The sequence below is a fragment of the Pantherophis guttatus genome, chromosome 6 (assembly GCF_059756535.1).
Source record: "Pantherophis guttatus breed Tessera chromosome 6, ASM5975653v1, whole genome shotgun sequence".
Taxonomy (NCBI): Eukaryota; Metazoa; Chordata; class Lepidosauria; order Squamata; family Colubridae; genus Pantherophis; species Pantherophis guttatus.
In genome coordinates, this window is record NC_142068.1 from 24,838,120 (window position 1) to 25,126,477 (window position 288,358).

General features: G+C 37.7%; 4 protein-coding genes, 2 long non-coding RNA genes and 1 other non-coding gene across 15 annotated transcripts; 3 read left to right on the forward strand and 4 right to left on the reverse strand.

Moving 5' to 3' along the window:
* Positions 1-1,159: 1,159 nt before the first annotated feature.
* On the forward strand, positions 1,160-20,372 carry LOC132709373 (uncharacterized). Its single transcript, XR_009620339.2, has 3 exons — positions 1,160-1,234; positions 17,825-17,930; positions 19,166-20,372. It is a non-coding gene; the product is annotated as an uncharacterized LOC132709373 (long non-coding RNA).
* A 3,745-nt stretch (positions 20,373-24,117) lies between these two features.
* Positions 24,118-40,050, reverse strand: LOC117678246 (lysosomal amino acid transporter 1 homolog). Of its 5 annotated transcripts, none has more exons than XM_060683028.2 (9): positions 39,611-40,050; positions 37,766-37,865; positions 34,667-34,992; positions 33,244-33,373; positions 32,943-33,033; positions 29,410-29,534; positions 28,851-28,946; positions 27,425-27,610; positions 24,118-25,713 (listed from the first exon to the last, which is right to left on the reverse strand). In XM_060683028.2, the coding sequence occupies exons 3-9, from the start codon at positions 34,846-34,848 to the stop codon at positions 25,618-25,620; spliced, it is 906 nt and encodes a 301-aa protein (XP_060539011.2). In that variant the 5' UTR covers positions 34,849-34,992; positions 37,766-37,865; positions 39,611-40,050; the 3' UTR covers positions 24,118-25,617. The 5 variants fall into 5 exon arrangements, with proteins under 5 accessions (XP_060539011.2, XP_060539012.2, XP_087728670.1 ...); XM_060683029.2 differs by having other exon boundaries at positions 39,378-40,013; XM_087872544.1 differs by having other exon boundaries at positions 38,553-39,727.
* Positions 40,051-55,435: 15,385 nt separating this feature from the next.
* VEPH1 (ventricular zone expressed PH domain containing 1) lies at positions 55,436-180,683 on the forward strand. Of its 5 annotated transcripts, XM_034439138.3 has the most exons (13): positions 55,436-55,616; positions 58,098-58,374; positions 68,320-68,535; positions 71,579-71,753; positions 91,788-91,954; positions 96,998-97,207; positions 111,446-111,666; positions 124,075-124,469; positions 144,730-144,869; positions 150,446-150,580; positions 162,040-162,157; positions 174,176-174,312; positions 178,708-180,683. In XM_034439138.3, the coding sequence occupies exons 2-13, from the start codon at positions 58,237-58,239 to the stop codon at positions 178,942-178,944; spliced, it is 2,289 nt and encodes a 762-aa protein (XP_034295029.2). In that variant the 5' UTR covers positions 55,436-55,616; positions 58,098-58,236; the 3' UTR covers positions 178,945-180,683. The 5 variants fall into 5 exon arrangements, with proteins under 5 accessions (XP_034295029.2, XP_087728672.1, XP_087728673.1 ...); XM_087872546.1 differs by lacking the exon at positions 150,446-150,580; XM_087872547.1 differs by lacking the exon at positions 96,998-97,207.
* Positions 74,279-84,368, reverse strand: PTX3 (pentraxin 3). Its single transcript, XM_034439144.3, has 3 exons — positions 83,942-84,368; positions 83,086-83,625; positions 74,279-77,660 (listed from the first exon to the last, which is right to left on the reverse strand). Exons 1-3 carry the CDS (start codon positions 84,072-84,074, stop codon positions 77,041-77,043), a joined length of 1,293 nt encoding a protein of 430 aa, XP_034295035.2. The 5' UTR covers positions 84,075-84,368; the 3' UTR covers positions 74,279-77,040.
* On the reverse strand, positions 109,613-109,721 carry LOC117678858 (U6 spliceosomal RNA). The gene has a single exon (XR_004595167.2). It is a non-coding gene; the product is annotated as a U6 spliceosomal RNA (small nuclear RNA).
* LOC148113053 (uncharacterized) lies at positions 137,124-139,197 on the reverse strand. Its single transcript, XR_015728493.1, has 2 exons — positions 139,099-139,197; positions 137,124-138,111 (listed from the first exon to the last, which is right to left on the reverse strand). It is a non-coding gene; the product is annotated as an uncharacterized LOC148113053 (long non-coding RNA).
* Positions 180,684-222,936: 42,253 nt separating the features above from the next.
* On the forward strand, positions 222,937-240,016 carry CCNL1 (cyclin L1). The gene is made up of 11 exons (XM_034439145.2): positions 222,937-223,543; positions 223,963-224,037; positions 224,199-224,308; positions 229,902-230,022; positions 230,313-230,377; positions 231,837-231,936; positions 232,843-232,947; positions 234,824-234,965; positions 237,169-237,280; positions 237,965-238,063; positions 239,227-240,016. The coding sequence occupies exons 1-11, from the start codon at positions 223,250-223,252 to the stop codon at positions 239,573-239,575; spliced, it is 1,572 nt and encodes a 523-aa protein (XP_034295036.1). The 5' UTR covers positions 222,937-223,249; the 3' UTR covers positions 239,576-240,016.
* Positions 240,017-288,358: the final 48,342 nt, after the last annotated feature.

Genomic DNA, 288,358 nt, shown 5'->3' on the forward strand with positions numbered 1-288,358 from the left:
TCCACTGGTGTTGTACAGGTGCACCACAAGAGGGAGAAATAGCTTCACACCATTTGGTTTGCAGTACTCTCAGAGGAAGTCACTTCATCCAGGATTTTCCTCCTCTGCTCCTCCACCGATCATGTCTGGGCAGATTCAGCATCAGTTCCAGCTCCCCATACAGAATGCCGCCAGCAGTTTCCCATCACCAAAATGGCAGTACCTATCTAACTATTCACAAACAATGAACTGCTAGGTGGGCAAGAACTAGGAACAAGAGACGGGAGCTCACCCCGTCCCGCAGAGCTAGACTCAAACCAACAGAGTGCTGGCAATTGCTCAGCACATCCAGCGCCATTAAGCCTCCACACCACTGCATCTCCCCCACAGTCACAAATCTAGTATCGTTCACTAATTCTTTCCATTTCTTATAATAAAGTCAAATAGCTTTGCTTTTTTGTTTAAAAAAAATTTGGTCATGTGTATGCAAAGAGACTCACTGAGTCACTCAGTGTCACTCTTTCTTAGGCACACTATGGATGCTACTTTGAGCTCCCAAATGAAAGGCAGGATATAAATCTAAGAAAGAACAAAAGGGTGTCTTAGAAAGCATTCTTTTTTTTCTAAGCTGATATTCATCAAACATTTGCCATTCTCATTCATTTTTGTATCTCCAAACTACCCAATCATTCTTTTCTGTATCGTTTCATTTTAATCCAACTATTCTAATTTCTTTTACTATTTTCCCTTTATACCATGTCCTTTTTTCTAAAGGCCAAAATTTGTAACTACTAACACCTGGTTATCCCATATTCAGAACCTCTCATCTTACCAACTACAAGTAAAAAAACACATATAATATATTCACTTACTCAGGACATGCCTCAAATTAAGGCAATTATTTTCAGCATTCTTACTCTATCATTACTTCAGTACTGCAAGCTTCATAAATGATGCAAACCAGAGATTGGTATGTATAACAAGTAAACTTTAAGAATTTATGACATGCCTTTCAGTATCAAACTCTAGAAGAGCATGCAATTTAAAACAATAATTCAATAAATGCAATGAGCTTATACACGTGGGTTATACAGCTAAATAAACACATGCAAAGAAAAGTAAAATGAATGCAACCAATGTATTAAAATGCACAACAGCACAACTCAATTTTCTTTTTCAGAGGTATCTACTGCTGCATGGCTCAGGACCAGGTTATCTTCGAGACCGCCTTCTGCTGCATAGCTCCCAGCGACCGGTAAGATCCCACAGAGTTGGTCTTGTCCGGGTCGCGTCAGCTAAACAATGCTGGCTGGTGGGTCCACGGGGGAGGGCCTTCTCTGTGGCTGCCCCAGCTCTCTGGAACCAGTTACCTCCTGAGGTCCAGATCATCTCCACCCTATTGGCCTTCCGAAAAGCGGTGAAGACCTGGCTTTTCCGGCAGGCCTGGGGCCACTGATCTCACTCTTGTGATCGGGCGAGATCCGGCCATGAATGGTGTGAATGAGTTTTTAATGTTTTTAATGTTTTTAATTTTTAAATGTTTTTTTATAATGATTTTTTAAAATGTTTTGTGAGCCGCCCTGAGTCTTCAGAGAGGGGCGGCATATAAATTGAATTAATTAAATTAAATTAAATACTGAAAGATATTGTTAGTGTTGGTGAACTGCTTTGGCTTTCTCTCTATATGGCATCAACTACTAAAAATGTCTTCTTCCCAACAGACCAGTACAATATTTTGCTTACAGGTAGTCTACGACTTACAACAGTTCATTTAGTGATTGTTCAAACTTACAATGGCACTGAAAAAACTGCCTTATGACCATTTTTCACACTTACGTCCATTGCAGCATTCCTATGATCATGTGATTAAAATTCAGGCACTTGGCAACTGATTTATATTTATGATGGTTGTAGCATCCCAGGATCATATGATCACCTTTTGAGAACTTCTGTTAAACAAAGTCAATGGGAAGCCAGATTCACTTAACAACTATGTTACTAAGGTAACAACCGCAGTGATTCACTTAACAACTGTGGCAAGCAAGGTCATAATATGGCCAAACTTTGCGTCTCTTTGCATAATTAAGTGTCAGTAATGAACAAAATAAGGGGAAAAAGACAAGGAGTAGAAATTAGAAAGCGGATTAAGGAAAAACTGAGCATTAGATAATTTACAGATGAGAGGAAAACACTGGACTAATACAAACTTACCATGATTTCTTCATAATCTGATAAAAACACACATAAATTTAATGGCACAGATCCACACAGTTATAAAGGCTAAATGGGGATACTGTATATACATTGCTCAAAAAAATAAAGGGAACACAAGCAGAAGACATCCGAGATCTGAATGAATGAAATAGCCTTATTAAATACTTTGTTCATTACATACAGTAGTTTTGTGTTCCCTTTAGTTGTTTGAGCAGTGTATAAACTACTGTATGTAAAGAACAAAGTATTTAATAAGGCTATTTCATTCATTCAGATCTCGGATGTCTTCTGCTTGTGTTCCCTTTATTTTTTTGACCAGTATATTTTTATCACTGAAGCCTATTTGCTTCAGTAGAAGCATAGAAACATGGCTGTGATCATAGTCAAACTAAAAATATACCAATAAACCAGTAATGGGTTTCAATTTAGTTTGCTACTGGTTTGGTCATGCATGCGTGCGCAGAAGCATCCGGGCAGGTGGGCGGAGCCTCCTGCCGCTGCCGCTACCAGTTTGCCTGATCTGGGGTGAACCGGTAGCAACCCACTACTGCAATTAACCTTAGGCGTCATATAACATTCCCATTCTATGATTTATTATTCTTTTAATTCTTTATTTATTATTTATCTTCTCTTAATCTGATAGCCTATTGTGAAAAGTAAACTTAAATTAATTCTAGATTTAAAAAATGGAATATTATGTTTGTTTGTTTATTTATCTTTGAAAGTGCTTCTTATTGTTGATGTCAATCTCTATGTTATGTTCTAATAGCACATTGTACGTTCTGATATGGGTCAGGTTAGTTGCCCTAGACTATGTGTAATTAATAATAATATTTATATTTTAAAGGATCAATATCAGTACTTGACCTCAACGTACAATATAAGCTATTACTACATCACTAAATATGAAATGAACTATAATACATCTGAGAGACAAACCACTTATATCGAACCCAGTTAATACAGACGATGATATTTTATTATACCAAATAAAAGCAGTGTGGTTCCATTTAAATACTACAAATAAATGAATGGTATATTGAAAGATTTTTCCATCTTTAATTTACTGAAAGCACTGAGGAGGTTAATCAGTGCCCTCAGTATGCATTACCTTCCTGAAGAAGAAAAGCAAATGTTTATGAGTGAAGCTCCTATGCAAGCTAAACTTAGAATAAAAATAGTATATTAATGTAGTCCTTTAATACAGGCTTTGGAAACATTGATAGTGAACCCACAGAATATTCAAAACCACCATTTTCCTCAAGGCTAAAAGATAACCTTTTGACTTACAGAATTTTTCCCATATGTACTAACATAAAGCATGTGTGCTTTTATTGACTAGACAAGAAATACTTATCAGAAGTTTTTCATTAGTTAAAAAATTAAACTAAACAAGTAAAAATCAGAATTACGTTCAGCTGATATTTTAGTTCTTACTGTGTGGACAAAGACAACAGTACATGGTAGGCCAACTTGGGGGGGGGGGCATAGACCACTACAACTGTCCATTGTAAATCTTCTTTGACTGTTTATGTCAGTGTTCCAGAAAACCCAACTCCGAGTAAAGACGCAGAAGCAAGCATTTTCCAAAGTTCTAGAATAGGTAAACTGGCACATCTGGGAAAACCCGAATCTGAAAAGCCCGGGTTTTCCCTCAGTAAGTCAAAACCCCCAAAACCATCCCTTCACTCCTCAGTCGATCACATGATCCAATCAACGACCGTCCCATCTCGTCTCAGCCCCCTGACCACTCCTTCTCCAGATGTTGGACCGCCCTGACCTTGACCGACAGGAAGAATGCTATTATGTCTACTAACAACCTCCTCTCCTTAATCCCCCCTCCTACTTTCCCACACATGAGAAGGTGGCAACGTTGAAGCTTCTGGCCTAATACGGTTTCCAAAGCTGACAGTTTATACATTTTCATCAATATACAGAGTGACTCAGTGGTGGGTTTCATTTACCTTTGCTACCGGTTTGCTCACGCACGCGCAGAGCATATTTGATGACGTTCAGGCGAGTGGGCGGAGTCTCCTGCCGCCACTGCTACTGGTTCACCCAAACCGGGGCAAACCGGTAGCAATCCACCACTGACTTTTGAAAAGGAAAAATTATTCTATATCATTATAATGTATTCATTGGTTTCCATTATTTCATTGCAATTGTAATTCCATTACTTCTATTGGCTCCACTGTGTTTAAATTCAACATTTTTGGCATGAGGTGTTTTAAACCAGCACAGGCAGTTCCAAAACATAGTCTATAGAGAAACAGACGGAAACTAACTCAGAATCATATTAATGTTCCTGAATAGTTGAAAAATGATTGACATCCCATTCCTAATGTCAAGCAAATGTTTGAATCCTGAACACATTCCCCATGATATGAGAACAAGAGAAGAAATTAGGGATCATCACCTCACCTGTGAAGCCATTTCCTCTTGCTTCTGAGACGAGGCTTTCTTCTGCTACAGAGTTGTTATGCAAGAATAAAGAAGCAAATACTATTAAAAAGTGAAATGAGGATTTATGGATTGAAAAACATGAGAATTTAATAAGGGATTGAAAGGATTTCTGGAAGATATAATAGGGAGTGGGACAATGGCTTTGTCAATATCTGTTGATGAGAAGATCAAAAGCAATTTTTTTTAGCTTTAGTTTATTTCCTATAACTTTTTCTTTTCTTTTTTCTTTCTTTTCTACCTTTTTCTTTAGATTTGTCTTTTACTTAATGAAAAATGTTCAATAAATATAAATAAATAAAGAAGCAAATACCACTAAATCACCAGTATGATAAACCCCCCCCCCCCAAAAGCTTCATTTTTGGGGAATGGAAAGCTTACCAAAAAAATAAATAAATAAAATGGAATACCCGCTTTGCAAGCTGGCAATAATTGTTGTTGTTAGTAACGAAGTCGTGTCCGACCCATCACGACCCCATCGACAACGTTCCTCTGGGCCTTCCTGTCCTCTACCATCTCTGGAGTCCATTTAAACTCATGCCTACTGCTTCAGGGACTCCATCCAGCCACCTCGTTCTCTGTTGTCCTCTTCTTCTTTTGCCCTCAATCTTTTCCAGCATTAGGCTCTTCTCCAGTGAGTCCTTCCATCTCATTAAGTGGCCAAAGTATTTGAGTTTCATCTTCAGGATCTGGTCTTCTAAAGAGCAGCCAGGGTTGTTCTCCTCTAGGACTGACCGGTTTGATCGCCTTGCACTCCAAGGGACTCGCAGGAGTCTTCTCCAGCACAATAGTTCAAAGGCCTCAATTCTTGGGCGCTCAGTCTTTCTTATGGTCCAACTTTCACAGCCATACATTGCAACTGGGAAAACCATAGCCTTGACTATACACACTTTTGTTGGCGGAGTGTATATATATTGTATATATTTTTAAAAAATCTATGCAGAGCTTGCTATTAATATTAATAAAATTAAAAAAAGCAAAAAGGGGTTTTGGAGGACCTATAGTTTTTACCTAATATTATTCATCCACCAAGTAAAACAAGAAATAATCTGCTTGGTTTGCAGACTCTATTATGTATGTCTCATTGCAAAGTTTGCCCTTGAATCTCTTGTCTGCACAGCCCTACTAAGGAGAGAATGGTAAGGTTAGATGATAATAAATTTAAAGCACTTCTGGTGCAGAATTGTGGCAGGTTGGTGATGCTCTTCAAAGGACTGGAGAAGTGTTGCAGCTAAGAGCATCAGCTGGAAAAGAGATTTTGGATGGCAGAATCTCCCTGGATCAAAAGGAGATCACGAGATAAACTACATGCATTCTGGATGTTCCTTGCTAGGCTAAGCTGCAAAAATGGAAAGATGGCTTGGGAGTTGAGCAGCTCAGAATCCCAGGATTCCATCTATGCTTACAACTGTTGTGTAGCCTATAAGGACATTAAAATCTGCCTTCTTCATTTCTTAATCACTTTTGGAAGTAATTTATCTAGGAGCTCAGAGAGATTTCTTCAGTGGTAGAGAGAGCATTCCTTGCAGTCAGTCAATTCTTCTTTTGGAATTACAGAGCAAAAAGCTTAATAAAGAGAAGGTTTATGAAAGTTTTAAACATTTCTTTACCCGTTATTTCTATTATTTTTACTTTTAATGAAAGTGCTTTGGTATAAATTTGTACTGACCAGACCTTCCTTGGAATGCTTTTTGTTTATTGTTAAAGATTGCATCTAACTGGCAGACTCTACATAACAAAAGATATAGTAATGAACTAGACTGTGATGTTTTGTTGCCATAGAGACATGGCATGTGTTTTGGTTTGAAGTTAAGAAGAGCCATTACATTGAAAGTATTAAAGTACAGAAAGATAAAAAGGATAAAAAAAGGCTTGCCTATCCTTTTTGCCAGCTTGAGTTACTTTCACTTTTGGATTATAATATACAATGGCAACTATGAGGAAAAATGGGAAGAGAGGCTAGAAGATGTCACTAGAGCAACAGGAAGAAAAATAGTTACAACAGATTTGCTTAAGAAATTATTTGAACAAATGGGAAATAAATGGGAAAAAGGAATAAATGAAAGACTTGTAAAATTGAGAGAGTGAAAGAAGATATTAAAAAGATGGAAAGTTCTATAAAGCAAACATCTGGAGATGTAAAACACATCAATGAGAAAGTGGAAATTTTAAATAGAAGTTATGAATAGAGAATTAGAAAAAGAATTAGATGAAGTGGCCTTATAGGAACTGAGAGAAAAAGAATTTTGAAATTCAGAGCTGCCCAGATGTTTCAAACAACTATGTTGTGGAGATAGAAATTGATAAATTCTATAGGACAAACTCTAGATTTGCAAGAACAAAAAAATGGCCCATGGGGATATTTTGGTGCAGTTTTTTTTGCAAAAATACAAGGGGTCAAGCTTTGCAGCAGCATTTTAATGGAAGATTGAAAATGTGTAATAGAAATATAATCGCTTTGAAAGAGATTCTTATCAGAATTTTACATAAAAGAATATTATTTTGTACCTGAAAAATTAAAACAGAAAAATATTCTATTGCAATGGGATAATTGGAAAGTATGGTTTTTATTATTTTTAAGCAGCAGAACTTTAGACTGAATTTTGTTCAGAAGGCAAGAGAATTCTTAGAAACATTCAAAGGAGAAATGCAGAAGATACAAACAGAAAGCTCAGAGGAAATTGCACTGGCTGCAACAGGAACTAGAAAAACATAATACTAAATTAGGTGCTAAAGCAATTGATTTTATCTTACCTATGTATTTGTGATTTCTGTGGACCAGGACAGCACACAATTAAAATTAGAACTTGTAACTGATTGATGAACATGGCAGAAAGTTGATACCAATGGATTTGTGAGGCAGATATTAGGTAATAGATACTATCTAACTGGATATATAGCAGAAGATTGAAAGGGCAATGCCATTCAAATTTTGTTTTATTTGCTTGTTTGTGTTTTTTAAAAAAAGGAATTCCAGAAGATCCAGAAATTTGTAAACTAATGTACTAGCATGTGCTCTGGATAAACTGATAGAAAATGTTAAGAGTAAAATTATGCAACAGTACAAAACTAAAGGTTTATTGGAAAAGTGGACTCATCGTCTGCGAAGATAACATCTTTCATTTTTTTAAAAAGGAGTTTCAAAAGATCAACTGTAATGTTTGTTTATGCTTTCAAAAAAAATTTTTGGCAATACCATTCATGGAAGACTCCTGAGAAATCACAGCATAAAAGAAGCAATACTGTAGATATTGTCAAGAGCTGGATCACATCTATAGATTCTATCTAAAAAGTCATATCTCTAATGAGTGTGTACTCAGCAATAATATAAAAGAAGTTCTATAAGCATACAGCTAGGCATCAAAGGGCCTGTTGTTGTCTCTGGCTTCCAACTGGAATGGACAAGCTGCTTCATTTCAAATTGGTGACTGAGAAACAATTAATAGGCTCAGTGCAGCTGGAATAATAAGAGGATGTGAGACCTGGAGTGACAGACAGAGCCATCCATTTCTTAAATCTTCTTCCATCCTTCCTTTCTTAATGTCATGGGCAACCAGATGGCTTGCTTAACACAGGACAATCACTCAAGGCCAGTTTAAAGACAGGAATTCTTGAGAAAGAATGTTGCCCAGAAGTAATGTTCAGCACCTGGACAGCTCACTTGGCAGGAACATACTTCAGTTTGCCTACTTAATGGTATTGTAATTCTGTATACAGTAGTGGCCACAATTGTAGAAACCTTTTGGGAAAAGTGTGTTTTCTAAAACTAGCTAATGACACCACTTTTTTTTTTTTTGAGTAGTACCATAAAATTATATATCAATGGAAAGATAATTTAATCAAGAATGTAATGCAATACCTTTAATGAAGGATTTGCTATTAGAACAGCAGTTACAGTATAAAGAAGAAAAGTGAAACATGTAGAAAAAACAAGATATACAAAAATTATCATGTCAATTAATACTTAGTTGGGTAACCTTTAGCATGAATTACGGCCTTACAACGTCTTCCCATGGAGTGAACCAAGTCTTTTAGTTCTGCAGCTGTTATAATGTGAAACCAAGATTGAATGATTGCTTCTATTAACTGGGTTTTATTGCTGGGTCTCTTCTGACTAACAAGTTTCTTTAGTCGGCTCCATAGATTTTCTATTGGGTTAAGGTCTGGGCTATTCCCAGGCCATTCTAGCAGTGGAATATGATTATCTTGAAACTCCAAAAAAAGGGGGGGGGAGTGTTATTAGACATCAAGCCTCAAAAATACACTTTTCCCAAAAGGTTTCCACAATTTTGGTCACTACTGTACAGATTTCATGAGAATCAATGATATTTCTGGTAAAGTATTAACTGGACATCCTTTGTAACAAATGAGGCAGTAATGAACCTCTCTGAATTTCTGGAATCTTTCTTACCTTTATTTGTGTGTGTGCCAGCCAGGAATATGTGGGTAGTTTAGGATGTCTTGGGCATATATGTATATTTCTGACCAACTCTCCACTCCCTTCAAAATTTATGCATTTATGTTTACATGTCAATAATAATTAAACAGGAACATATTCATCTACAGCACAAGAAGAGAAATGCTCCAAGTTTCCAATAAACAGTTGAGTAGTTTTCTTCTCACAGAAACTATCCTGAGAACAGCCCTGAAGTGAGGCAAGGCTGTCCATTCTTCTCCAAGTTCTGAAGTAGCAGATAATCAATGTTAACAGCCCAAATTGGAAATAGTAGCATCTTAAGCCAGCATTTTTTTCATGTTATGCCTCAGACAAAATTACTCAGGGTGGGGGAAGAGGGGGGAAAGAATGTTAAGTTACAAGAGAATCAGTTTGGCTTTCAAAGAATAAGTGTAGCCCCAAGTGAAAAACCTGACATAAATTCAGCAAGATGGCAAAATAAACAATGCCTGCTATTCTGAAGTTTCAGAGGGTATTCATCATTGTCAAGACTTTCTGTACAGTATAACCATTACAGCACTTCAGAAAAGTGGCAGGTCATCTCAGTTTTTCTATATTTCTATATCTTCGGGTTATCCTTTTCAGACTTGGGGGAAGGGAGCCAACAGTACACAGAGAGAAAGCTAAAGCATTTATTCCTCTCTTTGAAAAGCAACTTTTCCCCCTTAAATCTGATGTCTTAAAATAGGAAAATATTGATACTTACAGGACAGCAGGAAGGAGGTAATGTCAATCTTAGCAACACCAAATAGGAAAGTGTATCTTTTTGCCTCCCCCTCCCCCAAAATACTGGTCCTTTGTCCTCATTAAAGGATTAGAATTACCTGATATATTTCAGCTCTTTTCCCAGGTAACATAACAAATCAACCATTATTTGAGTAAGGAAATTGCTGAGGAGTGGTCGAATTAATCTTTTGCTGCTGGAAATGCAAGTAATATAAAGATATGTTGTCAATAAATAAAATATAAATAGCTTCACCAATGAGTGAATAGTCAAATTCACCAGAATTATCAAGAACCGTAGACCTTGAGAGAGATGCCTAAAGTAAAATCACTTTAATTTTGATAGGATGGGGAACTCTAGAGAGGATTTAAATATTTTTGGAGAAATGTTAAGGGCCAACAGGGGAGGAGCAGACTAAAATTCCTTGGAGAGAGAGAAAGAGACAGAGATGATTGATTTCCAAAGTCAATAAATGTTCAATAAAACCCATCTTAGCTAGTCCCCACCTAATATTTTATATTGTGAGAGGATATGAAACAGAATTTCTAAGGGAGAACTTCAACCAAAGGTAAGTTGATTGGAAACAGACAATTCGTAAGTCACTTGGAACCACACAATTTAAAGGGACCTTTCTCAAACTAGCACTAACCAAATATATGGGACTTCGTCTCCAATAAACTCATGTTAGCACAGCCAACATCTAAGATTCATGGGATTTGAAATTCCTTATATATAAAGAGTACCAAGTCACTGAGTCATCTTTCAGTACCACCTTCCTCACATGGTTGATGTTGCGGTAATAAAATTGGACAAGACCATTCTATATGTATTATCTTGAGTTGCTAGAAGAAACACAAGATATACTTCAAATAAATGGAATTAAACAAAATTTGATTTAATATCTATGGTGCAGATAGGTACGTAGAGTTTACCTAAAACTTTTTGCTTTTTTCTGAATAAAAGCATCTGCTGAAAGGCAACCTCAGTCCTTCTCCTTTCTAATGTGGCACTAATGAAGTGGTGTTGCAATTCATTCTTGATTGTATCACCAGTGAGATTCAGGTTATTGGAAACTGTGCAATTGAGTGAGGTTGGAAAAATCATTATTCCCTTCTGTATATTAATATTGATAATAGAATTCTCTTATTATTTGGGTTATCACTCCCATGCTATTTTCCCTGCTGCATAAATACTTTGCACCAATTAACTTGAAATATGTATGCTCTCTCTATAGCTGCTGATACAGTTCTATTAAAAAAAAAACAAGTATCAACATTAGAGCAGTTGCACCACCAAACTCTTGCATTGAGAAAAGCACCTGTAACAAAATGAATGCACACATCTAAAGACGAATAAACAAAGATATCTATAGCTCCTACATCCAAATTGTTGGCATATTTTAGATCTGGACACAATTGTACAAGAGTCAATATATTGCATCATCAGTTCTTATACCCAAACATTTTTTATTTAATTAGGAAAAACACACCCATGTGCAACTTGTATTTGAATGTGTAATAACCATTAAAGGTTCTTGATCTGCAATGAATAACTTAAAAATTGTTTTAGGAAAATCTATTCTACTGCATTACGGCCAATTGATGCGGCCATCAATAATCCAGAAAATTTCTAAAAACCTTTTCTGGGGCAAGGAAATAGTACTGCTAGTCATTAAATCCCCCTATAATCTCCACCTAGTCTTCCACCAATACAAATTAGGACACAATGATCCCTGATGGTGTATAACATGTAGCTTTCCTTTTACCAAACTGAGTTAACATAATTATTTCTGATCCCTAGAAATAATCCACCCACTTTTTATCAGAAGTATCCCTTTTCTCTTTGCTTCACTAAAAATCTCCAATTCGTGTAATTGTGAATTGCCGTAGCTCAGTGTTTGTCAAACTTTACAACTTTCAAGACAAGTGGACCTCAGCTCCCAGAATTATCCAGCCAGCATGCTTCAAGTCTACACAATTTAAGGTTGCCAAGTTTGAAAAGCACTGCCCTAATTCATATATATCTTTCCTTTAACAGCTTTGCATTCATGGAAGGGCAATTTACATCTTGCACTAGAATATTATGTGAGATAAATTAAGCTCAGAAATCTCTTGTTCAATTTTTTGTACATGGCAAGACTGAGATTTGCTTCAAAAGCTATCCACTATGTAATCTTGTGTAAAAGTTTTTTTTTCAAGTTATTGCAGAATATAGCAGCTAGTTATTATTAGAGATAGATTATTATAGAGCCGAGAGCCTCGGTGGCGCAGTGGTTAGAGTGCAATACTGCAGGCTACTTCCGCTGTCGGCTCCCTGCAATTTGGCAATTCAAATCCCTCCAGGCTCAAGGTTGACTCAGCCTGCCATCCTTCCAAGGTGGGTAAAATGAGGAGCCAAATTGTTGGGGGCAATATGCTGACTCTGTAAGCTGCTTAGAGAGGGCTGTAAAGCGGTATATAAGTCTAAGTGCTATTGCTATTGCTATTATTATTTATTAAATGTTTATGCCACCCATCTCCCCTATAAGGTGCCTCTGGGTGGCTTACATATTATAAAAAGACAAATAGAAAAATAAATAAAATATTAAAGCTATGCAAATTTAAATGTTAAAACTATATATATAAAAAACCAGGACCAAGAGGCAGATGGCATGGGAATGAGATCTTCTTAGCTCATCAACCACCTCCAGTGGTGAACACTTCCTTGGGGCAATAAGCCAACCAGCAAAACCAAGTTTTAATACCCTTCTGGAAGGCCCAAAGGATGGAGCAGTTCTCACCTCTGGTGATAAAATGTTCCAAAGGGATGAGACCACAGCAGAAAAGTTTCTTCTCTTTGACCCCACCTGCCAGAATTCCTTAGCAAATGAATTCCATAGCAGGCCTCTTCCACTAGTGCAAATGGAATAGGCTTGTCCCATTGGGGAGAGATGGTTCCTTAGATAGCATGGATCCATGCAATATAGAGCTTTAAAGGTAACAACCAACACCTTGAATTGGATCTGAAGCAAACTGGCAACCAAGGCAGCTCACGCAACAGCAGAGTTATTTGTGCCATCCTAGAGGCTCACAGAATTATGTGTTCCACTGCATTCTGCATTAGCTATACCTTCTGAATACTGTGCAAGCTTAGTTATTCTCTTTATTTTCTGTGTGTTTCCAAGAGTGCGTCTATACAATGCATTCTTATGGAAACTTTGCTTAAGGTATTGGTAAAGATGAATGAATTGGCATACATAGACATATTGTGACTGCAGCTCCCAGAATTCCTAGCCAGGACTCCAAACACAGAATTTTGGAAATTTTCAAAACCTGTGAAGCATTCCTGGCTGAGGATGACCATGGTAAGCTGTTATAAATAATATTTACAGTGCGAATCTGTCTACCTTTTCAGGCATACAAGTACCAGTAAAATAAATCTAATCGTGGCACCACTAGTCCCATAAATTATATTATTCAAACATTAATCGCATGTCATAACACATATAACTCTTTCTGGTATTTGATCCCAGTTATTACAAACACAAACAGCATATTATAAGGCCATCTTTCCATTCAAATGACTTATTCATTGACACACTGAAACTCAATCTCATTTGAACTAATAGTTTGAAAGCTAAGCCATCAGTGTCAATTAGACCCTCAGTCACTGAATAATTACAGTGCAATTGGCAAGGGTTAATTACTACTATTGTAAATGAAATGCTATATGCAGGTCTGAGATGTGCTTGAATTGCCTGCTAAGGTAAGGGCTGAAACTGGCTCTTTTTCACGTATTCGAAATAATATATAAAGTCTGACAGTCCATCATTTCTGTGGAGACTAGAGATTTCTATTTTAGTTACCACTTCCTTCTAGTAACCAAGAAACAACAAGAACAGCAAAAACAACAACAGTAATAGTATCCATTTTAAAACCACGTAAATCCACTCTCCAATATGACTCAAATGAAGGCTTTTCTTGCTTGAATATGTTATCTCCATTTAAAAAACAACAACACAACAATATGTTCAAATGTTAGGAACAACATCCAGTCACTTAGGTGTGAGTAAAAATAAGATTAAGGTTTAAATCATTTGACAAATGTTTTCCAGGCAAATCCAAATGTCTCTGCTGCACAACACATCCTATGACAAATCATTTGTTGTTTTGGTAAGGTTGCTATAGAAATTAATTATTGCATTCTTTGGCAGCTGGCATTTCCCAATATACAGGAACAAGGAGGTAGTCTGAAAGCAGATATTTCCAGCGTCGAAAATGTGCTCCTAGAATTCTCCTTCTGTATGTGCCCATACTGCCACTTTGCTGGACTTTTTCCCATCAAAGTGAAGTGGGTGTGTAGAGACATGTGTGCAAACAGATAAGGTGTCAGGCACAAGGAAATAGGACAGGTCCAAAATGAGTACAAGTTTATTTCATGCTACGTCTAAACAAGAATCTGAACTACTAATGGTCAAAGCAAATTGGCGGTAGATAAGAGTCAATGGCATTCAAGGAGAGCTGATCTCTTGTGGACCTGAAGGGACTCCAAACTGATAACGTGCTTGGCCCCTCCCTTGGGTTCAGCACAGCCATCTTCAACACAAGGCTAGCTTCTGAAGCAACCAACGGAAGCCCTACAAAAACTACAGCTTCTCTAACAAGCTAAAAGGAAGTCCTTCATTGGTATTTGTCCAGCTCTACTGAATAGATATACCTCTACTTCTTCTCAATGTTTTGTTAAGGTTTAGGCCTTAATAAGTCTCCACAGACTTGGCCCAAAGGTTAGAAATTTCCAGTGCCTGTTCTTGGATATAATCCAATTGTTTCTTCCCTTTCTCCAGTCAATGAGAAAGCTGAATGTGAAGGTTTGGTACAATGACATCACAAACTATATAGGTACAGTTAGTTGTAACTTACGTAACTGATAACCTGCTGAATTCCATAGGATTAAGACACTTGATCTCAAGTTTTCTAAATGTTGATGACCCTGATCTTTTTTTGTGTGCGCAGAGGGGGTGGGGTGGCGGAGAGGAATAACAAATTAAAACAATATCATTTGGTGTGTAAAAGAGGCCAAATACTTTGAAAAAAAAATCATTGAAATCTTTAAAGTAAACTCCAACAATATCCATGTCATCAAAAGAAAGCCTTCTAAAATGAGTAAATTTGTCAATTTCAGCTTCTTTCTCTGTACAAGTTATACATTCATAAGTATACTTTGTCTGATTTCCACATAAGTTTTTTTTAAAGTTTACAGTTAAATTTCAACATGTTACTTCGAACATTTATTCCAATATACATATTTTGGTCACATTTATTTAAAAGATTTGTATGGCTGTTCATCTTAAACACTTATTCTTGCCTAATGTATTTATGTTTTTGACAATTCTAAAACACAAAAAAACCCCAAACACTTGTACATTATTTTCAAGGATCTAAGGATCTTGGGCAATTCTTTTGCATAAATAATTTTCTTCATTTTTTAAAAAATGTTTATTTGTTTTTGTTTTTGTTTTTTTGTAAAATTCAGAAAATCATGCTCTCAAGATAACTAGGTTTCTGTTTGGGTCAGAATTTGCTTGAATGCAAACTTGATTTATCTCCCTCCTCCCACGCTTTCTAAATACATTCTTAATGAGAATGAAATGCTCTCTAGTAGTTGTATAGGGAGGTTGTCTGTTTTGGGGGGGATACTGCCCAAGATGTAAATGGGTTTTCTTTCCGAAGGTCCTTTTTGCCCACAATTGCAACAAAGATTATATTTCAGAGAAAGGGTGGAGGACATACAACAGAAGCCATTGCAATAGCTTTTGGTGGAGGTCAGGTCAAGGATGATGTTAATCTTTTCCATAACCTGTTCACTGCATACTAGGCAATTCATTATGATGATGTGATCGGTCTCATTTAAGCACTAAGCACTAACCTGGGAGATTTAGTTAACAAAAATTTGCTGAACATTGTGGACAAAAATATGACCAGCTGACAGACAGTCAGCATCTTTCCATGTGTGTGGCATGGTGTAGCTGACTGACTCTTCTCAACAGAACAAGAGAAATATATCTCTTTTATTAATGTAGTGGAGGATTTATAGGCAGAATTGCTTTTCTCACCACTAAATAGCTTGAATCTCTTCATAAGCAAATCTACCATTTCAGAATCACAAGTGCTCCATCTAGTGGTCCACCATTTTCTTTACCAGCCTTTCAGTCTGCTTTAAATGTTTTAAAATGATTCTTCATTAAATCGCTTTGTTTGTTTGTTTAATAAAAAGCAATCTTTATTTTACATTTTTACAGAGCTTCAGGAAAAATACAGTTTACCCCTTCATCTTTCATATTATCATTAAAATGTCTTATGTTTCCTATTTCACGTGCTTTATTTGACCAATAGGAACTATATTTACCGCCTCACAAAACAGCCTAAAACATTACCTACACAATTATGGAAGTTTAATATTCAACTATAGGATAGATTACAACAATTAGCATTCAAACTATTCAAATGTGAACAAACCAACCATTTTGTCCCTCTGCTTTTGCCTAATTTCCAGTTAATCTAAAACACGGAGTAAATCTCCCTCCCTCCCTCCCTCCCTCCCTCCCTCCCTCCCTCTCTCTCTCTCTCACACACACGCACACACACACAAACACAGAGACAAGGTACAAAGGGAAGCACACGCTGCTGCAATTTTACATGGATCAGAATGGCAGGAAATAAAACTAGCTTTGTGTAGTATAAAATATAGAGAAATGCATGCAGTGGGTTTCTGCATGCATGTGTATTTATCAAATCAAATTCTTAAAACTGCCTGACTCCATAACAAGTACAGAAGAAGACAGTTTGCTGACCAGAGACACACATCCGATTCAGTCATAACGGAGTGTTGGTTGAATCAGCCAATGGTAGTTTGTAAAATAATTAAATCCAAGCAATAGTATTTGCACAAAATAATTTCTGAGTAAAAAAGAATCTGTTGTTTCTTTTTCCCAGCAACTTTTATGGAGAAAAATGGATATGCTAAAGGATCACATATACTAGGACCATCAGTTATTCTGTCCTTGGAGAAGCCATCAGTTGGGCATAAGAGTATTGTTCTAGCTAGTGAATATGTGCCCATTTCTGATTCCTTCTCCCTTGCTTGCCTTCTCTTTCTCTGGCTTGTCAGTAAAACAGTCATTTTGGCATGTAGTCCTATAAAGACTGTCTGCCATTTGGGTCTGGTGTCAGCTCATCTCTCTCTCCCCCCTCCCTCCCCCCTCTCTCCCTCCCTCCCTCTCTTTCTCTCTTAGAAAATGTTCTTTGGCCTTACCATACTTCAGTCTGTTTCTCTTTCCCCCTATAGATTTGTCTATTTTTATAAAACTGGATTCTAATTTTAGTTTGCCTCTTCTGTTCACTCTTAATCAAAATACTTTTTTCCCCCTGCACCCAACATATACAAATGCTGGATGGGAAACTATGCTCCAATCCGTTTAAATCGCTAATGTTTGTAGTAAAAACACTGCCCTGTTCACCAAGGATCCAGCACCAGGGTGCATCCACCAAGGATTTGGGATAGTTTTCATTTATAGTTTGCAAAGGAAAAACAAAGAACATACTATCAACATCTATCAATTCTAAGAACGTACAAGTCTAGGATTACATAATTTCATAATTGATGACAGACATTAAAAATAACTATCCAGAAGGAAGGAAGTGTCAGAAGCTAGAGATTTAACTCCAAAGTGCAGAACTGAGAACTTTGGTTTTATTTCTCCTTTGCAAAGTAATCTCAGCCAACCATCAGCGAATAAAAAGACTTTGTGGCATTTGACTGCTGGTCAGATTTGTCTGTGTAACGATGTCAAGGGAGGACAAATGAAGTCAACTGAGATCAAAGGACTGACCTCATGATCTCAGCTGCTTAGATGGTGTCACTCAATTCCTCAAGTTTATCAAAAGCTGGATTGCTTCTTCCTATGGTTAGAAATAGTTAGGAAGATGTTTTATCTTAGCCCTCTATTCCCACAGAAACCACTGGCAGATGAATAGACTACAAAATGTCCTGATGAATGCAGCTTAGAAAAACGTGGTCTACTACTGAATATTTCAGATTACATCAATCCCTTCTGGCTAGGTAAGGCTAAAATAGGAAAGAGAATATTATGGGACCTGAGAGAATTAACAAGAACGTTAACCTTTCTGGTTTCTTTTTCTTTGAGAAGTTATCCTGTCTTGCCATTATACAATGCTATTTCAAACAAGTTTTTCCTTCTTACAAATGTATACTAGTATTTTACTTTTTGGTTGCCAAAATGGAGCAGTATTACGAAAAGAACTGTGAATATTCTCCAGAAATATTCTCAGACACAAATTCTATTAATAACTTATATATCTTATATTCAGTACAATTCCCCTCCCCCACATAAAATGAAAGAAATGCCTATTCATATAGCAGAAGCTTCAGCAGTTGTGGTAGTTATATTACAAACAGAAAATTAATAGCTGTTGACAACATTATTATAACAAGACATTCATGTAATTTTTTTAAATATATAAAAATATTAATTTCTTATTATCTGCAATGCTTAGTGCTATATTTTAATGTACATGTCATAAGTAAAATTGTGTGATAATCCTGCTGATTTATCAGCACAGGTTCTCTTAATATAACTGCGACAAATATATAATAATACAATAGCCTTATGCTGTTGCAATTCCGAATATCTCATTCAATATTCACACAAGACTGGATAATTTGTTTTTAAAGGGTGGGGGGGTTTGATCACCTAAACTGTGGCCTGCCACAAAGTTGCATAATATATTTAGATGACATAAAACCCTAAGTAAACAAGTACAGCATAACCCTAATTGGTTTTGTTAGAGAAGATCTGCCAATGTGCAATTCATGTTAAGAAGTCTGGTAAATATATGAACGTGCAGTTATTGTAACTCCCTTATCAAACGAGGTCCCAGGAGTGGAACTAGAGAGGGAAAAAAGCTTCACCAGTTACACTGATAAGCTTCCTAAGTGAATGAACAATGAAATTTTGAGCAGGAGACAGCTTACCCTGATTTAGTCCAATTAAGTTCAGTAGGATTAGAGCCATCTAAGGTGTCTGAGAATTACTCTAGAGATCCTCCCTGGGCTCACTTGAAAGGGTCAAGTAATGCAAGCTGTTTTAAAGACATTATCAAAACAGACATTTCCATTTCTGAAAAGTTCATTTTCTCCAAATTTCAAAAAGTCTGCCTTAGCAATGCACGGAAATCTTTTCAATATGTCAGGTGCCAAGATCTGCTGATGAGACAAAAAAAAAAAAAAAAAAGTACATTTTTTTTCTACTTTAAATGATGATTTTTGCCTTTCAGAAATCAAATGGAACGTGGAGAACTTGAAAGATATTGATTTACTGACAGTTGTTGAAAAGAGCAGCCAAAGTTGGAAAGGCTTTGTTTATTTCCATTACTATTGGATGCCCTGTTTTTATTTGTCTTTCATGAATTCAGATGACAATCTTCAAGCATTTGAATACGCATTTGCTGTTTTATTTCCTGTTAGTCCAGTGCGGAGGGCCAAAGTCTGAGTTACCTCATCAAATGTTTATATCCAACTTGGAAGTGTTTGCAAGGAAAAATAAACTGATGTCTTTAGATAGGATGGAAAATAATCCCTGCCCTTCTACCATCCGATTCTGCCTTGCAAATGCTTTCTTCTCACTTCTGCATTCTGAATGTAACTCACCTGTGGAGCCACACAAACCCCATGAATTTACCCATGACCAGTCTGTAGCTTGCGGGACCATCCCCCCAGTCATGAAACATGTAGTACCAAACTTTCAGGCCATTTTTTTTCCTTTCCAAAGGATCCTAAAGAGCAATAATAGCTGCCCAGAGGCATCCATTCGTAAGGCACCCATTCTTTCCTTTAAAAATACACCCCCCCATAACTTCCAATAACTTGGTCTTCCGGATGCGCTTCAAGGTGTTGGTTACCACCTTTAAAGTGCTCCATGGCTTAGGACCTGGCTATCTACAAGACCGCATTCTGCCACCGATTCCCTCCCACCGACCGATACGCTCCCACAGAGAGGGCCTCCTCAGGGTGCCGTCAGCCAAACAATGTAGACTGGTGACCCCCAGGGGGAGAGCCTTCTCTGTGGGGGGCCCTGCCCTCTGGAATGAATTACCCCCGGACATACGAAGGATCCCCGACTTCCGCGCCTTCCGTCATGCAATGAAGACCCTGTTATTCCAGCAAGCCGCTCTGATGGGATAAATGATTTTAATTTGGTTTTAATGGGGTTTTAAAATTGGTTTTAAAATGAGAGTTTTAAATCCAGCCTATGATTTAATTATTTTAATCTGCTTTTAAATTCTATTTTGTACATTGTTTTTATTATGGCTGTTCCCTGCCCTGAGTCCTTCGGGAGAAGGGCGGTATATAAATTAAATAAAATAAATAAAATAAATAAATAATAACTGGTCCCCAAATTTGGAGTCAGTCACTCCAACGATGTCATAATGTTGCTGGCAGCACTTCCGAATCCTTTTTTTAAACAAAAAAGAAAAAGAAAAAGGGAAGGATTCCAGTTATAAGAACATTTTGTATCATTGTGTAGAAATGCTACCTAAGCACAATTTCACCGAGCACCTACAAAATCATTCTATTTTAAGTCCCAAAAGTGCTTTTTCAAGAGGCATCTGGACTTTCTGGTTTTTCTTTGAAGAGATGAAGAAGCTTCTTGGATAAAAAGCGAAACATCTTCAAAGAAAAAAGAGAAAGTCCAATTGCCTGTTGAAAAAGCACCCTTGGAGCAACCACGAATGGAATGACTGAGAATCTCCAGAAAGATTCAATTTTAAGGTTACTGTTCAGTTGCATCTGAGGATAAGTGCAACTGAACACAGTAGGGACTTATTCCTAAATAAACATACCTTGAATTGTTATTCTACAAAATGCTTCTTATATTCGGAAGTATTGATGAATGTATTCCTCTTGGTTACTTTTTCTCTGCTAATCTTCTCCCTGCCCTGAAGTTCTATTTTATTATATAGGCACCTTTCCCAATATTTATTCTATTTACTACCAATGATTTTTTCTTCAAGGAATTTATAGATGGGGATATTGTATGGTTTTTACCTCCCTATTCCAAGACTTGCAGGTGGGGAGGAGAAGGCCCAGGCAGAACATTTGGAAGCCTTGCTGAAATGTATGAAACTTTCTGTAGCCATATGGTATGTCCATATTGCAATATTTTATGAAATGGACACTTTTGCAACTGTGTTGCAATTTCATTAACAATTGTGCTTGCATTAAACTGGCTTTTTGTTCCACTGGATTGTCTGCATGCAAACACACAACAAAAAAATAACAGTATAATTTTTGAAAGTGGATCTATGCTACCTTTCTTTTGCTGCTTGGTCTGTTCTCCTCCCAAAATAATCCTAATCTTAATCCCATCTACTTCCTTGCCATCAAAACATTCAATTGCTTTGTCTTCTTGATTGAATGTCTATACCCTCTCCCCCCCAAGACCCCCCCCAAACAAAACAAATAGTTCCGTAACAAACAGATATATGGAACTATTTAGTTCCAGAAAGTTTCAGTGAATTCCTAAATGAACAAGAAGCTCCCAACTGTCCAAACAATATGACAATTGCAAATCTGCAAGTATATTTACTATCTATATGTTCATTAAAAAAAGAGACAAGAATGCATTATGTTACTATGTGGACCAGATTTAATGATAAACTTTATTGAGTAAATGCCATATGTGTGTGTGTGTGAAAATATTTCAAATATATATGAAGGTGAGTTGCAACTGATAGCAGCACAAGTTTACATGAGTTTAATGAAATGCTTAGTGAATGGTTCACCATATCCAGGGAGGACAGGTAGTGCCCCCTTGTGGTGTCAGAAAAGATAAATGGGTTGAAATGTGAACGTATCCCAATGAATCTTTACATTTGTTTCCTGTCAACCCAAATGATCTGCAGCAAACACTGGATGAATGACGCAGTAAAGAGACTGGATCTAAATATTAGTTTATCAGAGACTAAAACTCTGTGTTAAGTGATGGTAAAGGGTACAATCCTCGATTTACATTCAGATAACCAGTAAATGTTTCTCTGACACACACAACTTTCAGAATACTTTTTCTCTCCTCCCTTTTCTAAATCTCTCCCTTTACTTACAAATCCACATTAGTTCTGTATGACTACTAGCAGTTCTGGGCTACAAGAATCTGGATCAGGTTTTGCATTTCTTGGCTGCCATCTACTGGTCCTCCAGAATGGAGATGCACAGTATATGATAGTTCTAGCTTCTACATACGTTTTCTGAAAACTCCCACTGGACTGCAGTAGACACAGGAGAACACACCTCCTCCCCAAGACAGATTGAATAAAATTGTCTTTCTCTGAAATGCCCCTTCCCTTTCCACTGCCTGCCTTCCCTTGTGCATTTAGGGAAGAAGGCAAGAACAGTTGCTAACTAAGCCACTGAGAAAATGACATGTACAGAAATAGACTTTTCCGAAGTCCAGTGTTGCCACATGGGTCCAATTTGAGCAACAGTTTAGTCAGATGCTCATTCTTTGCTCACTATCAATATTAGGTTTGCTCTCAGAAACTGGGAAGATTGGAGATCAGGCAGTGGATTCTTAATACTTTTGGTTCTAGTAAGTCTCTGTTAAAGTGCACCATGATGTCCCTTAAGGCCACGGGCAATGTCTCTTTCTGCAGCAAGGCACTAGCAATTATCCAGATCCAGGAACCAACCATCTTCCCAGCTGCCCAAAGAGCCAGGAAGGGCAAAGATCCAGCCCGCTGATGAGAAAGCACCCTCTCCATCATCAGAGTAGGCCAAAATGCATCCCAGAGGACCTCACCAAACAAGGCATTACCCTAGGCTTTGCCCATGTAGTCACAACTCCAGTGAATCTGAGTGATCATATCAGTAAAGAACGAATCAGTGTCCAGGCCGGAATGAGAAGTTAGCCATCATAAACACATCTGCTGAGCAGCAACCGCTGATATATATAAGAAAATGCTTTTTATGGAGTAGCTCTGAATCTGCGCCTGAAACTATGCTGAAATCAGATTTATTTTTTTCTTTTTCCAGCGATGGTCCAGACATCACTTGTACTACTATATCTCCTAGATCCCTCAGTAAACCAAGAAACCATTCAGAATCTGAAGCCTTGGCATGGGATGGGATGGGACGGGACAGAACAGATTTTTCTGTCAACAGAGGGAAGAGTTTGGTGCAGTTTGAGAGCAGTTTTGAAGTATTTCCTTTTCCTGGAACTTCCTTGTCCTTACAATCATGTACTCAGCCATTTTGACAATGTCACATACATTTGGCAAATATTAAATCATCCCCCATTTCCAATTGACTATATTTATTAAAGAACCAAGGAATAAGTCAGATGCTTTAAGATTAAACTAAAACATGTAAGTATCTAAATCAAACTTACTAGGAATTTGAAACCTGACTAAAGCAGGTTTCATTTCATTTCTTAAATTTTTATACCGCCCTTCTCCCGAAGGACTCAGGGCGGTGTACAGCCATATTAAAACAAACATATACCATAAAACTTAAAAACAATTTAAAATATATAAAATTTGGCCCTTATATTAAAAACTACAATAGAGTCGCCCTGGGAATCCACAGCGGGAATGTTCTTGACTTTGCCAACAGCTCAAGGATAAAGGAAGACCTCATAGTTTCTTCAGGGATGGGTAATATTAACTTCCAGAAAAAGACTGAAAGGTACTATCTAATCAATATTTGGGATGTCATGGTGATGGTGATGTTCCTTCAGGTGATTTCTATTTATATTTAACATAAAGTTGAGGTTTGGGAAATAAGGAAGAAATCAGTTTTCAACATGTAGTAATGATCTCTTTTATTTTATTTTATTTTTTAGTCTGGTGTAACTGGGTTGGAAACCTCCAAGCATGTTCTTTGACTGAAGGCAGAGGCTAGTAAGAAACAAGGAAAGGTTGTGTTTGTCAAAAAAAAAAAAACCTTGCATAATATGATGATGAAATACTGAACAAATAAAAACAGGATTTATGAAGGTTAAATGTAAACGACATTTAACTTAAACGAACATGGACAGAACAATTTTAAAATATTTTTTGGATATTAATTTACTAAGAAAATACTTCTACTGTTTTGATTAGAAAGCCAGGATAAACCAAGATAAACTCTGCAAGGTAAAGACTTGCACTATTATTTTGTCCAAAAGGGTTTTATAACAAATCTAAATATAAAGTCCAACAAATTATTAACAATTCAATTGAAAAAACCAATCTGAAGTGAAAATAAAAAGTTTAATATGCACCTGAATATGTTTAACTTATTAAAAAGATCTTTTCCCATTACAGCAGAGATGCCCAAAGGCAAGATAGTCAAACTCAAGAGTCTCCTTTTTTTCTCTATCCTGCCATCTTACAGACTCTGAACTTCAAGTATGTAGATGTGCTTAGTTAATGTATTAAATTAAAATTCAATGTTAATCAAAAGAAACAATGTTTTTATACACAATGCACACAGAAACATAAAATTTGGCAGTATCACCACATTCCATGCTGCTCAATTAATTAATTCTTTTAAAAAGTTGACTCAAACATCCCTCTGTACTTAATTCTGCCCTCATCAGTGATACATAATAAAACCTAAGAATCTCATTAGGATTGGAAGCAAGGCAACCATCCAGAGGGACCAGCTACAGCAAACCACAGTTCAAAACTTGCTAAGCTTTTAAATGGCAACTGATAACAGCTAGCAAATTTTGAAATTAAACCTCAACAGAAAGAATATGCTTTTTCAACATGATGCTGGGATGACTCCAAAGCATATTGTAATTCTTTTAGCAGGGCTTTAAAATAAGCACATGTGGAACTAAAATTGATATTTGCACTCAAAAATATGGAGTCAAGCTGCAAGTCTCATTTCAAAATACCGAGCAGAGCATCTTTATCCCCATTGTTCAGATATTGGCAGGAGGATCCGTAAGAGTGAGGAATAAGTACTGACAGAGATGGAGCGCATGGAGTTCTTCAGCCTTGCTGCCTGCCAGCATGTTGCTTCCAAAACATTCTCCATGGATGGATGTTGCTGTAAGCCTCAACAGAAAGATTTTCTATTCCTGCGGTAAGCTGTTCTTAATTTCATGCGAGATTTGGACTTTCAGTGCACTATTACTGTGAAATGTGGTTATCCATCTAAAAATCATTATGAAATGCTAACTCCAAAAAGAGTTACCATGATGGTTTCTTTCCATTCTTCCTATGTTTGATTGTTCAGCAAAACAAGGGGGGGGGGATACAGTATTGGAAGAGTTTTAGCAAACAATATTACATTGGCCATGTTTCGTATGCATTACATTGTATAAATTATCAAGAAATATATATATATATGCAACTGTAAATTTCTTTAACAATTAACACCAAGAAAAAAGGAAGTAACAATAACTGGTATCCAATATTCCAAAAATTAGATAATATCTAAGAAATACAATTCTTAAAATCCAAGCAATGTATTCATCCTGAAACTTTTCATTTTGGCTTCATTACTTTTTGCAATAATTTAAGATTAATCATAAATCAGCTTTAAGATTAATGTTAATAATCTGGCAATAGTTTAAGAACCTAATTAACATCATTCTCTGCTTATAAAAAAAATCTTTAAGGCTTTAGAATGAATACACTGGCAGGGATCCAGAACTGATCTATTCTATGCAAGTCAACAAGATAGTTAATTACAGATCCAAGTTATTCTAAAAGAATGTGAGACCAAAGAAATGTGCACATTAAGAATCTTCATTTATGAGCAAGGGTTCCACCTCCAAGGCCACTGAAGCAAGTCTCTTGTTTTGCGGTCTGTATATAATAAATTGTGCAGTTATCTGGATGTACAGTTAAGAGAAATATTATTGAGGTCAAACAAAAACTACTTGAAAATGAACATGGCATAATTTAAGAGAAATCAAACAATTATTTATTTATTTATTTATTTATTTATTTATTTATTGGTTGGTTGGTTGGTTGGTTGGTTGGTTGGTTGGTTGGTTGGTTCGATTTATATGCCGCCCTTTTCCGGAGACTCAGGGCAGCTTACAATGCATTAAACAATAGCCTTCATACTTTTGTATATACCTGCTTAGTAGGGCTTTTGCTCCCTCCCCTCAAAGCGGTGTTCTTTTTTATACAAAGTCAGCTTATTGCCCCCACAAACCGGGTCCTCATTTTACCTACCTCGAAAGGATGGAAGGCTGAGTCAACCTTGAGCCTCGTGAGATTTGAACTTGCAATAATTGCAGGCAGCTGGTGTTACTTAACAGTGCTTTAGTCAGCTGCGCCACCAAGGCTCTTACCATTTTACTCTTAACAAATTACTCTTACCATTTATTTATTGGTGAAATCAGTTTGTTACAAAACACTGTAGAAATAATATGAACATGACCCTTAATATTTTAAAAAAGAAATTTAGAAATTTAGAAAAACAAATTCACATATAAATTGCTTATCCCTTCTGTAGAGCTGGACAAGAAAATGTTCCTTGCTTCCAGAGCTGTAGATAACTGTATGAAGATAAGAGAGAAACAAACAGACATACACATACACATGGGAGAGGGGCGAATGTTTCATTTCTGCTTTGAAATAAAAATATTGTGAAACATACATCATTGGGAAATATACAGGTAGTCCTTGACTTACAATCACAATTGAGCCCAAAATTTCTGTTGCTAAGTGAGACTGTGAGTTCTGCCCCATTTTATGACCTTTCTTGACACAGCTATTAAGGAGATGTGAATCACCAAAGTCAAATAAACATTTACTATAAGATTTTTTTTAGGTCGTTAAATTAGAGAGACAATGAAAATATATGAATATGGAAATGAATTGAATTCACCCAGGTTTTATAATTTAATAAGGATTTAGGCTTATTTCCCCAGAATTGTTATTTTTGATTTTATTGTTACAGTATAGGATACAAACAATTATTTTAACTCAAAGATTAGCAGATTCAACCTATATATAAAATCAAGTTATCATCTTAATTAAAATCTCTACATACCTTGTTTTCCCCTAAAATAAGACATCTCCTGATAATAAGCCCAATTGGGCTTTTGAATGCATGTGCTAAAATAAATCCCCTTGAAAATAAGCCCTCCCCAAAAATAAGCCCTCCCCAAAAATATTTAACTACGTGCACAGCCGGTCCCCGCCATTTCCTCTGATTAGGGTTAGGGAGACAGTGCTGGAAATCATGTAAGATGGCAAGAGGAGCTCCGTCTTGCTCCACGCACCCCAAAATAATAAGACATCCCCCAAAATAAGCCCAAACACTTATTTCGGGATTGAAAAAATATAAAACAAGGTCTTATTTTTGGGAAAACATGGTACATATTCTTACATATTCTGTTCTGTAACAACAATAAAACTTATGCCAACTGATCAGAAATCTGATGAAGAAAACCAGCAGTCCTCCTTATCAATTACTATTACATATAAAACCCTGAAAATATTTCAGATAAATAACTATTACTTTATCATTTGACAACAAAGTCCTATTAATTTAATTCAGAATTATCAATTTTCATTAGAAAAGGATACAAAAATATCTAGTAATAATACTCCAAAGCTCCCAATAAACCAAGGAAGATGATGCCAGAAATAAAGATTTATAAGATATTGTGTTGCAGGCATCTTTAAGAGAAGACTCAGGCCATATGTGCCATTGCCTATCATGGCTAATGCAAACAAAATATAAGATGTCCCATCTGTCGATCTTCTTTGGAACTAAAGGATAATATAGCAAAGCAGTGTTATAAGTAATTCATTATGTATCTGAAATAACTGTTTCGTGACCATTGTAAGCTTTTGAATTCATGTTGTCCTCAGTTCCACAAAGATTAGAACACATCAAATATGATGAAATTGGACAGAGATGAAGTTGGAGTCCAGTGTATCCTCCCTTAAATCATCCAAAATTAAAAAAGAAACCACCAATTGGAATTATCTTTTATTATTCAATATATAGCATCGATAAATTAGTGTTCATTAAAAGTATGGAAAACTGGGATAGTATTGAAAAGATGAGTGAGAAACTTAAATCTTGAATAAAAGCACTCAACATTACAATGTGTTTTTTTTTTTTTTGGAAAGACTCCATTTATAAAAAAATATTTAAGATTAATCTCAAATGCAGATCTAGAATCTTAAAATCTTTAATTTCAGGAATTTTTTAATGGCTCAACACAAATAATGAGTTGTATTAAAACTATCAGGGATTTTTGGATACTGAAGAAATTACTTTAATTATTCCAGTCCTGTTTCTTCTTAATCAGTGAAATCTAACCTTGTTCTCGATAAACTGAATCTAAATGCAATAGAAGTCCGCTGTTAAAGCTGTAAGCGTTTAGAAAATTCAGCTTATTTTACACATAATTCAACCAATATTTCCATGCTAATTGCTTTGTTTACTGATCATTTTCACAACTTTTAAGAGTATCATATTTCAATTGCAAATAGATGAAGTCATAATTTTGGATATGTATTTTCTAGCAGATAATATGTGTGACATAGTCTATAGTATTGGTGTCAAACCCAAGGCCCACGGGCCACATGCGGCCCGCAGGCTGCTTAAATCTGGCCCACAGGGCTGGCCTGGAAATAGCAAGGGACTGGCCCACGGTGCCTCTGCCAGCCAAAATGGGGCGTGGGGGGATGCATGCCCCTCCATCCCGTTTTCAGCCTGGACACCTCCTGCAGCACTCTGCTGGCCAAAAAGGGGTGCGGGGGCGCTTGTGCCCCCACACCCTGTTTTGGCTGGCAAAGTGCTGCAGGAGGCATCCGTCCCCTCTCCCCACCCCCTGGCTGGCCCCTTGGAGAACTATAATGCTGATCCAGCCCTCAAAGAAATCCAGTTTGACAATCCTAGTCTATAGGGGTGATTTTAGAAGTGAGATTGTAATTGATCATTCACTTTATCTATGAATGTTATAAGTAGGCACATTATCTTCAGAACCAATAAACTTACATTTTTATAGAGCTGAGGAATTCTAGATCCCAAGTAAAACACACACGATAAATAGCCACAAACAAAGCCTGATATTTCAACCATGCCATGAGACTTCTGAGGAGTTAAAAATAGAAAACTATTAACATTTGCAGAAGGAAATTCAAAAATAACTTGTTAATAGTATGCTATGTACTAAAACAGTGAACATGGAAATCCTTGTCTAAATTGAAAACAGAGTATTCCAAACATTGGGGATAGTAGATATTTTCTATATAATTTGAGTTTGTTACTCTTTAGAATCTTTAGAAATATCTTATAGTTTATAAATATTAAGATAAGGACGCCCTCAAGTAGAATTCATCTTCTGAGTAATATATTGATATATCTGCATGGTTTTCTTTGCAAAATATAAAAAAGATTTGCTGCTATCTTCTTCCACATCTATATCCCATCTGAGTATTAACTAACTCCATTTCTGTGTAGGGTTTTGTTTCTGCTTTCATTTTGGGAAATCAGTTGTCATCTTGCCTAATGTATCTACATGGAAATTTGACAGTAATTTAAAACAAGGATTTACCTCATTGGATCCCAAAATAGTATTCTGGACTTTATTTCTCATCAACAGCTGAGTAGGTAAGATTAAACATAGTAGTAAGCATAGCATGACCCACGCTATACAAGAATACTTCATATTCATTCCGCCTTTGAAAGACAAATGAAAAATAGGGCAAACAAAGTATTTGATTGCTTTAAAAAAACTCTTTGCAATATAAATGGTACTATTCTAATACACATGAGTAGCAGGGTGTTTTTATATTGAGTAAACTGTTTTATCATCAATGATCTTGCAGGATAAATTTTGCAATAGCCCTATGTAGTACCAATAATGTTTATTTGGTCAATGTCTAGTAAGATTTTAAAATATACAACACAAAAGTAAAATTGAATGGATGAAATAAAATACCAACATAACAAGAGGTTGAAAAGATATAAGATAAGCTACTATAATTATATGTTAATTAACTGTGCAGATGTAAATTTAAAATACTGCAATATATGAAATAAAAACACATAACCTAAAAGTGATAAATAAAATAAAAGTGGTTATCCCAGGGACCAGTTTTGCTTTATTTCCATTGCGGAACTCAAAATTTGGCTACTGACCAAGTAATCAAGGATTCTGAATCTTCCAGATGATTCAGATACAAATTATCTGGCCTTCCTTGGAATTTAAATATTAGGGGAAGAATATAAGAAGGCCTCAACTCCCTACAGAATTTATAGTGTGATAATACATGAAAAATAGGTTTGAATTCCTTGTAATCAAATGACAGGTATGCTTGGTTAATGGGGTTTTGAAGTATCTGCCTAGCACCAATGCGGATGGTAAAATATTTCTGGTTTGGAAAAATGCTATCCTCAACCCAGGAAAAGTTAAGATTTTGTAAGTATTTTGCTTCTTCCCAAGCCTCTTTGTTGTACCAATTTCTGTCATATTGGGGCAACCTATTAACTTTAGCTTCTTCATACCCTATATATCCTTTACTTGGTCATATCCTAAAGAAATCAGGAATATTCTGGAAAACCTGCACAATTCCAACCTCTGCTTGGCAACCTATTTCCAGGATGAAGGAAAATTAATCATTAAAAGTAAATGGATCAGCCCAGCTGGGAAGAATTGGATTTTCAGGAATTAATTCACCCACTTCCTTCATGCCCTTAACCTAGATTATGGGCATTCCTATCTTAAGCCTTAACTGGGTGTTTGCTGTTCCATTGAGGGCAGCAAGGATTGATTTCAAGAATTTTGTTTGCACTGATTTCAGTGCATCCTTCTTTACCTAAATTCCCACTTGTGCACTGTAAACGTTTTAGGCCCTTGAACTGGCCTCAAAAAGATTGAATGCTGCATAATGAATTGGTCTCTCCTTACCTACAAAAGGCACTTTCTAGTAATTGAAGATCTAAGGGGTTAGCTACGTTGCTTAATTCTGGTGCTCATTCCAGGTGCCTTTAGAATGGAAAACCACTGCAAAGTATTTACCCACTTTTCGGAGTATAAAACACACCTTTTTTCCGCCTAAAAGGGAGTGAAAATTTAGGTGCATCTTATACACCAAATGTAGCCCCGCCCACCCACTGGCCCCCACCCTTTGGCCGCTGCCTCGCAGCAGTTACCTCTTTGCAAGCAAACAGCAAGAAAAAACAGCTTTCAGCTGTTTTTTTGCTGTCGGCCAAACAATGTCGACTAGCGACGCCCAGGGGGAGAGCCTTCTGTGGGGGCACCAACCCTCTGGAACGAGCTGCCCCTAGATGTGTGTATGATCCCCAACCTGCGCACCTTTCGCCGCGTCCTGAAGACTCTCTTGTTTCAACAAGCCGGGCTGGCCTAACATGAATATGAATTTTAATGGGTGTATGTAAGTTTTTTTAATTTGTGGGACAAATTTTTGTATATTTGATTTTAATGGTTTTTAAATTTTTGTAAATTTTATGTGTTTTAATATGGCTGTACACCGCCCTGAGTCCTTCGGGAGAAGGGCGGTATAGAAGTCTAATAAAAGTAAAGTAAAGTAAAGTAAGCTTCAGCACAGCCTAATTACCACAAGTTGATTGGATCAGCCTCCCGACTCTCAGCTAATTTGCTCTCAGCTGTTTTGCGCAGGCCTCTGCTGCTTGCTGCAAAGAGGTAAATTGCTGGAGCAGATTTTTTTTTCTGTGTGCTAATCAAGCTATGCTGAAAACAAAACTGAAAGTAAAGCAGGCTGTTTGCTGTTTGCTGCAACAAGGCAAAATTGCTCAGAGGCAGAGGCAGAGGCAGAGGCAGAGGCAGATTTCTTTTTCTTCTTTTCCTCACCAAAAAAGGTAGGTGCGTCTTATACTCCGAAAAATATAGTAAATGAAATATGGGCTACAACGTCCATGATAGTTGAATAGCTCTAGCAAAGACCAGAATTTTAGATCTCTCAGAATTTACAACCAATTGATTTTATCTGCAGTACCATAATATTGCTATCATTGTTCTTTTCAATCCTACATGGGTTTTACGAAATTACAGTAGTTTCCTCAGCATGGAGGACTATAGGGATTTTGCACCTCGTAGTTTAGAAGTCCAGGTTATGAAAAAGGTCTACCACTGAATTGATGTATATGTTCAAAAAAGAGGGGATAAAAAATATATCCCTAATACACACCTTTCAGAACAATCAATGTGTCACAGAGGGACCTTTGGGGATTACACCTCACTCTTATATCCTTATGGAATATAAGAGTACCTGCCCTTATGCCATTGAAACGAAGTAAGATCACAAATAATGTTAAATGTATTGCACTAATACTGTGATGGGGAACCTATGGCACCTGTGGGCATGCGAGCATTGCCCTAGCTCAGCTCCAGTGTGCATGCACGTGCCGGCCAGCTGATTTTCGGGCCTTCCGGGCCCACTGGAAGTCAGGAAATGGGCCATTTCCAGCCTCTGGATGGCCTCCGGGGGGGGGGGGGAGGCAGTTTTTGCTCTCCCCAGGCTCCAAGAAAGCCTCTGGAGCCTGGGGAGGGCAAAAAATGGACCTACCAGGCCCACCAGTAATCTTTTTGCCATTGCATGACAAAAGCGAGGGGAGTGCGGGGAGCGGGTCGCACGTGCATGTGGGGGTGGGACAGGGGGGCATTGAACTATGGGTGTGGGCATGCGCGTGCGTGACCCCCCCATGCTCCCCATGCTTTTGGCACATGACAGTAAAAAGGTGAGCCATTACTGCCCTAATGGAATATGATGTATTTTATACTTCCTTTTTGTTGGCTAGTACATATAGCTGTTACTGTGAACAATGTGAACAAATTCATTCTGTAACTTGCCAACTACAGCAAAATATCCTTCAGCAACCAGGTTAGTGATGCGTTATTCAAGCTTTTAGCTTCATCTTTTTTTCCTGCTGATGTTTCACGTACACCATTCTAAAATTACAGAATTCTAAATGCAACAATCTTAATCTTACCCTGTAACTCCATCGTGCCATTTAAATTTGCATAGTTTGGGCAGTTTTAAATGCCGCATATAAATATTGAAGACATTACCCTCTACTACAAAGATCTCAATTGAAAATACTTACATTTTGTTATCTTCTGATTTTTTAACTTATAGTAGAAAAACTGAGATATCACAATTATGTCCATGTTAATATAAAAAATTGCCGTTACAGTCTGGAAAAGAGTAAAAAAAATCAAGCCTAATTTCATATATCAATTTATAGAACATATAATAATATACATGCCAAAAGTTTTGCTCACTCACTCACTCAGTCTTGTTATTTTCTTTTAGAGAAGATTCAATAAAAAGAACATTCCAAAGTGCATATTTATAAATATTAGCCACTGTCAAGTGTAAAAAACTAAAACTCTAGTGAAATTTACCTGTATTGGAAGTTGATTTGTCAAATAGCAGCCAATAAAATTGGTGAGGTCTCCTGCAAGCCAGCACAGCAGAAAACCCAAGGAAAGTGCTTGCTCCACTTTTCCATTCTGGTAGGCTACATAGAGTTGACTGGGGAGGGAAAAAAACAATGGAACTGTCCAGCAACTCAAGAGTTCATAAAATGCATCTCAGTCAACTTGGATAAAAGCAAAGATAAAGGAAGTATACAGAAGAAAAGGAACAAGTTCTCTGAAATAGAACTGAATAGAACCATATAATATTGACTGTAATTATTTTTAGAATACAAGAAAAACCTTCTCTCACAGTTTATTAATTAATCTGTGAAGACAATTAGTAGTACAGGAAAGTCCTTGACTTATGACTCATTTAAGAACCGTTCAAACTTACGGCACTGAAAAGAAGTGACTTATGATTGGCCTTCCCACTTATGACCATCCCAGTGTCACCTAATCAAAATCTGAGCACTTGACAGTTGGCTCAACAACTGCAGTGATTTGCTTCAACAACTGTGCCAAAACGATTGTAGAATCAGGTTCTATTCATTTAACAATTGTATTGTTTAGCGACAGAAGTTCCAATTTCAACTGTAGTCATATATCGAGGACTACCCGTATCCAATTGTACAAGCAAGGAATGAATTTGTTCCTCTTGGCATCTGTTCCATTTCATGGCAAAATCCACTTGTTTTGCACTGCACTCACTTCCTTCATATAGCAAAGATATCAGCGTATTATGCTGTTTAGATCTGAGAGATAGTGACTGGCTCCAAGGTCGCCAGTTGGCTTCCATGACGAAGGAAGGACTAGAACTTGGGTCTTCCAATTTCTAGTCCATTCCCTTAACCACTACATCATAATGGCTTTCTATGAACAAAGAATGGAGGTTAAGGGATTATTCACTAGGATTTCATGACTGAGAAAACATTGACCTATTGATTATTCTGGCTCAGCCCATTGTGGATGTTTTTCGCTCAAAACACACATAAGCCTAACATGGAACTGAGTCCAGAAAGAGCCCCAGGGAATACAGAGTAATGCATCCCACATATGCCAAGAATGGTTATTTCTTGATTTTTTTCAAAGAAACAGTTGTGTATCCATTTTTCCTCCAAGATAAAGCAGAAGGAAACATCGCACCCACTACTCTTGTAGGAAGGCGCTTCCGATGACATACATTGGTGTTTTCAAGACACCGCCACAATAGAATATAACCAACTAATTTATCAACCATCACAGAATACTTTAAACAGAAGAAACATGCTGCTCTGGCTTATCTATTTATAATATGTAGAAAGGAACAGAAATCCATCAAAGAATAAACCAAACTGGCAATTTCTGAGTAAAGCCTCAGGCAAGATTGCTCATGTATGAAGCTGAAAAATACTTAAAGGTTTAAACTCACGGCAGTGCAGCAAACAGAAAGCAGGCAATGGAGATCAGTCCCAGCAGAATGCTCCAGTATTCCCATGCATTCCTGACACATTCTTCAAGAAGATGCCAAATCCAGGGTGTTCCATTCAGACACAGTTTCTTAGCTTCTACTGGAGAAATATTGAAAGCAGGGGGATGAAGCTGAAGAGCCATCTATTCAGGTTCAGGGATATTACTTCAAATTTGGCTCCGCTTTGAACCCCATACAAATCCTTTTATCAATTTTGAATACGTTCTTTCCCTTGTCCAAGCTCTCACACAGAGATAGATAATTTGCTTCCAACCTCACAGATGGGTCTGCAATTCAAACAAAATAACACACCCAGCATGAATACATCAATTTAAATAGACAGATCCAAATTATTCTATTTGGACACATATGAAAGGCAAACTCAAAGCAAGGGAGAATTTGTAGACATTAACCGACAGTGCTTAAACATGTTTACAGATTGAAGTTGGACATTTTTGTAACAGTTATTGTTCATTTTTAAGTACAACACAAAGGTTTAAAAGGAGTTTAAAGCTCATAAAGCAGAGGTCCTCAACCCTCGGTCCATGGACCGGCACCGGGCCACAGCATGACCGAAACCAGGCTGCAGAAACAAGTGAAGCCCTATAAACAAAATGCAGGCAGCACATGAAACCACATCCCCTCTGGCCCACTGAAAAAGAGGATGTGGAAAGTAAAGGCCAAGGAGGTCCCAGTGATGGTAGGAACATTTGGGCTGTGATGCCAAAATTGAAAAAGTGGTTCTAACAGATCCCAGGAACCACATCAGAGCTCTCTGTCCAGAAGAGTGCAGTGCTAGGAATATCTAAAATAATTGTGTAGAACCCTCAACTCTTCGGCCTCAGGTAGAAATTCGAGATTGAGGAAGACATATACTACCCCTATGGGTGGGAAGAGAATTTTTTGGAAAACAGGAATATTACCAAAAAGAAATAAGAAATGGGAAAAAATTATCACATACATTTTTATTTTTTACAATAATTTGCCATTTTCACATTATAAGAATGGATGCCTATTACTAATACATTTAAATGTATGGAATCAAATGAACAGATTTGCCACATATACATCCTATGTAACTAATTTTTATTGAAAATTAAAGGATTGAATGAAACTTCCTAAAATTGAAATATTAAACCAATGAAATATGAAGGCAATATATCTTGTACTGAAACTTTCCAAAATTCATTTGTATATTCAGTGTTATGAAACCAGAGAAAAGTTTACAATAATGAGCTAATTCTGATCTGACCCTCCTGCCCAATCTAAGGGGATGTGTAATGATAGGAGTAAAATGGTCCCTCAAATACCATGATTCCATGTCATGTAGGCTTTTGTCAGGTAATAACCAACACCTTGAATTACATGTGGAAGCAAACTGGAAGCTACTGCAGCTTGTGGAGCAAAGATATAACATGGGCAAAGAAGGCACACCCCTCATTTTCCATATCCACCCCCAGGCTAGGGACCGATTCCCAATCATCCAGAAGCCTACTTACCTGCTCCATCAAGGGGTACCTACTCAGAATAGCTTCTGCCTACAGCACTCAGCAGATCTCCTGGCCTATCCATACACGCTCCTGCTCTCACCAGGCACTCATCCAAACAGATCTAAGGGTGATCAGAGGCAAGTGTTCTTCCCTCTCCAGGGTTCCACTGAGGCAGTGGATTTGTTTTCAGTAAGGTAGCTGAACATGTACAGATAGCTCCTGAAGCATCCACGCAAGCTTTGTACAGATTCCGCTATTTTAACAATTTTAGAAAATATGCTTTCACACATCAGCTGAATACTTGCCTAGTGCTAATTAGCAAAGTACATATCCCAAATATTTATATAAGATACTGTAGGAGTCACTAAATCTATTATCCAATATTCAACATTTAGTAAAACGTTATCTGAACCTGAGCATGAAATTGCATCAGCAAAAGTTTGATTCTTATGCTAAGATAGCACTAACTATGTTAGACTACTACTTTGTTCCAGTTAATAATTGTGAAATACAGAGAGAAATATGGGATATTTGAGAAACAGTGAGATGGACTGATTGCAGAAAAACTGGGATCTTTTGCATCTGCAATTTTAGATAGTACCTGTTATGGGTAAAAGATAGGACTTTCAGATATTAAATAGTAGCTCTAGGATGTCGCTTCATTTTATCCTCACGATACCACCTCTGTGAGATGATTTGGCTTGAAAAAGATTGTCTGGTCTAGAATCACTGAGAGACTTTATACAGCTGAGGCCAGAATTAACACAGGTCTCCCCAGTTTTTCTTCAATATCTCAATATAATTTGATTTACTGAAGATGAGATTTTGGTTTTGGAATATATCTGTCTTTACTAGAATGCAGAGATTACCAGATGTGAATCAATTAATCACCTGCAAATTGGTTCAGCTTGTATTCCGTATTGGAATAGATATTGGAAATTGCTGCTTATACAGATATGAAATTAAATTTTATTTTAGTTTTGGAAATTTAAACAATAGAAAACTTTTCTTATTTATTTATTTTTCTTTAAAAATGTATAGAAACTCAGGGAATTTCACATCTGTATATATATCATAGTATATGGCTCAATGATGTCACAGATTATTGACAATTTATGATCCTAATAGAAAGAGATTACTTTTTCCCCTATCTTGAAAAAAAAGGAATTTGAAAGTCATAATAACAATGTACATTTTATTGCTGGCTATTTAACTAAATTTATCAGCTCCGTTATTCAAATTTGCATTGTTAATTAATTTGTCCTACAATCTTCACATACAAATTCAGAATCAAAGCCTTTTGAGTTTTGTGGGGACCTTATTCTTAGAGAAGTGACTAGTGTTAGAAAATTAGTACTTTTTCTTAAGTTCATTGTCTTAGTTCTAATGTCTTAACTCTGACAAGCACCTTTTTTTAAAAATAGACTATATTTTATTACTTTTTTTTTACAGTTTGAAATGGAGACAAAGAATGTAAAATCGGGTAAACAGCTGTAAAACTAAACCAATACTACAGTGAGAGGAAAAAAATCAATGCAATGCATTATTAAAGTAGAATACACTTCATTACCTCAGGGCCTGCATGTTCCTGAGAAGCCTCTGAGACAACTCTAACAACACAGTGAACATCAAACTGGCACTGAATATTGGTAGAAATTAACATCTTGTATCTTTTAAGAAAAACAAAACAATTTGCTTCAGTCAAACAAATATTTTGATTATGATATCATATCTTTCCTCATTTTCTTCTAGGAGGATGTCCAAATTTATTCAGCGATACTTATACCTTATTTTTGAAATTTCACTGGACATCTATAAAGCTTAGCTATAAGCAGTATTAGAGAAAGCAAACAATAGTATTTATACAGGTAAGCCTACAATTCTTATGAAGGTCTGGCCTTTGGCTTTCTGCCTTTACAATATTTCCTTAGATTCCGGTTATTCTGCTGTATGTTGCTAATTAATGTTTAGGCCATACCAGCAATTGTCAAAAAAATGAACTTACTATCACAAAATTTTCATAGAAAACCTGTTATGTTTGCTCATAACCAAGGTTGACTGATACTTTTAACCCAAGTCTACACCCTGACCTTTGGAGATTAACCGTTAAAAACAATGGTTCATATTTCAGGCAAGAAGATTCAAAAATAATCTCCAAAGTAAACAATTTCCAACAATGTAATTAACAGAAAAGAACTCGCCATCTCCCACCAGACATACACATGCAAAGAGAATGATCTAGTTCAGGCGTTGCTTTACACCATAATTTGGGTTTTACAAACCCAAATAATGTATATGCAACATTATGCCAAACCCACATCAGCCACATTATGATGTAATGCCATGTGTGAACATACCTCACAATCACACTTTGCAAACAGGGAGCCTGCACAGGAGCTAATATCACACAATAATCACAGATTAATAGAAAAACTGGCTCACTAGCATCCTTCCACCACTTCTTCATTTTCTTGTCATTGTAAAAGAGGTCATTAATCTTAGGTAATGATGCTACAGTTGCCAAACAAAGGTAAATCCCACCAATTCCAGTTTAGCCTTTTTCAAGCACCCATGGAAAGCAAGAAAGAATGGTGGAAGGAGAAAAAACACCTGATATCTCGAGCTTCACATACAAGAGTTGATTTTTGAAATGGTGCCTATGAGTTTAGGAACAGGATTAATGCACGGATAGATGAAATTCTGCATAGCCACCAGCCATCCGGCACTGAAAAATTATTCTGAATATGTCAAAGGAAGGGCTACAGCTAAATCCTCCTCTCCCCTTTTCAGCTTGGTTGCCCTCCAGAAGTGTTGGGTTCCCATGTAGAGCAATAATAAAAAGAGGCCAAATTTCATGCTTCTATCATCTATCTATCTAATCTATCTATCTATCATCTATCTATCTATCATCTATCTAACTATCTATCATCTATCTCATCTATCTATCTATCATCTATCTATCTATCATCTATCTATCATCTATCTATCTCTATCATCTATCTATCTATCTATCTATCTATCTATCATCTATCTATCTATCTATCCTCTATCATCTATCTATCATCTATCTATCTATCTATCTATCTATCTATCTATCTATCTATCTATCTATCTATCTCTCCTCCGACCCCTCCACCAGCTGCTTTGCGGGTATGTTAGCCTTCAGTTCTCATAACTCTCACCCTTAGCCTAGCCTTCATCCTTAATGGGTGGGAACTGCGGGAACAAGCCACCAAGATTGATGGCTTAAAAACCACCCTTAAACCAAGCTAGGCGGATGAAACGCTCGGAGGAACCAGGCAGCCGGTTGGCTCAAGGCTTTTGGGTCAGTGTTTGGAGAAGTCAGTTCTTATCTGAGCCGGGAGAAGCCTCCCAAGGGCTGCCTCCGCTGTCTCGAGTGGGAAGAAGAGGGTACCCTGGTTTTTCCCAATCGGTCTTTCTTCACTTCGGTCCCGCTGGCTGCTTCCTTCTACCGCCCGCTTCCACCCGCGGTCGAAACCTCCGCTCTTCCTTCGAGTCGCCCAACAAAAGCAGCAGGACGGCGAAGCGCATCCCCGCGGCACCAAAGCGCCGAGCGGCCGTTTCCTTCCTTCGGCCCACAGCGGAGGAAGGGAGAAAAAAGGAGGCTGAGGGTTTGCAGCTCCCTCTGCTGCCCGCCAGCCGCCTTTTCGCAGGCGATCCTCCAGGAGAGTTTCGTGTGTGTGTTTGTGTTTGTCTATATGTTTGGTGTGTGTCTGTGTGTGTGTCTTGGGGGCCGAAAGTTCTAGAATCAGAGGTCTTCAAACTTGGCAACTTTAAGACTTGTGGACTTCAACTCCCAGAATTCTCCAGCCAGCTTTGCTGGCTGGAGAATTCTGGGAGTTGAAGTCCACAAGTCTTAAAGCTGCCAAGTTTGAAGACTTCTGTTCTAGATAATCCCAGTCAACGTTTGCATTGTCCTGGCGCTGCTCTGTTGGGTATCCTGGAAAAAAAAATATCTCCAGGTTATTATTTTATTCCCCCCATCTCATTTTAAGCCTAAATTTGCTTTAAAATGTGGCTCTCACACACACCCCGGAGTATTCTATGAAATAAAAAGATGGGGTATAAATCAAAGAAACTTCCTAACAATTCATTATGGTTTCAATCAGTGGTGGGTTTCAAAAATTTTTACTACCGGTTCTGTGGGTGTGGCTTGGTGGGCGTGACATGGTGGGTCTGGCTTGGTGGGTGTGGCAGGGGAAGGATTCTGTAAAATCTCCATTCCCACCCCACTCCAGGGGAAGGTTACTGCAAAATCCCCATTCCCTCCCAATCAGCTGGATTCCAGAGGCAGAGAATAGATGGGGGTGGGCCAGTCAGAGGTGGTATTTACCGGTTCTCCGAATTACTCAAAGTTTCTGCTACCGGTTCTCCAGAAGTGGTTAGAACCTGCTGAAACCCATCTCTGGTTTCAGTGCCTATTTCCATCCTGCCCATATACTTTTCCTCATAATAAAACACATTGCAAAAAAAAGCTGCTCATGACCAAGGAAATGAGACACTGCATTGTCTTTGTTTTGTTTTGTTTTAGAACATAATGCATCCCTATCAGTTACCCTCTGTGGTAGACTAGGCATTCAGCGTGTATTGTATTACTGTATTAATTAGATTCAGCACACAAAAAAGTAATGACATTTTAAAAAAACGCATTGCTTCTAAATGTTAGGACTCTTATCAGAAATTATCTTTCACCAATAAGACCAAGCAAACATATGTCTGCATTTTTAAGAGTACCAAATAAAAATTGTGGAATTGTAGAAAAAATAAGGAGGCCTGCATGGAGTGATCAAGATGGCAGCTACAAGCATGGGATCAAAACCCTGCCTCATGCCCGCAAAAAGGGGCAGGACTTCAATCACATGGAGCTAGCCTCCATCATTACTTTATTACTTTATTTATTACTTTATTTATTTCTCAATTTTATCTAGTCTAAAGGTGACTATGGATAGCATACAATATTTCATTTTCATTTTATTTCATTTTATTAAATTTGTATACCGCCCTACTCCCGAAAGACTCAGGGCGGTGAACAGGCACAAAATAAAACACATAAATACAAAAGTTAAAAAACATAATTAAAACCAAATTAAATAATTTTGCCTGAGACAATTAAAATTCCCAATAATTTAAAACAAATTAAAATTTCAATTTAAAAATTTAAAAGAAGGGGAGAAAATTAGGCCAGGCCGGCCTGCTGGAATAGGAGTGTCTTCAAAGCACGGCGGAAGGTGCGCAGATCCGGGATCCTCCGTATCTCTGGGGGGAGCTCGTTCCAGATAGGTGCCCCCACAGAGAAGGCCCTCCCCCTAGGGGCCGCCAGTCATCATTGTTTGGCTGACGGCACCTGGAGGAGCCCCTCTCTATGAGAGCGTACCGGCCGGTGGGAGGCTGTTTGTGGTAGTAGGCGGTCCCGTAAGTAGCCAGGTCCTAAGCCATGGAGCGCTCTAAAGGTGGTAACCAAAACCTTGAAGCGCACCCGGAAGACCACCGGGAGCCAGTGCAGCTCGCGCAGGAGAGGTGTCACACGGGAGCGCCATGTTGCTCCCATAACCAGCCGCGCGGCCGCACTCTGCACCAGTTGGAGCCTCCGGGTGCTCCTCAAGGGGAGCCCCATGTAGAGAGTGTTACAATAGTCCAGGCGGGAGGTGACGAGGCCATGAGTGACTGTGTGTAGGGAGTCCCGATCCAGAAAGGGACGCAACTGGCGAATCAGGCGAACCTGATGAAAGATCCTCCCGGTCAGTAATATTGTTACTGTTATGTTGATAAACTATTACTTTTTAATTATTAGTTTTCTTTCCTTGATTAATTGAACTTTAAACCACTTTCTGATGTTATTTTTACTTGTAATTTTGTAAGGCTAATGGCAGCAATTGTTATGTGTGCCCCTGTAGCATGTTCTCCATTAGTCTACTGGTGACATTGACCACTTGCTTAGATTGATAATTAAAATGACCTTAAAATTCATGGAACAATAGCTCTAGCAGCGATGAACAGTTAAGATATTAAGTGACACATTCATGTTGAGATACACTTCCATATACCAGATGCTGGTACAGAAAATAAGGGGTGATAAAATTTTCATAGTGTTTGGTTGCTTATAGATTATTGTAAACAATATTTTCTGTGGTGTAACAAAGCAATTATTACTATACATGCTCCAAAATAATTTGGAAAAGGCTTCATATCCTAAATGAGCTATCCAATCTTGCTGATAATCATTAAAACTTTATTTTTCCAAGCTTCCACGTGAACTTGAAAAAAAGAGTCAAAATCATTACGTATAATTGTGCTTTTATATGGCCTATAGGCTAATCAATAAAGCTAACTGAAACATATAATTGACTCAGGTTTCACTTATCATATTTGCATGAATAAATGCTCACAACCTTGAAACATCCAATCTTTGGATGTCTCAATCCAAAAGCAGAAAGATGCTTCAGAGTAGGCATGAGCACACATGCTGTATCTTTCTTCTTTAAAGAATTTTTCTTTCTGAAATACTAAAGAATTTTTCTCTCACACATTTTTTTTCTTTAAAGAAGCCACATCTTTCCTTGAAATGGCATATTGTACCTCATTTTTTAAAATAAACATTACTGTTATGTATATCAGTAAGTTTGCTCCTACTGTAGTTCTTAGTAAGGAAGTTTGATTGACTGAAAATAATACAATATATTGCTTATAAATTATAAATGAATATATGGGTTTATCTGCTCCTAATCTTTTAACAGTCTAAATCTGATTAATGCATGGTTTTCAATCAATACATCATTTCCAAATTTTCTGCTGAAAAGAACCTAACAATCTAGTGAAATAGAATACATGACTGTGATAATAACAGCTTGTTATACTTATAAAAACATCTAGGTTTTTTTTAAAAAATATATTTTCAATATGAATATGATTTTTATACAAACTTTGAACAACTCTAAAGTAGCTGCCCATCCATCCAAAATAGAACCCTTTAACCCAAATTTCAGTCTTAGGCCTACAATTCCTGGAACTCATAGCCAGAGCTTCCTGGGAATTCTTATGGCAAAAACATTCACATTTTTTTCCCACAAGGAGCTTTAAGATGCAATACCAATCTTTAGAATTAGAGTGATAGCTGCACCAAGCTAAAGTGACGAGTGAAGAATGGGAAAGGTACAGAATGGGAAAGGAGCCGTGGTGATGCAGTGATTACAATGCAGTATTGCAGACTAACTCTGCCCATAGCCACGAGTTCGATCCTGACCAGCTCAAGGTTGTTTCAGCTTTCCATCCTTCTGAGGTTGGTAAATTGAGGACCCAGATGGTTGAGAGCAAGATGCTGACATTTGTAAACTGCTCAGAGAATGCTATGGAGTGGTACATAAGTCTAAATGCTATTGCTATAGCCAACAGAAACCATAAAAATATCTGGCATTTTCAAAAACAAAAATCAGGATCTGAATCTTGCTTAGTATGGCACTTCTTATTAGAATAAAATGATTCTTTCACAATGATCAGGGCCCCTATTTTAATGTGTATGGTCAAAATTCATATTCTGAAGCTTCATATGTATTGTTAACCAGTACAAAACATGCAGAGAGGAAGATTGTGAGTGCCACCTTGTGAGTGAAAAGGTGTGGAAGAGAGAAAGAGGACATGCAAAAAGGTTTGTATCTGCTCTGAATTATGTGGTATGTTTCTCTAAACATCTGGAGGCACAATGTGTGTACACCCAAGCTACTTTTTACATTAATGTTAATCAAAATGACACACTCAGTATTGACAAGATTATTGCTAACATTAATCCTAGGAAATATTTTTAATGCCCCAAGAAAAATTACTGCCATAAAAAGAAAAATTTCTTCACTTTTTCTTTTTTTTCTTTTGTTCTCTGAAATAGAAAAAATGGTCTTTCAGTAGAATAAGGAGTCGTTTTTTACTTTCTCATGGAGAGATACAAAGACACATCAAGAGGAAGGTTGATATGTTAGGCCACTAGCTTTACTACTAGCTTTACTACTAAGTGTTAAATGCAAATAAAATTCAGTGACCACATATATAATTAATACATATATAACTAATACAGGCAATTATTTTCTCTCTTTAAAATATTGTAAATATTTTAACTGTAAAACTATCTGCAGTTGTGATTGGAATATTAAATGAGTAAGGACACACAATATTATCTCCATAATCATTTTTATGTTGAAGAAAAGGCAGGCAAATTCAATTCACTGTATTAGATCTCTAAATAATTCCTTCTTAGCACATAAATATGAAATGTTCTCTTGGTTTTGTACCATTATTTTTAAAATACATCTGATTTTTTTAAAAAAATCCTAATGCACAGAAGAGCAGTTCAGCCATTGCTCAATCTAAGGCATTCAGCATTCAGCATCCCACAATTGCTAACCAGATTTCTTTGCAAAGCACATGAATGAGGCAGAAAGGAAATAGCCCTACCAAGAAATACTCCAAAGCACATTCTCTTTGAATCTGGTAGTGTGGTTTACAATAGAATTATAATAGCAAGTGCAATGGTTAAACATTTCCATCATGTAATCATCTAGCCTGCCTCACCTTAAGTGATTATCGGTAGAAGTGATCTCAAAAGTGAAGAGAAGGAAAAAAAATAGCTAACAGAAAACAAAAGGGGCAAGAAGGCAATATACTTTGGCTTCCAATTGGACCAAAGGTGATTTTTTTCAAAAGGCAACTGGACTTTCTGGTTTTTCTTTGAAATCTTTTCACTTCTCATCCAAGAAGCTTCTTCAGCTCTGACTGGATGGTGGGGAATGGAAAAAATTATACTCCTTGCAGACAGCTGGTCATTTGCATTCTTTTTAGCAAGTCGTTGAGGCCATCTGAAGGTTTATCTTTGTCATCAGGGTCACCTGAGTAGTGAAAAGGGTGTGGAGCCTTCTCGGAAATGTTGAAAGGACTGTGTTATAGAGTGGAGATAGATGATGTTGTATCCCTCCCTCTGTGTTGAGAGAGTTTGTGGCAGTTCAGTTTTGACATAGATAGCCTTTTTGAGCGAAACATCTTCGACGAAAAAACGGAAAGTCCAGTTGCCTCTTGAAAAAAGCACCTTTGGGACAACCATGACCTGGATGACTGAGAATCTCCATAGACTTCCAGTTGGACTGGATTTTCACATCCATTTCTTAGATCAAGAGAACTAATGTCTACACATTGTTGCTATGGAATTGGGTGGAGACATTATTAACCTGATTGAAGAAAGTTTATGAAGGTCCCCTAATGAATTTCAGAGTGCGGTATGATATATTTGATGTACAGTAAAGGCTTTTGATGAGTTTGCACATTTCAAAAGTAAAATTAAATTTGGCTGAAATACCATTTATCTTTTAATGTGTTAATCTGATTTATCTCTCTTTTGTGATCTTTCTCCCTAATGTACTTGACAGCAAAATTCAATCGCTTTTACTACTGAGCTGGGCCTCAAAGGCCAATGCTCAATTTTCTGTTTCTCAGTTTTTATGCAATGTGTAAACTTGGGCACTTGATAAATCCAGACCTCAGGGACAATGCTAGAAAGCTATATTGTGAATATGAGGAACCATTTCTTTGGTTTATGTAATAGAGTTTATTGGGTTTTGTTTTTTTTTTACTTTATGAGAAAAATTGATTCTCTACAATATAGTGGAAATTTAGCCTGCTTTATTTCTGTTCAAGAAGTTTTGTATCATTTTAAAATAATGGCAACTTCAGAGAATAATAGTGAACAATGTTTTTATCAAATAGGAGAGTAATGAGATAGGGTTAAGATGGCAAGGGACAATTTTAAGACAGCAAGGGACAAATATGACTAAGATCTAAATATTAGTTTATTGGGCACCTTCTTTCTTAGGTAGATTTTGTTCTACAAGAGTAAATGTTTTTGAGCAGATGTTTGTTCCTCTTCCCATTACTCTGAGATACTTTCGATAATATCAGATTGTCTGTCAATCTAGTTTAACACGTATGTGCTCCAAATGACATATTCCATTTTCTATCTGAACCTTTTAACCATGATGTTAATGTTTGAACTAGGATTACAGGTAGTCTCGATAAACAACAGTTGGACTACAATTGAGTCCAAAATTTCCATTGCTAACTGAGACAGTTATTAAGTGAGTTTTGCCCCATTTTATGACCTGCCTTGCCACAGTTATTAAGTGAATTACTGCAATTGTTAAGTTAGTCACAGGGTTGTAAAGTGAATCTGGCTTCCCCATTGACTTTGCAAGAAGTGAAGTGACCCTGAGACATCATAAGTATGAGACAATTGCCAAGTGTCTGAATTTTGATCACATGACCATAGAGACACTTGCAATGGTTGTAAGTGTGAAAAACAATCATAACTCACTTTTTTCAGCATTGTTATAACTTTGAACGGTTACTAAATGAACTGTTGCAAGTCAAGGACTGTATAGAGCATGCAAAACTCCAGAGTTACAGATTGTCATCTTAAATTGCTTGGTAATGGTTACCCATTTGAGATATTGTGCAAATAATATCTTATTTTAGATCCCCTGTATAAATTCTACAGAATATTCTGAAGTGGTAATATTAAGTGTCATCAATATACCTGTAGTAGCAGCTACCTCTCTTTCTTGTATTTTCTTCTATTTCTCTGCTTCTGAGCTGCATGCAGGGAGGGGAACATTCCAATTCTATATGAAGACATGGTATACTCATAGAAAATATTTACATCTTCATCTTTGTCCTTTTTATTTTATTACTTAATACATATACATTGTATGTGCTTTTATTTCAAAATATTCATATGTATTCCAGCAATTTTTTTCTTTCCAACATTCAATAAAATTCATCAGTTTTTCTTTAAAAATGTTTTCTATTATCAATCTTCTTGAATTTTTAAAAAATATCAAACTCTTGACCATCGGCTTCTAGAATTTAAATTCATATCATCCAACATTTATTAATGTTATTCAATTTAGGCATTTTAACAATGTATATGCTTTGTTTGTTTTTCAGTGTCACTCTTGACATATTTGTCATAAGCATTAATTTTTAAGATCTGCTTTTTTTTACACTGTATTCCTCAACTTCATTTTTTTTAACCACAAAAATGTAAGAAATAAGTCTGTCAGATCAAGCTGTTTAATTGTCTAGCCTAGAGTTAATTTTTCCAAAAGTTTTTGCTTGCTCCTTTGGGACACTGAGGACTGAACCCATTATAAAGAGCTTGAAGACTTTATTAGCTATCTAGATCAGTGGTTCTCAACCTATGGTCCATGGACCAGGGGTGGGTTCTACTTACCTTTACTACCGGTTCGCAACGGGGCCGCATGCTCTCTCTTCTGCGCATGCGCAGAAGCATTCTGATGACGTCGGGGACGGTGGGCGGAGCCTCCCACCAATTTTACTACTGGTTCTATAGAATCGGTGCGAACCGGGGGCAACCCACCACTGCCGTGGACCCCTGGGGGCGTCAATATCATCATAGAGAGTCCACGAAGAAATGTTAAGATTTAAGTCTTGAGTTAAGACTTTGTGGTCCATGGCCACAAAAGGTATTTAAAAGAGGTCAGTGGTGAAGAAAAAGTTGAGAACCACTGATCTAGATCACCTACCCCACAAATAAATAAACCAGTTATACAGCAGAAATAGCATTCTCTTAATACTCAGATAAATTTTACTACTAACCTTAAGAGTGCTTGTAAATTTTTGTTCAAAGCAGGTAGTCATAATGTAATTCCTGAAGGTTTTTTTTACATCTATTAAGAAAAGGAAGCAACATTTTCATTTGTGAAGAATGCAGCAGAACTAGTCAAACATTCTGGTACTAAAACATATATTTCAAGTGTCACAAAAGTTCAGCCTCTCCTCACACCCAGTTTCCTTCTAAACAGCTTAAGAATTCAGCAATCAAAAATGCAGTTTGGCTCACTTAGTCCAAGAGTGTTCAAAAGATCAAGTATGCAGTTCAATTAACAAAATTCTCTGGATTGGTAACCCAAGCAAGATAAAGGGTGTTTCTTTTGGCCAATAGAATATGCAGCCCAATTAGCTCTCTGTGCAGGTAGATAATTTCAGTATGTAACTTGATCTTGCAACTAGAAGACAGCTGACTAGCCATGCTTTCAGTCTGTTAGCAACATTGGTAATGCTATGCTTATAGTTTTAATTGTTTGATATAATTTGATGTTACATGCACACTGAAAATTAATGCTGTTTTGCCCCATATTCCTGGCTAATTCAGAATTGGATCTACAATTTATATGGAGTCATCTGATAAACATCTGATTTCAGATTGCAGGTAGGAACAATATTTTTAAATTATAGGGGCATGTTATGTTTTTAATGTGTTTTATTTATGATTTATTATAAATGCATATGTTATTTCCTGCTTTAGGTCCTGTTAGGTAAAGAGAAAAACTAAGAAATAATCAATCAATAAATACTTCTTAAAAATCTGAAAAACAATGTTGTTAATCTTAGATTACTGGGTCCAGGGAGCATTTTTATTTATTCATTTATTTATTTTTAAATTGTAACCATCTTCTGAAATAGTATGGGCCAAAACTGCTCAGTGAAAATATTGATCCTATTATTGGATTTGTCACTTTTACCTGGGAACTTTCTACTCAAAACTTGAGGTTTAAATTTTAAAATGCCAAAAAGATTATAGATTAACAATACATAAATAAAATTAATTTTCCAGCAAGGTCTTATTTATAATCTTTACTTTAGTTTGCATTTTTAATGTACTTAAAGTAATTGCTTTGAATTGTCTAAAATATTCTTCTGAGTAAATCTGGATTGTACTGAAAAACCTTTTTCCCTATTTGAACTAATTCTAGTATGAACGTACATGTTTTTCTCATTGATAAATTGTAAAGATTCTTTATGATAAACTCATTGGTCTATGTAGTTCAGAAAATTGGCAAATATTCCTCAGCATTTCTACAAGCTTCTTTCAAAGATGTGAGTCATAGAATCTGGGATCTTCCATCCATAGAAAGTGGGTACCAATCACCCTAGGGCAGTGATGGCTAACTTTTCTGGACTGAGTACCCAGAAATGTGCACAAATGTGTGCATGGGTGCCCGAATTCCCAAAATGCAATGCGCACACGGGCCCCACGCATGCGCCCTGCACCCCATGCATGTCCCCCACGCATGCGCCCCGCACCCTGTGCATGTGTAGCAGAGACCTGACAACCATCTGGCTGGCGGGAGGCATGCATTAATGCACGGTGGAGCTGAACTGGGGTGACGGCTCGCGTGCCCACAGAGAGGGAGCTGCGTGCCATAGGTTCACCATCACGGCCCTAGGGAAATTAACAATTTTAATATGTCCACCTTACAAAAATTATATCTTCTCTCAAGTATTTTTAAAGTATTTTATGTTAACCAATTAATTTCAATTTTGGGAAGAAACCTTTTCCCACTGCCTTTGGAGTCACTAGCTTCCCTTTCCAACCAAAACAATACATAAGAATGCATTGTTTTTACCCAATACTAAGCATTAAAAAAAAACAGTGGGTAAGTTCACCCATCATACGAAGTTTAAATGTTATGTTCTAGTACAGTGTGTTGACATATCCAATAGGGTGGAATGAGAATTAAGTCATGCTTCCCCCGCCCCCAAAATTCAATTCAATCATGTTCAATTTGCAGAGACTACCTGAACAAGTTTTCTTGGCAAGTTTTTTCAGAAGTGCTTTGCCTTTACATTATCTTCCTAGGGCTGAGAGAAAGTGATTGGCACAAGGTCACCTAGCTGACTTTGTGTCTAAGGCAGGACTAGAACTCACAGTCTCCCAATTTCTAGCCTGATGCTTTAACCACTACTCAAACTGGGTAGTCATGCTTTAGACCCACTGAAATCACTTAGGTATAAATTGATAATGATAGCTTGGTCCAGTGATTTTATAAGGTGTAGGTTAATTTAGCTATACTTTATGATGAAATGCATTCTTTGATCACACAGTAAGTATATGAACTAGTAAGTATATAAACTTACTGTGTGGGCCAAGATAATATGAAGCAGTAAAACAGGATTTTAGAAAGCCCATACAAAGATTTGAGAATGTGTCAGGCACATATGATGTGGACCTCTTCAAAGAAATAGTCCCTACTTATTGTGCTTCTAATGTTCTATGTAAATTTTCTCATGATGTCTTTGACCTACTGAGTCTCGCAAGATTATTACCTTTTGGAGTCAGGGCGATTGTGTCAATAGACTTTATTATATTAAAGAATGTAAGGTTTCTAGACCTGTTTTTATTTTGAAATGCAGATTTGGCAAAATTTCAAACAGTAGTTTTGAGGGCTCTTTACCTTCCTTTTCTTTTAGCCTCACATATTTGTATTAGCTATTTTTAACTTGTTTTGCTATTCCTAATAACAAGCTCTGTGACTTATACTAACCTCTAAATGATCTTTGTTATGTTAAAGGTTTATTCATTAACTGAATTGAGAACCTCTCATCTTCTTTTAGAAGGGGGGAAATAAAACTCCTAACAGTATCCCTGCACTATTGCAACCACATTAATTGATACTTGCAAATCAACTTTGATGCTTGATTCACGTTCTGGTACAAGTTCTGCAATCTGGTTTCTAAATAGCGGAGTTAGGGAGAAATGTGGAGAGGGTATTTATTTGCTTGATTCCACATGACAACGCCAGAATAATTGAATAGACCGTATGGTTAGTTTGAGAAGACAGAACATGAAATCAGCAGCCTCACATACCAGAGGAAGGAAGTAGGCTCAGAGTCTCTGACAGTTGTAATGAATTTTATCAGAATTTCTCCAAAGGCTAACTATTTTGTCTTGAATTATTAAACCTTCCCTCCCCCCCTTTCTGTGAGGTAATGAACAACTGTAAACCAACATGCATTTGTATTAGCTTTTTCAAGAATGAATAATTAATTGTGGGCCTGACATAGGAGATGTTTGGCTTCAAATGGCTGCATGTCAAAACCTATAAGCTGATCTCTGAGGCACCAGAAAATCTAACGGTAGTAATGGAGACTTGAGAGTTTTCATAAGATGGGATGTGCTATGGATACTTAAATGTGAACTTGCTGTATTAAGGATGCTATTATGTTTTTATAGGTGATGTCTGTAAGCAGTAAATTTCTGAAACACTATTAGAAGGTGAAGGAGGTTCTGATATTTCATTGTAAGTAGAGATAAATTGTGCCGAATTTTCCTTCAAGGCTTCAGGGTGCTATATTTATCTCTCACCACTTTCCTGTCCAAAGTACTGAAACATGAGGTTTTTAATACAGGGACAACTTTGGTTTAGGAGAACAAAAATTGTATTGTCGTATAATAAAGATTCTGTAGTAGCAACCCAGCTGGCTATGGATAACATAACAGAGAGACTGCTATGAAACTGAACTCCAACTAAACTGTGATGGGCAGAGTCAACTGTTGTACTCTTTTGAGTCAAACTCTCAAAATCTTTGGTATTAAAACTTTTCTGGAATGTAAGGCTGTCTACAGATCTGGAACCTCCTCACAGTTCCTGATGAGCAAACATAAATTGTAAGAGATGGTATCATTATGCATTCTTGTTATTCTGGTCACAAGATTCAAGAATTTCATCACTAACCTATATGAGGTTTGCTAGATGTAATCCCAAAGATCTGTGATCTGCATGGTAGTATATTGTTAAGGACTGCAACATGTGGTGCAACTTCCCATTTTTTAAATAGAAGAATAATTATTGGATGAACAACATGAAAAAGTAGTGCAAAATTTAACATTTGTGATTCTTCTACCATTTCTCTAGATCTACCCTCATATGTACACTTGTTATTTAGTTGTCTGACTACTCTTAAGGAGCTACAGTAATATAACTTTGAGTCTAAGGTATCACAAATTGCTCTTAAACTGGTTCACATTTTAATTTTAGTATTTTAAGTAGAGTAACTGCATGAAAAAACCCCAATGAGTATGGCACTTTTAATAGGTGAGCTACAACTGCTGCAATGATCTGATTTATCTAGCTAACAAAGATGCAAGAACCAAGTTCAATGATCCCAAGTCAGTTGGGGTGAGGATTTAGTCAGTTCAAACTAGAAGTAGTAACATTTTTGTTTTTTAGGGCATACTTTTGTTTTAGCAACAACAATAGCATTAAGTCTTATTGCATTCTTTGCGTTCTTAGTAGACCAGAAAAATCCTGTAGATATAATTTATTTTGACTTTTCAGTAAGGCATTTGATAAAGTAGACCACTACTTTATAAGTAGACCACTACTTTATCACTACTTGATAAGATAGAAAAGTGTGGGTTACACAGCATCACCACTCCTTCTCCCATTGATCCATCTATGTATTTTAATGAAAATTCTTGGACCATTTTATCATATGCTCTTTAACTTGTTCTTCTTTCATTTCTAATTTCCATAAAAGCTTATATATTTTAAGAATCACTAAAAAGCAATCTGTATTCCACAAAGATATGCATTATTTATTTATTTTTAAAGCACTTTAACAAAAATGTTTCTCTCCTTAATCCATTCAAAAACTTTCTTAAATTAAATTCTAATCCAGGTTTTTTGCCATTATTCTTAAATGCTTTAAATTGTTGTTTTACTCTTCTATTTAATCTACAATGAAGTGTCTTTCATTGATAGTTTGTTATTCTTTTACAGAATTTTTAAGAGTTTAGGCTCTCTTAAAAAACTAAGGGTTTTTGTTTTTGCATGACTGGGATTCAATAATGAATCACAGATTTGTAAGAGTTTACAGGTTAACTTTGCTTTTCAACTACATCTGCAGAAGACTCACAGACATATCTGTCCTAGATGAGAATCTTTATTGTAGCAAGAATGAAGCCTTACATGATAGTTGATTACCTGCTATCAGTGAGAAGATTGCATGAGCTTTATTGCCTTTACTTGGGGCTTCTTGATTACTGTTACAAATATCCAGATATTGTGGTTTGTGTCCTTGGAGCCAAGAAGTTATATGTTTATATAATGGTAATCTCCAGCATGGGAATTGTTGGTTACTACTTTAGTCTTCACATGATGGCAAGTGTATTATCTTCTAAATGGCACTAATAAGAGGCATAAGGAAATCAATCGAGGAATGCCTTCTTTCAGCAGACTGGCAGTCTTTGTTTTGATGAGTTAGGCAGAACATAAATTCTGATGACATTCTGCTCTCAGAAAATATATAAAACTGTATGTTTGACATCTGTGTCCTGAGTAACATAACATACACAAAGTAGGATTCCCCAATCCACGATTTATAATTTTATCAGAGAGAACTCAAGTAAAAATTAATTTGGAAAGCTTAAGTAAAATTGGGTACTTAGGACTGCAGAGCTATATGTTGAACACCAGGCAATATACTGAATGCTGGAAGAAGGAATAAGACAGCAAGAATGAGGGAGAATTCATCATTCCTTACTGTGATTTGGAACCTTAATTCTGATTGCCACACTGGTGAAGAAACCATTCCATTCTCTGATATAGCTTTACATGAAGTTGACCCATGCAGATGTAGAACAAAAGGTTCCTTCAAGATCTAAGACAGATAAAGTGAATATGTTCTCCTTAAGGCAAAGAAAATTCAACAGCAAGTTAAAGAATGCATTTTTTAAAAAAGACCTATCATGATGTCATAAAGGCAGATAAAATTCTTGTTCAGTTAATAAGAGGAGTTATTTTTGTTGCAAAAATGGGTATAAGTTAAGTATTAGGGGGAAGTTTGAATAAACCACATTTGGCAGTGCATTATAATTCTGGAATGTTCACCTTTGACTTCTTATGAAACAGTCTAGTGCAGACACATTTTTGTTGCTATAACTGCAAAAAAAAAATTTTTTTTTCTCTGCCCTATTACCTTGGGCAAAACCTTTCTGGAAGAATGAAGCTAGTATATGAAATAATGTTCTCTCTGCTATGAAGTTATAACAGATGGATAAACAAAATAAAAATAAAATAAAATAAAAACAAATAATTAAAATTTGGAATGTAGATTTGCATGCAAAGGGTTTTATCCTTTTCACAGCCTGAAACCTATCATAATGGCCGTAACAGATCATTTTTACTTTATCAGTTTCCTTTTTCTAGTTCTTGTAAGTGAGTGCCATATAGCTACAGGGGAATTGAGCTGAACAAAAATAAAACACAATAGATCACATCCAGCACCACTAGTCATAAAAAGAAACAAAATCTTGGTTTTGCTTTTGAATGTCCTCCCTTTTGTGTTTTAGGTTCCTGTTTCTTCTTATCCAACTAGTAACTTGATAGACAAAAAAGCATATGCATACACACATATATATTTATCTTTAAAAGAAGAATGATTTCATAGTGTATACAACATTTATTATTAATGTCATTAATTTCAAGATCTTATTTATAAATGTTTATAAGGGAAGGGTCTGAGTAACTTCAGGCACATTTTGTATTCCTAGCAAATTTATTATTTGGAGAAAATGGTCTTCTCCACAGTAGTTTCATTCATTTGGTTTCTTTAAAAAAACCGTAAAAACTCATTGGGGTGTCTCCCTAGGAGAGGATAGTTTTTCACCAACAGAGAGCACTCTTTCATCCACATAAAAACAAAATGCTCAAGTCGAAGACCTTTTGTAAAGTTTTGTTTCAGGAACAAAGGCATTCATTCAGATATAAGGCTTCTCTGCTTTTAGTTCTTTCTGGTCACCTGATCAAGCTCTTGGTAATTTTTAGGCTACTTTAGTCTGCATTCCTCAAATTCTTTATACTTGACCCTGTAATTAAGAGCTTCAGGTTCACTGCCTAAAACGTAGATTCTATAACTTTCCACTTCTTGTGCCCTCAAATGCAAGACTAATTCAACAATCAAAGCTGCACTCAACTCTGCGTCTCAAAACCAACCTTTTGCAGCTATACAAAAAAGTCTTCATGTGAACGCTGTGGAGTCATAATCAGGTAAAACGGAGGCTTGCCATTTGTGTGTATTCGCACAAGATTATTTTCTAATGGATGCTTGGCAATATAAACAAAGCACTTCTATTTGAATGTGATTTTTTTCTTTTCATACCACATAAATTATATGGTTTCTGATTTTGGTGACTGTTAAACTAGTCTATTGATATGTATTGTATTTATTATAATTGTGCTTGTTCCAAGCAAGTTGTATAATCATTTGTATGGATGATTGTTTGGTGTAAAAGTGGGGTTAAGGCTGGCAGATGCCCAATTATGACATAGTAAATGATAATTTGTTGGTAAAGGCATTTCTAGTCACTATAAGCATCACCACTGAGCATTTAAAATATTTTTGTACAAACAGCAAGTGAAACTAATGAAGAAACCATGTAAACTTATTTTCACACTTTTGCAGTCAAACCTCAAACTCAGGTGAAATACTATTTGGAGATTTGTAATGTGATCAATAGAAAAAAAGCTCTTGATGTGCCATCTGGAACCCAAGGATTACTTACTGTAAGTTTATGGCATTGATGAGGAATATGTGGCAGAATCTTTTTATACAGCATGTCTACCAAAAAGCCTTTTTTTTTTCTTTTTTAAATAATGGTAAATTATGAACACTATCTATCTTGTGCACAAAAAGTCAGGCAAAGAAGGGATAGAATTTTTAAAAAATAGTTTTATTCTTAGAGAAACTTTCTTGAGGAGCTTGAAAAAGAAGTATAGAAGCTAAGTTATTACAGTTATTCTTCTCCTGGGTTACCACTATTGTGCGGTAACAGCACGTTTCAGAAATCTTTACGAAGCATTTACCCACTTGAGAGTAGGCAAACATGTTAATTAACAATGAAATACACAACACAATACAGTTTACTGCATCTATCTCTTCCTAAGTGGGTACAAGCCAAATGTAAAATATGAGATAATACAATTCTAATGCACATTATACATACATCAGGACACAGATACAATTGGAGAGCAGATCACTTTATAATACTGAGCCCTATGGCACATATGCCACATGGCAAAAAATAGTTTTGCAGGAATTCAATCCAGTCCACAGAATATCTCTATTGTTTTATGTTCCATTAAACTCATTGCATCCTCCTATTTATTTTCCTACACTCCTATCTCACCCATGACTGAATACACGTCAGCCCTTTGAGGGTTGTTGTTATTTTAGGCTAAAGTATAGGCTACTTTGTGGATATAGGGTAGAATAACAAACTTGCAACCTGACAGTGTTTCCCTTTCTTTCTGTCTTATTCCAGAGAGAATCAAGGGAGGGCAAACTTAAATTTATTTTTTATGCTTTCTTGTTTTCCTGGACTAAGCCCATGTTTTGTTAAAGGCCTCAATGTAACTTCTCTAAAGCCATCTCTATGTTCACCCACTGTGTGTGTGTGTGTGTGTGTGTGTGTGTCTCTCTCTGTGTATCTCAGGGTAATACTGCATACATCTGATGAAGTGGACTTTTAGTCTCAGTAAAATAGGCCATAATAAGGTGATATAAACCTCCAACTGTTTTTGCTAAATTGATAAAAATACTTTCCTTTTCCAAGAAAGACTTTGAAGTTGTTCTGATTTCATGTTATCCTATGAAACCTGAATTTATTAGACCAGGGGTGTCAAACTCGCGACAACACATTGTCATCACGTGATGTATCACAACTTTTTTCTCCTTCACTAAACCGGGGTTGGGCGTGGCCAGCACATGACACATACGGCCTGCGGCCCGCGAGTTTGACACCCCTGCATTAGACTATTGTCATTAGTAGGGGTTACTTTGCTACACATCACAGATATAATCCAATGGAATTTACATTCCTTCATTTGCTCTCAAAGCATGTGGAACGCCTCTAGGACTACTACTGTGCTATGTTCACTTTTGTGAAAATCAGTGTCGCCACTAAATTAACCACTGTTATTCAGGTGTGAATATTTCAGGTAAAGTGAAGATGCTTTATTTACAGTTTTGCTCCAAAGCTTTACTATAAGTGCCCTTTCAAAAGTTATAGATTGTATAGCTAAGCATGCCTTCAAATGAGTTTGCCAATGGAATATTAAAATATTATACAGTATAACTCTTTTTTTAAAAAAAAAATGTAGCACAGGTAGTCCTCAACTTACAACCACAATTGGGACCAGAATTTCTAACTAAGCAAGATGCTAAGTAAGATTAATGAACCACACCCAATTTTATGATCTTTTGTGCTATGGTTGTTAAGTGAATCACTGCAGTTAAGTGAATCACATGGCCGTTAAGTGAATCTAGCATCCCCCCCATTCCCTTTGTTTATTGGAAACCAGCCAGAAAGGTCACGAATAGTGATCATATGAGCTCAGGACATTCCCGCTGCCATAAATACAAGTAGGTTGCCAAACGCCATATTCTGATCAAATGACCAGGGGATGCTGTAACAGTCATAAGTGTGAGGAGCAGTCAAAAGTCACTTTTTTCAGTGCTACTATAACTTAGAAGAATTGCTAAATGAATGATTGTACGTTGAGGACTTCCTATAGTTTACAAGCCAGTATTTATTTATTTATTTGTTTGTTTGTTTAGACTTATATGCCGCCCTTTCTCCGAGAGGACTCAGGCAGGCTCACAACAATAAAACAGAAAAATAAAACAGAAACTCCGGGTTAAAAGTTACACATAAAATCCCTAAAATCAATTAAAATCCATTTTAAATCCATTTAAAAAGCCCCATCAGTATCAGGGTGAAATTCAGCACTTTCTGACAGGTTCTGGAGAACTGGTAGCGGAAATTTTGAGTAGTTTGGAGAACCAGCAAATACCACCTCTGGCTGGCCCCAGAGTGGGGAGGGAATGGGGATTTTGCAGTATCCTTCCTCTGCCATGCCCACCAAGCCACGCCCACCAAGTCGCATCATGCCCACCAAGCTATGCCCACAGAACCGATAGTAAAAAAAAATTAATTTCACCACTGATTAGTATGTGTTGTTAATGAGGTCCTTTGTTTTCCTCAGCTCATGGCCAAAAAGGTCTCAAGATTTGAAGAAACATTTATAGAAAAGGAATACCTGACGTGTTATGGATTTATATGTCACTAACCTTAACTGAAAGAAGTGTCACATACCAGATTCGGTCTCATGGGCAGAATCAACTATGCACCATCTTCTAAGACTTGTTTTGGAACAAAAAGATCTTTCACGTGCTGGGGAACTCTTTTCTTTGGACGATTCTGAAATAGAAGGATGCCTATCCGAAGCCCTTGAACAAATCAAACTAATTAGTTCATCTCCTGTAAGTAGAACTTTTCGTATTCTTTGCAATGCAGAATATGGGTTAGAAAATCTGTGTAAGCCGCCTTGTATGAGTAGGTGGCAATATAAATTTAAATAAATGAATGAATGAATGAATGGATGGATGGATGGATGAATGAATGAATGAATGAATGAATGAATGAATGAATGAATAAAGAGTTAGCTGCAGAAGCTCAAGAAAATAAATTACAAATAAATTACAAATTGTAGCCTCAGTAAAGTTGGGAGCAGTTCAGAGGTGGGTTTCATCACGTTCTGACCAGTTCTGGAGAACCAGTAGTGGAAATTTTGAGTAGTTCAGAGTAGTAAAAATTCTGACTGGCCCCGCCCCCATCTATTCTCTGCCTCCCAAGTCCCAGCTGATCGGGAGGAAATGGGGATTTTGCAGTATCCTTCCCCTTGATTGGGGAGGGAATGGAGATTTTTTTTTTAAATTTGATTTATATGCCGCCCTTCTCCGGAGACTCAGGGTGGCTTACAATGCGTTAAGCAATAGCCTTCATACTTTTGTATATTTATACAAAGTCAGCTTATTGCCCCCACAAATGGGATCCTCAATTTACCTACCTTAGAAAGGATGGAAGGCTGAATCAACCTTGAGCCTGGTGAGATTCGAACTTACAGTAATTGCAGACAGCTGGTGTTAATCACAATGCTATCAATCTGCTGAGCCACCAGGCCCTTACTCCTTCCCTGGAGTGGGGTGAGAATGGAGATTTTACAGTATCTTTCCCCTGCCACACCCACCAAGCTACGCCCACCAAGCCACACCCACAGAACTGGTAGTAAAAAAATTTGAAACCCACCACTGGAGCAGCTATGATTACTTTTCAGAAAGTTTGGGAAGGTAGCATATCAGTTGTGTCAGTGCCTGAAACTAAAATCAGCAGGAAGCAAAATTATTTGAAAATATTTTCTGTTTGTTCAAATCGGAGTCGCCTCGAACCATAAGAAAAGCAACAAATCCCAAAGGTGCTTTTTCAAGAGGAAACTGGATTTTCTGGGTTTTCATTGAAGACGTTTTGCTTCTCATCCAAGAAGCTTCTTCAGCTCTGACTTGATGGTGGGGAATGGAAGGATTTATATTCCTTGCAGACAGCTGGTCATTTGCATTCTTTTAGAGAATCATTAAGGTCACTTGGAGATTTAGCAGGGTCATCAGGGTCACCTGAGTGGTACAAATGGGTGTGGAGCCTTTTTGTAACTGTTGAAAGGACTGTGTTGTAGACTGGAGATAGAGGATATCATATCCCTCCCCCTCTGTTTAGAGAAGGCAGTTCAGTTTTGACATAGATGGCTTCTTTGACCCCTCTTTCAAACCAGAGTCCTCTCTGTGAAAAATGTGTCCAGACTTTGCTGTCTTCAAAAGAGTAGGCTTTGTTTTTTAAATGCAGATGGACTGCTGAATCTAGTCCTGATGGGTTTGTTCCAGGGGTGGATTCTACTTACCTTTACTACCAGTTTGCAACGGGAGCACCAACACTTCTGCGCATGCACAGATTATGACATCCAGATGGGTGGGCGGAGCCTCCCGACCCTTTTACTACCAGTTCTCAAGAACCGGACCCCAGTGGTTTGTTCTCCTATGTTGTGCCATGTGTTTATGAAGTGGTTAATCCAGTCAGAGATGGAAACCAGAAAATCCAATTGCCTCTTGAAGAAACACTTTTGGGACAACCATGACCTGGATGGCTAAGAATCTCCATAGATAAAAGCACCAAGTAAATTTGATAAATAATGAATAAATCAATCATTCTATAATTATTCTTTAGAACCTTTTTGTTGAAGTCGTGAATGTAATAATAATTCCTTGTTTTTAGGCAATAAGTGAAAAGCAAAACAATATTGAGTGATTGCAAGGATAGCAGAATGTGTCAATAACATTTAGAAATCAGGTATCATACAAAACATTTCATTGTTTAGGAAAAATATTTTTCATACAAAATACCCTTGGTATCCGGCCTTTAAACTCAAATATTAAATACATCTTAATGTTTCTTGTGCTAAAGGCATATGGCCCAAGTATATGCAACTGCTAGATGACACATGAATTATACTAGTCTTCAGATTTATGCATCTTAGAATTTATTATTATTGAGAAATTTGGCAGACTGGCCAAAAATTATCTAATATGAATCACATGCACCTAGGATTTGTATCTTTGACTGGATGGCTTATAACCTGACTTGAAAACAATACATTTTGAAGCACAGTAGAAGAAAACAAGACATTCTGCATTTCTTGGCCAGTGTTAAAGAATATTAAAATGATGCCCGTGATGAGCATTTATTGATTTTCTCGAGAGGTTTACAGGATAATATATGTTCTAAGAATAGTTACTTACCAAGCATCCCTTGTTTTGAATTCTTTCTTTCAAAAGTATGCCCCACTCAGGTACACACGTTTGCGTGGGTGCACACACACAGACACACACACACACACAAAATCCCTTTCAAATTTCAGCAGGAAACCTTTGGTAACTTTGAAATATATGTGTGGAATAATGAATCAATCTAAGTGTCTTAGCTCATTGGTACCACTACCACTGTTGAATTCAGTATTATTATAGAACATCAGACAATGTGGAGAAAACATTTGCCATTAGTTTCCACTTGAGGGCAGCAATAATGCATAACTGAGCTAAAACAACTTTTAAAATGATTTAAATGTTCAGAATGGTGAACATTTCACAGAATAGAATGCAAACTTAATAGCAAATCTATGCATTCTTCAATATCTCACAACTGAGAAACATTTTTAAAAGGAATAGCATTCAGATTGCCGACATAGACTAGAACAAATACAGCAATGAGTATTAAGGCTCACTGTTTCTAATGAGAATGTGTGGTTTGGGAAAAAGGAAGGAGTGTAAGTGGGCCGTTCTTTTAAGGCATGTGGAGAAAAGCTAGGAAAATTTGGAGAGTGAGCTTTGGGAATAGGAGCAATGTCAGTAAGACAGAAAGGAAAGGGAAAGAGAAGAGGGATTTGTGAAAAAGTAAAACTATTATTCTTGTAAATAAGCAAGTGTTGTTGATATTCCTCCGACAAAAAACAACTTGTACTAATTAATCTTATTATATTGGGTTAGATAGAGGTATTCCTTCACTTATTATAATAATTGAGCCTGGAATTATGGTTGAAAATTGTTGCAGTTGTAAGTCACCCACTCACTGGGAATAATTTTCTGGCCTTTTTCATGGCAGTTGTTAAGCAAATGCTGCTGTCCCATTAAGAAAATGTGGAGGTCATTAAGGAAATGACATGATCATCAAGTGAACCCATTCATGTGATTGGATTTTTTGTTTTTTGCTGGAAACTGAAAAAATGCTGGAAACTGGCAAAAAAAATTATCACAAATTGCAAGGACATGACTGTGGAATGCCGTGACAGTTTGTAAAGCTGACCCACCCAATATGTGGTCACGTGACCATAGAGGGTGTGACATGATCACTTATGACAGCTAGGGATGCTTTATGGGCCATAAAGCATTCCATTACATGGCTGTCATAACTTTGAACAATCATAAAATGGCCAGTCGCTAAGCGAGGACTACCTGATAAGTTCTAATTGTTTATAATCAAATGAATTTTAAAAAGAAACCATATGTGCCCCCTTAAATTCCAAAATATTATGCTAAGATCTTATTAAGAGAGAAGGTAAAATCAGCAGCGAGTTTTTAAATTATATTTACATAGACCCATAGCAAAGTGGAATAGAATTATGCCATTTCCACCTTAAGAAATCTAGTTTCTTCATGGGCACGATCAGTTATGATCAATGATGAATGGTGTAGATATATATGGTGCAGATAAATATCAAATATGACGTTCAGCCAAGGACTAGGGGATTCCTCCCTCCTTCCCATAGAGCAACTGAAGGAAATACTTTTTTCTATAGCTAAATTATATAATTCATTACTTCAGGATATTGTGGTGGGTGCTGACTTAGGTGGTTCTAAAGATTAGGTAATGCTTCCAGATGTGACACACTTTTCAGGAATTGATGCACTGTGGTTGAGATTTGGGAATAGGGTCAGACTCAGGCAGAGGCAAAGCAAATCCAATAAGCAGCTTTCTTTTTCTTTCTTTTTTTAGTACTAGACATTTTACAAAATACAGCATTTGATTTGTCCAACAACTGAAGATCCAGTTTTGTTTGTAGTTAGATAATTTTTCTAAGCTTTAAAGTCTTTAAAATCACACCAGTAATCTAATTACTCTTGTATCAGAGGTGGGTTTCAGCAGGTTCTGACCAGTTCTGGAGAATCGGTAGTGGAAATTTTGAGTAGTTCAGAGAACCGGTAAATACCACCTCTGACTGTCTCTACCCCCATCTATTCTCTGCCTCCCGAGTTCCAGCTGATCAGGAGGAAATGGGAATTTTGCAGTAACCTTCCCCTGGAGAGGGGTGGGAATGGATATTTTACAGTATCCTTCCCCTGCCACACCCACCAAGCCATGCCCACAGAACCGGTAGTAAAAAAATTTGAATCCCACCACAGTCTTGTACAATTATATTTTTTTTCCATTTGAAAATCTTATTGTATTTCTTCAGCAATCCCCCACACCTTAGACTAAGGTTCCTATCTCACAGTATGAAATTTATGCTGCTGTTCCCAGCCAACTTTCCCCAAAGTCACTTGCAACTATGCAGAAGATGGAATGTGTGGTCTGGTGCTTGGGCCTACTGTTGGATGGAATGTTGGAGAATCTAGTAGATACCTTCCCACTGTTAATACAATACTTTGGAAAGGATGTTATTTCTAAAGACCTACTTCTTGAGGCTGCTGTCACTGGCCAATTTTCTGGATTACCAACATTCCAGATTTAATTTCTGGAGAAACTGTCATTGTTCTGAGCATCTACTTGTACTTAGCGTTCCCTCATGTTCTTGAGGTGTGCCTTCTGTTGTGACCCATTCTCCATTCTTCATTGCTTGTATACTCCTCAGACAGCTTTGGGGGTTCAGTTATCCCTCACTTCTTCCTTCAGCTATCTTGTTTCATTTGTCTTCTTTCACAAAAGGACTGGTTTGTCTGACAGTCCAGGGTAGAATCCTTTAAACTGAAACAGACAGAGGGGTACAGCTAATTCTCCTGTAGTTCTTTTTTCTTTTTGGATATCCAGATATTTTAATTTTAAAAAAAATATTTAAATTAGGTTAATAAATACATTTTCCAAAATAATCATAATATCCCTTTGGTAAGAATCTGGCTATTTTGGAAACATTGGATTAGACTGTCCCTTTCATTCTGATTTAACAATCTGATTTACATAGACTTATCATAAATGACAAGTGATAAATTATTTTTTAGTGCAGCAATAGAAAACTTAAATTACTGTATAGTCTTTGAACTGAATTCATTTTTTGTATAAAAACAAATAAGTATAGAAGTTCAAGCACAGAAAGGAAGGACAAGGGAATCAAATTATTATATTTACTTGGTTCATTATTTTCAATTTCAGTTGTCCAACACACAGTTTAGAGTTGGAAGGGTCCTCAGAGATAATCCAATCCATACCTCTCATCCATGCAGGATACACTTGAGTATCTCTGATATCCAACCCCTGTCTAAAGATCTCTAGTGAAGGAGAACACATGTCATGATGGAGAATGCAACATATCATGACACATACTTTTTCTTCCTGTCATAGACAGTCTTTCTAATTAATTTTAGATCCAAATTGCTAGTGAGATCAGGCTACAATAAAATTGGAAACTCCTTTGCTATTGGCAGCCAAACAGTTGCCAAGTTTCTATATTGCTGCTAGTATTTTCTGTCCAGTTGGAAAATGTTCTCCACACTTAATACTTCAGGGTGTGGAGACTAGGGTGGTTTATATAATATTTACAAGTGGGGCTTCAGTTCTATCAGGACCAGCTGGACTGCTTTCACTCTCAGAATGGCCCTAGGTCTCTCACTGTTTAACCGCATTCACTTTTCTCTCTCACAGCACCATGACAAATTCTGTGTCAAACCTCCTGATAAAACCTTTAAACTAGATACGTTTCAGAGCCTGCTTCCTGTAACATAATGGATGGAAATATTTCTGGAGCTGAGATGGTACATCATTACTGTTAGCAATGACCAAGGATCTGGATTAAGTCTCTTCAATAAAGCACTTTCATCCTGCAGCAACATAATGTTTGTAATGGTCCACAGAACATCATAAATTAGACCACTTGGTGGTAATTGATAACTATGAGTACAATTTCTATGATTTGTTCCTTTTGTTCTTTAGAAAACTAATATACATAATCTCATAAATATTTGTATAAGAAACAATTAGTGCTCAAATGAACCAAATTCGAGTACAAGAGCCAGCAGGTTATATTATGGAGTCCATGTCCATCAATCTTTAACCTCTAAAATTAGCTAATCCCAAGCTTGGTTCCATCAAGAACCTGTATACTCATTATTAAATGCCTCATGTTCCAGCAAGCCCTTGTAACTCCTTGCAGAGTTAGAATGAGTTTCTGAAAAGATGTGTTGTTAAACATTGGACTAAATGCCAGCCATTGTAATTCTCAGCAGAGGAAGTACAGTCAGAATAGGTCTATCTTTGGAAAGTTGCCTAACTCCTGGGTTTTTACTGAAATGCTGATCATCCTGTCTTATTCTTGATTGTAAACCAGTGTACATTTCTTGTCTTGTCTAACCATGTTATCACAGGACCAAGGATTAGCTTCATTCTGCATATTGTAAGAATCTCAACAATCAAGATAAGTCAGGGTGGTGCAGCAATTACTGATTTCCATAATTTGAAATTATGGTACAATTTTTGCCTCTTTTCAACCAGAAATCTAGAATCAAAGTCAAAGAATAAAAATGCCTTCTCTTTTCTCTTAATGAACAAAGACTGTTTAACCACAGTAAATGGTGGTCAATCTGCAGGCACTTCAGCCTTCTCAGCTCTATTACTAGATTACAGCCTTCTCTATTGAAGTAGAAACTGACCTTTACTTTAATAAGCCACAGAGCAGCAGAAATGGTTGTGTGTTAGGATTACCAGTAGAGAAAAACGACCAGCATCAACAGGGTAAATGTAAGCAAAGGAATCGTGCATAGTACCATCCAAAATGGAATTTAGCCTTAGGGGAAATGGCTTCATCAGAAATCAAGCAAGACTGAACATATCCAAAATAAAATCAGATCTCAAAAGCACTAATTACTTATTGCCCTTAGATGTTTATATGGATTCCAGAAAGAATTACAATTTGTAATCTGTGAGCTTCAGGTTTTTCCTTCCACTCAGTCTGTTCTGCTCCCAGGAAGATTCAAAAAACAAAAAAACTTCCAGAAAACTCCTTCCTATATATTTCACCAATGGTGGAGAGGGCAACAATCCAGAATTTAAGCAAATATCCCCCCTTGTTTTCTTAGTGGGAGAAGGAATTACGTTACAGTTACTTATAAGGGTGTTCTGTTCTAAAAGCGATCCCTGAAATATGAACTGCTAGAGGTGCTTCATACATAAAGATACTCACATAAAGATACTCACTCAATATTGAAATTCCTTGCTTCTTATCTTTTTCTAAAGATGGAATTACATGAACTTTATACATTATTAATTTGCTTATTTAACTCTTAAAACCTTTAGGAAAATTCTCACGGTAGTTTAATTAGAATAGAAATTCAAAAAGGTTAAATTAGAAGAAAAAACAGCAGTAATAAAGATGAATACAAATGAAAGAAGGAAGATCTTTTAAAATGCATACTTTTAAAAAGGTAAAGATTCTGACACAGAAAAAATAGTATTTAATGTTAAGACAGTAAAAGGATAAATAAACCAGTGGTGGGTTGCTCCCGGTTTGGACCGGTTCTATAGAACCGGTAGTAAAACCGATTGGAGGCTCCGCCCACTGATCCTGACGTCATCGGGAAGCTTCTGCGCATGCGCGCGTGGCCCCATTACGAACTGGTAGTAAAGGTAAGTAGAACCCACCCCTAAAATAAACCCTCCTGACCTTCCATAAGAGCCTAAAGACTTGACTCTGGCTTGAGGCTCCAATGGGGGAGCATCACAATGGAGATGGTTGGTTGATTAACCACAGATCCCACCTTCCCTCCTAACCTGCTCCCGCTTTCCCATCTTTTAATTGGGTCACTATACTTGGCTGTGTGTTGTATCCTATTTATGTTTTTATCTCTGCAAACTTTTCATTTTTTATGATTGTAAGCTACCCAGAGTTTCCCTTTGGTAAGATGAGCAGGCAATAAATTTTATAATAAACAAACAAACAAATAAATATTCTCCCTCAACAACAGCAGCTGAGATGATATTAAAACATGCTAACGTTAGTGCTCTTCAGAGTTTAGGAAGAGTTATTTAAGTGTTTTGCCACTGTAATTATAATTACCATATTTTTCAGAGTATAAAACGCACCGGAGTATAAGAGGCAGCTTAGTTTATAGGGAGGAAAATAGGGAAAAAAAATCTGCCTACCAGATATTCATCTGGCTAGCATCCTTAGTCTGGTAAGCTTCAGCACATTAGTTTGCTGGTTTTTATCCTCTGCTTGGGGATAAAAAACAGCTTCGAAAGCACAACTGATATTTGGAGAGAGAAGCAATGAGAAAAGCAGACAAACCACGGAGGTCACTTCACTCACTAGTGCCTCATTAGGGCTGAAAAAAACTTCACAGCTGAGAGTCGGAGGGAGCGGGGGAAGATCGCTTCACTGAAAAAAAGCTTCTAAAGCACATCTGAGAGAGGTAGATCTAGCACCTTCTTAGGGCTGAAAAAAGGCTTCGAAAAAGCTACATTCGGAGTATAAGACGCACCCAAATTTTCAGCCTCTTTTAGGGAAGAAAAAAGTGTGTCTTATACTCTGAAAAATACGGTACATTTTATATATGTATATGTGTATGAATGTATGTATGTGTATGTATGTATGTATGTGTATATATATGTATATATATATGTATATATATATAATTACAATGTAATTATAAAAATAATGGATGGAAACTGATCAAGGAGAGATTCAACCTAGAAATGAGGAGAAACTTTCTGACAGTGAGAATAATCAACCAATGGAACAGCTTGGCTTTGGAAGTTGTGGGAGCTTCATCACTTGAGACTTTCAAGAAAAGATTGGACTGCCATTTGTCAGAAATGGTGTAGGGTCTCTTGCTTGAGCGGGGGGTTGGACTAGATGACCTATAAGGTCCCTTTCAACTCTGTTAATCTGTTAAATCTGTTAAACAAAGGGGCATGGCTATTTAGAAACATAGCCCTGTTAGAACAAATTGATCCAATTGAGCAGGTTATTTCAATGCAGTAGTTGCTCAAACATGAAGGGATGCGGTGGCTCAGTGGCTAAGATGCTGAGCTTGTCGATTGAAAGGTCGGCAGTTCAGTGGTTCGAATCCCTAATGCCACATAACGGGGTGAGCTCCCGTTACTTGTCTCAGCTTCTGCCAACCTAGCAGTTCAGAAGCACGTAAAAAAGGCAAGTAGAAAAATAGGGACCACTTTTGGTGGGAAGGTAACAGCATTCTGTGTGCCTTTGGCATTTAGTCATGCCGGCCACATGACCATGGAGACGTGATTGGACAGCACTGGCTCTTCGGCTTTGAAATGGAAATGAGCACCGCCCCCTAGAGTCGGGAAATCACTAGCATATATGTGCGAGGGGAACCTTTACCTTTACCTTAATTTCATCGTGTGCTGGGTTTGGCATAACTATGAAACACCCTGGCCAAATGTTTGAAATTTTTAACACGTTTTAAAGTGTGCAAATTAAGATCTTGGTTTTAGTGTAGTCTAGTCAAGTGCTTTCAGTCACAATGAACCAGCTTCGCTGCCAGTCTAAATGCTAGGCAATGTCTTTGTGTGAATAAACACCTTCCTCCAGGTATGGTCTTTGGGACAGATATCTAGGAGAGTCTCCAACTGCTATCATATTTTATCTCAATCAGGACTACCAGACGAATGACAACAACCAAGCAGTTGTGGAGATTTGTATCACTCGAATTACTTCAGCCATCAGGGAGACAGAATCCATCGAGAAGCATGGAAAAGCTCTTATTGATCTCTGGGAGTCATGTTTAGAGCACAATCTGAAACCTTTTTGTAAAGATGAAGACACACCGCATGCAAAGATTGCCTCTGATATTATGAGCTGCATTTTGCAGGTGAGGCTGTTTTGCCTGATAATGTACCTTTTTGAGGGTATCTTGATTGGTTCTTTTTTGTAATAGAATTGTACACAAACAGTCTCCCCCAAATTTATAGTAGAAAAGTTGGATGGATGATTTTTTTCAATTTTTTTCCCCAAGGGACAGAGAAATTATGTTATCCAATTTATCATGGATAAGATTCGTTTTGTGGTTACAGTAGTAAATATGCTGAAAAAGGAGGATGGGAGAAGTTCCCTCGATACATTTCCTTGATATAGAAAGGAAGCACGAGAAAATCATAAAAAAGGCAAGAACTTCACATCGACCACCTGGCCACCATATAGCAAAATAAGTACAAGGATACTTCATCCATGAGAAATCCTCTGAAATGTTCTTCTCCTTTGGAAGAATGTCTTCCTTTAATTAGATTTCATGAAAAGTACTTTCTTGGATTGTGCTCTGCATTATAGTCTGAAGTAGAAAAAAGAGTTTTAGATATGAAAATATATCTCTTGATTTCCCCTTAAAGATCCTGCAACTTTTTCATAGACTAGTCATGTGATTTCTCAAAAAATGTGGGTTAAGTTAAGGAGCAAATATTGGTGCTATCTCAACTGAAATGCATATTTTTCTGAGGTTGTGTGGCTACTGTGAAATCCTGGGGCAAAAATGCAGCCGATCCAATTCCTATCCATGCCTCCTGTTAAGCACCTTTTCAACTTCAGAGCCAAAGCACTGGACATTCCTGCTATTTGGAAAACATTCTGAATACAGGTAGTCCTTGACTTACAATAGTTCATTTAGTGATCATTCAAAGTTACAATAGCACTGAAAAAAGTGACTTATGACCGTTTTTACACTTACAACTTTTTCAGCATTCCCATGATCATGTGATCAAAATTCAGATGCTAGGCAACTGGTTCATACTTATGACCATTTCAGCATCCTGGGGTGATGCGATCGATCCCCTTTTGCAACCTTCTGACAAGCAAAGTCAATGGGGAAGCCAGATTCACTTAACAACCAGGTTACTAACTTATCAACTGCAGTGATTCACTTAACAACTGTGGCAAGAAATGTTATAAAATGAGACAAAATTTACTTAACAAATGTCTCACTTAACAACAGAAATGTGGAGCTCAATTGTGGTCATAAGTCAAGGACTACCTGGACTACTTTGTAAATATGTGTTCAAAATAATATTTATTTTAAGTGGTCAAATATATTTCAGATTAATAATTTTCTGCTATGTGTTTGAAAATTCAGAAATTGGCAAGCAGAACTATATATGTGTCAATGAAAATGTCATCCCTATGCTCAATTCTTCCAAACTATGATGTATAAGAATTTTTACCTATGACTTCATACCATTAAGTTGTGCATGGTCCCCTTTATGTTTCATAAACATAACAACATAGCTTGATAACTAGCCTTGGAGTAAATTTTACTGCACATTTTGCAGGTTTAAGTGGAATATTCAGCACAGAGGCACTGTTTTGATGATATTTCAATTAAGATAAGTTTCTGGAGTCAAATTATTTAACCACAGCTTCTAATTAAACTCTATTATATGATAAGAAAGGAAGCAAAATCTATACACCAGGTCATGTACGTTTTTACACCAATTGATACATTTAACATTGCAAAACTGGGATAATTTGAAAAAAGGGCAAATTCCACTACATATCACTAAAGATTAGCAGTAAGGTAATATAATTAGAACCCAAAATAATTTCTTTGTTCATTTGGACAACAAGACATGAAACTGAATCAAAAATGCATGTTTATTTATTAAACGTGAACTTGTATTAACTAGAAAGTCTTTTTTTAGGCATTATATTCATAGTAATATTTAGTTGTCCATCTAAATTGAGAACTATAGCTAATTTTAAACCTGTCATTACTAAAGTTATTCATAATGGGATTTTTGGGGGGTGGGCGTGGGCTCTGCTGGTTAGTTCAGAAGTCATACTAAAGGTTTATTTATCTTAAACTAATATTAATCATATGAAAATCATATTAATCTATTTTCATTCAGAAGGAAACACCATATAATTAGAACCTGGTTCATATCAATGGAATGCCATCTAAAACTCCTCAAGGCTCAATTATTTTTATTTCAGCTTCAGAACTCTAGGATCAGGTCCAAGTATGCATTTTAAACAAATGTTAAAATCTAGGCCCTAAACAGATGTTGATTTTCAAAACAGTAGTTCTTTAATAAGTAGAACAAGGCTCCATTGTCTTCATTTTACTGTAAAGACTCTTTTGATGAAGATATATTAACTACCATCAAATCAATTATACTTGATGAAAATATATGTGATCAAAATTTTACCTCAGTTTTGTTAGGTTGTCTATATTTATAATGTTATTGCTGGTATATTAAAGTAGAACATAGAAAACTCATGACCAGTTGGAAGTGTACTAAAAAAATAAGCCAGAGGAAACTTAAAAATCCAGGAAAGAACAAAATAAACCCGTAGCTTTAAGATGGTTTCACATATCAGGCTAGGCTACAGTTCAGTTTGTTTGTAGTCTAATCTTAGTATGGTTGAGTACAAACTCAACCAATGTGCCTTGTTAATCATGATTTATGATTTGGGTATAGTGTGAATCCAGGCAAATACATCTTTCTCTTTTAGTGCTTCCTTTTCTTAACCACATTCCTTAAAGTATCTTGTGGTCAACTCCTTTGTTAGGCTCCTTGTCAAATGAAAAATCTTGATCCAACTGACTTGTTCACTATTACACTTAGAGACAGATTCTTTATTTTGTTTATTTATTAAATTTATATGCCACCCATCTCACTATCCAAAGTGACTCTTCGTAAATATGAAATTTATATTTCATCATTTAAGCGATAGAAAAACATGACATTCCACAGTACGCCTTTACGTTTATATTTCATTGTAGTAAAGGTAATTCAAAATAGTTTGTTTCTACACACCTGATGAAAATTCATGATATTTTCAGATGCAATAATAAGAACACCAAAGTGAATGTGCGTGCAATAATTTGTAACTCTATTTTTGTTCTCTTTCCCTCCCCCCCAAAGAATTATAATCGCCCTCCCATCATAGCATTGGCTGTCCCAGTGGCAGTGAAGTTTCTCCAGAGAGGTAACAAAGAATTGTGCAGGAATTTATCCAGTTACCTCTCACTTGCTGCAATCAGTAAAGCAGAGCTTCTTGTGGAACACACAGAAAGTATTGTAAAAAGTATCCTGCAAGGTAAGAAATATCTATACAGTACATTTTGTGTTTGATTTATATGCTTCTACTTCATAAGAATTTCCACATCTTTGTTAAAAAATTGTTTAATTAAATTGAGGGTGACTTCAAACGTTGTATGCTATACGTTTCTTTTTGGGATAGGGGCCAATCAGTGCTCTTGACATCTGTATGGGGTCAGGTGGTCCAGTTATAGTGACTTCCTATATAACTAGAATGTTCCTTAGAAGTATTTAAAGGACAATACAAATGAGCAATAATTGTTCATTAAACTGTGATTTAAACAATCAATCAAAGTTTATTTACACCCCAATTTGATGATTGAAGTAAAACTAAATTTTCACTAGTAACAATGCCCATCTCACTTATTATTTCAATCTACTATCTGATAGATCACTACCACCACCACCATCATAATAATCTTATTCCATATGAAAACTTATAAATGTGCAAAACAGCTAAAGTTAACCTTAGCCCTTCCCAATCATTTTTCTTAATTTTTTTGACTTTAATCCATTTAAACTTAATCGTTAATATGTGCACTAAATTATTATATCTTTAATTGTGCCAGTATAAATTATGGTGTTCATACAGGTAGTAAGAACCCTACCTCTACTTAGCAGCATGAAAAAAATAAAATAGTATCTGTAGTGAATCAGTGAAATGACCTTGAAGGGAATCAGCAAGAAAAGTTATAAAAGCCAAGGTGACTAAAACATTCCTTAGGTCCTTAAGGAAATAAGATAATTGTCAAGCTTCCAAATAATACATTCCCTGAATGAAAAATCCTAGGCAGTCTTATTCAATCAAAGTCCATTTACTAGGAACATTTCAAATTGGCAAGGTCTTGATGTAAATTGACACTGACCAAACCCTGGAATTACACCCAGTAAAAAGCAAAAGTTTGAATCTTCGCCCCAGAGTCACATTCTCCAATCAGCTCACAGTCCACTGTCCGGTGACTCCAAATTCCACCTTCAGCCATCTGCAGCACTGGTGGGTTTCAATTTTTTTTACTACCGGTTCTGTGGGTTTGGCTTGGTGGGCGTGGTATGACTTGGTGGGCATGGCTTGGTGGGCGTGGCAAGGGAAGGATACTGTAAAATCTCAATTTCCATCCCATCAGCTGGGACTTGGGAGGCAGAGATTAGATGGGGGCGGGGCCAGTCAGAATTTTTACTACCAATTCTCTGAACTACTCAAAATTTCCGCTACCGGTTCTCCAGAACTGGTCAGAACCTGCTGAAACCCACCTCTGATCTGCAGGCACATTCTCTGTTCCCATGGGAAAGAATACAACCTAGCCATAACATCCCCCCTTATTTCTGCAACCCTCCTTCCTACTGCTAGAATGTGGCGAGCCTGAAGCCGTGTTAGATCCCCTTACAGAATACCTAGAAAAAGCTTAAGAAAAGAATAGGAAATAACTACAATAAAACATGGCTACACATATATCAGCTTCAGGGTCAACAATAATATTCAGAAGAGACTTGGGCAGGATTCTACCTGATTCATTGGGTGGACAAGTAAAGTACAAGTATGATCAAACTTGAGAGATTCTGTTCTTATGGCCCATCTCAATAAAGTATAGTTCTAGTCTTTCTGGGTAATCTTTTTCCTGATGTAGTCAACCCAAAGGACTCTCACAGCATTTGAAATTTTCATGTGGAGAGTCTGTTATCCATAGTCACGCTGGTTGAGAGATTATGAGAACTGAAATTGAATACATCTGGAGGCACCAGTGTGTTGAAGATACCTGTATCATATAACTACTAACCTATTTCAGTAAAATAGGGGCCTGGTGGCTCAGCAGACTGATAGCATTGTGATTAACACCAGCTGTCTGCAATTACTGTAAGTTCGAATCTTACCAGGCTCAGGGTTGACTCAGCCTTCCATCCTTCCTAAGGTAGGTAAATTGAGGACCCAGTTTGTGGGGGCAATAAGCTGACTTTGTATAAATATACAAAAGTATGAAGGCTACTGCTTAACGCATTGTAAGCCGCCCTTAGTCTCTGGAGAAGGGCGGCATATAAATCAATTTTTTTTAAAAAATGCTTTATCCGTTCAATTTGGAGATCTTGGTAATTTTGCAATAATGTATGGTATTTATCTTTTTATATCTCTGATTGATTTTTTTAAAACTGGTATTTATTTTTGGTTCAACTCAAGGCAATGCAAATACCTAGTGCTCCCAATTCTATTTTCTCCACAATATGAACCCTATTTGGTGGATTGGGCATAGAGAGAGTGACTGGTCTAAAGACACATAGCCAACTTTCATGCTTAAGGGATGACTATTGCATTGTTTTTCAAGAATAACTTTTGGTACAACAAATGCTAACATGCTAATATAACTTCTTCATAATCTGTAGTGTTCCTGGTTCTGGCATCTATTTGTTTTGAGATTGTTCTGCTTTTAGAGACATGATTTTTATAGAAATTAAACAGAAAAGGGCCCTCTTACATTCTGACTTAGTGCTTGCATTGTATTCTAAACACCCTAAAGAAAATGATATGTAATATCAATCTGATAAAGTATATTTTTATTTACAGCTCAATTTTATAAAAAATAGTTTCAATAAAGTCAATACAAAATCAGTTTATTTTACAATATAATACAGCTATATTAATTTCAAACCAGAAAACTGCAGTCATCCTGAATGCAAGGTAGGCTTCTGGTATTAAAAGTTCCTTGGACAAGTTGCTAACTTTATGAAGATGTACATACTAGTAATAAAAACAGAAAAAAGTTATTGCTTCATACTATTTAAATAGTTCAGTTGCAAAATTCACATTAAAAAAAATAAAACCTACAAACAAGAAAGTCTCATAAGACAGCACAGCTTCCTTCATCTTCACTTCTTCATTGTTGATTGACAATATCTTTGTCTTAATATTTAACATAAGCTTAAATTGTACTCAGTTCTTACAGTAGTTTCTTGCTCATTGTTGACATAGAACTCTTAGCACTTTAATTGTTTCTTCTTCTGCAGTTTTAATACAACTGCTTTTTCATTTGATACCTCTTGTCTAATTTCTAGAACAGTCAATTTTGAAATATACTCTACTCATATTTATACCATTCTGTACTACCAGTCTCTTTAAACTATTATTAGTTTCTATTTTTCCATTTCCCTGTAATTTCATTTGTTTCTGTTAGATCTCTTGAAAAGTTCTACTTTAACTGTGATTTATTGCAGTTATTTTTTTTATAATCTTTTAAAAGGCTCTCCTTTTTCCTTGTTAATTTCCTCTGTTACAGATTGTGATATCTTTCCTTATCTTTTCTTCTTGAAAGTTTGAGTTTAACTACAGTACCTCCTTCTTTTTGACCAATGCTTTCATCATTCATCTGTCCCTAGCTATCATGGTAGCTTGTTCTGAAAGCCACTCAAACTTTTCTGCCTTGAAATTTGGGGAAGAGTTTGTTCCACTTCAGTTTTCACAATGTCTCTTATCTAGTTCCATAATTCCTCAGATACTCTCTTGCGTAAGTTAAGCATATTGATTTGTTCTATTTTGATTTTATATTCTGACTATATGTCTTCAAATCCAATCTTGCTGGCACACCTATTTTTAAAAAACTTTTATGTTTATCCTATGTATTTGACACCATATGAATTTGACATAGCGTGTTCTATAATATGCACTTGGAAAGGATCTGGCTAATTGGATTTTACAATTCTTTTTCCTATATTATAACAAATTGTATTCTGATGTTGTCAATCTAGTGATATCCATGTATTATTTGAAGCAGGCATTGGCAATGAACAAAGAATTATCTTTGCAAAAACTATATTAAACTATTTAGTGTATCATTGTGTTTAACAAACTATGCACCAGACATACTGCAATCTTTTCTGCTGTTACATTTAGCACCTCTTGCAAATTACTATAGATTTCCTTAATATCTTCTGTTATGTTTCAAATAGCAGCACACATTTGTAAAACAATGATGTTCTCTCAATGAATATATGCTAATTCTAATTAATATGAACCTATTGTTTATTGGTTCATAGCCAGTACAAACTTAGTGATATTCTTTTAGGGTGTCACTTTCATTCCATCTCTTTGTATGAATTTATGCTCTGAGTAATATATCACATTATCATCTGAACTGAGGTGATCTATTGCAGTCTACCAATGTTGATTGATTCAGAAAATATCTAATTTAGCATGCTTCAATTCCATTTTAATAGTTTCAAGTTTTGTTTGTTCCATACTTATTACATTGTTTTATTTGTCTTTGTCAAAGATAAACTTGTTTTTCAGTTCTGACTTCAACAATAACCAGACTTCTTTGTCACTTTGGTTTCGCCGTATCAACTATAGATCTACTAGTGAAAATTCACCTTTCTTTCCAGTAACTAGGTTTCCCCCCCCTAATCTAATTGTCTAGCAACCAAAATTGCCTAAAGGATTTGACCCATCTTCATATAATTTCCTTGGCAACAATCCAGAAATGATTTATTACTGCTTTCTTCTAGATTTCATTTTGACATTTTCTAACTTTCCTCAGATCTGCAGAACCCTTCGACTCCATTATGGATTACTTATAGCTCCACACCTCTCCTTAGATTTTATCAACAAGGATAATCCTATCAGGAGCTCCTGCTAGCAACATTTTCAAAATCATTACAGCTATTGAAACTTCTCACCATGATAGGTGCTAATCATGTATAATTCAGAGTATATTCAAAAATAGTTTTGGGGTATGAATAAGATAGGTGCTTAGAGAATGTTGGATCCATATAGAAGTCTAGACCAGCATGCTTACAAGATATATTGTAAGCTGACTCTTAACAAGATATATTTAAGAGCCTATATTTTTCTTTATTTGATTTGTATTTATATTTTAGCTTTCATATGGTAACAATTTTAAATTATGTCCTACAATATGATTTCTCTATGAATGAGATTTCATGTGGATAAAATTCATTTTACTGGCTTAGCAAGTACTTGTTCTGAAAGCAGCTATATCCAGTTGTGGAGAGCTATCTCCCACTTATGATAGCACTGTTCTTTTTTTACGGAATCTGGAGAGCAGAGATATTGGCTTATAGTAGTAGCCATGGCAGTCATCCAAAGGCTTCTTGCCATGTGAAGCCTCATTCAGAGTTTCTTATGTGAAGCAGAGATAACTGGCTTCTGACTGTTCTTTATACCTCTGTTTTTCCTGTGGAAACTGTATCATGGACCAATTCTAAATATATGTATATATATTCAGATTTTATAAATTCTGTTTATTGGTTTGATTTTATATAGAGTTTTGAAGAACATAAATTCAGGGGCTAAAAACATACTGAGCCCCTCCATGAGGCAGAATCTCTGTAACTCCCCAGCCCACTATGTTGCCACGGTTATTACAGGCATCTTCTTCAGATTGTCTTATTATCTCTTTGTCACTGAGGATTCGGTCCCAAATATTAAAGCCAGTTATTTTTCCAGAAAAAGCTAAAGATTCATTGAAACCGCCTCCAACACAGCAGCCATTCTTTTCCTGGCCAATCTGCAAAATTCCGCCATCCGGGATGATGTGGTCTTCAGATATTTCAGAAGAGGTGACCACAATTTTTCCATTTATCGATAAAGATATGGTTCCATTGACTGAACCCCAAGTACTGCAGATGTGAGTCCACTCTCCGGAAGAAATTACCTTTGGGGCAGATATCTTGTTGAGATTACTTTTTACGGCGAGAACCACAGAGTCATAGTTCAGATAAAGCTGAATTTCATAGGGATTGTTCTTTGTTCCATATGAAAATATAATAGTTTTGTCCATTGCTTCAGTTACCTTAACCCATGTGCAGGCAGTGAAGGAGAAGAGTGCCATCTCATCAGTTGGATGAACAGTCACGAAGATCTTTTTGGAACGCATTGGGAATAAAATAACTGTTTCACAACCTGTAAGAACAACAGAATGTAATTGTTATGAATTATACTGAAGGCTCATGCATATCTGGGATAATCGTAATGTAATACAATTCTAAATATCAGTTAAATTATGTTAATTAGTTATGTAACTGCATTATAAGTAGCAATGGCTCTTTTGGATTTTAAGCAAATATATTCTTTCACTTTTTGTAATATCTTTTCAGAGAGACTGTTTGGTATAGTGGTTAAGACAAATGTGAGTTCTAGTTCTGCCTTGGGCATAAAGCCAGTTGGATGATCTTAGGCAAGTCACTTTTTCTCAGTCCTAGGAAGAAGGCAATAGAATAAATAACAAGAGTTGGAAGGGACCTTGGAGGTCTTCTAGTCCAACCCACTGCTTAGGCAGGAAACCCTACACCACTTCTGACAAATGGTTATCCAACATCTTCTTAAAAAGTTCCAGTGTTGGAGCATTCACAACTTCTGGAGGCAAGTTGTTCCACTGATTAATTGTTCTAACTGTCAGGAAATTTCTCCTTAATTTTAAGTTGCTTCTCTCCTTGATTAGTTTCCACCCATTGCTCTTTGTTCTACCCTCAGATGCTTTGGAGAATAGCTTAACTCCCTCTTTGTGGCAGACCCTGAGATATTGGAACTCTGCTATCATGTCTCCCCTAGTCCTTCTTTTCATTAAACTAGATACACCCAGTTCCTGCAACTGTTTTTCATATGGCAAACCACTTCTGGAATTTTGCCAAATAAACTGCAGGGACTAATCTATGCAGTTGCCAAGAGTCAACACTGATTCAAAGGGACAAAAAAAAAAAAATGCCCACATACATCACAACCTTTGAAAAGGGAAGGGATCAGTGACACTAAGAATCTAAAACCATCTCATACCGAATTAGATAATCCTCTATTCATCAATTTATATTGTGATGCAATAATTGGAAAATAATAATAATAATAATAATAATAATAATAATAACAACAACAACAATAACAACAATAATAATAATAATACATAAAATTATTAATTTCAAATAATGTACTTTTTTGTTACATGTAACTAATCTCTTGCTGATATCTCTTTCAGCAAACCCCCAGATGATTTCCATAGGTTTTCCTCATTTACTTTTCATAATTTCTTTGAAGATCCATCTCCATGCCATGTGGGATGGGGTGGTGAAGAAACCCTTTGTCTCTCATTTTCACTCAGAAACACTTCTACTCATGATGTGCAAATATATGTAAACATTTGGCCAATTCAAAAATTACATAAACATTGTTGGACTTTCTATTTGGGAAAAAGCATGTTAAAGAACCTGCGTTTCCCAAAACTTGTATATTTGTTTTCTGATTATATACTATCATAAGGATTAGATTTTTTTTTTCCTGATTAGCCTTTTCACTCATTGGATTTCTGACATTTTTTATTGCATCGAAAACAGTTTCTACATTTATAGTTTTAAATTTATAAAATCCAGTTTATGATTATTATTACAAATTAAATGCAAAATAAACAGAAATTTGTTAGCAAAGTATTAGAGTTAAATGCATCTATAATTACAAATGAAAGTAATCTAATTGTTTTATCTGTAGGCTACATGCACCCCTATATCTGTTTAAATTCAGCATGTAGAAATGAAGAAGGAGAACTTTATCAGTGGAATAATTTATAGAGTATGTTTATAAAGTATCTCAACATGTATTGAAGTTTATCAGAGTGTTACACTAAATCCTTGGCTATTTTAACATCAGGGGAAAAAAATACTTCATATCATTTTCCCATTTAAAAAAAACCTATTATGCTACTCTAAAGTGAGAGGATACACATTTTCATGGATTGAAAACTGATGGTCTAGAATGAATTTTTCATGTTGTAATCTACTGTTTTGTTCAAAAAGACCACAGCTGTACAAAAATAAGTAAAGACCTATAGGATAAACCATTTGAAGCTATGAGAAACAGAAACTTTATTGAATTATAGTTATACTTCCTATGCTTACTTATTTCCCACCTTTATTATTTTTACAAATAACTCAAGGCAGCAAATATAACCATCACACCTTCCTCCTCCTATTTTCCTCACAACAATCCTATGAGGTGGGTTGGGCTGCAATAGGGTGACTGGCCCAAAGTCACCCAGCTGGCTTTCATGGTTATGGCGGGACTTGAACTCAGTTGACAATTTCAAATATTTTAATAAATGTATGAGAGAGCAATTACAGGAAATTGAGATACAGTATGATGAATAATCAACAAACATCACATTTTAGATTCTATGAACTTGAAGTAAAACGAATATTGAAATCACAGCTGTAATAATTAGTATACTTTTTCTATTTTCTCATGCTGTGCTGGTGTCATATGCTTTGAGTTCTAAGAATGTTAAAATGCTTTGACCAGTGAGAATAGGGGCAACGGGTCATGAAAATCTGCAGGAATACTTCTTCAAAGGGCAAAGAGCTCTGTGTAGTGACATGGCTTTTTAATTATCAAAATTTCTAACTTTATTATCAAGGGTAGACAAAATGAAAACCAGCTTTATAAGTCACCAACAATAGTGTGATCACAAAAACCCTTAAGAATCAACCTGGCAGAAATCCAAAATATGTGAGAAATCAAAACCAGTTGCTGAAAACTCTTTTGAAAAAAAAAATTCCAGAAGGATCTGTGGAATATTTTTATAAAGTCAGTCTTTTTGTTCTTAATCAAATTATGAATGTCCTCCCCCTTGTCAAAACAAATAGAACTGAGTGATATCATTGGCCAGAACGTGGTAAATTAAGAACAGGTCCTGCAAATTTGGCGGAGTTATGTTGGACTTAGCACTTCATAGATTAGTTCAATTGCGCCATGGATTTTCCTCCAGATTTTAGAAAAGAGCAATCTTTTTGTCCTGCTCCTCCCTGTCTTCTGTAGCAGCCAGTAATGCGAAACATGTGTGACATCATTCCATTGTGAGATTTCCTCTCTCAGGCAGTAGCCAAAGTGAAGTGGGATTGGGAAGCTTACAACAATATGGCAAAGCACACCACACATTTTTTTATTTTGAAATCTTGTAAAGGGAAGGGAAGAGCAGATGGCTACTTATGGCATGACTTTCTCACAGAAAATCAAGATAACTTTTAGCCTGATGGCTGCTAGCATTATCAAACAAAAGAAATTCTTCAACTATTCCATTCTTACCTCTTTGGTGGACTTTTCTGGTAAAAGCAAATATTAAAAAATTAGGATGGGGAAGAAAGAGACATTCAAGGACAACATTCTCTGGACTTCCTATTAACACCATTTTCAAATTTTGAGAGCATAATGCTGAACTTTGTGGGAAGCACTCAGGAGTAAATAGTGCTAAAAGTGCTTCTGGGTACTTTGGTAAAATTTTTGCAAAATGAATATTCAATGAATTGCTTTACCTTTATGACATGAATATAACAGAATAACACAATAACAGAGTTGGAAGGGAACTTGGAGGTCTTCTAGTCCAACCCCCCAAGGGTGGGTTCTACTTACCTTTACTACTGGTTTGCAGCAGGGCCGCATGTGCGTGTGCTCTTCTGCGAAAGTGCAGAAGCTTCTGCGCATCCGCAGAAGCGTTTTGATGATGTCGGGGTCAGTGGGCGGAGCCTCCCGCCAGTTTTACTATTGGTTTTATAGAACCGGTGCAAACCGGGGCAACCCACCACTGCAACCCCCCCTACTCAGGCAGAGACCCTATACCATTTCAGACAAATGGTTGTCCAATCTCTTCTTAAAAACCTCCAGTGTGGGAGCATTCACAACTTCTGTAGGCAAGTTGTTCCACTGATTAATTGTTCTAACTGTCAGGAAATTTATCCTTAGTTCTGGGTTTGTTTTCTTTTTGATTAGTTTTAATATATAGTTATAATATATAGCTATTACATATTATTTATCATAAATAATAATATATAAGATTATTTTATGTATTAATTCTAGATATCTTAGCAAACAAATGGCTGATCAAGAAGTATATTGTTAGTAATTTCCTATCCTCCCCACCATCACCACTCTGGATCCATCAGGAGTTTCTATAACTCCTTTGAGACAGATGTGAACCTTTTAGAAAATAGTAAAATAGTAACAGTATTTTTAAGCACAGCTTTTTGATGTGACTTTACATTTGCAAAATTAATCAGTGTGAGCACTAGAGCATTATCTATGTTATGCTTTCTCCCATGTGCTTATTCAAAGGTATATATTCTTATCCTGTTCAAATTAAAGTAACATTTTTCTGGAACAGTTGTAAATTACCAAAAATTAGGATGCTTGTCAAAATAGAGCTTTCCTCTTTTCACATACATTTGAAAGGACTTCTAGATAGTGACTGTGATCCTTCATTAGTCCTTTTGGACTAATGAACACATAGCATGACCATCTGCTTATTTCTCAACATCACTATATTTTTATAAAATAAAAGCAGTGATTCAAAATCATAGGCAGCTGTTGCTTTAGATATCACTAATCAGTGTATGGAATGTCACAGAATAGTGGCAAACTCTTCTTTTGTGTGGTTAATTACATGAGACCTATGCCATTCTTTCTATAAGATACCAATAGTTATTTAAAATCAGCCCCAGAGAACATCTAGGTATGAAGAATAGAGCTGCCTTAAAAAATAACAAGTTAGACTTTAAATGGGGCAGGAGAATATGTTTCAAAGTTATCTAACATAAATAGTTTCATTATTTATCTTAGCATAAATCACGGCATGTCCAGATTGGGTATTAAAAGGCAACTGGAAGGGTTCAGGGAATCTTTGTGATATATGGCTGTGCAGTTGTGCTTCACAGAGTCTAAGCTATTCCACTTTCCTGAACCCCTGTGGAGGATCTGTTTATGCCCTGAAGCGTGAGAATTAAATTGATGAATAGTCTGTTGACATAATGAGTGAGCTCACAAGGTCAAATTGTGTTCAGAAGTAGCCCCTGAGGAATGCAGTGAAGGAATCAGCAGGTATGTTAGAAGAAGGCAGAGCAGAGGAACAGCTAGAAAACTGAATTGACTGGGACTGTCAATGAATTATTGTTGCTACTGGCTCTGCAAAATAAAAATAAGAATGGAAGAGAATAACCGCAAGTGACTTAGCAAAACTTCATCATTGCTTTACTAATAAGATATGTAGATGTTTTTGGAGCTTCTATTGGCCAACTGTATTTATTCAATGAACATATTTTAAGCTACAGCAACATAGCTGAAGCAATGAATACTCACAGTGACTTACACAATACACCGTAAGTTTATATTGTTTGGCTGCTATACAATACAAGTCGAACATGCTCCCGCCTAGTTGTCTCCAAATTTATAATAATAATGCCCCCTTCTCTATAAGCAAAGCATCAGGTAAGGTTGTTAAACAAACTTATGGTTAACGTGGTTGGTTGGGAATGAATGTGTAAGGCAATGGTAACACTGGAAAAAGAATCTGACTCACCCGCTGGCAATGCAGCCTTTGTGGTCTTCTTCTGAGATTCTTTTAGTTCAGCTTTTGTTTCCTGCAGCTCTTGCCACAGTGACTTCAACATGAAATTGTTTCCATGCGTTATGTAGCCGACTCTACCTTCCTCTGATGAATGGCTCCGCTGATCACCCTCTTCGGTTCTCCACTGCCAGGCACGCTCGAGCTGGCTGAGTCGGTTGGAAAGATTTTGGTTTAATTGCAGAATGTCTTGGAGAATATTTTCTTGCTTGATCTCATGAAGTATCCCAGACCTACCTCCAGAAGCTCTGCTCTTTGTTATCATCTGGTCCAGTTGGCTCCAGATCTGAGTGGTTGTTTTCTCGAGATATGTGGTGCACGTGCCAGCAAAGTTTTCCACAAACTGCAGCATTTCTGCTCTCAGCATCTGCAGCTCCACCTTAAGGATTTCATCCAGAGACTCAAGCAGCATGTTTTCCTTCATCTGGGAATTCTCAAGCATAATGAAGAGCTTGTCCCATTCTGTGTGTTCTCGCTGACAATCACATGAAATGGCTGAAACAGAGCACATAGTAAACATTACTCTACGTTTGAACTTTATTCTTGCAAAAGAAGCTGTTTAAAGAAAGATGTATTCCAAGGCTATTTACACACTTTCTCTCTTTAGAATAGAAGGCAGGGACATAAACTACAAAATAAGAGCAGAGAAATTTCCATGCCTCCTTTCTTGGCTAAATGAACATTCTGAAACATTGCTATTTTTAAGTTTGCTAACTGCAAATTTTGCAACGATAAGAGTACTAATTGTGCTGTTAATGTAAAAACAATTTGTCCGTGGTTAAAGATTAAGGAAGAAAGGCAAAATACTTACTTTCTTCTGTTGCAGGAATTACACTTTCTATTTCATTATCAAAATTCAGGAAGAAGATATCATCATACTCATCTGTGTTCTCAGTAAATGAAGAATAACAGAGAGCAAAAAACAGAATCATAAAAGGAAACATTTTTGGATAGAATTTCCCAACTGCTTCTGTAAAATTCTCGGTGTCTTAATCTCTTGCAAGACTGGAGCAGAGATGACTCCTAGAGAGAAAGCCCTTAAATAATACTGGGGGAATGCCTGAGCTTGAATGAATGAGTAATTCTAGTCCTGGAGCTGTAAGAGGAGTGCTTCTGGTTATTATTAATTTTTTTGGATGGGAACTGTAAGGAAGGGGGAGGTATGGAGATTGCACAATCCTGAATCTTGTTAAGTCTGAAATGGGGGTGGATTAGTAAGGAGTGAAAGGGGAGAAATGATGGAAAGTCTATTCTTGCAAATTGCAGAGCTCTTTGGAGACTAGTGTTTTTTTTTTAATGTCATGAATTTTAATGAAAAGACAAATAAAATGTAAATTAGCTGATTTAAAGAAAGGTGAAAAATTAAAGAGATTCTATGGTTGTAACTGGAAGGTACATAAACTCCAATTATTGTTTGCATTCATTTATAAAATTTATTCATTGTTATTGGATATACTGCTGCAGAACTTGGTTTGGGAACACCCTTTGTATTATTAAAGCATGCACAATATTGGGATAACTAGAGAAGATGTAAAAAGTTGCAAAGTATATATGAGACCCATTTTCCTCTAGTAGCAATTATCTGATAGCAATTATTCCCTTGAACAGGAAAAATATGTTACATTTTTAATTTTGGTAAGCAGCACACAAACACACATACACACACACACAAACATACACATACACAACTTACAAATTTTGTTTGGATCAATCTCCCATTCTCCCACAACAATCTTTTTAAGACATTGATCTTGAATACCTCTAGAAAGTACTCTATGCAAATAAAGATGCCCAGCTGTTTGAGTAATAATTTTTAATTCATATCCTGGATATAATTAGCTTCAAAACTTGTATTTATTGGCACTATGCCTGGTCAAACTGCAGTTTAAGAAACAGAATTTCTAAATACATGACAAGCTAATGTTTGCTCCACTAAAAATGTTTAAGGATACACGTGACTCCACTAAAGAATTGCATGCCATGGTTTGTTCTGCTTATGCTTACTTACACTTATTTAATGTTATTTAATGCAGGTCAAATCCTTTGACCTGGTCTGATGACGGGGTTTTAAGGGTTTTAATGGGTTAATTTTAAATTTTTTAGATTTTAGTCTTTGTTTTTATTGTGGCTTGTGTTTTATTGTTGTGAGCCGCCCTGAGTCCATTGTGAGATAGGGCGGCATATAAGCCGAATAAAATAAATAAATAAATAAATAATGTATATTTTAAAACAGTGGTCCCCAACAGGGGTAGGTTCTAAATTTTTTTACTACCGGTTCTGTGGGCGTGGCTTATTTTGTGGTCGTGGCTTGATGGTCATGTGACAATTCTTTAGGATTTAGCAGAGGTACTGGTCTACCAGGCTTTTAACTGCTTGCAGAGCTGTACCAGTCTACCCATTTGTTTTTGGAGGCACCGTTCTACTCATTTGTTTTTGGAGGCACCGTTCTACTCATTTGTTTTTGGAGGCACCGTTCTACTCAATTGTTTTTGGAGGCACTGGTCTACCCATTTATTTTTGCAGGCACTGGTCTACTCATTTGTTTTTGGAGGCACCGGTCTACCCATTTATTTTTGCAGGCACTGGTCTACTCATTTGTTTTTGGAGGCACCGGTCTACCACCAAACTACCTTTTACCACTGATCAGCTGTAGGGCAGCCCTTTGAAGCCCCACGGCAAGAGTTTAAACAGTTTTTTTCCTTCTAGCCGATCAGCTGGGACTCAGGAGGCAGCAATAGATTAGGGGTGGGGCCAAATAAAAGGTAAGAATAACAAGGGGGGGCAGAATCGGTTCGGTGACATCATATCGTCACCGCTACCAGCTCGGCGGAACCGGGCGGAACTGGGAGGAACCCACCACTGATCCCCAACCTTTATGGCTCTGCAGACAAGCAGCAGTGGCAGTGGCAGGGCAGGAGGGGATGGTTTCACATGCGAAAATGGAGCATCACATGCTCACCTGCCGCTTGCATGGCCTGGTTTCCAATGGGCTGCAGACTGGTATCAGTCCACAGCCTGGGGTTTGGGGACCCCTGTTTTAAAATAATTTTCTTCTGTAAATTATGTAAGAATCAGAATATTATATGAAATATGGGGTCACTTAATGAACTGGAATTAACGACCTCTTCTTTTACTATTTACAGTAGTGGCCAAAATTGTGGAAACCTTTTGGGAAAAGTGTATTTTTGAGGTTTGATGGCTAATAACACTTATTCTGGGGGGGGGGAGTTTCAAGATAATCATATTCCACTGCTGGAATGGCCTGGGAATAGCCCAGACCTTAACCCAATAGAAAATCTATGGAGCTAGTGATTAGACAGTGATTGAGTTAACATGTCAAAGTTAATGGTGGGTGCACTAATACCCCTTTCGATTGGGGGACTATTAATCTCTCCAGGTGGTGAGATGAAAAGAACAGAACAGAATTAGTTGGAAGGGACATTGGAGGTCTGCTATCCCAACCTCCTCCTCAAGTAGGAGACCCTATACCTGTGATGGCGAACCTATGGCATGCATGCCAGTGGTGGGTTGCCCCCAGTTCGCACCGGTTCTATAGAACTGGTAGTAAAACCAGTGGGAGGCTCTGCCCACCGGCCCCGATGTCATCAAAATGCTTCTGCGCATGTGCAGAAGCTTCTGCACATGCGCAGAAGAGTGTTGTGCACATGTGAGCGAAGCGAGCGGCCCCATTGTGAATCAGTAGTAAAGGTAGCTAGAACCCACCTCTGACACATGCCACAGTCATATCAGTGGGCACACAAGCTCAGCTCCAGTGCGCATGTGTGCACTGGCCAGCTGATTTTCGGGCCTTCTGGTCCCACCATAAGTAGAGAAACAGTCTGTTTCCTGCCTCCGGGGGGCCTTGGGGGGAGGTGGGGAAAGCCATTTTCGCCTTACCCAGACTCCTAGAAAGGCTCTGGAGCCTGGGAAGAGAGAGAAACAGGCCTACTAGGCCCACTGTGCCATCGCGTGCCAGGAGTGGGGGGAGCGGGGGGCGGTCATGTGTGCTTGCACGGGGGCAGGACATGTAGAATTATGGGTATGGGCATGCGCACGCACGACCTCACCTCGCCGCCTCTGGCACGCAATGGCAAAAAGGTTAGCCATCACTGCCCTATACTATTCCAGACAAGTGGCTGTCCAGTCTCTTAAAAGTCTCCAGTGATGGAGCACTCACAACTTCTGAAGGCAACCCATTCCATTGGTTTATTGTTCTCACTCTCAGAAAATTTCTCCTTAGTTCTAGCTTGGTTCTCTCCTTGGTTAGTTTCCAAACATTGCCTCTTGTCTTGCCTTCTGGTGCTTTGGAAAATAGGTTCACCCCCTCTTCTTTGTGGCAGCCCCTCAAATATTGGAACACTGCTATCATGTCATCCTCCCCCCCCACTAGACTACACATACCCAATTCCTGCAACCATTCTCCATATGTTTTAGCCTACAGCCCTGTGGAGAATGGGCAGCTATATGAATTTGATAAATAAATATGACAGGGTTTTAATAAAATCAAGACTCAAATGGTCTTCTTTTGGTAACAGAATGGTCCACTGGGAATTCATAGATTTATTCATCCATCCATCCATCCATCCATCCATCCATCCATTCATTTGATTTCTTTAGCCACCCATCTCAGCAAACAACTCTGGGTGTGGCTCACAATTGAGAATGCTGAGACATCATTATAGAACATCTTTCTTGCTGGTACAAATAGCCAGTGCTCTGTGAAATGATGCCATTTGATTACTTTGCATCATTTCCAGAAACACTTTTCCAGACTTATTTTTGATGTCTGGATGAAAAATGTATGAATGAAAAAACTACATCTTTCTACCTGACTGCATTCAACTCAGCATTCTAAAGATGGGTTCAGTTCACAACTCCTTTGAACTCCTAGTATGTTCTGTCACACTTTTATCTATGAAAATCCTGGATTAAAAAGTAGAAATGAAAATAGTAGCTTCAGAGGAGCAAATTTTGTTAGGGTGAGATGAGAGGAAAATTACTTAGCATTAATTTCTTTTCCTTAACCTAGTAATTCCCAGGTAACTCAGGACTGCCCATGTCTGCTAGTTACCTAAGAGAATTTGCACATGTTAAAGGCATTGGCATGATTAATGCCATGTCTGTTTTGGTTTTGATTCATCATTCAAAATGCTGCTCATTTGTATTCTTAAACTAGCATCACACAGCGCATGACCAGTAGTTGATCATATTCCAAAAGATAAAATATGATTTCAAAAGTTTAAACACTTCCCTGAAAAGGTTTAGCCCATATTTTATTTTACAAAATAACGTTCCTTCCTGTTTTAGTTTTATGTTTTCACAAATCAATAATACTGTACGGGTGACAACTTTACAAAAATATGTCTAAGTTGACCTGCCAGCCAGTAATTGATCATCATTGTGCCAAAATATACAAAGTATGAATTTGAAACCAATGCTGATGGTGTGCTGGGTAAACAACATGGCAGATTTTGATGGTATGAAAGTACCTTTTATGTGCTAACATCAATAGAAACTACCCAGCTTCAACCAGCAGATTCATAACTCATTTCACCAAAAAAAATCCCTCTGGAATAATCCATTAGCCAACTTTTACTTCATACCTTTTAATTCATAAGGAACCAACTGTTTCCCAAGTTTCATACAAAAAGACATCTCTTATTTTAAGAGTGAACATCTGCTTACATGCTGTAGAAATAGTAAGACTGGGTACTCCAGGATTTGCTTTTCTATTAGCAGTAGGAATGAAAAGCATCATTAATTTAAAAGCATTCTGAAGGCTTGGGTAAAAGTGGTGGGTTACTCCTGGTTTGGTCTGGTTCTATAGAACCGGTAGTAAAACCAGCGGGAGGCTCCACGAACCCGCCACGACGCCATCATGGGTGATCTGCGCATGCACAGAAGCATGGACGCGGAAGTGAGCGAAGCAAGCGTGCACGCGTGCTCCTGCTGTGAACTGGTAAGTGGAACCCACCCCTGTTTGGTTACATGGCTGAATAATGCTAATGTCAAAGCTTAATCTCCGGTATGTTCCTTTCTACTCTGACTTAAAAGATTCCTTATCTGGAGATTTAAAGCAGGAATGTATCTATTAGAGGCCTGGCAGCCAAATTCTTCTGTTCAGAGCTTAACATACAGACGTGTTTAGTTCTGCCATGTGTCTGGAAGCTTCATCTTAACTTCATCAGAAGAATCCTGTATCTGGCCTAAGGTCAGTGTAGCTGACTTGTTCTGATGCAGAAAATACTTGATTAGGCATATGAGGCAATCCAGCCTCGTCTTCTGCTGACTCAAGACATTCTTAGACTAAATACTTTGATGATATCATGCCAGGCCATTGCAGAAAAGCATGTGGAAGAAAAGGATGTGGGTTTACAATGTATATTTTTATAGAATGGTTTAAAGAAAATTGTTTTAGTTTGCGTGGTTTACTTTAATGCTTGGCTTTGGTTTTAGTTTTGCTATTTCTGGCTTTTATTAGTTATGTGTTCGTCGCACTGAATATATTATTATTGATATTTTATATATAGCCTTGAGACGGCTCTTTTGCATCTGAAGGCCATCTGAAGCATCTACAAATATGTAAATATTTTTAAAGTGATGCAAAACAGAAAATATTATCCTTAACGCCAGAGTGTGTTAAAATAATGGCAGTATAATGTAAGTTACAGGCAACTCAGTCCCAATCATAAGGAATGATAATCATAAAAGAAATCCTGCTGAATCAGACCAAAGACCCATTTAGTCCAACATTTGTTTTCTACTGGGATCTGTCCCTATGTTTCCAAGAAAATCATGAAGAGGCCATGAGAATAATGCCCTTATCCATTATTCATTCTACAACTCTGCCAGCAATCAGTATTCAGAGACATATTAAGCAGAATAACAGAGTTGGAAGTGGCCTTGGAGGTCTTCTAGTCCAACCCCCTGCTTAGGCAGGAAACCCTACACCACTTCAGACAAATGGTTATTCAATATCTTCTTAAAAACTTCCAGTGTTGGAGCATTCACAACTTCTGGAGGCAACTTGTTCCACTGATTAATTGTTCTAACTGTCAGGAAATTTCTCCTTAGTTCTAGGTTGCTTCAATATTAATTCTTGTATATGTGCATATCATTCTGCTGCCCTCCCAGTTATGTCATATTTAACTGACATAGTTTGATGAATGTGCACTGTCAGTATTTGTGAATCAACATAAACTTAAAAAGAAACATTACTGACTGCTCTTCCTCATGGAAGAGCACAGAATCCATACTCCTTTTCCAGTAGGACTCTTTTCATACAATAATAATAATAATAATAATAATAATAATAATAATAATAATAATAATAATAATAATAATTATTATTATTATTATTATTTTATTTCTATACCGCCCTTCTCCCGAAGGACTCAGGGCGGTGTACAGCCTATTTAAAAACAGAATAGACATCAATTTAAAATAATTTAAGTAAGTAGTATTTTATGTCAAAGACATGGTGAATAAGTATTGTTGGTTCATTTCTGTTTGATGGAAAACTGCTGTATCTACATGATTCTCAGACAGGAGTGCTAATTAGAAAGTGATGTCATCTAGAAGTAACGATTTTAAATTTATTATAAGATGCTGGTATGTACAGTATGTGTAAATATATATTTGTGGGTGTGTGTATATGTGTGTGTGTGTGTGGTTGTAAATATGTGTGTGTGTGTGTGTGTGTGTGTGTGTGCATATGTATATGAGGGAGGGAGGAGGCATTCCAGAAATTTAGGAAGGAAAGTGCAGTAACAACTGATGTTTCTATTAAAAAGATTGAAGTTTTGCTATCTATAGTGGATGAGTAACCTTGTTTAAAATAATAGAAAGTACAGAAGTCCAACATGAATATTTTTTTGCTAGAAAATAAATCCACAGAGAATTTCAGTATGTTTTGAAGATTTAGAGAATGAAACCATGTAATATCATGATAGGCAGATGTTTTCCATATGTTGTCAGCATGGAACTTCAGTCATTCCAAAGCTGATTTGTATGATGTTTCATGTTACAGATTTCTCTGTGAATTTGGCTTCAGTTCAGCTTGTGCATGTACTTCGTCAAACATTCTTCCAAAATTGTAAAACTATTTTGTCTTGTTTATTCTCTCCACCTCTCCTCCATACTTTATCAGCATCTGAGCAATTGTATCCTATGTTGCTATCAGTGTATCTTTGTGTTAAATGCAGTTATAAAATATAGTTTCCAGGTTTCTCTTTAGCATAGCTTGCTTAAGTGTAAAATAGGCTACTTAAATTGAAGCTGAGGTGGGATAGAGAATAGGTAAATTATAATGGATTTTTTAAAATAGTTCTTTAACAGTTAGTATAACCATATTGTTTAATACTCAATTCAAATAATATTTAAAAAATAATTTTGGTTTATATGCAAAGCCATATTGCCTTACTTAGTCACATTCCATATTAAATAATATTTGATTTCTGTTTTTCTCTTGTTCTGCCATATGTTTTGATGCAAACATTCAGTTCCCACAGACATCGTTCCCAGAAACCATGGGTAATAAAATCCTGGTTCTGTTTTGCTTTATCTCTTCAGCTTGAGACCATTCAGAATTAAAGCCTTGTTGACAGAGAAAATAGAATAGGCTCTTTGTTATGATTCTGTTCCCATATTCTTCACAGGGAATTCCACGTTGCTCCGTGTATTGCCTTCTTTGTATGAAAAGCAACAAGAACCTTTAAGCAATCACCTGAGAGAATTGGTAGGACTGATGCCTCATCTGGAACCATCTGAACAGCAACATCTTCTACAGCTTTTGCTAACCGTTGCAAAGAAAAAGCAGCCCAAGGTAATTTTTGTTCATTTCATATTTGGTCAACTCAAAACATGTGGCTCTTGAGTCAAAGGAGCCTGTCATTTTGATACACCCCAGAACAATTAAACTTCTCACTAGGCCAGGATCCAAAATACCTACCTATAACTTTTCAAGAATTTCCTCTCCAATCATGAACTTTGCATTAAGATTTGCTGAGTTTGAAAACCAGTTAGACATCAGCTCCCCAAAGAGGAAAGTTCAGCATAGGCTGAATGAGTTGGCTGAATGTAGAGCAGGGGTGGGAAACTATTCCCCCTTTATGGTCTGTGAACTTCAACTCCCAGAATTCCTAAGCCAGCCATGCTCAGGATTGTAGAGTGTCCTCTCTTTGGGCTTCACTTTAGCCTAGTGAATAATTTATTCACTATGCATTTATTATTTAGTGAATTTATTCATTGCTGCGCTTATTAATCTCTAATCAGGTGTCTTAATTTAATATTGATACTTTTTTGAAATGAAGCCAAAATGGGGACACACAAAGCTTCAATTTCCAGAGTTGCAAACTCTAAAAGCCATTTGTAGAAGCCACTTAATTTCTTGTTTTAGTGATTTCAACAAAATACTTGAAATCAGTATCATAAAAATATTAAGATCCATTGTACAGCTGGAATTAAAAAGAACTTGGATTGTTGAGAGTTCAAAGTACCACAAAATATCCTTTGAGTCAAGCTAGATTCCTGCTGAATACATTGATGCGTCCAGATTATTTTCTTGGCAACAATATAAAAATATTCACTGTTGCCTTCTTTGTGGACTTTCTTTCATTTCTCAATCTAATATTTAGACCTTAGATTTTTTATTTTTTTTTGGGTGGTCCCACATCCAGGTACTAATCAGATATAATTCTGCCTGGTTTTTATATAGTTTGTTTTAGATTAGGCACCTTAAATGCAAAATTTTAATTTTGCAGATAATAATAATAATAATAATAATAATAATAATAATAATAATAATAATAATAATATAATACATCAGATCACACACTATCACAAACTATTTGCATCAGATCACACACTATGACTCATTGTTCATCAGGAAAATACTTATTATGCCATGTCCAGTAAAAGTTGAATCATTCCTAACCACAATGACATGCTATAAATTTATGGGAGACCAAGATCTATCCTTTGTTTCAACCTCCATTTTTCCATCCTTGTCTGCTACATTGAACTCTCTCTATATAATAAGATAATTAGCTTTTTTGAGACTGATGTGGAATATACAAAAGCATTTATATATTCACAAATTCCTATTTTTTTATTGGATTAGGAACTGGACATAAGAAGTATGGTTTTAACTGCCCTCTCCATGTTCATTTATGTATTTATTTATTTATTAAATTTTTATACCGCCCTTCTCCCGAGGGACTCAGGGCGGTGCACAGCCAACACTAAAACACATATATACAAAAAATTTAAAAACAATTTAAAAATATATTAAATAATTTGGTCCCAGTCTTATTAAAAAATTAAAGCAATCATTTAAAATTCACATTTAGGCCAGCCCAGCTTGTTGAAACAATAAGGTCTTGAGGGCACGGCGAAAGGCGCGTAGGTCAGGGATCATCCGTATCTCCAGGGGCAGTTCATTCCAGAGGGCAGGTGCCCCCACAGAGAAGGCTCTCCCCCTGGGGGTCACCAGTTGACATAGTTTGACCGATGTTCCCTCTCTGTGGGAACGTATTGGTCAGTGGGAGGCTATTGGTAGCAGAAGGCGATCTCATAAGTACCCAGGTCCTAAGCCATGGAGTGCTTTAAAGATGGTAATCAACACCTTGAATCGCACCTGGAAGACCACCGGAAGCCAGTGCAGCTCACGCAGGAGAGGTGTTACATGGGTGCTCCGTGTCGCTCCCATAATCACCCGCATGGCCGCATTCTGGACCAGTTGGAGCCTCTGAGTGCTCTTCAAGGGGAGCCCCATGTAGAGAGCATTACAGTAGTCCAGGCGGGAGGTGACGAGGGCATGAGTGACTGTGCGCACCGTGCACAATATAGTAAGAGCGTGCTGAATGAGAAAGACAAAAGTCATCTCAAGCACAAAATGTTTCATTCATCTGAGAATAATCAAGTGATGAAAACACCACCGACTGAGAGCCCTGGAAGGTTAGCAAACCAGAAGTCTTCCAATCAGAAAGCAAAATGATTCTTCTTTTAATATCAAAAATTAAGTCTATTTCAAAGGAATATGGTCTATGAGCTTAACATTATTGAGTCTAAACTAATACAAATTTTCTGGCAAATATATGAAAAAAACCCAGTTTCTCCATTCATAATATTGTATAGAATAAAGTGTTAAAAGGAAATGTCCCTGCCCTCAAGTTATATTCACTGCACAAAGATAAGACGTTTCCCAATACATTTGGCTTTAATAAACCTATTATAACTCTTGCATAAATAAGTACAATATGTGCAAATTGCTGCGATGATAATTGACACTTTGCCATTGAATTTCCATGGCCAGCCAGTAAGCAGGGAAGAGCTCCAAAGCTTGCAAAATGAGGCTAAGGGTTATTCTAACCCCTGAATTTCCCAGTCTAATAATGCAAGTGATCTCACAAGCATCACTAGAGCACATTGTTCTTCCAACGTTAGCACATCCCTCACATTGAATCATGTCCTCTAAAAGGATATTTCCGTGGATCTCAAAGTTAGACTGGTTCAGATAAGTCTTGGGCTAATTAAATGACATTATTGTCTACAACCCCCCAATATGTATCTCTACAAAGATAAAGATGTTTTATGATTAAAGAAAAGCAAGTAAGAAAGCAGAAAAGAATAATAGAGTACAAACATTTCATGCTTCATGTACAGCCAGTTCTGTTGTGTAGGCAGAATGTTTGTGCTACCTCACATTAGACCTTATAAAATACAATAGTATCAGATTATAGAATATATACATTTCAGTAGTCTTTGGAAAACAATAAAAAAGAGCTCCAGGAATTTATAAGTTACAGTTGAAGGAACGTGTACAAGATATATAGCAACGGAGGGACTATAATTTCTTTCATAATTCCACTCTGACAGGACCCATTTTAGCCTTTGTTTAAACTATAGGTCATATACTTTAACTTTCAGCATAACTCCCATTCTTCTGTTAAAGATACTGTGGGGGGGGGAGTGTCTTTGAGACTTCCTTTGTAAATTGTGACCTGGCATTTCAAGACCTTAAAAGAGAGAGTCAGATCTGGTCATCCATAAACCTAATTGAGAAGACTTAATATAACTTATTGCCTTATATTACAGAGAAGCTAACAGCATAAAATCAAATAATATAATCTGTAAATAGCCCAGAGTTGCCTTACAGGGGAGATGAGCAGCATAAAAGTTTAATTAATGAATAATATCACTATATACTGCTTTCAATAACTTAGGGCGGAAAATCTTCAGCTGAAGAGGTTGTAAAAAAATTCTTTTAAAAACCTCTGACGATCCCAGCTGAGTTGCCTGATGGTAGAGGCTTTTAAAAGCATTTTATTTTACAACCTCTTCGGCCAAAGAGGTTGTAGAAAAAATGCTTTTAAAAGCCTCTGACGATCCCATCTGAGCCGTGCGATCATCAGAGGATTTTTTTTTTACTTTTAAAAGCATTTTTTCAGCCAAAGAGGTTGTAGAAAAAATGCTTTTAAAAATAAAAAAAAGCCTCTGATGATTGCGCGGCTCAGCTGGGCATGGACGGCAGGGTCTCCAAACCACCCGCCTCCATCGCTACCGGATCGGGTGATCCGGTCCGAACCGGGAGCATTTCACCCCTGCACTATACACGGACTAGTGAATGTCACTATCTAGTGATGTATATGTAATTGGTCCTAATTACAAGCAGGACTATTATTGTGATATTCAAGGTTTTCTTTTTAAATTATTTGTGTCTTGTTGAAAATTTAAGCCTGTACATTTAGATTTTTTTAAAAGCATGTTCATTAACTTGGTTTCCTACCATGTTCAGATGAAATCTTGCAGAGTCATGCAGATTATAATTTTAGTTTTTAATCATGATATTGCAAAAATGGTACACGGGGAATTCATACAACAGAATTTCAGCATAGTTCCATAAATCACACCCATGCATGTATGACTTCATTACCACCTTTTTCCTTTGATTGCAAAAATGTGCCTAGATTTTATTGATTTCAATTAATTTACAGGGATGTGATTATAATTTGTCAGACTGTCAATGACCTGAAGCCTAACTGCTTTAAATATGTAATTTTCCAGTACAATACAGGTAGTCCTTGACTTATGACCATAATTGAGCCCAAAATTTCTGTTGCTAAGTTTGTTAAGTGAGTTTTGCCCCATTTTATGACTTTTCTTGCCATGGTTGTTAAGTAATCTCTAAAATTCTTAATTTAATAACATGACTGTTAAGTGAATCTGGCTTCCCAACTGACTTTGCTTGCCAGCAGGTCATAAAAAGTGATCACATGACCCCAGGACATTGCAACGGTCATAAATATGAGTCAGTTGCCAAGCATCTGAATTTTGATCATGTGACCATGGGAATGCGGCAACAGTTGTTAAGTGTGAAAAACTGTCATAAGTGACATTTTCCAGTGCTGTTGTAACTTCAAATGGTCACTAAATGAACTGTTGTAAATCGAGGACTACTAGCTGTATATAGAGGCTATGCTAACTTAAATGCTACTTTAAATTATCTAAAAATCTGCCTCTTAAATTCATTCTTCACTTTAGGCATCAACTGTGATATTTTAAGCATTTCTAACAAAATGGGAATTTCTGTTGCCTTTTCACAATAATCTATCATTAGAGACTTTAACTGAAATTTTTAAAAAGATCAATAAAACATATTAGTTTAAGAGGAGAATCTTGTAAACACTAGGATTTTTTAAAAAAGAATTTCCTTAATAATGAAATACTAAATCAAATAATGTATAACTTCTAGCAGTATCCTGTGTTGAGAATAATTGAACGTGAATTGACTTATTTAAGAATTACAAGCAGATGGATTTTTCTTTACAAAAATCAGTCTGGAATTTATGTTTCACCCTTCTTTTAGGTTCTCAAAGAATGTATTTCTTCTCTAATTGATCATCTAAGAGATCCTCTTTATAACGACATTGTCCTAGACATATTCATAGAAATATCAGATTATGAACCAGAACTCTTGGCCAATTTACTGCCTGTACTGAAAGAAACTGGGGAGACTTTTCCTAATTTGATAGGGCAAATGGCAAAGATTTTTGGAGCTGTTGGACAAGTTGATGAGGTATGCGCTATTCTATTTTTAAAAGAAATTTATATTCTACCGTGTTCTTAGCCATTAGTCGTAATTCCATAAAAGAGATCTCCAATCAAAGGTAACTCACATTAAGGTCTAAAAATGATAGCATCATCATATTTTCCACAAAATATGCTATGATAAACCAATAATAAAAATGCACAATAGAAATATTATTGCACTTGAAAAAGGTTTCATATATTATATGTCTGATTATTTCATGTTTAAATTCTCAAGGAATTAATATCATCTTCAACTAACAAAATATTTTGTTTGTGCCACCTGATTACTTTCATTCAAAACAGAATGCAATCAATTCATTTCTTGAATTTTCCTTAAGAGTTTTATATCCTGTTTTATATACAATAGCAATGCCAAGCACTTTGTACTGTTAATAGATCATCCTTAGTTTAAGTGCATTTTGTTTGCCATGAAGATATTAAATGTTAGGTTTATCAAGGCTTATATTAATTTTAGTTGCTATAAACTGCATTTGTGTAGAGATTTCACTCTTAAGAATTATATGCAGCTGAATTACAGTGTCCTTCCTTAAATAACTGGAAGGAACCACACTTGATTATAGCCAGAAAACAAGTGGAACATATTAAATGCAAGCATTTCCCAAAACGTGTCTCAATTTACTACAGCTTTTCCCTGCACTGCAAATTCAAACAAGAAAGTCACTTCATCTATCACATCATGAAACATTTTTCCTTTAATTTTATTGATGACGGTTGCCACACCTTAAATTTTAATGTTCATGAAAAATGTTCTATTTGTTCAATGGGTATAACTAAGGACTATATTTCACTTTCAAAATAATTTATTCTAGGATGTGTTTATATGATAAAGTTTAAGTGTTTGTGTGTGTGGGTGTGTGTGGGTGTCTCGGTGTGGGTGTATAAACTGTGTCTTGTATATAATTTGATATGCAATTTGTTTTTTTAGCCTCACCAGTTTGCTTACTGGAAAAGCATGTCTTGACAGAGGCTGTTAGAGCTGTGCACACTCTGAAAATGCTTAGGAAGAAATGCTTCAGATCAGTGGTGAAATACAAATTTTTTTACTACCGGTTCTGTGGGCATGGCTTGGTGGACGTGGTGTGGCTTGGTGGGCGTGGCTTGGTGGGTGTGGCAGTGGAAGGATACTGCAAAATCTCCATTCCCACCTCACTCCAGGGGAAGGATACTGCAAAATCGCCATCCCATCCCACTCTGGGCCAGCCAGAGGTGGCATTTGCCAGTTCTCCAAACTACTCAAAATTTCCGCTACTGGTTCTCCAGAACCTGTCAGAACCTGCTGGATTTCACCTCTGCTTCAGATCTCATACAATTCAAGCACCTCCCAGGCATAAGCCTGGGAAAAAATGTGGCTGCTTTAAGGAATTAACTCATTAAAGTCACCCTTGAATCAGCAATATCTTTTTTAGAACACTAAAGGTTAAAGGGGTTTTTTTTCTCCCAGATATCCCAGTGCACCATTGTTGCTACTTTGTCATGCTGTTCTTTGTAGTTAGTCTCTGTGATCTATCTGCAGCTGCTAATTAGATGTTTCTTCAGCTTCTTTGTAGAAGCAGCATTTGCTGTTTGTTGTTGTCTTCTTAATTCTAGCTTAATGTATGCATTTGTTATTAAGACTATGTCTCTAGAAATATTTGGGACTATTGCTTTTTGTTTGCATGAATATAGCTTTGAGTGATAATATTTTTTTTTATTATTCTGTAGAATGAACTGCAATGGTTTAATCTGCAGATTGATGTGATAATAAATCTTACTAGATGAGTAAGTAAATAATGAAGTAATAAATCTTTACTGTATGAGAATATAGTCATTGGTAGAAGACAGGCTATCAGCTTTCTGATAAATGGCCTGCTTCCAAATTTGAAGGCCCACTTCATAGGACTAAACAAAAGTAATTTAGTAAAACGTTACTATGTTTTGTATTAGATATGGTCCATAATATGGCAAGAAGTAACCAGTATCTAAGAGCCCAGAAAAATGAAGGATCTTTTAATAAAAGTGCCTTTCCATGTGTATGAAGCTTAAAGTGAGTGTGTATAGTTAAATATTCATTCATTCATTCATTCATTCATTCATTTTACTTGTATCCTCCATAATTAAAGGAGACTCTTAGCAGAATACATCCATTAATTAAAATTATTAAAAATGTCATTATGAAGAGACATCCATTAGTTAAGCTTAATTATGCAAAACTAATCAACATATAATAACTGATGATGTCATTTCAATTCCCTGAAATAGTTACAAAATAGTTTCATTTTTTAAATTACTTACTAAATTATAATTTGGGGTGAGGGGTATGTGTGTGATCAAATAATTCTGGATGGATTCATTCCAAATTGTACAGCAGCAGAACCCTACAATCTTCGTCACCTAATGGAAACCAAAAGTAGGTTTTTCTAGGACATCTTGAGTTGGGCAGATTGAAATTGGTCAGAGAAAATGGTCCTGCAAGTACTCCCAATGCCAAAGCATCTGTTGTGCTTCTTCACTGGAGGTAATTACCCCTACGGAGATATTTTGGGCATATCCTGGGGATAATAGAGCAATTTGTAATTGCTTGTTTTTGAGTTGAGAATCCAGAAAGTTGTTGTTGTTGTAGTAGTTGTTGTTGTTGTTTGTGGGACTATTGACATTATTTGAAACTGGGAAATGGATTATTGGGCCAAGCAGTTTAAGAACCATTGGGCCCACAGCACAGGGATAATTCATTCATGTCAGTAAATACCCTCTACCAACTGGGCTGCTGTACTTTGGACAAAATGAAGCTTCTGAGTAGTCTTCAAAATGCATTGTGGTACTCCAGATAGGTGATGATGAGACCATGGTTTATCAATCCAGGCTCCTAACACTCCAAATAAGGTTGCATCTGGCCATAGGTGGACAAAGTTTCTCTGATTACAGCTTCTGTAAGCCCTGCATGAACAGCCATGGATCTGCTTCTTTAGGGGCAACACCACTCTGTGAAAAGGCCACATTTTAATGGACACACAGTAACTGCATCTTGCATGAGACCATGCTAATCACTGGTCTTAGGTGTACTTAATTTGGATTGGATTTGTTTTCAGAGATTTCTAAACTTTTCTAAAGGGCTGGAAGAAAGATTGTTTCTCCTATTTGTTTTAACTGCTGTTTAGCGATGATGTTAGTGGAATGGTATTTCTGTAGTTTATAGACTGGACTGTGTGCATATACTATGTAAGAAGCTGTAGAAAAACTTTGCCTTTAATGCCATTAATTTTGTTTGAACTGATTGCAAGTTTAAATAAACGAAAACTCTATTGCATTTCAGTGTTCACATTTTATCTGCTGTACTGTTTCTTGGAATATCCTGTGTGGTCTTCTGTTTAAGCTTTTACATAATAGTTATCCTGTTTAAACTGCTGTCATTTACAAATGCTTTAGAATTTATCCTGCCTAATTAATATTCTCTGGAAATGTTTCTGACATCAAAGCAATTTCTCCATTACAAAAATGTCGATTACCATTGTGCTTAATCTGTCACAAGAGTCTTATCAGCACTAAGAAGAGGAGACAGCTTCACCCTTCCCTTTCTTTCCCTTCCTTCATAAAATCTGCCAAGAAAGGGATAGATCAGAACCCAAAGAAATCTTCCTCCCTCCTTCCATTTTATCCACCCATGTTCATTTCATCCTCTCCTCTTCCAAACTTTCTCCTTATCAGATGTCAGATGGTGCTGGTTTTTATCTTTAAGGGTCTACATGATGTGGGGACTGTTACTTGAGAGACCATCTATCTCTACTGGGTTTTGGTCATCCTACTAGGTGCAGCAGGGTGAATATGCTACGGATTCCTTCTGTGAAGCAATGTCAACTGATGGGACCAAGAAGATATGCCTTCTCTGTGAGGGTGTCCACTCTCTGGAACAACATTCTTCCCAAAATGAATCTGATCCTGCTGACTTCTTCGAAGGGCTTTCTTCCTTAGGTATTGGGGTCAAAGTGTTGTAGAGTTTGGTATAAATGTTTTATCATTATGCTGTTAGAAACACTTTAATAATGTCTCAATCTACATCTTTTATAAAAGAAACTGTGAGGTTTCTTTTGTAATTTTTTCAGTTATATAATATAGCATTTATGTTTCTGCTAGCTGTCCTGAGTTGTTTGGTTAAAATGGGTGGCCATGTAAATTTGACAAATAAACCAACAGACAAAAGGTGTCCTTCCCAAGCTCTTTATAGCTCTACCATTTCTGTGTTTCTATCTATTCTTTCTTCTGCTTCTGATCTTCTTCTGGTAGAATTGGCTGAGATTGTTCAACTTGTTTCTTTGATGGTGCTGATCAAAATGCCCAGTACCCTCATGTATAGAGGGAAAAGAAGATAAACATTTTGAAATTTTGAATATAGAAGAAATTAAAATTAACAGATTCATCCCTTACTATTTTCTGGGCTTCCTTATCCTTTCTAAAGTATTTTGCTTTGGGGTTTTTTGTTTGTTTGTTTGGGTGCCTTGAAGAGGGTGGATTCTTGGTGACTACCTGGATTAGTCCCTGCAATTTTATTGGCATGATTTCAGAAGTGGTTTGCCATTGCTTGCTTCCTAGTCCTAAGAGAGTTTATGGGTAATCAGCTGGCTTTGAGTCTAATCCAAGACCAGAGCTTATTTTCTGATTTTTAGTATGGTGCCTTAAGCACCACCACTGGCTAGCTTTAAAATGATTATCAGGTCGGTCTGAACTAGGTTAGATTAGATTAGAATTCTTTATTGGCCAAGTGTAATTGGACACACAAGGAATTTGTCTTTGGTGCATATGCTCTCAATGTACATAAAAAGACAAGATACATTCGTCAAGAATCATAAGGTACAACACTTAATTATAGTCATAGAGTACAAATAAGCAATCAAATCATATTAGGAAACAATCAATATAAATCGTAAGATTACAGCAACAAGTTACATTCATATAGTCATAAGTGGGAGGGGTAAAGTGATAGGAACGATGAGAAGATTAATAGTAATAGTAATGCAGACTTTCCATAATAATAATGCAATAGTAATGCAATAGTTTGACAGTGTTAAGGGAATTATTTGTTTAGCAGAGAGATGGCATTTGGGAAAAAACTGTCCTTGTGTCTAGTTGTTCTGGTGTGCAGTGCTCTATAGCGTTATTTTGACGGTAGGAGTTGAAACAGTTTATGTCCAAGATGCATTCCTTGCATCCAGGAACTAACATTCAAATGACAGTTGAAAGAAAAAAGAATAAAACATACTAGCCAGAAAGATAGTCATTCATAAATATTAGTCTGTATTTCCAGTGCATAAGTACCTGGTTCTCAGAGGCTCCATTACCAAGTAATGGTAATGCATCCATCCATATATTTTAGACATGGTGTGAAATATCCCTTATTGATTCTAATTGTACTGATTCTGGCAACTATGACTTGGAAAAGTGCATCAAACTTCTATTGACCCAGTGAAGATTCTTCCATCTCCCTCCTGCTGCATCCTTTTAATTCCTTCCAGGAATGGTACTAGATATAATACTTGTAGAAATTTGACACACCATCTGCATAGAAAGAAAGAATGTCCATTCGTGCAAAGAACATTCTGGATCAAGGCCCATAAATTGGGAGAGTAAGTTCCCTGTTCAGTTGATTAATTTATCCCTAAAAAAAAATCAAAATTATTATTTTCCAACATTCCAGATTGGCTTCTGTTCATTGTAAGAAATGGAAATAATCAACCAATGGATTAATTATTTATTTGTGTCCATCTGTGCAGTATGTGCCTCCAATTTCTCTATAGCGAATTCTGTCTCTAAAGCCTAGAATCTATAGCTCTGGATATAATGAACTGTTTGCGTCATGCAGGATACTATTTCTAATCCAGTACATTCAGTATTTCGTTTGGTTACATTCCCATCATGATAACTTGCCAGTATGATTTCAAGCCAAGGATTCTGTCTGGCTTCCCCCAAATCTTAGGCAGCAGTTTTATTTGGAATAGATGTCAGTCAGTTGGCTGATTTCCAGCATCCCTGTTCGCCTTGCTTGTTTTCCTCCTCAAAAAGAAGAGGAAAATGGGAGGAAAGGAGATCTGATCCAGGTGTTCTTCAGAGTTCCATTTGCTTGTGATCATTGGAGAGAGAAGACGGCAGAGAGAGAGTTTCTCCTCTCTGAAAGCAGAAGATTTACCTGAAGTAAATCAGGTAAATGATGCTTCAGTCTCTCGTTACTTCCAATGTGTAAGTACTTACTACTTTGCTTCAGTCCCTCGTTACTTCCAAAGGCAAAAGCATCTACTAGCATTTAGCAATGAAGGCCTTGGAAAAATTATTCAGATGCCATGACCTGTCTATACCTACAAAGGTAAAAATCATGCAGGAAATGGTTTTCTCTGTGACACTATATGAATGTGAAAGCTGGACTTTGAAGAAGCAAGATAGAAATAATATTGATGTTTTTGAATTTTGATGCTGGAAAGAACCCCATAAATAGCCAAGAAAATTAACAAATGCATGTTAAAACAAATATTCCGGACACATTTGGTAAAGACCAATTTCCTTGAGAAGTCCATAATGCTGGGGAATGTGGAAGGAACACCGCTCCTGCGCGAGCTGCACTGGCTCCCAGTGGTCTTCCGGGTGCACTTCAAGGTGCTGGTTATCACCTTTAAAGTGCTCCATGGCATCGGGCCTAGCTATCTTCGAGACCGCCTGCTGCTACCAACGACCTCCCATCGTCCTGTGCGCTCCCACAGAGAGGGCCTCCTCAGGGTGCCATCAGCCAATCAATGCAGGCTGGTGACCCCCAGGGGGAGGGCCTTCTCTGTGGGGGCACCTACCCTCTGGAATCAGTTGCCCCCAGAGATAAGGAGAATCCAAGACCTTAGCGCCTTCCGCTGTGCCCTTAAAACCCACTTTTTCCAGCAAGCCGGGCTGGCTTAAGAAGAAATTTTAAATGTTTTAATTGGTTTGTATTTTTAATTTTGGGCCAAATTTATATATATTTTAATTGTTTTTAATATTTGTATTTCATGTTTTTTAATTCTGGCTGTACACCGCCCTGAGTCCTCAGGGAGAAGGGCGGTATATAAATTTAATAAATAAATAAATAAATAAATAAATAAATAAATAAATAAATAAATAAATAAATAAATAAATAAATAAATAAATAAGGAAAGGGAAAAGAAAGACAATTAACAGCAAGGTAGATGGACTTAATTACAGGGAACAATAGGTGCAAGCGTCTAAAGGATAGATCATTCTGGAGAAGGTCGATGTGTCACAAAGAATCAATACCAGCTTGATACAATCAATAAATCAGATCTCAAGCTTTCTTCAGACCAACCGATAAACCATTCTGACTAGTCTGTTTTTTAAAAATATCGTAGTATTTTTAATATGATGATATTTTTAGTTTAATCACATTGATATATAATATAAAATTTTAATGCAAGCTGAAATGTTCTGCAAGAATGGTTGGACCATATTCACTTGGGAAAACAGGCTTGGTATCAGAATTAGAAGGAAGAAATGGGATTTGAGTTAAATGTTCTTCCATCATTTTCAAAGAGTTATCCAAAAATTCAAGTAGAAAGCGCCAATTCCACAATGCTTTCAAGTTTTGTTTATACGAATTAGTGAGGTCTACATTCTCTTTAAATTATAACCATTTTCATGAAAATCCATTTTCATTCCACTAATTCATGAAAACCAAACCACGTCTACAGTTGGTGAAATAACTCTGCCATGCATGACCGTCTTCATTTTTGTGGCAAATATTGTTCCGTGGATATTTTTTAATTAAACTATGTCTTCATTTAGAAACCCTCCTGCAAATAATTTCTTTTAAAACAGCTTGCCGTATACAGTACTCACACGCAATACCAATAACAATTAATTCAGAAAATAAAACAAATATTTATAAGCCTTTCACTTCTAATCAATTTAACAAGTGAACTATATATTGAAGAAATGTTAATTAAGGTGACAGAGCATCTTCTTTTATAGATAACTGTTTCCTACTTGGCTGTTGAACAACATTCCTCATTTGAGAGTGCTCCCTACTGGGGCACTATGTAATAATTTCAGAACTCAAAAAAGAATAGTATTTTTGAAATTGCAAAATGAACAATAGCACGCAAACTCCACTAATCACAACCTTCCTGACTGCAGAGAGATACAAATATTTCTTTTAGCTATAATAATGTTTCTAATTTTTTTTAAGGCATAAATTAGTTCATGAGCATTTTATGCAAATTCATATCTTATTAAATGATGCATTTTGATTTGGAAGTCATAAGTAGCCACTCTAAAAGTATTTATCTTCATAATTTGACTGGATAAGACCAAGAAGCAACGGCAAATTAAAATTTCTTCAATAGTTTCTCCAATAAGTCTGAAAATGACTTAATGGAAATTCCTCATCCATTTTTTTGGTCACACTATACACATACCGTGTTTCCCCGAAAATAAGACCCTGTCTTATATTTTTTGAACCCCGAAATAAGCGCTTGGCCTTATTTTCGGGGAGGTCTTATTATTTTGGGGTGCGTGAAGCAAGATGGGGCTCCTCTTGTTGTCTTACCTGATTTCCAGCTCTGTGTTTAAATATTTTCGGGGAGGGCTTATTTTCGGGGGAGGGTTATTTTAGTGAATGCGCTCAAAAGCCCGATTGGGTTTATTATCAGGGGATGTCTTATTTTCGGGAAAACAGGGTACACACACACACACACACCATTTTTTGCACTTATGACTGTTGCAGCATCCCCATGGTTGTGATTTACATCTGGATGCTTGACAATTTGGATGCTGGTTCATATTTATGACGGTTGCAATATCCAATGCTCATGTGATCACTTTTTGCAACCTTCTGACAAAAATCAATGGGGAAGCCGGATTCACTTAACAAGTGTATTACTAGTTTAACAAATGCAATGATTCACTTAACAAATGTGGTAAGAAAAGTCATAAAATGGGGCAAACATCACTTAACAAATTTCTCACTTAGCAACTAAATTTTGGGCTCAATTGTGCTTGTAAATTGAGGAGTACCTCTACTGCCTCCCCATATATATGTCTTTGTGGCCTTTCAGTCCAGTGATATGACTTATCTGGTGTCATGGATCCTACCCAAAGAGGCCATAGTAGTGGCTGACACTAAGATTTTTTTCACACCATCTTGCATGATAAAATGAATGCTAATCTCTAGATTAATCTCTGGAATGCAAAGGGGAAAAAAGATGGTTCTCTACATTTTAAAGAAATTATGAGCATTCTCCCCTTCCAAAGATGTCATTAAAAATCTTTACTAGAATTTCTGAAATAGCGTTACCTTTAAAATGTTTGCATATACACAAATTCTGCAGTTCTAATTTGATATCTGGCCTTTTCAGAAACTTTTTCCATGATACAAGATTTTAGCTAAGACACACAATCACATGGAACATACACCTGACCCACCCTTCCTTCCTTCCTTCCTTCCTTCCTTCCTTCCTTCCTTCCTTCCTTCCTTCCTTCCTTCCTTCCTTTCTTTCTTTCTTTCTCTCTCTCTTCTTTCTTTTTTCTTTTCTTTCTTTTTACTTTTTTTTTAAATTAAAAAAAATTGCAGTATATACCTTAGTACAGTGTTGGTGAAGCTTTTCGGCACCAAGTGCCAAAACGGAAGCATGCATGTGTGTGCCGGAAACCAGAAGAGCATGTGCACACCAGGAAGATGATGCCCAGCTGCTGTGGCCTAGAGGTGGAGCTCTTGCCTCACAATCAGGAGGTTGTGAGTTCGATCCTAGGTAGAGGCAGATGTAGGGTCTCCTGCATGGGCAGAGGGTTGGACTAGATGACCTGCAAAAGTCCCTTCCAACTCTGTTATTTTGTTCGTTAAATGTTCCGGTTTCTGGCCCGCACGCATGCGCACCACCCACCTGGTCTTCCAGTTTCTGGCATGCATGCATGTGTGAAGACCAGCTGGCCAGTGTGCATGAGCGTGCCGGAAACCATAAAATCATCTTCCCAGGGCACACATGTATACTGGGTGACTGCTCTTTCAATTTCGAGTGCTCCCGCATGTGTGAAGACCAGCTGGCCGGCGCACCAGAACCTGGAAGAGCAATGGGCAATGGCTTGGTGCCCAGAGAGATAGCTCTACGTGCCACTTCCGGCACGCGTGCTATAGGTTCGCCATCACAGCCTTAGTATATGGCCAAGTTTGGCTGATCCAGAAAGGTAATTGGGATTAAGACAGGTCAGCATTCGGATATAATATTCAGAATTTAAGTTCCACTCAAAAATGATTTTACTTTTTAAAGATGATGAAGCTCTTAAAATAACTTTGCATTGTAATTAAATGAACTGTTGCATCATCACCTGTTCACATCTTCTTGAATATATGAGCTGTTATCTTTTATATTTTTCAGGCAGAAGAAATAATATTCCTTAAAAAATATTTTTCTCTACTCGTAGCACAATTATAATTTTTCACAGCGAGTATTAATATAAAAAATGCTCATTATTTTTTTTTTAGCAAGAAGCCAAAATTTACATATTAAGTCCTGGAAATAGGCTGAGAAGGTCTCTAAAAACCAACCACAGATATTTTCAGTCATATTTTTTAGAAAGTTATGAAACTTTGTCCTTGGTAATGGACACTGGCAGTGAGAACCCTAACTCCTCATCGTGCTAATTTTTAAATGCCGTTCTTCATATTAACTTTTTCTCTTATTTTAAAAGAAAATCCTCTTGAGAAAAATAAATCAAGGACCATTGTCTAGCACATTGTACCCAGACAATAACCATAGCTGATACTACAAAATAATTATTCTATGTCACAGAACAATAATACATTGCTAGTTTGAAGTAATCAACTACTGGGCATACAAATATGCTAGTACTATTGATATTGTATTGATAGTAAAATGGGATCCAAATTTATTCAGCCGTACTTCATCATATTTAAATCACTGCACACAAAAAATCAATTCCCTAACTTGGTGCCCTGCAGATGTATTTCTGCAACTACAGTTCCAGTCCCATTAACTTCAACAGAACAACGCAACACTAATTTAATCTAAATTTACTCCAGGGAGTTAAATATATCTGCTGAAATATAATTTAAATCTTTTTTGTAAGCTGACCTAGAACTTGCCCAAGACATTTTGTTGTTCCAAGCAGCTGTTGTATGTTGGAAAGACGCACATCAGAATCCTTTGAAATTCTCATCAGATGTATGTGGCCTTGGCAATTGACATTGTTTGTTGCCTCTTCAATCATTCTAACTCTGGGCTCACCTTTAAAAAGACAAATAAAAAGAGGCAATAAAGAAGGGATCCTTTGTGCAGTGTTGGCTTCATTTTTGTTATTTTGGTGAAAGCACTGTTTTATTTAATGTTGGAAGGATCATTGTGCTGGAATTTTAACACAATGTCACGATTGTTTAATAACTTCTCTAAAGTAAAAATCAGCAGCCTTTATAACGCCCTGATTATTTTACTCATATTTACAATAAACTGTTTTACCCCTCAAATGAAATGACAATACAATCAATTTCCCAAGACTGAATTTAGGGTTACCCTTCTTCTTTTTCTTCTGTTGTTTCCTAATATTTTTATACAGTACAGCAAAATGAGACATTTTAATTAGCTTTTATGCTAACCTCATTTGCCAATAAACAAATGTGACTGTATACCGTGAAAATGGAAAATCTGCTTCCTATAAAGAATATAAACATATTCTTCCATCCCCCCAAAAATCAGCCTACAATAACAATACTGAATAAAATCCAAACATTGTTTTTACCAGGAATTTTTCAATCTTAGTTTTGCTAAAGAGGAAGACTCTCAAGTTGTTGAGAAGAATTTGGAGGTTTGAGTTTGCTTATTAATTGCATATCCTATAAAACTGCAATTATTATTCTTTAACACTGGAAATGAGCAGCAGAATGTTTATGGATTCCTGTTGGCTGGATCAAAGTAGAAAATCACTGATGGAAACTTTTCTTCCCACTTGGGTCAATTACAAATACTGTTGGGAAATAGCTTTTTTTTTAATGCTCATTACACTTTTATTTTCTTACTGATCTCTCATCTGCCACTTAGGTTTTTATTTTATTTTATTTTTATTTTTTTAAGACAAACAAACATTTAATACATCAGTCATCCCTTCCCTGTGACATCTTGGTGTTATCTTCCAAAATTCTTCTTCTTCTTCCATAAGTTTCTTCTATCTTGATCGTCATCCAAACCATTATAACAATTCATTGCTAAAACAATATTCTAGTCATCGAGTTTTTATACATAATTATAAAATTAATTATAAAAATAAAATTATAAATATAAAATTTATATTTATATTATAAATTATAAAATTAATCATTTATATCTCCTTTCCAACCAACGAAAAAAGTAATTCTATATCTAAAAATATGGAATTAAATCTAAGAATTTGCATGTCATCCTTGCGCAGGGGCCATGCTAATCTTGTCTGTATCGCTCCAATTTTAGTATATGTACTGCCGAAGCGAGCAAATCTGCCACTTACAGTTGAGAAAACATAAAATCATTACTTTTGATTCATATTTGTTAACTATTATTTAAATGCAGAGGTTTTTAATTGGTGCCCCATTCCAATCATTCTATATAGCTCACTTAAAAAATAGAATAGGAATAGTTTGCCATGCTGGAGATATATTCCCCACTTAATTAGTATTAAGGGTGGGATAGAACATTGGCTCATAGGAAAGGAAGAGACCTTTATTTATTTATTCATAATTAAGTTTATATATCGCCCTACTCCTGAAGGACTCAGGGCGGTGAACAGCCAAAAAAGTAAAATATACATAATACAAACGTTAAAAACAGCTTAAAATACATTAAATACTTTGGCCAAATTTAAAACATCCCAATTATAAAACCAATTTAAAAGCAATTAAAAAGGGAGGTTAGGCCAGATCAGCCTGCTGGAATAGGAGTGTTTTGAGGGCGCAGTGGAAAGTGCGCAAATCCGGGATCCTCTGTATCTCCAGGGGGAGCTCGTTCCAGATGGCGGGTGCCCCCACAGAGAAGGAGCAGAATACCTTGGAGGTATTCTGGTCCAACCTCTGCTAAAGGTAGGAGACCTTATATCATCTCGGTTGTTCTGTCTCAGTTGTTCTATTTTTTTTAAACCTCCAGTGATGGAGGACCCACAATTTCAGGAGACAAGCTATTTCCTTGATTAATTGTCCTCACTGTTCAAAAAGCTCTCCTTACTTTTAGGTTGGATTGACAAGCTTCCAGCTGTGGGTGTGTATGTGGGACACTTTTTCATATTTGCAGAAATCTGTATTTGTAAACTGTATTTGACATCCAGATTCTATAGGACTCGATCTTCATTGTAACATGTTCATTCGCTGCTGAATGTTTGAAGTAGCATTTAGTTTTTGCTTCTACACCCATAATATCTAGCCTAAGTCAAACTGTCAAACTACCAGCTATTGTGATATGTACATTAAAATGTACAAACTGTGTAACTGTTACACTCATATTTTGTCCCTGAAACAAAGCTGTACTTCTTATAAACCTATCTATTGGCAGATGATGAAACATCAAGGTGATCTATTTGGGACTATCCTTGAGAACCACTCAAAAGCTGCAGTTAGTCTAGAATGCAATTTAACTGCATTCCAAACTTGTGTTGTTTTCCAGGATGAGATGTTTAGCTACAGCAGTGAAACTGTTACTCATATGATAAATATTTCTGCTTTGGATACCCAAAGAATGCCATGGCACCTGTATTTGTGGGTGGACCTTGCTACATCCATGCAACTTCTTGAGCTGTACTGATTCCTATTAGGAGTACCATTCAAGGTGCTAGATGGCACAGACCAAGTTATCTGCTTTTCTCCAATTATTTGTATTTGTCCCTGAAACCTGACATCCACCTTTTATAGTTCATCTTTTTCTCATTCTATTTAGTTCCTGTACAATAAAGAAAAGATTAGGGGAAGCTAGTGAAAACTATGTATATTTTTAAAATTTTAAACAAGTAATAAATATATTATGTTTCTGTTATTTAGATAAAAGTTTTCCTCTCTGTACGACATGTTTATTTTGCAGAAGTCCATATTGATGTACCTTTTTTAAAGTGAACTGAAAACAATTAGCAAAATAGCTCTGGATTCTCTCCACCCCCAATTCCTTTCCTCAAACAATGCTAACTCAACTTTTTAACAGTATTACCTATTTTAAACTCCTTTTTTTTTTCTAAGTAGGAACGAGCTCGGATCTGCCTGGTGTATTTGCTTAATCAGCTGGGAAACATGGAACATTCTTTCCACCATATCATTTTGTTGGAGATCAAATACATCACTGACCTCTTCTCCAACATCTTGGGTATCCAAAGCAGAGATATTTATCGTATGAGTAACAGTTTCACTGCTGTAGCTAAACATCTCATTCAACAGCTGAAAAACAACACGAGTTCGGAATGCAGGTAAATTCAAACCTCTGATTGTTTTATCCTAAGGATGTAGCATTTTAATATTTGTAATACGCTAAAAGATGCCATGTTTATATTTAATATATTGGTCCAACTATCAGAGAAACCAGCCTAAAATATTTGGTTGTCAACCATAAGCTGGTGAGAATTTGTGTTCATTGTATAAATGTGAGAGTGATCCAGCTGCCACATCTGTCATCACTTTGCTTGCCAGAGTTAATTCAGCTGATCTGACTGGATAAGCAGGTGTCCCCTTCCTCCTTTATGGCTTCATGTGCACCAGTCTCAAAGGTTGGTAGAAGACAGGCATCCTAGGTTGTTGAGAATACCATTCTTCAGTGAAAGATATTGGATAGCTGAACAATCCTGCAAGAATCTTCCAACAAGTTCTCCCAAGTAGCCAATTGCAAGAAAGGGACACGCTATCTCATGGTGGAGACCTAAAGTTATTTCTTACAGAGAGTTTTGAAAATTAGGCCAACGTATGCCTGAATTTCTGTTTATCACTATAGTCATGTTACAAAACCACCTATTTCCATCACTACCCACAAATACAAAAAGCAGCATTTTTCCCATATGATTCTTCATGTGTAATTCTAATAAAAGGAGGTAGTACAAGAATATAGGCATGCGTACAGGGTTTTTTTTCCTACGTAGCTCAAGATGTTTGTATAGCCATAGTGGGGTGATATCTCAAATCACCACTTTCAGGCTTTGTCAGACATTTTGTGTTGTCTGTTGTGAGACTTAAGGGAGACTGGGATAGTACTATTTCTGTCTTATGAGACTTCTTCAGCCAGCCACACCCTTATTTTTTGACTCCTCCCTGTAAAGGTCAAATATTTATTTTTATTTTGTTCTTTTAATTCGTAGGTTCATATGTATATGCCTTACTAAGTGGACATTCACTCACTTCCTTATGTAGATGAAAATACAGTTCTTTATCAATGATATTTTTGTACTGGAGAGTTAAGAATTGCATTAGGACTATGCAAAGCATTTGAAAGGATGCTTCATTTTCTTTGAAGTAATCCTCAGTTGCATTTGTTCGCTTCAGAAACTGTGTGTGACTGTCTCTGCATGTTTGTTTGCCCTCAACCACTTTTTCTGTCGGTCACAATAGAATTTTTGTTTATGCACGACTATGCAGCAAACAGGAATGGCTTTTCAAACAGTTCCATGAACCTAAAAAGCTACTTTAATGGTTCTCAAAGAGGTGCTTGGATCATACTTCTATGCAGTATTGAACAGTCAGAATTGAAATACCATTTGTCTAACTAGAATATTTTTGCATATGAGACAATACTAACTCAAGTTTGAGCATGTATAGATTTCAGGTTCCAGAGACTAAATTTTAAAATAGTTTTTCCCAGATTTTTTATTGTAGGTGAAATTCTGTAATGCAAATAGTTTTCATTTGGAATCTTGAAATAAAATAAGGAACTTCTCCGTCTTTAGCAGAACAAGTGCATAATTTGCTGCAGAATTTCATAGCTGCATCTTCATTAATAATCAAAATAAAAGTTCTGTTTTGATTATGTTATATTGACTTGCTTTAATTGTGAAATATAGAGTATTTACAGAAATTATGTCAATAGAAAGGTCGGCAGTTCAGCGGTTCAAATCCATAGTGCCGTGTAACGGGGTGAGCTCCCGTTACTTGTCCCAGTTTCTGCCAACCTAACAGTTCGAAAGTACATAAAAAAATGCAAGTAGAAAAATAGGGACCACCTTTGGTGGGAAGGTAACAGTGTTCCGTGCGCCTTTGGTGTTTAGTCATGCCGACCACATGACCACGGAGACATCTCCGGACAGTGCTGGCTCTTTGGCTTTGAAACGGAGATGAGCACCACCCCCTAGAGTCGGGAATGACTAGCACATATGTGCAAGGGGAACCTTTATCTTTACCTTTAACGATAAACAGAAGTGGACATAAACGATCTTGTTGCAAAAATAAGGATTATATATGTACATGTACACCTATTATAAAACAAGTCACTTAAATTTCAAGTGGAGCTTATTTCTAAAGTTTACTTACTTCATGGAAAATTTCAGTAGTATTTTTATGCTAATAAAGCAAATAATGAAATATCTTGAGGTCAGAACTTCAACAGTAGTGATTGCAAAAATTGCTGGAAGGGCAGTTTTTACCTTCCCAGTTTATTTAAGTATTTCCTAATATAATACTAGAGGTATTATATTATATTATATTATACTAGAGGTATAATACTTTGGTACTCATCATTAATTGGTTCCAGGAGGCAGGATGAGTACCAAAAACAATGAGTACCAAACAATTTTTCCCCATAAGGAGTCATAACGCAGTTGACACTGACAAGTTCTACTTTGTGTGTTGAGTACCAAACCAATGATGAGTAAGGGACAAAATTTTCAAAATGCATTGAGTACCAAATTCGATGAGTTTCAAAGCAGTTGAGTACCAAGGTATTGCTGTAGGAATGAATGATTAAAAGCAAGGTTTCACCCATAAATATACTTGACCATCAATAATTTTTTATCTTGACATAAACATTCAATGTCCCTGATATGAGTCATTGCCACTAAAAGGAAGCAAGATAAGGAAAGAAAGCCATGTGATGCTACAGCATAAGGAAATTAATTTTATTATCATAATTAAAATTAGGTTTTAAAATTAAATTAAGCACCTGTTTACTTAATAGGAATTCAATCATGATACATAGAAAAATAATGTTTTTGTGTTATGTAGACTTGTTTAATAATTATTGATTCATTGGAATGAATTATTAGTCACTGTTGGCCATGTATATGATCAAAGCATATTGAAATCATTTACCACTATTTTTATAGCATTTCTGTTTTTAAGCATTGTTTGAAGTTCCAAGATGTGTTTAAGAGTATCAATGGAACAGCACTGGCTTATTATCAATACTATTAAGATCATTATCTATCAGAATAGCAGATGTTTTTCAGATTTATTTTACTAAATCCGTTAAACTTAGGTAAGGGAGAGTATTTGGATTGTAAGTCTCAGAAGAAGTCTATTCAAATTGATATCAGTATAGCAACAAGCCCTAGGCTCCCTGTTTAATATTTAATATCTTAAAATCCCAGAAAATATCTCATTTCACTTTACACTGAGGGTTATTATCATTAATTCAGGATACTAAGCTGTTACTAAGCATAGAGCTGTTCTGATAGCTCTATGCAGCTTAACCTCATAAATACTTTGGTGAACTTACTCCCCAAAGCAACGTTAAATCATATTCAGAAATTAGACCCTTTAAATTATTACAGCTTATTGAACTTTTAAAAACTGTACTGTATATTTCAAACTCAGTGCATATAATTTCAAGAGCACTTTTATACCTGTTTTAACCACTTTCCTTACATCTGGTGGGATGTTCGTACAAGAAGATAGTAGTAAAAAGTGATCTTGTCAAAATTAGAATTTTGATTCCGTTGAATTTATTAGGAAAAAACGATTGACTTGAACTCTGGGCAACATGTTTTTTTTAATAATATAGGGAAGACATATACCGGTGCTTTTCAAGTTTGACAACTTTAAGATGTGTAGATGTCAACATCCAGAATTCCCCAGTTGAAATCCATACATCTTAAAGTTGCCACGTTTGAAAAACACTGATATAGATTTTATGTCCAGTCTTAGTCGTACATGCTCAACATGCAGCACTTTCTACTAATGATAAGGCTAGCATTTAGCAGATTTTAGTTTGTAGTCCACAACTGCAAGCAAAGCCAATAAAGCCATGCATTAATCTGTGCAAAATAGGGTCTACAATCTACAAGAGGCTGTCTTGTAAATCATCATTCACCAATTTGGAGGCATGTATAGACTGCTAATAATCAGTCAGGATGTCAAGAATGGATGTTGGGGTTAAATGGATTTGGAAAAAGAGGAAATAACTGAAAACAGAAGAATGAAGGTATAACAACTGCAGGAATAGAAAACGCAACTATGAGAAATATTAGAAAGCAGATTGATCTCCAAATAGATTGGATGAAAAATGAAAGTGGGGAAAGAGGATAGGGAAGCTGCTTGAAACAGAAGGAAAAGAATTATGTTGCAGAGTGCTACAGAAATATGAGAAACTGTCTTAATGAAAAGTCTGAGAAAATGATATTTGTGGTACAATGAAGTGAAAGAGGCTACATATTAGGAAAACTTGCATATAACTGTTGTTGAAAAAATGAAAATAAAAGATTTTGTGTGGAGTATAAAGACAGAACACAACAGTTTGCAAAAAAAAAAAAGTCAAAAAGAGAATAGGTCAAATTAAAACAGATGGAGAAAATGCCCACACTTTTAATAGAAATAAGTAGTTTAAGAAGTGGATGACGAGAGCTGAACAAGGATCCTTCAACAGAATAGTTTTCCAGATGTTTATGAACTTTGAGTCTCAGAAGCCCAAGTAATCTGACCAATGGAAAGGAATTGTAGTACAGTAACCATAGTTTGCTGCATGTGGTTCAGGATTTCTCAAGCAACGTTATGGAAAAGAGTCCCTTTACCACAGGATCTCCTCCAGCTATTGCAGTGAGGTTTCTGAAGAAATGGAAAATGGAAACTACCATCTGGCTGTATTGGTTATTGCATCATTAGGTGTAGGAACTGGTAATATGGTGACATATTATTGCACTATTATGAATCAGAATTAATCCACAACATCTCAACCATCCTCTGTGACAATTATTCTAAGTTTGGAAATGACAGCATTCACCATACTAGATGTAGACATGGAGAGCTTGTTAGACCCAAAGAAGTACCTTCCATGTGGGCTTCCTGTTACACTTGAAGTAGACTGATTTTGATCAGATTCCAAGTTTTGAGTTAACAAATATGCTTTGAATCTATGCATTTCAAGAATAATTTCATTCCTTTAGGAATATTTTTGAATATTTTTGTACCACAGGAAGTGAAATTTTGTACAGTAATGTAGATCTGAATTCCTTGACATCAGGAATTTTATATATCTGATGTAATTAAAACCATGTTATAATTAAAACCATTCAGTACTAAAATACCCTGGCCTCTATTTATCTCAATGAGGCAGGTTATTCAGCTTGCAGAGCTTACTTTTTAAAGAAAATGAACACGGATATATAATGATTTCATCTTAGAAATCAAGCATGGTCAACTTAACAACAAACAGAAAATGCTGATCTACTGAAACGTCCATATCTTGATGCTTGAAAATAACAAGGCATGCAGTGTTGATTGCTATCATTCCATGTTTGTGTTACTTAATAGTTAAATGATTTTTTTAAAAAGGAAGGCTTTTTATCTGGCATATCTAATTTGGCTCTTACAGTCCTTACACCTTTTATTTTTACTTCCTTTGTCCCTAATAAGCATAGCAATTAAGAAATATTTGAACTGTTGGAAATGCACAATGATGTTGTGTTTTTTGGAAATAATCCCATGCAAGATATTTTGCAGGACTAAAGCATTGGGCCTCTTTGTTTTTAGCAAGGTTCCTATTTGAATTCACTATGCGTGTTGGCTCAATAGCCATAGCTTGTCCAGAAGTATTAAAATCACTGCACATGGATTTTTTTTTTTAAAAAAAACATGTTTTGCTTTAATATAAATGGCTAGAGAGGTAGAACATTAAAGAACAGATACCCACAGAATGCAATATAATAAACCTCAATTATATTAAGCCTTAGAATGGATGAATTCATGCAGATCCTGTGTGACTGTCTCTCTTGCATATGCAGGATAGAAGTATTAAATACAGGTCTACCTTTCGGAATTTATGTTTGTGAAGTCCTCTGAGCATACCCAGGGATGATTATAAAATCTATTCCAGATTCCACAATGCCCGAGTTTTGGCAGAGCAGACTGCATTCATTATACTCTTTGCCAGAAATCTTTGGAATGGAGTCTATTCAGTCTTAATTTTTTTTAAACCAGTAATTAATTTTATTAGTTTTTCATTTATGAGAGCAGTCAGTAGATGAGACACATCTCCCAGCTGTGCAAGTATGAAAAGTTAAGTAAAGCAGTTCAGACTTTGTTGGAGCAGTCATGCTTTCAGGAAACAGCTTGCCAAGAAAACCATGTTGCTGAGAAGGTCATCATGGATATAGACCAGTCATAGATATTATTGTACCCCCTGAAGAATATCTCCAGGGATAAGATTTTTTTTTATTGGCAAGAAAATAAAGAATCATAGATACCGTGAATCCCACATGTATAACGTTAGCCAAATAGCAGAGTGCAAGCCAAGCTCCATATTTTATTGACTGTTAAGCCATAGAGAACAGTGTAATGTATAGTCAAATGTAAAACAAAATGTTCTCTTTAAACCAGCCAGGTGTGACAAACATTTCCTCCTCTGATCTGAGATGATTTACTGTAGGAACTTCATTCAGCACACTTGTATTAGGTTTCATTCAGGCTTTTGTTTATTACAATAACTAAATCTAGAACTAGGATCTGGTAATGGACAACATTTGTGCCAAGGTTTCTTTCAAAAAGACTTTAAAGGCAGAAATGCAAATTAAGTAAAAACAAATGCATATCAGTGTACGCAAAGTGTGAAATGTTTGTTCAATGTATGTGCAGATAATTTCAACCCAACCATCTGCTGTTTTTTTTTCTTCAGGGTCTGACGCTTTTATATTTATTTTTAAAAATTTATAAAAATTATATGGCTGTTCAACTCACCCTTACAAAGATAAAAGCCCAATATAAAATATAAAACAAAATGTAAAAACAATTTAAAAACCCATCCCCATAAAAGATCAACAATCTTTTAACTTTCATATAGTTGTGGGTTTTATTTTTGGCTGTACACCGCCCTGAGTCCTTCGGGAGAAGGGCGGTATAAAAATTTAATTAATTAATTAATTAATTAATTAATTAATTAATTAATTAATTAATTAAATAAATAAATAAATAAATAAATAAATAAATAAGCCTCTTGATAGACTCCATCCCACTCTGAGATCCCCAGACCCACTGGCCAGGTCTTCACGGCCCCATAAAAGAGAGGGAGGGCAATCCTATCTATGAGGGGATGATGTTCGGTTGGGAGGGAGCCACCACAGAGAAGGCTCTTCTTGATCCGGGTTAAGATCCTTAGGCATAAGGACCCATAGCATTCCCTGCCTCCCCAGTGTAGTAAGTCAGGGAGATGTGATTGAGAAAAGAAAGTCCTTCAAATAACCTGGTTCCAAGCCATGTTAGATCTTTGAAGATGACAATCCACATCTTGAATTGGATCCAGATGCAAATCAGCAGCCAGTGCAGTTCCCATAGGAAACATGAGACATGTGCACATCTAGATAAAGGTAAAGGTTCCCCTCGCACATATGTGCTAATCATTCCTGACTCTAGGGGGTGGTGCTCATCTCCATTTCAAAGCCGAAGAGCCAGCGCTGTCTGAAGATGTCTCCGTGGTCATGTGACCGGCATGACTAAATGCCAAAGGCGCACGGAACACTGTTACCTTCCCACCAAAGGTGGTCCCTATTTTTCTACTTGCATTTTTAATGTGCTTTTGAACTGCTAGGTTGGCAGAAGCTGGGACAAGTAATGGGAGCTCACCCCATTACGCGGCACTAGGGATTTGAACCGCTGGGCTGCCGACCTTTCGATCGACAAGCTCAGCGTCTTAGCAATTGAGCCACCACATCCCTATGTGCACATCTAGGCCTGCACAAAACCATGTCGACCACTGTATTTTGAATCAGTTGAAGTTTCTGGATATGTTTCAAGGGCAGCCACATGTAGAACACATTGCAATAGTCGATATAGGAGAAGACTAGGACTTGAGTGAACACTACATGTTATCCACAATTGCACAAAGGTCTTCCTGGCTACAAGTGCCATCATATGTCTATACATTTCCATACATATCTCCATACATTCCCACATTTCTGTGTCTCTTTTCAAAAACACCCACCAAGGTTCAAAATCGTTTTTGTCAGTCAGCAATTTAATTTTGTTTTTCTACATATGACCACAGGGATGATTTAATGTCTATATCTCAACTTCCTTTTCTTTCTAGTGTGATGAGTTGAGGAATGCTGGGCTTTTCAAAATAGGTTGCCACTGAAGAGTTTTGAGATTTCAAACAAGGTGCACAATTAATTTCTGGAATTTGCTGCAACAAGATGGAGTATTAACATAGGCCATTTTCAGAGATTCCAGGCACATTTTACACATTCCAGAGGCAGGAACAAATTAATATTTATGGAGCGTGTAGAAGCCATACCCCATTGGAACCATTGTACTCATTAATTTAGTATTAACTGTTCAGAGCAGCATTTCTGATTGTTTTAGACTAAAGAGATGCACCCATGAAATACCTAGATAAGATCTGGAGCTAAACAAGCTGTCGTTCCAAGCTACTATTACATTATATTATTTATCTTTTTATATTAATTAATGTGTACTCTTTTTGCTGAAAATCATATAGTATGCAAAAGATATTCACTTGCAAAGTAAATAATAAAGTTTGGGAAATAACTGTTAGTTATAATGGACATTATTATAGTCAACAATTGCAGAATGCAAAAAGTATCAATTTTTTTCACTTTTCAAATAATTAATCATTCTTTGAAAGAACTTAGCCAAAGATGCATTTGGAATGAAGTGCATTTAGACATGTTGGCATGTCTGTGAGATTTAGAGATTTTTTTTTTTTTTTTAAATCTATTTCCTACAAAAACATGACTCTTAATCCACTTGATTTTTTCCCCTCTTTAATAGAAGATATTGCTTGAAACAGAATCTCCTTCACAGGGGAAATCTATTAAAATCTATTATGATTGGGGATGAAAAGGGTAAAAAACTTCAAGTTAAAATTACAACTTTGGAGAGAAAATAAACATCGCCAAGTATGTAGATATAGTTGCTTGGTTTCTAAAGAAGACTTGAGGTTTAACAAGTATAATAAATATCTGGTTTAATGAAAACTATTAGCACTGTAACATGCCGATCAGGTTTTGTGTGTTTGTGTGTCTACATGTGTGTGTATAAAGTAACATTTCAATGAACAGCCAAGTTACATTGTACCAGTGGGCATCAGGCATTTAATTGTATCCAGATTTCTTGTCAGTAACTCAGATCTGGATAAGATCGGTTTGAGTTATTTGTTTAACCTATTTTACGTTCCAAAGTATTGAGAGAGAGTGAGAGTGGGAGAAAGAGAGAGCGAGAGCGAGAGAGAAATAGAGAGGAAACAAAACCCTATGTGGATTTGAAGAAACCAAAAAAATCAGAAAATGTTGATTTGAGAATGTTCAGAAACAAAAATTACTTCTTTTAAACATTATAACAAGAATTGTTTTTCCAATGTGGATGTGTTTAAAGAGGTTTTAAAGGAACAAGAACCCCAGGAGAAAATTATCCTTTATTCTTCTCCTTTAAAAAAAAAATAGCACATGTATACTGGTTAAGACTAAAAATTGGGTATGTAATCACACATGTCAAAGAAAATCCAATAAGTGCAAATTTATGGCATGACTATATCCAGTGATGATAAGAACTGACCAGCCACAATACTGTCTTTATGAGTCCAGGAAATTTTATTAAGATAAGTATATGAATGCATAACATAGAAAAACAGAAGGAAAGGAAGAAAAATATTCTTGATTAAGAATCAGCTAATTGTAAGGCTCTTCTCCTGGAGCCTGTCAGTCAACTCTCCTTATGACACCTTCAGCACACCCCTCCTGCTAGACAGTTACAAACAATTTGACAGAAACAGTCCCATAAATAAATTGGCCCTACGCCTTGAAGGCTTTTAAAGGTATTTCTTGGCTTTGAGTTGGCCTTGAATTGTGCAATAATTGCACCTGGAAGCACACCAGAAGACAATGCAGCTCATGGTTCAATAACATCACATAAGCACAATAACCAGTGCAATTAACTGCCCATGCCACCTCATTCTGCACCAGCTGAAGCTTCTGAGTGATCTTCAAGGAGAGCCCTATGTAGAATGCATTGCAGTAGCCCAATCTAAAAGTCATAAGGCATGAATGATCATAATAGGAGCCCCTGATCCTAGAATGGTCTATGTTATCAATCAATATATAAGGAATATCCATGGTGTGTTTTCTGGGACATGAATGTTATGCGGATAATATTGTGTTATGATCTGAGAACATGAATGATTTGAGGCAAATGTCCTATAGATTGTGTAATGTAACAGCAGCCTGAATCTGAAAATTAATGTTTCAAAGATCAGGTACCATAAGCCCTCAATGTATGACTACACCTGGGACTGGATTTTTGGTCATACGTCACTGCATTTCTAAGTTGAGTTACCCATGTGAGCAGACCAGTGGTGGGTTCCTCCCAGTTTGGCCCAGTTCGGCCGAGCCGGTAGCGGTGACGATATGACGTCACTGAACCGGTTCTCTTTGTTCGGGAGCTGGGCCCTCCCGCCCACCCCCATGTTATTCCTACCTTTTATTTCTTCTTTTTTAGCCCAGCAGATAGGTGCAGCAGAGTGGATTGCTGCACCTCAGCTGGGCAGATTTGTAACACGCTTGTGCGGAGAGATTGGCGATCGCACGCGAAGCACGTTTACAAAGAGAACCAGTAGTAAAGCCGGTTAGAACCCACCACTGGAGCAGACCCAATTTCCCCCACCATTTTTACGGCAGTTGTTAAGCAAATGACACAGTCATAAGTCCAAATCATATGATTGCTAAGTTAATCACATGGTCATTAAGCAAATTCATTCTCCCAAATGGGTATATTGTGGCAGAAACTGCAATACACACACACACACACACACACACACAGAGACATATTGGCAAAAACCTTTGCAAATCACAATCATGTGAACATGCAACGTTGCAATCAGACATAAATGCGTACTGAACGCCAAGCATCTGAAATCTGGTCATGTAACCATTGAAGGCATGCACAATATTTTATGGTGTCCAAAAGTGGTTTACAGACTGTAAAGCGCCATTCCCAAGACCGTTGTAATTTTGAAAGTTTGTTAAATGACCAAAGTTTGTTAAATGATAGATCAAGGATTACTGCAGCTACTATATCCTTGATAAACAAAATGGAGTGAGTAATTGCAATTCCCACTTGGCTGTTTAATATAAATTTATGATGAAATGTGTAGGGAATTCATGTAGTAGTAGTAGAGATACAGTATTGGTTGGAAACATAAATATATATATATATATGTACTTACTTGACAATCATATCAAGTATTTAGATGAGAAATAGAGTGAAGGCAAATGTTATATTGATTGTGAGCTGCAACAAGGAGTATAAAACTAGAGCAAATGAATGAATGTATGTATTTTGTATAGATGATTACTTAAGATGGAAAAACTGAAAAATTTTAAGGTTTGCAAATTCTGATAGTGGCTGGCTAGCGAGTAGTGTACAATGTTTTGACAGGAATGGATATTTGATAAAAGATATAAAATATTTTACAATACAAAGTTATTGTATATAAGAACATGTTTCTGCCTACTTTGTTATACATTTGGAGAAACAAAATAAGTGAAGCACATCCCAGTTCAGTTCCCATGTAATCTGTAGTTTGAACTAAACTACCACTGATTACTCTGACATCTCTAGCTTTTACTTGAGACCCCTCCCTCCTCTTTTTCATATCCCTCCAGCTGTTTTCACCTCTGCTTTCACTTTTCCTATTATATTGCAAACCCTCAGACAGGTAAAAAAAAAAAAAAGGTCCTTTCTTTTTATAAAAGGCAGAGCAGCTTCACAAATGCAATGGCAATAACCAACAGGGCAACTGCAGGCATTTGCCCCTTCTGCATATAAAGCGTAAGTGGAAATATAATCCTTTATATATCAAGCAGATTCTGCACTTAAAGCTGTAGAGAGAGAGAAGAGGGGAGGGTGTCAGATCTTAATCATTCTACTTTGTGTTAAAAATACATATAAAAATACATACCCCATATCTCGGCATAGGACAAGCAAGTCTTTCGAATAGCGACTGCTCTTTCTCCTGAAATAACCATTTTGGCTGAAATGGGTCCATAGCAGGGGTGGGCTTCAAAAATTTTAGCAAGGGGTTCTCTGCCCAGTTGCTGGGTGGGCGTGGCATAGTCAACCTCCTGCACCACGGCGGGGGAGGGGGTGTTTTTGCCCTCCCCGGGCTCTAGAGGCTTTCTTTGAACCTCCGGGACGGTGAAAACAGCTTCCCCAGGCTCCGTTTCCGGCCTTCGTGCACACCCTGCACTTATCTGCATCCAAAACAGGCCACATGGGGACTCCTGGGAGGGGTGGGTGGGGTGTGGCCAGCCAGGAGTGGGATTTGAGGGTTCTCTGAACTGCACAGAATCTTAGCTAGAAGTTCTCCCGAACCCCTGCGAACCCCCACCCCTGATCCCTAGGCTATTTTGCCTCCATTCCCAAACCTTTAGTACGTTCCTTTGTTTACACTGCAGGTCCCAAAGTTTAGTAGTGCATGCTGGTCATACAAAGGACATCCATGCAGACAGAAAAGGAGAAGGGGAGAATGAAAATGTTACAGCCAGCATCTCTTTCACTGATCTGTATTTGAGCCAAGAAACCGACAAATTGCCTTCCAGTGCAATCTCTGAAGAGTCCCAGCTGGAGCAATCCTCACATTCACGCCCAAGTATCAAATGTTCAGAACCAGAGAATCTGCCAGAACCTGTTAAAGAAAGCTGCCACGAAGAGAACCCAAAGATCATAAAGAACCCCATGGAGTATCAAGATAAGCTTTACTTTCACTTAAAAGAAAATCTCTCTAAAGTGAAAGCATATGTCATGGAGATGGGGAAGAAAATTCCATTCCCAGACGAGTGTCTTATAGAAGGTAAGTGATCTCAAATTTTGAAAAGAAAAAGAAAAACAAACCTGGTGTATTTTTTTAAAAAAGTATCTTAAGAGATTCATCCAAGCCACTAACCAGCCCCCTCTAAGCATCAACATTTTAAACTTGTTGAAACATGTTTTTACATATTGATCCCAGGATAATAAGTAGTTTCCACACTTCAGTGTCCTTAGCCTTATGGGCCGATTGACATATTACATTTACCTGAGGTCTACCATCAATTTCTTAGAATGTTCTGAATGGAGTATTCTGAATATCCTGGGGGCATCTGTGCATTAAACTAGGGCTGGGAATTTTTTTTAAAAAAAGGCATCACCCGACTTTTGTCTCTTTGCCCAGCAAAGTTCTATGCCAGCTTTCTACTTTATTCAAAAATTTGCAAGACTGGTTTGATGAGACTCTGCATGAAACACAAAAGAAACATGAGTGGGCTTTAAATTAAACTTCTAAGACTGGTGCTCTCCAAATGCACTGTTCTACAACTTCCATGGTTTCTAGCCATTGTGGTGACAGAGTATACCAACTGGAGAGTATTTTACTTACTTATTTATTTTTATTTATTTTCCCGCTTTTCCATCATGTACTACAAAGCACTCTCTCCTTTCATTTTCCCCAATATTAAAATCCTGGGAGATCATTTGAGCTGGGAGAGAGTGACTGCCCCAAATCAGCCAGGGCTTATATGGCAGAGGATAGAATAGAAATGGGGAGACCCAAGAGCTAGGCCACATCTGAACAACTACAACTGGTATGGTCTAATATACCTGGTATGTAACAGGTTAAAGAAGATTTATGGGATGCGGTGGCTCAATAGCTAAGACGCTGAGCTTGTCAATCAAAAGGTCAGCAGCTCAGCGGTTCGAATCCCTAGTGCCGTGTATCGGGGTGAGCTCCCGTTACTTGTCCCAGCTTCTGCCAACCTAGCAGTTCAAAAGCACGTAAAAAATGCAAGTAGAAAAATAGGGACCACCTTTGATGGAAAGGTAACAGCGTTCCATGTGCCTTTGGTGTTTAGTTGCAGCCACATGACCATGGAGATGTTTGGACAACGCTGGTTCTTCGGCTTTGAAACGGAGATGAGCACCGCCCCCTAGAGTCGGGAACAGCTAGCACATATGTGCGAGGGGAACCTTTATCTTTACCTAAAGAAGGTTTATTTTATGTATGTTTATTTATCTAATTTAGACACTGCTCATCTCATTACCTAAGTGATTCTGGGAGGTTTACTGAAGAAAACATAAAATATAAAAAAGACATAATTAAAATCTGAGTTTAAAAAATTAAGAAACTAGAACAGAGATAAAAATGTTGATTAAAGATGGAAGGAGCACTCTCAGCACACCAACTACCCCCAGGGTTACATGCTATTCTTCAATCCCAACTCTCTGAGTTGGCAGTCGCATCTTCACACCCATCCAGGCCAGGAGGGTAGGAATCAACCTCACCTCTGGGGGTAAGATATTCCATGTGGCAGAGAAAGCTCTCATTCTGGACCCTGAAAGTCAAAGGCCTTTAACTTACAGGGGCCATAACATATCTTCTCTGCCTGCCCGGGTGGGGTAGATTGATAAAATTGGGACAAGATGGTTCCTCAGGCAACCTGGTCCCATGCCATGAAGGGCTCTAAAGGTTATAACCAACATGTTGAATTGGACCTGGAATCAAACAGCTCACAAAGTAGAGATGTGACATAGAGTACACAGTCCTTGGGACACCAAAATTGCTTCCCCAGCTGCATTCTGCACCAGCTGCAGCTTCCAGATACTCTTCAAGAATAGCCTCACATAGAGCGCATTGCAGTAATTCATTGCTGCACTTGCACACTTTCTCGGGTTCAACAAGATCAAATTTAACTTGGGTCACTTATGCTCACCGCTCATCAAGGCTCTGGCCACTTACCTGCTCCAGCTGTTTTTTCTGGCTACTTGTCACTTGTCTGGCTGTTTGCCCAGGTTCATTCCAACTACTTAAGCAGGCAGCTTGCATGGAAGAATCTGCCTGGGCGGCGTGACTAGTTGCTTCTCTGGGCAGTTCCAATCACCAATTTGGAACTACTTGACTGCCCACCCTTTGCCACCTGAATACTGCGCACCTCCTCCCCTCTGTCTCCTGCTGGTTGCCTGGGAGGTTTCAGCTCCAGTGTGGGCCTGTCCATTCACAACTGTTTGCTTCTCACTAACCACTAGGCTGTTTTTTAGGTCTTCAAGGAAGCCACCAAATGCCTCTTGGTTGCTCTGGCCACTCATCTGGCCTCTGGCTGTTCAGCTGCTGGTCACTTATCTGAAAGGCTCTAAGTACCAATGATGGTCTGTTGGGACAGCCTTGTGGGTTTGCCTATTGTCCACTCACCACTCACTTGCCACACAACTGTTGTTTGTCCCTTTAAAGAAGCTGCAGCTTGACACAGTCACACAATCACTCTGACTACTTCCTATCATTGCCATTCCATGAATTGGTCAGCAAACCCACAAGGCTCCACAAGCCCAAAAGAGCTAGGCACGGCTGAGAGACCACAAAGCCCCAGGTAAGAGAACTGCAAATCTGGAGAAGCGCCCCTCATCAACTCTACAGCCATTCCTAGAAACACTGCAACAGTGGTCTGTAGAGATTCTCAGTCATCCAGGTCATGGTTGTCCCAAAGGTTTTTTTTCCAGGAGGCAACTGGACTTGGTGTTTTTTTGTTTTTTTTTGAAGACGTTTCGCTTCTTGGATGAGAAGCAAAATGTCTTCAAAAGAAAAAACAAGAAAGTCCAGTTGCCTCCTGAAAAAGCACCTTGGGACACTGCAACAGTGTAAAACGCATCCAGTCCCATCTGCCAACTTGATATCCAGAGTTGGTTTTGTCTAGGAGAAGGAAAGTCTCTCTGCAACTACTTTCCAACCTGTCTCCAGCTTCTGAACAACTTTATATAAATATTTAAAATACATAAAACTGTATGCATTTTGGCTTTACAAAGGATCCTTTGTTGGCAGGATATCAGCAGAAAAAAAGTGATTATTAATTAGTGGTTTCATACATATTTTCCTTGCAGTAGCCTAATGTGAAAATATAATGGAAGAAAAAGAATGTCTGGACCCCAAAATGATGTTTTCATTATTACTGGCAGCTAAGTGTGAAACCTGCTGAGATGTAAAGAATCAGAAGATGAACCCCATTTCTCAGAGTTATTTTGTAGGTCAGGCTCTGAGTGGGATAACTGTATATTTTAATGGAGGGATATATATATCCCTCCATTAAATCTCAATCTCAAATACCTTTCTTTTTCCCAGTATTAGCATGGCCATTCAGTAGTGAGCCACTATAAGAAAATACTGCTTGGCTATGCTGTGGTCCGCCAGCAGCCTGAGGAGCTGGCAGCGGAGTTGGACAGTGAAGAGGCTGGGGAGGAACATGGGCCAGTCCTGCAGTCTGGGGAAGGCCTGGACGAGGGCTCTGCATCAGAGGCAGATATGGGGCCAGGGCCATCTGGGAGTGATGCATGGACTCCGGAGCCTCCAGAGTCAGACAGCAGAAAGGCAGAGGAACAGGAGGAGCCTGTTCCTAGTGCGCGCATGCGCAGAGCTGCCAGAAGGCACAAACAGTTAAAACAAAAGGGACGACTCGGGAGTAAGGCCTGGAAATGATTGGCCCCTCCCATAAGGCTTAAAAGAGGAGCAAAGGCATGTGCACACTTTGTAGGAAAGCAACATTGTTAATTCTGTTCCCAGTCGGCATCTCTGTTTGATTCTGGAATCCTTGTGGCTTTGCCAAGTAGGTCTTTGGCAGAGTGTCAAGGGTTGGTGATTATCCTGAAGGACTTCTCCCAAAGGATTTTTTGCAACTAATTGGGACTCAGCTGTGAATGAATGTAATTCACAGCTGTTGCAATAAAATAGGTTTTCGGGACTACTCATTGTTTTAATGACTCAGGAAGCCTAGGTCACAACAGGCTAGATGAGGCCAAGAAGACAGAGGAGTTGACTACAGCAGGGCACTGGCTGCGTTCTTATGATTCAACTCATCATCAGCAAATGTCCCTGCTAATCCAGGAAAGCAACATAGTACAAGATAAACCTGTGCATTACATAGTAAACTGGTTTAGCCCAGGGCTAAAATTGCCACCATATAAGTATTCTCCAACATATTCTCCAACATCATACCTGATATATTGGAATCACAAATCATAATTGGTTGACAATTTTAGCACTAACTTTTTTGAAGAGTGTCAGTTTGTGCCTTTGCAGCCATATTTTTAACAGCTTTGTTAATTAACAACAAAGTGTATACATAATACTGATAGCAGCAATGGAATAATGCTAGCAGTAATGCAATATAAGATAAACGACAAAATAAACTGCAAAAAAATAAACTACATCATGAACAAATGCAGACAATTTAATTGGATTAATTAAAAAAACCCTTCCTTGTCCCTCAATTAAAAGACTACCTCAAATGTTGTAAAAATACACATTTTCTGCAATTCACTACTGCGAATGAGTTATATATTATCTTACCAATAGAAGAGAATATTCTGCAAGAAAACCACCACATTCAGAGAACACCAAGGATCTCAGATATTTTCTTTTCAGAATTATACAGGTTTTTTGACATGCCCAAATACAAAAGTATCCCGTTTTTGATGCATTGGTAAATTCCAAAAATTGGAAATATGGGCTAAGAAGATGTACATGCTTGACATGTAACAATGACAATCCTGTTGAAAATCCTGCATCTTTCATCTCCAAATGTCACAACTAACTAAGCCGAAGCCATGTGAATTAATGTTCCAGCTCCTTAATTGCGTTTCCAGCCACAAGTAGTCATAAACAACCCTTGCTAAATAGTGTCTGGGTTACCAGATATATATACAACAGTATTTTCTGTTGTATTTGTTACATTGTTAGATTAAAAGAAAGCTGTGATCACAATTTTCGTCACTGCATTGAAAGAACAGGACATCTGAGCTTGTTATTCTAAAAGTCATAAATAATTAATACTGGCTTAATCTACTTCAGTTTTATAAAAACTACTTTCAGGACCTCAGTACATTCTTCCACATGGATCAGAATGTCCAAATAAACTTTCAAGAAAAGCTTTAAGGTGACTCAATCTCAGTTTTAAATTCAACAAAAGTTTAAATACTCTTAAATCAGCAGAGTTAAGCTGGTCCAAGTTAATAACAATGATGTTTTCTATATTCCTATGCATCTGTAAAATGACAGTGATCATCCAGAAACAGTATTTCACATAAATGTTCCATGTAACTTTATGTCCCACTGTGGCAATGTTATGCCTTTGTAAAAATTAGTTTTTCCAGGAGCACAATTAGAAAGTTGGATACAGCCACATTTTCTCACAACAATGTTTCTTATAAGATTATATACTTGTAATGCTTGCTTGCTTGCTTATTTATTCATCTTATTTATTTATATTCCTCCTTTTATTATATTTTATAAATAACTAAAGATGGCAAACATACCGTATTTTTCAGAGTATAAGATGCTCCGGAGTATAAGACACACCTTAGTTTTGGGGGAGGAAAATAAGAGGGGAAAAAATCTGCCTCTGCCTACCAGCATCCATTGGTATACATTTGGCTAGTGTCCTGTCAGTGTGTGAGACTGCTTGAAAACTGGAACAATATTTGCTGTGTGAACAACAAGGAAGGAGACAGCAAGGAGCCTGGGCATGGCTTAGGTCAATTGTTCTAAAGCTGCATGCTGTGCTGATCTCTGAAACTAAAACTGAAACTCCTTTCCTCTGCTTGCTGCTGCAAACTCTGACAGTCCTTGCAGCAAATAGTGAACAGCCAGATCAGCTTCAGCACATTATTGCAGCCTGATTCAGCATGAGCAGCTGATTGGCGGGTGAATCAACCTCCTGGAATATCCCCAATCAGCTGTTTCAGGCTACAGGGATTGCCATAGAACAGGGGTCTGCAACCTTAAATACTCAAAGAGCCATTTGGACCTGTTTCCCACAGAAAATAAAACACCGGTAGCTACAAAACCTGGGTGGGCATGGCCAACTCGATGTCACTCACTTCCACCAGTCACATGACCCCCCCCCCGCCATGCCTACCCAGCCGGTCATTAGGGCAGAGAATCAGTTGTTAAAAAACACCAGGAATCCTTTGACATATCTTTCTCTCCTCTCCCTCCCCCCTCTCTCTGTATCTTTCTATGTCTCTCTCTGGTGGGATCACCTGACAGGGAGCCACAGCAGAGGGCCTAAAGAGCTGCATGCAGCTCTGGAGCCGCAGGTTGCTGACCCCTGCCATAGACCATCACCTCCTCCATGCCTAGCGTTTTTGGCTACATTTGGTGTATAAGACACACCGAAATTTTCACCTCTTTTAGGGGGAGGGGAAGTGTGTCTTGTACTCTGAAAAATATGGTACCTAATATTCCTCCCTCCTCCTATTTTCCTCATAACAACAACCCTGTGAGTTGGTCTGGCCCAAAGTCACCCAGTCAGTTTTTATGCCTAAGAAAGGACTAGAACTCAGGTCTTCCAGTTTCTAGCCTGGTGCTTTAACTACTAGATCAAACTGGCTCTTGGAATCTCTTTATTATCCTTCCATATTGGAAAATGAAGATAGCACCACAGTGTGTTAGAAACACTACTTATCTGACAACAAAAGAAAAAACAAAATGAAAGAGCAATAGATATGAAACATAAATTATTTCATTTCCAAATTTAATTCACTTTTTATAAATTCCCCCAAAGGGGAACAAAAGTCTAATTGTGCTTCTTTCCATTTTCCTACCTATTTCTCAAGATCACTGAAAATATAATGGTCCAGTACTAAATAAATCTTCTAAAACAGACTAGACACTTGAGATTGAATTGTGCTTTTCCGACACAGTTATTTCAGTTTATCAATTTGGAAAAACCAATATTTTGAAAATAATTAATTCAAAGTTGGACCACACTGTTATTGCTATTCTGAAAAAATCCCATTTGCTGCAACACACCTCTTTATTACCATTATAATCACTGAGCCACGGTGGTGAAGTGCTTAGAATGTAGTATTGCAGGCTGACTCTGCCCATAGTCAGGAGTTTGATCTTGACCGGCTCAAGGTTGACTCAGCCTTCTGTCCTTCCAAATGAGGAGGACAGTAAAGGAGGTAAAATGAGGACCCAGATTGTTGGGGGCAATAGGATGACTCTGTAAACTGCTCAGAGAGTGGTGTAAAGCACTATGAAGTGGTATATGTCTAATTACTATTACTATTACAGTATTTGAGATAATGTGCATTTTAATCTTTACATATACCAGCAAAAGCTGGTTAACCTTAATCCTATACACCAATTTGTATCTCTGATATACCTCTGATATGCAGCTTCCTTCAACCTCCCCAACCAATAAACAACCCAGTTGCTATGCCTAAGGGAAAGCAGCCACTTAATTATAAATGCAGTTTTAAAAAGTATTATTTATCATGGAGTAAATGATTTCAAAGACAATGCTTTTTGCTGACATCAGTCCGTTAGCTATAGATGCAAGCAGGTATGTATGATGCTGGTACATCATGCAAAGTAAGTCAGCTGGAAAGCATGAGCAAACCCACAGAATCACTTTCCATTCAATGAACAGTTTATGAAGGCACCTTCATTCCTTTTCATTGCCAAAATCAACTGTAGTTCCCAGTATAATAGCTTTTTAATGGCATCATTGTTGCAGAATTTATTTGACCATCATCATTTCCTGAAAATGCCTTAAGTAAGACTCTTGAGACAAAATGTTTCCAGAGTGTAAAAATTTGATGTGACTCATTTACTATATATTCACAAATAAACACTCACGCCGATTGCATAAGGATATTCAGAGATACTCTATTAATCCATTTGGTCTCAAGTTTGGCACTTAGGAGATCTGCTATAATTTCTCCATTTCTGTTCTGAGAATTAAACTTCAGTTTCTAGTGTGTTTTTAAAAGAAACTGTTCAAAAATTATTACCATAAATAAAGGAAAAATTCAAACAATCACTAAATAGCAGCAAAGGGTTAGTTTTTTAAAAAAATCTCTTTGCTCCCTTCTATTGAGTGTTCAGATTTTTGCAATCTAGAAATCGTATGCTTTCTACAGTTGCGTACTAGGGTATTTTCTGATTGTGGTTTTAAAAAAGTCAAGATAATGGCTGTGGTGCACATAAAAAGTAGACAGAGCATTGCATTGTTGCATCTTGACTTTTTTAAGTGAATAAAAAAGGATTTCATAGCATTTGCTGAGATTTCATTAATAATATTGTAAGGACCACTGTGAAGAAGCAGTGTAGGTCAAAACATTCAATTGAATGAGTCCTTGCTTAACAACTGGTGGCATAGTGACCATTCGAAGTTACAGGACCTCCCCAGAGCTACTGATGACCTGCTTTTGACGTTCCAACAGCTGGATACATACACACACACAAACCCACACTCTTCGAATGTGGTCAACTGAACATTCTGGGCCCTTGGCAACCAGATTGCATTTACAGCAGGGTACACACACACACACACACACACACACACACACACACAAACACATACCCTTTTCATGTGGTCAAGTGAATACATTCTGAGCACTTGGCAACTGGCATGCATTTATGGCCATTTGCAGCTTCCCATAGTCTACAATTGTGGGAATTGTAGTTTCTACAATTTTTAGCACTTTTTGCCAAATGCTGCAGAAGGGCAATCACCAGGAGCCAAAAGTGATGTGAAGACACACATTTTCCCATCTTTGCTGCTGTTCCCACAATCATCACCAAATAGCTGATCATCCCACAAGCATCAGTGACCTGATTCCAGACCCACCATTAGTTTCCTCACATCTTCTGCATCACCCTTCTTTTTTTGATTGTACTCAATGCATACTGTCGCCCCCACTTCCTCCCTTGGTACATCATTGATCATAACATTGCTATATTGTAAAACCCAAGTTCTGAGATTGCTGTTGCAACTGGGCAATAACTGTGAAATATTGTGGGAATATGATATATTTGCTCCTAAAAAATGAATTTTCATAATGAGTGTGTGCCAGTATACTTGCATGTACCTTCAAGCTGGTGAGAAGTGGGCAATGCTATGTTGGCTTGTAAGGTTAGAATCTCTAGAAACTGTGGCTTGCATAGAGTGATATGAGCATAGATGGGTTAAAATGGGCTTGCGGGTACATTTGTGTCACAATGGTCAAATTGTGCCCAACCTAACCATTCCTGCCTTTATCTTTAGTAGGAATGCTGCATTGTTGTGAAGGTAGCCCCCTTCCAACTTCTTATCCCAAATGCCCAATACACAAACTTATATAAGCAGGAGAGTTGATACAGGTAGTCCTTCACTTACAACTGGAATTGAGCCTGGAATTATGGTCATAATTTGTTGTGGTTGTATGTTTAGGCATCCATGTGACCAGAAGTAAAATCTTCTATTGCAAGAAAAAGACTAAAAAAAATGGAATAGCCATCATTCTAACAAAAGAGTGCTCAGATATAACCCAAATAATGGACACACAATTCATTGTCAAGAGTAACTGAAGAAAGCTTGATATTTGGAAAAACTAAAGCCAATTGGACGAGAGGCTGACATCAGAGAAGGTAGTTAAAGGTTTCTCACTAATGTCTCAAGCATGAGCTTACAATGACTCAAGCAGTTATTGTCAGACAGTTCTAATGAAATTATTTCTATAAAGTTATAAAGAAGAGATTGACTGTAACTATGACAACACAGAGAAGGTTGAGAGATTCTGAATATGATAAAAGGAGTCCCTGCAGATTTTATTCCATTAGTCATTGCTGACTCTAGGTGGCGATGCTCATCTCCATTTCAAGGCCAGCACTGTCCAAAGACATTTCCGCAGTCATGTGGCCTGCATGTCATCACAGTGCACTGTTACTACTAGCATTTGCATATGCCTTCAAACTGCTAGGTTGGCAGGAGCTGGGACAAGGAATGGGAGCTCACCCATTTACATGGTACTCGGGTCATAAACCTTTACAGCCAACAAGCCCAGTGTCTTAACCACTGAGCCATTGCACTGCCCTCCTGAATATATTTATTATCTAGTAGTGCCATCTTGGAAAAAAATGGATTTGGAAGAAAAGCAAGGAAGGGAAAAGAAATTATGGTGAAAATAGAATGACGTCAGGAAAAGGAACCACAAACTTGTTTTAAAAATCTGTAATAGATTTTTTTTTTCCAGCTTTACTACACTTGCCCATAGGCCCATAGGCCAAGAAGCAATTTTTTCAATTATTTTGCAGCAAAATGAAATTGTTTTTATTTATATTGGCAAAGGCTAAAGTTTGTTTCTTCTGAAATGTTGTTTATTTTGAAAAATAAATTCTACAACAGTTCAGTACTCTTATATTTATTTACGTATATTTGCAAATCCATGCATGTTAAATTGGAAATAAAGTTCTGTAGAATGTGTACATTCTAAAACTGGGCACTATAACTTGAAGTTCAATTCTGTCCTTGGAAACTATAACTACATTGCTGTAAAAATATTGCCTTTCAAAAATAATACTTTTATTTTTACTACGTGATTTCTACTTTTTCAAGTGTTTATATTGCACCATATAGTATTGTATATTTTGTGATTCCCCAGTTTTTTAAAATATGTTTAATTGAACTGTTAGCTAGATTTCTAGCCTGTTCTTTTTCTGAATATATCTGATAGAACATTATTGGTTTTCCATTATTACTATATAATACTGCAAATATTGGTTACATTGATTCTTGAAAAAACTCCAATTCTTTAAACATACAGGAAATCTAGGGAGTCCTCAACTTACGACCACAGTTGAGCCCAAAATTTATGTTGCTCAGCAAGATATTTGTTAAGTGAGTTTTGCCTCAATTCACGACTTTTCTTGTTAAGTGAATCATTGTAGTTGTTAAGTTAGTCACACAGTTGTTATGTGAAACTGGTTTACCCATTGACCTTACTTGTCAGAAAGTTGCGAAAGGTGTTTACATAATCCTAGGACATTATAATCATGATAAATGTGAGTCAGTTGCCAAGTGTCTGAATTTTGATCACGTGACAATGGGGACGCGGCAACGGTTGTAAGTGTGAAAAATGGTCATGTCACTTTTTTCAGTAATATTGTAAGTTTGAATGGCCACTAATGAACTGTTGTAAATCGAGGACTACCTGTAGTAAGTAATCTTTAAAAATGAACAAGAGCAGATGAAAAGTTATTGCTACAGGTGTGGTTTACACATCATTGTTTCTTTCCTAAGAGACTTCTCACTTATACAGTAGCAATTTTGTGATGTTTCTTTGAGCTGGTTCACATATGGATGAGGGGCAGTTGAATATATAAATGAAAATTGGAAAACAGTTGAACAGGAACATAAACCAAATTCAATTAGTTGCCTCAGAGTAATGACAGCCCATTCAGACATGGGAACATCCCAGGGTTAGGTTCTACTCACATTTACTACCAGTTCACAATGGGATCACGTATGCGCAGAATGCCGATAATGACATCTGGGGCGGTGGGTGGGGCCTCCCGCCGGTTTTACTACCGGTTCTTGCGAACTGGTCGGAACCAGGGACAACCCACCCCTGGAACATCCATATTTCATATCAGCCATGGACTTTTCATGAGTGATATTAACAGATAATTATACACACTGTCACGATTACATTGACAAAAGGACCTTGATTGTTCAAACTTGTCTTAAGCTTCTTCATTCTACAAAATCAGGGCAGTGCTGTCCTGGATTTGCTGCGATTGGCTGGTGTTATGTTTTGTGCTGTACTGTGAGATAATTGGTACCATATGATGAAATAGATGGAAAAGATCACCGCTCCCCTGCAATGCTTGCTTCTGGAACCTTTGATAAATTTAAGCATGGCATGAGCCAAAGCATGATTGAAGACAGATGGTATTTGACTAGCTCCATATAACCACAAACTCGCAGAGACACAGAGCAACATTTCTGAAGAGCTGTTGTATTTTCACTGTGCCAATTTCAAAACACCAACCAACCAAAAAAAACCCCACAAAAAACTGGCTTTCTATTATATTTGATATTAAGTTCCGTATCCCAAATTCTGTTCCCATATTGTAGAAAGTCACAGGCTGACAAAGATGCACACATGCAAGTTGACTTTTGCGATAGGATTTTAGAACCAAAACCAGCACAATTAAGGAAAAGATAATCTTCTGAAGATTGATCTGCTATCCAAATAGCTAAATTCAGAGACCAGGAGCAAAGAGAGGGTTTTGAATAAAGAGAGAATAAATTATTTAACCCTGAATCACAACTCCTTAGTGGGGGGCAATGGGTACGCACAAGAATTTGTTCTCCTCCAAACAACCTCCCAGTGGAGTTTATCACTCTAAATACCACTTATTTTAATATGGTAAAGATGAATTTAAAAAAAAAAAGCATAAAGAGGGAAATGATTAGGAAGCCATTTGAAAAATTTTAAAAAGTATTATAGTATAACTATTTCTTGGCTTTTTAAAATCTTTTGCAGGCCATTAGAGTCACTTTGATGAGATGGGTGGCTGTATAAATTGTCTAAATAAATTATATTATTTTTTGTATTTATATCCCACTGCAAACTAAAAGGACTCAGCAGCTCAAAAATCAAAAACATCAGTAATTAATGCAAAAACCTAAAACTATATAAAATTTCCAACAAGAGCTGGTAGTTCAGTAACCATTTATATATAACACAACCTTTTGTCCAAATGCCTTTCAGAGGAGCATTGTTTTCAGCTGTTTTTCAGAAAGCACTCAAAGTAGGACCTTATCTAATTAATTATGGAAGGCCATTCCGGAGGATTGGTGCTCCTAGTGAAAAGCAGCACTTGTGAAAAGATCAAATTGGTCAGGCCAAGGTTAGCAGGAAAATGGGTCCTTAAGTGCTAAGTCATAAAAGCCTTTAAAAGTTGAAAACACCACTTTAATTTGTTCCCCTAACCAGGGGTGTCAAACTCATGACCCCTGGGCCAGATGCCTCACACGTTGGCCACGCCATCCCCATTTTAGCGAAGGGGGAAAAAGTTGTGATATGTCACATGACAACAACATGTCATTGCGAGTTTGCCCTAAGCCAATAGGTAACTGGTGCAGGTTTTGTAGCACAGGTGTAACAACTAACATACAGGCTGCCTCACTTGGAACCAATTGCAGCTTTTGTATAGTCTTTAAAAACAATCCCATGTAGCTGTGATGGCGAACCTATGGCACGCATGCCAGAGGTGGCACGCATCACCCTCTCTGATGGAGCTGTCGCCCCAGTTCAGCTCTGCTGCGCATGTACATGCACCTCCTGCTGGCCAGCTGGTCTTTGGGTCTCTGCTGCGCATGCGTGGGGTGCATTTGCTGGGTGCACATGCAAGGGGTGGGGCACATGCGGGGGGCATGCGTGCATGCACCGGGGTGTGTGCAGGGGGCATGCATGCATGTGCAGGGAGGTGCATGCACAGGGGCTGTGCATGCATTGCATTTTGGAGGTTCAGGCACGCTTTGGGCACTCGGTCCGGAAAAAGTTAGCCATCACTGCCATATAGAGTACTTTGCAGTAGTCCAGATCAGATGGTGATGAGAACATGAGTCACTGTAGCAACTTCTCTCACCCAAAGTAGGGTTGCAACAGGAGAATCGGCCAAAGCTAGTCATATTTCCATCCTGTAAAAAAAGAAGAAGCATTTTTCTATATTTACTTAAAATAGCCTTTTGTTTATTTTATAGGCTGTTTGACTCCCAAACAATTCTTGGAGGCTGCAAGTAAAAAACCAACATATAAAGAATATAATCAACCAGAAGAGCAAAATAACCACCACTGCCCCCCCCCACAAAAAAAACCCAAAGTCAATCAGATCACAACAAAACAATACAGGGGCTCTGCAATCATTCTTACCCTACTGCCTAAGAGAACAAGCAGGTTTTCAGTAGTTTCCTGAATGGCATTAGGGTGGAAGCCATACTAAACTGTTACTTAATATATGTATATATGCATAGTTATCTCCATATCTGAATATCTCCAATAATATTTCAACAAAATTGTGTTTAGGGACCCCCATCCTTATCGAGTTACTAATTTGGGAGAAATTGTTTTTGAACAATTACCTAAGTAAGTATGTTTTGGTCCTGTCAACTGTTGATAGGACTTCATAGGAATAATATCACAGGAGAGTCAGGTCTGACCTTCCTCTGAAATAAAAAAAAAACCCTGTAATGTACATGATGGTGATCCAGGTGCCAGTTCCAAGCAATCAAAAGTCTCCTTTTAGAGCAGGGGTATCAAACTTGCTGCCCGCAGGCCAGATGCGTCACATGCTGGCCACGCCCACCCCCATTTTAGCGAAGGGGGAAAAAATTGTGATACATCATGTGATGACAACGTGACAACGCAAGTTTGACAGAGTATTACATATAAAAAAATTCAGTTAGCCCGACATGCTACTGTATTATTATTATTATTATTTATCATATTTGTATACCACCCTACTCCCGGAGGACTGTAGAATTGCAGCAAGTTAGAATTACATTTCATTTATATTGGCTACTCAGACTGTGCTCTGTAAAAACTGTCTTGTAAATGAGCAACCACAAAAGACTCTTCGCTACATTCTAGGAAAAACATTAGGACATTTTCTCTGTTGAAAAATTTACCTTTCTAATTTGTTACTAACATTCTTCGAGAAAGCAAGCAGTCTATATTTTGACCTTATTTTTAATATAGTAGTTAGCTGACTTAACTCAGATGTTTTTATAAACACTGTGGCAGTGGTGGGTTGCTCCTGGTTCTGTCTGGTTCTTTAGAACTGGTAGTAAAAGCAGTGGGAAGCTCCGCCCACCTGCCCGGATGTCATAATTGATGATCTGTGCATGCGGTCCCATTGCGAACCAGTAGTAAAGGTAAATAGAACCCACCCCTGCACTGTGACTTATCAAAATGCTCTGTGTGGGACGCTTTTCATTGACAATTTACTAATTGATTCATGCTTTAGAAGTTGAATGAGTTATTTTTACTCTAATTGCCCTGAACAATATTATTTTAATTACATTTTAATCCCATCTCTTATTGACGAACATAAGATCACATACGGTCCATAGTGCTCTCTTCTCCAACTATTCCCCATATCAATCCTGTTAGATCATTTAAGAGGAGAGCGTGAGTCACCCAGTCAGGTTTCACGGCTTAGAGTGGAGTTAAACACAACTACTGTTACCAAATTTTTTCTTGGACATCACTATTTTCAGTGTTCTCAGTATGCTGTTGCTATGCAGTGCCATAAGCTCTTACTGCATCCATGACACCACCGTTAGTATCAATACGCTAAATCCAAAGAACAGATTTAGATGGGATTAAATCCTGTTTAGTCTTAAATTTTACCAGTCAGTTTCTTCTTTCCCATCACACACTAGCATATCTTTAAACTCTGACTTTTATCTGCATTCTATGCCAAAATGAAAGCTTGTTAAGCTTCAGAATATGTACAAAGTATGTACAGTGTACAGTAAGGCTTGCAGACCAAATGGTTGTAGGTTTTGGGACCACTCGGTTCCAAGACTAGTTTACCTTTGTCTTTGAATGGGGTTGTATTTCCCGTTTCAAGGGTGGTGGGCAATCTGGGGTTTTCTTGAACTCACAACTCCTGCTCAGTGAGTTGGCAGGTAAGACCAGGAAGGCTTTGCGACAGTTTCATCTAATGCTTCAGTTGCACCCTTTCCTAGATTGAGAAGCCTCTCAGTCCCTCATGTACTTGTCACTTCATGGCTTCACTACCGCAAAGCACTCTACATGTCCCACTTGTAAGATGCAACTAATCCAGAATACAGTGCTGTGGAAAGTTATGGACACGCTTTGCTATGACCATCTGATATCTTTGCCCCAGTAGCTGCACTGGTTGCCAGTTTGCTTCCAGGTATGATTCAAGATGCTGGTTATAACCTATAAAGTCCTTCATGGTATTGGGATCCAGCTGAAGGACTGCCTATCTCCTGTGGTATCTATCCAGGCAATGCAAATTAACGAAGTTGGCACATTTGAGATCCTTCGAACAAAAATGCTGTCTATCAAGACACAGCAAGTTTGCCTTCTCTTATCACAGTGCCTGCTCTCTGGAATGAGATTCCCCCTTGAAATCCTGATTTTTCCCTTCTTGTTGGCATTCTGAAGAACCATAGAAAACTGGATGTTCTCCCAAGTCTTGGGTTGGAGTAGCTGGCTGTCAATTGTTTGTGGAATGTTTCGGGGTTTTCTGGCTTCAACAGTTTTGCTTTTCTTTGTCTGAGTTTGGTTTTATTGTTTGTTTCTCTCTGTTTTACTGGAGGTTTCTTTTTTTATTGTTTTTATGTATTGTGAGCTGCCCAGAGTGGTTTGGAGCCAAGGAACATCAAATCAATCAGTCCATATGTGTAAACATAATGATGTATTTCTCATGTGAATGGTGTATCCTTCAATCTTTTTTTAAAAAAATCCTGAGTCCTGTTAAAATATTGTGCTTTTGAATATTACATATAAAGTAAATATTAAATGCAGTCTGGACACAGAACAGAGATTCTGGTCAAGTCTCAAAGAATTAAAATAGAGGAAGACTGCAGGCCCAATTAAACACATGAGAAATAAAAAAGTGAATATGTCAGCAATGGTAACAGCAGCATAAAAGTACTGACGGTATATTAAAAAGAGATATGTCCTCATTTTATATTATATTCCCCTCATAATCCCTGTCCTTCTCACTTTTTCCCCATAGAATGTTCTTTCTAACATTGAATATTCTTTCAATAGTCAAGCGTCTACATGACCAAATAACATCCCTGCAACCTGCAACACTTCAAAGTGATATTAAATAAGCCTACCATATGTTGTTGATTTAAAAAAAATATTTCAGAGCATGATGGGGTCTTTTATTATGTGTGTGTTTCCTACTGCTTAATGTATGGTTTATCATAAGGACTCATCACTAGCCATATGGCTTTCATTATTGATTATGTTCCACTTATTACTAAACAAATAGATGTGGTTTCCATTGATCCCAAAATATTCTGTGATAACATTCATGGTACTTCCAGCTGGTACTGGACACATCACTACAAACTCAAATGATTATTTTTTGCTGTGTTTGTTAATGAAATAATAATATTGAGATTCCTCTCTAAAGTTTAATTTAAATGTGAACAACTCTGGTTCATAGGTTCTGAGTCTTCTTATATGATCAATTAGGGGTTTTTATTAATAATTTAATTAATACTTTGATTAATATGAGGCTCAGTGCCATAAAAACATGATTATTCCTATCTTTTGTGTCTCTATACACTTTCATGTAATGAGCATCTCATTACACTTTTGTTTATATAGTATATTCTAACTAGATTTTTCCTATCAGCGAGTAATGGTTTATTCCACTATTACAAATAAAACTTCAGTTCCTAATAATGGCAGTATATTATGTTTGAATTGAATAATATATTTTACACCATAAAAGTCCATTCAATGAATATAATTTAGAAAGCTTTTTACTCAAAGAATCCACCAATTAATTACAACCAGTAATAAGCGGTAATATAGCCTTAATAAAAATAAACTGCACATCTTAAAATATTTTAACAAGCAACAGGTGGAAAGCTTTAAAAGCAGTGGTGGGATTCAAATAATTTAACAACCGGTTCTCTGCCCTAATGATTTCTTCCAACAACCAGTTCACCAAACTGCTCAGAAAGTTAACAACCGGTTCTCCCGAAGTGGTACGAACTGGCTGAATCCCACCACTGTTTAAAAGGAGACTCCTTCTAGCCTTCCAGATTTCATTGCCCAGAATTCCCCCAGCTACTATGGTTACTGCTTAGAATTCTGGAAATTAAAATAACATATCTGGAAATAACCCAGTTTAGATAAGACTATAATAAAAGCTAAGCTTTCCATGATGTAATTTATTTGGTCAAAAAAGTCCCTCAAAATTTCCTAAGGATAAAGATGGCTTTTACTGGCAACACCAGTCATTAGAATAGAATAACAGAGTTGGAAGGGACCTTGGAGGTCTTCTAGTCCAACCCCCTGCTTAGGCAGGAAACCCTATACCATTTCAGACAATTGGTTATCCAATTTCTTCTTTAAAACTTCTAGTATTGCAGCATTTACAACTTCTGGAGGCAAGTTGTTCCACTGATTAATTGTTCTAACTGCCAAGAAATTTCTCCTTAGTTCTAAGTTGCTTCTCTCCTTGATTAGTTCCCACCCATTGCATCATGTCAGGTGCTTTGGAGAATAGCTTGACTCCCTCTTCTTTGTGGCAGCCTCTGAGATATTGAAACACTGCTATCTAGTGGTGGGCTGCTGCCGGTTTGGACCGGTTCAAGTGAACCAGTAGTTGCAACCTGAGGATGGGCCCACCCCCACCCCCGCCCACCCCGCCAACCCTCACCCATCCACCTGGGTGCAATCCCATGCTCACATTTCCGGTGCTGGGCGAACTGGTTTTTACAGTATGTGATGCCCACCTCTGCTGCTATCATGTCACCCCTAGTTCTTCTTTTCATCAAACTAGACATACCCAGTTCCAGCAACCATTCTTTATATGTTTTAGCTTCCAGTCCCCTAATCATCTTTGTTGCTCTTCTCTGCATTCTTTCTACAGCCTCAACATCATTGAAATGTAAGATCTATAATTTAGTGCAATATGGTGATCAGACTTTCTCTCCACATACAACGCTAGTCTTAAAATGTAGTTGATGTTCGATTTTGTGTTCTTTGGCACAATGGCAATTAAAAAGGCATGCTGTGTTCCATCAACCACAGACATAATATCTGGCATTCAGCATAGAACAGCTACTGCAATGGGAGAATAGCTGAATAAATAAATTCTTCTTCCCACCCCAAAAAGAAAAAGAAAGGAAATGTAGAACATCTCATTTTCTCACTGTGGTAGCAAAGTCCTAGCGTTATTGTTCTGTATTTTGGCCCATTTACCTAATTCTGCTGACTGGCCATTATGTTTAGAAACTACAGGTAGTCTTCAACTTACGACCCCAATTGAGCCCAAAATTTCTGTTGCTAAGCGAGACGTTTGTTAAGTGAATTTTGTCCCATTTTACGAGCTTCCTTGCCATAGTTGTAAAGTGAATGACTGCCGTTGTTAAATCAGTAATACAGCTGTTAAGTGAATCTGGCTTTCCTATTGACTTTGTTTGCCAGAAGGTCACAAACGATGATCACATAACCCTGGATGCTGCAAACTGAAACAGTCATAAATACGAGTCAGTTGACAAGCGTCTGAATTTTGAGCATGTGACCATAGGGATGCTGCAACAGTCATAAGTATGAAAAACAGTACCATTGTAACTTTGAACAGTTACTTAATGAACTGTTTTAAGTCCAGGACTACCTGTATACCTTGAAAAGCTGGATAAGTCAGATGCCCCATATAACCCAATGGGGGAAAAAAATTACCGTTCATTTTTACTGCAAGTGAAATTTTCCATTTGCAACATACCTAGCAGAAAGAAGAGGGCAGTGCAGAGGGCATGGCAATATCACTGTCAGATTGCTGGAGACTCCAGGCATTCTATAAGCAATAAGATGGATTCCACATCTGATAATGCCATATTCTTCTGCTGTGTACCACTTACACTGCATCTCCATCTTGAGAGCCGTACTGCGCAGTACTGCAGGCTACTTCAGCTGACTGCTAGCTGCAGTTCAGCAGTTCAAATCTCACCAGGTTCAAGGTTGACTCAGCCTTCCATCCTTCCGAGGTCGGTAAAATGAGGATCCAGATTGTTGGGGGCAATATGCTGACTCTGCAAACCACTTAGAGAGGGCTGTAAAGCACTATGAAGCGATATATAAGTCTAAGTACTATTGCTAAGTGCTATCTCCATATATGAGGATGAAGTTTAAAAAGTGGAAGTAAATCAAAAGCTTTATTTACTTTTGTTGGCTTATACTAGCTTGTAAGGAATTATCCTTTTGATTAGAACCTTGAGTTATGCTATTTCTATAGAATTAAAACCATTCTGAGGTCAGGAATTTGTTTTGAATATTAAAACTGAATGACTCTCATTGTTATTTCATGAAGTGTTCTTCATAATTTAGACCATAACTATTGTTTAAAACAAGAGATCCAGAAATGCTGCATCAATTTTACTTTGGTTCCTTTCTATTGTAAATTATGTTGCAGTAAAATACAAAAGTTATATATAAAGATAGCCAGCTGTAAATCTAAAATAGTAATGTTTAGACAGACTTATAGTACAGCTTTATTTATTGTTGGTATTAATAATATGTGTATTTGTTCCTAGATACAGTTAAAAGTTGTGTAGCAAAGTTGTCCTTCAGCTGTCCCCTGAAAGGTCACTACTGCCTGTACAGTAAATCCGGTTTTGCTCTTATCAGTCACCAGCCTCAACTTTGGATCCATATCATGTTTCTCTTTCAGCAGGTATGTGCAATATGAATATAAATCTCATAATCATTAAAGTAGCTGTCAATTAAATTCAGTGTTAACTGTAATCCCTTGAGATATGTTGATGTAAATCAATGTTGTTCTGAAGATACTCACCTCCAACTCCCAGGTTGAAAGTTCAATCCTAGCCAGTGAAAGATGTTTCTCTATCAGAGTGCAAGGAGAAAATATCTGCTGTGAGCTCCACGTAGGCATCAGGAAGGGCATCCATCCAGTAAATGCTCAGCTCCATTCAGTCAGTTCAAATCCCCCCGATAAAAAGGATTACAGGATTGTAAAAGTTTTTACATAGGTAATTAGAAATACATTCAAAGAAAAAGAAAAAATATAGAGAGAGGTAAATGTGGAAAAGAAAAAAAAAGAGAAAACAGAGAAAACAAGATAGAAAAAAGAAGCAAATAAAAGAACAGAAAATATGAGATAGGATGGATGCATGGATGGATGCATGGATGCATGGACAGAGATAGATCTTCCAATTTTTCTCTTGGCAGTTATACATATAATATTGATCAGATCTCTCTCTCTCCAAGATTTCATCATAATTCCCTTCTTTCTATTATCAAAACCATAAGTCACAAAGCATCAGGATTGTGATATTGATATTGTGAAGTGTTATATATTTATTTATTTCATAGACGAAAGGGAAATGCTCAACTACCAAGCAACACTATAACAAATTATTCAGATCATTTAATTAAGGTGATAGCACTGCTTGATACTTCCTACTATTAATATACAGTTGTTAAAAGTCTGGATAGTTATACCAATTTTTTTCTTAATGAAAAATTTTCCTTTGCCTTAGAAAATAATGGGGCCAGATTAATTTAGGATCCTACTTCCTTGAATCAAAGGTAAATTAGAACTAATGGGTTCACAGACTTTGATCCATATCTAATATGCTCGTCTATATCAACATGTACTGTAGTTTGAGGAATGAGGTCTAGAAGAGCTAATCAATTGGAGTTCAATCAATTGGTGAAGCTAATTATGATTTCATGTTGATAATAATTTTATGAACTACTTATTATTATCGAACATTCTCTTTGCTACAATATAGGTGTGAATAAAATATAACTGACTTTAAAAGTAGATTAAAAGCAAAATCATATTGTGGAACCACTGCCAAAAAAAAAAAAAAGCATTAGAAAAAGCAATCCATGATCTGGCTTCCCAAGACCTACCTCCAAGTCTTGCTGAAACAGGTTTGGGGTATCCAGTGTAGCAGCTTTTTAACATGAAGTTCTAGTGGAGAATATCAGCTTCAGGTTTTGACAGTAGCTTCAGGTCCCATTCACAGTATGGGAGAATCACTTTCCTGTGATGAGTTCCAATACTAATGAATATGGTTTGATATTATAATCACACTGTTGAGTCAATCTTATTGCCCCACTCCCCCTCTAAATTTTCAGTAAACTCACACTGTGTTCCAAATTTACTAGTGTGTAAGCCTGATTATTTTTTGGTCTCTGCTGGTAATAATGTGTATGGTAGTAAATTAAACTTAATTAGATGTAAAGAGAATATTTATTTGCATTCAGCCACAAACAGTTACTTTAGTCCATAATTGTTCTCATTTAATGAGGTTCCCCTTCTGCTGATGGAGCTGAGTGGAAATTCTGGGGTTTCCACTCCCCAGAACTGGGGAATGCTATAATAATTTTCATTTTTAAAAATGTAATTCTCTTTCTCTCCTTAGTTCACGAGGAAGCCTCTGTACATGCATCAAATGATTCTTTGCTCTGATTTCTGTTATGCTTTCGCTTGCTGATCATTCTATAGAATCCTAGAGTCTGGGCAAACCAACATTTATGTTAGAAATTTTCATTATTTCATATTAGAAATGTCATTATTTTCATTATACTATAAATACAACATTTTATTATGGACTGGAAGTTAAATTAAGATGCCGGTAATTTCCATATAGTTGAGTGGTATGTGCCCATCTAGGAGTGGACATTTCTGAATACAATGAATTTTACCTATTAAAAAACATGTATCAGTTTATATTGTTTTGTTTATTTATTTATTTATTTATTTATTAAATATACATCAATATCAATACATGAACCGTGAGGCATCTGGGTATCATTCATTTGAATACAAGTAGTAATGATAGTATTAATATTATTTGTTGTTTAAATCATACTTATGTAATTGTAATAATATTCTTATACATATTTGTATTACAATATAAACCTTCATTATTTGTCCCACATTTTAGTCCCCCATTCTAATAACAATAAGAATATCATTAGAATGTACATAGTATCACCATCTTTCAACATCTAAACTTTATATCTAGCTATTACTTTTAATATATTATATAAAAATATGCATAATAATATTCCCCCTATTTCTTGTATCTGCCTCTATTCTAGCTCCTAGTAAAGCCAATCTTGTGTTACAAAATATTTCCTCTATCTGTCAACTCTTGTCTGTTTTAATATTTCAATTCTTATTCATTTTTTGACTTGCCTCCCAAATTCCTCCCTTGGGTCTTCTCTATCTATATCTTACCTATTAAAGTATTTCTTCCATCTCTACTATCTTTTATTGCCAAACCTCCAGAGGATCTGCCCAACTTTCCATTTTCTTTTCAAAGATATCTTTCTGTTTATCTAGTATCATTTTCTGGTCTTTTAGCATATATTTTCCCTGAATTGCTTCATAAGTTTTTATTACCTTCTCCCTCTTATCTTCTTGTTTTGTTTGTTTATTTAATTCTGTCTTTTCCCCTGGTCTCTCTATTGTCTCCTCTATTTCCTGGGCTTTTTGATCATTATTCATTATCCCTTGTGGAGCACTTTCTAACTTCCCATTTATGTTATTCATTAAGTCCATTTTCTCCCTGTGATTCCTTGTCATAGTATCATGAATGCTTTGAAACATCACCACCAATTCTTTTTGCAACACACTTATTTCCCCCTGCTGAAATATCTTGCCTTCTTTTTTGATAAATCCAAATATCATTCAGTAGTCTGTCAATGTTCTATCACTGCCCCAGAGTCTCAATTACTTTTGCCCTCAGAAAGTCGATCTGGAAACCATTTACTCAGTCCTGATGTTGCTCCTCCGGAAATACAGTAATATGGTACTTTATGTCCCACAATTAGTCAATTTAGCTCTTTTTAGATAATCCAGGAAAATTTCCAAATGTCTCCTCAAATCCCCACTATAAGTTCAACCATAACTCCTGATATTTAAAAGACACTTTACTTAGATGTTTTCCATATTTTCAACATTAGAGCTCCAGTAGTCATGGAATAGATAAGTATAAAGCAATAGATAGCACAGCAGTTCTCCAGGTGTTATTTCCACTTTCTCCTCTGTTTTATCAGTATTTTTCTCAGGGTTGTAGGAATATAATGTGTTCCATTCACCAGTAGATGGAGCCTTCCATTTAACTTCAGCATTGCATAGATTCTAACAAGTTCCATTTGTATTTATTCAAACAAATAATCAAAATTCTGACAAGTAATTCCAGCATTTTAAAATGCCTTATTGCCAATAAAAATTAGAAATCCAATCTTTTTATGTTTTTAAAGGTTTTGCGCTCTTTTCTTAATATCCTTTTCTTTTCATTTGGGTCTATAATTTTTCTCTCTGTAATTGTTTGCTGCTTAAACAAACTCTTCAAAGGGTCCCTTTTCCAAAGTTTATTTTCTTTAGGTTAGGTTTCAGGTTAAAAAAAAAGTCACCTCACCCAGTTCCAGTCACTATTCATCCACACCGCTCCAGCACAGTCTTTGTTTCTTTGGCTGCCCCAGCTTCACAGCAGCCTTAATGACTGTCTCTTCTCTTCATCATCGGATGAGAGGGAATTAGCCCTGGATCAAGCAGGAGAGCTGTTGCTCTCTGCAACCTGCAGGGCACCCCTCCACTCTTTGTCACCCCTACAGAGTGACCTTAGCCCCTTATGGTGCCTTCCAATGAAGGGATTCGGCGCAAGTTTGTGGAGCCCCATTTTTTGCATCCAATAATGATGCAATGTCAACCGGACATCCTCTGTGTCAACTTATATTGTTGATCAGTTTAATTTGAAAATACATAATTGGAAGTAAATCAGGAAAACTAAAATAATATTGTTTTCTAACATGAAGCATAATATTTCAGCTAGATATAAATGATTTTTTTTCTTTGAGACTGCTGTAATTTGAAAGAAGGGAGTCAGTCCCAAACTTTTCTCTTTGCTCATTTTAATAGTTTCAAATCTTTGTAAATACTGCCTATGGAGATTCTATGGAGATATTTGTAAGTACTATTTAACCATAAGTTTGTGTTTAACAAAAATAGCAAAGAGAAAATTTTGTTGAATCCATTTGATTGTGGCTCTAAGAATTAGATTTTAATTTATAGATGAATCAATGTGCTATGCTATGATAGATGTTTAGGTTGTGTTTTGCTGAAAAGCTGCTTATAGCATTGATAAGATCTTTTATAAACACAGTCTATAAAATTGCAGGACCACAATTACACCACCATTTGCATTATCTTGCACTAATGCTCAAAAATGGATTTGTCAAAATCATGAAAATCTTTACATTCATTTAAACATCAAAAGTATGTTGATTGTTTTGTTCTAATGTAATCCATTAATCCAAATATCTAATTACAATAGTTACATAAACTCCCAAAGAAGCTATGCCACCATTGAAGCAAAACAGTACCAGCTTCATTTGAGAAAGACTTTCTGGATATTCTTTCACACTCACTCCAAATATTGTCCTCAGTACTCTGAACATAGCTACTGTGAGCAATATCTCATATAATTAAAAAATTATATAGTTTAAAAATATCAGGCCAGTGGTTATTGATTATGTGCCATCAACATGTTGACTCTTAGTGACCATATGCTGTAGATAGATTTGCTCCATGATGATCTTTCCCTAATCTGGCCTTTCAGGCCTTATAAAGGAGCACTCATCAGTACAGTAACTGAATCCATCCACCTTTCTGCTAGTCAACCTCTTTTTCTCTCCTTCCACTTTCCCAACATTAGACACCCTTCCAAACCTATCCAGACAGCTAGGTCCAAAGTTTTAGCCTGGTCATCTGTGTCTTGAGTGACAACTCTGAGTTGATTTGTTTGATGATACTTTTGTTAGTTTTCTTGGATGGCCATTCTTGGATGGCCATGGCCTTGGATGGCCATGGACAAAATAACAGAGTTCAAAGGGACTTTGGAGTTCTTAGGTGTCCACTCCAACATTAAAATTTTAAAAAACCATGAATACATTTCCTATCCTTTTTCAAAGTCCAGCTTTCACTTCCATAGAGTGTCTCAGGAAATTCCATATCTTGCACAATTCTGACGTTATGCATCATCACAGCATTTTAATATTATTTCCAAGGACTTCACAGCTACTCTACCTAATGCTAATCTGTAGCATATTTCTTAAGTTTTCCCAATATTTTTAGAACACTCATTTAATTATCAGTTGCAAAAAATGTTCCCTTGTAATGTCCAATTTCATCTAGAGATGCACCCACAATTGAATCCTGAGGTACAAATATTCTTTTCAATCAGTACTGCTTTTCTTTTTGTCCATTAGGGCTTGTTCCCAGAACCATTGTCCATGCAGAATAATTATTTGCAAGTCCTGAACACCTTGTGGGAAAAAACCCAGCTTAAGGGAACACATAGTTTTGAAACTGCAATGGTGCAATCTACATTTCCACATAAGAAGGTATTTTTTTCTTATGAGCCTTCAAAGGGGTGGGGTTTGTATGTATTGTCTTTATTTACTGCAAGAAAAATCAAGACCATGTCTCTGAATCTGCATATAAATGAAAGCAGTAAAATCCTCAAAGTTGGGATTTTGAAGGTGATGTTTATTGTTTGATATATGAAGCCTTCAAATGAAAAATGATGGAAAACGGTTACAGAGGATTACCTTCATCTCATTCCTCTTTGTTATATGTATGATAATCATACATGGCTGGCCAATTATATGAATAATTTATAATATTGTACTTTTTGGTTAGTAAGGTTTTGATTGCTCTGGCCTCCAGAGTTTTAAGCTTGTTGTGATCTCCAATATCTTTTTAATCCCTTTCTTTTATATACATTGTTTTAATTTATTGTATCTCACTCTGTGTTCAATCAATAAGCATAAAGAAATCTTCTTCTGGTAAATTCTTGTTATCCTGACAATAATCCTACTGTTTCTTGGCTATAGTTCTGTTTCTGTAAACAGAACAACAGTTTCTGTTGCCTTTTTCTCTATTGCCCAGTCTGGCCTACAGCCCTGAAATTCCCTTGTGGTCTCCCACCCAATTCCTAGTCCTAAATAACACAGCTTAGTAGCCCAGCCCACACAAGCACAGTCAATTTCTATTTGCTGAGATGGGTTAGAAATTTCACTGTATTAATAAAATAAGCATATTTTGTCTCTGAAGGTCAGGAACAAAAGAACGAATATCCTTTAATTTTTCCCCATGATGCAGCATTTCTACATGTGATTGCTATATGACAGCACTAAAATATATGATCATAGAAACGGAATAACAGAAGGAACTGTGGAGGTCTTTTCAAGCAGGAGACCCTCTATACCAGGAGTCTCCAACCTTGGCAACTTTAAGAGTTGAAGTCCACAAGTCTTAAAGTTGCCAAGGTTGGAGACCCCTGCTCTATACCATTTCAGATAAACAGCTGTCAAATCTCTTCTCCACCAATGGAGCACCCACCGCTTCTGGAGGAAAGCCGTTCTACTGATTAATTCTCACTGTCAGGAAATGTCTCCTTAATTCTAGGTTGGATCCAAAGTTGAAGCAGACTAACCTATTCCTATAATTGTTCAAATTCTTTTAAGAATAGTCTGTTGGATGAAATTGGGAACCATCTTCCTTATGAAATCAGAAACCATCTGCCAGATACCTTCAGGAAGTACTAATTTCCTTCTCCCATTGTAGATCTTCAGCAACTGTTATTCAAAAATATACTGTCTATGAAAATCCTACTAATCTGCCATAGGTAACATTCATTGTCTTGCATGACTAGAGGACAGTGGCAAAGCAATACACAGAAATTCAGGTTCTGATCTTTGCAATGTTTCCATTTATGCCATCTGTTTGCAGAAATGTCTGAGTTTTCTCACTAATCTCTTCCACATGCTGTTGATATATGAACGGAAAATGCAAATAAGCTTTTTTCTTATTTACAAAGAGAAAGGAGGAAACTCATTTCAAATAGCAGAAAAACTATCATAATGAATTGTTTAGTTCCCTTTTGCAAAGTCACATAGTTGTGGGTTATGGCAGGGACTCCAGAAGAGTAATTATTTGCGCAGGCTCTGTCATATCAACCTTTGCCCTTTGAAAAGATTACTGTTTCAAAGCAATTGCATTTTCAAAGATTGTAAATAATATTGTTTCAAAGTCAGTGAAGAATTTCTGGTCAAATCTATTAATCTTTAATTGGGTTCAATTGAATCTCCAGCATGGAATCTGTTTAAAACAAAAACATATTTGAGGTAAGCCTTGTCTGCCTACAATTTTTCTTTTTTATAACAAGAAAAAATATATTTGCAACCCTAACTTCAAATTGCATAATTAAAACCAAGCAATGAGAAATTCTTTCTCAATCCTTCAGTGATGTGTTGCTTTAAAAAAAAAATCTAGAAAACTTTTAGACTAGAAAAATGCTACTTCAGTCACGTAGAAAACCCCAAATGATGACTCTTCATCAAGGAATGTTATCATTTCCTGCTTTGATTACCAAAGGCTTTTGTTGTTGTTTTTAGTTGCGAAGTCATGTCCGACCCATCGCGACCCCTCATCAAATACTTATTAAAGGCTCCTTGGTTTTATTTGTTTGCTACCCATCTTGCAAAAACACTAGAAAATTCCTGGAAGCCTGGCACTCTGATAAATTAACCATCAATAAACACATAGACATAAATAACATCTACCTATTGTGCAAAAGAGACCATCAACAAGCCAAAAAGGGAATCTAAGAACCAAAATACGTTCTCACCAGCAACCAACACCCAGATGAGTATAGATTAACTTCAAGATTAACATCAGACCAACAATTAAGTAAACAATACCCCAATCAAGGAACTGCCAAACAAGCCAACAGTAAACAGCCTATCAAAGAACCTCTAAGATCGCCCTACCAACACTGACAGGGCAAGCCACTAAAATAATAAACTAAGAGCAAACCCCATTCCTTACTAGCAATGATTATGCTACCTAGTTAGGATAATGAAATGTCTGCAAGAAAACGACCAAGCTCAGAGAGCACCAAGGCCCCTCACGTCAACCCTGAGCTACAAATATTCTCCTTTATTCCCACACATAATCTTTGCCTATAATATAAAATCTTAATTTTCTGCCACTTCTCTTATTTTCTTACCAAGAAAGAAAAAGGAATAGATGAGAGTATGGTGGAGTAGCCACAAGATTTTTTTTCTGCTTGGTAGCATTAGGTGAGTTTCTAGAAGGAAGGCTACAAACTCAATCTGGAAACATTGCACTCACTTCCAAGGAAGTAAGTTTCTGATTGTGCCTTTAAACTTATTTAATTCTAAAATTAAGGGACTCTGTTTGGCATTGGTTGTTTGTGCATAGAACTATGGTAACTATCCTGCTGAGTTCCGGCATGATGAAGAGAAGAATTGCAATTTTACTTTCAGCTCTGTGGCAACACATCTGGATTATATCCAACAAGATCTGTATCCATTCCCTTCAGATATGAATTCCATCAGCATGCTTGACTGCATGAATTGCAAGCATGAGGGCAAGCATAGAACTAATTTGACATTTTCAATCTACATATAACTATTATTGCTGTGAATATGAAGTTATTCCATACCACATTATTTTTGCTTCCTTTGTAAAGCTGGAAACATATTAGACTCAATTGCTGATGTAAACACATTTTAACAGGCCATATAGCCTCCTTTGGCAGCAGGCCAGTTAAACTGCCCTGCGACATAAATCTGTCGGACTCCACTGGTTTCAAGACAAGAATATCCCTTTGCAGTCTAGCTTAAACAATTTTCCCTGAGAAAATACTTCTAACAGAAAAGTGAACGTGAAGAGGTAAATTGATGAACAGCAAGGAAAAACTAAATAAATCTGATTGGGGTGAGGTGGGGTGTTGTTTTAATTTACAGCTGGCCAATTTTAACATAATAAAACACGTCAACTATGTCACTCTGCTACACTTAATCAGAAAGAGCCAGATGTTTTATATCAGTCAAATAATTTTAAAATGCCTGGCATTCTGAACATGACTAAAAACTCTTCACTGGGAATTCTTTTTAAAAGTGTTTTAAATATTTCCTTTTCTCCCTAGTTGATTGAAATAGCTCTTTTAAACATTTGTCATAATTACTCAGGGGGTAGAGAATAGGAAAACCTTATCCTTCACTATCTGGCATGGTTTCCTCAACCTGGATAAATGTCAATCTTTGCTGGAGACCATGAATATATTTGATTATATTTTATTGTGCTTTGTAGGAATTGCTGTCAGGCATTTACATATAGTCACTCTTATATCCTAGAGCAGTGTCTATCAGCCTTGGCAAGTTGAAGATATGTGGATTTCAACTCCCAGAATTCCACAGCAAGCCTTCTGGCTGGGGAATTCTGGGAGTTGAAGGCCACATAGCTTCAAGCTGCCAAGATAGTGAATTACTGTGCTAGAGTGTCCACTTGCATATCTTCTGTGCAGGGACAGAAAAAAAAAATTGATTCCTTCACAATTTTTAGATAAATCTACCAGTTTTGATTCTGACAGATATACAAAAAATACCCAGCATGTAGATGCTTAACCAAACATACACTTTCCAGGATTTTGCAACGTAGTTCAATATCTAGCAATAGATGTGGAATGGGACAATTTACCACAGTTGACTCACCCTAACTAACTCGCTGTGATCAACTCAACATGGGTCAACTCTCTGCAGGACAATTCAATGTGGGATAATTTAAGAGAGAGACAAGTGAATTGCAGCGGGTCTTGCCTTGCTTTGGGTTTGAACCTTCTCAAGTTAGAAGTCCTCCAGGCTGCAGTGAACCAGAGCATGGAGTCCCAGTGGCCTGTCAGCCAAGGCGTGTGCTCCATCGACCAAACCATGGAACAAATGTGGTACAGCCAGGTAGTCCCTGTGCAGATCCAGGCCAAGGGCACAGTGCATCTGTGAGAGGATGCCCGCCACCGCCATTTCTTCCTGGCATGCCAGCTGCAAGGGCCAGCTGCTTTCCTGACATTCAGGTACTGGTCCTCTACCTCCAGCCTTGCTAAATGCAAAGGGATGGAAGGAGAAGTGGTGGGCTTGGAGTTAGGTTCAATTAAGGTTCACTTGCACGGAAAGGAAATGGGCAGATTTGGAGATGAGACTGAGAGAGGGGAGAAGGGAGGCATTGGACAGAGACAAAGCAGACACACTGGAGATGAAAAAAGAAACAAGCTCAACCATGCCCCATGCTCCTAACATTTCTACTGGGGAGCCTACTTTTAAGCAAACTTATCGATCACCCCAGAAGTAGGCATACAAAATTAGCCTCAAAATCTCGACAGCTTATTCACCGCCATTTTACCATTTCTTATTTTTGTTTATGTGGTAGAACTACCCTGTTTCCCCCAAAATAAGACATCCCCTGATAATAAGCCCAATCGGGCTTTTGAGCACATGGCAGTAAGGCCAAGCGCTTATTTCAGGGTTCAAAAAAATATAAGACAGGGTCTTATTTTTGGGGAAAGACAGTAAGTAGATTGAAGTTTGAAGTGTTGCTTGATTGGAAAAGCCTCAGTTTAGTCAATGTATCGCAGTTGAATGGTCAATTTACACAAAAAACGAGTTTAGGGGCTTACAGAGGTTTATTCTAGCTCTGGTGCTCTCTCTGTCTGTTTTTAAGGCAAAAAGAATGGTTTTCAGGAGTGGCAGATCTGGCAGACACTTAACCTGAAGGTTGCTGCTGTCAGCCCATTTTTTCCCCATTTAGCTCCTTGTGGCAGAGCGGGAGCAAATGGGCTGATCCTGTGAATCTCCAAGGAATCCTTCATTGACCAGCTGGGGAAATGTCCCTGACCGATTAAGATTTTTTTTTCTGGCTAAGGAAATAGCCCCAGAGAAATCTGAGACCCCTTTTATAATGAACTCAACAAAGATCCCTGAGCGATCCACTTCCTCTTCCAGTTCTGTGCATTTGTTGGGTCCAGAAGCACAGGACCAGTCCCTAGATGTCAACAGAGCAGCTGGCCTCTGGCAGCTGGCAGTGGGCATGCCAGGAAGAAGCAGCAGTGGCAGCAGGCTTACTCTCACACACGCACCACACCCTCGGTCTGAATTAGCACAAGGACTATCTGAGTGTGCAGCACTTGCTCCACGGCCAATAGAGCGCGTACCTTGGCTGATAGACCACTGGGGCTCCTTACTCTGGTCTGTCTCCAGCTTCAAGGACTTCTAACTTGAGAAGATTCAAACCTAAAGCAAGACAAGACCCATGCAATTCATTTGTCTCTCTCTTGCGTTATCCCACAATGAATTGTGCTCTGGCAAGTTGTCCCATGGCAAGTTGACTGTGGCAAGTTGGCCATGGCAAGTCAGCCATGATGAGTTGTCTTGAACCTAATAGATGATGGTAGAAAAAAATGGCTTGCAAAAGTTATGGATACCAGGAAAATTGCCTAGAAAAATTGGTATACTTATAGGAAGGTCATATAAATATGTGAATAAATATTGATGCACTTATCTACCAAATATCAGAATTCAACATTCTGTTGTAAGATGAGCTACTAAATGCAAATTAAATTGGCAGAACCATCCAGGTTCAACCCCTTGAGCAAGATGCTGAACTAGAAGACCTCCAAGGTCCCTTCCAACTCAGTTATTCTGTTATCTGTTATCTCTGAGTCACTCAGAGGCAAAATCTGTAATCATCATAAAAAAATGTGTTCCTTCTGTGCAATCCTGTGAAGGCTTCCTTAAGTTCCACTGAATTTAATGGGATTTCCTTCTAAATGCATATGCACAGAGTTGAGCATTGTGCATATAATTGTGAGTTATTAATATTTTAATATTAAACTATTAATACTAATTGTTAAAACTGTTGCTAAAACCCAGTGTGTTTACCTTCCACTAGTATAATTATAAATTTAACCCATCAAATATGTATAAATTATTTCAATATTTAATTATGTACTTATTATTGACTGCTGCATGTGACCAAATCCATGTATATCAATCAAATCAGTCTGTATGACTGTTTTTAAATAAATTTGCACCAAGGGTTGTATTCTAATTTTCAGTTATGTACATGTCACAGAAAATATTTTTATAGTGTAATTCAAATTTGTTAGTGCATAAATGTTTCCAGCTGTATTTATATCCTTACAGATTTCTGGTCAATTGCTTCATGGATATTTTCAAAGGACAGCAGTTATGTTGCTTTTAAAAAAAAAACATTGCAATGTTTTCTCAATTCATTGCAAAATCATTTGTATTGGCATATAATGTTGCTTATCAGGGAGAAATTACTCATTCCTATACTTTTAGAGATCCATGAAAACTAACAAACAATCATCTTTTATTTACCATAAGAAGTAGGGCAGCTACATTTATCATTCATGTTTAGCAGGAAAAAAACATTTTTTTTCAGTAGAACAGATCCACAGTTCATTATAAAAGGTAAAGGTTCCCCTCGCACATATGTGCTAGTCGTTCCCGACTCTAGGGGGGGCGATGCTCATCTCCGTTTCAAAGCCGAAAAGCAAATGCTGTCCAAAGATGTCTCCGTGGTCATGTGACCAGCATGACTAAATGCCAAAGGTGCACAGAATGCTGTTACCTTCCCACCAAAGGTGGTCCCTATTTTTCTACTTGCATTTTTTACATGCTTTGGAACTCCTAGGTTGGCAGAAGCTGGGACAAGTAACGGGAGCTCACCCTATTACACGGCACTAGGGATTTGAACCGCTGAACTGCCGACCTTTCGATCGACAAGCTTAGTGTCTTAGCCACTGAGCTACCACGTCCCTTATACAGTTCATTATGGGACATCTTAAAAGGACATGCAAAACAAAAAGAAAAGGAAAACTTCTGTGAACAAGAGAATAGGAGATTTCCACAAAAATATAGTTATGTCTTTATTAGAGAACAAAGCTGGAGATTGAATTTGCCTTCAGGATCTGTAGATATTGTCAAATGAGGGACAATATCTACATGCACAACCAAGCATGTGATGACGAAGGGTGAAATTTTCTTCATAGAATCATGGAGAGGACTAATTACAGTTGGAATTATGCAGCGTTTCAAGACTTTTTCTGCTTGGAAGAGGACAGAATCTTCTTCATGCAAATAGAGAGAGAAAAACTATGGTGCTTCCACCTCACCACAGATCCATGCAGTGGATACAAAGAGATGCATAAATGATCTGGGAACAGGATTTCTGGATAGGATGGTTGAAAGTCATCATATTGCTGTTATTAAGACTGGAACAAGCAGCCTTTTCTTCAACAAGATAATGGCTAGGCCATAAAGGAAAAAAGTGGATGACCTTATTTTAGTGTTGATTGTCACAATGTACTCCCTGAGCTGGGATTGCTCTAGTGCTCTATTGCACTATTACCATTAAAAACCATTTAAGTCCAGATTCCAACATGTTGAAGAGAACATGATTTTTCTTCTCTGTTTTTTACAGCTTCTACAATTGCACTCAATAATTTGCAGGTGGTTTATGTTTTATGTTTTTAATTAGAAATGAATTAGATAGCAGTTAACATGTACAGATATTCACACCGTTATGATGTCATAGTATTCTTCAGTATTCTTATTCTATTAATGCAACAAATTTCTCCAAGGCTTTTATGAGAGTTTGTCCGCAATTAACATTTTAGACTGATGCACAAAAAAAATCTCTCTAAGAAAGATTTGCTGGGGGAAGGCTGCTTGTTTTTTTTTTATTATTATTATTATTATTTTCTTTGGCTAAACTGAGTACCTTGTGCCATAATCACTTAAAAACAAGTACTGTGATTTCATGTTACTTTGGATATGTGAAGAATCTAAACAGGGGGACAAAGCCTTAACTTACTAACACATCTTGCCATCACTGTGCCTATCTCTGTGTTTTCATGACGGTTTTAGTATCACATTGGTTATTAAAGAGGGATCACTCTTTGGTATGCTTTTTTTTTTTTTTTAGTATGGGAGGCTTTGGGCAGTGTTGGGCTTCAGAATTTAGTGACTGTGGTCTAGACAACAGATTTCCTGATATTTTGCCAGCAACTGTGTCTGTATCCAGTGATGGAATTCAATTTTTTTTACTACCGGTTCTGTGGGCATGACCTGGTGGGCATGGCTTGGTAGTCATGTGAGTGGCTGGGCATGGCCAACTCAATGTCACTCCCACCCAGTCACATGACACACACCCCAACCACACCTACTCAGGTTTTGTAGCTCCCGGTGTTTTCTGTGGGAAATGGGTCATGTGACTGGATGGGCATGGCCAACTTGATTGGTCTCACCCTTAGGAAATTTCTCCTTAGTCCAACTCACAATAAAATAGCACAATAAAATGGCACTGTTCCAATATTTAGAATAGAATAACAGAGTTGGAAAGGACCTTGGAGGTCTTCTAGTCCAACCCCCTGCTTGGGTAGGAAACCTTACACCACTTCAGACAAATGATTATCCAATCTCTTCTTAAAAACTTCCAGTGTTGGAGCATTTAAAACTTCTGGAGGCAAGTTGTTCCACTGATTAATTGTTCTGTTAGGAAATTTGAGGGGGTCCTACAAAAATGAGGGAGTCAATCTATTTTCCAAAGCACCAAAAGGCACAACAAGAATCAATGGATGGAAACTAACCAAAGAGAGAAGCAACCTAGGGCTAAGGAGAAATTTCCTAAGGGTGAGACCAATCAACCAATGGAATAGTTTGCCATCACTAGAGGCTTTCAAAAAAAGTGAGGGAAGTACACCCAAAAAGACAGTGCCAGAAACCACTAAAACAATGCAGAAACTTAAAACAGCCATCCCCTTTTTAAAAAAAAGTCAACCCTAAAGCAAATGCAGCTGAGAGGGAAACTAAGAGCAGCTGCTCAGGCTAATTGAAAGCCTGGGCGTGCTGCCAAAAGCTATTAACCCTTCCAACTCTATTATTCTATGTTCTCTATGTTCTAAATTGGGTGCTTCACAGCAGAAGCAATACAGCTGGATGGACCACACATGCATTAAATTCACAGCCTGTATGATCAAGTGCATCATTGTCCCCTCCTGTATCCTTTCCCCTAGGAAGAAACAAGAAGTAGCCAACACTGCAGCAGCTATAAAAGGTCTTGGGAAACTCCAGGGAGTATCAGCTGATCACAGAAGTGTTACTTAATACTCTATAATGAACATGTTTGTAATCTTTTCCTTCTTCCTGAAGGGAAGAGGTTAATCCCATCTGTAGATGGGTGATTGATGGGTTTCCCTGCCCTAATCCTGTAAATTTCTGTTGTTTCTCTTGTTCAATCATTGACTTGATTGACTTGTATCGGCTGCATTCCAGCTACAACTGTTAAGTGGAGCTATTAACTGAAAGGAGAGAGAGAGAGAGAGAGAGAGAGAGAGAGAGAGAGAGAGAGAGAGAGAGAGAGAAACACCTCTCTTGCGCTTTATTTTTAACCGGTTCTACGAACTGCCTAAGCAATTTACAAATGGTTTGGGCGAACCAGTGAGAACCGGCTGAATTTCACCTGTGTCTGTATCCTCAGGGTAACATAGGATGTCAGCCACAGCTGCCAGTCAATCATCAGAAAATCTGTTATCTGGATCGCAGTCACTAAATCTTGAAGCCCAGCAGTATCCAGCAGATACCAGCTATCAAAGATTACACCATGGAGATATTGTTTGCTCCTTAGAAGCAGAGGAAAGCCATGATATTTTTCATTTTCCTACCATAATTAAGATTACATGGTTACTTGTTCATGCCACATCCTACTAAATATGCCACATTATGCTGTCACAATGAATTTCCATCCTTTTGCACCCAGCTTGTACACAAATACCAAAAGGGCAGAATTTGCATGATGCTTGATTCTGTTTCTATTCTTTTAATGAAAGCCTCCAATTCTGCAGAAGTCTCTGATCACAGAAGTTCTTACCTTACCTACAAATTCATAGAATAGAATAGAATAGAGCAGAGCAGAGCAGAGCAGAGCAGAGCAGAGCAGAGCAGAGCTGGAAGAGACCTTGGAGGTCTTGTAGCCCAACCAGTGGTGGGTTGCTCCCAGTTCGGTCCGGTTCTTGTGAACCGGTAGTAAAAGCAGCGGTAGGCTTGGCCCACCCGCCCACATGTCATCATGGATGATCTGCACATGAGCAGAAGCTTCTGCGCATGTGCGCTCCCATTGCAATCCGGTAGTAAAGGTAAATAGAGCCCAACCCCCTGCTCAAGCAGGAGACCCTGTACCATTTCAGACAAGTGACTGTCCAGTCTTTTCTTAAAAACCTCCAGTGATGAAGCACCCACAACTTCTGAAGGCAAGCCATTCCACTGGTTAATTGTTCTCACTGTTAGGAAGTTTCTCCTTAATTCCAGGTTGCTTCTCTCCTTGATTAGTTTCTGCTCATTATTTCTTGTCCTGTCCTCTGGCACTTTGGAATACTGAATGATAGTTCCTTTACTCCTCCTCATGCTTGTATGCTCCTCTCAAATAGTAATATCACTTGTCCATTAAGAAAATGCAACAGAAAGGGTGAATTAGGGAAAATCACAAAGCCCAGAGAATGTCTTTTGGGACACAAACCTCATTAGAGGTGGGGTAGATTTTGCTTCCATACAAATGGTACATAAGTACAACTGGGTGAAAAATTGCATATAGAGTCTGGGACAAAAAGACTCTTGCCTGAAACAGTAGAAAATACCTGCCAAAATTCTCAGTTAGTGCAAAGTTTATATTATATCTCAGTGTAAAGGTATTTTATTGTACAGTATATTTAATTTTTCAGCTAAAACTAAAGATGTTTGCAAAACATCACCCAGTAGAGTTTCACAAACATATAGAGATGAAAGGATGAATCCGGTACTTATAAATGTTTAGTTCACATTCCAATCACTATAAGGGATTTTGCTTTATTTATGCAGGCAATCAGTTACACAAAAGTCAAATCCATTGTTATTTTCCCCAATTTTTTTTTAAACTTGCTTAGGATCTGGACCATGTACAATTACACCTGGAAGAAGTGAGGTTCTTTGATTTATTCAGTTATAATGAAGAAGTGGGAGCTTGGCAATGTTTCATGTGTAACAATCCTGACAAGGCAACAGGTAAGAGACTTTTCTGCAGAAGAACTGAGTTATATATGTAATACAGATTCAGAATCTAATAAAGGATGTGCTGCATAAAATATCTGAATTATGCAATCATGTTATTAACAGTGAGAGGTATAGTAGTTAAGGTCTGGTATAGTAGTTAAGGTTTACCATTTTGTCTGAAATGGTATAGGGTTTCCTGCCTGAGTAGGGGGTTGGACTAGAAAATCTCCAAGGTCCCTGTCAACTATTCTATTCTATTCTGTTCTGTTCTGTTCTGTTCTGTTCCTCTATCTTGCTTGGAAAACTTGGCTATAACTTGACCTAAGCAAGGTTAGGTCATTATCATCATCATCAGAAAAAAAGGAAGAACAAATTAAGTTAAATGTGAAATTTAAAATGAAATCTTTTTGGACAGACTCTTAATATTCACAGTCAGTCAGATCACTTCTAAAGTTGCATGTTTACCTGTGATCTCAATAGTGAAGTTTGGCCATTTCCATAAGGCAGATTTCAATTATTGACAAGTTTTGTTATTTTACAGATCAAATAAAGGGTTAGGGTTAGGTGGCCTTTAAAACCACTTTAAAAAAGTTTCTTAAGAATAAATTAGGGTGGAGAATATTACTGTAATAAATGGAGAGAAGTTTTGTCATAGTATTAAATACACAATAGAATTCTATATTAAATACTAATGTAATTATGAGATTTCAGGATTTACAGAGTGTGAAAATATAATGGCCACATTCAAACATCAAATCTAAAATGTGAGATTTTATAATTGACAAATCTGATGGCTGAGACAATTCCACCACACTGGAGGAAATGCAATAAATGCCCTTGGTACTGTCCTTTAAATAAACATGTAAGATGTGTTTATTTTAACATTCTTGATGCTGCTATTTTACTTTTTGAACATTGATAGTTAGCATATTGTTTACATAAACTTAATAAAATTTTGCTGAGCAAATCAAGCATTTTTTTTTTTGCTCTGTAGTTTTTTTAAGCTATTAGTTTCCTTGTCAATTTCTGTGTCTTCTGGGTAGACCTCAGTAAAATGCAATTGTACAACTAATTATTCTTTGGGACCAGTATATTTGTGCTGGAAACAAATCACTGTTTTGGACAGATGGAATTATGAGAAGTAAAACAGTTGCCAGTTAAAATGACTTGCCATCTGAAGATGTGAAGCCATTGAAATTATTCAGCAGGATGGAAACAGCTGGCAATTAAGGAGTTTGGACAACTTTTTAATGCTGACTGTTGGCTATTACGCAGAGATGAAAACTTTTTAAAAATCCCACTAACATCATACAGCCTTGTATCCATGAAGTGCTTTTTATTGTATTTCAACTGGCTCAGTTTTGCTTCAGAATTGATTCTATGACATTTCCAAAGACAAATTTATTCATTTTCCTCAGTAGCACATCTGTTTAAGAGTATGATCTAGACTGAGTTATTATTTGGTTAAAGTGTTGTTTTTTGCAACGCCTAAACAAAGTAAATTAAAACTGAAATCATAACCACATCAACCGGAAGAATGTATTATTGATATGAATAAGATTAATAAGAAGTTAATAAGAGTTACAGTAAAAGCAGGGATGTTATTCTTTTGTTCTGAAACATGTCATACAAGTTCAAACATTATAATATTATGGCATATTTTAATCCTAATGCCCTTTCTTCAAGATGTATACTAAAAGCTCTTAAGAGTCTGCACAATCAAATTCACTTTCAATCTGTTTCCTTCTATTTCTCTTCCCTCTGCTCCCCCCCATTTTACATAGTACAACCCAATTCTAAATTTATGTATGCTTACAGATTTTTTTTATTCCTTTATGTTTTATTCTTCTGCTGTTATTTTACTCAGAGTAGAAGTAATAGCTAAAAATACATGTAGAAAGCAGTAGAAAGCTGGTGTGCATTGGTCCTACGTGCTTAATTAAGTTCTGCTTCATTGATCAGTGAATGTTTGTTGACATAACTGCCTACAATATTCACATTTACACCAATATTATTTATGTTCCCTGTTGTTTCTATGCATTATAAATTTAGGTTTCCATTCAACTGCACCGGGTTTTTTGAAATGTTCTGTAGCTAATTGCTTTTGGCAGCCCCTGGAAGCAACATAGTATGCTTTGTACATGCTCATAGGAAATATTAACTGTGAAGTCTTTGGTGCTCTCTGACCTTGATGGTTTCCTTGTGGATGTTTCATTACCAAACTAAGTAACGTCAACAATGCTAGAGGGCGGGGTGGAATAAAGGAATTATTTGGAATAAAGGAATACTTCCACAAACACTGACACGGCCAGCCACTAGTTTATACAAATAAGAGCAAACCCCACTCACTTTTAGCCCTGATGATGTTGGTAATGAAATATCTGCAAGAAAACCATCAAAATCAGAGAGAGGCAAGGACCCCACAGTTCAATCCTGACTTACAAATATTCTCTTCTATTGGTAATTGATCAACTGCTTGATCATCAAAAAAATCATCCCTGTGCAGCAGTGGTGGGTTTCAAAATTTTTTACTACCGGTTCTCTGGGTGTGGCTTAGTGGGTGTGGCATGGCTTGGTGGGTGTGGCTTGGTAGGCATGGCAGGGGAAGGATACTGTAAAATCTCCATTCCCACCCCACTCCAGGGGAAGGTTACTGCAAAATCTCCATTCCCTCCTAATCAGCTGGGAATTGGGAGGCAGAGAATAGATGGGGGTGGGGCCGGTCAGAAATTTTACTACTGGTTCTCCAAACTACTCAAAATTTCCGCTACTGGTTCTCCAGAACTGTTCAGAACCTGCTGAAACCCACCTCTACTGTGCAGGTAATTATTCTTGGGATATCTTGGTTTTATGGGTGCATGCCCATAAAAAGGTGGTCTCCCCTATCTTTCCCAAAACTATTCAGCCATAGATAGTCTGATGGTAACTATGAAGATACAGGAATGACCACAGGGGTGGGCTTCAAAAATGTTAGCAAGGGGTTCTCTGCCTAGTTGCTGGGTGGGCATGGCCATGGTGGGTGTGGTCTAGTTGGCCTCCTGCACCATGGTGGGAGGGGTGTTTTTGCCCTCCCGAGCTCCAGAGGCTTTCCTCGAGCCTCCAGGAAGGTAAAAATGGCCTCCCCAGGCTCTGGAGGCCTTCCTGAACTTCTGGTAGGCTCATTTTTTTCCCCTCCCTGGGCTTCTGCATGTGCCCTGCATTTACCTGCATCCAAAATGGGCCACATGGGGCAGTGGTTCGTTGTCCCCAGTTCGGACTGGTTCACAAGAACCGGTAGTAAAACTGGCAGGAGGCTCCACCCACCGACCCAGACATCATCATAGATGATCTGCATGCACGCTCCCAATGCAAACCAGTAGTAAAGGTAAGTAGAACCCACCCCTGGCGTGGGGACTCCTGGGAGGGGCAGGGCGGGCTGGTCCAGCCAGGAGTGGGATTTGGGGGTTCTCCGAACTGCACAGAATTTTAGCTAGAGGTTCTCCCAAACCCCTGCCAACCCCCAGTAGCCCACCCCTGAATGGCCACATGGAGGCAAGCGCAAATAAATGGAGAAGGATGGTCATTGATAAGCAACATATTCTTTTTTCTGCAGCTTAAATATCTTAATACATTGATTGTATAAAAAAGTCTGAATATTGCTTTTGCAGATCTTGATTCTTAACTACTTAGTAGGTTCTCAACATCATGAATTTCCTAAAGAACATGTGGTAGCTGCTTTTGATAGTTCTTGGGAACAAAGTTCAGCTAAAAAGCCATTTAAGAGATCTAAATGTATATAGTTTTATCAATTCCTGTCTCTCTCTGTTATTTAAAAGTAACCAATGAGAGATAAAGAGAGCACAAAACACTCTAAAGTAGAACATACTGAATCAAGTGTTTGACATAAGAAAACAGACTATATCAGGGGCTTTCTTTGCTCATTTCCTGCTGTAATAGCCAAAAATGAAATAGATTTATTTTCTGAATAGTCATCTGCCATATGGAGAGCATTTTTTTTTTTTTTTGCAGACCAGTACAATCCTCACTCTTAAAATATATTTTAGAGATCATGTATATTTGTCAACATGAGTCTTTCTGGATATATTGTACTACAGTTCCCATTATTCCTAGCCAGGACATCTGGAAGGGCCTGATAGGACTTTGATCTTCAGCTAATAGTTTATTATTCAACTTACACCACCAGCATATCTTTTATTTGTTTATACTACATATCTCATTCTCATAAGTACAAAAATGCTATGTAATATCTGTTTAAAAATAGCTTATCTATTTAGTTATGTATCTTTGGCTATGGACATTAGAGCAGGGATAAGAAGGAGAGAATGAGTTTCCATTTTTGGTGATAGTTTCTTTTGATACCTATTTAAAGAAAGTTTTTTTTTAAACACAAACACACACACACACACACACATACCACTAGAAACGTACATCCTGTTTCATCAGTTTAATCGTGAGATACCCTGAAGACAAAATTTGGACATACATGAATGCCATTTACACATACAATTCCATTCATACCATATAGACTCATTCATACCATATGAATGAATGTTCCAAGTAACACCCCCAATAAGATTCCAAGATTTGAAGTTCCCCAAAGTTCCATTTTATTAGAGATGTCATATTTGCTCATCTGGGAAAACCCAAATCTGAAAGCTTCCAGATTTTCCCCACCCAACAGAAAGTTCAAGTCCCTGCCCAGAACCCACATGTCCATCACATGGTCCAATCAAAGCACCATCCCAACTGGAGATGCCTCCCAGTCACACCCTTCCAGGTGCAGGGCAAGATGTCCTTGACTCTCTGCGAAAGGAATGTTATTATGACTATATATCACCCCAGCTGCATACAATTCCCCCTCTCAGTTTCCCACAGCAGTAAATGTGGCAGGCCTGAAGGCCCAGTGCAAAAGATGGCTTCCAGGCCTGACACCATACTTACTCATTTATGCATTATATACACATTCCATTCATAATCCTTCTTCTCAATCAGAAACACAGATTTCCCATGATTTACAAGGATTAACAAGATCACTGTGTCTTCTCTGCTTTTCCTCCCATCCCTACATTTTCCCTCATCCCTATTACTACTTAAATAATTAATTAGGGTTTTCTAGTGAATGCTGTGAAAAAAAACTCTATAGTTGACCATGAAATACTTTTAGAAAGTCTGATAATGTAATTTCTGTCTAATGTGAGTTTGGGTTGAAACTTGCAACAATTTACATTTCAGCATTTTCTTTGCCTAAACCTATAATATATAGTGGTATGGATGAAGGAGAATATTTGTACTCAGGGTTGAAATGAGGGGTTCTTGGTTCTCTGAGCTTTGTTGTTTTCTTGCAGATGTTTCATTACCAAAACTGTTGCCTAGTTGGGTAATGAAACATCTGCAAGAAACAACCCAGAGCACACCAAGGACCCATCAATATATAGTGGCTTAATAAACATACTGTAAATAAGTGAAAACTATGTGATCTAAATTAATTATACAGTTCAATCCAAAATTGGGCTTGGGGGCAACAGAAGAGACCTAAAAAAAAATCTAAGCAGATTCAGACCAAGAGGGGAGTCCACCAGAAACATCAAGGCTATGCTCTAGATCCGTGATGGTGAACCTATGGCACGTGTGTCACAGGTGGCACGCGGAGCCCTCTCTGTGGGCATGCGAGCCGTCACCCAGCTCAGCTCCACCACGTATGCATGCGTGCCTCCCACCAGCCAGCTGATTTTTGGGTCTCTGGCACAGGGGTGGGGTGCATGTGGGAGACGCGCGCATGTGTGGGGGGATCATGCATACATGCATGGGGCAGGGGATTGCATGCGCATGTGTGGGGGGAGTGCAGGGAGGGAGCAGCATGCCCCCGTGCCAAAATGGGCTGCAGGGGAGAGCACCCCCCCCCCACAGCCTGTGTTTGGTCCCAGGAGGCTTCAGGAAGGCTTGCCAGGCCCAAAACCGGCCAGGGGGGGTCATGCGCATGCGTGGGGGATAGGGGAAAAGTGGGGGGCATATGCACATGTGCAGGTAGGTGGGGCACATGGGGGCATTGCATTATGGGTGTGAGTGTGTGCGTGCGTGACCCCCGCGCTCCCTGCGCTTTTGGCACGTGACGGCAAAAAGGTTAGCCATCACTGCTCTAGACTGAGAAGTGAAACAGGTCATCCTGGATGAAGGCCATGGCAAAATGCTTCCATATTTTTGCCAAGAACTCTGCATGGATATGTCTGGGTAGTGAGCAAGAGCCAAATCTCATTCAAAGAAATCTTTACTGTTTTTTTAAAACTACAAAACATGTTTTCCAGGACTGAAGTAGCTTTGAACAGTGGGCTGCCCAGCCATGATTTATAATATTTTAAACAGCAACTTTTTATTCCAGCGCTTTTCCTTAAATCTCTTCCCATGTAATCTTATCATTAGAAGAGAGTAGATGTATTCAGTGTTGAACTTTGGAGTCTTTGGTGCTCTCTAAGTTAGTCAGGTAATGAAACATCTGCAAATAAATCATCAAGCTCAGATAGCATTAAGGACTCCATAATCTCATCGTACAGAATACTTATTTGCAGCAAGTTCAAAACAAGCATGTGCCATGATGTGACAACATTGATTGATTTCAAGAAGCAAAGGAAAGTTGGATGGAGTTAGTGTTTGGATGGAAGACCATGCAGAAATGTTATGGCTATAACCTGTTCTGGGAAATAAAATATTAAAAAAACACCAAAAGGCAGCAAAAGGAAGCTCTTTCTATATTGTTGCCAAGAAAACTACATGGACATAACTACAGTACAAGAGCCAGGATGAACTTGAAGGAGATTTTATCTTTATCTTACAATCAGGCCTAAAGAAAGGAATGATGGCTCCAAGAGAGCAGAGTCTATAATCACGATAATAACTGCAGAATGTATTTGCAGGGATAATGGATTTCTTTTCCATCTTTCATCCATTTGTTGTGTAGACAGCAATGCATGAGTCATGGTAGAGTTTCCTGCAAGTCTATTTTCTGAAATAGCCTTATGGTTATATCTGTCATGGGATCAAAGCACAGGCAGCCAAGAACTGATATTGCTTTCATTAATGCTAGTTCTACCTTCCAATAAATCCACTGATGCTATTCTACCTAATTTACAAAAGCTTAAAGAGAAAGAATTGGTTCAGTGAAATTGTGAAGCTGGAGGCTTTATGGGAATGGCGTCAAGAATTACAGAGCTGATTAAAAAATGTTTCAGGACATTCTGTTTTCTTGATCGTTTCTTCAGGCACCTTTTGAAATACTGGGCTCCTTGCTCAATGTCTCCTGCATTTTGGAGAAGATGCAAAAGGTATTTTAAGATGGTCAGAAAGATATTCCCTGTTCTCTATAATTTTCTTCCCATACAAATTAGGGCTATCAGATCTCAACTACAAAAGTCCAGATAACCACTAAATAAAGAAAAGAATTAAAATTGTCAACAACTCTGATCATCTGGACTGTTTTAGTAGGTCTAATAGCCCTGTTACAAATTCAATGGTTCATGCAGCTCTTGATAATATCTGCTATCAGTCCTATAAGAGAAGAGTAGAACTCATTTCTACTCCATCCATTTAAAAGTATAAATATTTTCTAAAAGTTTTGAATGTTTCAATATCTCCCACAATTTGTGTCATAATTTTTTAAAACACTAGCTTGGAAACCAATAGACCTGTTATACAAATGTAAGTTTATTGTTATTAAATAATTTCAAGCTGGCCTAGAGTGACCTCTAAAACTAAAAGACAATGCATTATGTTCTGTCTATTGTTTCAGATTTGTGTTTGTTGAGAGCAATTCAACTTTAGGCTAAATTTATACCCATTTATATGTTAAATCCAATTTTGTTGTCCTGATTCAACATTTAAGACAGATTTCTCCATGATTGCTGAGAGTTTAAAAGATGCCATTATATTATTGTGAAGACTTTAGGTTGGTGTGAGTGATCAAGACACCTTTTAAGATTACAGATGTCATTTATGAAAGCTTTTCATAATTTTAAAAATCCTTGCAAATAGAAATGTTGAAAAGATAAAAATTTCTTTCCTCATATGCTTGCTTCAGTTTTCAGATTTCAGTTGGAGAACATTTAAAATTTCTCAAATGTGCATTCATCTGTAGTCTGAAATGGTATAGTACATTCTGCCATGTCAGCTTTTCATCACAAGAGTCTTAATTTTCTGTGCATTATATACCCAAATCTTGATGAATGAAGGACCTTTGGCAAGGGTGTGGTACATGAAAAGTCACTATATTTATTTCCATTTTTGTTGACATTTCTGATATTGCAGAAAGATTCCCCCAGAAGTAATATATGAGGGGAAATGTTTACTGTCGAGTTAGACAAATATTTAAACATTTACTCTCCTTAATCCTTTCCACATAAACATGAGTTTAGGGAACATTTATATACATATATATATATGTAAAGTCAGTTTATGTTCATACAGAAGAGGCTCCAAGCACTTTGAAAACCAATTGAAATGATGATAGAGCTAAAGTAAATCTGGACCTCTTGGGGAGTTATTGTACATTATCAAAAGTTTCTGGTTTCAAACTGTTTAATAGTAATGAGGTATGATCTTAATTTGTAATTGCATTTAATATTTCTCAATACAACTTACAACTACAATTGAGCCCCAAATTTCTGTGGCTAAGTGAGACAGAAGTTAAGTGAGTTTTGCCCCATTTTACAACGTTTCTTGCCACAGTTATGAAGTGAATCATTGCAGTTGTTAAGTTAGGAACACGGTTGTTAAGTGAATCTGGCTTCTCCAGTGATTTTGCTTGTCAGAAAGTTGCAAAAGGTGATCCTGATCATACATAGGAGCATTATGACCATCATAAATATGAGTCAGTTGCCAAGTGTCTGAATTTTAATCACGTGACCATGTCAATGGCGCAATGGTCGTAAGTGTGAAAATTGACATGTCCCTTTTTTTAGTGCCATTTAAATTTTGAATGGTCACTAAATGAACTGTTGTAAATCAAGGACTACCTGTACATTTTCCTAAATAATGGCTGCTAAAAGGGCCAGTTCAATGGGAACTCCAACTCATGAGTGTGGTTAATTCTTCCTTTCTGCTCATCGGTATCCAAGAAGGCAATCATGGGTATCCAAGAACCCAACATGGCAGCTGTGACTAAAGAGTAGATGTCCCACTCCTTTTTTGGCACATCTTGGAAATAGGGCATCAATTGCACAATTACAATCACATATTGGCTTTTTTGATGCACATAGAGCTTGTGGACACTCCTGTTTTTGTTACAGTCTCAATTAAAATATCCTCCAAATTGTAATTGGCCCAGGAGTAAAGATGGGAAGGTCTGGGGAAAAAAACCCAGAAATATTGGGAGGAGGGGGGGAACTAGGATTTTTTTTTTCCAGGCCTTCCCATCTCTACCCAGGTGGAAATCTTCCACTGGTATGAAAATAAACATAACCAGAAATTATTCCAGGGTTGGCAACGCAGTAATAATAATAGTAGTAGTAGTAGTAGTAGTAGTAGTAGTAGTAGTAGTAGTAGTAGTAATAATAATAATAATAATAATAATAATAATAATAATAATAATAATAATAATTACTTTATTGTCATTGTACGTGTATACACAGTATATCCATACAACGAAATTCACTTAACACCCAAAGACCAGGTCCAACACACATTACAATCCCCAAAAACACACCCACCCACTACAAATTCCCCTAAACCACCCAAACATCCCCACAACAGACCAAGTAATGCTGTCCAGCAGCTCACTGATGGTGGCCCTTTAGTTCATTGTTGAGTACAATTATAGCTCTGGGATAAAAACTATTCAGAAAATGTGCGGTCTGAGTTTTAATTGTTCTGTATCTTCTGCCAGAAGGCAACAGTCCAAAGAGATTGTAAGCAGGATGGGAAGAGTCTCTGAGAATGTTATGCAACTTCCTCAAACAGCAAGATTCGAAGATGTCATCCAGGGCTGGTAGCTGGAGCCCGATGATATTCCAGGCAGTTTTAATGATTCTGTGTAGAGCTTTTTTGTCCACTACAGAGCTGCTCCCATACCATGCAAGAATGCCGTATGTCAGGACACTCTCAATGGTGCTGCGATAGTAGGACAGAAGTAGATTAAATTAAATTTTAGAAAAAGAATTCGCTAAATCTTATAAGATTCCCATGCCCCAGTCATCTCCAAGGTCAGATGTTAGCACTTGTAAAGACTGCTGCTCCAGAATCTACACTATCTGAAGACTCCTCTTGCTTGAGCAAATAAGGGTTGGGAAGCCTGGCTGTTCTTGATCCAGCTAAGCAGGACAGGACCTGGATGGAGACTTTCAGGACATCCCTGTATTCTAAACTAAATTAGGAAGTTGAAAAACATCCCAAAGCAATGACAGCACTTCCGTACTGTTGCTGAGAGACAACATGGATGTAACCTGGCCAGCCTTCACTGTACTTAGAAGCTAAACAGAATTAAGTCTGTTTATTATTTGGATAAGACATTGCTAGGAAATCTCAGAACTGTCTGTTAAGCTGGGAAATTTAAAAAAAAAAAAATCCTGGCAAACTATTGGAAGTAGTAAACTACTACTACACTTGTGCCAAGTACAATTTTCTTTTGCCAAGAAAATTGCAGGATGATGTTCCGGAGTAAAGTGTGATTCAAGTTTTCTTTTTTCTTTCTTTTTTGTTGATCTGATATTGCAGTTTCCATTCCAGTTTCATAAGGATATGCATATATAGATATAATAACTGTGCACTTATTTGACATTACTGCATGGAATTTTCCAAGTGACAAAAATTGCCCTGGCCACCAAATAAGTAATAAATTCTGACATAGCTAAAATATCTTGATGCCTTGTTAAGACTCACTATCATGACGGAGCTAACAATTCAGAGTGAGTGACGTTAAGTTGGTTTGTTTTTTACATAATGTGTTTGAAGTACGTAACTTTTTGTATAGTCAGAAGCTTTTGCATTCCTATCGACAATACAATACTTTGCTGAATGAACATATCTGGACATTATTTTTGCTTTTATCTGCGTAATGAAATGTAGTGCCAGTAACTTTAATCTTCGGATAGGAAGCACTGCTTATAGCTCTGAACCAAAGGCTTCACCTGGTGTCTGAAATCCTGTTTTTTAAAAAAAGGGCTGTTTCCATTTAAGAAATGAAGTTCTACAACAGAGAGGTTACAAGGTTACTGTATGAAACTCTACATGTTTAGACAGCTTAATTGCAAAGAAAATAAGAGTTCCTTCAGAAAGAAATATTTGGAATACTCCTGGTATTGTGACCTTTAAACTTTTCTATTTTAATTAGTGCCACATATTTTCTGGCATCTTATCTAGCTTTTGAAGTCAGCATCACTACACAACCTTGTATTTATCTAACTATGCACCCTGAAAGTTAAAAAAAAAAAATTAGAACTCTGGGGCTTCCTCAGTTCTTTGTGATATACTAACCTTTGCAGAAGAATAGTAAGTATTACTCAAGAAAATGCCTTTGGACCTCATTACAATGAACCTCTTTTCAAAGCTCTGGCTAAATTCAACAGTATGTCCTGCTGCGAATCTCCTCCTCTATCTTTTCTTGCACAAGATTGGCTGGAAACAATCAGCTTTTGCCAAAGTAAAGAAAATAAAAGTGGGAATTTTATTTCTTAGAATTATTTCCTTTACATGTAAAAAGAAATACTAGAGTACATTAAGCAAATGTACATATCTCCATGTCCAAACCAATTCTCAGTATTTCTTCTCTATTCCCCTATTGAGAGATGAATGACAATCAGTAAATGTAAACAAGAGAGGAATTTATTACAGCTTGTCTCCAGAGTTGCCATAAACTTTATAAAAAATGATGAAAATGTACTCCTGACGTGACTTTTTTTTTTTTTTAGAAGGAGGAACCATTTCTTTGTGATTCCAGCTTATTAAGGGGAAATTGAGTCTGTGTATTACAAAGATGCCATGGAGGAGGGGGAGGGCACAACTTATTTCTGAAATAGGGCATTCGGTAATATTTTTAAATATCCACAGTTGTGAATCAAGATGGCCAGCCGCTGATTGAAGGCAGGTTGAAAGAAAAGCAAATCCGATGGAAATTCATTAAAAGATGGAAGACTCGCTATTTCACACTTGCTGGCAATCAACTTCTCTTTCACAAAGGAAAATCTGTAAGTTGAAGAGGGAAAAAAAACAACACTTTTTAAAAACTTTCTGTATTCCCCAACTCTGAAAAATGATGATGATTCTTTAGCATTCACTACAGATTTAAGACATAAGAATATTCCTACAGTAAGTGAAATCCATCCATCCATCAGTATTGTTTCATAGCTGTGGATCCAATTGGTCCTTAAAACTTTACACTGCTTTGTTTTCCAAAGCCATTTTTTTTTAAAAGAGTAAGGATAATCTGGGCTACCAGTTTTAGCAGTAGCTCTACCATGAATGGTAAGGGAAGAACTGTTCAGTTTTGGCACTTTTAGGGCAAAATGTTACAAGCAAAACCCAGTCTTAAGCCAAATGTACAGTACTCGTATTTTTTCTAGCTAAGGTAGATTTCTAACCTGGAGTCTAACCTGCAAGTCAATATGCAGTACGGTTGCTTGCGTCCCACCAGTTACGTTTATGTAGCATGCTTCATCTATTCAGTTGGTATCACTTAATCAAAAAGATATGATTTTATGAGTTTAGAATATTAAGGCCATAAAAGTTACCTTGTTCTCAAATGTGTGCATCAACATCTTCTGCAGCTGTACTATTTATTATAGTTAATTTATTTGTAAATTATAAAATATATTATTTTAACAGTTTTTCCTAAGGTTTCTGAATCAGGTAATATGATGAGGCTTCATTAATTTGCTTTTTCATGTATTGTGATCCTATCGGGGTCCAAAAGTGTGGGTTCACAAAAGCAGCTTTGTCTTTTGAGATTTAAGACCCTCCTTGGTCTTATATTTTAGTTTTGGATCAATTTTTTTGCCTTTCAGCCTCTCCTATTTTGTTTTCTGTTTTTTTTATAAATAGAAACTGGGACACATCCACTATGGCAATCACTTTGTGACTGTGTGTACTCCTCAGCAGCCATTTTGGTAATGGCATCCATGACATTTTTCAAAAGAGAGTCACTAGTCCTCAATGGAGAGAGCTTTGTTCTATGGTGCTACATGCAGAAGTTACTCCCTCTAATACGGGGCTGTCAAACTCCCGGCCCACAGGCCGGATACGTCGCACACAGGACACAACCACGCTCAGTTTAGGAAAGGGGGGGAAAGTCCTGATACGTCATGTGATGCTGCTGTGACAACGTGAGTTTGACACCCCTGTTCTAATATATTGGCTTCTGCAGAATGAACAGTAGTTACATTTCCAAGTGAGCTTGTCTCATAAAATTTGCATTATCATTTGTTCTCACCTTTTGTAAGGCAACTGGTTCAGCATGTGACAGCCCATGTACTTATGAGCATGCCTAGCTTTGCCTACATGATATTTTGGGAGCTCTGTTGGCTGACAGTTACCATCTGGTTGCAATTTAAGGTGCCTTTGTTACATTTTAGGCCCTACATGGCATAAGGTCTAGACATCTCCAATATCATTGACAATAGGTAGAATCTGCCCATCCAGTTAGATCAGAAAGGAAAAATAGAATCCTGCCACTGAAAGAATATCATCTTCATGAACTCTGATGTTGAGTCTTCTCAATGATGGGTTCCCTATTCTGGAATACCAATCCCAAAATAGAAGTTTTTAAAGAGCCCCGAAGATCTGAATTTTCTCAGGCTTTTGGGGTGGAAAGAAAGGTTGAACTAACTCCTGGGCACATTGGTGTGATGAAATAGGAACAGTTGATGTATCCGTGGCTTATATTACTTAACCTGGTTGGTGGGTAAACTATTTTAAGTTCCTGGGAGTCTTCTGAATGAATTGGCATAAAAGACTAAGGAAAATAAGCTACAGCTAGAGAAGTGGCAAGTGAGGAGATATCTCACTAGTAATTTGTCTTCAATCTTCTATGGCTATATTGGGAAAAGAGAAAGAGTAGGCAAGGATCAGAAAAGCAGATGACCTGTGGTGGTAGCTGGAGAAGGACAACAGTAGATATAGAAATCAGAGTGGGTGGGCTCTGTACATTTTGTCTAAATTGGAACTTGGAACAATGCCAATTTCATTCCCTCCCTCCCTCTCTCCTCTCAATCTTTTCTTTTATACCACCACTGGTTAAAGGAAAATATTTTGCCAGTGTAATGAAATCTTGTCAGTGAGGCTGTAATGAAAAAGCTAAGGAGACACCAGGCAGAGCTAAAAGACAATGACTGTTTTTTGCTGTAACTGCAGCTTTTGACTCAGATAGTGTGTTTGTGCACTAGCAAGCATGACTGACAAGGAGAGTTTGCTGGATTACTGTATGAACAAGAACTATGGGTAAAATAGCAGGAACATCCACAGAGGAGGAAAAAGTAGCATGCCCATTTTACATAAAATTCATTGTGTGGAGCATTAAGACATTGGTAAACGAACACTGGATCTCAGTTCTTTCCTCTGCTTGTCTCTCTACCAACATTTATTTGGTAAAACATGGAGCTGTGGTGGTGCAATGGTTAGAATGCAATGGTGCAGGCTGACTCTGCCCAGAGTCTGGAGCTCGATCCTGACTGGCTCAAGGTTGATTCAGCTTTCCATCCTTCTGAGGTCATAAAATGAGGACCCAGATTGTTGGGGATAATATGCTGACTCTATAAACCACTTGAAGAGTGCTGTAAAGCACCATGAAATGGTATATAAGCCTAAGTGCTATTGTTAGCATTATTGCTATTTATTTTGACAGCGTTGAATGACAATAAGCCCATTACAGGTGGCTGGAATTAGAGCCAGCTGAATATGTTTCTATGCCAGACTGACTATGAGAACAAACAGAACACTTCTTAGTTCAGGATTATCAGATGGGCATCTTTCACATGCATTAAAAGTATTTAAAACCTAGTGGGAAAATTGGCCAAATCCTACATCTTTGGCTTCATTTAGAAGAGTATTGTAACATGTGCACTAATACTGAAAGGGTGGGGGGGATCATACATATTGATATCTTAGTAAACACCAATTCCTAAAAAAACAGTTCCAGTGAAACAGATTAAGTGTTTCAGAGATTTTTCCATACATGGTAAATTGAGCCTATATAGGTTCAATGTACTGTAGTACCGCTATTTTATGTATTCATTAGACCTAAACTGCACTTTTTATTCTAGCAAGTCAAAGCTGCACAGATAGCATTTTTACTTTCAGAGACAGGCAATGACCACACCTAAGTCAGCCCAGTTAAATTCCAGGGATGAAGGTCAATAGTGGGTTCCACTTATCTTCACTACCAGTTCGGAACTCAGAAAGCGTGTGGCATTTCTACGCATGCGCAGAGTGTCCATGATGACATCCGGGTGGGTGGGCGGAGCCTCCCGCCACCGCCACTACCGGTTCGCCTGAACCGGGGTGAACCAGTAGAAACCCAAAACTGATGAAGGTCAACCTCAACCTGATACTCTCAATAGTCTCAGTACCATAATACATTGGTTTCTCTTTGTTTCTTGCTCATGTAGAAGTTTAAAGAGTATTGCCAGAAACTAATGTTAATTAATTTTTAATATGAATATTGACATTGCTCTTTCTTTTTCACATAAGCATCTTGGAGCATAGATAGTGAGGACAAGTGAGGACAAGATGGGGAGGAGGCTAAATGATTAATTGTGCATCATGATGTCATGTGTTCTGACCTGGCTGACCCAGCTCCCAAACACGACAAACCCTCTGCAGTTAAATAAATGATTCCTTTATTAGGAATGCCAGCAGCCCCGGCAAAACGTCTCTCTCCCTCTCACAGCAAGCTAACAAGTCTATCCAGCAGGGAGATGAATAGTTGCCTTACCTATTCATCTCTGCCCCCTGCCTTTTATCCCCAGAGCCAGAGTGGGGCTTTGCTAGAAGCAGTAGCTCTTCCGTCCCAAGGTTTGGCCCATAGATTTCCACTGCTCTCCTCTCCTCTGCCTTCTGCACATCCACACATCAGGCACTGGACCCAGCTATTCCTTCTCTTCCTCATCAGCCATCTCCAGACCTGGGGGCTGTTGACTCTCCATCTGAGGCTGATGGACAGCCAAGGCTATGCCTCTGTCTCTATCTGTGACAGCTCCATTCCTTCTTCCCCCTTGGAGCTCTCAGGTTGCCTTGATACTGGCCCTGACTCCCATGCTGTATCCTCATCTGATTTGGCTGTTGGAGGGGCCGGCGGCCAACAGGCCACAACATAATGGTGAAAATACTGGAATGTATATATTTGCATTAGACATCAGGAAGTAAGTACACCTGGGTGGAATTTCAATCATGGCAACACTGCACATGAGTCATTATTTTAGCATAATCTTTTGCTGGGGATATCTTGGAGCCTGAATGGCTGTTGAACTACCTTGTTGTCTACATGAAACTGGGATGAAAGTGCTTAGACTGAACAAAAGAATTAACAATAACAATGCTTTTTTCTGAAGAGAGATAAAGCTCTGTTTCCTTCTCCATCCCTCTTTCAGAAAGATGATCCAGATGATTGTCCCATTGAACTGAGTAAAGTCCAGAGTGTCAAAGTGGTAGCCAAGAAGCGCCGAGATCGCAGTCTTCCTCGGGCCTTTGAAATCTTCACAGACAATAAGACGTATGTCTTCAAGGCCAAAGATGAAAAAAATGCTGAGGAGTGGCTACAGTGCATTAATGTGGCAGTAGCACAAGCTAAAGAACGTGAAAGCAGAGAAGCAACCACATATTTGTAAGAACTATAGATTTTCTTATGTGTTCTCGAAGATCTTTTTCAGTCATAGATAACTACATGAAGTATCTCGATATTTGAATTGCAAAATATATTATACAGGCTGTATAATGTGTTTTGCAGTGAGAAATGGCACCACTGAGATCTATTCCATAATATTCCTTCATGATCTTTGGATATCACATAGAGTAATTCTGTGTGTTCATAGAACTGAGACCATCACAACCAGAAATGCCTGTTCAGGGGCTGGGCCCTGTTGAAGAGATGGAGGATGCATACATAAGTATTTAAATAATTGCGGTAATTGAGAAGAAACTTAGGACTGATTAGCAATCTGTTTCAACTCGTCTATGCTGTACTTTTAATGCATGCTTATACCACATTTCTTTGGAGTCATATACATGAATTCCAGATATAATAGCTGCTCTATTTTATCCTGACTGATTCCCATTTTTTGAGTATCCAAACCTGCCATTGTACAGTACTTTCACTGAACCCAAACCAAGGCAGTTGGCTGGCCACCATTGGATGGGACAAAGTTTAAAAATATCTTTCCCACTCTGAGATAATAGGCCATAATTTGTAGCTTGTAGGTTCAGTGATTTAATGCTAGTCATAGAGTACATGTGCAAAGGAGAAAAAGATATTTGTTTGAGATTATGAAAGAAATCAAACTTGACTATTTTATACTTTTTGCTATTCCACCTGCCACTTAGCGGATATATGAATCCATTTAAATTGGTGTAATTCATACAGGACAACTGAAGCATATGGTTTCTTGCTCCCATGTGCTATATTCTAGTTGTCTAGCTGCAAGTCAACCATTTCTGGAGGGAGGCAGGAGTTGAAGAAATTGCTGCCATCAGTAATGAATGTACAGCCTCGTGTTCATTAAACATACTTACAAATCTTATCAGCCTTGACTTTATGAATTATGAATTCAGGACTTTGTTAGTCTGCATGATCTCAGAAATGTTATGTCTGGAGTTAGTTCCTGTGGCATTTAGATAAGGAAATCAGTTGATAACAGTAAAAGAAAAAGCATTGATAATATAGGCTCATACACAGATGGCCTTATCCGAAGAAACTCTTCACAGTCCAGAGAAACATTTATTTCAATCGAGCAAATGTTCTGATCATATGATGTTATATAAATGTTCATTATCAATCCCCTGAAGATATATGTATTAAAATGTATAATCTAACAAATTTGGTTTCTTGTACTTCTGAGATGTCCTTCTTTCTCCCATCTCTATAGCTTCCCTACCATTGTTTATCTGGATGGGAACATAAAACAAATTTAATCATGCCTTTGTGACTCAATATGTTTAAAAAAAAAACACCCTGTTTTACTCCACTTTAAAAAAAAAAATTCAAAATCAGATGAGTGATCGGGTGTGTAAATGAAAATGAACAAATTATTCAGAAGTTATTGTTGAATGTCTATGGAGATTCCCAGTCATCCAGGTCATGGTTGTCCCAAAGGTGCTTTTTCAAGAGGCAACTGGACTTTCTTGTTTTTCTTTGAAGATGTTTCACTTCTTAGCCAAGAAGCTTCTTTGACTTCTTGGATGAGAAGTGAAACATCTTCAAAGAAAAATAAGGAAGTTCAGTTGACTCTTAAAAAAGCACTTTTGAGACAATTTATTGATGATTTTTTTAATACTGCAGTATTAATACTTCAAGAGCAATAGTTTTTGGAAAACAAAAATTGAAATAAAATATTTACATTTTTGTCGATGAGCTGAATTTCATTACATTTGAATGGCCTCCACTCTACTGGTGTTTTGAAGGAGTCCGAAGACTTCACTCTTGGCCCAGGCCATTGGCAGGTGGGATTGAAATCCCTTTTATTCAACATTTATTTTGCTGAAGATTTTCATACCCTCTGTGCTATGGCATGTCCCCTTGGGAATTAGGAAGAGCATAGCCTATCTATGCAGAACCTATGAATGTTTCTTTTGGCACAATTCTTGCGACCCTAAGGCCCAAACATAAAATATAAATACATGCCTTAATGTATCTCAAGTTATAGACTTGGCATTTAGTCATGCCGGCCACATTTATTTATTTATTTATTTATTTATTTATTTATTTATTTATTTATTTATTTGTTCAATTTATATGCCGCCCTTCTCCGAAGACTTAGGGCGGCTTACAATGCACTTACAGCAATAGCCTTCATTCTTTTGTATATACCTGCTTATTAGGGCTTTTGGCCCCCGCATAAGCGGTGTTTCTACAAAGTCAGCTTATTGCCCCCACAATCCGGGTCCTCAATTTACCTACCTCGGAAGGATGGAAGGCTGAGTCAACCTTGAGCCTGATGAGATTTGAACTCGCACTAATTGCAGGCAGCTGGCAGCTAAGTGCTACATAACAGCACTTAGTCTGCTGCACCATCAAGGCACATGACCATGGAGACGTCTTCGTGCCGGCCACATGACCACGGAGACAGCGCTGGCTCTTCAGCTTTGAAATGGACATGAGCTGCGCCTCCTAGAGTCGGGAACGACTAGCATAAATGTGCGAGGGGAACCTTTACCTTTTATCTAGCAAGAGATACCAACCAGGCCAACAAAGGCTTACTAAAACCTACTAGGAAAAATATCCCAAACAGACTGATGATGATTAATAGATAGATAAGAGAGACAGATAATCTTATGATGACCATGTAGACACATCTCTGATGACAAATGCTTATTATATTTTTTAGAATTGCTAATATACATCTGGGGATATGATTGGGAGAAAATTAGATCAGGATCTGAATAGAAATAAACTATTACAGAAGAACATAAAGAGCCTATAGTTATAGGGTAACATACTTTATTGGTGGTATTCTTTAATTCGGGAAAGTATTTTAAAATGCCCTATCTTAAACACAGTTTTGAGCACCCTAGGACCTATGTGATAGTTTGGGAGAGCAAAAACGAAAAAGGAAAAGACAGAAGCCTGCTTTTGATCAGGGGTGAAATCTACTTACCTTCCCTACTGGTTCGGAAGTGCATGCACCGTCATCACGTTTGATTTTTGACCCTCTATGCATGCTCTAAGTCGGTTTTGTTTGCATTGACAGTAAGCAGAATACTTTCTGTTAAGTATATAGATGTCTTCTGATCTGAAGCTAAACACCACTGACCTTGTCTGATATTGTGAGTTTCCGATTCAAATTAATTCTTTTCTCTAAATGAGAAAGACAATTATCACATAAAGTGAGCCACTTTAAATCCAAGTTAATCTGCCTATAGAGTTTAGGCAGGCATGAGCTCTTCTACACGAAGAAAAGGTTCCTTTGTAGTAGTCTAAGAACTGAGGGTTACCTCAACAGGACTGCAAGCGAGGGATATTAGTGCTTACATTTTATTTCCTATGTGGCAATATTTTGACCTGTGTAATACAATCACTGTTTTCTTTTGCTTCACTAGAATGTGTCTGAAATCATATAGCTTAAGACATTATTTTACTTAAGTTATCATCAGCCATCTTAGATCCTCCTTTTCACTTTAAGGACTATCGAAACAATGTGGAGTATAACGCTGTGAAACTGAAGACACCTCTGGGGTTGGAGCCAAACCTAATTGCATAAAATCAGCCTACGTTTGGTCCCCCTGTAGATGATTATACTTTGGAATACTATGAAAGGAACCTCACTGCCATCAGGCTTTCCAGTTGCCCTTCTAGAAAAAAAACTTAAGCAAAGCAAAAGCCATCAATCAAAATATAGGGGAAGGAGTCAAAAATATCTATATCCCACCGCTGCAGGTTTTCTTTTTCTTCAGCGGCCAAATGAACTTTATAGGTTTTGTTTTTCACTGTGACACTCAGAGTAATGTCTGCATTTAGCTGTGGAGCTCATATGGTCGTTGTAATGCAGGCTATATTCGCTTACTTTGGTTGCTTCCATAAGTGTTTAGTCTGGAATAAAATCTTCATTTTTTATTTTTTTTTAACCAAAGATCTGGATGATATCGCCAATCCACTGCATTCCTCTTTTTTTGGCTCTAATGAACACAATTGTGGGTTAAATTTTATGTCCGTTGCGCTATTCAGTCAAAAAAGGTTTATATGTTGCCAATAATTTATTCAGCAGAGGGCCCAGTTCACTTCTGAACATTTGCCCAAAAGGATGATAGGTGGGATTAACCTGAATTTACTTAGCATTTTAATTCATTGGCAGCATGTATGGTTTGCATACATGCATTAAGGTTCAATCCTAAACTACTTCAACAACTGGAATGTAAAGCAGATAATGGGGAGACTCTGACTAAGAATTATTGCCACTAAGCAGAACTTAAATGGATCAGACAGAGATCTGATCTGGTATAAGGCAGATTCGTAACATAATATTAAAACCTGAGAATACATTGCCCTATAATTACATAGAGAGACCTGAAGATAGTACTGGTAAATGATACAAGTCCATAATGGAGCTAATGGCATTTCCTGAAAACCGGTGGCTTATATCAACTAAGGGTTTGCTATGTTTTTTCCCCCCCTCTCTCCTGCTATTGCTTCCAAAGAAGAGGAATTAAGCCTACTACTTCTTGAATCAGAATCACCAGGGTGGAAGGGACCCATGTATTGGCTAATATTGTTTAACTAACTATGAATCTCTTTGGGATGGGACCATTCATCACATATTGTCCTAGTTTATCGAGAAGGATGTTGTGGTTAATTTTCATCAAAGGCCTTTCTGAAATCAGTTTGCTACATCTACATTTCCTTTGTCCTACATTGTCAAAGAAAGCAGTAAGATTTGTCTGGCATGATCTTTATTCAACAAACCATGTTAGCTTCTGGTAATCACCCTATTTGTTTATAAATGCTTGCAAACCCATTTCTTGATTATTTTTCTAGGGTTTTCCCAGGTATTAATGCCTATCTGATAGATTTGTAATTGGGCATAGTTTTCCGCTTTTAAAAATATTAAAACAATGTTGACTCTCTTTTGGCATTTCTACTATACTCCAGGGCTTCTTAAACTTTTCAGTCACTGGCTCTAAGAAGACATTCACCATTTCCTTTAATACCCGGGAATGCATCTGGCCCAGAAGATTAAATCTTTTCAGACAACTGAGGTTCCTCTTACCAATTCCTTACTATTTTGATCTGCATTTTTTGTTTCTCAGTTTTGCTTGTGATCTGTCCAAATACTTTTTCCTTTTGAGAAATAGCAGGTGCAAGATAGAAATTAAGCAGTTCAGCTTTCTCCTTGTTAATCTTTATCATCTTTCCATATTTTCCAACTAGTGGACCAACCATTTCCTTGACTTTCCTCTAGTTCCAGACATATCCAAATAACCTTTTTGTCCTTATTTTTTGCATTCCTAGAAAGCCTTAATTCATCTGAGCCTTAACCTTCCTAATTTCCCTGCTGCATATTTTGGTATATTATTGAGTACTCCTTCTTTCTTCCTGCTTTGGTGGTGGATATAGTGATGAAGTGTGTGTGGATGATGTAGTGGATGTTGCTTTGGTGTAGCAACAACCAACGTCTCACAAGATAGCTGCCTAAGAACTTTATTCAGGTGAGCACAAACACATTGTAGCAACCCTGAAAAGCAGCAAAAGGAAATGGAACATCTATACCAGAGGTTCCCAACCTTTCAGACCTCAGGGACAACTAAATTCATAATTTTAAATCCCACAAACCACTAATATGATCTGCCTAATGACCGGCTGGGTGAGCATGGCTAGGTGGTCATGTGACTAGGTGGGCATGGCCAACTCAATGGCCAACTCAATGTAACTCACATTGAGGGGCACCTCGCCGGCCTCTACTCACCCCTCCGCTGCCCAGCCACTCCTCGCCTCCCTGCCCGGGCTCCTTGGGGCCCCTATAGGAAGCAGTTGTTGGAGCTAAGCAGTCACCATGAGAAAGAGTTGGCAAAACAGCTGGTTCAGTTCAAATTGGATCTGACCGAGAAGGAGGCTCAGCAGAAGAACCTCACTCAGGACTACGAACATAGGCTTTCCAAGCAGAGGGAAGATCTGCAGGTGTGCAAGGTCAGGTACTGGCGCCTGGAGGCTCAGCGGGCTAAGATGGTCAGCCAGTTCCAGGCCATGATGCAGTCCCAAAGCCCTGCACCAGGAGACTGAAGCAGACCCCGAGTTGGAATTTCTGCCCCCCTCCAACCCACACAAAAAGACCCTGAAGGGGGAGACTTTCTGCAACAACACAAATGTTCATTGCACATATCTGGCCCAGGAGCCATAGTTTGAGGATCCTTGATTTAGTGCAATATAAAAAAATGGAAATAATTTTTCTGTGGACCACCAAAATTTTCTCACAGACCATCAGAGGTCCACGGATCACCAGTTGGTGACCACTGATCTATACAACATCTTCCAACAAAATGGCTATCCACATAACTTTAACAAAAAGTGCCTGACCACTCATCCCAATACAGCACAACAAGCACAAGTCCTAAAAAGAATAATGCTGCCATACATTACAAACATCTCAGAAACCACCAACAGACTGCTACAACCACATGGAATCGTCATAGTACACAAGCCAGCTACAAAATATCCTAACCAAACCAAAAGACCCGGCAGTCCCAGAAAAAAACCAAAATCAGGAGTCATTTACAAAATGTGTAATGATTGCAACAGCCACTACATGGAACAAACAGGCAGGAGACTGGCAGAACGCATCTACGAACACCAACTAGTAATCAGAAGACATGATGAAAACTTCTTAATTTCACAACATGTGGACTTATGTAACCATAGTTTCAACTGGGAAACTGTAACCAACCTAGACCAAGCCAAGGCTAAAAATGCTAGGAAATTTCTAGAAGCCTGGGACTCTTGGCCATCAATAGACATATAGACATAAACAGCATCTACATCAGGGGTGAAATGCTCCTGGTTCGGACCAGATCACCCGATCCAGTAGCGATGGAGGCGGGTGGTTCGGAGAACCGGTAGCAAAAATCCCTGCCCCCCCCCCATGCCCAGCTGAGCTGCACCATCATCAGAGGCTTTTTTTTTTTTTACTTTTAAAAGCATTTTTTCTACAACTTCGGCCGAAAAAATGCTTTTAAAAGTAAAAAAAAAAAAAGCCTCTGATGATCATGCGGCTCATCAAAGGCATTTAAAAGAAAAAAAGGGTGTTTTTCTTTTAAATGCTCTGACGATCCCAGCTGAGTTCCCTGATCGGCAAAGGCTTTTTTAAAAAGCCCCTGCCGATCAGGGAACTCAGCTTGGATCATCAGAGCCTTTTGAAAGCATTTTTTTACAACCTCTTAGCCAAAGAGGTTGTAGAAAAAATGGTTTTAAAAGTAAAAAAAAAAAAGTGGCCATGCCCACATTACACTCCCCCCCCCCACGCCCACAGAACCGGTAGTAACAAATTTTAGATTTCATCCCTGATCTACATATTGTGCAAAAGAGACAATCAGCAAGTCAAAAAGGGAACAAAAAGACATCTCCCTGCCAGCATCCAGATGAGCATAGATTAATGTCAAGATTAACATCAGACCAACAATTGAGTAAACAATACCCCAATCAAGGAACTGCCAAAAAAAGCGAATAGTAAACAGCCTAACCAAAGAACCTCTAAGGTTTCCCCCCACCAACACTGACAGGGCAAGCCATTAGAATATAAACTGAGAGCAAACCTCCCTCCTTACTAGCACTGATGTTATCTAGTTTGGGGAATGACATGTTTGCAAGAAAACAACCAAGCTCAGAGAGTACCAAGGACCCCTCCTTTCACCCCTGAGCTACAAATATTCTCCTTTATTGACAGCTTCGTAATTTTAGAGCCTTGGATTTAATTACTCTTTTGGAGAATGGGGGGCTAAGCTAATCTATTTAAACTCTGTAATATACTACATACAGTAGGAATAAAGATAATTTATCATACAAAAGAGTGATGCCTTTCAAAATAAAAGTAATAAAATAAGTGTAATTATGTGTATATTTTTTAAGTCAGAAAAGATAATTGAACAGGATTCTGGCATGGCCAGTTCCGTCTAGGAATTCACGCTCTTCGTTTATGGGGTCCTAACATCTGCCACTCTGTAATCATTTTCAGATTCATGGCGTCAATCTAGGCTACGGCACTGCCATAAACATTCCAGGTTTAACCTCACACTATCAGGGTCACAGAACTAGACCTTTTGTAAGTAAGGAAGTAAGAAGAATGGCTTTTCTTCTATGCCAGACAAGGGATAGCTTCTCTGGCATTAATCCCTTGATTAGCCTTGCTGGAAGTGCAAGAATTATTTGGAGAAAAAGAATTATTAAAATAAAGGTCACACTGGCAAATTGTGAGGAGGAGGAGGAGGAGGAGGAGGAGGAATGCACATTAAATGTTCCACATTTTAAATTTATAGTGTTCACCCCCCAAGCAGAAGACCAGTTCCGGGATATGTAATGGACAAGGCTGTGAGAAAGTATAGCTTCCAAGTTCACTGGACTGGAACAGTTTTTATGAAGACTTATGTTATATGTTGACATTTCTTTTTTCCTTCTCCATTATTGGTCCCCTCCTAGCTCACACTGATTCTAGCAACCACTTCATAGTCTGGGATCGGACCCCCCCCCTGGTTTTTTGGCTATACAAAAGTAATGTTCCTCTATTCCAGGAAAACATTCCTCAGCTAGCTTGCACAATTTATAATTGAAAAGGAATAATGCAATTTAACATTCACCAAAATTCATTCATTGGCAACTTTCAGTTTCAAAAGACTATGGTATCATGCTCTGGAAAGAGGTCCTAAAACAGCATCTAGTGTGACTAAAAAGGCCAATTCGAGAGTGGCAATCCCTTCCACACTGAGGGCAGATACATTCTGTCCCCTGCCCAGCCCAGATTTTGCTGGTTCCGGGACTGCCTCTTTGCCTCAGGCTGCCGAACAAGTGTCTCTTCGAATTGGAGAAGGCCATGCTGCGTCTAGCCTCCAAGCTGAACGATCAGAAGTCAAGGTTTCCCAGTTGTTAATGTCCATTCCCAGGGCCTTTAGGTCCCTCTCACCAAAATTATACATGTAATTATTTTAATGCAAAATGAAATTGAGGATTATTGTCCATTTAAAGTGTAAAATATTTCTCTCTTTTTTAAAAAAAAAATAGGGATCAGTTTGTGGCATCAGCCCCTCCACCAATTCTCTCCCTCAACAACAAAAAATGAATTTGCAGACATCTATAAAATGCCTACAGTTTTCCCAGAACAAAATCTGTGGGAACTCAAGAAATGAAGGCTATTAACTTTTCTGTCAGACTTCTGAAGCATTTGATCTTCAAACGAATATATGTAGCTCAAGCATGACATTTGGTTTTCTTATGCTGAACAAAATCTTACTTCTTATGGCATTTCCTCTAAGAAAGAGAAATGACTGACCCAATCTATATGCATCAGGAACTCACTGGGCCTTAACGCTGTCAATTCAAGATGCCATACTGTATAGAAAGATTGTCAAAAGGACACCACCCTCCCCTTGATTTCTCAGTGGCTTTCAATATCATCAACAATGGTAGCCTTTTGTGCCAGATCCAGGGGTTGGAACTTGGAGACCACATTTTTAGTGGCTCACTTCCTTTCTTCAAGTCAGCATTAGTAGGGTTGGATATGATCGTTGGGGTGCTTCAAGGTACACCCCTTTCCTCATTCCTATTTAACAGGCAAAGTCACCAGTTGTCATGCTGATAATACTCAGTTATATATATCTTAACTTGGGCTGTCAATCAGTGGTGAAATTCAGCCAGTTCTAATCTGGCTTGCATAAACCGGTAGTGCCAGCGGGGGGAGGCTCCGCCCACATGCTGGGACATCACTACGTCCCATTTTTGACCCTCTGCACATGTGCAGAAGGCTCTGCACATGCGCAGAAGAGCCGCACACACTCACATTCCCAAACCGGTAGCAAAGGTAAATGCATTTCACTGCTGCTGTCAATGCTCACAAAAGTCTAGAGACTGGGAAGATTTGGATGTCAAGGAATACACTCTGATTCAATCTTAGCAAGACAGAGTAACTGTGAGTTTCAGAGCTTCTTGGATCTGGAGAATTGGTGTGCAATCTGGAAGTCCTTCTGGACTCCTGTCTCTGCTTAAGGAGCAGGTTGGAGCCATGATCAAGGGTATCTTTGCACAAATCCATTTTGTGCAACAGTTGTGGATGCAATTCAAGGTGCTGGTTATCAACTATAAAGCCTCACAGAGCATACAGCCTAGGATATATGAGACTACCTGCCTCTGATGATTTCCACCCATCCTATCAGATCCTGCAGGATCAGCATGCTCCAGGTCCCTTGGATAAAACTGTCATCTTTGTCATGGCATGTCTGCCTCTCCCCTTAATTTTGGATATCCTAAACCCTGATGGCCTTTCAGAAGGCCAGAATGTTAATGGAACCTGTTTTGTGGTTGTTGCTTTTTTTACTTTGGTTGATAAAGATATTTTTTTACCCAGCATCTTTTGCTGAGTTTTTCTGTTGTTTTCATAAATATGTTCCTGATTTTATGCTTGATAGTTACCCAGAGTTATTTGATTAAGATGGAAGGCCATATAAATTTGCATAATAAGCAAACAAATAAGGAGCTCAAGGCAGGCCAGTTTATCTCTTCCTAATTTCATTCCCACAGTAATGTTTCTGTAATGTATACTAGGATGTCAAATTTTGACTGATCCACAATCATCCAAAGTGCATCTAGGTTTCTCAGTTCTAACTCAATACCCTCACCATTAGTTACTTGCTTTTCTCATCTGTTTGGTCAACCTTCCAAAAACACTGCTTACAGGAAAGTTAGAACAGAAAATAGCATCGTCTGAAGAATTGGCTTCTTAGATTTGCATTCAAAATGGAATATTTCAACTGTGCTAAGAGGAGGAGTTGTGGGTCATAGACTAGGCAAATAAAAGCCCATCCAATTACAATAGGCTTATCCCATTTCATCCCTCTTTTCCCCCCAGAAAATAGATCATCCAGAAATTCCTGAGTGTTGTTTGCACTCAAATGCTTTAACCAACTCATGTTCATGTCTGTGGAGAATGTGCAAATCAAATCCCACTAAGGTGCCATCAGCATTTTTCTTCCTTCTACCAAAGCACATGTTTTTCTGATCCTTCTTCCTCTGTCAAGTGATAAATGGGAGTGACAATCCCATCTGGCCAAGCTAACTTGTTGCAATGAGAACAAAATGGAAACATATGAGAGGTCTGGCAGGACTTGCACTGGCTCACTCAGCTCTTTAGGTTCCTCCCTGACCCTGGCAAATGGACTACAGCATGGATGGAACATTATCCCATGAGATGCTTCTAGGTCACAAATCCTCCATAACTATGGCAGAAATAAGATAGTTTGAAAAGAGAGAGAAGAAATCCCATAGCAGGAGTCAAAATATTGCAACAGACCCATTAGCAGGCAGAAGTTCCAGGAAACATTGAAACATAAGGCTCATCCAGGACCTTGTGAATCAGGTATTTTTTGCTGTCTACTGTATCACTCCTTTGGGGAACGTTCAGTAACCCCTTTCACATGAGACACTTAATTCAGACAAGGGGAGGGAAGAATTAAACGTGTGTGTCAATTAGCCAGCAGATTTGAGCCAGCAAATTAACAAAGTTATTAGGCTTATTTCCAAACCCACCTGTGTTTGGAGGAGAAAATAAAGTAGCCAGGAAGTGGGAAAGAAGTCATATCATCCTAGTGAGTTTTGATGCATCTAAAAAGCATTTTAAAAGTGCTTGAAGGGTTATGTAATCCAACACTGTGTGCTCGGAGAAGGAATGGGTGGAAATGTCTTCCTTTTCACTTGGGATTTTAGATTTACAAGGTCAAATTAGCCATCTTTGCTTTTGCATCAAACACATCAAAATAAGAACTTGTGGATTAAGTCATGGTCTCTCCAGCAAGGCATTTTATTCCACATAGTTCAAAATAGCACCACTCTGGAAATTCACATTTGATGGACCCAATTATCTGATATATCTCTGATCGAGGCTTTGCAGATATTGTTATAGTAAAATTTTCTTCATTTCTGACCATTAGTAATGCTGGCTAAAAGTGATGAGACTTATAACTCCAAATATCTGGAGTACTGGTATCTATATTCATCCATATCGCTTCGAAACTTCGATTGCAGTCAAATTTAGTTTGTTCCTAGAGTTGACTTAATTGATTTATCCAATCTTTTTAGAAGCCCTGTAACCAATGCTCCAGAACCAAGCTTACGGAATTCCATATGAAAAAAATAAGTTATTTGGAAAAGATACTGCAGACTCCAAGCTAATCAGTCCTAATCACCCTAAGCTTCTTCGTCTTCTTCTTCTTCTTCTTCTTTTTTTTTGTATTCCAAGTATTCCTCCATTTGGAGAGAGAAATTCTTCATACAATAAACATTTCTATACAGGTTGAAAATTAGGAGCAAGTGGCTGTTGTGATCAAGAATGCCTTTGAGCAGGTGCAGCTTGTATGACCCATTCCCAGAATAATGGTAATTTATGCCTTGATCACCTTCAAGGTTGATTATTACAATGAACTCTACATGGGGCTGCCTTTCAAAATTACTCAGAAGCTATAGCTGCCCCATAATGGGTCAGCACATGTGGCATAGCAAGGCTTGGCGAGCCTTGCTATGCTCATCTAACCTCCATGCTATATGACCTGCACTGATTACCTGTTGGGTTCCAGGCACAATTCAAGGCATGGGTGAAATCCAACAGGTTCTGACAGGTTCTGTAGAACTGAGATTTTGCAATATCATTCCCCCAGGAGTAGGGAGTGAATGGGGATTTTGCAATATCCTTCCCCCAGGAGTGGGGAGGGAATGGAGATTTTGCAGTATCCTTCCCCTGCCATGCCCACCAAGCCACACCATGCCCACCAAGCCACAGAACCAGTAGTAAAAAAAAATGGATTTCCCCACTGATTCAAGGTGTAATGTAGTGGTTAAGGCACCATGCCAGAATATTGGAGACTAAACTCAAGTCTCGCCTTAGCCATGACAGCCAACTGGATGACTTTGGGCCAGTCATTCTCTCTCAGCCCAACCCTCACACTCACAGGGTGGTTATTGTGGGGAAAATAGGAGGAAGATGTTGTGTTGGATATATTTGCCACCTTGAATTATTTGTAAAACTAATAAAAGTTAGGATTAAAAAAATACATATAAAAATAGCCATGTATGGTGTAGGGCCTAGCAATCTGAGGGACCATTTCTCTCCTATATTGTCTCTCCATCTTGTGGGCTCCATCTTGTGTACAGAGTTGGTTTACTTTAAGTCCCATCAATTAACCAATGTTCTCTGGTGAACCTTCTCTGTTACTATTTCTGCTCTTTGGAGCGACTCCCCACTTCCCCAGAAGGTTACATACAGGCTACATTTTGCCCATCTGCCTTAAAAATCTGGCTTTTCCCTCAGGTTTGTAGTTAAATGGATGGACAGGTCTGTCTGAACTGCAGGGGGATGTGAAAGGATAGCTTGTTCCCTTGAAAAGTCATTGTATGGATGTTTGTTGATTTTGTGGGATTGTACTTCTTTTGACTTTGTGAAGCCATCCAGAATCATCTGGAGTTGGGCAGCCTAGAAATTTAAACAAACAAACTCTACAGATGTAGATGAGCATATGAAGACATGGAAGATATGCAGACAGCATGACATCGGCATCATGTAATCTAGTAATGAGTTGCCTTCTTACTAAATTGAAATGTACTCCTAAAAACCATATGTATAGATATTGTATTATGCATTGTTCTCAAGGATCAAATAAAGATGGGGGAGAATGTATACAAAATGTCCTGACAAATCCAAAGCCTCCTACACAGCCAGAATTGGAACAAGACTTCATGTTTCCTTTTCCGTTCTGTGTTATTTCTAGATTTTCTCTCCCACTGGTTTCAATGGAAAGGGAATTAAGTGTGTCAGTTGCTGAAAAGGCATGTTATTTTCCCCATTCCATATGTATGTTAAGGGAATGAAGCAAAAGGTGTGGAATCCAAACAGTTGCTAAACAAATAGTTGTAAGTCAAGGACTAGCTATATATGAAAACAGTATTATAATAACTTTCTTTAAATCGAACAAGGAAAATCTCCCATTCCTTAAAAAAATATAGGAACACTTATCCTGAAATCTTTGTTCCCTCCATATGTAACACATAATCACTTCTGTTCTTTTTGTACCAGAATTAAGCCACAATCACCCATTGTGGCTCTTGGCATCTCCCCCCAATTTTTTGATATTGAAACCAACCACCAAAGCACTGTCTAATCTTAGCTTAAATAAGTTTGGTTAAGCGATTGTCCCTGTATTTTAAACAACTACTACTTCTGTGAAGTGGGGTGGGTGCTATCCAGAGAAAACAAATACATAAAAAATAATCCAAATCACTCTTACTCTATTGAAACATTATCAGAATTTATCTCAAACATATTTTACTGTATAACTTAGAAAGGGTAGGTTGTGATGGATAGATAGTAAATGTACTGCTAATAAGAAAATGCTGTACATCAGTTTTAAAAATGCATTTAAATTACACCTATGGAGGCACCAGGCTTTGATGAATTTGGATGTCAAATTAGAGAAAATGTTTAATGGACTATATTACATCATAAATCTCCCAGTTGCCTAGTTAGGGAAGGATGTCCTGCTCAGATCACAGAGCTCAGAGAATGTTTTGAAATGTTCCATGACAATTATTAATGTCAGATTTCTCCAGTTTTAGCATCAAAAAGTAGTATAATTACCTGAATTCTCTAATCTGTGTAGATGGTAATACTTTCAGGTTTTACATGGAATTCTGATATGTAGCCTGCCTCTCCAAAAGACCATTTAAAACTTGCAGAGCCAAAGATCTGGTATACTAATGCACTTAATTCTTCAGCATCGCCTTAACTTAGAGTAACACAAGTGCCTTGGTTTCAACTATAGCAGATGAAAGCACAAGAACCACCCTGCTGAGTTAGACCAAAAGTCTTTTCTTAATCCAACAACTTGTTTCCCACAAGCGCCAACCAGACGCTTCTGGGAAGCCCACAAACAAGACATAGAATCATAGAATTATAGAGCTGTACGAAACCACTTTAATCCATTGTGTCTGTATCACTACTTAGGGCAGGAATCTAAATTAACACATTCCTAACCAATGGTTGTCCAGCCATATTTAAGTAGCTCACTACTCGGAATTCCATGAGATATATAAATATAAAATGTGGGATATAAAAAACAATACAGGTACAGGTACAGATACATAGATATGGGTATAGATACAGATACAGCTATAGCTATAGTTATAGATGAAAGATATAGATATATATCAGAGGTGGTATTCAACCGGTTCGGATCAGTTTGGGCAAACCTGTAGTGGAAATCGCGGGTGGGCTCAGCCACCTACCCCAGCTCTATGCACGTTTATGCACATTTTTGAGTCCGTGCGCATGCACATAACGCGTCTGCGTGCATGCGTGTAAAGCATGCATGAGAGCAAAGTGCATGTCGGAAGGCTGGGCGCATGCACAGAGATTGTGCATGTGAGCGAAGCAAGAGGTTGCATGCGCGCTCACATTTTCGGTGCTGGGAGAACCGGTAGATACCATGTTTCCCTGAAAATAAGACCCTGTTTTATATTGTTTTGAACCCCGAAATAAGCGCTTGGCCTTATTTTCAGGGAGGTCTTATTATTTTGGGGCATGTGGAGAAGATGGGGCTCCTCTTGCCATCTTACCTGATTTCCAACTCTGTGTTTAAATATTTTTGGGGAGGGCTTATTTTCGGGGGGAGGCTTATTTTAGCGCATGCGCTCAAAAGCCCTATTGGGCTTATTATCAGGGGATGTCTTATTTGGGGGGAAACAGAGTAAATTATGTGAATCCTACCTTTGATATAGCTAGATATAGATATAAATGATATAGAGATAGATAGAGATATAGAGATATAGAGATACATACAAACTGCTCCAGTTGTCTGATGCTTCCTGGTCTCTAGAATTTCTCAAAAATAGTAAATGTTTGGCAGCTCCCAACAACAGTGTCATTTAGCAAGATACTAGTCCTCTTGTCTAGGAAATTAAACTCACTCAACATCAATTTAAATTCATCCTCTGCCCATGTTTCCATTCATCTTAAATTTCCTCATTTTGTTCTTTCTGATTGTTGGGTGGAACTACTCCTACCTTCTTATTCAAGGAGACTGAGCCAAATTGTTCTGCTGGAAGCCATCCGGAGTGTTCCATAAACAATAAGAATACAAATAAATAAATGCCTGTTAGATTTTTTTTCCCCATCTGCATTTAGCAAGTGGTAATCCAATTATTTTCCCTCCTTTTTATTTAGAACAGTACTGAAGGGTTCCTTTTTGGCTATTAGCTTTGTTTTGCCAACCTTAACTCATTTTACCTTTACCCTCTTAGTTACTATCTCTGTAATTTTGTAGTCTCTGTAGTATCTTTCACATATGCTCTATTATAAATTTGTAAATGCTTTTTTTCACTGTAGTTTAAATTTTATATTTGTGTTTTATTGTTGCGTCTGTATTTTCAATTTTGTATTATAGTGTTTTATTGATCTAAGACTATAAATAAATCTTCTACTATATCTTTCTTGTTCTTCTGTATCATTCCAGCTTCCGTTTCTATTCTATTTTTTTTATGTTCATGTCTTCATGAAGCGCTCCGTGCAAACACATTTCCTTGTTATGAAATCTTGAATTGTTTACAATTGTGTTTTTAGTATCTCTCTTATTGGAAACTCCAATAAGTTCTATTTCCATTGAACTTCCCAATGTGGAAATCTACTTATCATTGTTCTGAGTATAATTAAACATCCGCTTCTTGAAGTCTATTACATATATTCAACAACATTTGGTTTTAGTAAAATCAACAATATTACATTATGCCTCTTACTTCTGCTGTTCAGCAAATAGTTTCTTATTAGCTGGCATTTTCAAAGATCTTCCTGTACTACCCTCCACTCTCTCAATGAGAAGGATTTTAGCGAGGCTAGTCAGAAACGTCTTGGTGGAACCACTCTAGATAAAATCCATATTCCAACAGACGCTGGGGGTAATTAAACTCACACATTATTGGTACTTTGTGCCTCTTTCAATGATCTCTCGTTTTTTTAAAAAGCATTGTCTCCATCTGGTCCTTGGTTGGGCAGGCAACTCAAAACACTCTGCTGATGGTCTCTGCTACAAAATTTGGCCATATATGAAACCTCTCCATGTTTTGCCACCACTCTGCTGAAGTTATTTCATATCCTTTGCATGCTCTTCCTATCATTTTTTTTTTCCAGCAGCAGTTGCTTGACTTATAAGAGTTATTCATCTTTGGAATTCCTCTGGATTCTCACCCTCCTCTATCACCTTAATGAACTGGTTTTTTAAAAAAATCTTTAGAGGTCAGAGTTCACAGACTGTCTGGCTGGTCACTACTGATACGATTAATCTCTGCAGGCTCTTGGGATGCCAGCAGAGAGTTCTGCACAGCTCCCTCAAATACTCTGAATTATTCATCAAATAATAAATATTTTTGCAGCTTTGCTGTCAAAGTATTGCATGGAGTATAAAAAAATAAGTACACAAGTTTCATTTGGATATTGTGCCTTTATGTTGTTATCCTCCAAGCTGTCTCTCATTTTCTCATCTTAGATGACATATCATTTTACAGCCTTGCATTATGTTTGCGTTCATATACCCCATATGTATGGCTGACAATGGACTTTGATAAATCTTCCATATTTCTGATCTCTTCCTTTACCTATTAATTGTCTTGCAAAAAGCAAAACAGTGTACATTATTCATAATTAGAAGGAAGCTGCCCTGTGATGTGTGTTAAATATTTCAGATTAGATGGGCCTCAGAATAACACGATGAATACTAATACTGCTGTTGCTTGTTGAAAAAGCTAGAGTTAATTTACAGTATATTATATATGAGATTGAACCACAAACCACAATCCAAATTTTACAAATTAGAATAACTACATTAAAGTTGAACAAATCTGTCAATTTCAGTTTCTCTCAGTTTCTCATTTTTACAAATTATCACCTTGGCTATTCAAACTTCAGTTTAGTGCATAAAATACACACTCCACACACACATTCACACCAGGGGTGGGTTCCAAAATTTTTTACTACCAGTTCTGTGGACGTGGCTTATTTTGTGGGCGTGGCTTGATGGTCATGTGACAATTATTTAGGATTTAGCAGAGGTACTGGTCTACCAGGCTTTTAACTGCTTGCAGAGCTGTACCGATCTACCCGTTTATTTTTGCAGGCACTGGTCTACCCATTTATTTTTGCAGGCACTGATCTACTCATGTATTTTTTCAGGCACTGATCATGTATTTTTGCAGGCACTGGTCTACCCATTTATTTTTGCAGGCACTGATCTACTCATGTATTTTTTCAGGCACTGATCATGTATTTTTGCAGGCACTGATCTACTCATGTATTTTTTCAGGCACTGATCTATTCATGTATTTTTGCAGGCACTGGTCTACCCATTTATTTTTGCAGGCACTGAACTACTCATGTATTTTTGCAGGCACTGGTCTACCCATTTATTTTTGCAGGCACTGGTCTACCCATTTATTTTTGCAGGCACTGGTCTACTCATGTATTTTTGCAGGCACTGTTCTACTCATGTATTTTTGCAGGCACGGGTCTACTCATTTGTTTTCTTTTAACACTGATCAGCTGTAGGACGGCCCTTTGAAACCCCGCGGCAAGAGTTTAAACAGTTTTTTTTCCCTCTAGCCATCAGCTGGGACTCAGGAGGCAGCAATAGATTGGGGGTGGGCCAAATAAAAGGTAAGAATAATGCGGGGGGAGGGCAGAACCGGTTCGGTGTCATCATATTCTACCGCTACCGGCTCGGAGGAACTGGGCCAAACCGGGAAGAACCCATCACTGATTCACACTTATATCAATGTACATTTTTGCAAACATATTCTATGTTGTTTGCAATTTTGTTCAATGTGCAAATAATTTCTCTAATATAATGATGTATATTATTTTCATAAATATGTGCCTATTTAGAGGTTTTTTTTCCTAATGTGCTTTTTTATTGCCTGCAAACTGTAGTGTTGGATTTAGTATATTATTAATGATACATTTTTAGTTGTGCATTGGATTAAACATATAGAATGTTCATATTCAAATACAAAGTAAATGGATTTTTCCTCTTCCTCTTAATTTCTAGATCTCACAAGACAGTAAACTAAATCAAAATCTATGGTTTAGCATCTATAGTTTAGGGGTTTCTTTTTTTAATTATCAATTAACCTTATATGGATGCCCAACTCACACACAGGTGACTCTGGGCAGTTTATAACATTAAAATCCATGACATAAAATTTATAATCTCTACCCCTGTTGCAGAAGCAACACAATCAAACCAAACATTGAATAACTCCACTTTCCTTAGGGTCCCCAAGATGGATGACAAAACCATGTCTTCAGGGTCTTTCAGAAAAGCGACAAGATGGTAACCAATCGCACCTCCAGCGGAATGATGTACCATAAGGAAGGGGCCACCACCAAGAAGGCTCTTTTTTACAATTGAAGCTAATACATTAGTAGACTGGCTAAATCCAGCGGTGAAATTCAAATTTTTTTACTACCAGTTGTGTGGGTGTGGCTTGGTGGGCGTAGCTTGGTGGGCGTGGCAAGGGAAGGATACTGCAAAATCTCCATTCCCACCCCACTCCAGGGGAAGGATATTGCAAAATCTCCATTCCCACCCCACTCTTGAGGCCAGCCAGAGGTGGTATTTGCTGGTTCTCCGAACTACTCAAAATTTCTGCTACCGGTTCTCCAGAACCTGTCAGAACCTGCTAGATTTCACCCCTGGCTACATCATCTTGTTTAGCCATTGTTCACAGTTAGAACAGTGATGAAAAAGTAAATTTATGACCGGTCCTTGCAATTACAACTTTGCAGGTCTATAAAGCAAAGGAAAACTGAAGTAAGATCATAAGCGCAATCATGGTTTCATTTAGCGACCACTTCGCTTTAGAGCTGAGTTGCAATTGTGGGTGCTAAATGAGGACTACTACTCTATACATATTTCACTTTACCAATTCATTACATAAAGCAAAAGCCAAAAATACTTTTCTTAACAGAACCTAAAAAAAATTAGTTTTTGGAAAAGGTCAGTTGATTTGAAGGCCAGGATGGTTATTTAGGAAAACCTAAGTGAAGGTATGGCTGAAATAACCTCCCCCCACAAAACATTGATAGATAAATTCAACAGAATACTGAAGGGGGAAAAAAAGGCAGCAAAAAATAGGTGAACAATTGCATCAGTGACGGCAAGCTATTGCTCCAATGTGTGAACACCCAGCATAGCAAATAGTAGACTGGAAAGATCCATTTACATGTTCCATCAGATCTGGCAGGAGGGACCTGTTGCAATTTCCATTGGCTTTGTTTAATGGGTCTCAGGAGGAGACCCTTTTCTGTCATGACTCCCAACCTATGAAACATCATTCCTCCCAAGATAAGATTTGCCCCAACATTATTGGCCTTCTTTTAAAACTTGGTTTTGCTTATGGACCTGGAGATCCCATGGAAGAATGGAGCCAATAGGTTGTGGATGGGAAGATAGTTCAAAATTGGCATCACATTGTCATGTGCTGGGATTTGGGGAAAGTTGCTTTTCCTTTTAAGGAGTGTCAGGTTTCTTTGCTTTTTAAACTCTGGTAAACTTATTTTTATGGATTATAACAAAGTCAAAGTTTTCTTATTTTAGGAAATGGAATGATATGTTTTCTGCAGTGGCCCTATGGGCCACAAAAACATTGTTTAGGTTCATGTACCATCTCAGGGCCATTGGTTATTTCTAACCCTATTACATTAGAGCAAGCATAGGATGGTTCAAATTAAGAACGCCATATGAAAGGTAGGAAATTTAGTTCTCCCTTCCAGCTCTATTGTGCAGAAGAAAATTAATTCTCTGAACATGCTTGGATTTATTCTTTAAGACCTCAGGGGCACTAAAGGATTACAATGTAGAGGGGAGAAGACGATGGAGATAAATTTTATGAAAAAAGAAAAAGAGACTTAAGAAGGATTAAACATTTCTCCAAGTGCACTAGTCCTGACAAGAACCAGAATTTGTGCATTTGTTCTACTAAAGGATATGCAAATATACATTTCTACCTGTTTATAGGGAAAAGACAAACAAGCAAGCAAGCAGGAGAAACTGAGTACTTTGCCCATGAGCATATTGGAGCAGTAGTGGGTTCCTTTTATCTTCACTACCCGTCTGGAACCGGGAGAGCGCACGCGCGCTCACTTTGCTTGTGCGTGGACCTTCTGCGTATGCGCAGAGCATCTGTGATGACGTCCAGATGGGTGGGCAGAGCCTCCCACCATCACCATTACTGATTTGCCCAAACCGGGGCGAACCAGGAAAAACCCACCACTGTATTGAAGCATAATGAAAGTTAAATTATACATTCCCTTACTTAGTCATGGCTCAGGAAAGTTCAAACCAGGCTGAATAAATCCAGTCACTTATCCTGCAGAATGTACAACTGTTTGATTGTTGAATTACCCTATGACAGCCTATTATTTTCAGTTTTGATACTAAAATATCCCCCACCTTAATACTCTGTCAATGGGCTCTGAGGACTTAGTTTAACAGTGGGCCTAGGCCCCTAGGGTAATACAGAGACCATCAAGTGGGTTTGTTAAATTGTTGTTGCCTGAGGAGTGGGGGTTTACTGGGTTTCGTTTTATTTCTTTGAGCCTCCTGATAAACAAAAGAAGTCTCTGTGGATTTTACTCTGCTAGTCGTTGCCGTCTCTAGAGGGCAGTGCTCCTCTCCATTTCAAGGCCATTGAGTCAACACTGTCGGAAGATATTTCCGCAGTCATGTGGCCAGCCTGAGATCACAGAGCACTGTTACTTCCTCACCAAAGTGATACCTATTTATCTACTCACATATGCATGCTTTTGAATTGTTGGTTGGCAGGAGTTGGGGGGTGGACAGGAGCTCACCCCATCATGTGGTGTTTGGGTCTCAAACCTGGGCTGCCGGTTTTCCAGCCAACAAGCCCAGCATTTTAACTGCTGAGCCACCACACAGCCCCAAGTCTCCTGGGCGGCCATATAAATTTGCTTAATAAATAAACCAAGCTATATGAATTGGCAATAACTGGTGAAAGACAGGCAAATGTTAGTTTCCATTTTCTAGCTAAGAGGCCATATTAGGCTTTGCTAATTCATCTCCATTAGATTTTCAATGAGAGATAAGGGAGGGGTGGGGAGAGAGATGAAAAAAATGTGTTCTTGTGAGTTCATCTTGAGTTGTTCAGAGTTCTCTCCTGGAGAATATGTTCAAGCAGTCTCATTGTAGCCAGTTTGGTGAAATATGCTGAGCCTTCTATATTGGATGTTGTAAATCAGCGAAGACATTAATTCATCTGCACACAAGAGTTATTTACAGTGCATATGGGTCTTTTGTACAGGTGAAAGTAAACATTCTTGATAGACGGGAATTCTCCCTGGATCAAAAGTGCAGGGCTCACCCAGTTTAGAAGACATAATTTCTACCCTAACCTCCCAAATGCCTTCACATGTAGGCTTCCTGACATGTTCTAATGAAACTTTGCCAAGATTAGCTGCGCTTCCAAACTGTGCTTGCAAATCTCGAAGCAAGCTTTCAGTTCATAGCTATCAACATGACAATATATCCACATTTTTTCATCTGAATGCCTTTGCCAATTATGATGACAGAAGACTGAGAAATAGACGCAAGGAAGGGAAAAGATAGAGTTAGTCAGCTTGGGGAATATCCCTGTACTTCCAAACATAATTTGTGGAGTTGGATTTCCGCCATGAAGTTGAACTAAACATAGTAGGAAAGAAGTGTCTCTTAAACAGTATTGTACCTGACTCCTTGTACATCACTTATGCTGAATTGGAGTAACGTCGTAACAAAAAGGTAAACAAAACAAAATCCAAACCCTAAATTTGTCTGTACTTCTTTACAGCTATTCCTCCTCTTCTGTCAATACTAATAGTCCTCGACCAGGGGTGAGTTCTAAATTTTTTTACTACTGGTTCTGTGGGCGTGGCTTATTTTGTGGGCATGGTTTGATGGTCATGTGATAGTTCTTTAGGATTTAGCAGGGGTACTGGTCTACCAGACTTTTAACTGCTTGCAGAGCTGTACTGGTCTACCCATTTGTTCTTGGAGCGTTCCAGTCTACCCATTTGTTTTTGGAGGCACCGGTCTACCAATTTTTTTCTGGACGCACCGGTACCCATTTGTTTTCCGAGCGCACTGGTCTACCACCACACTGCCTTTTAACACTGATCAGCTGTAGGGTGGCCCTTTGAAGCCCTTCGGCAAGAGTTTAAACAGTTTTTTTCCTTCTAGCCGATCAGCTGGGATTCGGGAGGCAGCGAATAGATTGGGGGTGGGGCCAAATAAAAGGTAAGAATAATGCGGGGGCGGGCAGCTCCTGAAGAAAGAGAACCGGTTTGATGACGTCATATCGTCACCACTACCGGCTCAGCCGAATCGGGCCGAACCGGGAGGAACCCACCACTGCCCTTGACCAACAACAATTCATTTAGTGACTGTTGAAAGTTACAACGGTCACTGAAAACAGTGACTTATGACCGTTCTTCACACTTATGACCGTTGCGGCATCCCCATGGTTACACGATCAAAATTCAGATGCTTGGCAATTGGTTCATATTTGTGGTGTCCTGAGGGCATGTGATCACTTTTTGCGACCTTCTGACACACAAAGTCAATGGGGAAGCCAGATTCACTTAACAACCATGTTACTAACTTAACAACTGTGTGATTCATATAACAATTGTGATAAGAAAGGTCGTAAAATGAGGGGAAATTCACTTAACAACTGTCTCACTTAGCAATAGAAACGTAGAGCTCAACTGTGGTCGTAAGTCAAGGACTACCTGTATATGGCTTGAAAAGGAAGTACAATGACAAGTCCCTTGTGCAAGTTATTTTTAGAACCTAAACATAATGGATTTACCGATAAATTCATTTTGGGCCACAGGCTTTTAATAAGCACTATTTTATGAAAGAAGGCAGGAGGACAAGACAGAATATTTTTTTGTTTCTAAAGTTAATTAATTATTAGCTATAAGAAGAAAGAATTAAAAAATAGGGAAAGTTGCACTGACAAGCAGCCTCAATTCCACTCTCTCCTCAAATGCCCATTTCAGCTCAGGAATTGACCTGGCGTGTCCCATCATCTGCAACCCTTGGTTGTCATTTGGACAACCCTAAGCAGTCATTTGCCCTCACTTCCAGACCAGCTGTAATTGCATCACTTTGCCCAAATAAAGAAATCAGGAATGTAAATTCAGTTCATCAAGGCAAAGAATTCTTTTCTTGGATTTAACGTAGAATAAAAAAATTGGAAGGGCCCTTGGAGATAATCTATTCCAATCCCCTGTTTGAGAAGGAGCCCCTATACAAACAAGTGGCTGTCCAGTCTCTTCTTAAAAGCCTCCAGCGATGTGGCACCCACAACTTCTGAGGGCAAGGCATTCCACTGGTTAATTGTTCTCACTGTCAGGAAATTTCTCCTTAGTTCTAGGTTGCTTCTCTCCTTGATTAGTTTCCATTCATTGCTTCTTGTCCTACCCTCAGGTGCTTTGCAGAATAGGTTGATCCCCTCCCTTCTTTGTGACGGCCCCTTAAATATTGGATCACTGCTCTCATGACTCCCCTAGTCCTTCTTTCACTAGATTAGACATACCCAATTCTTGCAATTGTTCTTCATAAGTTTATTTATAAACATATAAATTTAATTTATAATATATAAATTAATTTATAAATATATAAATTTATAAATATAAATTTATTCCTGATTGAAATCAGTTTCTTTCCCAGAAAATCCTTTAGCTATGGTATATTTCCTGTCCACTTGTTTCCTGGGATTATTCTAACTCTTAATTTTATCATCACTCTCTGCGTTGTGCACTGTAGCTTGTATCCCTAGCAGTGGTGGGTTTCAAAAATTTTTACTACCAGTTCTGTGGGTGTGGCTTGGTGGGTGTGGCATGGCTTGGTGGGCGTGGCAGGGGAAGGATACTGTAAAATCTCCATTCCCACCCCACTCCAGGGAAAGGATACTGTAAAATCTCCATTTGCACCCCACTGCAGTAGAAGATTACTGCAAAATCCCCATTTTCTCCTGATCAGCTGGGAATTGGGAGGCAGAGAATAGATGGGGGCGGGGCCAGTCAGAATTTTTACTACCAGTTCTCCAGTCAGTACTGGTCAGAACTTGCTGAAACCCATCTCTGATCCCTAGTATCATCTGCTGATTCGTTTCTGGCAGAAAGTTCTCAGAACTGTTCAGCTCTTGTTCCATGAGATAAATTTAAAACCACACTGTTTAAAGACTGGTTAAAGATCTTGGAATTCTGGAACAAGTATTTCCCCACTAATGTCACAAAAAGACTAATTAATCTGGTAATTTAAAAAGGAACATAGACCCTGTTGCAATATTTTCAGGATCAGACTCAATAAGATCAACAAGAGTTAAAGATTTAACTATATATTCTTTTATTTACATTAGGCATTCTATATTCACTGAATATTCACAGATAGAAGCAAGGGAAATGGTGTAGGTAGCTCCTTATATATACAATGGGTGGAGCTATATGTGGGAGTGGTGAATTATGAATACATTAAGAAGTGAAGAATAAGTTAACCCCTGATACCCTGTCTGTACACTATTTACACATTGGAGAATAAGGCATTTACATCTGACAAATCCCCCTCTAAATGCCGATTCGTTATACAACACCAGTTACATTCAGATTCAGGACAATACAAAACATACAACTTAGAGGTTAAGTATTTATGCTGTTTAGAAGGTAAAGGCTTTGTTAATATATCAGCTAATTGTTCTGAAGTGTCGCAATGCACTGCTTTAATAAATCCATCCTGAGATAATTGTCTCACATGTTTAAATTTTATATCTATATGTCTGGACCTTTGTCCAATGGCATCAGATCTAGATATTTCAATGGCTGCTTTATTGTCTTCATGCATAACAAAAGGCAGAGCAGGTTTTTTCCAGACATCTGAAATTAAATCATTAAACCATACAAGGTTATTTGCGGCCTTGGATAAACAAACATATTCCGCTTCTGTTGTTGAAGTAGCCACTAGTTCTTGTTTACCAGTGTACCAGTAAACTGGACAGTCATTTAAGAGAAATACATAACCAGATGTGCTTTTTCTGCATGAGGTGTCTCCAGCCCAATCTGCATCTGCATAACATGTAAGCTTTGGTTCTTTAGGTTAGAACCTATCATTAGGTTCTAACATTAAACAAAAGTCTAGTGTACTTTTTAAATATCTTAAAATTCTTTTAACAGCTTCCCAGTGGTACATTGTTGGTTTGCTGACATGCCTAGATAATAAATTGAGTGGTAAAGCGATGTCTGGTCTAGTCCAATTAGATATGTAAAGGAGTGAACCTATGATTGATCTATAGAATGTATTGTCCTTGAACTCGGGAGAAGATTCATCAGAATTCCTTAGAAAGTCAGTTTGCATAGGGGTATCACAAGGTTTGGCATTGTTTAAGTTGCATTTATTTAAAAGATCTATGATCTTATCTCTCTGGGTAAGTTTGAATCCCCTTTTTGTCTTATTAATTTGGACACCAAGGTATTTGTTTACCTTGCCTAAAGATTTCAATGAGAAGTGTTCATTTAGTTTAGTTACAAAAGTTTCTCTTCTTTCTTTATGTTTTCCTATGTATAAAATGTCATCCACATAAATCAATACAAATTCAATGTAATCATCACCCCTCTTGACAAAGAAACAATTATCAGCAGTGGTAGCGTTGAAGTCCATGGTCTTAAGTACTTTTACTAAACAATCATACCACCGTTTACCAGATTGTTTTAGCCCGTATAAACTCTTGTTTAACAACCAAGTCTCATTTCTGTTTGTGTATGGACTATGAGGTGCTCTCACGTATATTTCTTTATCTAATTTTGCGTGTAGGTACGCAGTCTGTATGTCATATTGGAATACATCTAGATTGAGTGCTGAAGCTACCACTAGAGCTGTTTTGACACTCTCTGTTCTTACAGTGGGGGAATACGTGTCAGTATAGTCCTCTGGATATTTCTGTGCATAACCCTGTGCAACCAATCTAGCTTTGTATAGAGTATTTCCTCCCTCTAAATTCTTAATTTTATATATCCATCTGGTACCAATAATTGTCTTATATTTAGGTGCAGATGCAGGTGTAAATACATTTAGTCCTTGTAAACTTTCCATCTCTTTCTTCATTGCTAATTCCCATTTTTCTTTTTCTTCGTGAGGAAGTTTTAACACTTCCTCGTATGTATTGGGTGTTGTTGGTTCACCATTCATGTGCATTACATAATCCTTGTATTTATTTGGCATTTGATTTCTGGTGTTTCTAATGATTTTCTCGGGTTTACTATCGTTATCATGCAAATATCTTGCTTCCTTTTTTGTTAGTGTGTCTGTCTTTATTTTGAGTTGGCTATTTGTCCAAGTTTTGGTTTTGTTTTTATATTTGTTGATATTTTGTTTTTCTATAGTCCCTTTCTCATGAGATTTTGTATCTTCATGTTTATTTGGGAATATCTCATTAAGATGTAATTTAGACCAGTTAGCTTGTTCATGAAACACAGCTGTTCTGGAGACTATAAATTTGTTGTTACTATCAATGAATCTGTATCCTTTAGTGCCAGTCTCATATCCCATAAATCTGAGTCTCCTGGACACATTTTCTCCCTTTCTTCTTAATTGTTTAGGTATGTGTACGTCTGCTGTGACTCCAAATATATGCATGTGTGCTAATTTTGGTTTTCTATTATACATCACTTCATATGGTGTCTTATTTATAATGCTGGACCATGTTCTATTTTGTGTGTAATTTGAATAATGTAAGGCTTCTGACCAGAATTGTTTGCTTAAGCCAGCATCTTCCAATGTGCATCTAATCATGGTTTGTAATGTGGAATTTTTTCTCTCTGCAATCCCGTTTTGGAACGGAGAAAATGGACTAGATGTGTAATGTAACATTCCTTTGTCTTTTAACCATTGTGAGAATTCTTTAGACATGAATTCGCATCCTCTGTCTGTCATAATTTGTTTTATTTTGATGTTGTGTTGTGTTTCTATGCGTTTGTAAAATTCTTTAAATTTTTGAAATGTTTCATCTTTGTGTTTTAATGTGTAAACAAATCCATAGCGGCTATAATCGTCCACTATTGTCAGGAAGTAACGTTTCCTATAAGTGATTGATGGAGTTAATGGACCAACTAAGTCCATGTGTACTAAATCAAAAATTTTGTTAGTTGATCTGGTAGATTTTCTTGGCCTGGGACTAGTTTTTAGTTTTGTAGATTTACATACTGAGCATTCCAGATAATTTTCACAATTTTTTATTTTAACACCTTCTGCGTGTTCAGTCATTTTTTGCACTACAGGAAAACTGGCATGTCCTAACTTCCTATGCAATATGTGAGCACACTCATCATGAATTGGTTTACCTATCTTTGGCTTCTTATCGTTGTGTGCATCTGTGTGATCATGAGATATTTTACATTCATCATTGTCACTGTTGCTAACATTCTCATCATCTATTTCAATACAATCTTCCATATTTGAATCAATGTTATGTAACCATTTTTCTTTTGTTATTAGGTAAGGTAATCCTCCTTTAGTCACCACAGTGCCTACATTTATTTTATTCTTTTCCAAAGTTGCCTTTCCTTTTGAAAAGACAATGTTAATGTCAGAATCTCTGCTTAGTTTTATGGCACTTAATATGTTATGAGGTATTTCAGGTATTAGTAATACCCCCTCTATTTTTCCTAAACCAGGCAAGGTTACATTTCCTCTACCTAATACTTGAACCTTTTCTTGGTTAGCTACCTTAATTACAAATTTATCTTCTGCAAATGAAGACAATATACTTTTGTTATTAGTGGTGTGATTAGTTGCTCCAGAATCAATAAGCCAATTATTGTTCTCACTTTGTTGTGTGTTAGTGTTGTCTTGTTTATTTAATCCATTCAGTGAACCAGACTTTCTATCCTTTGAATTGTCTCTGCCCCCTCTATTCTCTCTGTGATTTGGTGGGCTCCTATATCTATGCCTTTCTATGGAAGGCTGTCTATAATCGTATTTGTTTCTGTATTCTGATCTATATCTTTCTTTTAAGAATTTTGGGCAATCTCTTCTATTGTGTTCCCTGGATCCACAATTATGACATTTAAATGTTCCACTATATTTTTCTTGGAAAGCTACTTTCCTATATGGTTTATGTTCTGTGTGATTGTTAGAACGATTCCTTCTAGAATTATCTTCTGTTATCAATTTGTTAGATAGACTTTCTATGGATAAATACCCTAGATTGATTGTGTCTAAATGTGACATAAAATTGTCCCATGATGGATCAAGTGAGTTGATAATGACACTTTTCATTGTTTGGTCTGAAATCACCTCCCCCCTCAAATGCAGTTCAGCTCTTATTTTGTTCAAAGATATTAAATGTTCACTTATGGAAACCCCTGGTTTTATCCTAGATGAAAAGAAGTCTTTAGATATCCTTGTGGTGGTAGCTACACTGTCACTGTGAAACAAATTAAACATGCATTGAATAATTTCTGAAACAGTCAAATTTGGCTTAATGCTGTGATACATTGCAGGAGACACACTAGATATTATTAAGAAAAAAGCTCTATGGTGTAAACAATCTATTTTTAGTGTCCAAGGTCTTTTTGGGGGACTAGTGATAAAAAACAGTAAGTTTTCCTTCATAAAGACAACCTGGAGCTGTTGATACCATTCTTGTAAATTAATGCCATCAACCCTTAGTTTTGGGAAGTCACTGGGTAAATTTCCGACATTATTGGGTCCATTACTTACAACCTGAGGTAGTCCGTGGTCTCGTAAATGCAGAAAATTGCAGAACGGCGTGGGGATGCTCGCTACGAGTCTGCATGATCTTCTCTCCTGTTCATGTCTTCCCGGATCGTCAGCGTAGTTTCGCGCATGCGCGTTGCTCATTTCTTCTTCGGCGTCGTCGTGGAAGGTTCTCCTCATTGCGGCTTGCTCGCTCTGCTCTTCTTCAGATGAGTCGGTCTCTGGTTCGACTTTGGGGGTTCTGGCGACGGTGGCTGTTCTTCCTCTTCTATTGAGAGCGTTGGTGCTTGCTTCGGTCTGCGGCGTAGGGCGGTATCGGCAGGGCTCTCTGGGTTCCGGCGTCAGCGTTCTAGTAGTCAGGATGGGAGCGGGCAGGTCTTGAGGCATTGGCTTGCTCGTTCGCTTTTTTGGTGTCTTTTTAGTAATTTTCAGTTTTGGCCCAAATGCATCAAAGAGCGTTTTCATCGCTGATTTTATTTGGTGTTTTGTTGGATCTTCCTCGCTTTCTGGTTCTGATTCTTCTGAGGTGTTTGAATCTTCCTTTTCGTTTTCGTTGTCTGATAATATTTTTCGCGCCAGAAATTTTGAATTGAGCTTGCTGATTGGTTCTGCTTCGTTCATCTTGGAGGCCGGTTGAAACCAAGATGGCCGCCATTCAAATTTTTGCGCGGGATCATCGTTTTTCTTCTTTGTAATGATTTTCTCCGCAGTCATATTACTCACTATTTTTGGATCTTTGGGTTTTTCATTGGTGATGTTTTTCTCTCTCGCTGCTCCGCTGTTCTTCAGCATATCTTGGAGGTTCGCGATGAGGCTTTCATCATTCTTCTGGCTTTTTAATAGTTTTAATATCTCTGACCTGAGTTCGTTATTTTCTATTTCGATTTCCTCCTGGTCATCAATTATTTCTTCGTCTTCAGTGGTGTATTCTTCGGATTCTCTCGAAATTGCATTCGTGGATTCGTTGATTATTTCTTGTTCCGTTTCCATTTCTTTGCTGTAGGCCCTGGTGTTGGGCCTATCTTTCTTAGACATTTTAAAGCTTTTTATTGAGTCAATTAACCATCCTCTGCTACCAGTTTGTTGCAATATTTTCAGGATCAGACTCAATAAGATCAACAAGAGTTAAAGATTTAACTATATATTCTTTTATTTACATTAGGCATTCTATATTCACTGAATATTCACAGATAGAAGCAAGGGAAATGGTGTAGGTAGCTCCTTATATATACAATGGGTGGAGCTATATGTGGGAGTGGTGAATTATGAATACATTAAGAAGTGAAGAATAAGTTAACCCCTGATACCCTGTCTGTACACTATTTACACATTGGAGAATAAGGCATTTACATCTGACAGACCCCCTTTGATGTCACAGAACAATAGGCCAATGTCACTAACAAAGGATGGGAAAACAGGGGGGAAATAAAACAATACTGAAGCAAAATGAAGGAGATTGAAAAATTAGCAAGGCAGATTGACAACCTTCACCAAATAACTAATTTAAGATATTTTTTCTTAATTTTCACTGGTATTTCAGTGAACAAGTATCAGTTACTTGTTTACTGAAGGAGTCAAGTGGGTGAAGGCATAGCTTTGAATCTTATTGGACTTATTCTACACCACCTACTTGGATTCCTTAGGATTCATGTGTTCTGATCACTAAAAATAACGTTATGAAATCAAAATATTTTTCCACAATATTCTTTTGTTCAAGAAAAGCAAAACATTGGGCAATTCAAGGAAAAGGTTCATAGGTCCATAAATTTTATTCTAACTGAATTTGTTTTGTTTGGCTGTTTTTAAAGCTGGAATGAGCTGGATTTCCTTTTAGCTTTCATTGGTACAAGCCCCATAATTCTAGTGATGGTGTTTTTATCTCTTGTCCCTTGCAGCATAGTAATGTGCTGAGATAATGTTTCCACCACTTCAGTAACATCTTGAGATGGCTCCCAACAGAGCAATTTTTGCAGGTCTTCATATTCGGAAAGACAAGAGTATTATTAAAGACTATATAGTCAACATTCTAAAAGACGATAAGATGCTTTATCTATTTTCTACAAAATCCTGTCTTTTAATTATTTGTTCATAAATGTAATTACTGCCAATAATGAAAAAGAGCATTAAGTAGATTAACAATTCTTTAACTACTGTATAAGGGCGTCTATTGTATTCAAATACCCATTTAAGCCAGTGACGTCTCTTTTAGCTATCATATTGCACAATATTGTAGGTGTTTGTAAAGAAGGTGAATCTGTCACTGGTTTATATCATTTTTGTATCATTCTTTTTTCTGAATTACAGTAATCTAAAAATTACAGTAATCTAAGGTTGTTCTCAAAGACACATTTAAATGTGTATTTTTCCCACAAGTGTATTTAAAATTTGTGTATTTCTCTTAAGATAGATATTTACATATAGGCTTTGATTTGTTTAAATTGCCAAGAATTGTTTTGCAAGTGTGAAACTGAGGATTCTCTTTTTATCTGCCCATTAATCAGGAAGATCCCACTCCTGATTTATATCTAGGATCTCCTTTTTTATAATTTCATCTAAAATGTCTGTGCTCGGCAATTGAATTGATAGGAAATGAAACAATAAAATACAGGCAATCCACACCTTACCATTTGTTTTAACAGATCGTCAAAAGTTACAATAGTTTGCACAAAAAAAGTGACGAGATCAAAATGCAGGTGCTTGGCAACTATAAATATTTATGACGGTTGCTCCATCCCAGTATCACATGATTGCCATTTAAGGCCTTATTAGCCAGCTTCCAACAAGCAAAGTTAATGGGGGAAGCTGCATCCGTTTTACAGCCATATGAGTCACTTAACAACTTTCGTGATATACTTAACAACTATGGCCAAAAAAAAGAGAGAGAGAGAGAGATTGTAAAACTCAAGAGTGACTCACTTAACAACTGCCTTGCTTAGCAGCAGCAATTGTGGTCCCAATTATGGTTGTAAGTCAAGGACTACCTGTAGTCATATTAACTGACTATCTGGGGGGCTCACATGTAGCCATACAGGCAATCCAGGGAGAGAGAAGGTAGAAGACCACACACTCACTGTTGTTATCCTTTCTTCCTGGCTCATCCAACAGTGTAAGGCAATGCTTGATGATTCCCCCTGGCTGAAATTGGAATGTTAGCCAACTATAGACAAGCTGCCATCAATCACTACACAAAATCTTTGCCAAGGTTCTGCTCGGAGTTTTCTTTTTTCTTAACCCGGGGGGCCCCAGCTTGAGTTATTGATCTAATGACCACTAGAGGGCAGAAGAGATTGTCTCTTTTGACTATAATAGTATCAAGGATTGATTTTGTTCTTAGGGTTTGGTGTATGAGAAAGATATGTTAAGTTATGGGGTACTCCAATAAATCCATAATAAGTCCTGTCCAGAGTAAAACCTGTCTGTTAATCAACCTATCTGCCATTTTTTGTATCTACAGGTTGCCATGTAGTAATTGTCAGATTTATGTAGCCCAAATTCATAGTTAGATATATATTGTTAAAGAGTTGGAGTTTGAGAAAGGGGTTCTATTGTGCATATGTAGATCAGGGGTGGGTTCTAGTTACCTTTACTACCAGTTTGCAGTGGGGCTGCGCGCGTGCTCTTCTGAAGCGTTTTGATGATGTTGGGGTCGGTGGGCGGAGCCTCCCGCCAGTTTTACTACCAGTTCTATAGAACTGGTGCGAACCGGGGGCAACCCACCACTGATGTAGATGGACAGCATTATATACTCTTTAAGTGCAATGAATTAACACTGCTGCTGAAGACAGGGTTCTCATCTCCCTCAACATCAGAGCAATGGTGAGTTGCTACCGGTTTGCCCCAGATCAGGCGAACCAGTACTGCCGGCGGCGGGAGCCTCCACCCACCTGCCCGGACGCTTCTGTGCATGCGCACGAACAAACCGGTAGCAAACTAAATTGAAACCCACTACTGCATCAGAACAATGGTAAATGCAGAGAAAAATTGTCCAGATGCTATCTATCTATCTGTCCATCTCCCTTGCATACTTAAATCCTCCTGAATCGCTGAAATCACAGCACAGTAGAATGGAGCTAGTATTCAAAGGAACCAGTTCAACACTATGCTGTGATTGAATGTTAGCATCCCAGTTATGGTAGCCCCACCTGTAATGTTAAACTATGCACCAGTTGCAATGAACAGCAAACAAGGAAATTGTTTCCTGTACTGGTGCTTTTGTGAACCTTCTGCTGTTCCTCATATTGCTCATCTGATGATGCTGGCTGGATGTTGTCATGGGAACTGGGACATTCTCCTAATGGGTGGCCTGGGTAGGTGCTCAGCATGTCCCTTAAAAACAATAATTCCATATAAGTGACCTGAAGTCGAGCAGAAATCCCCTAGCACTATCTTCTGGAAACAGTGATCCAGGTCTAAATGGAACTGCTTAAATTAACTCAATTTAGACAACTTCACTAGAAGGAATGGTAGTGAGAGATCCAAGTGAATCAAAAGCACTGCTGTCCCATTGTCTTTCTCCCAGCTGGGTGAACAGGCAGAGCCAAAATCAGATCTGAACCCTGAAATAAATGGATGAACTTTCATCCATGAGTTTCTAGATCACAAACATAAGAACCTTGTCCTGGAAAAGGATTTCAACCTTCTGGATCCAATAAGGATCCACCTGCTTTTTTTTCCCTTCATCATTGCTATAAAGCAAATTGATTAATAAATGCTTATTAAAATTAGATCAGATTCAGTATGAGTTTTTCCTCACCTGCATTCTAGCTGTTGTCCATGGCTTCCACTCACTGCAAATTTTGTAGGCACAAAATTTATGAAAATACATGTATAGATACAGATGCAAGTCAACCACTAACCAATGAGGCCATTTCTTTAAGCTACAGGTTTTGATTACCATGAAATGCTAACAAATTAGCAATTATTTAGCATTTTAACCATTTATTTTTATTGCCAGAACGTGAAAAGAACTTGTAGATTTTCTGCTTCATGTATCAAATAGTCTGGCTGGATTTGAATGCGCTGTACAAAAATATCAGTTCAATTATCCCTTATAAATTAAATCAGGTGCCAATGGGCTGGTGCTGGCCTTGACATTTTCATTTTCATTTATGGCAAGGATGAAAAGATAGAAGGGATGTTTATCAAATCTACAGTTTGAACAACACCAAGAGGGTTAATATCTCAGAGTAAAATAATTTTCAAAACTTTAGTGAAACCAACTAAAAATAAGAAACTGACAATTAACAGAAACAATGCAACTTCTTCACCTAGGAAAAAGAAATCAAATACACAGCAAGTGGAGAGGGTTGTCTTTGCATACTGTACATGTCTATTTTATGACATCTTAAATCATTTGCATACATTACAGCCTGTAATATGAATACTTGGCCTCGCTAAACCATGTCCTTGTGAGCTATGTATTACATTACTTGACAACCTTGATTTAAATATTTATGCCACATAATAATTACCGGTACTTGCAGTGAGAATAAAACTATGTGTAAACTTCCTGCTCCCACTGTTCTAGTTAGGAACAAAGGAATGCTTTCTTAAAGATTAACCTAAGATAGGATCAGGATAGCATGGAGTAGTCTGGGACCAGCAGCACAATTGCTCATAAACCAGTTGTGGGACAGTAGCCAGTGACCATAGTAGCATATGCTGTAGTTTACTCCTGTCATGTGTCCAAAAATAATACATCATGAACAAACTAACCTGAACACTCCTCAAATATCTGAACAGGCAAAGGAGGATACGGACAATTGGAATAGGAACAAATAAGGTGAAAGGAGGACACATTAACTGCTTCACTTTCTTTCCATTTGTAACCTATATTACCGCCAAAAAAAAAAAAAAAAAAGTACCAGAAAACATACTTAGTAAATTAAGAAAGTTTTGGTGGGCAAGAGCTGCACTTATCATTCTTAGGGAGGAGGCAAAGATGGAGGAATAATCCAAAATAGTCAAGTTGGAAGACCTGAAAGATCAGGTTAAGGAGAGATTATGGAGAAAATCTAGCTATGCGGTTGCTAAGAGTTAACAACAACTTGATGGCACATAACCTTTTTTTTTTAATGATACATTTACAACTAAGATTCTTTCTTTTTTAAAATGTTTAAATAAAAAAAAAAGCATGTACTCAAAAAAGGGTTGAGGAGCCATATTCCTCTATATGGCCATATAGAACAACTGAGTTGGAAGGGACGTTCAAGAACCCCATAGAATAGGGATGGATAATCTGGTAATTCTCATTCCCATATGGCTTTAAGCTTGATTTTGACTTGTCTGCAACCGCGCATAGGCATCGACACATACTTATGCTGAGAAAGAGTTGATGGGTATGTGTAGGTTGCAGGTGGTTGCAAACAGGTCAATGTGCACACCTCCCAAATTTGAACGTGTTGTGTGGAGATGCATATTCTTCATGCTGATTGGCTGATCCAATTCCGTGCTTTGTTCTTTGAGCACCACCTAGCCAGGTTAACATTCACAGATATATAAATGCAACAGCTATGCAACCATCTCCGATACATATATTTCTCCACATCAGGGATGAATCCAGCAGGTTCTGGAGAACTGGTAGCGGAAATTTTGAGCAGTTCGGAGAACCGGCAAATATCACCTCTGGCTGGCCCCAGAGTGGGGTGGGAATGGGGATTTTGCAGTATCCTTCCCTTGGAGTGGGGTGGGAATGGAGATTTTGCAGTATCCTTCCCCTGCCACGCCCACCAAGCCACGCCCACCAAGCCATGCCCACAGAACCGGTAGTAAAAAAATTTGGATTTCACCACTGTTCCACATGCAGTGACACGGAAGTGTAATCCTAGCTTTAAAGTATCTTTCCCTATTCTACTGGATTCTTGAAAATGTTTCTATACTTTGAGGCACCATTTTAAGAAATCTGAAAGTCAAATCTCATGTCAGGCTCAGACAGATTTCCCTGTCATCACCATCCAAATCTATTATATTGGTTAGGAAGCAAGTCCAATTGTGTCTAATGAACCTTTACTGATAGGAAACTACAAATTAGGCTGGTAGGCTGGTCAGTGCTATCAAATCCATATATTGTATAATACTTGTCTATAGGATGAAGATGTTAAATGGTAAAGGTATTATACATCATAATTACCACTTACTCAGAAGTGCTCTAAATTATTTGCAGTATTTTTATGGGTTCAGAAGACCCTTCTTACGATGGAATGCTGACACCTTCTGGATATAAAAGAAAATGCTGAAAGGCTTCTATTTGGATTAAAAGAAGGAAAATTGGATATTTTTGCGCTGTAGCAATCATTACATTTAAATACTGAAAAAATAGGACCAATTAAATAACTAGGAAAAAATATTAATTAAAGATTACATTATTAGAGTTTGATGCAAAATTAGGAAAAAAATGTTTGATGCAAAATTAGGAAAAAGGAAAAACACAAACCTGGAAGAACGAATACATAAAATCATATATACATAAATGATACCAAACTGGATTACAATCCCTGTTATTTTTCTGTTTGACAAGCATGAAACAAGTATTCTATGCCTACTTCACTGTCAATCCAAGGAGAATTTTAAGACTCCATTTCACTCATGAATGTTAGGATTATTTTCTGGAGGAGCCAGAAATCCTATGGAACGAAGAATATTCGCAAACTCCTATATAGGCCCATCTTAAAAATTGTGTAAATAAGCTTATAACAAGGGACCTGATTCCATATTAGTACTAGCCTGAATCTTCTCGTCTTGTTCAGAAACAAGACACGAGCATTGTCTATACACCAAATACAGGCTGTGTCATATACATACACATGAAGACAATACATGTCTTCATATGTATTGCAGGTCTTTTTCCTATTTAAACATTTGCAGTTTTGAGCCCTTCAGTTGCATCTGATATCTCCCATAATCTCTGGAAAATTATGGGAACTGAAAATATACCTGGAGCATATTAACGTATAGAAGGCTGTTCTAATTTCTGTGTTGACCAAAATCCCTGGCATAAAATGAAAACATTTTATCTATTAACTTCTCAGACCCTGCAGAGACAGAGTACAGGAGAGTAGAATTATTTGTTTGTTTATTGCCCAGCTGGCAATTTAGGAAAATTAAAGACATAATTGTACATAACACATAAGAACATACAGTAGGGATAGAATAGGAATAGGAATAGGAATAGGAATTGGAATAGGAATTGGAATAGGAATAGGAATAGGAATAGGAATAGGAATAGGAATAGGAATAGGAATAGAATAGAATCTTGGATGCCTTCTAGTCCAACCCCGTTCAAGCAGATAATAGATAATAATAGATAATCAATACAATATATATTATTCTAACACAGTGAAACATAAAGCTAGAAACATTCAAAGACCTCATTCATTGATCAATCAATCAATCAATCCATAAATGACTATTCAAAATATAAATATATCGTTGTGACTGTCCTATGTAAGACCAATTTGTAGATAGCTAGTCATATCTCTGGAGGTATCTTCACAACATGGGTACCATTGCTGAGATAGGATTGTCTATGTGTTGTGGAAAAAATTATAAAACAAAGCTTCAAACTGTTTCCCCTTTCTGCCCCCACTTTGTGGACTATTTCTCCCATTTCCCATATGTTTTATCGGGGGGGGAGGAAGGAGAGAGAGGGAAACTGCTGTATATAAAAATTGATTTTATGTACAATTTAATTTTGGTTGTATGACAAACATGTTTTTTATTCTTAACAGAAATTTCATTTTCCAAAATTGTGATTCATTTATAATCTGTAAACCAACCAATGTCACCTTATAGAGATGATGGGTAGAATATAAATTTAATAAATAAAAAATAAAATAAAAAATGATTCTGTTCCAATTCAGGTTCTACAACTCAACAGGAAATTCCAATTTCTATAAGGGAAGCAGAGGTGTGCCTCTCAAGTGTCCTTGTGTAAACCCGACCTGCCCTTTCCATTTCAAAACATCCCTTCATACTTTTCTCTGAATGCAGTTCTACAACTGGGAACCCGGAAGGATGCCTCCACCTGGGAACAGCCAGAAAACAGGGATGTTTGCTCAGTTTTTTTTTTATTTATTAAACTTGTATGGCCACCCGTCTCAAAAGCATGACTTTGGGTGACTAATAATTAAAAACAAAATAAATTATTTTGAAAACAAAAACCATAAGCAAAACTATAAATAACATTAAAATAGCAGCCAAGCAACAACGCATAGCAGTGATCTCCATTTAATGATTAAAGAAAAAAACATTACCAGGATCTTTCTATTCAAAGTTTTTCATTATGAAGATATGAAGACAGTTAGACATATCTCTGGATGACACAACAGAAAAGGTTCTCTTCCTACCAGATGGAACTCTCTTGTGGATGGGACCTGGAGCGTGCTCCTCTCTCAGATTTAACAAGATGGGTAAATACCAGTGGAGAGAGATGGGCCCATAAGTTACCTGAACCCAAGCCACCAGTACCGAATTGTACCGAAGAGCATACTGTTAACCGCCCTGAGTCCGAAAGGAGAAGGGCGGTATAGAAATTCGAATAATAAATAAATAAATAAATAAATAAATAAATAAATAAATAAATAAATAAATAACCAATTCAGCTTGCAAAGCAGAAGTCTCACATCTGCTATAACATTGGAGAGTGCTTCTCCTAAGTAAACTAGAAAGAGAGACGTATAGTAGTGTCTCTGTAAATATTTTTATATACTGTCATTATTTAAAGGAGCTTTTTTACGATATATGCTTTTCCAGTGGTTTCCAAGTAACATCAACAATGAGGAATAAAATCACAATACAAAACACAAAAAGATAATGACTTGCCAGGATCCTTCTTATAGAACAGATGGTGACAGATGGTTATTTACAAGGAAGGGGAACTCTCTGGCTGAAGCAGTGTTCACCCCGACTCCCCCTCCCATCTCCCTTCCATTTCTCAGATACTTCCCACAAGACAGATGGAAAAGAGAAAGTGATACTCTCAAATGGGACAAAAAACCTTTATCCATGTCCCAAAAGACTGAATTATATTTCTTTATCTGGTCAAAGTCACCTCTTTAATGATAGAGCCTCTCTCTGATGTTTCTTTTAAATATAATATTTCATCTGTATATGGGATTCTGTAACATTGGTTACTGTTTCATCTAGTTGTTGTTTTTTTTTAAGATGTGATATACTTGCTTTGCTATATCAATACATGAGGGGAACATCACCACTCCAATTTAATTTATTGGGGGGGGCAACAAAATGGAAGACAATCTTTCCAGTTCTCCAAAGCCTCTTCACACGATGATAAAATACAGGAGATGGGGAAGAAGGAAAAAAGTTTAAGAACTAAGCCAAATGTTACAGTTGTGAAATCAGATGTCCAAAGGCAGTACGAGATGGCAGTTGGAGACAGAGCGCAGTTGTTGGAAGTATCTGCAATTAATGGCAACCTGGCATTCAAGGATACATCAAACAGCCTCCGCCTCTGTCTTTAAAAATGCAAAGGCTATTAGTCCCTAGTCTGTTTCTTACCACAGATTCTTGGCTGTACAAGAATGGGAACAATGAAGCATGTTAGTATTAATACTCTGAAAAACCAGAAAGCACTAGATAAACAGGCAGGCTAAATTGTGCTCTTGTTACCTAATAGGTCAGCCAACCAGTATGTTTTAGGGATTATGGTGTAGGATTGTCAAATTGTCCACCCTCAAACCAAGAAAACTCACTGGGTAACTTTTGAGCCAGTTTTTCTCAGCTAAAACCACTTCAGAGGGTTATTGTTTTCAGCGTAAAATGAAGAGAAAATCTCATGAAAGATGGGAGGTAAATTTAGCTAGTCATGACTAATAACAGGACTGTATAAATCCTTTGAAAGAAGTCACTTGTTATATATATGGGTATATATGGGCTCACATGTCAGTTTTGGAAGCTGCTCCCATGAATGTGCACATAGAACTATTATATTTTATTGGAGAAAATACCCAGGTGAGCTTCACTAAGATATAAAAATCAGTTTTCCCCACATGCAGAATCTGCCTGCTTGACTCCTAAACAGTGTGTCTGGATAATTCTGATACATCTAAACTTCAAAAGATTAAATGCTAACATCTGCTTAAAATGTGCAATTTTAAAAATCTAATTATGGGTGCACTTTCAGTAGTCTGAATGGCTAGAGATTCTAAACACATTAAAATGGGAACCCTCCCCACCCCCCCAAGGATCAAGCTTTCTGTAGAGCCATGTTATCTGCCTAAGGCTGCAAAACAAGGCAGACAAGCTCATGAGCAACTTGGCATATGATAACAGTAGTTGAAGAATTGAACAGTAGTCACTTATCATTCATCATCCTGCTTTTTACATTTTACTTGTTTTAAGCCACCTAGAATGACTTTACGGTGAGATGGACAGCCATATAAACATGATGAATAAATTCTGATGCAGTGCTTCAAATAGGTGATAGCTTCAGAAATGAATAAATTCTGTACCTCAGTATTATATTGTGGAATTCTTGAACTTAGTTGTTGGCTTGTAGACGTTTTGCTACCTACTTGGTAAGATCAGTTGGGTAGCAACTGCAAGCCAACAGTAAAACTCAGAGAGCACTAAGAACTTTACAAATAAACTCTGGTACAAACTTTTCACAAATCTGCATGTAATTAAACACATATTTAGGAAATCCCATCTGTTCTCGGCAGTTCTCAGAATCTTCATCATCTGTATCCAGGCAGGATATAGCCCAGGCAGAGTAGAATTCTTCCATACTGACTTAGGAAGATAATTGGTAAAAATGAGATGTGGCTCCAAATCCTTTTTGGCAGTGCATCCCAGCTTTCAAACTGCTGCAACCAGGTGACCTAACTAAACCATGTGAAATACAGAAAGGTACAAGACAAGGATGTCCTTTGTTCCTTTGCTATTTTTCTTTTTAAAGTGTTGAATAGAAATATTAGACAGGATTAGGAAATAACAGGTTTGGAAAATAAAAAAGTGACCTATAAACTGAGGGCTTTTGCTGATTACTTAGTCGTGATTTTACAAAAACCTCAGCATGGCATTGAAATTGAAGGACTTTAGTACATTAGCATGATATAAAATAAATAAACAAAAAACGAAGATGTCGGTTAAAAATATGAGTGCACCAGACCAAGAGATGTGGGAAAAAGGCAGGTTTTAAAATTGAAAAGGTTAAATATCTATGTTAAGGTATGGAATGATATTAAAGAAAGACTTCTTAAGGTGGGACAAACTACAACTGTCATTGTTGGGTAGAATTTCACTGAGTAAGATGAATGTTTGGGGATGTTATTTCTATTTCAGACAATACCAATATTGACAACTGATGTGCCATTTAAACAACAGCAAAAAGATATTTCTATATGGCAAGGTAAAAAAAATCAAGAATTAAATGGCAAGATGTCAAAGAAAGATGAGCTAAGATTACCTGATTTAAAATTCCTGCTTGTATAGTCTAGTCTGGATAAAATATTGGGTGACACTAAGGTATAGGAGGTTACTGGAGCAAGAAAGATATGCTTTGAGATTTGGGTGGCACAGTTATTTATGGTGTGGCAAAGTTAAGCTTAACACAGATTTTCAAAAATATTTTCTTAGGCATGATATGATGAAGATTTGCAACAGATATAAATATGCAAGTTTAACTCCTAAAATTCCTTTATGGTTGTCACCCCAAAAAGCTTTCTTTAGAAGAGAAATGATAGTTACATACTAAGATGACTTATGCTGATTTACTGACATTTTCTGAAAGTTTAAATTAAAAACCAGAGAACCGGAAAAGAAAGGCGATATTTGTCAGTGGTTTACTTATGCTCAGCTGACAAACTTTTTGAGATAAAGTTAGTGAAATAATTTATTGCGTTAGAAACTAGAAGAGTTTTTAGCGTTTATAGCACAACCAGTCCTTTCAAGTAGAAAACAGGGGCAGCAAGTACAGATAGTCCTCGCTTACAAGAGTTTGTTAAGCGACCGTTCAAAGTTATAATGGAAAAGTGACTTATGACCATTTTTCACATTTATGACCATTACAGCATCCCTATGGTCACGCGATTTGCATTCATATGCTTGACAACTGGTTCATTTTAAGAACAGTTGCAGTGCCTCAGGGTCATTCAACCATCTTTTGCGACCTTCTGACAAGCTAAACCAATGGGGAAGCCAGCCAATGGGGAAGTCACTTAACAACTGTGTTACTAATTTAACAACTGCAGTCATTCACTTAACAAATGTGGCAAAGAAAAGTCGCAAAATGGGACAAAACTCACTTGGCAAATTTCTCATTTAGCACATAAACTTGGGGCTGAATTGTGGTCGTAAGTCGAGGACTACCTGTAATGGGAACTCAACTGATTATTTATTTGATTGGCTAATTGATTTTTATACGTGTACATCTCACTTTTATGTGACTGTAGACTTTTGTCCATCGTGGAAACTCCTTACAGGTATGAACGGATTTCCAGAAGAAAAAAAAGCAGACTACAGGAACTTTTAGCACTACTCAGGTGACCCTGGGAACACCTCCAAGTGCTTCAACAACCCTCTAAAAGTGTTTCTCAACCTTGGTAGCTTGAAGATGGGTGGACTTCAACACCCAGAATCCCAAGGTTGAGAAACACTGCTCTAAAAGGATGCAAATGACCAGCTGTCTGCAAGGACTATAAATCCTTCTATTCCCCACCATCCAGTCAGAGCTGAAGAAGCTTCTTGGATGAGAAGCGAAACGTCTTCAAAAGGAAAAAAACAAGGAAGTTCCAGTTGCCTCCTGAAAAAGCACTTTTGGGACTCCTTGCAGGTTGTATAGAAAAGTGATGATGCCCCAGACCAGGGGTCTCCAACCTTGGCAACCTTTTAAGACTTGTGGACTTCTACTCCCAGAATTCCTCAGCTAGCTTTGCTGGTTGAGGAATTCTGGGTGTAGAAGTCCACAAGTCTTAAAAGTTGCCAAGGTTGGAGACCCCTGCCCCAAGCCTTTCCCATCACAAGTAGACTGAAGGGAGGGGGCTAAGGGAAATGGAAGCCCCACCAACTGTTTCTCTAGCTTGGTAACTTAAGACGTCTTAACTTCAACTCCCATCATTTCCCAGCCAGCATGATGTGTATGGGAGCTCCTGGGAGTTGACAAACTCCGCGGCCTGAGTTGTGTCTTTACCACTGAGGCAACAACACCCGAATGCCGCCACTGCCTCCCTGCTTAGAGCTGAGCTATTAATAGCCCGGAGACGCCCCCCCCCCGCCCTCCTCTCTAACCGCCAATGACGTCAAGGGAAAGGAGGGCGGCGCTGCCTTTTCAGACACGGTCGCGCGGCGAGGGTTCTTTTCCCAGCGTGCACCGCTCTGTGCTGCGTCATCGACGGCCGGGCGCAAACGGGGCTAGTCTCTGCGTGGCCGGCTCCGGGTGCGGTCGACGTGCGTTCAGTTCCGCGATTCTTCGTCATGGCCTCTGCTGGGACTCACGTTTCTCCTGCCGTCGCGGGCGCCCCGCTCTCCTCAGCGCCGCCGCCTTCTCTTCCTCCTCCTCCTCCTCCCCCTCCCCCCGCCGGGATTCTGATCGGCGACCGGTTGTACTCGGAGGTGTCGCTGACTATCGACCACTCGCTCATCCCCGAGGAGCGGCTCTCGCCGACTCCTTCCATGCAGGACGGGCTGGATTTGCAGAGTGAAACCGACCTCCGGATCCTAGGCTGCGAACTCATCCAGGCCGCGGGCATACTCCTTCGTCTGCCACAGGTCAGCGCAACCGGAGCCGAACAAATGGGGGGAAAGGAGGGAAAGCGGTGGTGGGTTAAGGAGGGGGGGGGACTGACGGTCGGGAAGGCCTGGTCTCGGCCTACCCGAAATCCCGGCCGTTCCACTTTTCCAACGGGAGAACGGAGGGTTAGGAAAGTCGGGGCGTTAGAAAGGCCCACTAGGCCGGAGACGAAGGAGAAGGGGGGAAAAGGGGGGGAGGGGAAAGGAAACGGGCGCTTGACGCAAAATGGCGGCGGATTCGCGACCTCGGCCTTGCTTGACAGGCCCAGTTCTGTCGCCGCTTCCGGGAAGAAGGAGGGGGGGGGTTTAAGCGCTGGCGCTCTTGCGCATGCGCCTTTCTCCGGGCGTCTGAGATGGCTGATCTTTCTCTCCTCCCCGTCTGGGGATTGGCTTCGCAGGTGGCGATGGCGACCGGGCAGGTGCTGTTCCATCGTTTCTTCTACTCGAAGTCCTTCGTCAAGCACAGTTTCGAGGTGAGTTCTGGGGGCATCAGGGAAAGGGAAACTGGGTGGACTTGGGGGTGGGGGTGGGATAAAAAAAGGTGTTTTGGAATGTTTTTGTGCGTTGTAATAATATATGAGGGTCGGGTTCAAAGGCCGTTTTCACAGAAAAATGGGCTTTTTTTCGCCCCCAGATTGTGGCTATGGCCTGCATTAATCTTGCTTCCAAAATTGAAGAAGCTCCCCGTCGGATAAGAGATGTGATCAACGTTTTCCATCACTTACGCCAACTAAGAATAAAAAGGTAAGGCAAGCTCCACTTTTTATTACCTGAAACATACCTGTGTATTTTGTTCAATTGTACACTCTCACACGATGTAGTCTCAAACTTGTGGAGGTTTCAGTTGCACCAGGGTTACTTTAGTAGGTTGAGGGGGTCTTTGAATTATTTCTGTGCAGGTCTCTTAATGTATGTTTTTTTTTAAAAAAATGGTCTCCAGATTATAGTCCATTATTTAGCTGGTTTACTCCTCTGTAATTAAGGTTAGCGGTCTAACGTTTAATAACTAATTGATCAGAAATTGATGGAAGTCTAAGGCATTAACTTGGTACTTGTTTTGTTGTTTATGTTGCATCAGACTTCGTTATGGTGACTTATTAAATCTGCACTCCAGTTAAAGTATTGATAGAGTTATTGTTATAGAACCAAGTAGATTTTATCTAAGATAGTACTTTGGAATATCTACTTTTAATTGTTTTCAAGTTGGCAGCAATATTATTGGTTTGGACAGTTGACAGCAATTTGATTTACAGCAGATACCTGTTTTAATATTATCATAAGCAAATGAAATCTGAAAACCATCTCAACCTAGGAACATGAACCAGACTTGTCATCATGCTTTTGCGTGTTTTAATGATTGATTTAGAACTGTTTTGTTGTGGAACTGCTCAGCTTTTAATACAAAATAAGCTTTGAACTAGGGAGCTTTTTAAAAATAAATTGGAAAGCTTAAGAAATCTTTAAAGAAATCTTTTAGTTTCTAGATTGTTTCCTTGTTTAATCCATAAATTTTGTCTGAGTGAATTTAGTAGTGATAAAGATGATTTCAGTGATTCCTTGAAATTTAGTGAAGTTGTCAAAAAGTAGTTGTTGTGTTATATGATAGTGGGCCATTCTAACATGATAAATATTTTGGATATATTTAGCTATTTATGCTGAATAAAAAATATTCATTGCCTGTATTGGCAAAATACATGTGGCTTAATCTTACTTATTTACTTTTCAAGTGTTTTCTTAAAATAAGCAATGCAAATTTCATTTTGAATGCAAATGCAGAAAGGGCACTTTCTGCTATCTTTTGATTTCAAGTGAAGCAAATATATCATGGCCAGTGAGTCTAAGACTTAATTATCTAGGTTCTGATTTAACAACTTGAATATATTTTAATTTTTTTACAAAGCTTATAAACTAACATTCCAAACATTGGCATACTGTTTTAGGTGTCAGTGTTATATTGGGAAACTATGTTTCATTTACATTTCTAATTAATCTAATTTAAATATTCTCTGAAAATTCTGCAACAAATCTGGTTATGGAAACTTAAAATTTGGCATGCAGGTTCATTTTTTTTAACAGGATGTAAGTATATTTCTGTGCGTGTTACAATTTTACAAACAAATCAGTTGTACACGTTATTAACTTTAGCTCTTTTTTCCCTTGCAACCGACTATACAGCGACCAGCTACATTTACCAAAGCCTGGGTGATGTGGAGTGGTTCATAGAGATGAAGCTGTCGTCATGGCAACAGTGAGTGACGTATGGAAAATCCCCAAGGAGAAGCCAGTGCTCTCAGAATAGGTCACTGGAACCGGGGACTGACAGGTTGGGTGACCAACAATTTGGAAGAACTCCTGTATCTTGGGTTAAGCTTTTATCTTTGCTGTCCAGGTTTTTGCAAACTAGTAAAATGTATGTGTATATATGTGAATTTTAACTACAAATCTTATCTGTGTTGTGCTGAATAACTTTATTTCATAATAATTTATTCTGCTGAATGTGAGGGTCCGTGGTGAATATTTCACCTTTACAACAGTGTTCCTATGTACAAATGACTACTCTCAATGTGTAGCTTTTTATTGAATGATATTTTTCTACAAATTGTTTTAAAACTCAAGTATTTTTCTTCATGAAACCCAAATCAATTGAATATGCAGATTAATTTTTAAGAATGTAATTAGCATAAATTTTCAGTGATACTGGGAAATGTGTACTTTGTTTCATTTAGAATAAGATAATTGTTTTTGGAAAAATAAAAGGATTTGTAAAGTAAAAGTAAATATGCATGTTTAGCAATTGAAAAAATACATGCTTTGCTTGTGAAGATCCAGTCACATCATTTTAAGGTATTAAAGTATTGCATGAGCACCTTAGAAGGTGGTGTTATAATAGATAATATGATTGGTTTAGTTTACAGAATAAAATATTAGATGTTAGATAATTTCTTAGATAAATTCAATATTTGCATTTACCATTAACAAATTTAGTGAGGAATTCACTGAAAATGCAGAAAATGTATGTATTGGAAGTTCCACGTTTTTTATTCAAACCAGAACTATTCCAAAGAAGACATTTCTGATTTAAGAATGTGACTTTCCTGAAATTTATAGCATATGGATTATTCCACTTTCTTTTTTGTGCTTTATCAACAATATGCAAAATGGAACATAAAGAAGGTTAAGATGTGAGAAGCCAAAATCTTAAGAGATACTAAATCCATATACATGTATATAGGTGGTACTTAGCAGGGAGAAATATAAAACAGACTTATATAAAAATAGGAGACACTGTGACTTGATAACAGACAGATGTTAAAGCTAAGTGTCTGTCTTTATATATTTTGGTCCTAAATGTCCCTCACTGACCTAAGGGTTTATTTCTATAAATATAAACAAAACCCTGGTGGCACAGTGGTTAAAGTGGAATTTTGTGGATAAACTGCCCACAGCCTGGAGTTTAATCCTGACAGGGCTCATGGTTGACTCAGCCTTCCATCCTTCTGAGGTTGGTAAAATGAGGAGCCGAATTGTTGGGGCAATATGCAAATAATGCTTCTAGATTGTAAACTACCAAGAGAGTGATGTAGCGCACTATGGGGCGGTATATAAGCCGAAATTCTATTGCTACGTATCCTGCTGTAATTGTAAGCCGTCATACAGTTATCAGAGCACTCAAGCACTGAGTTAAAATTGAAGGACAGTCTCCTTATGGGGGAGATGGATTGTATAAAAAATTGATTTAAAAGTTACGCAGTAAATGCAGGCAAGCAAAAGTGCCTTTGGGCATGTAGGTATATGTATGTGTACACAGACACATGCAAATTTAAAATTACATATGGCACATAAATTTAGATTGAGAAAGAGAGATACTGAGTTAATGATTTGACCCCCTGGTTGTGTGTTCAGGACAATATTTCACATGGTAATGGTTTTACCCATAATTAGATAATTCAGCTTCATAATTTGCTTCCAGTAAAATGTATTTAATTTATCTTCTGATATGTCTAAATATCTTACAGTTGGGCACATCACTTTTATTCCAATGGTGGAATAATATTGGAAGCAGTTGAGCAATTGTTTCATCTCATATATCCCTCTAAAATGAGTGCTTTAACTGTCCTCATTATTCAATTAACATATTTCTCATAAATACGTAAAAATTATCTTGCCTTTTATACTCTGGTGAATTTATTTCAGAGAAAGGAAATATAAAAAGTATTTCTGTTAAAATTTCTAGATAGTATAGTATTAAATAAAATATTGAGTCTTTTAATCTTGAAATACATTCCACATCCAAATAGCTAATACCTTCCAATGTACAAATTTATCTAAAAACTTCTAGAATATTCTATTTCCCTCCATGCCATGCTAGGGTTATTCGTGTTTCAAAGGATGAGTGGAACATCCTGGAGTTGTTCAGTTGTTGCACACTAGTTTTGTGCTCCTTATCAGAATTTTCTCATAACAACAATTACAAACTGCTTATTTTATAAGTGAAATTCACTTATGGATTTTGCTTAAGGAATATGGTCAATTGCCAAGTGCTACCCAAATAGAGATTTTAAATCTTATAACAGATAATCTTGTTGATATTTCTATAGTTTTTGGAAAGCTTTATTGTTTGCCTTAAAAACAAACTGCATAATTTTAGGTCAAAATACAGTTTGAACTTTAATTGAGGTTATAAAACTGCAGGTTTGTGTAAGAAGCAGTTCAATAAAATTGGGAAAATACATGCATTTTCAGGAGGTAAATAAGTATAAAATTGAAGATGAGATTTGCTTGTTCATACCTCAAAAAAAAAAAATGTGAATTTGGAGAAAAATTTAGTAGGACAAATAACTACAGGCACCATAATAAGTAACATTTACCTGTTTAAGTTGCACACCAGCAAGATAATTGGAACATCATAGAGATGATACTTCTCCATATTTTTTATTTCTCAGATGTCCTGTAGTTCTAAACTATGAAAGGCATTTTAAACAAACAATATTTATAAAACTAATCTGATAGATATGATGTCATTTGGCTCTGCATAACTAATTAAAATAGGAATATGATTTGTTTTTCTCTCTGTCCAGTTAAAAATGGGTAACATTCAGAATATTACGCTATTATCAAATAACAAAGGTAAGAGGTTGCCACCTTTTCGGAGTCCATGGTGGGGGTTGTTTTTTTTTTTTTTTTGTTCTGTTGTTTTTTTGCAATCCAGTGGAGAAAATATAATTTCCCCAAGCTTTTTGTTAAATATGAAATGTTCTAGAATTCAGAGTAAAGTAGAATCCCTAACGTTCTAAGGTGTCAAAGTACATTTCTCTGACCATCTAAATGTCAAATAGGGAAACAGTGGGAAAAATTGTAGTAATATGCAAGGCTGCATAATAAGCTAAACATTTTGTTTTGTGCATTGTATACAATATATATTTTAATGCTTGAATGGCTATCAATGAAAGTATATTTTTATACTTTTAATATTTCTCTTCTACTCACTAATTTATTTTTTTAGTTTGTTAAAAGGTGAGAATTATCCAAAATCATAGACTATCTACATTTCTACAAAATGAAGAAATACAGAAATTAATATGATTTCTAATTTGTCATTGCTTTTTAAACTTCTTGTGCCATATCCGTCAATGGATGTTGGCGATCCTATATAGCCGCAGGGAAAAGTGCTGTTGAGTTTTCTCCAAACCAGTCCCTTAGATTTTGAAGCCATGATGTTCTTCTGCATAGACCTTATTCGCCTTCAATCTTTCCTTAGAGGATTAAGTGAAATATGCGGTATTTTTCTGGGTGTCACATCACACGTCCAAAATATTCTAACTAACTTTTTTATGATTTTGATGATTTCTCATAATGGAAGAAATTGTGCGCATGTCTCTCTGTCTTCTTTACATACATATAGACCAATGCATATATTTCCTCACTGAATAGCAGGGAAAAAATATTAAAGGCTTTCATTTACTTACCCATGCATAACAGATTTATTTTACAGAGTTGAAACTGGCGGCGGAAATTTAAATGTTGTGTATACCAGTAAGTTCCTTTTCAGATAATGAAAACTTTCCCTGAGAAACTGTTGGAACTCTTTTGTCTTGTAGCTGAACTGTCTTTTTAATGAAGTATCTTTCAAATGTCTCATTTCAAATATTTACAGGTAAATAAAATTTTAGGTAATGACTTTTAGTTAACTTGGACAGCACAAGATTAAAGCTTAAACTTGTTTGCAGGAGTTCAAAATCTGGTTTCTGTTGCCATTAGTTGGTTGGAAAGGGAAAACAGAGAAGCTGCTGTCTTCGATATAGAAAAGCGTTTTGACTCTATCTCTTACAAACTGTAGGACTCCAAGCCCATTGATACTTGATCAGAACTACATAAGCACCAAAAATCAAGTAATCAAAGCAGAAAGGAGGGTGCTGAAGGAATTGGGATTTTGTGTTCATGTCAAGCATCCACATAAGGTGAGTCTTCATAAGTGTTTGCTTTTCAATATTAAATTCTATGTATTTTCATAATGATGGAGAAGGTAAAGTTTTTTTTTTAAATTTGCACTACTATAGCATAAGTATAAATGCCTTCTTCAAAAAAAGATAACACTTGTAACCAGTAGAAAGGGTAGTTTTGATTTTTCAGAAGCTGCTAGAAAACTTTAATTATGATTGATTTATGCTCAAAGTATAACACATAAAATGTGTTAATTATTTCAATAACTGATTTAATACATGTTTCTTGTTTGTTTTTCATCCCTCAGATCATTGTTATGTACTTGCAAGTCTTAGAATGTGAACGTAATCAAACTCTCGTCCAGACAGCCTGGTAAGTTATTTCCTTCTTGTTTTATCTTTCTTAGCCAGAAAAATAGTAGCAGAAAAAAAAACAAGCTCGATGTCCAAATACCAAGTAATGAACTGTAAGTTAAAAAACCAAAAGACAAAGCAAAATCTTGCGGAGTGTGCTGCTGCTTGTTTTCTGCTTACTATTTTCATGGCTTTCAATAATGCATTTCCTTGGAGAACTCAATTTAACTTTTTTCTTTTTTCTACTCTTTAATTAAAGGGTAGTCCCCGATGGTAAGTCATAGAACTCTGCCCTCTGCACCACAGCTCATGATCTGAGGATGGCCTGATTGGCTGCCTCTCTCTCCAGTCAATCCAGTGCAAGCTCTCAGCCGAGATTTACTGAAGTGGTCCATATCCAGCGGGCAGCATCTTCTAGTTCTGTCGGGGTGTCAAAAGGATTTGTATATTTGATTCTAGAACTACCTATTCAATATACATAATCATGAAATGTATACTTGTTGTCCTAGTTAATGTGCTTATGACATTACCTATTAAGGTAAATCATATAAGCTTTAATTCTATCCTCCAAGTATCTATTTATTTGGGGGGGTGGGGAGGTTTCCTAATTGGGGGATTATTTTCCTCTGTGCATGCCAAAAGCTAGCACATGTCTCATAGGCATATTGATGAGTGAAGTTTTCCACACAGAAAATTCACAATAGGGCTGTACACATGTTTGGAGGTTACCTGCTAGGTTTAGAAAAATACTTCATTACTTAGTTCTAGATTAGGAGTGACTATTGCATTGTAAGAAATGTTTAAATTGTTAACCTGCAATTTTATATTGTACCTATAGAAATATGTGTACAGCTATCATTCAGATCTATTTCTGGCCTCACAGATGGTCTAAAAGTAATTGTAAATACAGAATGCTAAATCGAATCTGGTTGATATCCATAGTAGACTAAAGCTTATGCTTATATCAATCCTTTCAATATAATGGGATGTAAATTATTTTTGTAGTGTAATAAGTTTAATTTTTGATTGCTACAAATTTGCTGTAGATCATGTTAATCTGTATGAAATTAACAGATCAGTAACAATACAGTGATTTTTTTAAAAAAGAAATTGGTCACATGAATTAATAATTTTGGAGCTAAAGTTTAGTTGATGGACACTTCCAAGAATACTAAAAAAATTGCATAAAGTTTTATTAAGCCTTTTGTGTTGAGGTGCCCCGCATTATAATAGTAAAGACTGAACTCAAAACTCAGCTTGTACTTTCATGGGGTTCTAGAGAGATAAAAAGAGCCTGTGTTACAGTGGTCCAGGGGCATTTGAGGCATTTTGTCTTTATGGCAGATTCTTTGACAAATGGGAACCTAAATTACTGAAATAAAAGAAAAAATAATAAAGTAGATTGAGTCTCCAACTTCCTTTGCTTGATTTCATGGTATCTCTTAAACAGGAAACACATTGAGGTTTATATTTTTCAGGAATTACATGAATGACACTCTTCGAACCAATGTATTTGTTCGATTTCAACCAGAAACAATAGCTTGTGCTTGCATCTATCTGGCTGCTAGAGCTCTTCAAGTAAGTATTTGTCTTTCTCCTTTGCTCATAGCTTTTGTATATTTTCAATTTTTTCATGTTGATTCTATGAACTATAATGGGGATTAACCGAATGGAATCCAATCCCAAAGGAGTTGGAATCCCATACAAATGAGGGTGCCCTTAAAATGTACCTAGAAACTTCAGTTGGTTCAAAATACTGTAGTCTGCGTTATTATGTGTAAATCTAGTTTTGTAATATGTGTCACTTCTCTTGGAGAAGCTGCATTGGTTGCTGATTTGCTCCCGAGTTCAATTTAAGGCACTAGTTATTGCCTTTAAAGCCCTACATGGCTTGTTATTTGAAGGACTGTTTTTTTCCCAGTTATATCACCTGACCCATCAGATTAGCAAGAGTGGGTATTTTATGGATCTCCATCAAGGAAATCCTCCTAGTGAGATCAAGAAGAAGGGCTTTTTCTTTTTCCCCAGCAGAGTTAAGACTGGCCTCCATCTTGATACTCCTCCAAAAGGCCCTGAAGACATAATTTGCCAGTGGGCCTGGGGATCCTAGGTTGATATGGAGCTCATCAAATGGCTTGTTTAAATGTTGTTGAATGTATGGGTGGATTGGATTTTGTATTTGAGGTTTTATTCCTATAAACCGCTCAGAGTCACCATGACTTAAGTTGGGCAGCTATATAAATTTATTTAATGAATAATGAAAACATTACATGTATAGATTTTCAGTATGAACTCCCTTGGAAGTTAATGTCAATAGGAGATAAAAGGCCCTACATTTTGAGAAGTCCGTCGGGCCCTTTCAGACTCTTCAGATTAATTCATTATTAATTAATTAATTAATTAATAATTCATTATTAATAATTAATTATTAATTAATTGGAAAAAATAAATTTGCAACTTTTTTGGTAACATTTTGTCTTCTAGATTCCTTTACCTAACCGTCCTCATTGGTTTTTGCTTTTTGGAACTACTGAAGAAGACATTCAGGAGATATGTTTAACAACACTTAAGCTTTACACTAGGAAAAAGGTAATGTTTTGTATATATATATATAAATGGCATTACAAATATTACAGTGTAGCCATTGCCCTTACCTTATGCATTCCAGTTGTGTATTTGTTAGTTTTGGTAGCTCCAGTCAGCAAATATGGAGACTTGGGGATAATTTCAAGAAAAGGGAAGTAGTAATAGTGAATCTACTACTGTAGAAAAGACTTGTAGTTTTTTTAAAAAAAACTAATTTACTATGTTGAAAAGCTTTATACTGAAACAAAGTAAAAATGTACTAAATCATCTGGAAAAGAAGAAAAACCAAAGAAACAGGAACAAAGCTAACACAAGAGCAAATAAAATGAATTATACCTAGTCCATACAGAATGATATTGTCCAGTCTTACCTATCTTTACTACACATATGATTCAAAGGCTGGGAATTGACAGATGTTAAGCCAACAATTAGAATCTAGAACACATGCATTCTTCCATAAGTATATGGTCATTTTTTTTTCTCAACAAACAAGTTAGAGATAAAAGGTCCTTATAGATTAAAATATTTTAAATTTGGTAAATATAATTTAATAAAATTTAATAAAATTTTAACAATTTGAAGTTGCCATCAAAGAACTAGGTCACCATAATAATAATGTCTAACTAATAATGAGTTATAAGTGGACATCCCTATGACATCTGTCAAAGACCTTCACATTTATTCCATCTCCAACACAGAAAGAGTGAGTCAATATTTTTAATGTCAGGGGCCTCTTGTGGTCAGCTTCTTTTTCTGTCATCCAGCTTAAGTTAACTTGTTATATACCGTATTTTTCGGAGTATAAGATGCACAGGAGTATAAGACGCACCTTAGTTTTTGGGGAGGAAAATAAGAAAAAAGCTGATTGGTGGGTGGATCTTGTGGAATTGGGATCATAAAAACACCCAGGAGCATAGAAGAATTCAGAGGCAGATGCATGAATAAATGTCTTAAATGTATTTATTCATATAATAAAGCATATTAACTATGTACAAAGGCTGTCTCAGTATTCATTATAGGATAGGGGGCACACTGTGTGACTACCCTGATCAGAGATGTCATGAACAAAGGCAAGAAGAGAGAGAGAGCAAGGTGGAAAAGGTTGGAGGGGGTTTTATACTCAGGGTAAGCACCTCCTTTCCACATGGGGTGGAGACACACTCTGCCTCCACTGGTGTCTATGACACATGTGCCAATGGCTTGCAAATACTTGACAGATCTGCCGCCCCGAATACCACCAATCAGCTGTTTCCAGAGGTGAATTTTAGCAACAGGTTAGTTGGTTGTAAGCTCTGTGCCTTGCTTTTTTTCCTGCCTCTGAAACAGCTTTAGAAAAAAAGGCTTTTTTTCTGAAGCTTCTTTCAGAGGCTTTTATTCTGAAGCTTCTTTCAGAGGCTTTTATTCTGAAGGACTATCTGTACTCTGTTCAATCTCTTTCTTTGGTATTGGTATGTAAATTAACCTCTGCTTAAGATCTGATGGTTATTGTGTCATTCTCCAGATTCGTTAACATAGTTTGGTTAGAACTTTTACTGATTCTTCTTTTGTTGCTTGCCATATTATTTTACATAAAAGCCTTTCAGAGGCTTTTTTTCTGAAGCTTCTTTCAGAGGCTTCTTTCAGCGGCTTCTTTCAGCCTCTGAAATCTCCGTTTGCGAGGCTGGGCAGGGCTACGTTCAGAGTATAAGACGCACCCAGATTTTCACCCTCTCTTATACTCTGAAAAATACGGTAGTTTGCTCATTTATGGATCATTTTAATTCACAAATATGTTTCTGCCACCTAAATTTCACTGTTAGAAAGGAATGTTAAGAGTACAACAAGCTGATCTATGTATCCATTTTGGTATGAACTGATTTTTGGACTCATGTTTTTACAGCCTAATTATGAATTGCTTGATAAGGAAGTAGAAAAAAGAAAAATGGCTCTACAGGAAGCTAAATTAAAAGCCAAAGGATTAAATCCAGATGGAACTCCAGCTCTTTCAACATTGGGAGGCTTTTCACCTGCTTCCAAGCCCTGTAAGTTTTATTTACTAGTCATTGCCATTTTGACTATGTGCAGCCACAATCAACTCCAGATTTTATGCTTTTTAATTACATATTGCTTCCAAAGCTGCTGTAATGATCAAGCAAAATAATATAATCAGCTTTTGTCACAGTATTTGGTAGTTAAGTATCTATGTTCTGAAACCTATTGAATAGGATAATAGGACTTACTAAGTCCCCGAATCCTTGCTCCTCAAATGTTGCAGCCATTATATACTTAACAAAGGTGTGCAGTTTTTTTTTTAAAAAAAAAAAACCTGCTAAAAACTGTTTTGCTTCAAACTCAACAGGTGCATTGTGTTCTGGAAGCTCTACCATCCATTCTAGAATATTAGTCTATCCCTCTTCAATAGCTGTCAGCATAGCATACCTTACCAGCCTGCCAGGCCCTCCAATTTTCAGTTTTGCAGCACAACATAATTCACCATCTTCCCTGGTGGTCTACTCAGGTGTCCTCCTTCCCTGCCCCGTCTTAGCTGCTTCATTATATCCTTGACTCCTTTTTCCCATTTTGTCTTATTCTGTATTTGAATCCAGCATGCATGTTTTGAAATTGTTTGTGCATCAATTATTTGTCATATTCTTAATGTTTAGCAACTCCTTTCTGAATGGCCAGCTTGGGGAATACAAAACACAAGTTGACTTAATATGTAAGCATTTTGGAAAGCATGGATGTGAAAATAGAATCTACCCAATGGTCCTTACAATAATTAAGTTAACATATGGTAGTGCTTAAAAATTTGTGAATCCTTTTGAACTTTCAATATTTCTGTGTAAATGAAACCTAAAATATGACCTCTGCTCTGCACAAGTGCTAAAAGCAAGATGAAGAGAACTCGGTTAAATAAATGAGCTAAAAACAAACTTGAAAATTATCCATATTTGTTTGTGGCAAAAGTATGTTGCTATCAGTAACTGCTGTGTTCTCCCTTGATCAGCAATAACGGCAACTAAATATTTTCTATTACTGTTGCTCAGTCCTGCAAATTGGCTTGCAGGAATTTTATCTCAATCCTCCTTACAGAACAGTATCAACTGGGGGACATTGGTGGGCTTCCTCACAGGAGCCTCCCACTTCTAATCCTTCACACATTTCTATAGGATTAAAGTCAGGGCTTTGGTTTGCCTGTTCTAAAACATTTAACTTTCTTGTGCTTTAACCATCCTTTAGTCGTATGACTTGTGTGCTTTGACCATGTTTCCCAAATGGGATAAGGTTCTTATGAGCCATGGTGGCGCAGTGGTTAGAGTGCAGTATTGCAGGCTACTTCTGCTGACTGCCAGCTACATGCAATTTGGCAGTTCAAATCTCACCAGGCTCAAGGTTGACTCAGCCTTCCATCCTTCCAAGGTGGGTAAAATGAGGACTCAAATTGTTGGGGGCAATATGCTGACTCTGTTAGTCTAGAATTCTTTTGAGATCTCCTGGAGTATTACATGCCTTGCTTTTGTTGTGATCTTGGTTAGCCAACCATTACTGGGGAAGTTAACAATGGTTTTGAATTTGAAGACAATCTGCCTCACAGTGGATTGATGGAGTCTGAACTCTTTAGAAATAGTTTGATAACCTGTTCAAGCCATTATACACTCCCATGTACCTCTGTTGTGATAATCAGACTTTACTATTGAGTACAAAGAATTCTGTTCTTTAAATAGGGTAGGACCTCTCACATTCATACTTGATTCATTCTGTTGACTGAAATACCTGACTAATTTCTGCTTCAAATGAACTGATAATTCTAGAGGTTCACATACTTTTGTCACACATATATATCTAGCTTTGGACAGTTTTCTTAAATAAATGGAGATACTGTTTTTGACTCATGTTTAATTGGCTTCATTTTATCTAGTTTCAGGGTTTATGTGGAGAATAGATTACATTTTAAATCATATTTATGAAAAAATACTGAAACTTCAACAGGTTCACAAACCTATGTTACCTTGAAAATACTAATATCATTTATTTCAAATAATAGGAATCCAATTTGTTTGGGAGAGGCTTCTTTGGAAGCTACTGATTTTAAATTTTCAGAAAGGGAAGGCTAGTCATATTTTTAAGGGGTTAGATGTCAATGTTTTAAACCAGGAAAAATTAAAGTTAATGGTAGCTGATAATTAGAATCTAGTTACTGGTTACAGAAAAAGGATATTTACTTCGGATTATTTTATTTCTTAGCATCTCCAAGAGAAATAAAAACAGAAGAAAAATCTCCAGTGTGTATTAATGCAAAAATTATCAAAAAAGAACCAGAAGACAGGCAGATGGTTTCCAAAAGTCCTTATAATGGGTAAGTGATGGGGTTTGCGCAAAACAGAAATAACATTTTTTTTCCAAAGCTGGGACAAATCATTGTATTTCACAAGTTTTGCCCAACTGTTCAATTATGGTAAAATAGAAACCATTATTGAGTTAATTAAATATTATTATGATATTAAATATTATATTATATTATATTATATTTATTATATTATATTTATTATATTATATTATATTTATTATATTATATTTATTATATTATATTAAATATCATGCAAAACAAAATTCTGAGTGATCCCAGAATCTTATTTTAGACAAGTAGATTAGTTGTCTCTGTTCTCTTCCTCCAACAGATTCTAGCATGGCATAGCTCTGCATCATGCACTTCTGCTCATCATCTCAGATTTTTCCTCCCTTCTGTTCGGCCTCTAACATCCTTGGCTTTTTTCTACCTCACCTATCTAGAAAAACTAAGTTTGGACCTCTTTTTCATTACATACAATGACGGAACCAGTTGAAACTTGGGTTTAGGTTACGACATGAACCTCTCAAAACCAGCTGTTCTCTACTCTGATGAATGATTTCAGCACAAATTATTTTCCTCATACTTAGAAGTAACAGTCTTGTAATAAGTTTGGTCCCATGCTAATTCAGTTAAAGCAACTTAATTGTTGCAGCCTATGTAGTAATTAATTCCTTTTTTTCCCCTTACCAGAATGAGAAAAGAGAGCAAGCGAAGCAGAAGCAGCAGAAGTGGTAGCCGATCAAAGTCAAGAACAAAATCACGATCCAGGTCTCATTCTCCAAGGAGACAGTAAGTATTTTTTAAAAATGATTACTTCATATATTACAATTTTATTCAAAAGGTACTTTTATTTTACTGCATAGTACTTTAGGAAGGTTAGTTTTAACAGTGTGTGTAATGTATTCATGTTGTGAATGCTTTGAGAACGATTTGGAGTCTCATTCCGATTTTGGGCTTGCAAATCAACAGATCAGTGTTTTGTAAATTCAACTGAAGCATTCCAGGAGGGTTGCAGCTGAGATCTAAAACCCAGCACAATTTGATTTTCAGATTAAAAAAAATGTACTGTCTGAAGGTATCAACACAGACAAATAGGGCAAGGCAGGTGTATCTCACACCTTTTTCCCCACTCATCAGCGTGCCCTGTACTCTAGTGCAACCATCATTTTTCCCAGTGCTTTCCATTCCCTGTCCCCTCCTTGCCATTACCAGTAGCTTGGGCTGCAAGCACTAAATATTGGCCAGCACGTCAACTCCCAATTTCCCTGGTACCTTTCTTTCCTACTTAGGAGCCCTAGTGGTGCAATTATTAAAATACAGAATTGCAGGCAAACTGCCTACAGCCTGGAGTTTGATCCCTATAGGGCTCAGGGTTGACTCAGCTTTCCATTCTTCAAAAATCAGTAAAAGGAGAACCCAGACTGTTGGGAGCAGTATGCAAATAATGCTTATACATTATAGACTGCCCAGAGTGCTGTAAAGACCATGGGGCAGTATATAAGCCTAAAAGGCTATGCCATGCTACTTCAGGCACCCTGCCAGCAGTGCCCTTTTTCCTAGCTAACTGAAGTTGTTCAAATAAATTTTGCTGCAAATTATCTTACATTTTGATCTCCTACACACTCATAAAGTTTCACTGCAGGGTTGAAAGCTGAATTGAGTGCCCTAAAAAGAAATGTATGAAATACACAATATTTTTCTAGATCCTCTGTAGCAGTGGTATTCTCCCATAAATGATAGCACAATATTCAGTAGAGTTTTGCATATCAAACTCTAGCAGACTAGATTTCCTAATTTTCTATTTTGTTGTATGCAAACAAATATAATAGGAGTAGCCTGGTAGAAGTAATTTCAGTAACGTAAGCAATAATGTTTAACAAAATATGAGCAGTAGGTAATTTGGTGCTGTATTTTGCATAACAAGCTGAAAGGTCATAACGTTGTGTTTTAAGTTACAACAATAGACGGAGTCTCTCGGGAACCTACAGCTCAAGATCCAGAAGCAGATCACGTAGTCACAGTGGCAGTCCTCGAAGACACCATAATCATGGATCACCCCATCTAAAACCAAAGCACAGCAGAGAAGAACTGAAAGGAGTAAATAGACACAGTCACAAGCGAAAAAAGTCTCGTTCACGTTCTCAGAGCAAATCTAGGGACCATTCAGACCTTGTTAAAAAACATAGACACGAGCGAGGACACCACAGAGACAGGCGAGAAAGGTCTCGTTCATTTGAGAGATCACATAAAAGCAAGCACCATGGTGCTGGCCGTTCAGGACATAGCAGGCACAGGCGCTGAATGTGGGTTATTACCTTTGTTTGGATGTTATACAAGGTATGGGACTCTTTGAAACTTGAAGTCAATTACGATTCAATTTGAAACCCAGTATGTCCAGAATGTAAGTCACGACGTTCAAAAAAAATGTTGAATTTTTGCACATAAAATACCTTAGCAGTATCATCTAATTTGAAACAATAATCAGGTTAAATTGTATGTGTTTAGGATTGTGGTATCAATATGAAAACTGGAGATCTGTTTCTGTACAAATGTATCTTATTTTTATACAAACATATTGCAGACATTTCTATTTAAGTATAGTTATTTGTTTAAGATAATGGTGGGTACTTTCTTACACTGGTTTTAGTCTGCATGTGTAAATTTTTTTTACAAAAAAATAAAATAAAATATACAACTTTTTACTACCCTGCTGAATACCTCATTAAACAATCTTTTGTCAAATTCTGATGCTTTCTTAACAAGTCATTATTTCCTCCTAGTTGCTCTTCAGATAATATGGAGAGGCATCTTCTGAAATACCATTTAAACATTACAGAAACTTCTCAAAAAAGATAATGAATGTTGAAACTAGAGAGACTTGTTTTCTGTTCAAAATAAGATTAAATATTGAATCTGAATCAGATGGAAGGTCATTATTAAAATTCAAACCTTCAATTCTGAGTTGACATTTGGGCATAATGTATTAGGTTTTCTTTGAAACAATAATAGTTTGAGGTTTCTTGGTTTGAATTTTTCTTCCTGGACTATTACAAATGCTGATGTATTGCCTTGCTGCAATGTAATATATCAGCATTTATAAATCTTTAATTGAGATTTATAATTTGTTTATAATGTTTCTATTGTATTTTCTTAAGACCATCGCTTTCATGAAGACACTTTTATAGAAGGCCTCTGGCTTCTGAATTAAATGAGCAACAAAAACCTGATTTTAATTCTTATTCTGGTGCCCAAAGCTTCGCAACTAGACTGGATTTTTGCAAGGCTATAAAAGTTAGATGTCCTTTCACTTCTCTTGAATTGTAAAGTTTTTCCCTCCATCCTTGAGTTGGCAGAGGATAATACTGCACGAAGTCTGCTTATTACTGATTCCTACCCTGCCTCTGTTGCATCCAATTGAGGGCATAATACCAAGGCTTTGTCAGGAATCTTTGTTTTGTTTTTCTTAAATTACATTGTATTATAACAAGTCAAAGTGTGGAAAAACTTGGGAACAGCACTTTTATTTAAAACTTCTTTTTGTTTTCTATAATTTCCAATCGCTGAGCTGTGGATTCCTCTGTACAGAACTGATCCCAGCATTTCATTATCAACACTACTTCAATTTATTATCCTATTTAACTTCAAGACTTATATACAAAGTGATTCTCTTTCCAATTCACATGGACCATGTCAAGCTCTTATTTAAACAAATAGCATGGTAGAAGAGGTTGACCAGGAACAAAGGGAATGTGAGGGACTGGAAAAGTGAGTGTGAAGGGGTTTGTAAGTTTATCTGAGAAGAAAAGTCCATCTGGATATGAAAGATAAGAGAAACTTCAAAGAGACTCTGCCTTAACTCTATAACAAGTCTTTGTTTCTTCAAAGACACCATCCTGAAATTGTGCCATCCTCCCTTGCTCTTATCTCCATAATAGAGATGGATAGGGAGAGGTTGTGTTTCACTTCCGCCATTGGGTTGGTGAAGTATAACATGAATAAATCATGAGGCTGCTTCTGGATGTGTCAGGAAGGAGGGGGTGAAAATGATATAATTTAGATCTGGCTCATATTAAGTCAATGTCACTAAACGGGGTTGACTGCTATGTCAAGAGATCATTAAGGAAGGACAGATGGAGTAAGAAGGAAAGGCAACAAATGTGCTAAGTCTTTGATGAAGAAGATGCTTTAGGAAGCAGTTCAACTCACACTGTTAATTAGGAAACGGGTATATAAATTTCTATGCAAGTCGGAGTAGTTTTGTGTCAGTAACCACAATCATTTTTCTTTTATGCAAACAGGTTTTTTTTCTTCTAAGAGCTAGAGATTAGATAGACATCAGCAGACTTCATGCCTGTAGGATCTTTTTTCTCTTTTTTTTCAGTCATCGGGTTTGATGTAAAAAATACACACCGAATTAAAGAACTGTACAACCAGGAATTTGTTTGCAGCCTTGAACTGACTAGAAGCGACAGTCTTCCAGCTCCTGCATTCTCCTGCTGATTCATAACATTCTCCAGGAAACAGAAATCATTTTGTTGCTGCTGACAACATCCTTGCTGATAATCTGCACACACACCACACGTATCTGCCCACACCTGTTCTAAATTGCAGTTTACATAACATTCTTAAAATACTATGTGTGTTTTTGGCTTACTGTTCAGGGTATCCATTTGCTCTACAGAATTCCACCTCCTCAGTTTCTATGGGCTATTTTTATTTTCAATTTACATGGTAATTTTCTATGTTGAAACATTAGCATGCACACAAATTGCCCCACTCTTTCTAAGCTTTCTTAATTCATTTCTATTTTTAATGGAGATAAAAGATATACAGTTGACAGCATACCATATGCTAGTGCCTGTAGGTCTAAAATGACTAAAACCAGAAAATAAAAGATCATTTATTTACAGTTATTCCTGCTACTGGAAACAGATCCATTATGGTTCTCTGGCCCAACAAATTAATATGACATTTTAAAGAAAGCTTGAAGCCCACAGATTCAGCTTACAACATTCAAATCACTAATATGTAAAGCTTAAACTGAAGTTGAATGGATTTACTATTGTAGTTTTCTATTTGCCACTAGATGACAGTCTACTAACAGGGTTTGCAAGATGTCTTTGCAAGAACACATCAAACATACATTTTTCTACTAAAAAAAAATTCCAACTAGAAGAATACTAAAACTATTACATGTAGGGAAATATGTGAAGCAGAAATGTAGAAGAGACCAACGTTTGATATTTTCAATTAAATAAATTTTTAATTTCTTAATACTCTTGTGAATATGAAGCAATGAGTTTTATCCGCTAAAAAATGGTTTTCTGTTGTGTCCTGAATTGTCTAATCACAATTTTACATTTTCACTGCTTCAGTACATGCTTATAAATTTTTTTTACTGACTTGAAGGTCTATATATTTAAGTGTGTAGGAAAAAACAATGAAGGGGATAAAAGGGAGGTCAGATAATGACAGGAATGGAATGATATCATTTCTATCAGATGTCATGACACCAATTTGTATTCATAGCATTTGCATGATGTCATCACCAACTTACTGTTATTTTGCATCAGATGCAAACAATGTTTATCACAGATGCTACTGAATGCAATAAGAATCATTGTAGAGCAAACAAACTTTTAGTATTCTTCCTATAGGGTAATCACCAAGGTCATGGGGAACAGAAGAGTTGTAGGGTCACAGCCAGGAAAATTTCAGTCTGCAGAGACAAAACAGATGTCTTAGACCATTGGTCTAAGTGGTTTGGTTGTGCTGTGTACTTACTTATTTTATTTAGTTAGTTAGTTTGTCAAATGTAGGAGATAACAGTTATAAGTATAAACATGGATATGAACACAGGAAATGGGTACGAATAAATGGGAACAGTGGGACTGGGATGGAAGGCACACTGGTGCGCTTATGCATGCCCCTTACAGACCTCTTAGGAATGGGGTGAGTTCAACAGTAGACAGTTTAAAGTTAAAGTTATGGGGGTTTGAGGATGTAACAACAGAGTCAGGTAGTGCATTCCAGGCATTGACCACTCTTGCTGAAGTCGTATGTTCTGCAGTCAAGTTTGGAGCGGTTGAGTTTGTATCTATTGTTTGCTAGTGTATTATTGTGGTTGAAGCTGAAGTAGTTGTTGACAGGTAGGACGTTGTAGCAGATAATTTTGTGTACTATGCTTAGGTCAGACCATAGTAGGCGTAGTTCTAGGTTGTCCAAGCCCAAAATTTCAAGCCTGGTGGCATAAGGTATTCTGTTGTGAGTAGCGGAGTGAAAGGACTCTTCTCATGAAATACCTCTGGACTTGCTCAATTGCATTAAAGTCCAATATACAGTGCGGATTCCAGGAAGACGAGCTGTATTCGAGAATTGGTCTAGCAAAGATTTTGTATGCTCTAGTTAACAGTACAATGTTACCGGAGAAGAAGCTTCACAAGATTAGATTAATAACTCTTAATGCCTTTTTGGCAATGCTATTGCAGTTAGATCGTTTGTGATGAGTATTCCAAGATCCTTGACAGAATGAGGGTCATCTACGAGGTCGTATCCGCCCAATTTGTATTTGGTGTTCTGATTTTTATTGCCAATGTGTAAGACAGAGCATTTACTTACTTAATTACTCAACAGCTCATAATACAGAATAACAGAGATGGAAGGGACCTTGGAGGTCTGCTTGGCCAAGAGACCCTATACTATTTCTGACAAAAAGCTGTTCAATCTCTTCTTAAAAACCTCCAGTGGTGGAGCACCCACAACTTTTGGAGGCAAGCCTTTCCATTGATTAATTGATCTTTCTGATAGTAATTTTTTCCTTAACTGCAGCTCAAAGTATTAAAAAAAAAATAATCCTGTTGACATTTTCTATCTTTAACAAACCAGCAAATCATCCAAATCTATGTTGTTTTCAATATAAAATGTTCAATCAGTTATCCCGGCAAAATAAAAGAGAAGAAAAATTCCACCTTAATATTGGTACAGCTCCAATGGTGATTTTAGATTGCTCCTGAAAGCTCCCACCTCAAGTTCAGCATCATGAATCTCCTCTCAACTCCTCGCCTTCCCCTAAAATATTTGCCTTGATCTTGACAAACGGTTTTGCCCTGATGTCATACAAGTACACTTGAGTCTCATAATGTGTACAGCTTCAAGTTGGCATTTGGAAGGCTCTCCCAGCAAATTCCCCAACCTAAAATTATCAGTTGAAATCACGCACTACAAGGATCTTGAGTGGAGTGATGGAATGATCTACAATCGTGGAGTTATTGTGAGAGCTGACAGTCATGCGATTGTACGCCCTGATAACAAAGTAAGAACAAAACAAAATGAGGAAAGGGAAATATTTTTGTCTGCTGTTTTCTTTAGCAGAAACAGAAGAATGTTTATCAAATGCAGGGATACCGTACGCCACATTCTTCTATAATCACAGTTATTTTGTGTTTCCATTGGTCATAAAACATCATCAAGCAAAACAGTTGAAAGTAGTATTTCAATGTATAATGGAACAAGATTGGACAAGAAACCAAAACATTAATGAAATTTCTCAAAAGAGATTTTGTTGGACTCTTTAGTACAAAGCCTAAAAAAAGAATATGACTGATAACATGGCAAATTACACCTGGTTAAATTGTTTGGGTAAGTGTATTATGATATTTATTCTGGTTCCAGCCAACACTCCTCTTTTTCTACACATTAATGCCACAATATTCACTTGTGAATACAACTGGTATTCATTAGTATTCACAAAGGGACATGGTGGCTCAGTGGCTAAGACGCTGAGCTTGTCGATTGAAAGGTCGGCAATTCAGTGGTTCGAATCCCTAGTGCCACATAATGGGGTGAGCTCCCATTACTTGTCCCAGCTTCTGCCAACCCAGCAGTTCAAAAGCACATAAAAAATGCAAGTAGAAAAATAGGGACCACCTTTGGTGGAAAGGTAACAGCGTTCCATGTGCCTTTGGTGTTTAGTCATGCCAGCCAGGGGTGAAATGCTCCCGGTTCGGGCCGGATCGCCCAATCCAGTAGCGTTGGAGGTGCGAGGTTTGGAGAACCGGTAGCAAAAATCCCTCCCCCCCCCACCCATGCCTAGCTGAGCCACGTGATCATCAGAGGCTTTTTTTTTATTTTTAAAAACATTTTTTCTATAACCTCTTCAGCGGAAAAAATACTTTTAAAAGTTTTTTTAAAAGCCTCTGATGATTGTGCGGCTCAGCTGGGATCGTCAGAGGCTTTTAAAAGCATTTTTTCTACAACCTCTTCGGCTGAAGAGGTTGTAGAAAAAATGTTTTTAAAAGAAAAAAAGCCTCTGCCGATCAGGCAACTCAGCTGGGATCATCAGGCTTTTAAAAGCATTTAAAAAAATGCTTTTAAAAGTTAAAAAAAAAAGTTGGCCACGCCCATCCAGTCACATTACCCCCACCACCACCAAGCCACGCCCACAGAACCAGTAGTAACAAATTTTACATTTCACCACTGATGCCGGCCATATTACCACGGAGACCTCTTCGGACAGTGCCGGCTCTTTGGCTTTGAAACGGAGATGAGCACTGCCCCCTAGACTCCGGAACGACTAGCACATATGTGCGAGGGAACTTTTACCTTTGCCTTTATTCACCTGTATGAAGCAGACATCTGTCACCTGGAACAAAACAAGGCCCTGTGGAAAAGGATTTGACCCTCCTTCTGCCACAGAAGCCACATGTTTGAACTATGATCCATTTTTCAATCCCATTAGCTTTGCGATGTGCTGGCTTCAACTCCGAGAATTCCCATGCTGGTTGAGGAATTCTGGGAGTTGAAGTCCATACATATGAAAGTTCCTGAGGCTGCAAAATATTGTTCTAGAATCAGAAAGAACATGAAAGTGATTAAAATCCCGACTTACACATTAATAATGGAGGGGAGAGAGAAAAGGATTTGTGAAATCGTTCTAATGACAACTACTGGAGAAAAGTTGCTATATATATTTAATCTGTGCATGGACCTACACTCAAGTCGATAGATTCTTATACATTTCAGGGCACCATAAGAAGTAAGTTCTCTTTTCACTCCTTGCCTCCAGTTCCATTTTCCATTATGAAGAGCAGCATTAATTTTATCAATTCATTCAATGTCTAGCTAGATTTATTTATGCTTTTTTCTTAATTGGACCTTAACAGATGCATATTTTAAAGACATATCCTTTTTTTTTTTTTTTTTTGCATGTTCTGCCCAGGGAAAAGTTATCACTCCAAAACATTAAATATAATAGATTATAAAATAATCATCCTGGAAGTCTAACTCTGATTTCTCAACTCTCTGGAGTTGCAATCATAAACATGCAATAGAACAACTGGATAAGAAGGACCTAATCTTTGTTGGAACAGACACAAGTATTCTGATGTTCTGTGGAAAGAAGAATGTCAAGATGATTTTCGAGGGACTGTTTGAAGAACCTCTGGACTGAAACTATAAATTCCTGACAATATCTGCCTGTTCCATGGGATCAGATAGGGTGGCCGTGCCCAAGTCCGTTTCTTCAGATGTTGCCATCTACCCTTCCTCCTCGGATACAGCAGGCTTCCACCCTTTTAGCCTTACCAGAAATTCATAAAAAGCTGGCTCTTTACCAAGTGTTGGGATTGGGTGAGATTTGAATCGGGGGATTCTATTTACTGATTGTTGAAAAGTGTTGGTGAAGTGCCAGGTTCTAATTTGACAGTTCTTTTTTTTATTACTGTTGTTAGCCACCGAGAGTGGTGGCACATCAAATGGATAGCCACATAAGTGAATAAACCAATAGACATTTTCTTCATAAGAACCCACTGACTGTCACTTTTAAACTACTTGAAAGCTATTATAAAAATGTCATTTATGTTGCCTTTCAAATATTGCTAACAACAATTCCCATGCTCCTTCACTAAAGGACAGGTGAATTAGGGCTTCTGGGAATTGTAGTTAACTTAAATCTGGAGGCTCATGGTTGCCCGTTCCTTTATTTATTTTTATTTATTTATTTATTAGATTTTTATACCGCCCCCTCTCCCGAAGGACTCGGGGCGGTGAACAGCCAAAATTAAAAACATACAATATAAACATTAAAATACGTTTAAAACAGAATTAAATCCAAAATGGCTCCCCAATTTAAAATGCCTTACCCATGACCCTATAAATAAGATGAATTTAAAATTTAAAATTTCCACATTTAAAAGGGGGAAGATTTAGGCCAGGCCAGCTTGATAAAATAGAAAAGTCTTAAGCACGCGGCGGAAGGTGCGCAGATCCGGGATCCTACGTATCTCCGGGGGGAGCTTGTTCCAAATCGTAGGTGCCCCCACAGAGAAGGCTCTCCCCCTAGGGGCCGACAGCCGACATTGTTTGGCCGACGGCACCCGGAGGAGCCCCTCTCTGTGGGAGCGTACTGGCCGGTGGGAGGCTATTGGTGGTAGCAGGCGGTCCCGTAAATAACCAGGTCCTAAGCCATGGTTTAGCAAAATGTGATGATTTAGTCTCCTGTCTAGGTATCTGGCTGCTTATTTCTTTAGCCTTGAGTTATTCAGATCAGAAATTTTGGACTTCTGATAAAGTTAGATCAGACTCCAATGTGCACACATGCAGATTCCAACATGCATAATAAAGATAATGGCTTCTTTACAATACATTTATGCTGATAATGTGGATATGTTTAATTTAAAAAATATAATGAACAATTTTGACAAATAATCTTTCAATTAGAATTTTAAACCACTTGATTGTCATCTATTTGTTGATTAAAATCTACACTGGTGCCTATGACAATATTTACAATTGTCCAGAATGTGGTAAACAAACATCTTATACACACCCTAAATCTTGCAAAAGGTCTATGTCAACTACTGCCAGACGAACATAAACAATGTGGAGTGCTCTTTGTAGGGTAACAGGTAACAGTAACAGAGTTGGAAGGGACCTTAGAGGTCATCTAGTCCAACCCCCTGCTCACGCAGGGGACCTATACTAGGGATTCGAACTGCTGAACTGCCGACCTTTCTGATCAACAAGCCCCTGAGCCACCTGGGAAGCACATGGGAAATATGATTCAAGATTCCTGCATTAGTCATTTCAAAGAGATGAATAAGATTTCAAATCTGCAGGAACTAACTTTTTCATTGACCATTCAAAATGGCAGAGGAGGTTAGTTTTCTTACATAGTTTTAATAAATCAGGATATGAAATTGTTCAACGCCCAAGGATCTTTGCCACCAACAATACAATGTACTGTTCTGATAAATATCAAAGGATTCCTACTGATGGATCTCATTTCCATTCCATGTATGTGTGTAGATATGGATTTGTGTGCTTGCACACATTTAGGACTTACAGTGCAAGACAAGGCATAATAAGTATAACCCTGAAGCTGACTTCACCGGAGCCATCTTGAAGCTTCAGTTTTACCACACTGAAGTTGAGGCATAGAGAGGGGGCGATTAGAGATAACGGGGGTTTTCTAGCTAAAATAAAATACTTTCTCTTGGGAACCAAGGACATTCTCACACCTGGCCCGTGGAAGGAGGAGTGAGGTTACCAGGCAACCAGGCAGCGTCTTGATTGGACCATGTGACTGATTGTTTGGGGTTGAGGGAAAACTTAATCTTTTAATTAGGTGAAAACCGCAGGAATCTTCAGAGTCAGTTTTCACCAGATCTGTGCCAATATGATATCTGCAATAAAGCTATTCTTTGAGAAATTCATCTGCCTCAGAGTTTTGCTTGCTATGAGTTTATTACTTGGAACCCTGACAGTAAGTTTGTCATATCCAGAAAAAACCTACTCACACTGTCTAGGAAAGACAGACATCAAGTGTAGCTCAGGGTAGATGGCTGTAACCTAATGAACTCTGGGGGCGGGGGGGGGGGAAAGAGAGAGAGGAAATAATCCATCTTCAAGAGAATTGTTATGCATAGAGCTGGGGGTATTCTATATAATGTCGATAGGGAAGGTGGACAGAAATAAACGCCCTTTAATTTTTTTTCCTCTCCCATTTTTAAAAGAAGAGCCTGTAGTACAGTGGACTAAAACACTGTTATTAACATCTGCTGCTTGCAATTACTGCAAGTTCAAATCTCACCAGGCTCAAGGTTGACTCAGCCTTCCATCCTTTCAAAGGTAGGTGAAATGAGGACCCAGATTGTGGAGGCAATAAGCTGACTTTGTATAAATATACAAAAGTGTGAAGGCTATTGCTTAATGCATTGTAAACCGCCCTGAGTCTCCGGAGAAGGGCGGCATATAAATTAAAGCAAAAAAAAAAAAAAAAGTAGCTCTGATTGACGAAACAAATAATTCTTACCGCACTGCAGGAAAGATGTGATTCACGGCAAAATGATCACTCTTTCCAGTGGCAAAATACGATGCATTTAGCAATGGTTACAAAATGTACCTTCTAAAAAGGTACGTGGCAGAGTATTGGAATCAGCTACTACCCTGTCACCAGGACACAAACATTTTTAAGGGATGCTGCTTAGAACATAGGCTTCCTTTTAAATAGACGTTTTCATTGTTTATTTAATTCTGTGACTTTGGGGCAAGGAGAACGTTCAGAAAGATCATTAGAATGTTCTTTTTAATTATTGCTTTGGATCATCCTCTTTTTCCTAAAGGAAAAAAAAAAAGAGAGAGGAGGGTTCAGACTGGAAAAATCTTTCCTTAACAATTTTTGCCAGGTGGAGGGGCGGTTCCTGGAACTTATGCACCTACCTCATGCGTCATTGGGTAGAGTTGCTATTGCTTTTTCAGATAAACAGTTCCACAATTTTATGCTTTGTGATGATCCTTTTACTGTCCCTGTGGAGTGAAGTTTCAGCAAGATGTTAGTACACTGAGAGAACTAATAAAACCAGCATCCCTGTTAACTAAAAGGCCATCTCTTAAACTGCAGAATTGCTTGTTTAATGGCTGCACTTAAAGAGTTTGGAGAGTTGGCCAAGGTCCTACTCAACTGAACAAGCTGGAAGCTTCCATACACAATAGGACTAGCTTGCCACATATATTCTTCCTTTCTGAGTCCCCCAAAGCTTCATCCCTTCCTAAATGAATATTATAAGCAAAAAAAAAAAAAAAGTGGGGGGGGTGATGGCATCAGAGTTTAAATGAACTCAGTAGACCAGGGGTGGGCAACTATAGCCCTTTTACAACCTGTGGACTTCAACTCCCAGAATTCCTGAAACAGCCAAACTGGCTCAGGAATTCTGGGAGTTGAAGTCCACAGGTCATAAAGGGGCCATATTTGCCCACCCCTGCAGTAGACCAAATGGAGTTGGCTATTTTGCAGGTGTGAATTCATGCATATCATAAAGTTACTGAGTGTGATGAGATGAGGCACCAGGCATTAAGTGACTAGACCACTAAGGAAGGGATTAAATTAAAACTCGTAGTTCTACCAGTTAAACTGCCTTCACTCGGGTCTAGCTCATTCCCCTGCAAAATTCAGCCGAAAAGGTGGAGTCTAATGTTGTGAAAGTTTAGTACTGCAGAGTTCACATTGGCAGGAGGGAATAGCAGGTAAAATAAGATTTTATGCTGTGCGAAAGTCAAATCATGCCTTACCAAGGACTTATGGGCTGTGACGAAACAATTCTGTAAGAATCTCCAGGATAAACATTTGATTACAAGGTAGCTAGAGGAGGAAGTTCTTCCTTATACAACCAGATTTAAAAATTTTCCTCTTGGAGAAATTTCCTCTCCTCCCTTCTTTGGTTCATGTTCATGATTTGAGGAACATCTGCTTGTATTCATTCTTGGATGCTGGTCTGAGTTTGGCAAATATGTTGTTTTTATTTTACAAGATACACCTTTGGAGTGGACAGGTGCAGAATAAAGTTTCAGGGATTTTCCTAATTTGATTGCTGGCTAGCAATACTCTAGATAATCAACTGATCAAAAGCAGGCTATCATTTAACCACCATAGTTTGTTAGCATTTTTTCAATATGGAAGGAACGTTGTCTTTGCAGCAAGTGTATCTTCATGACAACCACTTGGTTTTGTTTTTGTTTATTTGTTTGTTTTGCCAACAAATACATGCGTACAAGATGCCTTCATAATTTTTATTTGGTAAAGCTGGAATGTTGACATACTTATTGCTTAAGAATTTGCAGTAGCTCATCTAATCTTTTTCTTCTTTTTTTTTTCTTATGGGTATCCAGCTTCCGCTGGATACTGGGTCCCTTCTGAGGACTTCCAGGTGCAACCCCGAGGACAGAGGGAATCCACACACACACTGAGGGTGAAAGCCCCCAAGTGCACCACTTCGGACAGGACCCCTTTCGGAGTCCTGCCCTGGACAAACCCAAGGCCAGCACCGACAGCATCTTGAGGGGCCAATCCCCAAGAGAGGCTGCCAGCTGGATTCGGAGTGCACAAACCATCATCAATCCCCCCAAGGAAGCTTCGGGCAGCACGGGTGATGTCCACAGCACTCTGGTCCTGCCAACCTTGAATCTGACCTGCCGCTTGCATGGCTGCCATCTCAGTTCCACAACAAGGCAGAACCCAGAGGTTCAGCCCCAACCATGTGGAAACACTGGCTGGGGTTCCTCTGAGGACCAATCATTAATCCCTGTCATAGAGAGAGTGGAATCCCTGTCTATGCACAGTGACATATTCCTCATTGGAACTTCTGCTTGATGTCACAGCAAGATCAGATATAAGGAGCAGGTCTCCGCGCTCCCATGCCAAATCCTTCCTGTTGGTAGGCTTTGAGAGGAGCCAAAGCCTCCCTGTAGGGGAGGCAAAGCAAAGAGGGGTGCCCTGCATGGTTGTGGAGAGTCGCAACTCTCCTGCCTGACCCGGGGGGGGGGTTCTTTCTCTCTCAGCCACAATGAGGAGAACAGGCAGCCTAAACATGGCTGCCAAGAAGCTGGGGCAGCTGAGGAACACCTAAGACTGGTGCTGGAGCAGAGTTAGTGAACAGTGATTGGAGTAAAGGAAAAAAGAAAAAAATCCAGAGAAGAAAAGAGACTCTTAGAAGTACCTTTTATAAAGCGGCGAATAACCATAGAGAGAAAAATCCTTTACCCAAATGAAAGGAACCGAGGGGAGAAAAGCTAAAGATCTTTTATTCAAAGAAAATAGGATTTTAAACTTGGGTAGGCATTGTTATGGATTATTTTGTCTCTATAAACCAGATTAAATTTGGGTTTTAATTTATCACGTTTGAAATAATGCTGAAACCTCTGTTGATGCTGCCATTTACTGGTGAATGGAATATACTACACCCCTACAAATCTAGGAAAATTTTGACAGAAGAAATAAGCAACATCTTTTTGAAGAATTGTGGTGATACTAACTGTCCTATAATTAATTACTTTACTATTGTGATAAGGAAGACTTTTAAGTAAAATAAAGTGATTTTTGTTGTGTGAAAACTGTCTGGACTATTTAAATGAAATTGATTTCATTTAAACCTGAGATGTTATGATTATTGAACTCTTTGATGAGCAAAACTGGAACTGAATATATTGTTTGTGGCCCTGACTAAAAGTGGACTTTTTAAACTAAAACAAGATGCCTTTTCAGGGGGAAATGAGTGAGATTTCAAGAGAAATGGTGTGGATGTTTCAAAGCATCAGGGATACCATGATAAAGAACCAAAGAGAGATAAAAGACTTAATCCAAGGCATAAGTGACAAAGTAGAAAATATGATAGAACTGGCAATGAATGAAAATTAAAGACTCCAGGAAAGAGAGGAGGCAATGGAAAGAATGGAGGAAAAGACAGAACAGACAAACCACCAAATAAAACAAGAGGATGAGAAAAACATTTTGAGAGATATAAAAATGGAATTGGAATTGGATAATCTGGAAGATGTTTTTGAAAGGGAGATAGGAGTAAGGGTGGATACTCTGGAAATATAGCAGCCTAGGAGGATAGAAATATGAGAAATACTTAGATGGAATAATGAAAATACAGATGTTGACAGAGACAAAGATCCAAGAGAAGAGTATGGGAGGAAATCCAAAAAACGAATAAGAATTGAAATATTAAAATGGGCAAGGGATGATGGATAGAATAGAGCTATTTTTTTCCTTTTTTTTTTTCTTTCTTCTTTTTTCTAATATAATGATGGCCTGATTAAAAACTAGAAATAGAGGTAGAAATAAGATATACACCCTTATATGAAGGATTATGTATTAACATAAATATGTGTTTTGACATTAGGATTACTAAGAGTGACCTGACTAGAAGCCAGAAAAGAGGTAGAAATAAGAATTAGGGGGAATATTAGTAGTTATAATTTTATATAAATTGAAAATAAGTAATAATTAGATGGAAAGTTGAGAGGTTGAAAGATGGTATTACTATGTATGTTCAAGAAGGTCATTGACATTAGAATGGAACATTGAAATATTGAATAATTACTTTAAAATAACCAAGTACATCAATATTAGGCTCATATAAGTTTGATAAATGTAATAATTGACTGTTGTTATTTGTATTAATATGAACCATACCCAGAGGCCACACTGTTCATGTATTGATGTTGATATAAGTTTAAAAATAAAATCCCAATAAACCTTGAAAAACATTTTTTTTGCAGTAGCTCAGAGAACGTTGAGTGTCTACTGTGTGTCCAGTAGAAAATGGGCGTAGTAGTTGCAGGATGATTTCAAATGGCTTTCGGAGGGACAAGAAATGAGTTGATGTAGGTGACCTAAAATAATCATGTCTACTCTCCAGGGAACTATTGCAGTTTATCACAAAGAGGTTTGAGCTGAAACATCCCCAATTGATATATTGGAACCTTCATACTGTATTGTTGGGCTCTTCAACAAACAGGCCACAAATAGTCCTCAATTTACATTTACAATTGCTGCATCCCCATGATCACATAATCAACATTCAGGCGTTTGGCAATTGGCCTGTATTTATGACACTATCCAGGGGTCATGAGATCACCTTTTGTAATTGTGACTATAAACTACACACACACCCAGACACACACACACACTGGCGTCCGACAAGCAAAGTCAATGGGGGAAGCCAGTTTCACTTAACAACCGCATAATTCATTTAACAGCTGTGTCCAAAAAAAGGTCATAAAATGGGGAGCAACTCGCTTGTCAACTGTCTTGCTTAGCAGTGGAAATTTTGGGTTCAGTTGTGGTCGTAAGTCAAGGACTACCTGCACAGATGGCAACGTAAGTGTTCTTTCCTCTCGCTCTTACGTTGAGAGGAAAGCAAAGGGACATAAATTGTGCTGGTCAGACAGGCAATCTCTACATCCAGCGATGAGCAACGAGACCAGGTCATGCTGCTGCCCTCACACTTTTTAATGTGGGGTAGGTTCAGGATACCAAAGGTTCACCCAGCTGAACACCAGGGAAACATTTCGGCAAGCCATATATTTGACAATACCCTGGGACAGGGGTTTCCAACCTTGGCAACTATAAGACTTGGGGACTTCAACTCCCAGAATTCCTCAGCCAGCAAAGCTTTGCTGGCTGAGGAATTCTGGGAATTGAAGTCCCCAAATCTTAAAGTTGCCAAGGTTGGAGACCCCTGCTCTGGGTTTTACAGTTCCAGACAAGCAACAAAAACATATGCGAGTCCCCGTGGATTAATATACAGACCGTCAATTTAATTTGGCTTCATGACCCACAAGCTGGGCAGGTCACACCAAAGACCTTGGCAGAGTAATAACACATGTGGCCTGCCCAGCTCCGAATCATTTTGTTTATTGCGTTTGGCCTTATCACTTTAATTTCTCTTATGCACAGTTTAGTGGGTTATAGTTCGTTTTCCGTTCCTTTTTCCCTTGGCTGGTTTTACATAAAAAAGGCATTAATTTCAAGCTGTATTTATTTATTAAATTCAGTTCCAGCTTTACCCATTTATTCACAGTTACAGTGCCTAATTTCTCACTGTGCGTGCTGGCTGCTGGTGTCAATTTCATCTGCACCTACCACTGGAACATAGCATCCAGAAACAGATACAAACAGGCTGTATGTGAAATTCAACGCAACCTCATTCTAAACAACAGTGACATTGCAGTTATTTCATAGTGATATTGATTTTGGACTGATTATTTCTTGGCTTCTAGATATCAGCAGTAAACTATCTGACCACAGACACATGCTTTGTTTCAATGAACATTTTTTGTCAGCTTGTATAATTATATATGGTTCCAATTTTGGTACAAAAACAAGTTCCTAGTTAAAAAAAAAAGATCACCCACATCTGTAAAAATACATAATTACAGGAAAGAAGACTATGGTGCAATTCTGTATCTGTATTCAGAAATAGCAACACTGAACACGGCTAAGACAACTGTAAAACCGAATAAAAGATAGCATCAAAAGCTGTTAACCACATCTTCAAAATAAAGCACCACAGAGTTGAAGTCCACACATCTTACAGTTCCCGAGGCTGAAAGATACTCATTTAAAGTATGCCACTGCGTCTAGATAAAGATATACATTTTGGTATCATATTTGTACTTTGGACTGTTTTGGGAATAAAATGAGATTCATGGAAACTGTCAACATTTTAATGTTTTATCTATCTTCCGTGGAAGTTCTCTACTCATTGTACCATGGACATTTTAGTTCTGTCATTATTGTGGACATTTAATTACTGTTACTGTGGATGTTGAATTTATATTTTACCGACAAGGGAGACTAGTATAGATCTATTTCAAGCAATTTAACTTGTGTCAGCTAGCCATACGCTTTCTGGAATTTGAACTCAGGCTACTTGCATATTAGGTAGATGTATTAACCTCTAAGCCACGGTTCTTCTCGCTTTGTTGACTAGACTAGGGGAGAGATTAAGTGTTTTTCTGGTGAAACCGGTCTATCAGGCAACCAGGTCTATCCAAATATGGGACGGAGCATACTACTACATACTTACAGTAGATGTTTTAACTGTTATTTTTGCAATTGTTTTACTGTGGCTTTTTTATAAGCCTCTGTGAGTTTTTACAAGACATCAGCATACACATCCAAACAATTAGCACTGAAAAATACATTAAGGCTTACTTTTACATACTCCTGATTGTTGCCCATATTCCAACTGCATTTATTTCATCACTGTGATTAGAAACAACTATCATGACTCTCCAATTCTGACTGGCATAATAATGGAACACTTAACATTTCTGAAAATGTTAATAATATTTGGTAGTATCCAATTGTTTTCATAAATGAAGAAACATCTGCTCTTTTTTCCCCTCTTTTCATGTTTTATCCTGTTGTTGAGTGCTTAAATAGACAATGATGGGGAGGTGTGTTTTCTGCTTAGGCAAAGTCACCATTGTCCTTATGCTTTGTTTCTGCATTGTGAAATAGAGAGAACCTTTGGAGTCTTTGCTGAAAGAAATTGTGACTATTATACATACACCCACACATTAGATTGCAGCATATAAAGATCACTTTCCAGATCCTAAGCAAATGATTCTTCCACCTTTCCAGTTAATATGTCCAAATCTTTTTGACAACAGAGGATTCTGTTTACAGTGGTTCATTCATATAATTTGCTCACTTTCCCGGTAGAATTCCTGTTGCACTTAATATAATCAAGCATCTCCCCCTTTTTCCCCTTCTGCTGTGATTGGCTGAATTTTTCATCTCCTTTCTACTTGATTGTTGTTTGAACTTGCTGCCATTCTTAACAGCAGCAGCTTTCTTCAGCACAGCGGAGTATTCCAATTGTTAAATTAAACAAATTCTCGAGAGTCCACCTTTTCCTGTAATACATGAGACTTTGATTTGGTTGCTAAGGCCACCAGGTACATTGCAGTCCCCGTGCAGAAGGCTTACCAAACAGTGCCAGTGTGTAGTTGGTCCATTGGGAGGATGACAAAGTGTGTTTGACGTGGCCTAGTCAGTAACATGTGACAGGGCAAATTAGGATAGCAATCACTCATCACACTTGACAGAAGAGGAATTCTTCTTTCCCAACACAACAGCCAAATTGCCAGAGTAATTCCACAGCAAATTCTTGGCATTTAACAAACAAGTGAACAAAGCAGTCTCTAAGGTTACAGAGAGCCAGGGAAGCGTAGAGAACAGGAGGCAACATGCTGAGGACTATATAGCTCCATGAAGTTAACTTGTGGGGCCATTTCTGCATTGAAAGTAACCTAAGATGGAACTTCTGAAAACAAATGGCAGGTTGAATTACAGAACTGTTGTATGTATAAGTATTATCAGGGGTGGGCTGCTGGGGGTCCACAGGGGTTAGGAAGAACCTCTAGCTAAGATTCGGTGCAGTTCGGAGAACCCCCAAATCCCACTCCTGGATGGCCCCACCTCACCCACCCCTCCCCTCCCAGGAGTCCCCACACAGCCTGTTTTAGATGGAGATAAGTGCAGGGTGTGCACAGAGGCTCAGGGAGGGTGAAAAACGGGAAGTTTGGGAAGGCCAGAAATGGACCTCTGGAGCCGGGGGAGGCTGTTTTTGCTTTCCCGGAGACTCGAATAAAGCCTCCGGAGCCCGGGGAGGGCAAAAACGCCCCCCCCCGCCGTGGTGCAGGAGGCCGACTAGGCCACACCCACCATGGCTATGCCCACCTAGCAACCGGGCAGAGAACCCCTTGCTAAAATTTTCGAAGCCCACCCCTGAGTATTATGCATACTTGTTGACTGCTTTCCCACCCAAAGATCAAGAACTAAATAAAAATTGCACTTGGAAGTGACAGTGATCAGAATCTTGAACTGTAAATATACAGATACTCCTCGACTTACAACAATTCATTTGGTGACTGAAAAAAGTGACGTATAAACATTTTTCACACTTATGACTGTTGCAGCATTCCTATGGTATGATTTACATTTGGATGCTTGACAACTGATTCATATTTATGACTGTTGCAGTGTCCCAGGGTCATGTGATCATATTTTGTGACCTTCTGACAAATAAAGTCAGTGGGGAAGCCATATTCACTTAACAACTGTGTTACTAATTTAACAACTGCAGTGATTCACTTAACAAATGTGACAAGAAAAGTTATAAAATGGGGCAAAACTCACTTAAAAAATTCCTCACTTAGCAATAAAAATTGTGGTCATAAGTTAAAGACTACCTGTATGTGAACAATAACCACAGGGAAAAAAATAACTCAGGGAGCCTAAGAAATACATGGAATTAATATAACTGACCTGAACATTTGTAAGAGTCATACAAAGCTTGCAAGTTCCATATTCTATAGCTGCAGCCTTAATATTTGTCCCATTTCACCACTCATCAAATTTCTGACAGTAAAGTCTCCTTTAAGAGAAGCTCAATTGTTGATTTCATGATCAGAATAATAGCTTTCCTCTTTAAAAAAAAAAAAAGCTACTAGCACTGTATCTTGAATGAGAAGAATTAGAAGCTAGTAATACACTACACTAACTTGTTGATTGAAAGGTTGACAGCTCAGCGGTTCGACTCCCTAGTGCCGCGTAACGGGGTGAGCTCTGGTTACTTGTCCCAGCTTCTGCCAACCTAGCAGTTTGAAAGCACGTAAAAATGCAAGTAGAAAAATAGGGACGACCTTCTGTGCGCCTTTGGCATTTAGTCATGCCGGCCATATGACCACGGAGATGTCTTCGGACAGCGCTGGCTCTTCGGCTTTGAAACGGAGATGAGCACCGCCCCCTAGAGTCAGGAACGACTTGCACATATGTGCGAGGGGAACACTTTAATGCACTATACACATTATTTAGGGGGCAGCCAACCTGAGGATTGATGAGCAGGTCTTTTCCTATAAAGCCAGGCTCTGCTGCTGGCATATTGCAAGTTCTTCTTGGGTATCATATTTGCTCTTGCTTTAATCAAACTGCTGAATAGAATTTATTTATTTACTAATCAAATTTGCATAGCTGCCCATCTCACAAAAAGCGATTTCCTTCAAAATTCGGCCAACAGTCATATTGCTCACATCAGACATATTCCAACTATTAGAAAATGCATTATCTTGGTTTTTTTCATATGAGAACATTGGAAAATTATTTTACTCTAAGTGAGAAGGCAGCTCATAAAGCAACAACTGTGGTTTTTTTTTTAATGTTACTTTGATGTAGAAGGGAGTTGAATCATATTTCCTGTTTTTGTGCAGCAGATATTTGAAATAGGGCATACAGAAATCCTTGATGTAGAAATATGTTGAGCACATCTAATCTGAAAACTTCACTACCATTTTGGAAACAAACAGGAAGCAATCATCATTTGTATTGCTTCCTTGCTGAGCAAGAAAATTACAGAAGTAGCAGCTGAATAGCGTAGAGGTTTGCTTCTTTTGCAGTTTAATACATCTTATGGAAAGTTGAAAGTTTTTTTAAAAAATGTAGTTAGGATGCTTTATCAGAGCAGAGAACCTGCAGTTTTTCTACTTGTGCTCATAATCGCCTCTTAAAGGGGAAATCAATTTCTTTGGATTATAATCGAAGCTGCTTTTCACCAAGCTGATTTGCTAGCTCCTATGATAAGTCATAAAAGTGCGGTACTGTTTTTCAAATGTAAGTGCGTTGAAACCAATATTTTTAATAAAGTTAATTTTAAAATTCTTCATTTAAAATGTAATCACGCATGCAGCAGAAAAGAAACTAATTGAACCTGAGGGGATGACCCTATCATTAGAAGCAATATTATTATTACATCAGATGCCAAGTGCTGTAAGACTAGGAAACAATGGCAAGGGGTTAGGAATAAGATTGTTTCAAGGGATTCTGTTGGTCTTTGATGCTGTGGAAATTGCTGTTCAGTTTTCAGTGCATGGATTCAGTGGCAGTCTGGTCAGTTTACCGCATTAGGGAACATTCTCCTCCTCCTCCTCCTCCCACTCCTCTCCCTCCCCCTTCCTCCTCCTCCTCCTTCTCTTCCTCGTCCTCCTCTTTTTCTTCTTCTTCCTCCTCTTCTTCCTCCTCCTCCTCCTCCCTCCTTCCTCCTTTCCAAACACCAAGGATATATTTCAGTGCATTCAGACCAGTGATGGGTTGCTCCCAGTTCTGTCCAGTTTGCAAGTAACCAGTAGTAAAAGTGGCAGGAGGCTCCACCCACTTGCCCGGATGTCATAATTGATGATCTGCAAATGAGCAGAAGTGCGAGTGCGCGTGTGAGTGAAGCAAGCGCACGTGCACGCTCCGTTGGGAACCAATAGTAAAGGTAAGTAGAACTGACCCCTGATACGTACATACCCTGTCTTCAGTAGGGCCTGGTGGCTCAGCAGACTAATAGCATTGTGATTAACACCAGCTGTCTGCAATTACTGTAAATTCGAATCTCCCCAGGCTCAAGGTTGACTCAGCCTTCCATCCTTTCTAAGGTAGGTAAATTGAGGACCCAGTTTGTGGGGCAAATAAGCTGACTTTGTATAAATATACAAAAGTATGAAGGCTATTGCTTAACGCATTGTAAGCCGCCCTGAGTCTCCGGAGAAGGGCGGCATATAAATCAATTTTTTTTTTAAAAAAAAAAAGCAAAATGACATGGTTAGAGCAGATTCAGTGATATTCAGCTGTAAAAAGAGGAGGATTCAGCTGATGTACAGAGGAAAAAAATAAAAATGTATTTAGGATGCTTTATCAGAGCAGAGAAAGAACAGGAATTTTAATGCATGTTGACCTAAAAAGAAAACTGCATCTTGCTCCAAACCATTCCAAGTCCTGTAAGTATCACAAATTACACCAATTAAAGTGCCATGAGAAGAATTTCATTGCTCATTTTCTTCCAGAATCAATATCCATCTAGAATACAGCTACCAAAACTTTTGAGATCATGTATATATTGGGAATTTTGAGCATATATTATAGGTTCTCATTAAAATAACATGTCAGAATAAGAATGGTGCCTGGTCAATCTCCAACTAATTATTTAACAGAAGGTAAATAGATAATTTGTGCTATATCATCTTCTCTAGCCTCCTGCTCTATATTATCTCCAATTACCTCTGGCTATTTTCAAGGCATGAAGGCACAGCAGTTCTAGACAAAAGCGCCTATGCGACTCCCTATCATTTTACTTTCTAAGAGTGCCTCTGGGGTACTTACCGGGCCTGAAAATATTGTTGCTCGAGGCTAGAATTTTGTTTCGCAATATTAACTTCCTATTTTTCTAAAGAAACAGAATTTAAAAAATAAAGTAACTGAGTTCTAGAACTTGAGATAATTTTATAGATGCCATGTTTGGACCTTCCAATCTAAAATATTTTACCAGCTGGAAATTGATAAAAGCATAGGAATAGTTTGACTCTGCTGAGCAACAGAAAAATCCCAGTTTATCTTCTATTGCAACCTTCTGAACAATGCTTTTGGACATGTGACATACACAATATAGCGACTGTTTTTTAAAACAACAAACTTTAAATAAATCATGCACGCGCTACACACATGCTCAGGATTTGTTTTTTTTAAAGCCTTTTAGGGAGGGAGGGTTAATCCTTTTGTGAATATTTTCACAAGATTTACTACTAAAACCAGGGAGTTTTCCCGGGGTCTGTCACACACTTTATAGTGACGGATTAGTGTTTATTTGGCTGCATTAGCAATAACATTCTCCCTGTGTAGTCTGAAAAGAGATGGAATTATAAAGCCCCTGCACTGTGAAGTGTTGTTTTAAAAATAAAACAAATTTGCAAGCAAGGAGACTTAGACAGGCAGATGGAGAATAGAAATGTGTCATGATATGATGAGGAGATCAAGGCAAAGAAGACCAAGGGGACAACCTGCATTCCTGCAACTGTCCAAGGAGCACCATGACGCTAGTCCCAGGACACCACTTCAACTCTGGGATGACCTGCAGTTCAACTCCGGCCTTCTCTGAGTTATTATCTCTATAAAGGCAAGAAGAATCCAAAACACAGGAAATAGATCCATCCAAACAATACCCCCCCCTCCAATTATCTACACAACTTAAATAGATAAATATATCCAAGTATATAACATTACTGAGCGGTCACTGTGTCCCAGTGAAGTGTTGGAGATCAGCTTGTGCTTGCAAGGGAGAAAGGGGGAAATGCGGGTCAGATTGGCAAAGAAAAACATAACAAGTATACCCAAAGCCCTCCTGTGTCCCTCTGAATGATGCATTCAGTAATAATAGCAATAAGGGCTTGTCTGCCTCCCAGAACAGAATGACAATTGACCCCTATTATGAATGACGAGGCACAGTAAGAAAGAAACTCACTGTTGCTTGTTCCTTTTTCAGCACATTAATTTTCCGAGCAACACTCCATCTGCTGTGGAGTGTCCTCAACCTTTTGCTGCTTAGTTGAAGCAAAGCACCGATTTACAAAAATGTGCTGTGTCCTTGTTAAGCCCACCCTAGTTTTTTTAACCGCTGTAAAGTTTGTAATACAGTCCTCCACTTACGACCACAATTGAGCCCAGAATTTATGTTGCTAAGTGAGAAATTTGTTAAGGGAGTTTTGCCCCATTTTACAACTTTTTCTTGCCATGTTTGTTAAGTGGATCACTGAAGTTGTTAAATCAGTTACACGGTTGTTAAGTGAATCTGGCTTCCCCACTGGCTTTGCTTGTCGAAAGGTCGCAAAATATGGTCACATGACCCTGGAAAACTGCAACCATCCTAAATATGAACCAGTGTTCAAGTAGCTGAATGTAAATCACATCACCAATAGTCGTAAGTGTGAAAAAATGGCCATATGTCACTTTTTTCAGTGCCATTGTAACTTTGAATGGTCATTAAATGAACTGTTGTAAGTCAAGCAGAGGTGGGTTTCAGCAGGTTCTGACCAGTTCTGGAGAACCGGTAGCGGACATTTTGAGTAGTTCGGAAAACCGGTAGTAAAAATTCTGACTGGCTCCGCCCCCATCTATTCTCTGCCTTCCAAGTTCCAGCTAATCGGGAGGAAATGGGGATTTTGCAGTAACCTTCCCCTGGAGTAGGGTGGGAATGGAGATTTTGCAGTATCCTTCCCCTGCCACACCCACCAAGCTATGCACACCAAGCCATGCCATGCCATGCCCACCAAGCCACACCCACAGAACTGGTAGTAAAAAATTTTGAAACCCACCACTGAAGTCAAGGATTACCTCAGTGGTGAAATTCAAATTTTTTTACTACCGGTTCTGTGGGCGTGGCTTGGTGGGCATGGCTTGGTGGGCGTGGCAGGGGAAGGATTCTGCAAAATCTCCATTCCCACCCCACTCTAGGGGAAGGATACTGCAAAATCCCCATTCCTGGGGCCAGCCTGAGGCGGTATTTGCTGATTCTCCAAACTACTCAAAATTTCCACTACCAGTTCTCCAGAACCTGTCAGAACCTGCTGAATTTCACCCCTGGATTACCTGTACTTTAATAAAGGGGTGGGGGAAATGCTCGGTTCTCACGCGCTTTATTGAGGAGGGTGACCACAAACATGCTAATATGCATTTTATCAATGCTACTGCAAAGATCAGCTGGGGAAAAAAAATATTGTCTAGTGCCTGAGTCGTATTTTGCCTCAATAATAAGAGTGCAAAGAGCTCTGCCCTTACAGTTATCATTATAACTGCACAACTGGTGGATTTCCCTGTCTGGATTTTTTCTCCCATCCACCCAGCACTACTTGCCGGTATAAGAAACCACCCTCTGGTGCTGCCTTCATTAATACGTAGAAAACAATGCTTGGGAAGAAGCCTTTAGCCGTGTTTCATGTTTGTTTATTTGTGTGAACTTCAATGGCTGCCTTTTACCACAGCAAGTTAAATGGAAACCACAATACAAAACTTTAAAACATACAATGCTAAATATCTAATTCAAAACAAAACTGGCAGTTGATAGTAAATTAACAATATATCACCAAAACAACTTTATGACCTCTGTGCCTTGGAAAACAAGTATATAGAATAATAGAGTTGGAAGGGACCTTGGGGTTTTCCTAGTCCAACTCCCTACTTGAGTAGGAGACACTATAACTGTGATGGCAAACCTATGGCACGGTTGCCACAGGTGGCACGTGGAGCTATATCTGTGAGCACACGAGCGTTGCTCTACTCAGCTCCAGCATGCATATGCGCGCCGGCCAGCTAATTTTTGGGCCTTCTGGGCCCATCTGAAGTCAGGAAATGGGCTGTGTCTGGCCTCCGGAGTGCCTCGGGGGGGGGGAGGGGGGGAGGGAAGGCTGTTTTTGCCCTCCCCAGGCTCCAAGAAAGTCTCCCCAGGCGAAAAACAGGCCTATCGGACCCACTGTGCTTTGTTTGCCAAAAGCAGGGGTAGCGCGGGGGTGTGTGTCACACACACATGTGGAGGGGTGGGGCCCATTGAATTATGCGTATGGGCACATGCGTGTGCGACCCCCCCCCGTGTGATCCCCACTTTTGGCATGCAACAGCAAAAAGGATAGCCATCACTGCTCTATACCATTTCAGACAAGTGGCTGCCCAGTATATTTTTGAAAGCCTCCAGTGATGGAGCACCCACAACTTCTGAAGGCAAGCCGTTCCACTGGTTAATTGCTCTCACCTATTAGGAAATTTCTCCTTAATTCTAGGTTGTAAGACATTGAAACAAGCAGTTTCAAAGCTTTACAGAAGGCCAGCAGTGATTGGACTAATCTGATCTCAGGTGATGAATTTCTACAGAGGACAGGTATTGTGACATAATAGGTATGTTTCCTGCATCCTGTGAGATGACCTTCTTTAATTGCTGGAACCCGAGGCATACATCTTCTGACAGATCTAATCAAATGGGTGGAGGCCACTGGAGAAAGACTCCAAACTATCAAGTTGACTGAGTGACAGGTCACTGAGGACAGGTTCTTCCCAGCCACGGCCTGTCTCTTGGTCTATTTCTAGTCATACATCTACTTTTCTTTTGGCGGTGCACTAAACCTGTGTCCAAAAATAAACTGGCTGACAGGTCTGTGAAGTAGAGAGGTGATCATCAGACATCTCCCTCCAGCTTCATGATATGCCTCACTATAGTGCGTGTAACCTGTCATTCAGAATTTAAAAAAAAAGAATCAGACAAAACTCTCATCATTCTTAACCCAGCTTCAATATATCCCAAACTCCTAAATCCTCAAGAGATGGCAGTGCTGCCAATGAGTGGCTATAGCTGGCCGCACCTGAAAGTAATAGAAACAGGACAAAACATTGCTGTGCAAAATTCCTTCTTAAGAGAAGCAGCCAAGAATCTGTACTGTAGAATATAACCAGTAACACACAGCTAGCAGAGTTCACATTCCTTTCCCAGTTTAATTTGTCCTTCTGGTCTTTAGGGAGTATTAGTCCTATTTTTAAAATACAAGCTGAGTGGCCTTTCAGAATACTTTTTATTTATCAATTATTTAACAATCTGTGAGAATAAATGTAACGAGAAGCAGATGGTTATCAGAGTATATTTTCCAGACTACAGACTTTAAAATCAAATGGCTTCAGTAGCTTTTCTATTCTTCACCCCATTATATTGCTATACTTCACCCAGGGGTGAAATCCAGCAGGTTCTGACAGGTTCTGGAGAACCGGTAGCAGAAATTTTGAGTAGTTCGGAGAACTGGCAAATACCATCTCTGGCTGGCCCCAGAGTGGGGTGAGAATGGAGATTTTGCAATATTCTTCCCCCAGAAGTGGAGAGGGAATGGAGATTTTGCAATATCCTTCCCTGCCACGCCACCAAGCAAAACACACAAAGCCACACCATGCCCACCAAGCCACGCCCACAGAACTGGTAGTAAAAAAAATTGGATTTCACCACTGACTTCACCCTATTATATTTCTTCTATTTTCTTCTATGACTGGTAGTCATTCACACGTTTTCATATATGCAGATGGACAGAAATGAATAAGTGGAACTGATTTAGACTGATTATTCCATTTCTTTGCCAGAGGTTGTCAATATCCTTGGGGAATAATTCCCCCAAAGCCACAAGATGATGCTGTCAAAGAAGCAAGAAAACATGAAGAATTTCCCTCTCTTTTTAATATTTTTACCTTTTTTTGCTTTTCAGTATCATGACCCAACATATATTCAGATTAGCATTTTGATTTCAGTTTGCTGGTGAAGGGTCAGAGGCAGGGAACAAGAGGAGAGCTAAATCAGAGGGCCCCAGCAAGAAAAAAAATGTCACGTTATGTTAATGTTGTGGTTATAAACATTTTAAATGTTGAACGGCTCTGTAACTAAGTGAAATATTTGACTTCAGTATTAAATACGATATTAATAAAATTTGAGCTTTCTTCCAAAATTATCCGACATAATTTGCTTTCATTGTTCCGAAGAAAATATTTGGTTTTTTGCAGATAATAAATTACATCCTTGTTCTTTTTACTGATGTTTCATGGAATCCAAAGGAGAATTTAGAAAAGTTAAAAGAGGTTATGTTTTTATACTTTTACTTGAATATTTTCATCGTTGGAAACAATGTATATGTATATGTACCCTGTTTTCCCGAAAATAAGACCCAACCAGAAAATAAGTCCTACCATTATTTTTCAGGATTCTTGTAATATAAGCCCTACCCCAAAAATAAGGCCCAGTTAAGATTGTCAGCAGATGGAGGCGTTTAGTACTGTATTTTCCCCAAAATAAGACTTAGCCGGAAAATAAGCCATAAAGCATCTTTTGGAGCAAAAATTAATATAAGACCCTGTCTTATTTTGGGGGAAACAAATTATTATTTTGGGTATGTATGTGTATGTATGTATGTATATATTTATAAAATAAATAAATAAATAACTTTATTGTCATTGTACATGTATACACAGTATACCCATACAACGAAATTCACTTAACACCCAAAGACCAGGTCAAACACACATAACAATCCCCAAACACACTCCCACCCACCACAATTCTCCACCCCTAAACCACCCAAACATCCACACAACAGACCAAGTAATACTGTCCAACAGCTCACTGATGCTGGCCCTTTAGTTCATTGCTGAATGCAATTATAGCTCTGGGATAAAAACTATTCAGAAAATGTGTGGTCCGAGTTTTAATTCTTCTGTATCTTCTGCCAGAAGGCAACAGTCCAAAAAGACTGTTTATATTTATGTATATATGTACTGTGTTTTCCCCAAAAACACTGTCTTATATTTTTTTGAACCCTGAAATAAGCGCTTGGCCTTATTGCCTTGTGCTCAAAAGCCCGATTGGTCTTATTATCAGGGGATGTCTTATTTCGGGATAAACAGGTTATGTATATATGTATGTATATATGTATACATATATCAGTGGTGGGTTGCCCCCAGTTCGCATCAGTTCTATAGAACTAGTAATAAAACTGGCAGGAGGCTCCGCCCACCGACCCCGACATCATCAAAATGCTTCTGCGCATACGCGCACAGCCCCGTTGCGAACTGGTAGTAAAGGTAAGTAGAACCCACCCCTGGCATATATGTATATGTAATTATTCTATGTATAATTTTAGCCTATGGATATTTTATTTATGTGCACTGTCTAGTTATTCATCAGGAGCAGAGCTCAGTTTGAGGAAGAGTTGACTTATTATATAAAGCATATATTTTGTTTTATTTTAATAAATTTGCTTTTTGTATCAGAAACCCGAGATACAATTTATAATTTAAAATAAATAAATCCAGTCTGATAAAATGTTCAGTTCTTGTGTCATACTTCATATCATACTTTGAAAAACTGAAAACTATTCATAGAGTGCTGATTATTAGGAACGAGTAAGTCCTTACATGTAGTCCTCCTCTTACGACCACAATTGAGCCCCCAAATTTATGTCGCTAAGTGAGACATTTGTTAAGTGAGTTTTGCCTCATTTCATGACCTTTCTTGCCACAGTTGTTAAGAGAATCACTGCAGTTGTTAAGTTAATAACACGGTTGTTAAGTGAAACTGGCTTCCCCATTGACTTTGCTAGTCAGGTCGCAAAAAGTGAACACATGACCCCAGACACTGAAATACTTCGCAAAGTTCCTTCCTTAGATCCTTGTTTTTCTTGTCTTTAAATTCCTTCTTTTTTGGCCAATTTCCATCACATGTTCTGACACTTTGTTTGCTTTTGCTTCTTGGTTCTTTAGCAGTCCCCTTTTCACCTGCATCATTATCAACTTACTGAATTCCATTCCACAGTCCCTCTGGTTCCCTATCAAGCAGTGGAGAACTTCAAAACAGTTCCTAAGGTTTTCCTTCAAAATAATATTATATGCTCTACATCAGTGGCCCCCAACCTTTTTGGGCAGAAGGGACTGGTTCCATGGAGAGAAGTTTTCCCATGGACCAGAGGGGTAGTTTCGTGTGCTGCTTGCATCCCGTAGATGGGGCTTCACTTGTCTGCGTGGCCCGGTTGCTGGCATGCTGCGGTCTGGTGCCAGTCCATGGACCAAGGATTGGGGACCCCTGCTCTACATCATATCAGGATACTGTTAAACTTTCTTCCTTAGCTTAGCTTAACTTGGAACTTACTCATAAACACACAACATCCTGCCTAGTATTTTTATTTTTATATGAATGTTATGTTTCCTAATATCCAGAAGTTTACTTAAAACCTTTAAACAGAGAACTCCATCATAAAATCTGGAGATGAGCAGGACCCCAAATATAGTTCTGTGCATAACAGTCCCGGAGGTACGAATGAGCTGATTTACCTAACAATAAGGACAAAAAGAAATTCCTCAATATTGGCATTACTCACTCAGGGTATCACTATCCTAATGCCATAACCAGGGCTCCACATTGTCTGGAATACTGGATATTATAACATCTTATGAATAATTGTTAAATCGATTACACTTAACTGAAAAATAAGAGGAAACAGGAACACATCTGATAAATTCCCTTTCTGCAGTGCTTTTTAAACAGACAGGGCCATTTAAATCATTCTCCAGACTTCCTTATTTCTTGTGATTCAATTGATAATTCAGGCAGGTTCTTAAACACCTCTATTTTCGAAATAACTTTAATATGTCAGTTTTTCCTGGAGAAATATAAAATAGAAATGGGAGAATAATAGTCTTTTATTGAAGAAACAAGGTCAAGCAATACTGTTCCTTAATTAAACTTATTGAAATACATTTGCCAATTTATCCTAGTTATGCTAGTAAAATTTATCATTCTGGTATCAGAGTAAACATATGCACCTCTCTGAATAAACACACACACTCACACACACACTCTGGTGACTTAGAAACATTGCATTCATCCCAATCATCATAATAATAATACAGCATTGTCTTGACAACTCTATTTTGTTATTGTTGATTAGAAACAGAAGCAGACTGAGGATCTCAAGATCCAGTTGTGCAAATTGAAGCATGGAGAATATTTTGGGTGGAGCAAAAAGAACAAACAAATATGGAACCCTATAAAATACTATATGTCTCTCTCTCTCTCTCGTGCATTATAAATTGGGCATTGTGATTTATCCAAACAAAAGAAAAACACAGTAATATCTCTGGAAATAGTCAAAGCCAAGCTCCAAAACTGATCCCAATATAGCTAGTTGTTTCAGACCAAAAGAAAATCTCCTCCTATCTGAGGAGGATTTTTTTAAAAAGCCATGGAATTGGGATTGGGAGGCAATGAATGGAGAGTGAAGGAAATGGAGGATTAGAATCCTGGATTTGGAGCAATGTCTTGAGTTTAAATTTCTGGTCAGTTCAGTGTGATTCCCATGAAGAGGACTCCAGTGAAGAGAAGGAGAGAGTTCCAATGCAGTTTCAGGAGAAGAGCAGAGTTATAAAGGGAAAGTCTGTCAGTTATGAGTAGTTGGATGGGGTTTTAGCAGTGGTGAAATGTAAAATTTGTTCTGTGGGCGTGGCTTGGTGGGGGGCGATAATGTGACTGGGTGGACGTGGGCAACTTTTTTTTCTTTCCTTTTAAAAGCATTTTTTCGGCCGAATAAAAAATGCTTTTAAAAGTAAAAAAAAAAGCCTCTAATGATCGCACGGCTCAGCTAGGCATGGGGGCGGGGAGCGTAGGGATTTTTGCTACCAGTTCTCCGAACCACCAGCCGCCATCACTACCGGATCAGGTGATCCGGTCCGAACTGGGAGCATTTCACCCCTGCTTTCATGCCAACTGTGGGAGAAGGAAATGTATGGAAGGTAGAATATATGAGACCACCTTAAAACAGATCAAAAATATTTGTTTAAAAAGATTTCAGCTTGTGGGAAATGCCAGAATGAGAAACTCAGAGAATACAGATTAGAAAATACAGTTCTCCAAACAGAAGTAATTTTCTCATGATTTGAATGATGCAGTGATAGAAAAATATCAGGAAGAGAAAAGTGCCAAGATCAAGTCTTATTGGAAAGTATAAAAATATATGGGAACTACACTCCTGGGGAGCCATCACATGAACCAAGGTACCATCATGGTAGGCAGCCCTTCTTGATTCATCTAGAAATTTGTGACCTAAAGTAAATTATTGATACAATTTGCACACAAATGCAAATATCTGGGGTAATGGTTAGATTTTCCTAGTTTTCCCAGTTTCACTATTGCTTCTTTGGATTCCAGACAATTCCCACAAAAGTTCCAGCATTGGTTTCTGGGTGGCTGCCAGACTGAACAAAGAACCAAATATGTTTGGTGGTGCTGTATGAACTCTCCCCAATTTTTTTAATGTATACTGAGAGTGGAATTGTGATCCTGCAAATAAAATTGTAGTTACTGCACTGTAGTCCAATCTATCTCAGTTAATATCCTCCAGAATAGTAACAAATGGCTTTAAGCAAGAAGCCAAAACCATGTGAGGACTATGTGAGGACTCTGCTGATTCTGTATCTCTTTTATTCTGACTTCCTTTCTCCTTCTCATCTGTCCTCCCAACACAAAAGACTGAAATGGCTTGATTTTGCTACACAGAGTCCGTGAACTTAATCCAATTAATCTGCAAGTTCCATGTGGCTTACAACTGATCCAAATTTATTTAGTATTTATTTATCTGTCTACCTATCTATCCATTCATTTCTGAATGTACTACCTAATGTTTATTAAGAATGAGCTACCTAATGTTTATGTAAGAGTGCAACTTGCCAAAATTTTCTTTCCGGAACGTGAACAAAGATTATATGTGTTTGTATTTGGTATTTATATGTATTTGTATATGTGTGTATATATATATGCAAACTGTGTTTATATGTATTTGTATATTGAACTATATGTATTTATATATGAGTGTGTATACACATATATATACAAACTTGATGACAGCATCTAGAGGAGCCAAATAAAACAGAGTCAGACCTGATTAGCCTTTGAATGGAAAACCGTCAGAAAATCCTAGGATTGTAGGCTAGATGGAAAAGTAAAACAAAACAAAACCAGAAGGTAATGGCAAACTAGATCCGCATTATTAATAAGATTACCTTAAAATCTCTGTGTCATCACCAGGAGTTGAATTCAGTTTGAAAGAAAGTCATCTTTATGCATAGCTTAACACAGTATTTTTCAAACATGCAGCTTGAAGGTGCATGGATGTCAATTCTCAGAATTCCGCAGAATGCTGGCTGCAGAATTCTGGGAGTTGAAGTCTATACATTGCCAAGTTTGAAAAACACTGGCTTAATTTATTTTATGTGAGAAAAACATATATTGGAAGGATGCCATTGATTGCAATCTCAATCCCTTCCTTTGGTACTCAATTCTAGTCATCCTGGTATCAGCAAAACAATGACAACAACAAAACCCTGCCAACCAAATTCCTTTTATTAATGATTATTTCCTTGTACTAGTAATGCTTGCGGCATTTCCCCTGTGTTTGGGGGTGGGCCTCAGAGTGCTTCTGAAAGTGGTGAGCTACATAGGCTGGGCAGCCATTTCATTTGTATGTTCTGACATTTCCATTCCAGGACCAACTGTTTGATTACTGCTGATCTGTAGTGGCTGGCAGTGATTTTTGGCCACTTGTAGATCACTGCTGAATACATTCATTCATATTGAGACTAATAAATAAGAAGCTTAAGCTTAATTGAAAAGGCCATCTGTATGTTCTTTTTCATTTTGCAATTCCCAGAAATGGGAAATTAATTAAACCTCATTCACGTCCGTTTTGCATATATATTTTTAAGTTGTTGGTTTAAATTTCAGCCCTCAGTTAATTCCATCCTGCAGTGCCAGGGAGAATGAGTCAGCCCAACCTGTCCCAATTTCTATAGCACATTCGCCTACAGCAAATCAGCAGAAAATTTAGTTTATTGGCAACATTTGATTGACTGGATTACTCAGTAGAATGTACACATGTGGCAGAAATTAGCACTAAGCCATGCTGCAATATCCTCATTTATCAGAGCTTGAATGACATGAGGCCCAGGGAAGGGTTTCAGTTGATTATGAAAGGTTAAATAAGTTAATAATGGATCCTTTTGCATCTTTTACAAAAGCAGAGTGCAAGACATGGTTTAGGTATATTAAGATTTATATATGTTGTCTTGTTGGCCCTTATCAAGCAGATGTCTTGGAAAGCCAGTAAATGAAACACCCAGTGTTGTTAATTGATTAGTTAATTGCCCAGTAACTTCTTCCTTATTTTCCCTGATATTTTTTTTAAAAAAGCTACATTAAAATGCATATATTTAGGTCAAATTAAGTTATCTCAATACAGCTATTAAGCATTAAGTTGGAGGAGGTAAATTTGTATGTCTCATAAGTACTTGTTATAAAGTTATAACACAGTTTTTGTTGTTCAAGATAAAGTTTCTTGAAGAAGAATTAAGGGCTTTGTGCAACTTTTTTCCTCTTTCCTACTCACACATCTTCTACTATTATGCAGTGGGGAGTCTTCTGGTGCTCTGTTTTATGGAAGAATGGGCATTTTTATTGCAGGTTAAATTATTACACCATAAAACTGTAATAGGCTGATTTCATCCTAATCCACATGGAACTATCAGAAAGTTATGAGCATTGAGAGCCAAGTGACCTCAAGAATAGCCCACTTTAATACCTGATGCATATTTATATTTGTAGTATCCAAAATAAGGGAAAGTTAGAAGCAGCTGCTATATTGGAATATAACTGGAAATTATATTGTGACCAAAACTGAAATGGAACTGCATTTTTTTAAGACTGCAAATAAAAATAGTCTTACATTTCTTTCCCTTTTGAGCTGAAACTATCGGAAAATGTCCTTAAGGAGAACTATTGAAAATATTATCTCCATTTATGGTCATTTGAATGGACAATTCAACCTGCTAGTTATTGCCCATTAAGTCTTATATGGCATAGGACCTAGTTATCTGGAGAACCATCTGGTCTCTCACAGTGTCTGACTGTCCTGTGAGACCAGGCAGTTCATTGTTTTAGGTCCCACCATGGATTGAGCAATGTTATCTCTTGTGTTGCAGCTCCCACTCTGTAGAGTAGCAATTCCCTGCAGATTCTTACAGTCCCTAGTTTAGGCATCTTCTCCAGTACTTGATTTGGGCCACCACCTCCATGAGGTGAAGACTAAGTATTCAACTCCACATGAAGGCTAAAATTATTTTTATTGAAATTGGCTATAACCACAGAATCTTGCAAGTCTGATTGTGCCATCCCTCATTTTATATTTTCAGTGAATTAGGGAGACATTTGCCTATGCTGAATGTTATCTCATTGTACTGAACTTAAAAATATTTCAACCCCTTTTGCTTAAGTAATGGTTCCTATATATTTCTATCAAAGTAATTTTCCTGACTCTTTACATGGTGAGAGATAAGCTTAAAGACAGTGTAGGAACATGTTTTCTATTTGTTCCCTCATAAAATGTTAGGTTTTTTGCTTTTTAACTGAGGAAGGAAGGAAGGAAGGAAGGGAGGGAGGGAGGGAGGGAGGGAGGGAGGGAGGAAGGAAAGACCTTATATTGAGTCATTTTGTTGGTCCATCTAATCTGGTTCTGTCAAAATTGATAAGCAATTGGACTCCCGGCTTTCAAATGGGCATGTAAGATTTGTAGTTAGGGTTGCCAGGTCTGCTTCCAAAAAATAGCGGACAAGCCGAGGGGGAGACTCTAATGTTGAACCCACAGCCATTGGAAACCTGACCATCAGACATGTCATTTGAAGACATGAGTAAAAGATCTTCCTCTTCCTCATATATTTATTGAAATTTGTGTGACCAAATTCTGCAAAGGAAATGCACATCCCAATGTCAGGCTTCTGGAAATTGCAGCCCCAGCAAATTTGGTGAGACCCAGGTTAGGGAAGGCTCTGCTAAATTAACAGTCAGTCCAGGACTCTTCTTAACACTGAAATAACCTAGTGTAGACTGAAAACATATGTTAATAAACTTGGCAGTTCTCGAGCCTCAATTACATGGCTCCTAATTACAATGGTACAACTGAAGAAACTGCACTACCAAAATACAGAGAAAATGCTTCAGCATTAAATTGCATATCACTGATGGAGAGGAGCAGACTTTGGTGATTTCCTATGAGACAACTGTCTCAAAGACTTCCAGTCCCAGATTTGCTTCTACATAAGCAGAGAAGAGAAACGGCTGATAAAATAGTAGTAATCAGAAGCATTGTACCTCAGGGATGCTGGGAATCCTACAAAACCATATGCGAGTAAATTCACAGAGAACCCTGTATATTAGGATATCAGGCTAGAAAGGGAAATAATGAAATTGCAATTTTTTTCATCCTAGCATTTTTCTTGTGAGTACAGAATTAGCTTTTTTTTTTTTTTTTATCAATTGAGTGTTGATCTACTGGTTGATCCAGGAATTGAACAATTAGCTTGCTGCCCAAGCCTGCCATTGTGGGCTGATAGTGACTGACCCAAAGTCACCCAGCCAGCTTTCATGCGCAAGGTGGGACTAGAATTCAGTTTCCTGGTTTCTAGTCCAGTGCCTTAATCACTAGACCAAACTGACTCTGGTTCTACACTCTACTTCTGTATGGGTTGAGGAATGTGGAATCTAAAAAGGAGGACCACCATGTTGCAAATTTACATTAAGCCTAAAATAACATTTGAAACCTGGACAGTTAGTTGATTAAGTAATATATCATTAATTAATTAACCACATTTGAACATTTGAGACTTCATGTATTGTATGTATGAATCTCTTTACATCTAAAGAATTTCCTAAGAGTACTTATTACAGACCTAATTAGTCAGAGACTTGGTAGATAGCATTTGATAACTGATACATTCTGAATTTCACTATCAATGATAAATAATGCTAGGGCAGGAGAGAGAGAGGGAGGGAGGGAGAGAACTGGACATGCAGTAATGTCCAGCTTTTTCTTTCACTTTATACAACAAGAAATCAATTGTTTACTCAACATTTAACTATAGTGCAAATATTTTCATAAATGTAACATTGACATTAATTTTCTGTAACTCATTCAATTAGCCAATCCAGTAATACTCTTGTTAAAAATTTTCAAAATCAAAACTAGTTATTTTGAGTGTGGGAAGCTCCTTATTTATTTTAAGAATGTGTTATTTCCCCCACCCCCAAACAGTGTTGCTGTCCTCTTTGAATTGTCCTTATGGGTATTTCATCCTAATATGGTAAGGAGTATGATGTCTGAACTCTCCACATCTTTGTTGTTAGATTTCCAGGAGACCCACTAATATAAATATCTCTTAATACAAACAACCTCTTGTATTCTATTCTGTAGAAGCCAGGGCTCCAGGGTGAACCTTGGGGGTGAATCATCTTTTTGAGGTTTTTTTGGCTAGACCAATTCACTTTCCTTCCCACTCACAGTCAGCTGCCTGCCTTGTTGAGACAATACTCAATAGTTACTGTTGGCTTATCCTGGCTTGAAGACAGAAAAACAGGCTGAGAAGGAATCAGGTTTCTTTCTCTTATTTAGAAAAAGAACTAATGTGAGGGGAAAAACCTTGTCTCGCTCTTGATCTAAGAGAAACTCCCCTATCTATAACAGCTCTTGAAAGGAAAATAAGGGGTTTTTTTTCAAAATGGCTTCTAGTGACAAATGTGACCGTGGAAATGGTAAGATTGAGCAATTTAGGCTCTTTTATGCATACTGTTTATTTACCATAGTATTCTCTCATAACCGTCAAGAAAAACACAACAGGAAGCTGGCACCACTCTGTGAGGGAGATGGGCGACTTAAACGTAATAAATTTATATATATATATAGGTATGTGTGTGTGTATGTAAACATAGATACATACATACATACCAGTAGTGAAATGTAAAATTTGTTACTACAGGTTCTGTGGGCGTGGCTTGGTGGTGGTGGGGTAATATGACTGAATGGGCGTGGCCACCTTTTTTTTTTTTTACTTTTAAAACCATTTTTTCTACCACCTCTTCGGCTGAATAGGTTGTAAAAAAATGCTTTTAAATCCTCTGACGATCCCAGCTGAGCTGCGCGATCATCAGAGGCTTTTCTTTTTACTTTTAAAAGCATTTTTTCGGCCAAAGAGGTTGTAGAAAAAATGCTTTTAAAATTTTTTTAAAAGCCTCTGATGATCGCGCAGCTCAGCTGGGCAATGGGGGGGGCAGGGATTTTTGCTACTGGTTCTCCAAACCACGTGTCTCCATCGCTACCGGATCAGGCGATCCGGTCCAAACCGGATACATTTCATCCCTGATACATACATACATACATACACATTATGCTTTCCTGGCTTGCTTGAGGGGGACATATCAGCTAAGTTATTTGTGGAGACTGAAGAAATATGCAAACACTGAAGAGAGCTGGATGGATCTCTCAAGTTTTCAGCAGTTGCCACCATATTCACTTATTTATTAGATTTATATATCTTGTCTTTTATTTACCATAATAAGTCAAGGTGGCAAACACAGTCTCTCCTTCCCATTTTTCTCCTGCAACAAAAACCCAGTGAGGCTAAGAGAAAATGAGTAGCTCATCACCACTGAGGGAGCTTTCATGGTGGAGAGTTACAGTACTGGCTCACCCCACACCTATGCAATTCTTTAATCTCTGAGCCATGCTAGTTTAGAATAAAGATTGGAAAAGATATGCAGTTGGACAAAGTATATGCAATATATGCTCTATCCAAGCTATTGGAGAATCTTTAAACAGATAGCTTCACGAGCAAGACTGGTTTTTCCAGCCATTATATCAATTCATTAGACTGGGGAGGCCACATTAATATAGGGGCATGATGACTGAACTTCTACGCAGGGGCACTCATGCTCCTCCTTCACAAAACTTTCAGGCAAATATCCGAACAAATTTAAAAAATGCTATGCAGTGGGTAATTGAGTTGACACAATTTCTTTTTTAAAGCATTATTTCCTCATGAGGATGTTCCTTCAGTTTCAATTGTGCTTATGGATATCTAAATCAATATTTCTTAATCTACAGAACTTTAAACTGTTTAGACTTCAGTTCCCAGAATTCCTCTAGCCAGTAGGCTGGCAGGGGAAATTCTGGGATTTGAAGTCTAAACTGCTTAAAGTTCTGTAGGTTGAGAAACCCTGTCTAAATATATGATTGTGCTTAGGGGTGGATTCTACTTACCTTTACTACCAGTTCGCAACGGGATCACAACGGGATCGCAACGGGATCGTGCGCATTGCTTCTGCGCATGCACAGATCACTGATGATGACATCCGGGGCGGTGGGCGGGGCCTCCCACCGGTTTTACTACCGGTTCTTGCGAACTGGTCCAAACCGGGGGCAACCTACACTGATAGTGCTGAATGAATAATTTGGGCTGATCTTCCCCAATCCAGACTTCTCCACTTATATTAAGCTTACTCTGGAAGATCTAGTTCTAAAATACTGCATAGAGCCTTTCATAGAGTCCTTTCAAGAAACACTTTTTGGCAACTATGCTGAAGCAAAGTATATTAGATTACATTTTAGGTTTATGTTTTGATAAGTCTGAATTGTGTTTTTCAAAATATTTTTCCCCTTTGCTGCCCTGGATGGTTCTGCCAATACTCAAGCTTCATCATACTTCACACAGTTCTGTGTGAAAAAGGAAGGGAAAAGGAAGGATAGAGTAGAAAAAGAAACAATACCTGATATCTCTCTCACTCTTGTCCTCCCACCCTCTTTGATTAATTATTTCCCAGTAATGGTAAAAAGCAGAAATATTCAACTTTTACAAAGCATGAACTCAGCATATTCCCTTCCCATCCTGATTTGGATTTATTAAGGAAAATTTATATATCACCAAAACTCTTGTGTCTATAATCTTTACCTGGGGAGAATGGTACAACATAAGGCAAAACCATTTGTTCTGAGATACCTCCAATGGACTAACTTAGAGAACTCATGCAAAATCTGGGAGCCATGACTCCTATGGAATTAAAAGTTGGCAAATTGTATAAACCATGTTGTCAGGGTTCCAAGTAACACCCCCAATGAAAGAAGACTCCGAGGCTTGAAGTTCCTCAAAGTTCCTTTTTGTTAGAGATCTGGGAAAACCCAAACTTGAAAGCTTCCAGGTTTTCCCCACCCCCCCCAAAAAAATCCAAGTCCCTTCCCCTACACCCACATGTCCATCACATGGTCCAATCAAAGCACCATCCCAACTGGGGATGCCTCCCAGTCACGCCCCTCCAGGTGCAGGGCAAGATGTCCTTGACTCTCTGAGAAAAGAATGTTATTATGACTATATATCACTCCTGCTCCATTCAATCCCCCCTCCCAGTTTCCCACAGCAGTAAATGTGGAAGGCCTGAAGGCCTAATACAAAAGATGGCTGACAGATGTTATGACATAAAAATAAAACTCTCAGGTCTATAACCTTTAATTGGGAAAAATGGCCCATCATAGGACAAAACCTTTGTGACATACATATCTCAAATGGCTTAATTTACAGAATGCGCCCAAAATACGAAACCTAGGACTTTGGTAGAATTGAAATTTGACCACTTTTATAAAACATAATAGCCACCGTTAGGCAATTTATGTCATAATGCAAAATGCAAAAAAATCAAAAAAATCTTGAGGACAGTTCCTGATGTTTGAATGTGCCATACAGTTCAACATGAGCTATTTTTAATATATTTCTGAATATCTCCCTGAATGTGTAAGAACTTTTCAAGCACATAGACACTCTGTCATTGTTGAAGGCGTTGAAGAATCTGGTATGGAAGAATCTCTGAAATGATGACCTAACAGATTGTCTAGTTTCAATTATGCACACATGTTTTTTATACATTTAAAATAGATAAGACATACTCATTTTCCTCGTTTAACAAGAAACTCCGTTCTCATTAATGCCTACAATCAGAATGAGAACAACAGTAAATGGTCGAAGGCAGCATTCTAGGTGGGGAATTACAGCACTGAAATCTGACTTAGGAAAAGCCGAACTGGACCGGCAAATCTCCTTTTTGTGGAAAGTTTCTATTTGTATGTAAAGAAGAATTTAGTTCTGATTTTTTTTTCAGAGTGAGCGATACAATATACTTGATGCATTATTTGAAAAGTTTAAGTTTTTGTTTCCCCCACAAAAGATGTTTGGATAAAATATTGTTGCTAAGCTAACCACAAGGAACTACACATAAACATGATTTTATCAGAGAGGAAGAAAATGGGTTCAATAGTTTAAAAAAAATAGCTGTGTAGCAGAGATAGTATGGTAGTAGAAAATCGGGTACAGATAGTCCTTACAATAGTTCATTTAATGACCGCTCAAAATTAAATGGTACTGAAATAAATGACTTATGACCATTTTTCACACTTATGATCATTGCAGCAACCCTATGGTCACCTCATCAAAATTCAGATGCTTGGCAACCGACTTGTATTTATGACGGTTGCAGTGCTTGTCAGTTGTAACCTTCTGACAAGCAAAGTCAATGGGAAAACCAGATTCACTTAACAACCATGTTACTAATTTTACAGTTGCAGTGATTCACTTAACAACTGCATCAAAAAAGATCATAAAATGGGGCAAAATTCACTTAACAAATTTTCCCTTAGCGACAGAAATTTTGGGCTCAATTGCAGTTGTAAATCGAGGACTATATTAATATATTACCTATATTATATTCTTCCAGTAATTGTTTCAACTGCAACTCCCAGAATTCCTATTGGGATTCAGAGACCTTATTTTTAATGACCAATTGATAGTGTATTGTTAGTAATGTTATGACTCTGATGTTTCTTTAAAAAGTGATTGTTTGCTAAATGGCAAGAATACTTATGAAACTAACTGAATTGTGAAATGCTGCAAGGGAATTCACATTGCTTCAAATATTTGTTTCTAAGCAACACTTTAATACAAAACTGGATGAACTCTTAACTCTGATTCTCTGAACCATCTTTCAGATTGTTTTTAGTCTCTGATTGTTACTATTATCACAACCTAGGAATTGGGTTTTTGTTGTAGTTTTGGGGAGAGTTGCTTGTTTTTGGGTGCTATTTCATCACTTTTTGTTCTTGATCTTGCGACAGAAATGATCGTTATGTGTAAATAAATATTTCCTCAATGTAAGATGGAAAATAGATGTGTCCTGAGAAATAGAAGGACTAGGCGTGACATGATAGAAGAGTTCCAAAATCTAAGGGGCTGCCACAAAGAAGAGAGGGTCACCTTATTCTCCAAAGCACCTGAAGGCAGGACAAGAAGCACTGGTGGAAATTAATCAAGGAGAGAACCAACCTAGAACTAAGGAGAAATTTCTTGACAATTAGAACAATTAATCAGCAGGATGGCTTACATTCAGAAGTTGTAGGTTCTTCAACACTGAAGGTTTTTAAGAAGAGATTGGACAACCATTTGTCTGAAAATGGTATAGAGTTTCCTGCCTGACCAGGGGTTTGGACTAGAAGACCTTCAAGGTCCCTTCCAACTTAGTTATTCTTTGCAGGGAATTTATCTAGTAGCTAAGACTGATACCTTGTAGCAGAGCTAATGAGAAGTAATTAAATGAAACTATACAAGTTGAATGATGCTGCAGGTTTAGCAGGACTGAACGTGTTGCATGATGAGTTGAAGTGATTTACCTAATTATCATTTGAGGATCTTCTCATTCAAACAGGATTCAAACCTGCTTTCAATATGAAACATTGCCTTGTGGGTCCTGCTAAGACAATTGTCTTGTCTGTCCTGTGTGATGACTTTTTGTCATATAAAACATAGAAATCCACCCCCTGTTGATTCTTCTGGGTCTTTTCAGTGGTTTTCAGAGGCTTTCTTTCCCACTGTCTGGTTATTCTAGTTATGCCTGAATTCTAGCACATTTGTAGATTTTGCCTTGTTAACCAATATTTAGGATTTAAAATTCTGGCATATTTCTATTTAATCTCACTGGTATAAATAGGTCAACGATGTGTCTAAATTCTAAAAAGGGGTTAGCTTGTCTTAAAATTCAAACAAGGATTGCAGAAAACAAAAGTCTGATGCTAACTATTATGAGATTTGATTCTTTCCAAAAAGTTTTGAAAAAAACATTTGGCCTCTAAAATATTGCCTGCTTTTAGTGCAGAGAAGAGTAGAGAATGTGTGATCTTACATACTCTAAGATTACATACATACTTTTGCTGAAGTATTCCTAGGATCCTTCACCATTGGCCATAAGGATAAAATTTCTAGAAGTGGTAAAAGCAATTTGTGAAGGGTGATAAGCAGTGGTGGGTTCCTCCCGGTTTGGCCCGGTTCCGCTGAGCTGGTAGCACTGACGTTATGACGTCACCGAACCGGTTCTGCCCCCCCGCCCCCCGCCCCTCCCACCCACCCCCTGCGTTATTCTTACCCCCAATCTATCGCTGCCTCCTGAGTCCCAGCTGATGGCTAGAAGGAAAAAAACTGTTTAAACTCTTGCCACGGGGCTTCAAAGGGCCGCCCTACAGCTGATCAGTGTTAAAAGGAAACAAATGAGTAGACCAGTGCCTGCAAAAATAAATAGGTAGACCAGTGCCTGCAAAAATACATGAGTAGATCAGTGCCTACAAAAATACATGAGTAGACCAGTGCCTGCAAAAATACATGAGTAGATCAGTGCCTGCAAAAATATATGGGTAGATCAGTGCCTGCAAAAATAAATGGGTAGATCGGTACAGCCTGGTAGACCAGTACCTCTGCTAAATCCTAAATAATTGTCACATGACCATCAAGCCACGCCCATAAAATAAGCTGTTGCAATATTTTCAGGATCAGACTCAATAATATTAGTAAGAGTTAAAGGTTTAAATATATTTCCTTTTATTTACAATAGGCATTCTATATTCACTGAATATTCACAGATAGAAGCAAGGAAAAGGGTGTAGGTGGCTCCTTATATATACAATGGGTGGAGCTATAAGTAGGAGTGGTGAATTATGAATACATTAAGAAGTGAAGAATAAGTTAACCCCTGATACCCCGTTCATATATTATTTACACATTAGAGAATAAGGCATTTACATCTGACAAATCCCCCTCTAAATGCCAATTCGTTATACAACACCAATTACACTCAGATTCAGGACAATACAATACATACAACTTAGAAGTTAAATATTTGTGTTGCTTAGAAGGTAAAGGCTTTGTCAATATGTCTGCTAATTGTTCTGAAGTATCACAATGCACTGCTTTAATAAATCCATCCTGAGATAATTGTCTCACATGTTTAAATTTTATATCTATATGTCTGGACCTTTGTCCAATGGCATCAGATCTAGATATTTCAATGGCTGCTTTATTGTCTTCATGCATAACAAAAGGCAAAGCAGGTTTTTTCCAAACATCTGAAATTAAATCATTAAACCATACAAGGTTATTTGCAGCTTTGGATAAACAAACATATTCCGCTTCTGTCGTTGAAGTGGCCACTAGTTCTTGTTTACCAGTGTACCAGTAAACTGGACAGTCATTTAAGAGAAATATATAACCAGATGTACTTTTTCTACATGAGGTGTCTCCAGCCCAGTCCGCATCTGCGTAACATGTAAGCTTTGGTTCTTTATTGTCTTTAGGTTCTAATATTAGGCAAAAGTCTAGTGTACTTTTCAGATATCTTAAAATTCTTTTAACAGCTTCCCAGTGATACATTGTTGGTTTGCTGACATGTCTGGATAATAAATTGAGTGGTAAGGCGATATCTGGTCTAGTCCAATTAGATATATAAAGAAGTGAACCTATGATTGATCTATAAAATGTGTTATCCTTGAATTCGGGGGAAGATTCATCAGTATTTCTTAGAAAATCAGTTTGCATAGGAGTATCACAAGGTTTGGCATTGTTTAAATTGCATTTATTTAAAAGTTCTACAATCTTATCTCTCTGAGTAAGTTTGAATCCCCTTCTAGTCTTATTAATTTGGACACCAAGATATTTGTTTACTTTACCTAGAGATTTTAACGAGAAATGTTCATTTAGTTTAGTTACAAAAGTTTCTCTTCTCTCTTTATGTTTTCCTATGTATAAAATGTCATCCACATAAATCAGTACAAATTCAATGTAATCATCATCCTTTTTGACAAAAAAGCAGTTATCAGCAGTAGTAGCGTTGAAGTCCATGGTTTTAAGTACTTTCACTAAACAATCATACCATCGTTTACCAGATTGTTTTAACCCGTATAAACTCTTGTTTAACAACCAAATTTCATTTTTGTTTGTGTATTGACTGTGAGGTGCTCTTACGTATATTTCCTTATCTAGTTTAGCGTGTAGATACGCAGTCTGTATGTCGTATTGAAATACATCAAGGTTGAGTGCTGATGCTACCACTAGAGCTGTTTTGACACTCTCTGTTCTTACTGTGGGGGAATATGTGTCAGTATAGTCCTCCGGATATTTCTGTGCATAACCTTGTGCAACTAGTCTAGCTTTGTATAGAGTATTGCCTCCCTCTAAGTTTTTAATTTTATATATCCACCTGGTACCAATAATTGTTTTATCCTTAGGTGCAATTGCAGGTGTAAATACATTTAATCCTTGTAAACTTTCCATCTCTTTTTTCATCGCTAATTCCCATTTTTCTTTTTCTTCACGAGGGAGTTTTAACACTTCCTCATATGTATTGGGTGTTATTGGCTCATCATCCATATGCATTATGTAATCCTTGTATTTATTTGGCATTTGATTTCTGGTGTTTCTAATGGTTTTTTCAGGTTTACTATCGTTATCATGCAAATATCTTGCTTCCTTTTTTGTTAATGTGTCTGTCTTAATTTTGTGTTGGCTATTTGTCCAAATTTTGGTTTTGTTCTTATTTTTGTTGATATTTTGCTTTTCTATGATCCCTTCTTCATGAGATTTTGTACCTTTATATTTATTTGGAAATATTTCATTAAGATGTAATTTAGACCAGTTAGCCTGTTCATGGAACACAGCTGTTCTGGAGACTATAAATTTGTTATTGTTATCAATGAATCTGTACCCTTTAGTACCGGTTTCATATCCCATAAATCTGAGTCTTCTGGATACGTTTTCTCCCTTTCTTCTTAATTGTTTAGGTATGTGTACGTCTGCAGTGACTCCAAATATATGCATGTGTGCTAATTTTGGTTTTCTATTATACATCACTTCATATGGTGTCTTATTTACAATGCTGGACCATGTTCTATTTTGTGTGTAATTTGAATAATGTAAGGCTTCTGACCAGAATTGTTTGCTTAAGCCAGCATCTTCCAATGTGCATCTAATCATGGTTTGTAATGTGGAATTTTTCCTCTCTGCAATCCCGTTCTGGAACGCAGAAAATGGACTAGATGTGTAATGTAACATTCCTTTGTCTTTTAACCATTGGGAGAATTCTTTAGACATGAATTCGCATCCCCTATCTGTCATAATTTGTTTTATTTTGATGTTGTGTTGTGTTTCTATGCGTTTGTAAAATTCTTTAAATTTTTGAAATGTTTCATCTTTGTGTTTTAATGTATAAACAAACCCATAGCGGCTATAATCGTCCACTATTGTCAGGAAGTAACGTTTTCTATAAGTGATTGATGGAGTTAATGGACCAACTAAGTCCATGTGTACTAAATCAAAAATTTTGTTAGTTGATCTAGTAGATTTTCTTGGCCTGGGGCTAGTTTTTAGTTTTGTAGATTTACATACTGAGCATTCCAAATAGTTTTCACAATTTTTTATTTTAACACCTTCTGCGTGTTCAGTCATTTTTTGTACTCAGGAAAACTGGCATGTCCTAACTTCCTATGTAAGATGTGAGCACACTCATCATGAATTGGCTTACCTATTTTTGGTTTTTTTTCATTGTGTGCATCTTTGTGATCATGAGATGTTTTACACTCATCATTGTCACTATTGCTAACATTTTCATCATCTACTTCAATACAATCTTCCATATTTGAGTCAATGTTATGCAACCATTTTTCCTTTGTTATCAGATAAGGTAGGCCTCCTTTAATCATCACTGTGCCTATATTTATTTTATTCTTCTCCAAAATCGCTTTTCCTTTTGAAAAAACAATGTTAATGTCAGAATCTCTACTTAGTTTTATAGCACTTAGTATGTTATGAGGTATCTCAGGTATTAGCAATACCCCCTCTATTTTTCCTAGACCAGGCAAGGTTACATTCCCTCTACCTAATACTTGCACCTTTTCTTGGTTAGCTACCTTTATTACAAATTTATCTTCTGCAAATGAAGATAATATATTTTTGTTATTAGTGGTGTGATTAGTTGCTCCAGAATCAATAAGCCAATTATTGTTCTCATTTTGCTGTATGTTAGTGTTGTCTTGTTTATTTAGCCCGTTCAGTGAGCCAGATTTTCTATCCTTTGAATTATCTCTGCCCCCTCTATTCTCTTTGTAATTTGGTGGGCTCCTATATCTATGTCTATCTATGGAAGACTGTCTATAATTGTATTTGTTTCTATATTCTGACCTATGCCTTTCTCTTGAAATTTTGGGACAGTCTCTTCTATTGTGTTCCCTGGATCCACAATTGTGGCATTTAAATGTTTCATTATATTTTTCTTGGAAAGCTACTTTCCTATATGGTTTGTGTTCTGTGTGATTGCTAGAACGATTCCTTCTTGAATTGTCTTCTGCTATCAATTTATTGGATAGACTTTCTATGGATAAATATCCTAGATTGATAGTGTCTAAATGTGACATAAAATTGTCCCATGATGAATCAAGTGAGTTGATAATAACACTTTTCATTGTTTGGTCTGAAATCACCTCCCCCCTCAAATGCAGCTCAGCTCTTATTTTGTTTAAAGATATTAAATGCTCACTTATGGAAACCCCTGGTTTTACCCTAGATGAAAAGAAATCTTTAGACATCCTTGTGGTGGTAGCTACACTGTCACTGTGAAACAAATTAAACATGCATTGAATGATTTCTGAAACAGTCAGATTTGGCTTAATGCTATGATACATTGCAGGAGACACACTAGATATTATTAAGAAAAATGCTCTATGGTGTAAACAATCTATTTTTAGAGTCCAAGGTCTTTTTGGGGGACTAGTGATAAAAAATAATAAGTTTTCCTTCATAAAGACAACCTGGAGCTGTTGATACCATTCTTGCAAATTAACGCCATCAACCCTTAGCTTTGGGAAGTCACTGGGTAAATTTCCGACATTATTGTGTCCATTACTTACAACCTGAGGTAGTCCGTGGTCTCGCAAGTGTAGAAAATTGCAAAACGGCATGGGGATGCTCGCAACGAGTCTGCATGGTCTCCTCGCCAGTTCATGTCTTCCCGGACCGTCTGCGTAGTTTTGCGCATGCGCGTTGTCCATTTCTTCTTTGGAGTCGTCGTGGAAGGTTCTCTCCATTGTGGCTCGCTCGTTCTGCTCCTCTTCAGATGAATCGGTCTCTGGTTCGATTTTGGGAGTCTTGACGACGGCGGCTGCTCTTCCTCTTCCCCTGAGGGCTTTGGTGCTTGCTTCGGTCTGTGGCGTAGGGCGGTACCGGCAGGGCTCTCTGGGTTCAGGCGTCAGCGTTCTCGTAGTCAGGATGGAAGCGGGCAGGTCTTGAGGCATCGGCTTGCTCGCTCGCTTCTTCGGTAGCTGTTTGTTAATTTTTAGTTTTGGCCCAAATGCAGCAAAAAGCGTTTTCATTGCTGATTTTATTTGGGAGTTTGTTGAATCATCTTCACTTTCTGATTCTGATTCTTCTGAGGAGTTTGAATCTTCTTTTTCATTTTCGTTGTTTGATAACGTTTTTCGCGCCAGAAATTTTGAATTGAGCATTTTGATTGGCTCTGCTTCGCTCACCCTGGAGGCCTGTTGAAACCAAGATGGCTGCCATTCAAAATTTCGCGCGGGATCACCGTTTTTCTTCTTCGTAATGACTTTCTCTGCAGTCATATCACTCACTATTTTTGGGTCTTTAGACTTTTCATTAGTGATGTTTTTCTCTCTCGCTGCTCCGCTGTTCTTCAGCATATCTTGGAGTTTCGCGATGAGGCTTTCATCATTCTTCTGACTCTTTAATAGTTTTAATATCTCTGACCTGAGTTCGTTATTCTCTATTTCGAGTTCCTTCTGGTCATCAATTTCATCTATTATTTCTTCGTCTTCAGTGGTATATTCTTCGGATTCTCTCGAAATTGCGTTTGTGGATTCGTTGATTATTTCTTGTTCTGTTTCCATTTCTTTGCTGTAGGCCCTGGTGTTGGGCCTATCTTTCTTAGACATTTTTAAGTTTTTTATTGAGTCAATTAACCATCCTCTGCTACCAGCTTGTTGCAATATTTTCAGGATCAGACTCAATAATATTAGTAAGAGTTAAAGGTTTAAATATATTTCCTTTTATTTACAATAGGCATTCTATATTCACTGAATATTCACAGATAGAAGCAAGGAAAAGGGTGTAGGTGGCTCCTTATATATACAATGGGTGGAGCTATAAGTAGGAGTGGTGAATTATGAATACATTAAGAAGTGAAGAATAAGTTAACCCCTGATACCCCGTTCATATATTATTTACACATTAGAGAATAAGGCATTTACATCTGACATAAGCCACACCCACAAAATAAGCCACGTCCACAGAACCGGTAGTAAAAAAAATTAGAACCCACACATGGTCATAAGTTTAGCAACCCTGATGCAAAAGACTGCAATAAGAGGACTGACAAAATAATAATAATGTCCAATACATATAAATAGAAGTACTCTCACTGGTTATAGTTTCATGACAGCATACAGGTGAAGAATATCTTAATAGCAAGCTGTGGTCCTGGTTGGCCTGTGTTCATTAGCATATCTAAGAACAAATATGGGTATGGGTTGTCTTTAGATTTCTGCTGAACTAATGTAGATTAGAAGATGGGAACTGTCCCATCAGTGTTCTTGCTATCTGAAGACTGAATAATCTAAAAGAACAATTGCTCATTATCACTGCTGCACGCTGTTCCTAAACTGACTATAACA

Bases quoted from the DNA above. Each gene is read 5' to 3' on its own strand.
- LOC117678246 (XM_060683028.2), bottom strand. From the start codon at position 34,848: ATGGCTCTTCAGCTTCATCCCCCTGCTTTCAATATTTCTCCAGTAGAA. The intron at 33,034-33,243 runs GTAAATTTCACT...ACTCTTTTCCAG, and splicing joins CAAATCAACTTCCAATACAG to ACTGTAACGGCAATTTTTTA. The intron at 25,714-27,424 runs GTATCCTTTTCT...CTGTACATCCAG, and splicing joins TATTATTACTAGATATTTTT to ATAACTGCACAATTTATTAT.
- VEPH1 (XM_034439138.3), top strand. From the start codon at position 58,237: ATGCACCATCTTCTAAGACTTGTTTTGGAACAAAAAGATCTTTCACGT. The intron at 91,955-96,997 runs GTAATTTTTGTT...CCCTTCTTTTAG, and splicing joins CAAAGAAAAAGCAGCCCAAG to GTTCTCAAAGAATGTATTTC. The intron at 144,870-150,445 runs GTATGTGCAATA...TTTGTCCATTAG, and splicing joins TCATGTTTCTCTTTCAGCAG to GGCTTGTTCCCAGAACCATT.
- PTX3 (XM_034439144.3), bottom strand. From the start codon at position 84,074: ATGTTTCCTTTTATGATTCTGTTTTTTGCTCTCTGTTATTCTTCATTT. The intron at 83,626-83,941 runs GTAAGTATTTTG...GCTCTGTTTCAG, and splicing joins AATTCCTGCAACAGAAGAAA to CCATTTCATGTGATTGTCAG. The intron at 77,661-83,085 runs GTGAGTCAGATT...TTGTTCTTACAG, and splicing joins AAAGGCTGCATTGCCAGCGG to GTTGTGAAACAGTTATTTTA.
- CCNL1 (XM_034439145.2), top strand. From the start codon at position 223,250: ATGGCCTCTGCTGGGACTCACGTTTCTCCTGCCGTCGCGGGCGCCCCG. The intron at 224,038-224,198 runs GTGAGTTCTGGG...TTTCGCCCCCAG, and splicing joins TCGTCAAGCACAGTTTCGAG to ATTGTGGCTATGGCCTGCAT. The intron at 230,023-230,312 runs GTGAGTCTTCAT...TTCATCCCTCAG, and splicing joins ATGTCAAGCATCCACATAAG to ATCATTGTTATGTACTTGCA.